Consider the following 282,738-nt stretch of genomic DNA (forward strand, 5'->3'; position numbering starts at 1 on the left):
AGAAGTAAATTAGTGATGATGTATTCTGATCATTTATACATCCCTACTTAATTTTACCACGATCCCTCTGCCCCTCAAAGCCTAAAAGATTTACTTGCCGGACTTGTCCAGAAAGGTTAACCTGAAGATGACCTAGAAGGGTCGAAACGTTGTTCTCTGCTTATCAATAAAAGTGTTAACACCCATACCAGCCGTTCTGTGATACATTAAGATTGTTGTGTATTTTCTCTACATCGCTCTTATACTAACTTTAATTGTCAACAGTTACTTTCTGTAATATAAGCTATTGATTCCTATATTTGGATATTTCAATGCACATGAGTCGTTTCAAGGATCTAAATATATTGATACCAATAATAAATAAATCGAATATTTTATTAATCTTCATCATATGATTCTTCTTAATTGTGGTTTTCTTACTAAACTAGATTCTATACGAGGGCTGTTCAAAAAATACGCGGACTGACGTCATAAAACAAAAATGTACTTTATTTAGAAGTTACAGGTCTGGGACTCCTTCAAAGTACTCTCCTCCCCAACGCACACACTTATCCCAACAGTGTTTCCACTTGTTGAAACAGTCCTGTACGCTTCTTTTGTAATGTCCTCCAGCTCCTTCGTCACATTTGCCTTAATCTCGGGAATCGTCTCAAATCTTCTTCCTTTCAAGGATCTTTTGAGTTTGGGAAACAAGGAAAAATCGTAAGGAGCAAGGCCAGGTGAGTAGGGGGGTGGGGTGGGGAACAACAGTGATCGAGTGTTTGGCCAAAAACTCACGAGTTCTGAGGGCTGAATTTCGCAGCAACGCGGTGCATCTTCAATTTTTCGGTCAAAATCTCGTAACAAGATCCAACTGATATCCCACACTCTTCAGCAAGCTTCCTGACAGTCAGACGTCGATTTGTCCGCACCAGGGTGTTGATTTTGTCGACGTGTGGGTCGTCAGTTGACGTGGAAGGACGTCCAGAACGCTCATCATCTTCAATGGACTGTCGACCATCCTTAAAACGTTCATGCCACTTGAAACATGCCGTACGCTTCATAGCAACATCACCGTAAGCCGTGTTAAGTATAGCAAAAGTTTCAGTCGCAGATTTTCCAAGTTTAACACAAAATTTCACAGCAAGTCGTTGCTCCTTCAGGTCATTCATTCTGAAATCCGCCAAACGGAAAAATCGCACTTCACTTAAAACCGCGTAGCTAATACACAAATGAAGATATCTGCAATCGGGAAATGGCGTCGTAATCAGCTGATCTGTGCGAACCTAGCGACACCAAGCGGATTCCCCTTGAACCAACTAGAGCCGCGCAATTCAAACAGTCCGCGTATTTTTTGAACAGCCCTCGTATCTAGAAAAGTTTGCCATTTCGATTCGTCTTTTACTTTATCAGGATTAAGTATTAAGTATTGCTGGTTTGTTCTTTCTGAACTTTTCAGAAGTAGTAATTTTCCATGTAAAATAATTTCATCTTTATTTATTAATCCTACTTCATATCTTTCTCCCAAAGACCTTTGTCTATTTATTAGGAAGACACATCTTCAACGGCCCGGCATGGCTAGGTGGGTTAAGGCGTGCGACTCGTAATCTGAGGGTCGCGGGTTCTCATCCCCGTCGAACCAAACATGCTCGCTTTTTCAGTCGTGGGGCGTCATAATGTGACGGTCAATCCCACTATTCGTTGGTAAAAAAGTAGCCCACGAGTTGGCGGTGGGTAGTTCCTTATCAGTAAAATTGTTAATACCCATACCAACCGTTCTGAGATATATTTTTATTTCAAGTGGTTTTCTCGTCATCAAGAAATACGAAGGCCTAATTCTACTACTACCACGAAATGCGTTTATGCAATAGTCAGTTTGTTTAACGTATCCTTGGAAATGTTAATTCTCATGTGGATATGCGATTCTTCCTCTTAGTTCTATAGAGCTTTCGGAAAACGGACATGAGAAGTTAACCAATTTTTCTCTGAATTAGAATTACGTTATGCACTTTCGCAGTATATTTCATCTCCTGGTCTGGATGGTGACGCTTACTTTGTGTTGCTTCAACTAGATGCTCATACTAAACGATTTTCTAAACATTTATTTATGTATTAGCAGTTTCTTAGTATTTTCACAAATTATAAGGAAGATATGGACATAAAACTAGTTCTTAGGCCTGAAAATCCAAATTCGATTTTTACATCCCATAGTCCAATTGCATTAACTTCGTGTATTGCTAAAATCATGGAGCATGAGTTAGTGTTGGCCCAGCATGACCAGGTGGTTAAGGCACTCAACTCGTAACCCAAGGGTCACAGGTTCGATTCTCCATCACACCAAACATGCTCATTCTTTCAGTCGTGGGAGTGTTATAATAGGACGGTCAATCCCACTATTCGTTGGTAAAAGAGTAGCCCAAGAGTTGGCGATGGGTGGTGATTACTAACTGCCTTCCCTCTAGTCTTACACTGCTAAATTACGGATGGCTAGCGCAGATAGTCCTCGAGTAGCTTTGCGCGAAATTCAAAACAAACCAAACCAAACGGTTAATGTTCAATTTACTTGGTATTTTCCATACCATATAATAAATTATTTTCAAGTCAGGTAGGATTTGGAAATTAACTTTTAATACAGCTTGTAACTATTGGTCCCTAAATTAAGTTTTAATACAGCTTGTGACTATTGGTCTCTAAATTAACTTTTTATACAGCTTGTCACTATTGGTCTCTAAATTAACTTTTTATACAGCTTGTCACTATTGGTCTCTAAATTAACTTTTAATACAGCTTGTGACTATTGGTCTCTAAATGATTCTTTAATATATCTTGTGACTATTGAACTACAAATGAACATTTAATATACCTTGTGACTATTGGTCCTTAAATGAACATTTTTTGTGATAGTCACGAATCTTATGTGTTTAATACAAGGTATTGGAGACAGTGAAAATAAACTCCTTTGTTTTCTCCCAGCTTTCGGAAGAATTAATCTAAGTGTTGGACATAATGAAAATTCCTGTCTGCTCTCGGGTTACAAATAGCGACCACCAAACTGAAGTCATCGATTTTTTCCGACATTGAAGATTCCATGTATCTCTAAAATAATCCGTTTATTGTTGTTGTTGTTTTAATTACAAATCTACACAATGGGTTATCTGTACTCTGCTCACCACGGGTATATCTTCTTCCTACAATGCCTGATGGAAACCCACACCAAAACAAAATAAAACAAATCTAGCAAACAGACACTCGTGTAGTTTTTACTGAACTAGTAAGTTTCTTCTTAGTGTAATCCATTCTACTCTCTACAACGTTTTTCTTCATAATATTTCTTCGTTTGTTGTTAAGCAAAAGCATCACAACAGGATATCTGTGTTGTGTCAATCACAAGTATCGAAACCAGGTTTTCAGACTTACCAGTGAGACGTTGTGAGGGGAGTATTTTTTCGATTATAAGTTTCTTTCAAAGCTTGCCTCTCAGTCTTGAGTCTACAGGCTTACGATGCTGTTTTTATTTTTTGGAATTTTGCCAAAGCTAGCCGTCCATAATTTAGCAGTGTAAGACTAGAGGGAACGTAGCTAGTTATCATCACCCACCGCCACCTTTTGGGCCACTCTTTTATCAACGAATAATGTGATTGACCGTCACATCATAACACACCCAAGGTTAATGAACAAACATGTTTGGTGTGGTTGGGATTCGAACCTGCAACCCTTAGATTTCGAGTTGGGCCCCTTACAACGCTAAAATCCACGTTTTGATAACGCAATGGGCAGAGCACACATAGGCCCGCACGTGGCTATGTGCTTACTAATAACCAAACCACACTGCTACAAGTATTTTCCGTCATTACATCTTTGTTCGTTTGTTTATAATTTACGCACAAAGCCACATATTGAGTTATCTGCACATTGCCATCCCGTATTTTGAACTGTTGACTATCGTTTTTTTCTCAAGCTATGCAATGGGTGCTTGCGTTTTGTCAAGCGCGGGAGTCAAACCCCAGATTTTAGCACTGTAAGGCAAAAAACAACTGATCCAGTGAGTGTACAACTGTGAACTGATAAAGACAGTGATTGGTTAACCCTTTGATCAAATATTTGATTTGACCATCATCATTTTTAGCATATCAATGGCCCAAAGGGACTGACACGTTTCTTTTTATTTCTGGTATAACGGGTCACGAACCATGAGCCCTCAGATTCTCAATTAGTTTGAGAACGGTAACCAATAGGCCCCGCCCAGCCCTCACTACAATTTTATATAATTAAATCTATTAGCTTTGAGTCCCGGATGTAGCTCTGTGGGTGTGAAACAGGTGCACGGAATATTTAAATGTAAATTTTCTGTATATATCTGGTGGAAACGAAGGATAAAAAAAATATTCTTGTTAAATATGTTTCTTTAAAAAAAAGCGTTGAACTTACTTGATAGGCCCGGCATGGCTAAACGTGTTAAAGCGTGCGACTCGTAATCTGAGGGTCGCGGGTTCGAATCCCAGTTGCACCAAACTTGCTCGCCCTTTCAGCCGGGGCGTTATAATGTTACGATCAATCCCACTATTCTTTGGTAAAAGAGTAGCCCAAGAGTTGGCGGTGGGTGGTGATGACTAGCTGCTTTCCCTCTAATTTTGCACTGCTAAATTAGGGACGCCAGCGCAGATGGCCCTCGAGTAGCTTTGTGCGAAATTCAAAAACAAAGAAACAAACTTACTTGTTTGAATTTTTTAATTCATACCTTCATTCGCTGGAAGAGAACTGTCTCTAAATACTCTACATGTTTTTGAAAACAAGAATGTGTTAAAAACATGTTTACTATGGTGATAAAAAGTTCCATCGTTTTAAAAGGTGTTATTACTGAATCCTTATGACTACGTGAAATATACCTCTACAAATCAAGTTAGTAGCACTGATAAAGTAACATGGAAGGGTAGTGAAAAAATGTTTTATATTATTTTATGTCCTTTAATATAAAAAGAAAAGAAAACATTTTCATAGTTCAAAATAAGTATTATGTATAATATATACATATATAAATAAACTTGAATTATCTTATTTTATTATCCAAAAAAGTCACCAACAAACAGCTTTTCAACCTTACTTATCTATATTTTTATATATATATGTTTATTCTTAATTTATAGTGAATGCGTTCAGTTTATGGTGTGTGTTTTTATATTGTTTCTTATATTACATACGAAACAGACCACCCATTTTATGTGTAAAGATCTATTTGTATGTCATTCTTCGTTTGTATTTCGTGAAAACTAATTTGATAAAGGTTATGTGTTGGTTCTATATTCAGGCGGGAAATTACAATATTGACGCCCAGACATCAATTGAAGTGTTCACTCAGTCAGTGGGTGCAGGAGTCCTGCCGTTTCGGTTCAACACTAGTGAAATAAAACATATCAACATTTTATACATGTACATTTATCTGTTTTATTGGTTTAAGCAAACAAAATGGTAATAACAATGGCGGACTCCTTCTACGTGTCCAAATGTCGTTTTCTTTCTTCTCGATGTTTAATTAATTTATCACGTATTAAGGTTTATAAGTGTTTGTTGTGTGAAAAGTCTTAGATATACACCAAAAGGTTTTATCGCTGTCGCATAATTAGCATTTTACAAAAACATTGATTAGTTTTCATTGATTTAAAACTCAGATACGAAGATTCCATTTAATTGAATAGTTTTCCTTCTTTCGCTTCTCATCGAGTAACTTGACATTATTGTTTCTTGAACAAGAAGTGTTTAAAAGCGTTCAAAATATTATTATTATTATTATTATATTTTTATTTTACTGCAAAACATTCGTCAAGCCTTTTTTTTAATCCTTAAAAGTTCGACTGTTTGTTTCTTGTGAAAAACTAGGACCAACTGAGTACTGCCATCCTCAATTATGAACTTATGGAGAGGTCTTTTGTATACAGGACCCGCGTTTCAACTACTCTCACGTGATCAAACAGTGGGATTTGACCGTCACTCTTACTGCGAATTCATATCATGAAAGTATGGGGTACGTTTTTGTGGCAATGGGACAAAATTTTAACCAAGATATGGTAAGGTTAAATTGAAATAAACTTGTGAATGGCCGGGCGTGACCTATTAGTAATCGTCCTCACACTGTAATTTTCTTACGTTCTTATAATTTCCATTTTTTTTTATTTCCAAATACAAAGATATTTATATAACATGGTTTATTATTTAATATTTGCGTCAACTCCAACTGGTTAAACTACATCAGGTTTTACTAGGTAATCTGTAGAGTTACTTAAATAATGCGATAAAGTTCAGTTACTTTTATCAGAGTTAAATGTTTCAGTCCACCAGAGTATCGCTAGTGCTTGAAGTAAGATTGAAAATTTAATGCAAATAATGAAATAACAAAGAAAAGAACAACAATATTTTTTTCTTTATTTAAGAAGAAAGTTTATGTTTGATTTTATAATAAAGGTACTAAGGGATTTTCTCTCACTCTTATAGCTTATGCTACTAGGAATATTTTGTGGTACTGCTAGTATTCGATTCAAATTTGCCTGCTTCGAAAACAAAAGTTCTACCAAAGGGCCAATCACTGCCTTGAATGTTTTTTGTTTGTTTTTGAATTTCGCGCAAAGCTACTCGAGGGCTATTTGCGCTAGCCTTCCTTAATTTAGCAGTGTAAGACTAGAGGGAAGACAGGTAGTCATCACCAACCACTTCCAATTCTTGGGCTACTTTTTTACCAACGAATAGTGGGATTGACAGTCACATTATGACGCCCCACGACTGAAAAAGCGAACATGTTTGGTACGACAGGGATTTGAACCCGCGACCCTCAGATTATCAGTGTGCCTTAACCACCTGGCCATGCCGGGCCCCACTGCTTTGAAGAAAGTTGTTGTTGTTTAGAATTAAGCACAAAGCTACACAATAGGCTATTTCTGCTCTGCCCACCACGGGTATCGAAACCCGGTTTTTAGCGCTATAAGTCCGCAGACATACCGCTGAGCCACTGGGGGACACCTTGAAGAAAGCTACAGAAAAGTAGAAAAAAGAGACAGCATAAATAAAACATTAAAGATGGCCGTCAAGAAAGGACAGGAATTAAGAATTGAAATTAAACGAATTAAACAGGAGATTAGCAAAGGACTTATGAACAAAACTAAATCTGATGGATGACAGATAAAAGAAACCATAAAACTAGACACGAGGATTGTAATGACAAAACCGAAGAAGCCCTAGAAAATGAACAAAACGACATTGACGAAATACCAAAGTACATTTAAACCCAGGTAAAAAATAAAAAAAAGTCTATGAAATGAATTAGAAAGCACAGGGATCGAACTAGCCACAGCTCTGACCACAAAATACCAACCTCAAACATAATTATTTGTACATTATAGAACTGGAAGAGTAATTTTTTACTACTACTACGCCACCTGTGACTACAGAATATTTCTAGCCGCACCAATACTTCATCACGTTAAGGTTCAACAACAATGTTCAGACACAGTTTGAAATCATCTTCAAACTGAACTGTTTAGCAACAAAATCTTCATTTGCTGTACATTTAAAAAGACCAACTTTCACCTAAAGAAATCTTTGACCACAAAGCTGTTACAACTTCCAAGCATATGTGACCATCTTACCAAATGTATTTGATCAGAAGGAAGATTCTAAAGTAGAGTTTATAAACAGAGTAAGAACGAAAGACAAGGACCTAACAGAACTTAATGAAGATGTGGAGAAACATATCCAGATGTCCCATGTAATATGATGAATTTGTTGGTTAAATGACTATCTTCAAAGAAAGTCGTCTATTTAGCGATGACACTTGAATTATTTGACGTTACAGATAAACAACTAGAGACACCATCCAAGAATTATGGGATCACCAGATCAAATAGCAAAGAATCATCAACTCCCTCTAATAGAAGTCTAAAGAAAAAAACTTAAAGAATTACTTGGAGAAACAATTACAAGTTGAAAAATATACTGATAAGAATTGCACATAAAAAGTGAGAGTACTGAAAACTACTCCAGGAAATGATAGAAAAAGAGAACTGCTATAAATGCGACTGTAATGGATAAAAAAAAAACCAAAATAGATTAAAACAACAACAGAGAACCAAACATACATTAGAAAACAAGAATTAGCCCTGACTTGAGGGCCAACGCTCAGCTGAGAATACTTCATTTCAAATAAGGAGTGAATCATTTAAACAAATCAGTCCACGGTCTGATGAATTCATTAATGAGAAGCCTTATAAAATGTTCGTCAGTATTGATCGAGTAACTTCAACTAGTAGTGGAAGTTAAGAAATTGTCTCCAGAGATGGCGCGGAAAGTTATTTCCAGAGGTGATGCAAGAGTATGAGTTGATGCCAACCACAAGTGTTCATAAAGTTTCAGCAAGAATTGGATGTCACCCTCACCGAAGGAATTGTATCTTTACAAAACATTCCCAAATCTATATCATAAAACAAAGTGCTTCATCGTTTAGTGACAACAAGGTCAGTTACAGCTCTGTGTGTGTGTGTGCGCGCGCGCGTAGTCTTAGAGCAAAACGACATCGAACTATCTGCGGAGTCTACCAGGGGAATCGAACCGCTGATTTTAGCGTTGTAAATCCGTAAACTTACCGCTGTACCAGTGGGTCACTGTGGTGGATGTATTTTCTATATTTTATTAATAAATAATATACAAAAAACAAAGATAGAAAGTACAATAATATATAATTCACGTGGATGTTTCACAGACGTCAACCACAATTATCAGAACAATCTTGATTTTAAACGGTAGAAATGTTGACAATATAAGTTTATTGTTTTATTATAAATTGGAACTTTTCTTTGAAATATTTCAAAACACAATGTTGTACTCCTAAGAAACAAAAAATCAACTGCGAAAAATACTTACTGAACAACGTATGTATTAATTTACATGTCTTATGTAAGTAAAGCATGGTTTACTTTTGTAGTGATTTTCTATAGTCTCAAGTGTTAAACAAATAGAATTATCAGCTACACTGCAGGCAACATAGACCCAGATCAAACGAGATGTTACGGAAGTGATCACTAGGTGTCACTGATGTGCGAAAGCCTTTGTGCTTGGTGACGAAGTCGTCTGTTAAGTGGAATTGAGAGTTAACTAAGTAATGTGTGCAAAGGCGAAAAATATACACAATTGAGATAAGCTTTATTCTTATATGGCCTTGAAAAAATGGCGGTATTATTGCTAGAAAAAGAAAATACTAAAACATAATATATTATAGGGTTAGCAAGGGCACGCTTTCTAATGTCATGTTCCTAAAATAGTTTGTTTGTTTTTTGTTTAGAATTAAGCACAAAGCTACACAATGGGCTATCTGTGCTCTGCCCACCACGGGTATCGAAACCCGGGTTTTAGTATGTAAGTCCGCAGACATACCACTGTGCCACTGGGGGGCTCCTAAAATAGAGTACTTGAAAGTTAGGGCCTTTTTGTAATTTCTAGGGCATGTTCTTTTAACAGTAAGTTACTGAAAGAGTTTAGTTAACATTTACAACACTTATATATTTATTATAATATACTTTGTTTTTATTTACCGATGTTTCCAGATTCAGCAAATTCTTCAGTCGGTTTATATATATATGTATGCATATACACATAGGATAATACTCAAGCCCAGTTATTAAACATACAGCAAGTGTTAAATATTTCAATAAAGAGCGGGAGATTAGATTTTCTGAACGAAGGTAAGTGTTTACAACTGTCTTTGTTTCTTCAACAAAAATAGAACAACATTCAAGAAAAATAAACAGCACTTATTTCTCACGGGAATAGTTTTAAAAAAAATTAAACACTAGCTAGTGTTTAAAGTAGTAGTGCTAACAGAGAAAATCATGGTTCTGAATATACTTCGCTGTTTATATATACATACATTAACACAGAGCTATTTTCTTTAGATAAACATGATACTCTTAGATAAATTCCTCCTGGTGCAACTGTAGCTGTTTATTATCCGACCTTGTTAAGGAAAAACAAAAACACTCTCCATTAAATGAGCAGAAAACAGATTCCATCAAAAGAGCCATAAACACAGACTTTATTTTGATGAGAAATAAACTAAGAGAAATAACAGTGCGCTTGGTTGACTGGTTTAGTGGGAATATTGGATCTCCAGCGAGTTGAAACGAATGGCTAGCTTAACTGGACACTTCCGCCCATTCTAATAAACGGATGTATATGCTCATGTCATTCTTTTCCTCGCTAGATATCTAATCCATAAGGAGATAGGCAGGAAAGCAAACTCTGTAATAAACTGCAAGCTAGCAAGAAGCAGTTTAAACTAGTGTATCCTTTCTTATTCTACACGAACAGAAGAAAAATATAATATTTAAAGTTGGGATTAAACATGGAAAGTATGTATACATTATCTATCATAATAATAAAAATATTAGTACGATAACAGAATAACATATAATACTACAAAAAACTACCCAGAACATTTAAAAGAGATCACTGAGATAACACACCAACATATCGTATCTTCCAGTAGTCTCGTCAGTTTTACTGCTCCAATTATGAAAAATAATAAAATTATCCTTCAAAAACTTTACGTATAAAGAAACCAATAAAAATGACTTGTTCTATTATTTTAGCAAAAAAAGTTCATTAAATACACCACACACACATATATATAAGATACCAATTGTAACTGATTAACTGAAAACTTATACATGTTTAAATGTACACTAAGATTCACCCACTATATATGACACACTGACACATTTATCCACATTGGTAGACTTCACGACAAACAAAATAACTGTATCACACTCTCTTCAGTGTGTTAACAAAACAATATCTGACACTAATACATTTCTGGTCCTGTATTCTATCCAACAAGCTATCTGGCACTGATACACTTCTCAAGTCCTATATTATATCCAACCAGCTATCTCACACTGATACATTTCTCTAGTTCTGTATTCTATCCAACAAGCTACCTGACGCTGGTACACTTGTTTAGTCCTGTATTTTATCCAACAAACTAGGTGTATTACCATGTTGTATGTGATAAGCGGACATGTTTTTTTCAGTTTGTCAGCTACCTTGTTTAACTCTTCTTCTACATGGACGTAATTACACTTACTTCCAGGTGATTGTATTTACATGCTGATACCATATTAACACACATTACTGTCTATTGTGACACCTTTTAGGCATTCCTCAATTATTTGGTATCTGTAAGTTCGTTTTGGAGTTGGAATGGTAATTACATCGTAAGTTGCTAGTGAAGACTTTTGTAAGTAAGCACTTTTGGTGACATTTAACTTTTAAGGTGTAAAATGGCTGCATTTGTTTGACTTAAGTACATATTGTCACCATTCTTAAACAGGTATTTGTAATCTCTTCAGTTTTATTTAGCTGTGTAGCACTCACACTGATCATAGCCCACTTTGTGTGAATAAAACTTGGGTAGAAAATAAGCAGGTAACATTTTCAACTTTATATCTTGTTGCAGCTTGTAGTTGATTCACACCTTCAGTAGATCTGGTTATTATAATGTTAATATAACTGACGAAGTTAAATTGTCTGTCAAAGATTACCCACAAGCACTTCAACGTTTCTTCAACAGGATAGAATAGTATTATATGTCCTCATTAGTATATGTGTTGTTGAGTATGAAAAGCAATGGTTGTGATTTGATAGCATTTACGACTATTCCCGTGCCATTGTTCACACTGCTAATAGATCATTACACATTGCTTTTGATTTCAGCTTTGCCGGAGCCTCTATTATACCCTATAAATGTCGTCATCAAAGATCTTTATACGCCAACTGATTGAAACTTTAAAACAAGCTACATCTATGGTATAAGTATTGACCAGTCTGCTGAAAGTGGCGATCTTTCAGGCAGACCAGCTTTGAAAGTGATTTGATCTAATGGTCAGTTTCCATGATTCCTGATGCATTTGCTGATAGTTAGTGTGGATACGATAAGTGAAATCTTACACATGTTACATTGATACCTATTGTGTTCATTTTTTGAATAAGATTCCTATTGTAGGCATCTTACAGATCTGAAGGTACTTTCAGTATGGTCTAACCAGCTTCAAAGCTCCCCCATGTATTAGTTTAATATTCAGAGCAGTACTATTTCATCTTTCTCTTCCACTGTGTGAAGCATTGAATGATGAAGATAGCAGTGATTAAGTTTCATATAAAAGACTTGTAACCACAGCTTCCTTTAAAATATCGCCAATGATGGACGATAAGTTGATATATTTTTGGACAGTTGCGATACTTTGTTGGTTTGGTTAAGAACTTCATGAAGACATCATTTGGCATTTAAGTAATGTCTCCCGTTGGATACCTCTGTTGATATTATGACACTAATTTCAACAGGCTGACTTCTTTAAGCTACCTGCTGATGTATATTTTTGTACTAAAAAGATCTGAGTCCCATCTCTAAATGTAACTATTGCTATGTGCATCTACTCCAATTTAAAAATGGCTTTCACGTCCGAGTATAGATTTACCTGATCTAGAAAATGCTATAACGTATGCCTTTATTTCATGCCACAACGATCAAATGGTTAAAGTATATGTTAATGAAGACCTTTCTTTGGTCCACGTGTGTATACAGTAAGGTGCCATGTTTTATTCCTGTGCTGGCCACAAGTTAATTGAAGCACCAGAATGAAGTGCTTGCGAGATCGTCTTTACAACGTAATTTATTCCATTTAATATCACATACATTGATAACTTATCATTTATAGAGAACTCAAGCTCTATTCCATGCATTCTTTGTCTCTTCTGTCAAGACTAGGGCATGTCTTCTCGCTTTAGCTCATTCTGGGATTTACCCTGTTCTTTCCAGGCATTATTAATTTCAGTATTCCACTAGCATGAAGTGTTTTTTTAACAGAAGTTACTAAATTGACTTTTTCCAGTGGCGAAGAGATGGAAATATTGGGTTCTAGACTGTTTTCGACCACTTTGTACTTCACTCTTCACGTGTATTTCACATATAAATTGATCACTACAAGTTTTATATTCCATATGAAATGACACCAAAGGAGTGGTTAACAAAATTAATGTCTATACAAGAGTTTCTGTCCCTTACCACTCAGAGACTCGGCCGACTTTAACAACATAAAACTTTTGGCTTTGTTTGGAGAGCAGAACGTAAACCGTTGCAATTAATGTTTTCATCTGCATCTGAAATAGGACGTCTGGTATTGAATCCTTCGACTGTTACATATATAGAGTTGTTTGGTCAGGTCACAGAGGAACCTTTAATTTCAACATTATGTGCTGTGTTATCTTTCACTTATATTTGGGTTTATATGAGTATCTTCCAGTGAGCGAGGTCGATAGTTCATAACTTTCAATGGCCATTTTTTACACTGACGGCTACCATAATTTTCATACCAGATACTGCTCTCTTATCAAACTACAGTGGTCATCACGACAGATGGGCTAGCAAATGATTTGCCGATAAACCCGGTTCAGGTTTCATCGTCTGAGAGTACCGTGTCTTGAATTCAAAGATCTGTGAAAACAGTATTAGTTATTTCTTATCTTCTAGTAACTTATCACAGTATAAAAGGAGCAGAATCTGGTGTGCGCTTACAACTCGATGTTTAAGATTCGGTTCCTTGTTCTGTTGGACACTTGTGGTCCAATACTAAGTGCAATATCCATTTTACTACCACGGACGTCCGTTTGAACACTGATTTTTTAATGTATTATTGTATGTGGACACAAAATTAGCTATTCATTGTTAACAGGCCTAGGAACAGGACATATCACTAGTCTATCAGGATGATACTGCTATCATTGAACTATGCACACACTGACCCATATAGTATATCCTTTTACAATCTGTCACAGGACCTTGTTCCTAGCTCATAAGTAGTAGCTAGGTATCTCGAGTTGTTTCTATCTCAGGGCAGAACAGTATGCCCCATATACTTGATAATCTGTCATTATAACTAGTATGTGTGGACCTACGTTGTTTCCCATTGACCTCATATCCAGAACTTCATATTTCCTAATGATGCCCACCACTATGCATCAGGTAGTTCCACATTAGGATTGGACACTAATCTCTGTCTCAGACTTGACATCTTCTCCGAACACCAAACCAAGTTCAAGCTAATTCTAACAAAAGATCTACAATTAACCAAGTTGTAATTCTATACTTGTTTACACAGAGTAGCCCTAGTTGTGATTAAAATTAAACTACATTGGTAGCGAACACATAATAAATATGTGTGTTTTCTTATCGTAAAATCTCGTCGGGCCATCTGCTGTGTCCAACTTGGGAATCACACCCTTAATTTTAGCTTTGTAAATCTGTAGATTTGCCGCTGTCTCGGCGGGAGACCACATAATAAATAACACAGTGCTTATCCCTATAGCTGAACACATAACATTATAAACAAAACTAATTCCGTTTTCCTCTCTATATTAGTGTAACATATTCACGGCCTTCACGACAGTGGTACTATTTTTTTAGTTCTCGTCCTCCCGTTGTTCTTATGTCAGAAAGGAAGTTTATGTTTTATCTCATTCTCTCTTATTAAATAAAATTGCTACAGTTCAGTATTCATGATTTCTAATAGAAACTCTGTATAAAGTGAATATTAGAATCTTCATATAATTTAACAATATTGAAAATGAATCGATTTATATTATATTGGTTTGGTTTGGTTTGAATTTCTCGCAAAGCTATTCGAGAATTATATGCGCTAGCCATCCGTAATTTAGTAGTAAAAGACTAGAAGGAAGGCAGCTAGTCATCATCACCCACCGGCAACTGTTGGGCTACTCTTTTACCAACGAATAGTGGGATTGACCGTCTTATTATAACGCCCCCAAAACTGAAAGGGCGAGCATGTTTGATGTGACGAGGATTCGAACCCGCGAACCTCAGATTACGAGTCGAGTGCCTTAAGCACCTAGCCATGCCGGGCCTTATATTATATATACTTGCAAAATAAATCAATTGTTTTTCACTGCAGTTACTCACCCCTGGATCTCGTGCATATCTCGTGAGCCGTTTTCACCCTAGTCATAATCAAATTATGCTGGTTCAGAGACAGGGGTGATGCTGTTGATATTGACATCCCAGGGACGATTAACGAAATAACGCCTGAATAGGGCTCTCTGTTCTTGCTTCCTGGAGCGAATCAAACGACACAAGAAGTGTTATAAGCTTAGTTATCAATCTAGCCTTTTTTATCCCCCAAAACGCATTGCTCAATCATGTGGTTAAAAGGCGTTTTGTCTTCTTACGACACATGTGATGCTTTTCTTGTCTTTGTTTTTCTTTTGTTATTAAGAATAATCTCAGTAACAAACATTTTACTGAACACTTCCCAGACAGAAGTCGAAAGAGGCAAACAAAAATTAGAAGTATATTAATATTTAAAAAGTCCATCTCCAAATGATTGATGATGAGACAACCGCGAGAGACTGATGAATAAAAGATAGGACAGGTTAAGATAAACACCAAAAACATCAAAGAAGAAACGATACGGAAGAAACGGCATATTAAGATGTGTGAATACAGTTCATAATCAAATGCATTAAAAGTTGGAAGTTAAACAGAAAAAAAATATGAACATGTTGAAAGATCATTGTATCTCTACTAAATAAATTTAAGAGAGAAAGAAGATAAAGATAGATCGCTTTACTTCTCTTAGTTATTTAAAAAATAATACACTGAAGAGAGACTTTCACAACTAATGAATTTATTAAGGACATGAAACAGAACACGAACATTAAATATACTATACTTTCCTCACCAACAATCTGAGAACATAAACCATTTCACAAGTATAAATACAGTATGCGACTCACCCCCCAGTGGATTTACAACGCGAAACACCGGGTTTCGATACCCGTGATGAGCAGAGCACAGATAGCTTATTGTGTAGCTTTGTGCTGAATTCAAAACAACAACAACAAGTATGCGATTCTGATCAATAAATTTATAACACGAACCGGTCCATTATAATTTACATATCAATGAATTTAAGGATACGAATCAGTCCATTGTACTTTACAGATCAATAGATTTAAGAACACGAACCAGTCCACTGTACTCTACAGATCAATGAATTTAAGAACAGGAACCAGTCCACTATATTTTTCAGATCAATGAATCTAAGAAGACGAACTGGTTCACTATACTTCAATGAATTTAAAAACACGAACAGTTTCACAAAAAAGTAAAAATGTTATTGAGGGCGTTTTCTCGTTGTTCTTATTTTCAATACAAAAGTATATTTTCTAGATGTCACTTATTCTTAGTTTAAAGGAGAACTGTCTTCTATATATCGGTTTAGTTCACAGTATGATCTGATGAAAGTTAAGGATATGTTAAAAAGTCCGAGCAGAAAGCTTGTTTCTTCCTTCACCCATTTCTCACAGCTTGCCCGCAGATATGAAAGGGTTTATTGTGTACTTCTATACTGTAAAGCTATTGTGTTCTAGAACCCAGCCTGCTATCACGTGATGACGTCTCGTGTTAAAGAACGTATATTTTGAACTGAACTGGTTTTTCACTTCCTTCAGAGAGACTTAGAAAAACTGAATTGTCTCTTAAGTTCTATGTGTTTTGAGCGTCAGTTTTTATCTTCATTGTAGAATTTAGAAAAAGCCGATCTCGCAAGATTTTCGATAGAGAAGATAGAATATAAACATACATCTTTCTCACAATACTTTCTATGTAGAAGATAAAATGTAAGCATACAACTCTCTCGCACGACCTTCTATACAATAGACAGAATGTAAGTATATATATTTCTCGCAAGACTTTCTCTACAGAAGGTAGAATGTGAGCATACATATTTCTCGCAAGACTTTTTCTACAGAAGATAAAATGTAAGGATACATCTTTCTCATAAGACTTTTTATACAGACGATAGAGTTTAAGCATACGTATTTTTCTCAAGACCTTTTCTACAGAAGATAGAATGTAAGCATACCTTGAAGTGAAACAACTTATTAAACCATTAATTACGTATCTAAAAATCAAACAATTAAGGTGTATATCAACAGATATGTTTGTCGTGTTTGTTCGTGGATATTGAAGATGGTGTGAGATTAATTCTGAGACTTCCTTCAACATTAATTTTCTGAAGAGCTTGCTTGTATCAATTTGACATAATTTTTTTTAGTGACAGACATCAAACTTTTTATGAAACAAATTACGGAATAATTTTATAAACAATTGGATTGGTTATTCTTAAACAGCCCTCAGTGGCACAGCAGTACGTCTGCTAGCTTATAACGTTAAAAACCGGGTTTCGGTGCCTGTGGAGGGCAGAGTACATATAGCCTATAGCGTAGCTTTGTGATTAATTCCAAACAAACAGCCAAAGCTGTAAACATGAAACACAAAGCCATACAGTGGGCTATCTATGCTCTGCCCGCTACAAGTATTGAAATACGACTTTTAGCGCCGTAAGTCTGCATTGCAAATATAAATAGTTTTCATAAAAATCGTAGAATTTACCTTTCTGATATCGCTTCTCTTATTTGACAGCTGAAACATTGTTACGTTTTTTCAGCATCTCCGTCGCGCCAAACATGCTCGCCCTTTCAGCTGTGGGGGCGTTATAATGTGACGGTCAATCCCACTTTTCGTTGGTAAAAGAGTTGCCCAAGAGTTGGCGGTGGATGGTGATGACTAGCTGCCTTCCCTCTAGTCTTACACTGCTAAATTAGGGACGGCTAGCACAGATAGCCCTCGAGTAGCTTTGTGCGAAATTCATAAAACAAACAAACGAACGTTTTTTCAATGGAATTTACTGTTAAAACTAATATAGTTAATAGCACTTTTAACTATAAAACCAATATAAGTTAAATTAGTTAAATTTTCCCATCATTCGCAGGAAAATACGACATTTCTCTGCCACGCAAGCCCAACATGGCTAATTTGGACACCAGAAACATTACAAACTGTCAATCACTGCTTAGAACCTACAGGAAGGTATCTTTGTAAAAATCTCGTGTGCGTTGGTTGACGCACACGTGAGTAGCTCATATCGTGCTTTCTTTACTGAAAAACTGAGCGAAGGACAAAAGTCTGTATATCTGTGTTTGAGATCTACAAATAATATATTTTTATCAAATTCCGTAGAAATTGATCGAAACGAGGCGAAGTAATTCTCAAAAAAACCTAAAATTATGCTTTTAGGGAGATCTTTACTCCATATAATTACTAAAAATTAGCAGATTCACCATTTTTGTTTGTCAGTATCTCAAATCTGTAGAAACATACTTTTGTAAAAAATTACACGTAAAATGGTCACAATGCGGCCGAGTAATTGACTAAAAACCCCAAATTAGGTTTTTGTGAACTCTGACTGTCTAAAAAGACAGATTAAATATATTTGTATACAAAAGTCTTGGATGCTTCAAAATGTATATTTGTGCCAATTTTTTTTCTTCATTTCTGTAAATATGAAAACACAAGAGACCAATATATACATTTTTCAGTTGCTGAACAATTCATCCCATAAACTCCATAAATAGAAAAGGGAAAATATTTTCGGCGAATTGGTCTTATTATATCTGTTACAATAATATACCTAATAACTTTGTTAACTAGAAAAATAAATTATACAACCACGTTATCATGTCTAAATTATAATAACTTTACTAACACTGTCCTGTCTATATTTATAAATTAAACTGTACTTACTAACGCTATCCTGACTAAATTTCACCATACTTACTATCAGTATAAAACCCAACGAAGCCAGGTGATTAGGGCACTCGACTCGTAATCTGAGGGTCGTGGGTTCGAATCCCCGTCCCACCAAACATGCTCGCCCTTTCAGCCGTGGGGGCGTTATAATGTGATAGTCAATCCCATTATTTGTTGGTAAAAGAACAGCCCAAGAGTTGGCGGTGGGTGGTGATGACTAGCTGCCTTCTCGCTCATCTTACACTGCTAAATTAGGGACTGTTAGCGTAGATAGCCCTCGAGTAGCTTTGCGCGAAATTCAAAACAAACAATACTAACACTATCATGTCTAAGTTACACCATACTTAGTAACACTATCCTGTCTAAACTACAACATACTTAGTAACACTATCCTGTCTAAACTACAACATACTTACTAACACTATCCTGTCTAAATTACGGTCTGCACTACCTTACCCAATTTACAAGTCGTACTAACTCAGTTCTATCTACCTTACAGGTTATTCTTCTGTTGTAACCTTATCTTCAAACCATTTTCTCTGTATTACCTTCTTGTAACAATATGTCATATATAAAACGTGGTACAAGTATCGTGCTCTAATTACGACTTTCCACAGAAATTACTTCATACACTTTTTAAATCATAATTTTCTTATTAGGATGACGTATACTCTTTTTAACAATAAATAACATTTCACACTGGTTGTTTATAATCTCCTGAAATTACAGTTTCGAATTATGATACAATATAACTTAACTATGACACTTTTTCTAAAAGTAAAGACTCTACAGTTTGTTTCATATTATTAATTATCCACCGTTTTATTTCAACGTTTGTCACAGAATGAATGAAATCGTTTTATGTAAATTCGCACACGGAAACCATAGGCAAGTCGAACAGTGTATTAACTGCAGTTTTTACACTGTGAAGGTGATTGTTTCGGGAACGTCTAAAATAATGCTAAAATAACAAATGCCATTGGTTTATTGAATTTGTTGGCAGTTGGCCTCGAGCTCACACTGCACGTGGTTACGATCGTACGCGTGGCTAAAAATGTGCAGAGACTGTGACGTCACAAAAATTAGGCCGTTTTCACTTCGAACGAAAGAGTCATACAGCATACGACCGTAGAAGCGTGAAGCTGGCGGTAAGAGGAACAGCATAGAAGCAGATGGTAGAACCATTTTAGTGGTATATAGTTTGTGAGCAGGTCGTGTAGCACTGATCATGACAGAGAGCGAAGAAGTTGGAAAGTTGATAGATGGGGCTTATAAGGTAAGTAACGTGGGTTTCTAAGTTGTCTCAAGAAGTGTAGAATAATTAGGGGTAATAAAATAGCCCAATCTACTACAATGTCGTTTGTTATCGAAAAACTAAACTAGTGTTTTGAGTTACAAAATAAAAAACCTATGAAAAACTACAGAACTGTGTTTCGTTGTTACAAAAATAAAAATCAACGATTTTAAACTATCACAGGAACAGAACAGAAATACCTTGAGTTTATAGAAAATAATAGAGACATTATTTTGGTTACAAAAAAAGAAACTTCTTCAGTTATTCAACTTGGAAGAAAAACAAATAAAGAAATCTGTTCAGTTATTTAAAAACAAGATGGCAGAATGGCTTCATTAAAAATGAAATAGAGAGAAATGTTGAATTATAGAATAGAAGAATGGTTTTTATTAAAAATTAAAATAGAAAAATATCTCGAATTATTTAAATACAAGATGGCCTAATGGCTTATGGAAAACAAGTTTAAAAACCTTTTGAGTTATTAAAAATAAAATAATGGAATGACTTGTTAAAAATAAAATAATGGAATGACTTGTTAAAAATAAAATAATGGAATGACTTGTTAAAAAATAAAATAATGGAATGACTTGTTAAAAATAAAATAATGGAATGACTTGTTAAAAAATAAAATAATGGAATGACTTGTTAAAAAATAAAATAATGGAATGACTTGTTAAAAATAAAATAATGGAATGACTTGTTAAAAATAAAATAATGGAATGACTTGTTAAAAATAAAATGGAGAAATATTGAGTTACTGAAATGTGGAATTTCTAAAATATAATTATGAAAGTATTAGAATTAAAATAAGGATAGTATAGAATGTAAAAAATGGAAAACGCATGTTTCGGATATTCGTACAAAACGACATGAAGGTTATTTGTGTTACACGCCGCTAATCGTCCTTAACTTTAAATTGATGGGCTATAGAAGAGGCAGCTAACCAGCAGCACTCGCCGCTAAATCTTGGATTTCTGTAATGAAATACTGGTATTTGACCGCCAACCTTATAAAACACTACTGCCCTAATTTAGGGAGTGAAAGTTTGAGGCAAAGGTGCGCGAACCATGAAAGTTGGGATTCATAGTCAGATAAACCACTGTTAAGCTTGCACGAAAATTCCGAAACAAAAAACAAAATGAGAAATTAATAAAACTAGCTGTATAAGAAAAAATACTAGAAATGTCGTGCTTTCATACTCTGGAAAATGAACACTAATAACGATGACGGTGTACTAATTACTAGTTACGACCTACTCTGTTGATATTTTCGGCCATAACCCAATAATATTTTTCAAGTTTCAGTTAGCTTGAAAAATTTAGATGAACCCTAAATCCATATATTTCCTTTATAATGCAAATAGTCTTAAGTGTAAAACATAATAATAGAAAATAATCGTTTAAACATTAAGCAGTAATATCAGACAAATATTTGCAAGAAAATACAAAACCTACACAAAAACTACTTTGCTCTTGCTTTATCATGACGTAGTTATAATAGCATAAATGAAATCATGCTACTGTTTGATACACTGATAGACTAGTGAAATTTGACCGTCATTCTTATAACGCAACTATAGCCTCAAAATGCATACAAAGCACAGTCTTAGGAAGCATGAATCTTCTAGTTAGCAGTCCATCACGCTAGTCATTAGGCTACGCAAAGAAAGTATACAAATACTTTGAAAAATCATAAAATAAGAGGGGAATCCTAAATAGCCGCGGGTTTTAGGCAGATTTTAACTAAGTTAAACTATGATACTTTGAGCTGGTTAAATACATCAGTCGAAAGGGTTTAATCTTCTGAGTCCAAACCTGTAATTAGATTTCAAATCGATCAAGAGATGACAGAACTGTGAATTAAAAGTTTGTACTTGAAATACTCGAAGCCATTATATGAGCCAATATGCCGCGGCTGAAAAGAAAGTTAAGTTAACCCAAGAAAAATGTACTTAGTTACTTAAGAATTTTTTCCACTTTCCTTGAAACTCAACGTGTTTTGATGACGAGAAACCCACTTGAAATAAAAATGTATGTCGGAACGGCTGGTATGGATATTAACACTTTTATTGAGAAGCAGAGAACAACGTTTCAACCTTCCTAGGTCATCTTCAGGTTAACAAAGAATGTGTGCGAATGTGCGAAACGTTTCTGTTCCTTCTTTGTAATAAGTTAATTATGCTGTATGCTTCCTGTAATTGCTAGCGACATTTCAGTGTCATCTTTTAAATAACCACGTTTTCATATTTCTTTATAATTAGTAGCGGTTCCTGTATATTTTGAAATGTATTCAAAACTAACAGCAGATTATTACTTTATTTTTTCTTACAATTGATCAAATATTTTTAACGAGCCGAGCGTGGCCCAATAGTGGCCAACCGTCGGTCTGCGGATCCAATTGCTGTCATCCAGCTGAAGCAAATCTACTTTGGACACAGGGATACATTTGAGAGTGACGGTCAAATCTTATTTGGTCAGACAATATTACAAGAATTGGTGGAAAGTACTTTGGTGAAGCTGCTTTTTCCTCAATTTTTCTCAGTTCAAAATTAGGGTCGGCTATAGACAGATAGTGCTTGGATAGCTTAATACGAATATCAAACAACAAGGAAACAAAATAAACATTTTACAGATGACTAAGTGTTATCCCACTATATTGAATTGCACGCTGTACAAGTAAATGTCGTAACTTCTAGCGAGCACTATGTTCGTACGATCAGAGCCACATAATTCGCAGTGACGCTTAAAATGAAGGCCTACAGAACACTAAGCTCGGTGGCCACGTGAATGTAAAAAATTTTTCCGTATTTATTTATATTCTAATGTTTGGTTAATTTACGAACTGTAAGGAAATGATGAAACCAATTTTACGATTAACCCAAACTTCATAACGGTGCTAGTGTTGCTAAACTTGTTGCTATATTTCAAACTATGGGTGTCTTTTTTTTTTTTTTTTTCTTGGGGGGGGGGAGATCGCCTTTTCTACACCAAGCTCGGAAGGAACCTAAATTTTTATAGTTTGTGTGAGGCTTAGAAAAACGACCTTTATATTCCATATATATATATATACATACATACATATAATTCATTGTTATTGTTTTAACCAACGTTTCGCCTTCCGGCTTCATCATTGTTAATGTCAGGTCGTTCTTCCTAAACTTTTTATCAAAATTTATCCCCTCTCCCAGTATGCACTATAAATTTTAAAAAACAAAATGTGTCTATGAAACATTTCTAGGACCAACCAGCTGAATGGTGGTGATAGGTAAGCCGCCTTCTACTCCCAATACTCTGTGAAATGAGTAATCGGCCTGTATGACAACCTTGTAAACTTTAGAGACGTAAAATGTCTAACTATAGTAAACAGAACGTTCAAGAACGCATTAAAAATAAATCGGTAGGTGTGACAACAACAAAGTGTTACGATAATCGATATAAATACATTATATTAGATTTAACTGTTTCATTAAGCGAATGTACTTTTTGTTAGTATTATTGATAGTAACGCATACAAAACCATTCGAAAAAGTACGTTTATTCACTCAATCCTATCTACCATTTGTTCTTATGGGATACAGGTGCCTACTTTTAGCCCTAGCTACCATAGATTCTTACGTTATGTTAGTGACTCCTATTGATCATAGCCGCTGTTTATCCTCGCGTTTCGTCTGTCTGTTTTATTTATTTAACACACTGTCTGTAAGCCTTGTACTTTCATTGAATGAGTTTTTGTGCCACTTTAAACACAAAGTAATGCGTCGTAAGATGTTATGCGCGCGCACACACGCACACACACGTAAATGTATTATTAGAAGGCTCTCTTTGAAAATTATGCATTTTTTGGTATAAGTTAGCGGTTTAAAAAAAAAAAGTAAGTGGTAAAAAGCTTGAAAAACAGGAAATCCCGTCGTCATCCGTTTGAGATGTGAAACATTCTTGTGAAGTTTAATATGGTATGCATGTAGCAGTCAAAAAGTAATGTGTAATTCTTTAACGATATTGTTAGCTGAACCCCCCTACTCCGAGTGTGAGACACGTGACAAGATTCTTAGAGTGAAAACTCAAACAGCAGTTTGTTGTAATACATCAACTACGGAGATAATGTAAGGCAATAAAAATCTAAATAATCATTAGAAGCGTTGTTCTAACGAGATTTCTTTGTCACGGAAGAGTTAAGGGAATAAATGAACATGTTTCCTTCTTACAAAAGAATTTCTGCTACAAAGGTTTAGGCTTACTAACAATTAAATTTCGGTGCTTTCAGACAAATATAACTTGTATCTAAAGAATTATCTACACGTCGTTATCCGGGTGGCAGTTAGGTCCGGTTGTAGCCAAATAAAAATCTTGAATGATTATCAGGTAAAGTATACTATATCCAAATGAGAATTATCTGAAGGTTATTTAAATAATTTTTTTCATAAATACCACTTTCCCTGAATTTGTGAAAAATAAATTGTAAATAAACAAGATTTTAAGGAAAATGCGATAGAAATTATTTATAAAATAACCTACAAAAACATAAATGCTCAACATAAACTATATAGAAGTTAATGAATCTTATTAACATCATTGTAGAATAGTAAGTTAACTCTTGAAGACTTGCAAGAAGAATAATTTTCAATAAGATATAATTATTTTGGGGTTACTCAGTAGCGCGTCTCTGGCACACACTTGATCATGTTTGGTTCTCAAAAACAGGAAAATGTGACCGTCGTTATCAACAGACAGACATTTTAAGCAGGACAATGATGAATAATCTTGGAATGTCCAAGTTTCATCCAAATTCGATCATTTTTGGCTGGATTAAAAAAAGATGTGAAAACTCTATCCCCCTTTTAACAGAACAATCTTTGGATTTTAATTACCTTGATGTAATCTTTTCCCCCAAAAAAACTAATTTAAGTTTGTTCATAGTCCAGATGTATACCAGCTTTCGTCCAAATCCATTGAGAAGGTAATAATAACCTGCCATCACAGTAAGCTAGGTATTTGGTGGAAGTAAACCTGCTATCTTCTTGTTATCTTGTCCAATTTGAACAAGGGTTAGAAGTCTAAAATACGTTAAACATGTTCATCCTCGTTATAACACAAATATTTGGATGGCAGGTATACTAAACGTACTTAAACCTATTTCATAAGTAAGTCATATAATTCAATAATATTTAAGAACCATATTTCCAACAATACATAAACACAAGCGATAGGTAGATAATATATGAAATAACAATAAGGTAATGACAACGAAATTGTACCTTGTTAAATTGTACCTTGTTAAATGGCCGAATGAGCATTTATGAAAGCAAGCCGTAAAAACATGTCGATAAAAAGTTGAGTTTAAATGAAACGATTAAAATCACTGTTATAACAGCGACAGAGATAACGTTATCCAATGATGCATCTAATTTTTGGTTTTCTTTTTCTATTGGACAAGGGGATCCTTGAATATTGTGATGAGGTGACTGCGGTAATTGTGTTCAATTTCTGTTTCCTTAATATGGCCTTATGTTACTCTATACTTAGATTTTTTTATCCTCGTAATAACCATTAAAATTGTTATTATCGTTTAACAAAAAATATAAACCACAGCATGTTAAGCTGATATTAAATGTAAGGAGAAAGAAAATAGGGAGTTTTGTGGTGAGACAATTTTCTCTGGGGATTTTTACGTGTGATGTCTTGAAGACTTGGGTATCTCTTCTTTTGTTATAAATAATACGATAAGAAACCCGTACTACTAACTTTGGACTGGATGAAAAAGAACATTAATTTATACGCCTTGAAAGAAATAATTATGTTCAGAGGAAAATAGTATCTTATGTTGTCTTAAATACTTTATGTAGCGTTCATCAGTGTAAGTAACCGTTTTAATACGACACTCAGCGGAGAATTGAGAAACATTAATTTATAAATATTGTTTTAGTACATAGCTGTGTTTTCTGTTGTGTTCTTACCCCCCGATGGGATACAGTCAGCTCTTCGGATTTGCAATGCCGAAATCAAGGGTTCGATTCCCATCGGTGGACACAGCAGATAGTCCACTGTAAGAAAATAAACACAATTCTTTGATATTACGAAAAGATTTACGATGACGTTGTGAAACGGTTTCATGTTTTTAGTTTTGTCTTTTTAAATAACTAATCGTGTGAAACATGGATCTTGTACGTAGTGTTATTTTTCATGTAACACTTTTCTAAGTACTTTTAGGCTTTGAAAGTAACTATTTACCAGTAATTCTGTAAAGTGTTTAATTTTGCCACTTTGTTTCCTTTGAAATAGCGGTTAACAATGTGGTTTCTAAGTTAAACTGATTTTTTCACGTAAATATCTGGTAAGTTTGTTTAATAACGGGAGGACTGAGGAGGAAATTTGTAAACTAATGGAGTTTTAAGCGCCATGAAATATAAGACGATACGCGTAAAGTGAAACAATCTTTATTGATACGTAGAACATAAACTGTTTGCATGCTTGTATAGAAAAAGGAATGATCGTCTCTACTAGCTCAGTGAATGGTTTGGCAACTTTATCTCGGGACAGATATTTATCAGACTAAATACTTTGACAACCAGGTTGAACTCTGTGGGTGCCAAGGCTACTTATTCATAAAAGAAACATTGTAGCCTCACTTTGTAATGGTGTCACTACATGACTGATCATTCATTGGCTGGAATATAGACAGTCTAATCAGCCAGTGAAGGACATTACAGTCGTTTGCCATATCCTAAAATAATTTGTAAAGCTGCTACAATACCCTGTAGCCAGAATAATGTCTGTTATTCTTCATAAAAAAAGTAACTAAACAAATTTCAAGGGTTTTTGAACAATATACTTGAACCAAAACTACACAAACAGGCTAAACGAAATAATTTTATTTTCCCATATTAATGTAGGTAATGAAAAACGTGCAATACACCCAAATATCTAATTTGTCTGCTTATCAGTGATTCAAACTTGACCTCGATCCGACCCTTAAAATCAAACTTTCAACATAATAAAGAAGCATGTTAACGTTATTTCTATAAACAGTTAAATGCCACATAGACGACATAAACATTTAATAAAAACTACAGTTAACTATAATACAAAATAAAAATAGGTTAACTGCGTGTTTATGAAATCCGTTACAAGTGCAACATTATAAAAGAAACACCTTTTAATTTTAGGTTTTTAGAAAAAATCAGTGTCAAATATTAAATACATCCAACACCTAAGATGAAGTAATTACAAAAAAACACACACACTAAATTTCGATGTGTATTCAACATAACGCACAAAAATAAGCCATTTAACAAATAAATACCATTTAATAGACATGCAAGATTCAAATACAAAATGATTAACCATAAGAACTAAGATGTTGCATATTCTATTTAGAAGGGTTAGTCTAACAGACTACACAAATAGGGGGAAGGACGACACAAAATGACATTATACACAAGCAACATGCTACTTTCAGAGAAAATCTGTTTAACATAGAAAGATAATAAAAGCTCTAACTGTAACAATTATTTCTCAGTAAAATAGAAAAAAAGTGAATTCTATAACAAAATACTTTTGTCGTGGACTGAAAAATAGCCCCAAAACAACTGATCTTTATCCACTCTCGTGTGTGAGAAATAAAAGGCATGTTGCAAATATAACGCGCACAATCACGTGCATACCACAAAATGAATAACTTAAATTATAAGAAATTATCTACATAAACGTGCACTTGCATATATGCAGTTGAATGTTTTCTCTTGGTCATTATAACCCTGCTAGCAAATCTTTCATAACTGCAGTTCATCACGAATCTCTTCAGATCATTTTGAACTTTTGTGAGGCTTTCTTAAAGTGCCTCTCAAAATAGACACCTGTAGGTGGTGAGGGGACATCCCTGGGACGTTTCTCTATCTTCAGTTTACCTCCTTTGGGAACCGAACATCCACCCACATGATCACTATGAAGGGGAGGGTCCTGGTGGTTGAGGAGTCCAACCCTAACACACCATTTTGGCCTTGAATTCCTGTAGAAGGGCGGCCTTGGGATGGCCCCCTAGGGTCAATCGGCTGGTCCACTTAGGCTATAGTCAACCAAGTACCAGTATTGGATGTTCTCAACAAGTGTTGTGGACATTGTATCTGATGCTGGTGTTTGGGTGTAGTGCTCACGAAACCCTGGCGTTGCCGCAGTATCCTTGTTTGGCAATGTAGTGCGTCCTCTCGTAGGGCTGCATGGTGGGTGCCGAAACATTATTGTTATTATGGATCTCCCAAATAAAAACTTAAATACTAGAAAGGCAATCCATAGGTAAACGACCACGTCTTGATTTTGAGCAGCAACCTTCAACATCTGTAACACCTGTACCTGATTTTCTTATATTACATTCTCTTTCAGACAAACATTTAGGGCAAATGCCTCCCATTTTTATTCAAAAGGGATTAGAGTACTGGCTAGCTCTCCAGTCATGCTCTGGTAACATATTGGTTGAAACATCCACATCCCAACACAGTGAACTCCTCTTGCATTCAAAAGCGATTGGGGATATACCCATTGAGGTTACACCCCATGCTACTTTGAATTCGTCACGAGGAATTATTGTTGAGAGGGATTTGAAGAACATCCCCGAGTCAGAGATTCTTACTGGTTTCTCCACCTGAGGAGTTTCTGCAGTGAGGTGTATCTCCACTCACAAAGATGGAAATATGATGCCGACCAATATCTTCATTTTAATATTTACATCACCACGTCCACCTGCCACCTCAAGGCAGGTTATCTTGATTGAAAGGTACGGCCATACATTCCAAATCCTCTCAGATGTTTCCAGTGTCAGCAGTTCAGTCACTCGAAGACATCATGTTGTGGTTCCTTGGCGTGTGTTTGTTGCAGTAGCAAGGATCACGATGCCTGTGAGTGTGAAACAGACCCGCATTGCGTTAATTTCAATGGCCTTCACCCGTCCTACTTTCGTCCTTGCCCTAAATGGTTGGAGAAAAAAGAGGTGCAGCATTTGAAAACGATTCATAACATTACTTATCCTGAGGCTCGAAAGCTGCTGTCCACCACTTCATCTCGGTTTGTTTTTTTTTAATTTCGCACAAAGCTATTCGAGGGCTATCTGTGCTAGCCGTCCCTAATTTAGAAATGTAAGACTAGAGGGAAGGCAGCTAGTCATCACCACCCACCGCCAACTCTTGGGCTACTCTTTTACCAACGAATAGTGTGATTGACCGTAACATTACAACGCCCCCATGGCTGAAAGGGCGAGCATGTTTGGTGCGAAGGGAATGCGAACCCGCGACCCTCAGATTACGAGTCGCACGCCTCAACACACTTGGCCATGCCTGGCCACACTTCATTCCACTACTACAGTAGGAGTGCAGACGGATCTCTCTGCCTCCAAAAAAATCGTTTTCAAACTAAATGAAAGGTCTTTTGACCTCCATGGTTAAAAAAGTTGATGAATCCACTTAAACACACATCTGACCCGAACATAAATTCCAGCAAATCTCAAGATCCACTTCCTTTGGTTCCAGGTACAGGCATTTCCTCGGATACATCTTCTCCCACCCAAAGATGCAAAACGATCATTCGTTCACGTCTTCAGTCGCTGGAATCCTTTTCCAATAGCAAAGACCTGCCCAATCGACCCAAGGCAGGATCCATGGAGGTCGACAAAACTTCTTTGAATAAAGACAGTACAGAAAAAAGACGTGGTCGTAAACAGAAGGGTTTTCCAATCAGTTCGCCTACAAATTAATAAAAATGGCCACCTTGATACAATGGAACTGTTGAGGTTTACGTTCTACTCTGGATGACATCAAAACACTAATTGCTTCATACCATCCTGTATGTCTTTCCTTACAGAAAACATTTCTGAAACCTGCCGATACAGTCACCTTTAGGCGGTTTTCTTTGTACAGAAATGACAGACTGTGTGATGGACGAATGCATGAAGGGATGACACTTTTGGTTGATCAGCATGTGCCCACCCTGTCTTTGTCACTCGACACACCCTTAGAGGCCGTAGTCATCCGTGTTTTCTTGGGTCATACCATTACTGTTTGTTCTCTCTACCTGGCCCCTGGAGAGACATATGATCAATCAGACCTTGAAGCTCTCGTTGAACAGTTGCCGTCTCCCTTTCTAATCCTGGGGGACTTTAATGGACATCATCCTCTCTGAAGAAGTGCTGATATTGATAGGGAGGGGTCGCTTCATAGAGTGTATGCTCTCTGATCACAACCTTTCTCTTTTCAGTACTGGTTCTTCTACTTATTTTCATGTACCTAGTCAGTCTTTTACTGCTATTGATCTCTCAATTTGCTCCCTTTCAATATTTTCCCATTTTGCTTGGAGGGTTGACGTGGTAATCCACAAAGCAGTGATCATTTTCCTATAATTTTGAGAGAGACTAACTGTGGTGGATACCACCCAACCCGCGTGCCCTGGTGGAAGCTGGATCAAGTAAAATGGCCTTATTTCACTGCTCTCACAGAATTTGATCCTGCCATTGTCTGTAAGCTATCAATAGACGACTGTGTGGCAGCAGTAACTGACTGTATTATACAAGCAGCTGCTCAATGTATTCTTAAAACCTCGACAAGTTTCCATAATATCTTTGTCCTTGGTGGAATTCTGCCTGCCATATGGCATGGAAGGCTCAAAATCGGGCCTGGGATACTTTTTGTAGGTATTCCACACTCTCGCACCACATCGCTTTCCAGCAGGCCCGTGCACACGCTCAATGGGTAAGATGTGAAAGCCAGAAGGAAACTTGGATTAAGTTCACATCCAGTATATCTTCTACCACCAGTTCAAAGTCGTTTGGAACAAGATTCGGAAGGTTATTTAGCAATATAACGCTGTCCTCCTCTCGATCTTGCTCTCTGATGGCCAGGAAGTAGCTGTTACCCAGAGCATCGCCAATACACTAGGTGAAAGCTTTTGCTCAGTAACTAACACTTCTGCTTCTTCCTCCACCTTTTTGGCCATCAAGACTCGAATAGAGCAATCGTTTCTTTCCTTTCAAGCTGATTGTCTCTGACTGTAATCGTCCCTTTACACTAATGGAACTCAAACTGGCCCTTCATTGGTCTGGCAGTACTTTGGTTGGACCTGATGTACATCATGAAATGCTGCGCCATCTATCTTCTGCTTCTCTTGCTATTATTCTGATTGTTTTTAACCAGATCTGTCAGGAGAATGTTTTCCTGATGCCTGGAAGCAGGCTATTGTCCTACCTTTCTCTAAGCCTAGGAAGGATCTCAAGATTCTTTCAAAATACCGTCCAATTGCTTTGAGTTGTCTCTGTAAGACCTTAGAAGATGGTTAATGCTCGTCTTGTTTTGTTCCTCGAATCAAACAACCTCCTCTTGCCCACCTAGTGCGAGTTCCGACGACAGCGCTCTACCGTGGACACCCTGATTCAACTTAATGTCAGAGAAACCTTTCTCAAACATCTTGTATCAATATTCATTGACTTTCAGAAGGCTTACGATACAACATGGAGGTATGGCATTTTGCGAGACCTCCTTATACACTGCTGGCCAAAATCTTAAGGCCAATGAACGTAAATGAAAAATATGTATTTTGCATTGTTAGACTCAACCACTTCGAATCTGCACTGGCACTTTCCACACTTCCTCAATCCAGAGCTTATACATAGTCTCATAAACCTTCTCTACATCTCTGCTATTTGCAACTGTCTTCACTGTGTGCTTCAAAACTTCGATCCTTACCACAGCATCCCACTGGGGTTGTTTTCCTTTCTCAGTGAGCCATGCATTTTCAGAAAAGACGATATGCCATTGTTCCTTTTGGCCTTCGTATCCAGGTGCAGTTGGATGAATTGGATCTGGCCTTGGATAATATTGCTGTATCCACCGGTCAGCCCATCCCGCCATGGTTTATTACAATCTCCAAATGTGATCTTACTTTGAGTCATCTGAGAAAAGCAAATACTCTTAGAAGTACCGTCTTCTATTTGCTGAACATCTTTTGAAACATCCTTCCCTTTCTATTTATATGGATTGTTCAAAATCACCTGTCTCTGTGGGCTCTGCAATAGTGTGTTGTGGTTTGGTGGTTGTGCACAGAATCCCCTCCACAGTTTGTGTTCACTGCTAAACTTTAAGCCATTTCTCCTGCTCTGAATCACATAGAGGCTAAGCAGTACTCGGATTGCACTATTTATACCGACTCACTCAGTTCTCTACTGGCCCTGGAATCGTTTCACGGTAGTTCTCATCCTGTTCTCGCCGATACTTAAAACCGACTTGCCCCTTTTCTCTTTTAACATCTACTTTATCCAATTCTTCTGGATACCAGGCCACGTTGGTAATCGCGGGAACGGGCTCGCTGACACCGCAATTAAATGTCTGCTCTGGCACGATTACTGCTGTGCCTATTCCATACACGAACTATGGTCCTATATTCAAGGCTCGACTCCATGCTAGTTTTCCGTCGACTTGGATTGAGGAACGTGAAAACGAGCTTTCCCAAATAAAACCCTCTATTGGACTTTGGCTATCTTGTTTCAATAATAATTGGAAAGAGGAAGTTGTACTAACTAGACTATGCATTGGTCACAGTTTTTAGCTCATCGTCCTCTTTTATCTGGAAGTGACGCACCAATGTGTTGTCTGTGTGACACTCAGGTCACAATAAGCCAGATTTTACTATCTTGCTGTCATTAGGACTCTCAACGAAGGCACCATTTTAAACATGTTCTGTCCCAAAGTTTATCCGTAATGTTAGACTGTGTCATTGGTGATGGTGACGCTTGTCCACCTTACAAATGTTCTTTAGCATTAAAAAGATTAATGGCCTTTAAAAAAATTTAGGTTTTTAGTTTATAAAGGCCTCCCAGTGGCTCAGAGGTATATCTGTGGACTTACAATGCTAAAATCGGGGTTTCGATACCCGTGGTGGGCAGAGCGCAGATAGCCCATTCTGTAGCTTGGTGCTCAATTCAAAACAACATAGTTTATAAATTAGACCTTTTTTAATGTGATTCATTTTTAAAAATTAAGGTACAGCGAGTTAGATATGAAATTAGAAAATGGCCGTAACGTCAAATAACTCGAAACCAGGACTGGAGAGGCCAACTTCAGGTGACTAACGCTGATGTTAGTCATCCTGGCGAGTTATAATTAAAATTATGCTACAGAAAGCCCTTTGCAACTTGTATTACTGTAGTTTTTCTCTTACTGTTGTAAAATAGGTATAAAAATTTAATTTAATTTTATTTAATCCTAAAATTAAACTGTTTCGTTTTAACTTGATTCCTTTTTACGAATTTTAATAATTTTACTTTAATTTTAACTTTTTATCGGATGTTTGGCGCAGATATCCCAGTTGCTTTGCGCCATAAAACGCCAACACAACCAACCAATATAACTTTGGCCTTGAATTCCCGTATAAAAAAACTCCTTCTGAGGTCAAACACCATTAGGGATATACCCATTGAGATTGCTTCCCATGCTACTTAGAATTCCTCCAGAGGAGTTATAGCTGAGAGGGATTTGAAAAACCTCCAATAGTCGGAGATCCTTTCTGGTTTCTTCAGCTAAGGCATTACTGCTGTGCACCGTATCTCCATTAACAGGGACAGTATTATGATACTGACAAATGTGTTGAGTTTAACATTTATATCGCCTTGACAGAAGAATGTAGATTATCTGTACTGTAAGGTGTGGCCATTCTTATCTAACTCTCAAATGTTTCCAGTGTGAGTGGTTCAGACATTCGAAGGCATCGTGCCATGGTTCTTCAATGGATGTCCATTGTGGTGACAAAGACCATGACGCATACGAGTGTCATGGACTTTCACTGCATCAACTGTGATGATTACCACCACCACTCTTACTACCGATCTTGCCATAAGTGGGTGGAGAAGAAATATGTACAATGTTTAAGCACTGTCCATAACATTTCTTACCACAAGACCCAAGGTTATTGTTCCCCACTCCATTTCATAGTGCAGACATTTTTTCCACGCCTTCAACAGTGATTGTGAAACTATATAAAGTATTTTGCCCTCTATGGATAAACGACCTGAAAAGTCCACTTCTGTCTCTCTTCCTCCCCATTCCTTCCAATGACTGTCTGAGCCTATTTCTTTCAGTCCACCCTCGGTGAGGATTCCTGTTCATGGTGAGGGGACCTCCCAGGGAAGGTTCTGTTTCAGTTTACCTCTTCTGGGATCTAAACATCCACCCACGTGTTTGCCGTGCGTGGCGACCCGTGAAGGGGAGGAGAGGATCCTGGTGGTTGAGGGGTCCAACCCTAACACACCACTTTGGCCTTGAATTCCTGTAGACGGGCGGCCTTTGGGTGGCCCCCTTGGGTCAATCGGCTGGCCCACTTGAGCTAGGGTCAACCAAGTACTAGTGTTCGATCTTCTCAGCAAGTGTTGTGGACATTGTGTCTGACGCTGGTGTTTGGGTATAGTGCTCACGAAACCCTGGCGTTGCTACAATGTCCTTGCATGACATTGTAGTGCATCTCCTCGAAGGGCTCCATGGTGGGTGGGGTCAGTGGGTACCGAAATTTTCCTTTTTTCCTATGGATCCTCCAATAAAAAAATTAAAATAGTGAAAAAACAGTCAATACGTAAACGACCACGTCTTGAAGACTCTGAGCAGCAATCTTCAACATCTGTAGCACCTGTACCCCATTTTCTTATATTACATTCTCTTTCAGAAAAACCTTTAGGGCAAATGCCCCCTTTTTTATTCAGAAGGAACTAGAGGGACTTGCTGCTTGCTGGCTCTCCAAAGTCAGTAAAGAAGCTTCGATCTGGAGACATATTGGTTGAAACATTCTAATCCCAACACAATGAGCTTCTCTTGAATTCAAAGGTAATTGGGGATGTACCTATTGAGGTTATCCCTCATGCTATCTTGAATTCATCACAAGGAGTTATTGTTGAGAGGGGCTTGAAGAACGTCCCCGAGTCAAAGATTCTCGCTGGTCTCTCCACTCAAGAAGTTTCTGCAGTGAGGCACATCTCCACTCACAAAGATGGAATTACACTGCCAACAAATATCCTCGTTTTGAAATTTACATCACCACGTGCACCTGCCGCCATTAAGGTAGGTTATCTAATTTGCAGGGTACGGCCGTACATTCCAAACCCTCTTCAATGTTTCCAATGTCAGAGGTTCGGCCACTCAAAGACGTCCTGTCGTGGTTCCCTGACATGTGCTCGTTGTGGTGGCAAGGACCACGATGCCTATGAGGGTCACACGGACCCACATTGTGTCAACTGCAATGGTTCCCACCCTTCCTACTTTCGTTCTTGCCCAAAATGGTTGGAGGAAAAAGAGATGCAGCGTTTGAAAATGACCCATAAGATTAGTTATTGTGAGGCTCGGAAATTGCTGTCCGCCACTCCATCTCGGACATATGCTGCTGCACTTCGTTCCACAACTACAGTGGGAGTGCAGACAGATCTCTCTGTACCTCCGAGAGAATCGTTCTCAAAACAAATGAAAAGCCTTTTGACCTCCATGGTTAAAAAGGTTGATGAATCGACTTATACACCCATCTATGTTCCTCCCATACAGTCCAACAAATCTCAAGATCCACATCCTTTGGTTTCAAATGCAGACATTACTTCTGATACATCTTTTTCTCCAACCCCATGATGCAAAACAATCATTCGTTCGCGTCCTCAGTCACTGGAATCCCCTTCCAACAACAAAGACCTGCTCAATCGACCCAGAGCAGAATCCATGGAGGTCAATAGACCTTCTCCGAATAAGGACAGTAAGGAAAAAAGACGTTGTCCTAAACAGAAGGGTTCTCCAGCCACTTCACCTACCCATCATTAAAAATGGCCACCTTGATACAATAAAACTGTCGAGGTTTACATTCTAATCTGGATGATATCAAAACACTGATTGCTTCCCACCATCCTGTATGTTTTTCCTTACAAGAAACATTTCTAAAACCTGCTGATACAGTCACCATTTGGGAGTATTCTCTATACAGAAATGACAAGCTGCGTGATGGACGAGTACATGGATGGGTAGCACCATTGGTTGATCAACATGTCCCCACCCTGTCTTTGTCACTCAACACACCCTTGGAGGCCGTAGCCATCCGTGTTACCTTGGGTCATACCATCACTGTTTGTTTTCTCTACCTGGCCCCTGGAGAGACATGATCAATCATACCTTGATGCTCTCGTTGAACAGTTGCCGTCTCCATTTCTAATCCTGGGGGACTTTAATGGACATCATCCCCTCTGGGGAAGTGCTGTTATTAATAGAGAGGTCGCTCTGTAGAGTGTATGCTCTTTGATCACAATTTTTTTTCTTTTCAGTACTAGTTCTTCCACTTATTTTCACGCACCTAGTCAGTTCTTTACCGCTATTGATCTCTCGGTTTGCTTCCTTTTATTATTTTCCCATTTTTCATGGAGGGTTGACAATAATCCATTAGGCAGTGATCATTTTCCTATACTTTTGAGAGAGACTGGTCGTGGTCGATGCCACCCTACCCGCGTGCCCCGGTGGAAGCTGGATCAGGCAGACTGGTCCAGTTTCACTGCTCTCACAGAACTTGCTCTTGCCATCGTGAAACAGCCATCAATAGACGACTGTGTGGCAGCGGTAACTGGCTGTATTATACAAACAGTTGCTCAGTGTATTCCTAAAACCTCGACACAATTTCCACGATATCCTCGTCCGTGGTGGAATCCTGCTTGCCACTTGGCACGGAAGGCTCAAAAACGGGCCTGGGATACTTTCTGTAGATATCCAACACTTTCGAACCGCATCACTTTCCAATGGGCCTGTGCACATGCTAGGTGGGTAAGACGTCAAAGCCAGAAGGAATCTTGGATTAAATTCACAACTAGCATATCTTCTACCACCAGTTCCAAGGTCGTATGGGACAGGATTCGAAAGGTCAGTGGGTACTACAATTCTGTCCCCTCTCCATCTTGCCCTCTGATGGCAAAGAGGTAGCTGATGTCCAGAGCATCGCCGATACTCTAGGTGAAAGCTTTTGCCGGATATCTAGCACTTCTGCTTGTTCCTCCACCTTCTTGGCCATCAATACCCGGGCAGAGCGTTCACCTCTTTTCTTTCGAACTGACTGTCTTTTTTTACTATAATTGTCCCTTTACATGGGTGGAACTGAAAATGGCCCTTCATCGGTCTGGCAGTACATCTGTTGGACCTGATGATGTACACTATGACATGCTGTGCTATCTCTCTCCTGCTTCTCTTGATATTCTTCTACTTGCTTTTAACCAGATCTGGCAGGAGAATGTTTTTACTGATGCCTGGCGCCAGGCTATTATTTTACCCTTCTCTAAACCTGGGAAAGATTCCTTCACACTACCGTCCAATTGCTTTGACGAGCTGTCTCTGTAAGACCTTAGAAAGGATGGTTAATGCTCATCTTGTTTAGTTCCTCGAATCAAACAACCTCCTCTCGCCCACCCAATGTGGTTTTCGACGACAGCATTCCACCACGAACCACCTAATTCGACTTGAAACATCAATCAGAGAAGCCTTTCTCAAACGCCAACATCTTGTTTCAATATTCTTTGACATTGAGAAGGCTTATGACACAACATGGAGGTATGACATTTGCGAGACCTCCATATATATGGGTTACGTGGCCATTTACCTATTTTTATTAAAAAATTTTTAATGGACAGGAGATTCCAAGTTCGTGTGGGTTCGACACTTTCCCGTTCTATTGTACAAGAACTTGGAGTCCCTCAGGGCTGTTTTGAGTGTCACACTTTTCAGTATAAAGATAAATGCCATCACTGAACAACTCCCTCTCACTGTTGCAAACGGGCTCCGTGTTGACGACTTTCACATCTCGTCTCAGTCGTCGAACATGAGATATATTGAGCGGCAACTACAAACTGCCCTCAATCGTGTACTGAATTGGACTATGGCGAACGGCTTTAATTTTTCTCTCTAAAACCGTTTGCATGCACTTTAGCCGCCAACGGGGTATCCATCCTGATCCTGAACTCCGTATCGGTGAAGTTTCGCTGCCAGTGGTCCCTGAAACCAAGTTTTTGGGGCTTATCTTTGACCGTAAGCTGACCTTTATACCACACTTAAAGCAGCTACGGGTCAAATGCACAAGAGCGCTGAACATCTTCCATGTCCTCTCTATTGCCAGTTGGGGAGCGGATTGATGTTCTGTGTTAAAGATATATCGTGCTCTTATTCGTTCGAAACTCGACTATGGATCAATGGTCTATGGCTCTGCCAGACCCTTGGCCTTAAAGATGCTGGACCCCATTCATCATCAAGGACTTCGACTCTGCACTGGGGCTTTCTGCACCTCCCCAGTTCAGAGCTTATATGTGGAATCTCAAAACTTCGCTCCTTACCAAAGCATCCCACCTGGGGATGTGTATTCCTTCCTCAGTGGGCCTTACCTTTTCAAAACAGACGATCTGCTATTGCTCCTTTTGGCCTTTTAATCAAGGCACAATTGGATGAATTGGGTCTGTCCTTGGGAAACATTGCAGAATCCACTGGTCAGCCCATCTCCCCCATGGCTTATTACACCCCCCAGATGTAACCTTTCTTTAAGTCATCTGAAAAAGGCAGATACTCTCGATTGGAAGTACCGTCTTTTATTTACTGAACATCTTTCGAACGCCCTTTCTATTCCAATTTATACGGATGGTTCAAAATCAGGTGACTCTGTGGGCTCTGCCATGGTTTGCGGTTCGGTGGTTGCACGCAGAATCCTCTTTACAACTTCTGTGTTCACTGCTGAACTGTACGCCATATCTCTTGCCCTGGATCATATTGAAGCTGAGCAGTACTCTGACTGCACTATTTATACCGACTCCCTTAGTTCTCTGCTGGCCTTGGAATCACTTCACGTTGGTTCACACTCTGTTCTCACTGATATTCAGAACCAACTGGCTCATTTCTCATTAACATCTACTTCTATCCAGTTTTTCTGGATACCAGGCCACGTTGGTATTCGCGGGAATGTGCTTGCAGACATTGCAGCTAAATCTATCTGCTCTGGCACTATCACCACTGTGCCTATTCCATACATGGACTATGGTCCTGTACTCAAGGCTCGGCTCGTGCCAGCTGGCAGTCCACTTGGAGTGAGCAACGTGACAACAAGCTTTTTCAAATAAAATCCTATATTGGGCTTTGGCCGTCTAGCTTCCGTAAGGTTCGGAAGAAGGAAGTTGTTCTAACTAGACTACGCATTGGTCACAGTTTTTAACTCATCGTTTTCTTTTATCTGGGACTGATGCACCGATGTGTTGTCTGTGTAACACTCATGTCACAATAAGCCACATTTTACTTTCCTGCCATCGTTACGACTCTCAACGACGGCACTATTTTAAACATGTTCTGTCCCAGGGTTTGTCTGTGACATTGGACAGTGTTTTAGTTTTTTAATGGCCATTAATCTTTTTAACCTCATTTAAATGTTTATTTATTCATTACACCTTTTTAATTGTGGTTCCCTTTTCAGTCTCAATCTCTGTAGTTCAATTTGACATTGTAAAATGGCCAGAACATTAAATAACTCGACACCAGGAATGGAAAGGCCAACTTCAGGTGACTAACGCTGCTGTTTGAACTATCCGTTTGAACTACCCGTTAGTTGCCCTAGCGAGTTGTTATTACACTTTTGCTGCATGTCATTTAACACTTTTATTACTTTACCTTTTAGTAATGGCCATAATGACACATAACCAGGAATCAGGACTGGAAATATCAACTTCAGATGACTGACGGTGGTTCTTGTACTTACCTGTTAGTCTTCCTGGCGTGTTATAATCATTACCATTTTGCTACAGGAAGTCCTTTACAACTTCTCTTACTCTGCTTTCTCTTTTAACATTGTAGACTAGGTTTCAACATTGGTTTTGTACTTTTTCTGTTTTTCAATGATGTTTTGTTTTACCTTCATTCCCTTTTATGTATTTTACTACATTTAATTTATTTTTGCCTTTTTACTGGACGTTTGGCGCAGATAGCCTAGCTACTTTGTGCCATAAAACACTAAATGAATGAATCAACCTTCAGTCCTGCCTTCTGATGTCTGTTCGGGTCCACCTTCTGTGGTCCAGAGATGCAGAATGTTTGTTCATGCCCTTCGTGGTTGAAATCTACGTCTTCTGACAACGATCTGCCCACTCGACCCAGTGCAGGTTCCATGGAGGTCGATCGACAAACCTCCTCCTAATAAAGGCGTGGTTGTAAATAGTAGGGATCTCCATCTAAGTAAAGGCCCAGTATGGCCAGGCGGTCAAGGCGTTTGACTCGTAATCTGAGAGTCACGGGTTCGAGTTCCCGTCACACCAAACATGCTCGACCTTTTAGCCGTGAGGGCGTTATAATGTGATGGTCAATCCCATTATTCATTAGTGAAAGAGTAGTTCAATAGTTGGCGGTGAGAGGTGATGACTAGCCGCCTTCCTTCTAGTCTTACAATGCTAAATTAGAAACGGCTAGTGCAGATAGTCCTCGAGTAGCTTTGCACGAAATGCAAAATATAAACAAAACAAACAACCTAAGTAAAAATGGCCTCTTTAAAGTCTATTGTAATCTGAATAACTTTAAGGCCTTGATTCATTCCTATCATCTTGTGTGTCTTTTGATTCATTCCTATCATCTTGTGTGTCTTTCCTTATAGGAATAATTCCTGAAACCTGTCGACACAGTTACCTTCCACCCGTTTTCTTTATGCCAGATAACAGTTTGTGTGATAGACGAGTGCACGGAAGGATGGTACTGTTGGTCAACCAGCACGTGTCCACCTACCTTGTCTGTACCACTCGATACACGGATAGTTACTGCCTCATGGGTGTTTTCTTGGGTTGTACTATCACTGTTTGTTCTTTTTACTTTTTTTTATGGGGAGACTTGTGATCATTAAGACTTGGATGCATTCTTAGAACAGTTGCCTTCTCACCTTTTTCATCTTGGGAGACTAATGTGCACAATCCCCTCTAGGATGGTCCTGATATTGATTATAGAGGGGTCATTCTGGATTGTATGCTCTCAGATTACAATCTGTCTTTAGTACTGGTTCTCTTACATACTTTCATATGTCTAGTCAATCTTTTACTGCTATTGATTTATACATGTTCCCCTTCGTTTTTCTTGGAGGGATAACCGTAAACTAAAAGGCAGTGATCATTTTCCTATATTTTTGAGATATACTGGCCGTGGTCGATGTCACCTCCACGAGGGGAGTTGAACCAGGCTGACTTGCGCTCTTTCACCTCTCTTTCTCTCTCTCTCTCTCTCTCTCTCTCTCTCTCTCTCAAAATCGACCCTGATGTCTTTGGTTTACAATGTATTAGCGGCTACGTGGATGCAGTAACTGGTCACATTATTCAAATAGTTGTTCATTCTATACATACAACATCGACACTTTTTCCACACTATTCTTGTCTATGATTGTTTCCAGCCTGCAAGGAGGTGGTAGGGAAGGCTCAGAAACAGGCCTGGGATAACTTGTAGATACCCCACTCCTTTTTATAACATTGCTTTCCAGCAGGCCCATGCCCATGCTACACAGTTGAAAGGAATATTGGATTAAGTCTACAATTAACAACTCTTCTATCACCAATTACGAAGTTATATGGGACAAGATTTGAAAAGTCAATTAGCAGCATGCTTCTCATCCCATCTTCATCTTGTTCTCTAATGATCAGGAAGTTTCTGATGCAGAGCATCGCCGATACTGTTGACGAGAACTTTGCTTATTTTTTAAATATTTCTCTCTTCCCCTGCTTTCTTGACCGCCATGTGTCGGACGGAACAATAGCTTTTCTTTCATGTTGCTTGTCTGCACAACTAAAATTGTTCCTTGATCTTTATTGGTCTGGCAACAAATCGGCCGGATCTGATGATGTTCACTATGAGATATTGTACTATCTCTCTCTCTCTCTCCTGCTTTTCTTGCTCTTCTTCAGGTTGTTTTTGATCTACTCTAGAAGGAGAATGTTTTTCATGATGCTTGATGCAAGGCTATTGTCCTACATTTCTCTAAGTATGAGAAGGATTCCAAAATTCCATCTAATTATCGTCCGATTCCTTTGACAACTTGTCTTTTTGATGTCTTAAAAAGGATGGTTAATGTTCTTCTTGTCCGGTTCCTTGAATCAACCAACCTCCTTTCGCCCACAAAGTGTGATTTCCGTCCATAGTGCTCCACCATATACTCCTGTCTTGAAGATATTGGCCCCATTCACCCATGGTATTCTGGCTCTGAACTTCTCCAGTTCATAGCTTGTATATTGAGTCCCACGAATCTCCGTTTTACCTCTGCGATTTGCAACTTTCACTGCACTATGCTACTAAACATCGATCTTTTTTACCACAGCATCCCACCTGGGGCTATCTTCATTAGTTGGCTTTGCAGCTCGAGTCTATCCTCAAAACATTGGCTTCGAGTTGAAAGAAACAACTGAGAGTCTGAGCATAGATAAAGTTTAAACAGTAAAATTAAATATTGATTTTGGGTATTATTTACAAAGGTTTTACCTAAATAATGTGAATTTCCGCCTCTCCTTGTTCTCTATATCACTCGATAGTTTGTCAACTATCACACCATACTATAAAACGGAGTTAACATTGATCAGAACATTATCTACATTTTACTATACAACTAAACTAGCCTTCATAACATCATTACTCAATATTTTGCCAGCTTTCACACCATACTAACACAACTAAATTAGCCTTCATGACATCATTATCCAATAGTTTTCTAGCTTTCACACTGTACTAACATACAATTAAGTTACCATTCATGACATCATTGCTTGATATTTCACCAGTTTTCACACCGTACTAACAGACGACTAAATTACTCTTCATGACATCATTACTACCTTTTACACGATATTACTACGCAACTACCACTAAGCTCTAAAGTGACCGTTTTTAAATGCCTCCGAGTACTTCCGAATGAGTCTGTAATGTTGTGTATAGGTGTGTATATCGACATAGAAAAATATTCACAAGGTATATAACTTCATCGAATAGAATTGGAGTTTAATAGAAGAAAGGAAAAGATTAGAATTTTATCAGAGTAACATTTTATGATAAATCACTATTTGTATTGTTTTAGAAGAACGATATTAATATAAGTTTAGGATAAAACCACGAAATTAAAACTACTGGATCTAAATCACATCGCTAGGGGGCGATATATTTCACAACGATAACTTTGTTACAAATTGATAATATTCTACTGTGTTAATTTAATTCTCGTGAACGTTGAGAGAGAAATCATTACTTTTCGTGGTACTTAGTATATGTGGAACACTGGATCAGTAAATGATAAAAGATCCACTATCTCAAATATGTAAACTATCTTGCTTAATTTACTTAAATCATTTTATACTACAGATATGATTGTTCTTTTAAGATTCAGAAATGGAAATTTTGTAAAACATTTTGTACAATTTAAGACTTGTTAAATTAACCAGTTTCGTTGTTGGTATAAAAACTTGCTAACAGTGCCACCTGGCCGGGTATGGTAAGGAGATTGAGTGTCGTGGGTTCAAATCTCTCAGTCGTGGGTGTGTTATGTGACGGTTAATCCCACTATTCGTTGGTAAGAGTACCCCAAGAGTTGGCGGTGGGTGGTGATGACTAGCTGCCTTCCCTTTAGTCTTACACTGCTAAATTAGGGACATCTAGCGCAGATAGCTCTCGTGTAGCTTTGGGCGAAATTCAAAACAAACCAAATAGCGCCACCAAGTAAAAGCTAAAAAATAATGTAAGATGTACTGAATAAATATATACTTATCTCTAATATTACTTAACAGCCCCTCATTTTATGAGGGAAGTCTTGGAATTTGGTATTGATAAGAACTCGTTAAATAAGCTGTTAAGAATATACGCTGCAGTACAAATAGTAAAGTACCATTCTGTCTAAATTGTAAAACATTGATTTATTAGCTGATAAACATCAGTTAGGAAGTCGATTTCCTGACGTCAGTAGGTTGTTTTTTTAATCGCTTTGTGTGTCACAGCGGGAACACAGTTTGTACATCCAGAAACACAGAACATTGGTACCTTAATTGTTGCAAGGCCTTACTGAAAGGATACATGTTATATAATATGTATGCGGAAAACAAAAGATAAATAGTTGACAGCCTTTAAAAAATTATATTTATCTTGTATTCCTCTTCCTGTATATTTAAGACCATCTAGTAGCTCCAAGCAAGTTTGGAAGTAGTGAATTACCGTGGTCTTCTTCCCAGAAGAGTAATTCCTGTACGTTACTTGTCTGTTATATTTAGAAGCAGAACTCTATTTCTTGGATTAAGGTATTAAAACCATATCTTAATCATTACTTAGTTTCAAGCACAACGTACCCACGACCTCATCACCTTAGAGGCCATCAATAAAACTAAGTTATAGATATATCTAAAGTATTAGCTCCACCAGTATCCAATCAATAATACTTTATAAGATAATCCGACATCGTTTTACGTTGTAAGCTGGTTCTTCGTTGTTATAAGACTTTAAACGATTATAGTGTGTTAATAGAACTTTTAAAATGGCTTGACATACATTTATCTTGCTCATTGTCTTCAAGTATTCTGACCTGGATATCCATTCTTTCATTTGTCATTTTCATATATACTCGATTTATAGTAATGTTTCTACTGTACATAGGAATCATCTGCCCTTCAGTAGTCATGTTAGATATGTCATAGTTAATGATCTGTCTTTTCATGATAACAAAAGATCCATAATCTCAAATATATAAACTATATTGTTTAATTTACTTATGACATCATTGTTTTCTATAAATATAATGTGTTTAATTTTGAAAATGGAACTGTTATAAAAAAAATTATCAATTTATTGTGTAGTTAGTTTGGGGTCGCTCTATCGTACTCATCTTGGTTATCTACTTAGTTGGGGGTCGCTCTATCGTCCTCATCTTGGTTATCTACTTAGTTGGGGGGTCGCTCTATCGTCCTCATCTTGGTTATCTACTTAGTTGGGGGGTCGCTCTATCGTCCTCATCTTGGTTATCTACTTAGTTGGGGGGTCGCTCTATCGTCCTCATCTTGGTTATCTACTTAGTTGGGGGGTCGCTCTATCGTCCTCATCTTGGTTATCTACTTAGTTGGGGGGTCGCTCTATCGTCCTCATCTTGGTTATCTACTTAGTTGGGGGTCGCTCTGTAGTCAACGCAACGTGGTTCTAGCTACCGTAGCTGTGTTAAAACAATTCTACTACACCAGTAAAGCTACACAGTTCTTCTATTCTACAGTAATTTGGAACGTGATCCCATGTTTAGGTAAACATACGTTCGGCCACGGGAATGGTCATCAGTTTTACGGTGCTTGCTTTCACGAACCTACTCGTGTTTCGAATACTCACTTCTTGGGTTTAATTATTTTTCATAATTCAGCAGTTCGTGCTCAACGCGTGTGTTCTCACAGAAACTAATTTCTCTATTTGAACGTGCCAGTAGAACCCCTAAGAATAACTGACTATGGACATTCGATCATGAGCAGTGATAACGTACAAATTTCTGACATTCAACTCTGATATATAGTATGTGACATTGACTACTTTAGGTGACTTTTCCACTTAAAAACAGTCGATACCTAGATTGAAGCTGACGTCAGACAACGGAAACTATTTAATATTTCTTCCTCATTAACAGAGAAGGTTAAACTCCCTACTGAACAACTCGCAACTGTCTGGGGAAACATATTTGTTAAACGTCTCCTAGAAAAGTACAGGCAAACCTACAGGGAAAATAGATGAATAGAGAAAAGACAGTACTGTTAGAAGTAAACCTAAGACAATCTGTTTCCGTACCTTGAGGACAAGCGTTTGATAAACACGCACATCTCATGGTATATTGTTATGAAAGCATGAAACTAACCACCACAAGTTTAATTCTATACTTGTTCAGAAACCTTAGACGTAACTGTCACGCAAATTTTCTTGTTAAAAGTTAGACGTAAAAATGTATTATCGAAACGATTGGTATGGGTATTAGCACTTTAAAGTAAAATACAGAACAACGTTTCAACCTTCTTCGGTCATCTTGGGTTAAACTGGTCGAAACGTTGTTCTGTATTTTATTTTAAGTAAAGTACTAATACCCGTACCAGCCGTCTTGAGAGAACATTTTTACTTCAAGTATGTCATCATAACGTAACTGTTAATAAGGCCATATTTTATAAATATTTATAAATCTATCATAATAACTAAGTGTAGATTCGTTCAGTAATTGTTTTTTTATTTATTGGTAAACGTCACAAAAACCGAAGTATTCTGTAAATTATGATCAAAATTATAAAATTAATCAAGTTTGTAGCTCGCATAGAAAAGTAAAAAAATCGTTGTAATGACATGTATGAAAATATAAATAATTCGAACCTGGTATTTAATACTGAGAAACTAATTAATTAGTGTGCAATAAGTGTCAAATCTAAAATGAATAACATCGAAAAGATTCAGTAAAGAAACTGTTTCAACTTCTGAAGTTCAACACTTACACCAAGAGAAACTGGCAATGTGCCAAAATGTAGTCAGTTTAAAACACAAGCATGCATTTGATATATAGCTTTGAAAATAATCTAAATTTAGCAGCTTGTATCACTGTTCCACGTAGGCCTAACAAATTTACCTGTTTAACGGCTATTAACCACAGAAAAGTACGAGGATCTGAGAACAAGAATAGGCTGTCTTCTGTTGATCGATATAAAAATCTAATAATAATGCAGCTGGTAGTAAAATGTGTCGTGGCCCGGCATGGCCTAGCGCGTAAGGCGTGCGACTCGTAATCCGAGGGTCGCGGGTTCGCGCCCGCGTCGCGCTAAACATGCTCGCCCCTCCCAGCCGTGGGGGTGTATAATGTTACGGTCAATCCCACTAATCGTTGGTAAAGAGTAGCCCAAGAGTTGGCGGTGGGTGGTGATGACTAGCTGCCTTCCCTCTAGTCTTACACTGCTAAATTAGGGACGGCTAGCACAGATAGCTCTCGAGTAGCTTTGTGCGAAATTCCCAAACAAACAAACAAACAAAAAGTGTCGCAAAAATTTTTTTACCAAAGTATGATGTAATATATCTAGCTAAGCGTGTTGTTAAACCTCTAACTAAATGTGCTTTTGTACTGTGACTTATTTCTAACTCCTTAGGTAAACGAGCATGTGTATTGTGGCTTGTTCTTAAATCCCCAGCTACAGATTTCTCTACTGTGACTTGTTTAAGAACGCCATATTGTAGAACTATCCTATTTGTAAGTGTCATAAACCGGTTAGTTCACTTTCGCTTGTGTAAGCGTGTTTTTAATGTTTAGGACATGACTAAAGTATAAGCTTTGACCTTCACTTGACTCTTGACATGTGTAACTAATCGTCGTGACTGAGTTTTTCCGTTTTATGATTTTTGTATATTTGACTGAGAATTTAAAAACTTCGAAAAAGAATAAAGTTCACGATAATTAAGAGCTGGTTTGTATATCTACATAAATATCTAACATATTCAGACAGCCTTTAAAAAGTTAACTTCATTACTATTAAGAAAAAAACAAAAAACCCTCAAATATTACGACTAAATTCTTACCTTTTAAGGTAATCAAGTTTAAAAAGTTTTGTTGTATAAATGAAAATGTTTACGACGACCGTTGCTCTTACAAGCCAAGAAGCATTAAGATATTGGAGTGCACTTTACTTTGTTTCTTTAAAATTTAAACCATAATCAAAGAGAGAACTATTTCTCATTGATTTCTTTTGTAATTTTATTATTAGCCTAATTCTTTTTTATCCACGTATATACTATTATATTACGGCTTTAAAGAGAGCGTTTTTGTATTTTCGAGTTAAAACCCTGACTTATTAAAATAACTCTTGAATAATAAAAAAAAAAACTACACGGAACTAAAGAAAGTAATTGAATAGTCTTAATTAGAAGGCTCCTATAACCACGTGGAACAAATTTTCTAGAACATTTTTAGTATAATATGGAGATTAGCTCGAAGATTTGTTTTAATTCCCTTGATACTAGACCACTACAGATTTATATATGTAATAAATGGCTAATTCTATTAGCTGATTGAAGACGAGTCTGTTTTCACTCAATCTAAGTTGAGTTTTAGTCATTTATGCTAGTATAAACATATTCTTATGCTGGATAAATTTTTCATTTGATTTTCTTTTCAATTCGACCTTTAAAATAATAGTTTTATTAAGTAAAAATTTAATGTTAGTGTCGTAATGTCTACTGTATCTAAATTTAAAATATTGTTGTAACGTCTTTCTTTTATTGGTGTGTTCTTTAAAATATCTGAATGTAATTCAACATCCAGTCCACTTGATATACTCAAATTACTTTCTTTAAGTTACTTTTGTACAAGTTTTCAAACTTGTACACTGCCGTAAGTTGTTATAGGCCTACGTTACAATGGCGCTAATCGACGTAAAATAATCAGCCTGTACAAGTGCGTTAACAAACACATCCAAATGCTTCACGATAACACATTGATTGACTCAACTCTATCTTGAAAAATTATTCACTCTATTTTCTTAACTGTCTTTAAATTCATTCCTTAAGTAGCCGCTCGATACTTTACGGAACATCGTATTCATAATCTCCACTTATTCTAGATACTTCTCGAACTGACTTGATCTTAATGTCACATGCCTTCTAGCTAACATCTGAATTAAACCAATATACAACATTATAGATATAGCTGATAACAAGATAAGATTCTACTGGTAGCTAAAAACGTGAACTAACATGACCATCTGTTTTCTTCTTACAAATTTCGTGTTCTTGTTCAAGAATTGACCTAAAAATTGCAAACTTTTTGCATAAAATATTTTTTAAGAATTTTGTTTTTTCTCATCGATAGTTTTGATTCTGTCGGAGTAGACTTGTTTAGATAATTTTTAAAATATGTACATCCTGTCTCAATTATATAAAAGCTCCTAGTTACAGGAAGGATCAACTGCTGGATCACATGATAAACTTTCAACCGGGGAAAGTGTACGTGTGTAACGGCTTACGAAATCTGTATTGATCCCGTATGCACAGAAATCCTAGATAACCCGCTAGTTTCTAGTAGATGGTGAAAAGCCTTCTTTAGTGTCTCTTATTGGCGTGTTTTATGATGACCTTTATGAGGTGATATAAAGCCTCATTCATCAATATTCTAGATAAGTGGTGAGTTTGTTTTGATGGGAAGGGTGTGGGCTTCCACTGGGTTGGTGGAAGATGACAATCAACTTCAATAGCCTTTTTGCTTGTCTTTTATTATTCGAGTAGGAAACTTGGTAGAAAATACAACATAGGTTTATATATGACCAGCAATTACCTGCTAGTATAATTCTATGATTATTCGAAAAGACGGTTAGAGGAGCTATCCTTTCGATATCTTTACTGGACCAGAAATGTACTGATAAAGTACAGTTTGGACTAATATAATGTTTCTCTAGATATTATATGAGTGTTCTTCATTACTCGAGTTTATTTAATTGAATTAAATTGTTTAATGTCATTATTAATCTTATGTTCATTATTACGAAGATCTTGTATTGTTAATTAATCCTAAAGCAGTTTTAAGCTAAAATGTAATCTGGCTGAACTTCGTCAGATGTTATCGGGGTTACGACCAAGATATTACTAACAACGAGGGTTGCCAAATGGTGAACTAACGCATTCTAATCGTGTTACATTAGATGTAATTATTACTGGATAAATGTTTAATTTGTTTTATGTAGGTATCTAGCTTTACTCCAACTAATGTGTCGTGATGCTGTAAGAAAAACTACTACTGCCATATAAGTACGTGATTTACACATCTAACAAGTTTCAGCTAGTGGACGAAACACTTTTAGCCAAATAAATCGCAAAATCTGATTTTCAAATCATAGAAGATCCATTAGTATTCTAAGTAATCACAAATGTTATTTGAATTAATATCAAACATATCAGTTAATTAAGTTAACCATTAAAAATATATCTGATCTTTACAAAATCAATCGGAAAAATAGGTGATCACTTTGTCAAATGAAAGTTTAATCCTAATAAAACGTATCCAAAATTAATTTTAAAAAAACACCGATAAAACTTCAGACGTTCGTGTTTATAAAAATATTGATATTGTACCAACATGTGACGAAAATGTTTTCACTATTCTAGAAATGTTATTTAAAGTACATTAAACGTTTGAAATTTTCTAATAACTGTCTTTCTTATTTCAGAACATTTTGGAAAAGTTTAATCCATGTGCTCGACAGTTGATTTCAACAGGAAAGTCCTACTTGAAGGCTTTACACGGTACGTTTATATCCACTTAAACTGAATTAACCTAATTGTTCCTGGTCTTTTCATGTTACAACTGTTATTTTAGCACTAATACATTTACTGATTTTATTTTACTGTGTTTATCCACTACGATATTTACTGCTTTTCTTCTCTATTTAAGATTTAACATCATTTTAAAGCTAACCACTGTTTCTTAGTCGATGCTTTTATGAATCGAATAATCTTTTAACGTAATGTATGGTAATCAATTAATAAGGTATAGACTGCGTGAAGATGTTATTTTTACCGTTTTTGTTGACTATCAGTTGTCCTTGGCCATATTAACCTGTTGGTATTGATGTCCAAAAATCCATAACGTCTACTAATAAGTTAGTCCATCCCGAGAAATATGAAAAAAAATCTTTCTTGTTAGGTGGTACCTATAATCTTGCGTTATATCATTATCATAGAATGATCCATTAACTCTTGTTCCCAAAGTATTATTTACAGGAGATCTGAAGAGAATTTTACTCCAACTTTGTGGCATCTAATTTATCCTACTATCATACGGTAACCCCCTCTAACCTTGGGGGTTTTGTCCCCCCAAATCCCTATTTCTGTAAGTATGAAGATAATTTTACACATTATGTTTTCACTTTTGTTTTGTTTGTTTTTGAATTTCACGTAAAGCTACAGGAGGGTTATCTGCTCTAGCCGTTCCTAATTTAGCAGTGTAAGACTAGCGAGAAGGCAGCTAGTCATCACCACCCACCGCCAACTCTTGGGCTACTCTTTTACCAACGAATAGTGGGATTGACTATAACATTATAACGCTCCCACGGCTGAAAGCATGTTTGGAGTGACGAGGATTCGAACCCGCGACCCTCGGATTACGAGTCGAGTGCCTTAACCATCTGTCCATGTCGGGTCTCTGTTCTTACTTACCTAGGCTTTTTCCCGAAAACAAAACACATCCAGTTTATTAAAAAAAGTGTAGACAAGTTTGTCAAATAAAAGTCATGGCAACAATTAGTGATACAGGGGTTCAGGTATTTTGCAGATGTACGAAGTTATTTACAAGAGCTGGTTAGTTGTAGATGGAACAGCTTTGTATAACAACCATCAATGTTATTGAAGTAGCCCGTACAATACAGAGGTAAGTCTCTTTTCATTACATCACTGGTGGATATCAAATTGTGTCACTTGTTCGTAACACCGATCAGCGCCTCCTTAAGTTTCAATAAAAATTAATTTTCGAATATCGAGAGTAGATTCATTATGATAGATTTGATAACAAAGTTACAGATGAATTGTCACACAAGACGATAGTGGTGTTGTCTCCATGTGACTACCTTAACCCGTGATTTTAGCCTTTTATCCCCAATATATCCTGTTAGTAGGATGAGAATCTTACAGATCAAGTGACGGCTTCAATGGCTAATGTAATTTTGATTATTTGTCGTATCCTGTTTCACAAATACCCTCGCACGGATGATTTGTCTGTCTCTATAATTCTTAAATTTGTTTTCAGACATTTTGCAAAACCTATAAAAAGATCTACCAGTGCGTGACCATCTCTATGCAATGTAATATAAGGAAGACTGCTAGCTTAAAGCACCCATTGCAAACTGTTGAGATTTTTCTTGTCTGGCCGAATAATAGCAATTTGACATTCACTCTTATACTGCACCCTTGTGTCTAAAGTGTGGCGTGTTTTGTTGTTTTTTGTTTGTAACAGAATTAAAATGGGTCCACATAACATGTTTATGAAGGTGAAAACATGGGTACCGCTTGCCTTAGGATTCAGACCTAGAGTACCATTTGTCTAAACACATGGTCCTAAAATAATCGTGGATACTATTTATCTCAGTATATAGGCGCAAACTAAATCATGGGTACTACTTGTCTAATAATTCAGGCCTAATCTACATTTCGGCATATTTCATGAAATATGACTAAAGTATAGTTGCTCGGTGTACCTTATGAAATATAGTCAAATAGTTCTTTACGTTTTACTAGGATAAGTATCCCTCCGCTGTGGGATTGAAATGTTCTCTCATCATTCACAAAGAACAGAAAATGTTTCTCTATAATTCTTTCAATAGTTATCCCAAAGGGTCGCTATGTTCAGATAAACTACATATATGTTTCATTCATGTTGAATTATTTTAGTGTAAACTTCCCAGAAACACTGACTTAAGTTATTCCTAAGTTAATATAAACTTTGATAAAATATTGGTTTATAGAGTTAGCCCTAAACTTGATATAAACTATGGGAAATGAGTTTAAGTAATAAATATCAACAGCTGGTAAAAACTATTAAACGTTTCACACCGTTGCATCTATCAATACAAGCTTTATCAGAAACTAGTTAGTTAAAAGGACAATCCTAATATTTAAAGGTTGAGTAGACTGCGATATAAAATCGTATTTCTAACTATTTTAAAATAACTAAACTTGAAAACAATCTTAACTGTTTAATGTATTGCTTTCTGAAGTTACAATGTTTCAAACGATTATACTTGACAATTCCTAAAGTGCCTGTTGATAATTTTCTAACAAACCACCAATATTTCAGTTGCAAAGAATTAATCATGAAGCATTGAAAGTGAAGTTTCCAGTAATTTAGAAAACGTTTCAAAAACCTTGTGTCTCGTGATGTTTACAGTAAAACGGAAGTTTTGCACGTGGTTAACAAAAAATCTCTTGTTAATGACAACGTTTTTCACATTTTACTTTGAACTTACGTCCTTCAGCCAGCTCGAAGTCCAGAATTATGAATACAATAACTTTAGACTTTACACCATAAAAAAAAAAAAAGGTCCTTGAATTACAAACTGATTTACACGCATTTTCCTGACTTGTTCCAGCAACGTCAAACGAAGCTATTTAGGTATTCATTGTAGGAAGTGATAATGGTAAAAACGTGCCTCATATTATTCATGTTTAGGAGATTCATGGAAGAATTTAATTTCAAAGTTTTATGCTAAAAAATGAATAAAACAAATACCTCACAGGAATATTTCGCGTGCATAAAAAAGCGGCGGAAAACAGTAACGGTAAGTTAATATTAAAATTAAAATTATTTTAGATTGCTGAGAAAGGAAATCAAATCAACACTGAGTGTATATCAAAACGTAATAGTAGTCTTAAATACAAATTATAATGTAGTTCAGCATCTGTTTCTAAATATAGTTTATATCGACAAGAATACATAAATACTTATATTTAACAAACTCGGCAACAGTCACAACTAACAAAACAAGCATTGTAAAGAAAACAACCTTCTGAAAAATAGATAACACAACTACAAGAATATCCTTAAACTATACAAACTAGGTTTATCGGATGAGACGACAACTACAAGAATATCCTTAAACTATACAAACTAGGTTTATCGGATGAGACAGTGAGTGGAAGAACCTTGCCCAGTTGTTTGATAAATGTTGTTTAAATAACTTAATGTTCGAGTAAACTAAGCAGTTATCTAACTTGTATTATTTAAAAATCAGCTATTTTCTTTAGAGTGCGAAATGATGTCTTTGCTTTATTGTAACAAATTATATAAAGTTTCCCAAAGTATTTTGTGTTTTAAAAACAATGATATACTCCAGGGGAAAGAAACAAAGAAATGATGTTAAGAGATATCGACAACTGCACTTTTATATACGTGACTCGTGCCAAGTACCTGACCAGGCTAATGATAAAACAAACAGCGAACGTTAATATGTTGGAATTATGACTTACAAGTAGGCACGATTATTTGTACATATAGATGTTGAAATGAACGAACAAGGTATCTTACTTAACTATCAAAAATATTTCGAAAGCTCTTTTTAATCTTAGCTTCAAAAGTAATGGTAATAGTGTATTTAATGTAATATTAATAGACTAACTGTTTGTAAGGTAGTGGTAAAAAATGTTTCTAACGTTATAATAATAAGATAATTGTTTCTAACGTAGTGGTGATAAATACTATTCATAACGTATTGTTAGTAGACTTTCTTTGAGTTAATAAAATAACTGATTTCAATATAGTATTATGACTCGACGTTTCTAACGTCGTAGTAATATTAGTACGACGACTAAGTGTTTCTAGCGTCGTCGGTTTAATATCATAAAATGTTTTTTTCAAACCATTAACGTGATTTCTGTTGAACATGTATATTTCCAATATTTCACATCGTTGCTGTTGAAAATCTCAAGTTTGGTCAGTGCTGATATCACTTGAGGCTATTGTACCTCAAAACACACATTTCTGGTACCCATAAAAATGTAAGTAAACATCTATATAAGAAATGATTACAATACCATTTAAAAGAACAATTCAGAAAAACCTTCAATTGTATACAGTGTGTTTTATAGTCGGAGTAGTGGCTCCGAATACAATACGTCTTAATAATATAGTCTTAACTAAACCTCCCACACATGCACGCGCACACAGCGTGCGCTCAACTTTTAATGTCGCATTACCCATGTTTTATCCATTGTTTTAGGATATTGGGCCGAGGTGTCTATCTATATTCACATTCGATAAACTGAGCTGACGTGTCCATAAAAAATCGATATCCTCATGCACTTAACAAGGAGGAAAACAAACCACAGAAAACGTTTAAATAATTTTATAAAGATGTACTGAAAAGCGAAGGATAGTACTAGGGTTATCCAATTTGAAAAAAAACATTTCATAGAACTGGTTGATACCCGTTTCAGTGAGGGTAAGTTAAAGCTATATAGCTCTCAGATGCGGTCACCTCTACCTTTAAACGTCTTAAAAGGCTTAGGACTTCGACTGTATATATAATATCCGCTACAGGAGTGAACTTATCAAACTAAGACTAGTAGAAATAGGTGACACTGACAAACTCAGCTGCACATTGTCAATTTTCTACAGTGTGAACAGTAAGCGGTCCGTGAAATGACTCCATACTTTAAAGTCTACAAACTGGCGTATAACGGTTGTAAAACAAGCTACATATCCAAGACCTCCACAAAGCGGAATTTGCTTAAAACTAAGTAAAAATGATCTACACACTTGTTTTGATATTACGAACACTCCGTGAAATCTTATCAATTGTTTCATTCAATATTTTATAGAAATTTCTAAACCTAACATAAGAAATAGCTTAAAGTATATCTACAACCAGCAATGTTAACCTGAGAAGCTAAATAAAATACCCTCCACAACCAGGAATGTTAACCCGAGAAACTAGATAAAACGCCCTCCACAACCAACTAGTTAATCTGACCAATTAGTTACAACAGCTACACAACCAACGATATTAACTTGAGCAATAAGATAAAACCTCTTCGACTAGGAAACTTAATCTGACCAAATAGTTTTAAAAAACCCTCCATAACAAAGTTAACCTGAGCAATTAGTTTTAAACACTTCTAAATGACTAATAGATGTTGCTTGAGTAAAAGATTTAGTTGGTTTCACACTTCCAACAGCACTCGTCTGACAAAAGCAATTTAAAATTACCCAACGTCTGAGAAATAATCTAAAACGTTCCATTATTCCACGAAAAACAGAAGTCCTTAGGGAAATGTTTATCGTTTCATATTTGAACACCAACAAACATAGTTAAACAAATTTTATAATATTAACGTATCGTGGTTAAGGCATAACTGTATCTAGTCGACATCAAGTGGCTAATTTCATTATTAAAGATAAAACTTTGTTCACAAGAGTTAAACGTTTTAGCTGAACAAGAACTAAAGAACTAATACGAAGCGTTGAAACATGTTTATTGCTGTAATTGGAATAACTTAAACAGCTTCGTTTCAAGTGAATCTAATAGTTTTGTATTGGGGTCTGAAGGTATTTAATTGTACGTCTCGCTGGGTTAATGACTTTCTAATTGTTTCATATTACAAATTATCCAAGAGATTGATTTAATTTTCCTTCTGTTATGAAGAGCTTAACGGGCTACTTACTTTCTTCGTAACACCATAAACAAGACCCTTTAGTTATACTACAAAAGCGAAACTTATTTTTTTTCAGATGAAGCAGCCATATTAGTGAGCAATGTTTCGTTGAATCGCTCATGTGAGTCCGTGTATCTAAAGTTGGGTTTCTACACGTGCATCAGGCTGTCACGTATTTTCCCAGCTGTATAAACGGCTTGGACATCTGCTAAGGAAGGGGCTTACAAGAAATGACAGGTGAACGCGTGTCACATGCCTCGCGTCACGTGACATCGACGTTACTTTGTTCTATTCAGGTGTACGGTTCTCTAGAATATTAGGAACTGTACATTCTGAAAGTTGTGGGTCGACTCGTTTTCTCTTGTTTATCTCTATCTAGATTAACTCTTGGACTACCTTCCATTTAGATCGTGTAAACAACAAACGTGCACATTCTAGATATCTAAAAGGTCAAGTATAACGCGCGTACATTTTTAAACAAAGAATAACCTACGTTCTAAAAATAAACAAAAGACTACGAGTGAAGAAACTGATATTCTAAAGTTTATTATAATAAACATATAAATAAAAATGTCATTTGTGCATATTTAACCATAAAAAACCGAATCCATAAACTTAAAATGTAATGTCGCTATACCCCCCCACACACACACACACTGTAGTCACGCAACAGTGAAAAAACTTTACGTGCCTGAGACAAAACAAAACAAAACGCGGACCTTGTGGGGCCATAACTCGTGACAAATGTTAGAATAAAAATTTATTAATATTAATACTTCCTACAAATACGATAGTTGTCTCAGTATTAGAATTTTGACATGAACAATATCATTTTCTTTCACTAAATTTTCAACCAGAAGTCTAAATTTATTCCAACCACAACTATGGGCGGAGGGGTGCTGTCCACCAGAAGTCGATATCACCATATGATAACTCCTATTAGAGTTCACATACACTTATTGTAATCCTTACGAAATAATCAGTGATCAGTAGTGAGTAGGCTTAACACCCCAATACCAGTAATGGGCTGGTGCTGATATAGTGCTTTGTAAGGCTTCTCACTTTAGCCAGCATTGAATAGGATTAGCATGGCGTCATGTTAATCGTCTATCCGGAAGTTACCGGGACTTTGTATGACAGTTTGCTGTTTACACTACTGAGGTTTCTGTTTCCAGATCAGTCTAAGTTAAGCAGGTAATTTTGAAAAACCTTGTTCAGAAGATCTCGCGCTTTATGTATGTTAATATATTACCTTCATTTTGCCCTAAACCTACAATATCCGTTTCAACCTTTTTTCTTTTCCTTAAAACTGCGATACGTCATTTTCAATGTTTTTTATAATTTTTGAACGGTGAAGAAATGCATATTTCTGTTATGTTTGACTAATAAAAAGCTTTCATCTTTGATAGTTTAAGTATTATCTCCATAAGTTTTTTTTAATTCCACCCTATCTTTATTACGAAGCTTAAGAAACGTAAAAAATATTTTGTTTTGAATGGGAAATTAAGACAATCATTATATATCGTGGAGCTATATACATTAGATATGGTTAATGTTTTCGCTTTAGAATGTCATTAGTGTGGAAATATTTCTAAGAAACGTCCATTTTATAAATTACTATGCTCTACAAAAGTTAAATTGTAGCATTTTTAACAATAAGTCGTGGCACCGTAAAATAAAAAATATTGATTATTTTCAAATCGCATACCTTTACTAGCTTCTATTACTCAAAGCGAACACATTAAATATTATAGAAACTTCTTTATCAAAAATCAAAAATATCTGTTCTCTTCGTTATGAGTACACAATTTTCTTATATTTAATGTTGGGGTTGGCATGGCCATATGGCTAGGGTGCTCGATCCGTAATCTGAGGGTCGCGGATTCGAATCCTCGTCATACCAAACATGCTCGCCCTTTCAGCTGTTGGTGCGTTATAATGGGACAGTCAATCCCACTATTCGTTGGTTAAAAAGTAACCCAAGAGTTGGCGGTGAGTGGTGATGACTAGCTGCCTTCCCTTTAGTCTTACACTGCTAAATTAGGGACGGCTAGCGCAGATAGTCCTTGTGTATCTTTGCGCGAAATTCAAAACAAACAAAATATTAAAGTTGTAGACAATCTGTAATTTGGCAACAAATTTCATACTTTATTCTAAAGTGAGCTATATCAAGGTAATTTTGTAAAGTCCCGCCAATAGCGAAGAAACGACTTTTTTGTAATGCTGGTAATCACCACCAGAGTGCTGGTATTTAGAATATGAGCTTAAATTAAATATCAATACTTAATAATCGGAACTCCTCTCACCATTACTACAGAAACTTTCACTTAGTGTGCTGTTCATTTCATTATAAGACAATTCGTACTTTATCTCATTCAGTATAGGTTTTCTTGTAAATCATACAAAAGGTTTGTACTTGTGAACAATAATTTATCTTTTCTTTCAAAATCAAAACGTAGCAATAGAGGGAATGTATCAAATCGTGAATAGTATGCTAAATTTCGCTTATTTTAAACATTAAAAACAAATCTACTTGAAGGTTAGATATGGTGGGTATCCCTAATTCTGAAACTGCAAAGTGATGAGGAAGGCAGCTAGTAAACAGTGCCCACCGCCAACTCTTGAGATACTATTTTATTCCAAACAGATTTTTGATCGTCACCCTTATAATGCACCCACGTCCCCAAAGTTGAGAGCGAATATTTTACGCGGAGCACAAAGGTCAGACCCACATAACTCACAATTTTCTTATCACTTTTAAACTACAGGTATTACTGGTATCTTCCCTAGTAACTACACCTAGTAACAGAGCTCAAATCGTAGCACTTTCTGTGGTACTCTCTCTGCACTGCATCCAACAGTGGTGTCTAAAGCTACTCTCCCTGTGGTACTTTACCTTGTATATACATCTACAACTGGCGTTTATATAAAATTAATTAAACCCATCATATGAAGATAAAATGTCGAATGATTTTTATTTTCGAAATTATATCTGTTTCATGAGCATGTTCGGTAATACATATTACAGTAACAACGTATATAAATGTTTTTTGGTCATCTCCTGTAAGTGGTTCTTAATTAGAACATTGACTTCTGTATATTTGTATGGTTATGTTCAAATCTTCTTGGTAAAACCTTAGATTAAACCATCCAAAGAAAAAGGTTCTCGAAAAATATTCCTACATGGTCAAATGTCTTAAACCGTTGAGTAATTGTGATGGCAAAGACAATAAATTTTATATTAAAAAGGCAAATGAAAAAGTACGTTTTAGTTTAAATTGCTTAAGTTTTTGACTAAATTGAAAATCTAAACCATCAACTTGTTGTTTTTCCTAATATTGTAATCATGTTCTTAATATGGTGAATTTATAATTAAAAACTCGTGAAAAAAACACTTGGCTGCATCAGAACTCGGGACAAACAACTGAACCAGTTAGTGAGGGTTACGAACAGAGAATGGATTTTATCGTATACATTATTTTAAATTACGAAGTACATGGACTTGCTATAATTGGTTCTGAAAGTGAAGGATCTCTAGAGATTAATTCCGTAATAAACATGTTAGTTCGAGGCTGTTCTGAGGTATAAATGTATTTCATTGTTGTTGTATTCTTTTTACTAGGAAAGTATAAATGTCTTTGAAAGAACCAATGTTAATCTTTTGAAGCAGAGACTGATTGGCTACGATCATTTTCGGAGTTTTGTTTCTTGGCAGTTATTTGGTTGAAGATGTGAAATACCACAGTCTGTATGAAGTGTTCATAAAGTCGATGTTAAATTTCTGGCGGGGGGAAAAAACTTTAGTTTAATGCATATGACTCAACCTTAGTTATACCTATAATGAACTACTTTTGGAAGATAGAATTGTGTACATTTTCTTTGGATGCTATAATTTATTTTTTAGAGGTTTATTTCGGAACTTTATCCTGAAAAGGACTTTTAAGTTTATTGGTTAGACAGAATTTTTGTAAGTTACAACTATTTCACCCTGTAAAGTTCTTTTAATGTAAAGGTAAAGGAGATGCTTAAATTTCAAAACAATAAACTGGTTTTAAAAATGTGATAAAGAAACAGTGTTAACTTTATCACACAACTAGTGTTCAGTGTTGCACGCTGACTAAACATGTGACACTGAACACTGCTGCTCTTTGAAGTATATATAAAGTAACACTCAACACTACATTCAAATTAAACTTTCTTTTTGACATTACCCATGACAGAACTAAAACTGGTTTCAGCTGGTATTCATGAAGTGATATCAAATGTAATACATTCTATCTCGCGTTAATGTAATTGAAATGTCACACTTTTACCAAAATAACTTGTAAATTGTTAAACAAAGGCAGAAAATCCTTAAGTAAAAACATTTTTAAGATAGCAGGGATGAAGAGGCACTTATTACAAAAAAAAAATCCTTTATTGAATCTGTTTTGTTGTTAATAATGATATGGTTTCAATATTTTGTCTTTAAAATGTATTATGTAGAATTTAGGCCAGACGTAGTCGTAACTTGTCAAAAACTGGCTCGACCTTGTTTACTTTTGTTAATATTCATGCACGGCCATTGGGCCAGTAAGTAGTACTTTATAACATCGTAAATTGTTTGTTAAAGTGATTCCTGAGTTCCAACAACTTTAAAGCTGAGTTTCGGGTTTAACAACTCGTATGTTGTTCGGTAAACACACTGCACAACGAGAATCGAGTTTTCCAGATTTCACTGAAAACTGCTAATACCCTCAAATTCATACGTGGCGAAACTGTTGTATTGGCGTGTGTAAAGTGACGTTATCTGTCTTAATTAAGGATCTTAAAGCTCGAGGACAGTTCTTGTGGGTCACAAGAGGTCAGAAGGAAGACGAAAGAACAAGATAGTGTTAAACATGCTTTAATCTTATGATTATTTATAAAATTGTGAACCTAAAATATTTTGAATAAACAAAAACTAGAGCAATACTGGCGCTTACTAAAACGTTATAACAAAAACGTGTCCAGGAAACTGTCTGGCTTCTCGGGTGGAAGAGTTTGGTATCATCTCAACTATAATGTCATGGGCCAGAGCGAGTTCAAGCCTGAAATGTTAACAGCAAGAAACCTCAATACATATTTTGCAGCTTACGATAATTTTACAAAATCTTCGAGATTTCAAATTAATTTATCCACAAATCCATTTCAACGTACAAAATTGCTATCGAGATATTCTATAATTCTGTTAAGTCAGGGTACACCCACAGTATAATAATAATACAGATACTAATGCTATCATGAGTTAGAGCATCAAGTATGTCATTGTTAGGCCAATCAAACGTAACGGTGTTGAAATTATAACTGGAATTAGAGTCGCATTATCAAACGTAACGGTGTTGACGTTATAACACTGGAATTACTGTGGTACGTCATCAAACTAATATCTTTCGAATTATAGGACTTGTGTTATTGTGTTGTATCACGATAGGAAACAGTCTTTAGGCTGTAACATAATACCAATGATGTTATGTTACGTCTTTAATTCTAAACTCTGGTGGTGCTGAGTTACACTATTAACTACAGTGCTGGTGGTGTTACGTTACTAGATGCAAGTTTAAGCGAAATTGTAACAAACTTTCTTTTCTTCAGATTGTGAGAAAATTTTCTTCAACGTGAACCCAGACATCACTTGGTTTTCACTGGTGCTCACTCAATCGAACTGGCGATATTTTTAGTGCCAGTTCCAAATTTCTTCCGAATGTGCATCCTCTAAGTCTGACTTGTTGATAGATTTTTTTTTTCTGTGAAGAAAATTTATGGCGCAATGAAATAACCGTCCCTAAGTTCGAAGTATCGCACTGTGCTCGTGAGTGATAGAGCTCTCCTGCTAGAAGCGTCAGCTCGGTTATTTACGTTCGACTGGTGAACGTTATGTCTAGTTGTCACATGATAGCCTCTCATCTGGAACTGATACGTAATCTGAGTGTTTAATCCAAGAGAAAGAACGTGCAGACCAAATTCGTCAGTGTTAAATCAAGCGAAAATAATTAATTTCAATTTTAGAGAAATACGCGATTTTTAATAGCTGTATCTTGTAAAAAAACTGATAGCCAAACGTGAGTAGTTACGTACGAGTGACTGAAAATTATGAAAGACTATCTCCAGTAAGCAAAAGATATGCATGAATACTCTGAGAAGAAAGGTTTGTTCTGCATTTTAACTGACTTAGAAAGCCTGTCCTGTAGTTTCGTTTTGAAGGGATGCGTGTTATCTATACACTTTGAGAATGAAGTCCTATTCATTCTTTTCTGTGGGAAGAGAAGCCTGTTAAGAAAAGATGTTATCTTATCTTTAGTGTAACTTTGTTTCTTATTCTCTCAGGTAAGGACCTCGGAGTGGATAGGTACAATGCATTCTTATGTGTTTTTGGTTCTCTATCACTAATTAAATACTTTGTCAGATTTTCCTTAACTTCTACACCAAAAGACACCAATATTACACTCCACTGACCCTATTTACTCTTCAGCAACTTATTATTTTTTAAAAGTTTTATTAAGTATAGGGTTTTAAATATGCCAGATCAGGAGTTGAAGGATTTAGAACAATACTTTACCTTGGACTGAATTTTATTTTTGTGCATCGATTACTACTGAATATTTTAGTGAAATAAACTAGATCAAGTTCGTTCCTATTAACCTACTTCATAACAAGAATCTAAAGGGTGAAGATATACTAGTTTTCATGTTACACGAACTAAGCTTTATCTTGATGTAAACGTGTTGATATTTTTATGCTACACGAACTAAGCCTTATCTTGATGTAAGCGTGTATTGATATTTTTATGCTACACGAATTAAGCCTTATCTTGATGTAAGCGTGTGTTGATGTTTTCATGCTACACAAACTAGGCCTTATCTTGATGTAAGCGTGTGTTGATGTTTTCATGCTACACAAACTAGGCCTTATCTTGATGTAAGCGTGTGTTGATGTTTTCATGCTACACAAAATATGCCTTTTCTTGATGTAAACGTGTGTTGATGTTTTCGCAACTATAAACTTGTATAAAACCAGTGAGACTTCACATGAAACTAGTTTCACGCTAGTTTGTACTGTACATTTTAATATAAGTCTGGTACGATACCAGTCTGTACGGTATCTTGCTACTTTTTAAGTAATTTACAGGGCGTGGCCCACAAAACGTTTTATTTCACACTTCTATGCTAACAATAATTGCTACCGAGTTAACAAATCAAAACCAAAGTAATAAATTTCCGGAAAGTTTGTAAGGTTTCAGTGATATTTATTATGTAACGGAATAAATAAATAAATACACAAATCATGTGTAGAAACAGAAGAGCCTGAGAGACGTCCTTATAAAATTAATAATAGTCGCATCTATTATCTCAGCATTAGAAATGCAATAAAAAAAGGACAAAACAAGGTGCTAACAAAATGTAGTCATCAACGAACTGACATTTTTAATACAATGGTGGTTATTTGAGTATAGCCCAAAAGTTGGCGATGGATGCTTCTCAATATGTCTTCTAGTCTGTCGCTTCAAAATTAGGGACAAATGGCACAAACAACACTTGATAGGTTTGCCCGACCACTGAAATAAAACAAATTAACTAATACCAAGCATCGAAAGTCCTTAAGTTCTGTAACATAAAATGCAATGAACCAGTTGGTTTTAGAAAATGGACTATATGGACGTTTAAAGTTTATTAGAGCAGGAATTAGCAAAGTGAGTTTAGGTACATGCACTTCCTTTATTATTATTACTACTAGCTGATACCAGTTAACCATTAAGATATACAAATGATAATTGGATAACCTTCTTTACAGGAGGTAATTCATTCATTTAAAGGATTAAGTTAGTGTCTTTAAATCCAAAGTCAAAAGTCTTTTAAAAAAATGTGCCATGCTATTTCCATGGGTCTTCTTATTCTTTTTCTCAGGCTAAAATCCTAAAAAATAAAATAGCTTGCTTACACTATTGGACAGTGTCCAGCTATCATATAAAAAACTATGGTAATTTAGCCAGTCATCTGTGGGTACGAAACCTGAAGTGTATAAAACAAAGGGACATGGTTCCTATTTCAGGAACGTTTTTTTATTCCTCCTCTCAGGCAAAAATCATAAATAAAAATAGTTATCTATATTGTCGAGCAGTTTGTAGCTACCATACAAATAATTACAATAATGAAGGCAGCTAAGTGTGGATGATAGGTGTTAACACACACACACACACACACACACACACACACAATGGATCATCTTTACAGTAAGATTATCTGTGTACATGATCCACCTTAATTTGAAGTTGCTTTGTTTCGACCTTTATTTATCAGACGAGGTCTAACGGGAACAGACAATGTTGATGCACTCAAGTAGATCGAGTCACAGAACTGTTCGTCTCTTCACATAACATCGGCCTTCTCGTCTTCTGACTTCTTCGCCGCATACCACAAATCCAATTACTAGGGTCCCTCGGGCCACATACTGACGTCATCACGTGACGGGCACGACTTTAATTAAATGACATGGTGAGGGTTTTCTTCCCACGTCGTGCCCTGCCAGATAGAAACGTTCGTCATTATTTCATGCAACAAACTACGTACGTTTGTTTGTTCTCTTGGAGCAGAAATTGGAAAACAAATTCGTTTCACTTAATTACATAAGTACAAAATCACTTGCATTGTCATTAGCTAATTTTAAATGAGAACACAATAATACTAGCAAGAAATGGTGTGATCACAAGTATTGGATCCTCTTAGGTAAGAAATGGTGTGACTTCTAAGTACTGAACTCTTAATTGTAAGAAATGGTGCTTTCATATGCTACAAACTTTCACAATCCGTTTTTTACACACACATACACGGAAAAATGATCCTTGTTTCTTGTGTTAGCATTACAGGATATTTTCACTTGCTACTCGCCGGATAATTTCACTCGCATAAAGACGGCCTCCTGGTGAGAAGAGCTCCAGGCTTGTTTCACAAGTGATGAATCATAACCACCAAAAACAAAACGTACATAACCAGTAAGTCTAATGAAGAAACGACTGAACTGATTAAAGAGAAAAACCACACTTAACAGACAGTTTTAGATGGAAAAAATTGTTCGCCATCTTCACCAATGGTCAGACAGATGGAAAAATCGTTGGCCATCTTCACCAGCGGTCAGACGGTTCTAGATGGATCTTGATCATAGTATTAAAGGGCTGTAATGATGTTTTTTTTAATGTCTGTAAACCAGAGAGGGATACGAATCAAGGTATCATTAAAAACCAACTGTATCGACCACGAATGTCGTGATTATTGCTTGAAGTGCTATTACCAAGCCTTATCTTCCTTCCTTCTTGAAATTGTGCGAAAATGCTAATAAAACAACTTCTATACGAAGAGAGAAATAGTTAAACCATCAGGTTAGTCATTATCTGTGAAAGTCAGTACCCAGGAAAGGTCGCTCGTTTTTCTATAACTTTATAGTAATTCACTTTTATCCCCTACAGCCTATTTTTTTAAAGTAGCGTTGCTTATTTGCCGAGAAGACATTTTCAAAGGCGCAGAGGGTGATAAATTATAATTAATATTTTTGTTTAAAAATGTAGCATATGTTTTAATGATATCGGTAAAGTCGACAACTGTTTTACCTATTTATTTACAATGTTGCAGGTTTCTTAAACTAAAAAGTAGTCAGATTAGATTGTTTTGTTTTTTAATTAAGGTAAAACATTACAGTAATGTAATTTTACTGTTTATATATATAAACAAGGGGAATAAGATAAATAAGAAAGTCAAAAGTTGCATAAAGGATAGAAATCAGACAACGGATTTTAGGGTTTTAAGTCCCTAAACTTATAGGGGCTCACTTGGAGAGAAAACCGTTTTCGTTGGACTGGCCATACATGTGGCAGTTACCGTTTTAATGACTTCATTACTGATTGAAACCTGTTTTTTCAATGAAACATCAATAATTAAAAGTAAAATTAGAACACACATACCTGTTCTTAACTGACGTGTGTAGAATAACGACGTAGATCAAAACTCAGTTGCAAATTATAAATTAATGAAGCTTTAAGCTGTGTGGCGACTATAGATCAGAACTTACAAATTAATGAAGCTTTAAGCTGTGTGGTGACTATAGATCAGAACTTACAAATTAATGAAGCTTTAAGCTGTGTGGTGACTATAGATCAGAACTTACAAATTAATGAAGCTTTAAGCTGTGTGGTGACTATAGATCAGAACTTACAAATTAATGAAGCTTTAAGCTGTGTGGCGACTGTAGATCAGAACTTACAAATTAATGAAGCTTTAAGCTGTGTGGTGACTATAGATCAGAACTTACAAATTAATGAAGCTTTAAGCTGTGTGGTGACTATATAGATCAGAACTTACAAATTAATGAAGCTTTAAGCTGTGTGGTGACTATAGATCAGAACTTACAAATTAATGAAGCTTTAAGCTGTGTGGCGACTATAGATCAGAACTTACAAATTAATGAAGCTTTAAGCTGTGTGGTGACTATAGATCAGAACTTACAAATTAATGAAGCTTTAAGCTGTGTGGTGACTATAGATCAGAACTTACAAATTAATGAAGCTTTAAGCTGTGTGGTGACTATATAGATCAGAACTTACAAATTAATGAAGCTTTAAGCTGTGTGGTGACTATAGATCAGAACTTACAAATTAATGAAGCTTTAAGCTGTGTGGCGACTATAGATCAGAACTTACAAATTAATGAAGCTTTAAGCTGTGTGGTGACTATAGATCAGAACTTACAAATTAATGAAGCTTTAAGCTGTGTGGTGACTATAGATCAGAACTTACAAATTAATGAAGCTTTAAGCTGTGTGGTGACTATAGATCAGAACTTACAAATTAATGAAGCTTTAAGCTGTGTGGTGACTATAGATCAGAACTTACAAATTAATGAAGCTTTAAGCTGTGTGGCGACTATAGATCAGAACTTACAAATTAATGAAGCTTTAAGCTGTGTGGTGACTATAGATCAGAACTTACAAATTAATGAAGCTTTAAGCTGTGTGGTGACTATAGATCAGAACTTACAAATTAATGAAGCTTTAAGCTGTGTGGTGACTATAGATCAGAACTTACAAATTAATGAAGCTTTAAGCTGTGTGGCGACTATAGATCAGAACTTACAAATTAATGAAGCTTTAAGCTGTGTGGTGACTATAGATCAGAACTTACAAATTAATGAAGCTTTAAGCTGTGTGGTGACTATATAGATCAGAACTTACAAATTAATGAAGCTTTAAGCTGTGTGGCGACTATAGATCAGAACTTACAAATTAATGAAGCTTTAAGCTGTGTGGCGACTATAGATCAGAACTTACAAATTAATGAAGCTTTAAGCTGTGTGGTGACTATAGATCAGAACTTACAAATTAATGAAGCTTTAAGCTGTGTGGTGACTATAGATCAGAACTTACAAATTAATGAAGCTTTAAGCTGTGTGGTGACTATAGATCAGAACTTACAAATTAATGAAGCTTTAAGCTGTGTGGTGACTATAGATCAGAACTTACAAATTAATGAAGCTTTAAGCTGTGTGGTGACTATAGATCAGAACTTACAAATTAATGAAGCTTTAAGCTGTGTGGTGACTATAGATCAGAACTTACAAATTAATGAAGCTTTAAGCTGTGTGGTGACTATAGATCAGAACTTACAAATTAATGAAGCTTTAAGCTGTGTGGTGACTATAGATCAGAACTTACAAATTAATGAAGCTTTAAGCTGTGTGGTGACTATAGATCAGAACTTACAAATTAATGAAGCTTTAAGCTGTGTGGTGACTATAGATCAGAACTTACAAATTAATGAAGCTTTAAGCTGTGTGGTGACTATAGATCAGAACTTACAAATTAATGAAGCTTTAAGCTGTGTGGTGACTATAGATCAGAACTTACAAATTAATGAAGCTTTAAGCTGTGTGGTGACTATAGATCAGAACTTACAAATTAATGAAGCTTTAAGCTGTGTGGTGACTATAGATCAGAACTTACAAATTAATGAAGCTTTAAGCTGTGTGGTGACTATAGATCAGAACTTACAAATTAATGAAGCTTTAAGCTGTGTGGTGACTATAGATCAGAACTTACAAATTAATGAAGCTTTAAGCTGTGTGGTGACTATAGATCAGAACTTACAAATTAATGAAGCTTTAAGCTGTGTGGTGACTATAGATCAGAACTTACAAATTAATGAAGCTTTAAGCTGTGTGGTGACTATAGATCAGAACTTACAAATTAATGAAGCTTTAAGCTGTGTGGTGACTATAGATCAGAACTTACAAATTAATGAAGCTTTAAGCTGTGTGGTGACTATAGATCAGAACTTACAAATTAATGAAGCTTTAAGCTGTGTGGTGACTATAGATCAGAACTTACAAATTAATGAAGCTTTAAGCTGTGTGGTGACTATAGATCAGAACTTACAAATTAATGAAGCTTTAAGCTGTGTGGTGACTATAGATCAGAACTTACAAATTAATGAAGCTTTAAGCTGTGTGGTGACTATAGATCAGAACTTACAAATTAATGAAGCTTTAAGCTGTGTGGTGACTATAGATCAGAACTTACAAATTAATGAAGCTTTAAGCTGTGTGGTGACTATAGATCAGAACTTACAAATTAATGAAGCTTTAAGCTGTGTGGTGACTATAGATCAGAACTTACAAATTAATGAAGCTTTAAGCTGTGTGGTGACTATAGATCAGAACTTACAAATTAATGAAGCTTTAAGCTGTGTGGTGACTATAGATCAGAACTTACAAATTAATGAAGCTTTAAGCTGTGTGGTGACTATAGATCAGAACTTACAAATTAATGAAGCTTTAAGCTGTGTGGTGACTATAGATCAGAACTTACAAATTAATGAAGCTTTAAGCTGTGTGGTGACTATAGATCAGAACTTACAAATTAATGAAGCTTTAAGCTGTGTGGTGACTATAGATCAGAACTTACAAATTAATGAAGCTTTAAGCTGTGTGGTGACTAGATCAGAATACAAATTAATGAAGCTTTAAGCTGTGTGGTGACTATAGATCAGAACTTACAAATTAATGAAGCTTTAAGCTGTGTGGTGACTATAGATCAGAACTTACAAATTAATGAAGCTTTAAGCTGTGTGGTGACTATAGATCAGAACTTACAAATTAATGAAGCTTTAAGCTGTGTGGTGACTACTATAGATCAGAACTTACAAATTAATGAAGCTTTAAGCTGTGTGGTGACTATATAGATCAGAACTTACAAATTAATGAAGCTTTAAGCTGTGTGGTGACTATATAGATCAGAACTTACAAATTAATGAAGCTTTAAGCTGTGTGGTGACTATATAGATCAGAACTTACAAATTAATGAAGCTTTAAGCTGTGTGGTGACTATATAGATCAGAACTTACAAATTAATGAAGCTTTAAGCTGTGTGGTGACTATAGATCAGAACTTACAAATTAATGAAGCTTTAAGCTGTGTGGTGACTATAGATCAGAACTTACAAATTAATGAAGCTTTAAGCTGTGTGGTGACTATAGATCAGAACTTACAAATTAATGAAGCTTTAAGCTGTGTGTGGTGACTATAGATCAGAACTTACAAATTAATGAAGCTTTAAGCTGTGTGGTGACTATAGATCAGAACTTACAAATTAATGAAGCTTTAAGCTGTGTGGTGACTATAGATCAGAACTTACAAATTAATGAAGCTTTAAGCTGTGTGGTGACTATAGATCAGAACTTACAAATTAATGAAGCTTTAAGCTGTGTGGTGACTATAGATCATAACTTACAAATTAATGAAGCTTTAAGCTGTGTGGTGACTATAGATCATAACTTACAAATTAATGAAGCTTTAAGCTGTGTGGTGACTATATAGATCAGAACTTACAAATTAATGAAGCTTTAAGCTGTGTGGTGACTATAGATCAGAACTTACAAATTAATGAAGATTTAAGCTGTGTGGCGACTATATAGATCAGAACTTACAAATTAATGAAGCTTTAAGCTGTGTGGTGACTATAGATCAGAACTTACAAATTAAGGACTGTGTAGTAACTACGTATACCAGAAAAAAACTTCCAAAGCAATAAAGCTATTCGTTGTATCATTACGTAGATTATAACATAGTTATAAACTATAAATTAATAATTTGAATTGTGTGCAATTAGTAAACCAATATACAGGAAAAGTAAAAACTATCTATGTAATAATTCTCAGTTGTACCATGAGAGTCTATTTACTTGTATTCGTTTAATTTATTTGTGAACTTTTAGCACAATTTCTGATAAAATGACTCTTTTGTAGGTATATAAAAAAGGAAAAATTCTAAAAATGTGTTACGTTGAGTGGGGGACAGTGGGACATGAGGATTTATTTTCCTGAGTATATCATCTAACTGACGTGACACTTGATTCATGTAAAATAATAACATGAAATATACTCTTGAGTACAATCACCTCACTTTGGATCATTTATTGGGGAGACTGTTAAATCTTAATATACTTCCATATGAGTGCCCCAAGATGTGGCGGTCAGCGCTGTTGACTGGCTGCCTTTCCTCGAGTCTTTAGCTAGTTGGTTAGGGCGCTCGACTCGTAATCTCAGGGTCCATGGCGGGTGGGGTCATTGAGCACTGAAATGTAGCTTGTTTATTATGGATACCTCTCTTTCTGACAAAATAAATAAAACTGAAAAAAATTGAAAAACGACCACGCATGGACGACTCTTGTACAGTCAATATCGCAGAAGATTCTATACCTCGATTTTCCAAGTTCCCATTCCTTATCTGAGGAATCCTTGGTATAGATGTCTCTATTTTTTTTTATTATTTGAAAGGGATTAAAGGGACTTTCTGGCTTCCCAAAGTGGGATTAGAGGAACTTTCTGGCTTCCCAAAGTCAGTAAAGAAATTCTGCTCTAGAGCATTTTGGTGGAAACATCTTCACCACAACAAACCAAATCAAAGGTCATTGGGGATGTATCCATTGAGGTTACTCCCCATACAACTTTGAATTTTTCCAGAGGAGTTATAGTTGAGAGGGATTTAAAGAACATTCCTGGGTCGGAAGTCCTCGCTGGTTTCTGCAACCAAGGCGTTGCTGCGCTGTGCTTAATCTTCACTCGTAAAGATAATTATGGACTCTTCCAATGTTTTGATATTAACATTTACATCACCACGTCCTCCTGCCACAGTCAAAGCAGGTTATCTGAAATGCAAGGTACGGCCTTACATTCTTAATCCTCTCGGATGTTTCTAGTATTAGCAGTTTGGTCACTCATAAGCATCATGTTGTGGTTCTTTATGTGCTCGTTGTAGCAGTAAAACCTACGACACTCACGAGTGCAACCTGGAACCACACTGTGTTAACTGTAGTGGCCTACACCCGTCTTACTCTATTTCTTGCCCTAAATGGGTACAATAGAAAGAGGTGCAACACTTGAAGACTGTTAATAAATATCACTTACCCAGAGGCTCAGAAATTATTGTCCCCAACTCCATCTTAAACATATGCTGCTGCACTTTATTCCATTACCACAGTGCGAGTCAAGACAGATCTTTCCATACCTCCAACAGAGTCGTTTGCAGAATATCTTAAGAATATTGTGCTCTCCATAATTGAAAAAGTTGATGTACTTCTATCTCTGTCCCTACCTCTCTTTCCAGTGACTGCTCAATTCCACTTTCTTTAGGTTCAATTGTTTCCTCGAGCCCATTCTCTTCTGCAGTCCCGAGAAGTAAATCGACCATTCGTTCACGTCCTCGATCATTGGAATCTTTGCCCACATACAGAGGCCTGCCTACTCAACCCAGGGCAGGATCCATGGAGGTTGATAGATCTTCGTCCAATAAAGAAAAAACGTGGTCGCAAACAGAAGGTCTCCCCGCCACATTCTCCTTCACATAAATAAAAATGGCCACTCTGATCTAGTGGCACTGTCGAAGTTTTCGATCAAATATAGTTGACATTAAGGATTTGATTGATTCCTACCATCTTGTGCGTGTGTCCTTACAGGAAACGTTTCTGAAACCTGCTGATACAGTCACCCTTCCTGCAATTTTCCTTGTAGAGAAACGACAGGTCGCGTGATGGGCGAGTGCATGGTGGGGTGGCATTGCTTGTTGATCAGCATGTACCCACCCTGTCTTTGTCACTTGGTTCACCATTGAGGTTTCCTTGGGTTGTACCATCACTATTTGTTCTCTCTACCTGACTCTTGAAGAGATCTGTAATCATTCAGACCTTGATGCCCTCATTGAGCAATTAACATCCCTCTTTTTACTATTGGGGGATTTTAATGGTCATAATCCCCTCTGGGATGGTGCTAGTATTGATGGGGAGGGATCGTGCTACAGAGCATGTGCTCTTGGACCACAACCCTTCTAATTTCAAACTGGTTATTATACTTATTTTCATGCACCTAGTCAGTCTTTTATTGCTATATTTCTATCTGCTCCCCTTCACTTTTCTTGGAGGGTCGACAGTAATCCACGGGACAATGATCATTTTTATATCATTTTGAGAGAGACTGGCCGTGGTTAATGCCATCCGACCCGCTTGCCTCAATGGAAGTTGGACCAGGCTAACTGGTCTATCGAAATTTGATCCTGCCACCGAGTAGCAGTAGCTGACTGTATTGTCTAGGTGTATTCTTGAAACCTCAACATGTTTCCCACACTATCCTCGTCCTTCGTGAAATTCTGCCTGCCACATGACAATAAAAGCTTAAAAAAGGACTTAGAATATACCTTTCGTAGGTATCCCACATTTTTAAACTGTATTGCATTTCAGCAGGTCAGACACCAAAGCCAGAAGGAGTCTTGGATTAAATACACCTCTAGTATGTCTTCTATCACTAATTCTAAAGTCATATAGGACAAAATTCGAAAGGTTAGTAGCCAGTATACTTCTGTCTCCCTTTTGATCTTGTTTTCTGATGATTAGGAAGTTGCTAATGCAGAGCATCGCCAATACTCTAGGCGAAAGCTATTCTCGTATATCTAGCTAGCACTTCTACTTCATCCCCCATCTTCTTAGCCATTAAAACACAGGAAGAACGATCGCCTCTTTCCTGTTGGATTAATCGTCTCTGTGACTATAATACGCCCCCTCACACTGGTGGAACTTAAACGTGTTCTTTATTGGTTTAAAAGTACATCAGTCGGACCTGATGATATTCACTACGAGATGGTGTGCCATCTCTCTCCTGCCTTCTGGTTGTTTCTAACCGGACCTGGCAGGAGAATGTTTTCCTGATGCATGGTGCCATGATATTGTCCTACTTTTCTTTAAGCCTAAGAAGGATCTCAAGATTCCTTCAAACTAGGATGGTTAATGTTCGTCTTGTTTTGTTCCTTGAATCAACCTCCTCTCACCCACTCAATGCGAGTTCCGAAGACGGTGCTCCACTATGGACCAACTGATCCAGCCTGGAACCTCAATCAGGAAAGACTTTTTCATGCGACAACATATTGTTTCTGTATTTTTTACTTTGAGAAAGCTTATAATACAATGTGGAGGTATGGCATCTTGCAAGACCTCCACTTATGTGGGTTGCGTGACAATCTACCGATATTTATTAAACATTTGTTAATTCCAGGTCTATGTGGGTTCGATACTTTCACATTCTTTACAACATGAACTTGGAGCCCCTCAGGGCTGTGACTTGAATGTCAAACTTTTCATTATAAAGATTAATGCCATCAGTGGACAACTACCCCATACATTTGTAAACGGTCTCTTTTTCGACGACTTCCACATTTCGTGTCAATCGTCAAACATGAGATATATTGAGTGGCAGCTATAGACTTCCCTCGAACATTTACCGAATTGGACCACAACAAACTGTTTGCACGCACTTTTGCCGTTAATGGGGTATCCACCCCATTATCATGAACTTTGCATTGGTGAAGTTGTGGTTCCCGAGGCACAGTTCTTGAGGCTTATCTTTGATCGTAAGCTGACATTTATTTCACATATGAAGCAGCTACATGTCAAGTGTACAAGGGCACTCAACATCCTCCGTGTCCTTCCTTCCACCTCTGTTCCATGCTAAAAATTCATCGTGTCCTTTTTCGATCAAAACTTAACTATGGGGCTCTGATCTATGGCTCTGCCAGAACCTCGGCCTTAAAAATGTTGGACACTGTTCACCATCAGGGGCTTCGGCTCTGCACAGGGACCTTCTGCACTTCTCCAGTCCAGAGTTTGTACACGGAGTCTAATGAACCCCCTTTATACCTTAATCGTTTGCAACTGTCTTTAATGTATGTTTCAAAACTTCGATCTTTACCACAACATCCCATATGTTGTTTTCCTTCCTCAGTGGGCCACACGTTTTCATAATACATAGTCTGTCATTGTTCCTTTTGAGCCTTCGAATCCAGGTGCAGTTGGATGAAATGGGTCTACCTTTGGATGACAAAGCAGTATCTACAGATCAGCCCATCCCACCATGGCTAATTACTATCCCCAGATGTGACCTTTAAGTCATCTGAAGAAGGAAGGTACCATCCTTCCATTCCAATTTATACAGATCATTCGAAATCAGGTGACTCTATGGGCTCTGCCATGGTTTGTCGTGATTCGGTTGTTGCACAAAGAATCCCTTCTACATTTTCTGTGTTCACTGCCAAATTGTACGCCATTTCACTTTCACTGGATCGCATAGAAGTTATGCAGTACACAAACTGTACCATTTACACCGATTTACTTCACGTCAGTTCTCATCCTATTCTCGCCAATATTCAAAACCGACTGGCCCATTTCTCTTTAACATCTACTTCTATCCAGTTTTTCTGGATACCAGGCCACGTTGATATTTGTGGGAATGAGCTCGCCGACACCACAGCTAAGCCTGTCTGCTCTGGCGCTACCACTGCTGTGCCTGTTCCATACATGGATTACGGTCCTGTATTCAAGGCTCGACTCTGTACCAGTTGGCAATCGACTTGGAGTAAACAACGTGAAAACAAGCTTTTCCAAATGAACCCCCTCTATTGGACTTTGGTCACCTTGTTACGATAAGGATCGGAAAGAGGAAGTTGTCCTAACTAGACTACGCATAGGTCACGGTTTTTTTCACTAATTGTTTTCTTTTATCTGGGACTGACGCATCAATGTATTGTCGGTGTGACACTTGGGTCACATTGAGCCACATTTTGCTGTCTTTCCATCGTTATGACTCTCAATGACGGCACCATTTTAAATGTTTTGTCCCAAGGTTTATCCATAACGTTACAGTGTCATTGGTGATACTGTCCACCTTACAAATGTTTGTAGATTTCTTAAAGGCCATTGACCTTTTTAACGCTAAGTTTTTAACTAATAAATTAAACCTTTTTTTAATACGATTCCTTTTTACGAATTAAAGTACAACTAGTTCGATGTGAAATTAGAAAACGGCCGTAACGGCAAATAACTCGAATCCAGAACTGGAAAAGCCAACTTCAGGTGAGTAATGCTGATGTTTGAATTTATCCATTAGTCACCTTGGCGAATTATAATAATTACAATTATACTACAAAAAGTCTTTTAAAACTTGTATTACTTTTCTCTTACTGCTGTAGACTATATATAAATTTGGATTTAATGCTATTTTTGTTTTTAATTCAAAAATTAAACGTTGTTTTGTTTTGGTTCTTTTTTCCCAAATTTTAATAATTTTACTTTTTACCGGCTGTTTGGCGCAGATAGTCCAGTTACTTTGTGCCTATAAAAACTAAACAACCAACCAAACAATTCAAACCTTGAGTCTGTCTGTTCAAAATTAAGAATATTTATACACGCAGCCCTTTAGTAGCTATGCGTTAAAATTCAAAATACGATATGCAAACTTTATTTTACGTAGTTGTTGGTTAACATACATTTTCACTCTAAGAATACCAGTAGTAATTAGTACGCATTGAATCATCAACTGAGAGCCTCAACACTTGACGACATTTTTAGGTATAATTCCAATAATGCCTCCATGCTAGCACTAATCTCCTATGGTAAACCAATTCAGATAAGTATAAGAATAAATTTAAAATATTGTAACATGTGGTATTAAAGAAATTTTCAAGCAAGTGTTCTATGTAAGCACTTTAACTCTTTAAAAGTACCTTTTTAGAATAATACTTTTACCTAGATCAGCAAGACCTTGGACACTTCAATATCCTTACAGGAAAAACAATTTTAAATAATTTCACACGCTGTTACATAATCATTCTTCCTGCCATACACACACTTCCTTACTGGCGTATTTGTGAATAGCTTTTGATCAAAACAAGCTAAGCTAGTTACGTAGATGAGGATTAGTAATTAAACCAATAGATAACGTGTCGGTCTGTCTTAGAGTACGCAATGTTATGTAACAGAGTAATCAAGTCTCATCACGTGTTTTTAGAGCTTGTAACTTCATCCGTTATGCATCTTTACCACAGCACCTTCATAGTAGATTCTACTGCAAAATGCTCTGTTATAAAGCTGTAACCTCGAATCTACACCACTTCTCCCTGCAGGCTTTCCATAAGCCATCTATTGTGAAGAAGAACCCATTTGAACAATCCAGTCACACACAAATCTATAGGCATGTTTTGCTAGTATGTCTTCATATGAATACTCGTTTCACTCTGCAGCTGGATGAGATGTGTGGCAAATGAAAAGATATTTTGTGAAAACAACACGTGTCTTGTGCACCTTAATTATGTTGAACAGTTGCCTGGGAAACTTGAATGTCTTTTGCCATTCACCTTTATGTTCATGGATTCTCACCTGTTACAATATGCCACTTTTTACCCAACAAAAAATGATATACGATGTTTTGCGTGTTAGTTTCCTAAGTTGATCCATATTCCTTTGTTTCCAGTGTCATTAAATATAAGGGATAGCTTCGTCCCTGAACTGAAGACATCTTTGATTTGAGTGTATGAATATTTTGGATCGGAAAGGGCTCTTACATACCCTCCCCAAAACCGATTACTATTCAATGACGTATAATACTATCAACAAACGCCAAAATAATTTCAAAATGTAGTTTTGATAAGTGCCGTTTTACCATGAAATTACATCGAATGTGGTTGTCATGTGAACTGCTGACTTCTATATTAAAAATCATTATATATTAAACCTTTTACTCATTTAACTAATGTGGTCAATTAAAAACTGGCCGTGACCCAGTGGTTACCTAACTGGACTATGACTCTAATGGCCTGTGGTTCGCATCTCGACTCCGCAAAGTTATGCTATGTAGTATTTATGAGTATGTTGTAGTAACTTGTGACAAACTGGTAATGAAACAAAACGAAAAGAAATAATATATACCTAACTTGCTGTTTATTACCCAGACCGTCAAATAGCCCTATTCAAGAACCTAGCATGACTGTTCTTTGTTTTTTTAATTCACTTCTCTTCCAAAACATAATGACAATCATAACTAACTTTGTTCTGGTTTCAGGGGCAGTAACTGCCTCCAAATCTTACCTGGAATCTATCACGAAGTTAGCACGTTGCGCCCACCAGGGCACCTGGGGAGGATGTACTGACATAGGTAAGATTAAGCCCTTTTAGTAAGTTACTTCGTAAAGTTTTAGATTTCTCTAAACTTAAGTTAATTATTAATATGTGTGACTTCACATTTTCAAAAAAAAAAACTTCAGTAAAAAGGAAAGTTTAGTGAATACCACACTGAGATTGGAAACAGACTAAACTAGGTCACAGTACACAACGAAACTGATGCTAAGTGTAAATAACCATAAAACGTGTGATGTTTGAGAATCATCATTTGTTAATAGTAAAGAATGTAATGAAGTGAATGTAATATGAACACGCTGATCATCCCCACCAACTCTACCAGATAACCTTCGGTCCATCATAACATTCATTTAATCACTGGAATCTTGCAGGCTGGTAATATTCAGAGATCATATTGTCTGCTGTTACGTAAGCATTCACGGGAAGTTTAAAAGGAATTGCCTTAACTGTACATACATTTCCATTGCATTACTTCCCGATTTAAGTGTTAACTATGAAAAACCCTGTCGGCTTCCTACATTTTAGCAACTAGTACTACTATTGTCGATTTCGATCAGATTAATATTCTTGTCTAAACGCTATCGTAATAGAAATAATAACGGATTTAGAACAAATACAATAACTTAATGTCCAGAAGACAAGATTATTAAATAATTCACATTACCTCTTACTTTACTTCTATAAACAACCAACTGGTCATTATTAGTTCAGTTACAAAACTTTATTACGTTGGAGGTTCAGTGTGGCCTAAAACTCAATTTTAGAGCTAATAGGAAACATTGTAATGTGTGAAACTTGTTTAATGTAAGGACAGTTAACAGTAACCATCTGTCAACAGCGTTACTTGTTTGATGCAAAGGACACTTTAAAGTAACTTTCTGTCAACAGCGGTACCAGCTTGAATCAAATATTGTAATATGTTGTGCAACTAAAACAACCTGCACGACAGCATTACTAAGAGGAGTGACAGATTACCGATTTCCCACCTTCTGTGAAACTGGGCCTGTGGTAACTTTCACACATTCCCTGTGGATGTTCCCTGCTTAACCCTAACTTGAGATATAACATCTTCCATTTGATTTTATTCCTATTTTTATGTTTCTTATTAGAACCAAGTGTTAAAAAACTTAGTGTAAATAGAAAACCATAGTTAAGTTTTGGATTTCTTTCACATTTTGTACACTGAGATATTTTCAACCTACAATTAGGAGTCTCCTTCGTTGTGTAAATAAAAGCCATATGTACAGTTAACTCACAAAAATCGCTAAAATAAGACAAATATTTGCATTCGCTTACGCAGAAAGTCGCGTGATTTATCGATTGTTCTAACATTTTTACTACAGTTTCACCTCAGAGTAAAATTGAATCGTTTTTAATTTTCTGTCATTTCCATTAAGTATGGCTGATTTAGAGTAAAAAACTATAGATTGAAAGGAAGTGCAGATACATAAATATTGGTTAGGCCAAGTAAACTAGATTACTAGTTTCCAACTCAAGTTTTCAAAAGAAATGTATGGGTGAACGGTTTACTATTCATTGCTAAATCTCAGCAAAAATTTCTTGTTTTTCTTAAATTTACCGAATTAAAGAGGGCTTAGCATCACATGGTATTAGCTCCAGAAATTAATGTAAATAATAATGCATGATACAGCTTTACCGATTGCGTGGGATGATGACAAGAAACTGTTAATTTACATTCCATGGTGTTACTATAAAGAAAGTTATTAACACTGTTTTAGAAAGAACTACCATCATTTATTTTAAAGAATCTGGTTGGTTCTGTGAAGTATAGGTTTGTTCCGAATAATAGGGTTGTGATTCTAAAAAATATCGAGTATGCGATTTAAATGTATGGAATCACAACTGGTGGCGAAACTTGAATACTTATGATAATCTTACACCAAGTATTCATTCATTAGTTAATTAGGCCTCGTATTTTGTTTTACCAACCATCATACGGTAAGTTGAACAACAACAAAAATGCGCATAATATATCGTAACCAAAGCTTTGAATGACCGTTTTTTCGCCTAGGAATTCAATACCGTAGTTTTTCGACACGTGAATCATCTGTAAACTGTCTTTCCTCACTATGAACTACTACCATAGGTTCTGTGATCACGTTGTATATTATTTCTTACTGTTCGAACTCGGATTACAATATTTTTTAGATCAGACTGAAGAATGGACGATGTGGAAGCAACACTTACTTCGTTTATTCTATTTAGTGTTGGGTGTGATTCAGTTTAGCGTCTCAGACTCTGAATGCAAGGATTTGTGGTTCTTTTCCCGTCTCCGCAGAAACACGCTCCTCACTTTGAGATCATTGGTGATCAGTGAAAAAGTAATAGTGAAACATCATTTCATTCAAACAATAGTATATCGGGTCCTGTTGTTTGTTTACCTTCTCTATCATCCCCTGCTGGTACAGCGGTAAGTCTACGGATTTACAACGCTAAAATCATGGTTTCGATTCCCCTCTGTGGACTCAGCAGGTAGCCCGATGTAGCTTTGTTACAAAAAAGCGCGCGCGCACGCACACACACACAGCTCTATCTGTCAATACAAATAATTTTGGGATGGCTCAACGCACAGGACCCTTTGTCTAGCTTTGTATAAATATTCTAAAAACAAACACTTTTGTGAATATAATAATTATTTAAGTTAAAAAATACTCTTTGTTGTTAAGAGCCAGCGAGTTTTTTTTTGTTCCTATGTGATATACAAAGAAACACTAAAATGCGTAGTTTTCTAAACATTTGTCTCAATAATCTATAAAACTCACTTATAAAAACGATTTAACGTTTCAGCCACGAGTTCATGTGATAATCCAACGAAGTTGAAAGTTATTTATCTGCTGATTCGTCTCTCCCCCAGACAACCCCCATAAATCACCGGAAGAATGAGTCTTCAGTATAAGGGTTTTGTGTATTGGCACTCGCCCGTAAAGTCCCAAACAGACAAACTGTCTCTTGTACCCCGGCTCGCCAAGCCATCTATTACCAGCAGGGTACTCCCCAAACGTGATCCAATCAGCAGTCGTCTCGTGCATGCTGTTACATCCTAACTCTAGTTTACTGTTGCAATTACCCTAAGATAGCAGCGTAACTATGACAACGAGAGTGACAGCAGTTGCACAGATAACATAAACCTAATCGTTACTTAGGCATCTCATACGACAACATTAGAAATAGGTTAATTTACACACTGTAACATTGTGTTCCATATCATTTACAGTTGCAAGTCATAAGAAATATGACAATGAAGCAGCCATGAATTCACAAACGTGCCACTATAGTATAACAGTAACGACAAACAACAGTATAGCTACCTTGCATAGCTTCTGTAGAAACACATCAGTGTAACACCTATAATTTTTCATGTAGAGTTTGTGCATGGACATAACAATGTATTATCTGAATTATTTATGTGTAATAATACGAAAGAAAGAAAGTGTTTTTTTTTTCAATCGTTCTTTCCATCTGGACACGAAGTGTTCACAGGATCGCTGTGCTTTACGACAGATTTATATAACTTGTGTGACATATACAGAAATTGCGGTGTTTCTTTGACCGACCTATGTTTAAAAACGAAAGCCAGATTCACTGACAGGTATGAGGGGTACAGTTTGTTTAATTCAGGAGCCAGTCACATCACTTGGCATCACTGTAGTCAATTTTCGTAAACAACCTCTGAGGTCAGAATACACGATGACCATTAAGTTCGTGCAGAATGACGTCATTTCAAGCTTAATCCCCACTCCCCGCCCTCATATTTACACATTTCTTGTTTTTGGCAGTAGAGGAAGAAGAAATGGAGCGGAAGCTCTGCTCACTAGAGTTCCGGAAATATCCTGAAGATGTAGTTAAAACTTAGCGTCATCACGACCAAATTATTCGCGCTGTAGTTTCCAGAAATAAAACATGGCTCGATGTAAAATGAACTACACAAGAACAATTGTAAATATAGTTAAACGGTATAATCAGCAGTTTGTAATAGCATGAATGTATCACACACAAAATAACAGTATGCATGTATCACGCATAGAGCGAAAGCATAACATTAAACTTTATTTATTGGCGTTTGTGTAATATTCCATGTCAATTATAAAAATGACTGTTCCCAGTACGTAACATTATACAATCTCCTTTATTTTATTAAAACCTGTAATTTCTATTCCCCTTATTTCACATTCTGTTATCCCTCGGATTTTTGTTAAAACCAACCACCCCTCATGTTTCACTTTATGTTCCCTCCTCTATAATACACATAAACAAGTCATGACTTTGTTGTTCTACGCTATAATAAATCGCGTCCATTTGTTCAAATTATTATTTAATATTGTTTCGCCAGCTGTGAGTATTGTCATAAAACTTGCGTAATATCAAACACGTCATTGCGCATTTTGGGGATAGTTTTTCAATTTGGCAACCTAAGATCTATCTCAAACTTTCTTCTGGTCTTCCAACCCATCTGTTGTTCTTTTTTCAACCCAGACTTTCCATGATAGGCACAAGAAGACTGGTCTATGTCCATAGTAACAATCTTCCTGCCCTTATGCCCTGAAAGTGCCCTTTTTTCTCTGTCATAAAAATTGTCAACTACAAAAATATACACCTGATTCTACACTTTTATTGCTGCGAGTTATTAAAAAATAAGAAAGGATTTAGCTTTAAAATGAACGGTACAGAGGATTTTGTACGACTTTACAGTAAAAACAAATTAACTAATATTAAGTAAAGAAAGTACAAAAATTCACTGTTAAGTTTTAAATCATAAGTTTTCATAAGAACTGAATACGTATATAGTCTACTCTTACACTCCCTTCCGAAAAAAAGTACAACCTTGTAATGCCTGTTTATTCTTCTCTTTAATTTGTCAATGAGCCCCTGCGCTTTTCACGCCCTCTGCCTGTTGCTTTTTCTCACATTATAACGCTAATCTTAATATTAATACTTCAAGGGAGACCTGTGTTGGTCTATATTTCTGCCCTATAATCTGAAACCATAATGTAATCCTAATTGGACCTGTATAGTTACATTTAATGTAATGGCGCGAAAACGACTGTTACTGATATAAATTTACCCTCCCAGCTTGGCCTTAATTACACTTCTATTTGACATTTCACTATGCACAGAATTTTTTTGTTGATTGCGGTACACTTTCAACATTATCTATTCGTTTCTTAGATAATCCCTGAAGGCGCGGACTAGGCTTAGTAAAAAGCAACACAGTTTTTCTTGATTTTCTATTGATTAATTTCAGTTCGGCCCGCAGTTCTACCCGTAATGTTTAAACATACAACAATTCAGTACCCAATCAGCCTTTCTCTCACCGCTAATGAACCTGTCAAGTACAGACTTGTCTAGAAGGTTCCCGCCTTCTTGGTGTAACCCATGAAACTGGATGTCGTCATTAAACTTCGTACAGTCGTGGAGTACAAGGAGGAAGGACTCGTTATTGTCCTGAAGCTGTGATACCTAGTTTCTCTTGTAATCATCCTTCTATAGACTTCATTTCTATTTATTTGTGACGTTATTTATGTTTCAGGACAGTGAAATGACTTTGGAGAAGACGTCAAGCAGTGCGCAGTTTTCCATTCATACGTCTTTCACTTAAAATTACACACATAATATCACTTTAACATGTTATGTAAAGCCAGTAAATTGTGCGTTTGTTATTAAGCGAAACACAGGTATCAAAACCTAGTCTTTAGTGCTATCAAACCACTGACTTGTCGCTGAACTACTGGGATTGTCAATGGTAAATATTCTTACAACATTAAAATACAGGTTCGAGTCCAGCGGACAGAGCACAGGCAACAGATAATCATATCATTCATTTCTTACATAAGTGAAATACATAATTATCTGTTGTAAATTTTGAATAAAATTATTCTCCGGTAACATAGGTATCAAGTGTGATTAGAAGTAACATCTGATGTGTTGATGAATAGGACGAACCACGTGAACTTGTTACTAGCTTTATTATGTTATGTTTTTCTTTCACGTTCTTATATTGTGAAATGAACAATGTAAATGTTGCCATTCATACCCAAAATTCCGGTTGAAAATACAAGTTCTCTGAACAAAAACGATAAATATGTGAATGAAAACGGCGGGTCGTTCACAGAGTGTCTTGAAAAACGTGCTTTTAAAAACATTAAATATAATTTTGTTTCCTGAAAGTTAAATCGATCCTTGAGCTGCTCTAATTAACACATCAAAATGTTTGGTCGGGACAAAAACACATGCACGTATATAATATGCAGTGTTTGATGCTTGCTTTTCGAGCTGAGTAGAGGACGATGAAAGTTAAATTAACCAAAAGTGCTTTAGTAGTTCTTCGAATGCCGTGAGTGGCGTTACTGTCGTTACCGTAATTACGTGCAGACAAACTTTCGTTTTCTGAACGTTTCTTCATTACGTTCTTCACAGTTGAGCAAAAACTTAAGGATAAGATAATAAGACTCGATAGAGCTCCTGAAATTAAATTCGTCTATATAACTATGAGTTTAATTAAAGAAGTAATTTTTAAACGGTGAATAAGAAATAATGAAATCTAAAATTAGAATGGTGTGACAAAGAAAAAATATTTTCAAAAGGTCTATCATTTTAATTATAAGATAGCAAGCTAATGTTTTACAAATGTTTATATAAATGCATGACATGATTAACGGATATTAATATAAGATCTAGTGAACCGCAGATATTAATGAAGAGAACACAGAATCGAAACGTTGTACGTATTTTTATTTAATAACAAATGGCTTTTCGAGTTAGCCCTCTTTGTTAGATCATAAAGCAGTGTCCTCAAACAGCTCTTCCGCCATCTGAAATATCAGGATCTAGACTTTTAAATTTTCAATTTTTTTCTACATTGTGGCCCCACTGATATGAAAGTGTTATCTCTTATGGAGAGGTTGCGGTAGTCATACTATGTAACTAGGACCGAAAAAATTATCTCCAATCAGATGAGATGTAAAAATTTGAAAAACATCAGGTCTCTGTGAAACTGTTAAAAAAAAAAAAAAAAAAACACCTCAGGTAACTTCGTTTTTATTGTTTTGTTAAATCTACCAGGAATAAATAAGCACTTCCAAGGTGCGATAAAACTTGTTTGTAATTAATAACAATTGAACTCCCATCTACTACTGAACTATTTGCTGCCTTCTCCACCATTAAATTTTTAAAAACATCCTGCAGATATTACTGAATGTGGTTGTCATATTATTTAAATAATTTTCTTTGCTTTCACTCGTAAGTTCTTGGAAATTATGGATATTACTACAAGTTGTTCAAGTTGACATTAGAAGTGGGGTGTAGAAAACTTAGTTTTAATACTTCAGATATGTATAAGCCCTTACGGATTTATATTTGTCGGTTGCTTTTATAACAATGTCGTTGGGCCCGGCATTGCCAGATGGGTTAAGGCATTCGACTCGTAATCTGAGGGTCGCGGGTTCGAATCCCAGTTGCACCAAACATGATCGTTCTTTTAGCTGTGGGGGCGTTATAATATTACGGTCAATCTCACTATTCGTTGGTAAAAGAGTAGCCCAAGAGTTGGCGGTGGGTGTTGATTAGTTGCTTTCCCTCTAGTCTTGCACTGCTAAATTAGGGACGGCTAGCGCAGATAGCCCTCGTGTAGCTTTGCGCGAAATTCAAAAAACAAAAACAAACAAAATAATGTCGTCTTTGCCGCAAACTATTTAAAGTTAATTGATCTTCGTGAGAGATTTTCTTCGACTCAACCTTCAGGTTTTAATTCAATTTACTGATTTCATCTCTGCACGTTTTGAATGAAGCAAATGAATGTGGAGAACTCGCTGCAGGGTGGCGTCCATGAGGAATGTTTTAATAAAATTTGGAGAAGAGATCACAGGGATAGGTAATTTTAGAAGGACGCTTCGGTGATTTTAAGATTTTATGTTTAATCAAAGGAAAATAAACGTATGATCTATTTCATTTTCAAAAGGGGTCGGCATTACTTAGGACAAACCTAAGTCCTGATGCTACTTTGGATAAGAAAAACAGATGTTCTAAAATTACTTTTGATATGGAAAAAATTAAATTTACTTGAAATGCTTAGTTCATTGGCCGCGAGTTCAAAGTCACTGGAGACTGGGAAGACGTGGATGGTTTTATAAAATGTGCAGGTTCTGGAAGCGGAAGTCGTGATTTTTAGTGTATTGTTTTCAAGAACAGGGAGATTTAATGTTGTATTTTATGTGGGTCTGAGATTAATCATTGAAATTGCCAGAAGGACAACTGAATTAGGGCACTATGATTTCATCAGTAAGATAAATTCAGTTAGATTTTAAACTGCCCTTCTATAACGCTAAATACTACCCCCATGTCACCTAGAAAGTGGGGGCTATGTCCTTCCCACGTGTTGAATGAATACGTCAGTTGGTATTACCTAAACTGTAGATCTTCTTGGGAAACAAGTTACAAACGAACAAAAAGCTTATTTTTACCTTATCCACGAGTTTGTTTGTTATCGCATACATAATAAACGCAATACTTTCAGTGATAACTACTACACCATTCAAGTAAAACGACTTCGTTAACTGCTTAACATAACTTGTTTAATAATGAGGGACTGTCTTTAGGGGTCTATTAATTACTTGTAGCTGATAGCTACGGTAACATGGAGTCGCTTATCGTGGAACGTTCAACTCCTGGAACACTCTCATAAACTACAGAAATATCATTGAGCTTTAAACCTTAACCTTGAATAATGTTAACTGCAACTTGGCTGCCTTTTCTTTCTTTTTTATTGTTTCAATTGAAATTAATAAAGCATTAATTTGAAACTCTAAGTAGTTTCTATGGAGCAATTTCGTTAATTGGTTATTTTATAAACCTGAAAAACTACATTTTTAACAGTGATCATGCCATAAAAACAAACTGTTATAATTAATAATGTGTGTTTAGATAATGTATTATTATCACTGCTAGCCCATTAACTTCACAAACCTTTGTTTATGACAGAGTATATCTTTTTCGTATTATATCACTACTTGCCTCTTCTAACGTGACGATGTGTTTATATGACAACCATGTTGCATCTTTCTCGTGTTATATCACTACTTGTCCATTCTACAAACACGAACCTTTGGCTATTTGACACCCAAAGCAATTTCCGAAGAAAGCCTGTTCATCACTCCAAAAGCTATCCTTCTGACACCTGACAAAGTACTGACTGTTACTCTAAAAGCTTGGCTCTGAATAAAGTTTCCTGAAACAATAGCCATTTTATATTAGTTTCAATAACAATGTGAGTGATTTAAATCATGGAAGTAGGATCCTAGTTCGAATCTGTGCAAGCCCACAAATATCACCCATACTTCAATCTGTGAGTGTACTATAAACGTCAAAGTGTGTATTGTTGGTAGTATGGTGCCACCGACTGGTCGTCTTCCTTCTGGCCAGTAGTTTAAAAGTAGGGAAGACTGTACATATCCTTAAAGTAATATAAATATACAAATTGACATAAATACAAGATACAAATGTTTCTATTACATGAGAAAACAATACTCTCAAGGACTGAAATATTTAGTGGTCAATTATTATTATTTTATAGTTATCGTAAAGAACTGTGAGTCCTAGGGATCAAAGATCAAATCCGTTTTTTAAAAGATAAATATATAAATTACTTTCCACTATTTGGGGATGTGCAATGCTATAAGAGTAAGTCAAATCCCAGTTTTGATTAGTGTAGTCAAAGAATTGGTGTTCGGTGCTGTTGACTAACCACCTTCCGTCTAGTCTACCAATTGAACAATTAAGAGCAGACTTACGTGAATATCTATCACAAATATTGTTTGTTTATACTTTCCATTTTGATTGTGTAACCGTCTTTTTCTGACGGGAGAAAATAAAGTGATAAATATACGTAAGGAAGACAGACACGGAATTCTAACTATTGACAATATATACACAAAAATCAATACCAGTCTGTGTGGGAAGAACGTTATTTGTAAACCTAGCTTCTAACATCCTATTTCCATTACAGGAGCTGACCTAACCACCCTTCTGACATCTCATATTCATGAAACCTTAGAGAACTGTCTGGGGAGTTAGTTGTTGTTTCACCCAGGATTTGTTTCTAACGCCCCTCTTAGTTGGGTTTTTCGTTTATTTCACAACAAAAAACCCGCTAGATCACTTTCTTTTAACTCATTTTTACCTTAGATTTTCTGATTTTCGTGTCATTTCAACTTTAACCTCTTTCAATGTTTCTCCTCGATTTTATTCCTGATGATTCACAGCACTTCATTCCTGCCCATCACTGTTTCTTCGTGTCTTTCCATTCTTTATAATTAGACTATTTTTATTTTATTTTCTGAACTCCTTGTTTTATTTTCCATCATCTCTCATGTCGACAGTTTGTTTCCAACAATATCTTATCCTTCTTGTTTTCTATTGGTTAGTTTATGGTGTTCATTTCACTGTTCGTCTTTTTTCTTCCTTGTTGCATATCTTTCTCCCATCTTGTTGATTGTTTTTTATTAATATTTTCGCCCCTTTTTTGCTTTCATTTCTCTAATTTCTATCCGTACTCTTTTTCTACTCGTTTCATAAAGAATTACGCTATAATTATATTCATCTCAAGTCTTTTCGTATGTTAATTTAAATTTATTTTTCCAAATTCTTCCTTTTTCACTTCCCATTGGTTACCCATTATTCCTTTAAGTAACACACTGCATCCCTTCCACATTTTACTTTTTCACTTTTAATATTGTTTCCTTAAACATTTTTTAAATGTTTTACTTTTGCCTTACTACCCAGTCTTTGGTCTTTCTTTGGTTTTTCGCTTTTTCCTGTCTTATTACGAACAAAATCAAAATTTGTTTCCTAACGGCAAAATGTGAGAGCTATATCTATGTTTTGATACCAAACGATTAAAGTTTGTTTCCACAGTTTAATAAGATCCTTCTGACTTGTTTTTGTTTTTTGTAATTCCTCGTAAATAAACACGGGGGAGACGGAAATTTCGTGCTGGTAAACACACTACATAAACACATTTAAACATTGGCCTTAAATTAAAGTGTTCTTTCCGTGGGTTAACTAACAATGATAAACTATGCTACAGTAAAGACGTAATAGAAGAAACCATCCATAAGTATGTTTCAGAGGAACTTTAGGCTGAGTACATGTAGTTGGTGAGAATGTAGGCATTGGAATGCAAGTAGCTTTCACTGTTCAGTAGATATGTATACACATTAACATTCCACTGAATTTCTCTGTAGGATAATGGTCACATTTTAAACCTTTAACATAGCGAACTTTTTATTAATATACTTGAAATAAGAGTATAGATGACTTCTCTGTACTGACGTGCTGATCAGATGAAGATTTTAAGGATATTACAGCCAGAATTTATTTGTTTTTATTTTCAGTTGTATTTGGTAGTTAGTATCAGTGTGTACATTTCTTGTACTTGAATCTTAATGGACTTCTCTATAATATATTCCAGTGACCTGCAATTATAACAAACAATAATCCAGTATACACTAAATCGTAATGGATATTTTGTTAGCGTCCTTGACACTGTGGCTAAGACCTTCAATATCCATAAATTTGAATCGAACATCTGTTGTCCATGACGTTGTAGTGGTCACCTTTTCTAGTGAACCCTGACGTGACAATGAACACTTCTGTGCCCTTGAAGTTACAATGAATACCTTCGCGTTGGATTTGATATTAACTATATTTTCCATACCAAAACTAACCTCTCCTCAGTAAATAGCTATTCGTGATTATTACTTCCCTTTATCGATACAAATTATCAATGATCGCCACTAGACTCTCGCTATGATCATGCAGCTACTATCCACTAATAGGAGCACACAGCCCCTATCGTAACCATCCCCCTTTCCATATTTGCGCTCATTAGCCACTTCACGGTTAACATAGTACTGTACGGAATTGCTTATTTTTGCTCGCAGATTCGTCGAAGTTTTCATTTATATTGCAGGGTTAGTTTTCTTTACTATGTCTTTGTTATTTCTTTTTTTACACAAGTCTTTTTGTTAGTATATTGTAGATCACACTCTGTGGCGAGTGGTGCATATAACCAGGTATATAGTTTTTATAATCCGCAATGTATTATGCCATATTAATATATTTCATATTGTTTTTCCCATCATAATATTCCTTCTTTCTACTATCCACTAGATGCACATTCCTAGTGGCTTGGCGTTGGTTGGAAATGACTTGGTCGTGATTAGAATCACGTACAGTTCCTTTGACCATGCTCGATGTCAGTTATGTTGTAGCTCTTCCTGCCGCGAACCTAATGTACAATTTCAGACATCACCATGTGGTGTTTTTTTTTTTTTTTAGATTCGTGCAAAGGTACACGAAAGCTATCTGCGCTAGCCATTCATAATTTAGCAGTGAAAGACTAGAGGGAAGGCAGCTAGCCATCACCAACGAATAGTGGGATTGACTGTAACATCATAACGGCCTTACAGCTGTAAGGCGATCATGTTTGGTGAAGCATGGATTGGATCTGGCGAACCTAAATGCTCGGCCATGCTGGCCTTGTTCGTTTTGTGTATCCATTCTATTGTTATTTCCCCCCGCTAGTACAGCGGTATGTCTCCGGATTTACAACGCTAAAATCAGGGGTTCGATTCCCCTCGGTGGGCTCAGCAGATAGCCCGATGTGGCTTTGCTATAAGAAAAACACTCTATTGCTATTTATGCTGAAACAGTTACGTCTGAATATTGGATTAAAACACCATAGACATACGGTGTTCCAAAGAGCCATTAGTAGTTCACTTTTACTTCATGAATATTTTCATCCCAAACTGTACACTTTATGGCACTGAGATTTCCTACCATATATCTGATGTACAATTCCAATGATACTAGATATTTGCTGATTGACTCTGTCGACGTGGTAGCTCTGATTTTTTAAAATAGGTTATCACAGTCACCCGTTGCTTTTTCTTCGGTGCTGTTGCTCTTTGGACACTCCAACTCATTTTTCTCGTTATTTCGTCAATTGGAGTATGGGAATCCTTGTCACTTGCCAGCTTGTCCTCCTGAGTATTGGATCATACCACTCATTTGAGAGCAGGGTGGTGGCATTCAGCGAATGTTAATGGTGTATTATACTTTCTACCGTAAACCTGATGTACAATTCCAGATGCCACCAGGTTTTGGTTATAGCATTGTCATATTCACATATTTAAAATTACTCTTCCTACCACAGCATTGCTTCTTTCTACCATCCTCTGAATGTACATTCCTGGTGGGAGATAACTTGGTCATGATTAGAATCGTGTGTCGATGGCACAATGCCATCCTGCATCAGATTTCATGTACAATTCTAGATATTATTGCCAGGTTATGGTTCATGTCCTCAAGAGTTTGTTCCTCAAAGTTAAATTGTTCCTCCTACCTACCATCTACCAAATGAAGTTCTTGGTTGGATATAGTCCAGCTATGGAAGTCCTAACATGTGTTCTAGCCACTATCTCTCCTCCTACCATGGACTGGATGAAAATGTCCAATAATATCATGTTCTGGACTGAAAATGCACCCCAGGTTTGCAGTCCCTCTTCCTAATATCTGCTGGATGTCGGTTCCTGGCAGGACTGGTGTTGGCTGTAGCTGAACAAAAGACATTTATTCTCACTTGTGTAAGGCTGGGTATCCTCTTCCTACCATGGGCTGGAAGAACCATACCAAATGACAACATGTTTTAGACCAGAGTTGCTATCCAACTGGAGCTTTTCTCCTTTCTACCATTTGTTGGATGTCAATTAATGGTGGATACTGTGTTGGTTGGGTTGGACATTCATGCAGCTATAGAAAAGTTTTGGTATAGAAACTAGTCTTCCCTACGAATTCTAATCTCAATATGATGAGGTTGGTTATCCTGTACCTACTGAAGAACTATTGTGCCGTTTCAGATACCGCCTGGTGTTGGATGAGGTCAAACTACCACTACAGTCTGTCACGACCTAGCCACTCGACACCCTGAGGTTCCATTAATTGGTAATACGGATTATGGGATTCCTTCAGGTTTTTCGACTTTTCTGTCATAAAATAATAAAATATGCCTGGATCAGATGTGGTGGGGGCTCTCACTGAGGTGATTTTCTTTTTTGGTTCAATACGTCTTGGGATTCTTGCTTTTATGATAGGAGTTAATATATTGTATGGGAAGTTAGCATTTTCCTAAAGTGTAAATGTGTTTTACGATAGATATTTCCTCCAATATTTCCCAACCATACTCCCCACTTCTGGTGATGTGTGGTGCATGTCTCCTTATCAGTATCGAAATGGTTACAATGGAATTGTATCACGATCCTATTGGTGGAGAGATGCTTCATAACAATTCTCACGCAGAAGGGTAGGTTGAAGGTTATTGGCGAGTGTTGAAAATTTGCGCCAATAGAGGACAGTATTAATCGCGAAAAGCTATTTTGTGTGAGGAAGTAAGTATCTATACGAAATATATTTTCAGTTCAGGAAAATCTTAACTTCTACCTTTTAGTACTTGCAAGTTCCTAGTGCCCTAAAAAAGTGTTGAATTTTTATCCAAATGTTGTTAACTCAGTGATTAACAGATGACATTTAGTTCTACGGTGACTAAAGATTAGTCCTGTGTAACGAGTTTCTGATGTAATTAGTAGAAATAACATTCAAACAGGGAACTGATTATAAACGAGTGAACTGTTTCTAAACCACTTAAATTTCTTGATTATACCAGTAAATCTGAGCAGCTATAACTATTCCGTCAAGCGCTGGAAGGTTTAAACTATGTACTTTCAACACCACCTGTTGGCCACTTGTCGCTAGCAGAAAGAAGCTGACATTCAAGTACCTGCTCGTGCAACATGGAACTTTTGAATATTATTTAACTTTAGAAATCAAACAGTGCATTCTAAGAGTAAAATACCACAGTTATTTTAATTACGTTTTAATGTGTGGAATGTGACGATATTTATTAAGTTTAGTTACAAAAATATTTTAACTCTCGATAAAGAAACCTATGAATTTGTTTTTGGGTTTACAAAGTGGTTTCAGTATATGATCGTTTCCAAGGCAACGCGACAATTGTAAGTAGTCTTAAAGTCGTTATCAGAAACTTGGCTTAGCACTTACGAGTACAAGAGTTCTTCTGTTTACCAACTTGATACACGCGCTCTGAGTGGTTTCATACCTCGCCATCTGTAGAAAAAAACTACTATATTTTTAACAGTGACGGTTCTAACATTCTATTGGCTGCTTTATAATATTTTGACGCAATTTTCTTCGGTTTCATTTTTTTTATACAAATTATGTAACTACTTTAGTTACAGTTATTCTCAGACTTTAGCAATCTAAGGAGCACTTAACTTTTTTTTTCGTGCACTCCAAACCCATCAATCTTGTTTTTTTTAAAATAGAAGATTTACGTACACATGAAACACTGTATCCCACTATTAGATACTTTAATTCGTACTGCCCTAATGTTACATAACTATTTTATTCTATTAATCTGTTTTTAAATATATTTTTCGTGTAAATTCGGATACGCGGATTCCAGTTTCAAAAATGCCCCTATAGTATTTTCAAGAGATTTGTAGGTTGTGAACAATTGCAGGTTTACAACAATATTAGAACTATATAATAAAAATACATCAACACTTTTCGTAGTACCCGTGTTGTTAACAATAGCTTCGTGAAACTGTTCTCACTCAAGCTCGAAAAGATCTGATACGCTGAAACGTAAAATAAATATGGTGCTATTAAATCATGTGATTAACTCTGTATGTGCTGTTTACAATGAAAAAAGAACTTCTAAATTACGTACATTTTTTTTTATATTGACAGTGGAATGAGACGTTGAATTCTCTATTTACAGTGAAGTTTTCCAACCTTCATCGCATATAATTACCAGTTCATGAGGAATACCAAGAGGTTATACAGTTAAATTAATTATGTATTTGGTTTTAAGTTATTTCTTTTAGTTTTCCTAAAGTGTAAAGTTACAAAAGTTTGAACAAGAACTGTTTGAGAAGTGTGAATTTTAATCGTGTGGAAAGTGAAAATAGTTTCAATAGTGAATAATGGAGAGAATATTGTAACAATACCAGATAATTAGTTTAATAATAATATAAATAAATGAATAGTTATAATAACAGATCTACTGAGAGAGGTTCTGTTTAATTTTAACACGTACGATGATATTACAAGTAACACATGCCCCCCAGTGGCTCAGCGGTATGTCTGCAGACTTACAACGCTAAAATCCGGGTGTCGATACCCGTGGTGGGCAGAGCACAGATAGCCCATTGTGTAGCTTTGTGCTTAATTCAAAACAACAACAACAAGTAACACTTGATTTTACATCATAGAGAAACATGGCTATTTGACAAGCAAAATCGGAAAATGTACGAGCACTACAAAGGAATAACACGGACGCCCGTATTAAAGTAATACAAAATTCATCAAGATTTTTTTCTCTACAAGTCATCAGTAGCTGGGTATGAAGAGCTACCTAACACATGACCAAATGTTACACACTGTCTCCGGTGTATATATGTCGCTTTTCAGCTATCCAGAGCGTCACAAACCGAAAAGTGGCAAATAGCTAAAACCGATATTTCTTGTATTTGTTCATGATCATCGTTCAACAGGCCTAGCGCATACCCAATTTTAACAGTAACTATAATTTTATCATCTAGTAAAGTAACACTCTTTATAACCTTTGACTATCAATTTTATTATTATATGTAAAACTTATAAAGCTTTAGAATACACTATAACCTAGTAACCATTTATATCATATTATTAGGTTGAGGAATAATTCGTGAGCGTTTTTAAATAATTTCATTCAAGCATTACATGCAAGACTATACAATACTTCAATGCATGAACACATTACACCCAAAACATTTATTATGATACTTTATTTCATGTAATACCTAGGTATATAGTATGCATTGTTTTAAATGAAATTGCAAGAAATTAAATGCGAAAAGCAGATGGTGTCGAAAATGCTCGATTTTGTCCACTTGACATTCCATTTAATGAGCTAAAAATGAAAGCAAAAATTAAAGACATATGAAAATCAAACACACCATCTATTAGAGCAAAAAATTATCTACCAAATGACATGAAATATTTTGCGAAAGCGTTTCATTTATGAATATATTTTTTTAACTTGAAAAAACGCTCACGAATTATTCCTCAACCCAATATATAAAAAGAGTAAATAAACAATTATTAGGAAACAAATTTCTCTAAATAAAGAAAACTATGTAGGGCTGGCAACTAAACTTACAAAAAAAGGAACCAAATAAGATAGGGCTGGAAGTGGACATATCATTTGACCTGTTAATTATGACATAACAGACTAGGTTGTCTCGACTCTACAAGGAAAATAAAATCTTTGCATTACTGGCTTCTTCACTGACTAAAGAACACTGTACTATAATTTTCAATAGTAAAATGCCACTTCAATGCTAAATAGTCAAAGTAATATTCTAAAGTTAACTAAGATATAATGATGGAAGCCGAAATTTTATTCAAAGTTTTCTATAGACAAATTTAAGAAGTCAATAATAGTGTGATTTTATTCTCCGTGTAAAGTAAAAATAGCTTATTCTGCTTTGTGATCATTAGCTGATCAAGTGATATGTCCACTTTCGTTCCTATCTTGTTTGGTTCCTTTTATCAAATTAAGTAGCCAGCCCTAAATAGTATTTTTATTTATCGATAAGTTGTTTCTCATAAGACTTGTTGCAATCATTTCTGTCCTTTTTCTCGTAGAATGAATTTTGTAAAACTCGGTCTAACATTTTTCAGGGACAGCATTGATGCAGTTAGTGGATGTTCAAAAGGAAGTGCAAGCTCAACAGATCAACATTGTAAGTGAAGGGGGAACGTTGTATGTCTGTCGTGGTGACTTAATTGTAAGTGAAGGGGGAAACGTTGTCTGTCTGTCGTGGTGACTTAATTGTAAGTGAAGGGGGAAACGTTGTTTGTCGTGGTGACTTAATTGTAAGTGAAGGGGGAAATGTTGTCTGTCTGTCTGTCGTGGTGACTTAATTGTAAGTGAAGGGGGAACGTTGTCTGTCTGTCTGTGTCGTGGTGACTTAATTGTAAGTGAAGGGGGAACGTTGTCTGTCTGTCTGTGTCGTGGTGACTTAATTGTAAGTGAAGGGGAACGTTGTTTGTCTGTCTGTCTGTGTCGTGGTGACTTAATTGTAAGTGAAGGGGGAACGTTGTTTGTCTGTCTGTCTGTGTCGTGGTGACTTAATTGTAAGTGAAGAGGGAAACGTTGTCTGTCTGTCTGTCGTGGTGATTTAATTGTAAGTGAAGGGGGAAAGTTGTCTGTCTGTCTGTCGTGGTGATTTAATTGTAAGTGAAGGGGGAACGTTGCCTGTCTGTCGTGATGAGTTAATTGTAAGTAAAGGGGGAACGTTGTCTGTCTGTCCTAGTAGTTTAAAGAAAAATCAAGAGTTTGAGTAATTTCCAAATGTATTATAACTTAAAATTACAATCTACTGTTGTAACGTAAGTGTTCAAGTAATCTGTTAATATGTTATTGAAATACATTAATTGTTTTTGTTAAAACGATAGAAATAATATTGAACTATTGTATTAGTGTGTAATGAAAATGATGTATATGTTAAATGTTGTGTTTTAGTTGAAGGCTTTCTACGTGGATCTACTAGTTCCTCTTGAAACAAACCTTGAGAAGGATTGTAAAGTTGTAGCAGTAAGTGCCTAACTTAACCTGTTGATTACAAACTGTCACTATATAATTTAATGAAAGGTTAAGCTGTGACACTGAGTATCATACATAACTATTTCATGTATATAGAATATTTATACTATTAAAGTTCTAATTTGTCACAGTACCAGTTATCACACAGTAACAGTATTAAGTATCTTGTTATCTTGTCACGCATGCTTATAAATATTTACAGATTTAAGGAATCTTCTGTTAATCACTTTAAAATCCATTGACTTGATTAGAATAATTAACTGGTTAATCTTCAAGTACTTAAAAAACAAAGAAGTTTGTTAAAAATAGTTGCCCTGACACAAAACTATCGCCTGGCTGAATAAAACTTTATCAGAAATTCGTAACAGTTGGAAAACATATTTCAGAACGAGCACAAACAGTTCCAACATCTATATAAAAGCCATCAGGAGGCGTACCAGAAAGCAGCGGCCTCTGTTAAAAAGCAAAAGAAGAAGAAACGTAACAGCAAAACAGCTAATGTTGATAAGGAAATTAAGGTTGGTAGTTCTGTTTCCAGATGTCGCTTGTGTCCTTTATACGAAGAAAATTATCGTCCAACAACAGAAAAAAAATAATAAATGTTTATAAAAATTAACAGTTGCATTTCAAATAATCTTTACAGGTTATCACATTTTCTAAAGCCTGTTAAATTGTATATTTTATCAAATCTCTATTAAACCTGAATTTTTCAAAAATGCAAGAGTAATGGTTAAAAGGTGAACATCAGAGAAATTCAACTTCGTGATAATTTCTATAATTCTTCACGATGCAGATTCTTTTCACATCAATTTCAATAATTTCTTCAACAGCATTTATGTAAGATAGACTTTATATCATAAAAATATGGTATAAAATTTGAAATCGTTCTAACGTTAAATATGAATAACATAATCTGCTTTCCAGCACATGCAGATTATGGACGAAGAAAAGTCAAAGTTGGACGGTTTTTGTGAGCACAGACTTAAACAGGTAAGACAGGAGTTTGATCAAGGCCACAAACAGGTGAGAAAAAGAATGCGATAAGGGATTTAAACAAGTGAGATACAAATAAAAGTTAAGTGAAGGTTGTTTAATGTTTGTCTCATAATGTACATAGAAATATGTATTAACAGGTATTACAGACATGAGACAATTTGTGTTTAAAGGTAATTTATAAAAGGATGTACTTTCATGTGCTGAATTTAGGAAATTTTTTATGATAAATATTTTTAAAATTAAGCTAGTTTTATGAGCTATCGATCAAACAAACAAAAAATACATTGTATATAAAAAAATGTGGAAAGAACATTATCGTATCATAAGTTGTATTTTTAAGATTTGGTTTTCAGAGTGGAATGTAAAATAAACTGTAAAAAAAACAAGGTATAACTCTTAGTAATGTATAATATCATAGGTTCTTCAAGTGCATTAAAACTATTTTTATTCAGGTGATAACCCAGGAAAGAAGGAGATATGGTTTTGTTCTAGAACGTCAGTGTTCACTAATTAAACACTACCTGGCCTACTACACCAAGGTACTGATTTCGAAAACAGTATTATTTCTCACAGAATATAATTAACGAACAAAACTGTACACCTATGTTAACCTTCAGAAGTGAAAGAATGTAAGTGTGATAAGGTTGACCAAAGTTAATTTATTAAACTACACAAACGTTTTATATATGTGAATCTGAAGAATTTGTTTGTTATTTAATGATTTTACCATTTTTAAAGAAATCCTTTGATAATTGCTAAAAAATACTGAATTATTTTCAATATAAAATCTAAACAACCAAATGTAACTGGCTAAATTACATGTCATTTATAAGCTTTGGAGCTGTGACCTACTACTGTGAGAAGCTTTAACATTGTATCGCAGTGCTATGATTTGATGATAGCTGTACTTTAGAAGGTTTAACACGGAATTATTTGGTATTATGTTGTTATTGTAATTGTATCTTGAACATTCAGTGAGGAATGTCTGTCTGTAAATGTAACTATTATTATCTGTTATGTTATAAAAGTTACTGAACTTTTCTCGTACAACTAAGTTATCATTTTTAAATATAAAATATTTTCACTGTTTCATATGTTCAGGGTCAGTCTCTACTTAATCACCACCTGGCAGAATGGGAGGATGTCGTTCGAAGTAGAGAATCTCTTCCCAGAACTATAGAAAACATGTTTGTTTCTTCTGTTGGCTACCTGGTAAAACACCTTATTTGTTTCTTCTGTTGACTTACTTCGTAAAACAGCTTTTTTCGTTTTCTTTGCCTGATTTATTATTAGCTTGTGTAGTTCCAGAAGAACGTTTAATGTATCAATCAATAAAATAGAAAGACAATGTAAATACTGAAATGTTAATTTAATATCAGGCTAAAGTATGGTTAGACACGTTTACATTTACGGTAAGGTAAGATTAGGCTCAATGTTATGTCATACTCCACTGAAGTGTTTTTTGTTTCAGTTTATGGCTAGATACGATTTAGACTTAATGATATGTTACACTTTATTGAAGTACTCTTTTAGTGTTACGTACGATTAGGCCTATTGTTATGTTACATCTCTGTACTGAAGCACCATCTTGTTTCAGTTTAGGGTTAGCTAAGATTAGACCCATTACTGTTGTGCACTATATTTTGAAATGTTATGCTTTTTTTAATCCAGGGTAATGGGGGATTTAGATTTTCCTTGGTTCAGAAAGATCCGGATATCGACGACCGTATGAGTGTAGTATCTAGGATCAGGAAAACCCGCAGCATCGACGCCAGTTGTTTAGATATCAGGGAACTGGATGAAGATCTTTACCCGCAACCATTATTTCGCGCCAAATCAGACTTTAATTTGACGTCCTCAAGCGCCAGCCTTTCAGCGAATGAATACGGTGAGTACCAAATCTTGTTATTGCTCGATTCACACATAATGAAAGCAAAACGCAAACAGAAAGTTAACCAACTTCAACCAATTTTCTGTAATAGCAAAATCCAATAACGTTACGCAGTGTTTAAAGAACTTGATTAATAAAGTAGAAATATGAAAGTAACTATAACTCCTTTTAGAACACATTTATAGACGTTTAATTATTGACACAAAACTACATTAATATCTTCTTGATTTCTTAAAATTGATGGATGTACTTATGTTACTGAGTAGTTGAAGTGACGATTCTTTATCAAACACTATTATGTATATGTTTGCTTACATTACAATATTGTTTAAGTGGTTACTTCTATATCAGAAGTTATAATGTTCATTGTTCAGTAGTACCTGACAGACACAGGAGCATGCTTGACCCAGGAGGTTTGAAAGGTGACCGTCCACAAGTCAGGGCACTATATTCCTATCTGTCCAGTGGAGATCATCAGCTTAGCTTTCATGAAGGTGACGTGATAACTTTGATTGGAGAACGAAACAAGGGCTGGCAATATGGAGAAAACACGAGAAATCATAGGTTTGTAGTTCTAAATGGAGCAGCGTTTTGTTTAGCTGTAACCCTCCATACAAAAAGTATGCAGAAAACGCGAGAAATCATAGCTATAGTTTTTACCTTTAATAACGTGTTTCCTGTTCATCATTGAATTTGTAATTTTCTCTGCTGCTAACGCAAATGTTGTATTTCTTTTCAGATGTGGTTGGTTCCCAATCGCTTACACAACTTCTGTTGTGAGAAGAAGTGACAGTGATGAAGCCTCCAGGCTAGTAAAGTTCTATCATTTTCTGCCCATTTTCAAAACAGTTCTTTCCATGTTAGAACAGAACGAATAATTAAAAATAATCAGTTTTTTGAAAAGAAAAAACGTAACTGACCTAATTTTATTAGCCTTTTTCGTATTTGCTAAAACGTGATTATTTTGTTTCTACGTTTAATCTTCAACTTGAACAACTCTGAATAAATCTAGTTCTATGGTATGTGCCATCTATGTATTTAACCATAAATCACAATTTGAACTGGTTAACGTAGTCAAAAACAACTTTATTTTGAGTAATATATCAATCGTCTGAAAATACTTCGACAATTAACGTAATCTATATTTTTCACTAGGACTGTTTCCAGGCAATACAGTCAGTTTGTTTAGCATCATACTCAGCCACAGTTGCTTCTTTTATGAAGAAATTAGCATATTTTAGAAATACTCTCTCGCCAACATCAATATTAATTCGAAGATAATGTTAATGTGAAAACTATGAAGGTAGCAGTTAGTTCTTGCTGTTGTTATTATTAAGAAAGAGCTTAGAATATTGCCTTAACTTTAACCTTCTGTTGCTAAAAGCAGAAATGTTAAACTTACCCTCACCCGCTGTTATTAACATCCTAATCTGTCACTAAGTACTAGAACGTTACCATTAGTTTATAAAACAGCTGTGATTAGTGGAAGAGTCTTAGAATCATTAGTTGTTCAAACAACGAAAAGCTTTGTTTTTGTTTCCTTCATAGGTTGAATGAAACGTTATTTATCCGTTTTGTTTTGTGTAAAATTCCTTAAGGCTTTGCTTGTTTTTAATGGCTAGAACATAGATTTTTCTAGGATTAAAGCAGAATTACGTTAGTGTTTATTTCATCAGTTCTTCTGAACGTAGACGCTTAAGCTCCGACATCTCTACACCACTACCATCTAGTGATGAGTCTTCAGGAAACAAAACGATTCCTAGCCGTCACCAGGTAGCGTCTGATAAAACTAGTGACAGGCGCAGTCCTATGAGACGTCCGCTTAGCAGTTCATGTGCTTCTCCTGTACCTGATCCCGAAGCTATTCCCACCATGTTACCGCGCCCTCTATCGACTTTTGTTGACGGCCTTTATGCTAGAGTAACAGATATTTCGAAGGTAACCACAAAAACTGATATTTGCACTTGTAGTGCAATTACAGCACATTAAATCCTATAGTTTATTTAAGAATATTTCTGAATACTTAAATAATAAGTAAGTTAAGATTTAACATTGTTATTACACTTTTGATCAAGAATATTAAATATTTACATTATAACAGCTCTTAACAAACATAACACACCCAAATAATACAGCATTAGCTTCTGTACACATTCATTAGTGGTAACGCCCACTTAATACAGTTTCAGCTTCTACACATGCTCTACAACTAGAAACACATAATTAAAGCATTATCCTCACGACTGTTTTACCTACAGAAACGTGTTATTACAGTTACTTCCAAAAGTATTCATCTCCCTCTACAATTTTCACATTCTACTTTCGTATGAGTTCACAGTCAAGAAACTCCAAATGGGACTTTATATTTAGAATATACACAATCTACTCTAAACTAAGAAAAGTAAAAAAAAAATGCTTGTATTAACTAAGATGTTAGATTTTCAAAAAAATTAGAATATTGTAAATCGCATAAACCTTTAATCCCTTTGCTATGGCAATTCTAAACCAGCTCAGGTGCAAAAGACTAGCTTGAAAGGTCTCTGTCTGTGTATATTTAAAATGGTTTAAATTTGACTTCAGAGTAAATTCTGGGCCTTACCTCACAGTGATACAACAAACTAACATGAATACCACAGATCTTTCCAAAGAAGTCAGGGATAAAGTGATAGAGAAGAACAGAGAAGGAGGTTAAAAGAAAATGTCAGTCACTGATTACACAGACCTGTAATTACTTTATTGTCGTGAAATGTCTTCATGTTCTACAATATAATTCGTGTATGATGAATCTGAAAATATCACTTTTTCTCCATCACGTACAGATTCTTCAAAAAATGTCATGAATGATTTTCATTGACAACCACTTGCTGTAGATTTCTCTAGACCAATTGCAACATAAGAGTCTTATCGGTCGTTCTAAAAGCTATACATAATGTTTGTGGTAAAGAAATAATAATTTAATCTAAGTCTGAATATTTTTATTCTTGATTTATGAAAATTCCTTACATAATATATTAAAAAACAAAAATCGAAATATGCGTAGCTGAATTATGGAAAAATCTGTTACTAAAACCAAAACAACTTGTATGAAGTATAAATTTACAGCACTGTATTATCTCATTCAGTATGGTGAAGTGTATCATTAGTAAGTTGAATGTATTTCATACCACACAGTCACTACTCAGGTCAGGCCATACTTCCGAAGTAAGCAGATGAGCAAGCAGGAAACTAGTTAGGAATGCAACTGTAAAGCCAACAGTGACTTTGAGATATTTGTAAGTTCCCATGGCTGAGGTGGGAGTCAAATGTTCATACATCAACAATGTTTCTGTCCCTACACGAAACTGGGCTAGTGGCAAGAAAGAATCATTTTAAATTTTGTATGGAGTTTATGACAAAGTACATAATTAATACTGCAGCCATGTGTCATGAGGTTTTGTATTCAGACAAGACAAAAATTGAGGTTTTTGGTCCAAATTCAAAGCACTGTATCTAGCACAATTTCAACACAGCACATCACCCAGTCAATACCATCCCACTGTCAAGCACAGTGATAGCAGCACCATGTTGTGGTGATGCTTCTTATCAGCAGGAGCTTGGAAGCCTGTCAGAATTAAGAGGAAAATAGATGGTACAAAATACAGATGATTCTAAGATAGATGAATACCTACTTCAGTTAGACAATAATCTAAAACTGTATCGAAAATTCACATTTAATCGGGACAATGACCCAAAGCACAACGCCAAAATCTCGCTGGATGGATTTTTAAAGAAGAAAGTGAATTTCCTGGAGTGGCCAAGTCAAAGTTTTAACTTCAATTCAGTGGAAAATTTATGGCGAGACCCGAGTATTAGTCTCAACAATCTTCAATGAACTTGTCAGAAAGGATGAGCAAGAATTTCATCATCTCATTGTGCAAAGCTGGTAGAAACCTATACAAAAATACTCACATCGGTAATTGCTGCCAAAGATGATTCCACAAAGTACTGACTTATGGGGATGAATATCTATGCTACTAGTATACTTCAATTTATATATTTTCTTTGTAGGTTTTGTTTCACATATAAGTTAAATTTGATCATTAGAGTTTTTAATAAAAATCAGTAACAAAACAGTGTACAGTATTTGTATGTCATCAAACTGTGGCACTGTTACGAGACAAAGCATTCTCACGTTTGTCCTACGTGTAGAAACGTGTTATTACAGTAATCCTCACAACGGTTGTACGTGTAAAAGTGTTGTTACAATATTACTCTCACGACGGATCTACGTATAGAAACGTGTTGTTACAGTATTATCCCTAGCTTGTTACACTAGTATACCGAAAATACTCTAAATACAACTTGTATAGTCAGTTATTTAGGAAATCCTGTGATACAAGGCTTTTCTTTGTTACTTCAATATCATATGATTTTCTACTCAAGCTGAATTCATTTCTATATTGATAAAAATCGTCAATATAATTCAGGTGTAATAACTTAAATTATTGAAATTTACACTTCACTAATTTAACTAGTTCACCCCACATTTAATTAAATTCTTCTGTGTTCACACAAGTTTTTACAACAGTAAACATTACACACACACACACACACACACACACACACACACACACACACACACACACTGTTTAACACTGTACTACCTTGGACTGATATAAAATTAACATGTCTGGTTACAGGTCACCCCACCATTTCTGAATTAGATGACAGCATAGACATTGTCGCTTTTATTAACAAGTTATTCCACAGTATATTCGGTCATTATACTTCATGCGACTCGCCTGTATCGTGAACATAAACCTCCTCTAGCGGCTTAGCAGTAAATCTGAAGGCTTATAAAGCCATAAATTGAGTTTCTATGCCAGTGATAGGAACTTCATAGGTAGCCCTGAGTGAAGCTTTGCGCTTAACAACAACAAAAAAAGATGACACCTGTTTCATGTTCCAGTGTACAAAGGTTGTTACAGAATGTTATTACATGTGTCTTGCAAAATTATATATTGTATTTCCTATAATCTATGTAATATAGTTTAATTATATCACGACCACACTTAAGACTCTAATACTTTGTTATAAAGAAAATCTGATAACGAGTTTGTTTCCTTTTTTAAAACTTGGAGGTTTTTCTTATTCAACATTAAGCTACTCTTCTAGCTTGCTAACAAATCCAGAAAACATTGGAAAATTTTGATGATTGTTGGTGTATATTTAGCTTCGTCAGGGACCACCGCCAGCCGCCTCTACCTCCCTGGGAGAACCCTCCGCCACCAGCGTCACCGTCCCAATTACCATAGAAACTGCAAAAGAAAACTTCATCCTTCGACCTCCCCAGCGATCTCTCACCTCTCCCCTTCCGTTACCTCAACCAGTCCCTCCACCCCCCCGTATCCCACCTTCCACGAGTCTCTATAGCAGCCACGACAGTGGATTCAGCAATGATATAGTTTATGGTGGCAAAGTTCCGGAAGTTAGCCTTTCAAGTCCAAGGTGAGGCCTGTTGTCTTCATAAATAAACTCAATATAAATAGTAAATAAATATCCTTTATTCCACTATTTCATCTGAAATAGCAGTATATATTTCGTTCAACCTCAATTTAATTTTGTAGTAAACAGTATTTTCACATCAAATAAAAACTTACTCAATCCTTATAAAATACCTTTTTCACGTACTCTTTTTGTGCATCTTTTCATAAAAGTACTTAACGAAGTTTGTTTTGTTTGTTTGTTTTTGGAATTTCGCACAAAGCTACTCGAGGGCTATCTGTGCTAGCCGTCCCTAATTTAGCAGTGTAAGACTAGAGGGAAGGCAGCTAGTCATCACCACCCACCGCCAACTGTTGGGCTACTCTTTTACCAACGAATAGTGGGATTGACCGTCACATTATAACGCCCCCACGGCTGGGAGGGCGAGCATGACTTAACGAAGATTTACTCAGTTTTTCAAATTTGTTTTAGTTCACTTCTTTTATTTAGTGTTAATTACTTTTTATGAGCCAGTCAGTACTACCCTAAAGTGATCCAACCTGTTTGCCAGCGCCCTCTGCCACTAAATGACTAACAGTTTATACTTGTATTTCTTACAGGAACAAATTGTTTTACCATTGTACGCTACCTCAACACGATTAACATTGTACCTTCCATTTCTTGCAGGGACAACGTGTTTGCCAGCGTGAAGCTACGTAAGGTAACAACCAATGATCGGTCGGCCCCAAGAATAACATAGCGTTAATATTTCTGTTAAAAAAGGTACTTATTTAAATATTTGGTCACATAGTATTTCCTAACTGTTGTTGAATCAACCGTCAGTTCAGAGTTGTAAAGTTTTAATATTAATAAATGTTTTCCTTAGAAAAAAAAATTCGGACTTTATTTTTTATGTAAATCTCAGAATGCACACTAACAGAGAAAATCCTTATAAAATATTTTAATACGAAATTATCACCAATTAAACGAGAATTCAAGTAAGCTAGACATAGAACTAAACCTTACCAATTGTTTTTTACAAGCTTTGACGATACCACCATAGTTTCCTGAAGTATTGTTTAATTGTCAAACCGATTATATGCTAAGTTCTGTTTTATCCTATTCGATAAAAGTGTTTTTTAAACAACTTGGTAGATTAATATGCCTTCATGAAAACAGGCAGATATGTCTAGCACTTGTTTCTTGGGAGTTATACTGTAGCTGCTTACGGAGTAAGAAAAACACACCCCTTTAGCCATAAGGAATTAACCTTTTAATTCTTAACACTAGTATCAGAAGTAGGTCTAACTTCACAACGTTTCAACATAAATTCTGAAACTAATGTACGAAAGCCTAACTTGCTTGTTCACTAATGTATCCATAACAAACAGGCCGTTTGACTCGTTGACTACCTGAACCACACCCTAACTTAATCTCGCTTTCTAATGCACTCAATTCTTTAAACCTTACATTCGATATTATAATTTCCTTTACCGTGTATTAGAGAAAACTGGTAGATGTTGTGTTATGACGAGCTCCCTCTGACAAACATCTAAATTAAAATACTAAAAGTATGGCTTAAACAGTATGAACAATTATCGATACTTTTTATAACATAATACAGTCTGTAAAATATGAAGTCATTTCTCATACTTGTCACAATACAACCTAAATTTTTCACTCATTTTCAATATTTGTAACAAATCAAAAAGACTAAGTTTAACTTAAGCTATTTTTCTGGGATAACTGGTAGTGAAATACAAAACAACTGTGCGTACATCACTGAACCAATAAACGATTATCAAAACTAACGCAAACTGCTCTATTCTTCACTTCACGTGACTATAGAGAAACATTTTGTGCCAAAAAGCACGAACCCTAAAATGTTTGAAAATTGTCAATTTTTTACGATTCAGTTTGTATCTAAACGCGGGAGAGAACATGAACCAGGGAAATAAATCATTGTTTAAAAAATTATGAAATAAGAAAGCATTATCAAGAAAAAGAACCGAATTTCTGAAAGTATGCCACATTATATTTAAAAATAACTGAATTGAACGAATTTAGCTAAAAATAGGAGTAATCTAATAGTTACGTTAAAAAAAAAAAAACAGTAACAAAATCATTAATTGGATGCTTGAATAGATTTTAGTATCTAAAATAATGAACTGCTTGAACGTCCATTGTTATAAAACTAACAGTAGAAGAGATGTGTTGTTGTCATGGTTACAATGATGCTGAATGACGAAATTGTCGAGTTAGTGTATTTTCGAAAACTAGCTCAATTTACCGTTTCCAGATGTTACTGGAATTGAAGTGTATTATGAAAATTCTGTCTGATTACGAATGGGTTTCTTTTTATGTAATAAAACTTGGATATTTTAAAGTTGTTTTTGTTTCTTTCCTTAATTTCGTATAAAACAAAGTTTGAACTTTGTTCCCCTATGAGGGAAGTAGTTTAATTATATTACTGGTAAGATCGGTAGCCATAGTAACGCTCGATAACACTACTATAGGGTTTAGAAAGAGCTCTTCTAAAAACAAAATAAGACAAAGACCTTCTATTTACTAACGCAAAGGTCAATTTTCTCGTAATGCACTGGTCATCATGTCACTTTGTATTGCTAAAACACTACAGAGTTGATCTCACTATGGAGCATGCATAGTATTATACGACACCTTTCCTGGAATAATTGAGCAATACTAAAGACAGAACCCTCTACGATATTAAGTTAGCCATATTCCATAACTACGTTATTGTACAGATTCGTTTTGAGTTTATTGATTCATAAAATATATTTTATTACAATTTACAACTTTTACAGTAAGGCTACTGTTTAAGCGTCATACCTGTTCTAAAAACTAAACTTACTTACTGTAAATTGTAATGAAATATGTTTCTGTATGTTACATTCTACTCGCCTAGCGGTAAGTCTGCAGGTTTATATCGCTAGAAACAGGCTTTCGATACCCGTGGTGGGCGCGGAATATACAGGGTGGCTCGTAAGTCCCTATCCATCCATATATCTTATGGATCCAGTGTATCTGTGTGCTGTCACCAATATTCTTGCGCTCATGTATCCACGTACTTGTTACAACACGCTCTTCAAGTGTAAATGGGCCTACATCGGCCACATTTCTCTGAAAAAAAAACAACACATATTTATAATACATGCGTAATTGAATATGACATAACATATGGATGGGTAGGGACTTACGGGCCACCCTGTAGAGTTCACTGTGTAACTTTATGCTGAACTACAAACAAACTGCTCGCGAGGCCAACTGCGCGTGTGGAACTTTTTGGTGAACACGAAAAGTTCACCTGTATGAACTAAAGGGAAAAGAAACACCTTTTAAGGAACAGACTGGATTTCTCATAATATAAGAAAATCTCTAGCACTGAACTACTCGTATATAATATGGGCTTTGCTTGATAAATGTAGAGAATCTGTTACTATTAAAGTAACATAAAATTTGGACTAGACACAGAAGCAATTGGCATTGTGCCAAAATAAATGTAGGCTTAGTTTAAGAAATATTCATTACTGAAATAAGGTAAATATGGGCTTAGTTAGAAAACCTTAAACCACTGAACTGATTAAGTGTGGGTTGAACTTGAACAACGTACACTACTAGCTCAAGGTAAATGTGGTTCTGGGGGGAGTGAATAATAAACTGTGTCAAAGAAAAAAACACGAAAGATCGTTAGTGAGGAAAACAAAATTGAGGTATTTTATTCAAGATATCAGTAAAGGATTGAAAGATATGTTCATGTTTGACTTAAATGTTACTGCCAATAGTTGCAAGTAATAACATAGGTGAAGGCCAGAACAAGAAACTATTAATGGCGTATCATACTGCTGATTGAACACTTCAGCCAATCACTGTTTTGGGGTAAAGGAATATGTGATAAATAATACTAGTACCTTAAAACACCGGAATATCTGACAAATAACATTGCCATACGTTCCAATGTTTTAATATAACAATCAGATTTAATTAGATTAATGATATTACGAAGTACAGAATTATTTCCACCAAAGACACTAATGTTTCATTTTATAAATAACACTGATTTTTTTGACAAAACTAAAGTAGTACCTAACTAGTACTCCTATAATGCGTGTAGTTGATGTATTTAAGGTTGTCAACAAATAATATGAAAGTTTCTAACCAACACTAAGATAATAACTAATATCTCTACAGAACGTATAATAATACCTGAAAATTATTTAACACATAACACGAAAGCTAATGACTAATATCTCTACGTAATATTAATGCTTGAAATGTACTACTTAATGTAAGTACTAGTGCTATTGAAACGTGTTTTTTTTTATTATTTAACAGTGCTATCAAACTATCACCACCATCATTCCTTAAAATAAAAGAAATGTAAACGGGATTAACAATTCATCTAGATTTTAGTACTTTACTAAAGTTTCAGTTTGGAAATAATTATAAATTTTCCATATGAATTTACAACTAATACAGTTATGGATAAGTATCATATTCATATTAAGTACTAATTCGAGTTTTAATGAAATAGTTTCTTCAAATTTAAGATACAATATCTTCCTTTTCCCTTCAAGATATTTGGCTCGTCTTCATCTCGAAGCTCATTTAATTCAAGTTGACTAAGATAGGGCTCAGAACAAACCGTTTGTCTCCATAGCTAGAAACATCGTTTAGGTAGGTTTGGGTACTTAGTTCCTTTTCAATATTTGTAAGACAATAATTACGGAAGGCAGCTTCTGAAATTGTCGTAACTTTTTTCACACTGCTGCCCCTCGTTGGACAGCGGTAAGTTTACGGACTTACACTGCTTAAATCTGGGATTCGATTTCCCGCAGTAGATAAAGCGCAGAAGGATGCGTATGTGGCTTTGTGATAAAAATGCAATAACACTTGTCAGAACAGGTGTGGCCAAGTGGTTATCGTCCTGTATTATAAACCCAACAGTCCAAAATTAATGTTCCTAATGCCTCAAAATCGTGATTCCCACTGTAGAGTTGTAAACATGTGGTAGTAAATATAATACCTTTACGGGAAAAAAAAAACGTTGCCATGTTTATCCACATGACAATATTTTGATAAACTACTTTAAATTTTATCGATATCTGTGATAAAATCCATAAGATGTTTGTGTTTTTGAATTTCGTACAAAGCTACTCGAGGGCTATCTGTGCTAGCCGTCCCTAATTTAGCAGTGTAAGATTAGAGGGAAGGCAGCTAGTCATCACCACCTACCGCCAACTCTTGGGCTACTCTTTTACCAACGAATAGTGGGATTGACCGTCACATAATAACGCCCCCACGGCTGAAAGGACGAGCATGTTTGGCTCTACGGGGATGCAAACCCGCGACCCTCAGAATACGAGTCGCACGCCTTAACAATAATTTTGGACAGGCTTATTATAGCGCTTAACTCCAAACCTGCGGGTGGTGGGTTTCGAATTCCATCATTGAACATGCTCACTCTTTTAGCCGATATAATGTGACTGTGTGTGTTTTCTGATAGCAAAGCCACATCAGACTATCTGCTCAGCCCACCGCAGGGAATCGAACCCTTGATTTTAGCGTTGCAAATCCGAAAACTTACCGCTGTACTAGTGACAGTCAATTCACCTATTCGAGTAAAAACTCAAAAGCTGTCGGAATCGATCAGCTGCCTTACCTCTAAACTATCACTGATAAATGATTGACAGCTAACGCAGATAGCTCTCGAGTAGCTTTGCAAGCAATTTAACAAACAAACAAACAGCGTCGAATATAATCAGCTGTGGAGGTAACGAGAACTGCTTTGGTTTAACCTTCTTCGAAATGTGCTTTAGCCTCACCTGTTGTCAACGAATAATGTGCAATAATTTACTGTAAAAACTGATGCACTCCAAACAAAACGCACAGTACAGACTTTCTGAATTTTTCTAAAATTAAATAAATTGATATATGGTTTTAAAATATTATTGCACACTAAAAATACAATTTGTGTTAAATGTATCTTCGGTAATAAGAGTTACTCTAACTAGTCTAGTAACGCTTTCGTAGAGACCACATTTTAAAAGCCCGAGAACCTCTAAGGCTAGAAACCGGGTATCGATTCTCTTGGTGGCCAGAGCACAATTAGCCCATGGTGTAGCTTTGTGCTTAACTTCAAACGAGCCAGGCTTTAAAAGATACAATACTTTTATAGAGAACAAGTGTTAAAATATTTGATGATTTCATATAGAGTAGGTTTTAATTAATTTAATGCTTTCTTAGGAAGTAAGTTCTAAAGGATTTTATGATTACTTAGACGATAGGTTTTAATTAATCTGAGGCCTTCTTATAGGACAGGTTGTAAGTGATCCGATGCTTTCTCAAAGGACGGGTTTTAAAAGATCTGTTGCTTTCTTAGAGAACAGGTTTCATTGTCTTTGATATTTTCTGTCAAATGTTAAAGTTATTACGTTAGCCAATTATCAATTAAAGGCTTTTATTTATTTTTCTTAATAGTATAAATATATATTGTGTTGTTGAGCTTAGGGTTCTTCTACAGTAGGTGTTTGTGACTTGTTGGCGATAAATGCAACGATAAATAAACAGCACAGACTCCACTTGTTTTCAAAATAATAATAATATATATATATATATTCAAACTAAACAAACGTACGTATAACGAATTCTTTATACTTTAAAGATAATACGGATTGCACTATATGGTTCTTTTATTCTTCTTAAAACACCACTTAAGCTTATTCAATTAGTTTAGAATTTCAATTAACAAACTAAATTGCTTTACCCTATTTCTATCGTACTAGTAACCCATGTATAATTCACATACAAATTGGGCCCCCCGCTAGTACAGCGGTATGTCTCCGGATTTACAACGCTAAAATCAGGGGTTCGATTCCCCTCGGTGGGCTGAGTTGATAGCCCTATGTGGCTTTGCTATAAGAAAAACACACAAATTGGCGCGAGTTACCGCAGCCGTATGCTGCTCTTCTAGTAACTGTTTGGTATTCTTTCTTCAAATATCTTGTTTCTTTTGCCAAAGTTCACTAAGGCTGATTCAGTTACCTTAGAACCGCATTTTGACAGAAAAAAAAATATTCATATCTCCTCTTCTGCTATTAGTTTTACTCTCATATACTAAACATTAGGCCTATCACTTTTTACCGAAGTTTACTTCACGTCAAACGTTTCCTCGGCCGTGTGTTTAACTCTCTTCTCCAATCGTCTTTAGGGCCTGGCATGGCCTAGCGCGTTAAGGCGTGCGCTTCGTAATCTGAGGGTCGCGGGTTCGCACCATAAATGCTCGCCCTCCCAGCCGTGGGGGCGTTATAATGTGACGATCAATCGCACTATTCGTTGGTAAAAGAGTAGCCCAAGAGTTGGCGGTGGGTGGTGATGACTAGCTGCCTTCCCTCTAGTCTTACACTGCTAAATTAGGGACGGCTAGCACAGATAGCCCTCGAGTAGCTTTGTGCGAAATTCCAAAAACAAACAAAAAACCAATCGTCTTTAAAATCTCTCTGTAGTTTTTTTTTCATCTCATATTATTTTTATGTTTATTACTAAATCGTCTGCTCGTAATATTCTCTACATCAATGATTTACGAACACAATTTGCAATAACCGTTTGCGTTTAACTCTCTTATAATATTAAAATTACAAAATAAGCAATCATAAAATATTCATTCACAAAATAAACTAACTAACAATATCTACACTAAACAATATTTTATATTATGAACCTTTCTCAGAGATTAGTTTAAATTTATTTGATGATTTCATAAAGGACAAGTTTTAAGGGATTTGATTCTTTCTTAACAGACAGATTAAAAAAATTGATTCATTCCTCGGGGACAATTTTTAAAAGATGTGATGATTTCTTGTGAAACATTTTGTTTTATGGATCTGATGCTTTATTAGAGGACAGGTATCAATTATTCCAACAAACTCGATGTATTTTTCTTCAGATCTCGTTCGACCTTCTTTTTGAATTTTATTGTTTACTGACACGCATAAAACTCAGTCCCATATGTTTTAGATAGAGATTTGGACTCATCACTTGGTATCCAAAATATCATATTTAATATTTTCTTGTTTGTACTTACTTAAACATAAATATATGTAATTAGCTATTGTACTGTACCCACCACTGTCATCGAAACGACATAGTCGAATGGCTTGTTAAGGAACTGAAAAAAATTGTTAGAAAATTGTTTTTCAGTCTCAGTAAGGTGGAGACTTTGCACCACTTTTACCAGCAAGTTTAATAATTATATCTTGTTGTTTAGAAAGTGTTAGTAAGGTTTTGTGTTCGTCACAGTAACTGTGATTAGGTTTACTCAGACAAACAAATTTGTCCATATCATTAGGACATTTTTGTATAAAATTTTCTAAACTACTTTCTAAGCCAGGTGGTTAAAGCACTCGACTTGCAACCTGAGGGTTGTAGGTTTGAATCCCTATAATTCCAAACCTGTTCGCCTTCAGCCGTGGGAGCGTTATAATGTGACGAACAATCCCCCTATTCGTTGGGAAAAGAGTAGCCCAAGAGTTGGCGATGATGACTAGCTACCTTCCCTCTAGTCTTACACTGCAAAATTAGATACGACTAGTGCACATAGCCCTCGTGTAGCCTTTGCATAAAATTCAAAGCAAATTAGTTCCAATGGGCAGTGTCTGTCCACTTTAGAGTTATTGTATTTTATAAAACCACAATAGGAATTTTGATCAGTTGGTACTGATATTTAGTGATCATTATGTTAGAAATGAAGTTATCACCAATACCAGCAAACATAGTTAATTTGTGTAGGTGGGGTTGCTGATCTACAATTGCAGATTTTCTTTTTTTGCGGATGTATAGGCCAGATTCTTCACATAAAAGATTTAAGGACAAAATGATGTATTTATAGAAAAAGTTGATTTTAAAAAATAAGCCTGGGTTTACTGCTCAATATTTAATACGTTAAATCTTGTGTTTGTTGGTACAAATCCCGAGTTCATTAAATCTTGTTTTTTACTTTGTATTTAATACAATAAATCGCTTTTTGACAAAAGTCTGTTTATCGCTGGTATTTATTACATTACTTTTTTATATATACAAAACTTGTATTCATTACTCAACATCTAATACATTAAATGTCGTTTTTTCTTTGTTCCAAAACCCTGGTTTATTGCTCAGTACTTAAAACATTAAACCTTGTTTTTTATATACAGGGTCTGGGTTTATTAGTTTGTATTCAATTCGCTGAAACTTATCTTTTTGACACAAGATCTGGGATTAAAGGCGAGTAATTAATGCATTAAATCTTATAGTTGTTTTTCACACAAGGTTTTGGTTCATTGGTTAGTATTTAATATTAAAATTTTTTGGCATAGGATCTCAACTCAGTACATAGCATGTAAAACAATAAATGTATCTCAGAACAGCTGGTATGGGTATTATCTCTTTCATTGCGAAAAACAATAAATGTAAAGTCTTCTACTAAAATACATGCTTTTACAGCTTAGCATAAATATAAAATATTAGAAATATACGAAACTATGCAAACTTGCAGGGTTTGATCTAAAAAGAGGGCAAACAAAGGGCATTATTTAGAAAAAAAAAAAAAACCCTTCTGTTAACAGAAGTTATTGTAATGACCATTTGATTTTGCTCAGTTACGTTTTGATATGGCAACTACTATTTTTATTCTCACAGACATAGTGAGAGGGTGCTGGCAAAATTATCAGTATATATTTGGAAATTGTGTTCTTATTGTCAACACTTCCATAAAACAAACTTATGTAAGACTGGATAAGTATTAGTGCAATCTTATATTTTTACTGTAGGTAATATGGAGAAGCTAAAGGTATTGCAAAGATTCTCTTTCAAGTTGGCACGCATCTTACCCTAAGTCTCTTCATTAGTGTAAAGAAACGAGACTAGTGTTCACCTGATATAATTTCTGTTCATGTATGATAACTTCCACCTCCTACTACAATACTGTTTTAACATGTGCCTGTCAAATCCAACACGTTTCATTTTATGTATGAAATAGTTTCAGATATAACAAGTCTGTTATTTGTAATGGTTTCAGCTCTGACACCTTCGTGTTGGATTTCCTATTTGCACGTCCTTGTAGTTCACTGCTTAAGAGCTAGTTCTCTCTTTTTTTTTTTTGTAACTGATAAGATATTGCTTTAGAAACTTTTCTTTTATATTCGCTTCGTGAGTCCATCAAGTAGAGGCAAAAAAAATGACTATCACTTTGGCAAAATTGTGAGGCCTTTCGTAGGTGATGACTAATGGGCAAAGCATATTTTGGTTGAACTAATATGACATCTTCTCCAACAATTTCACCAGTAGCTCTAATCTGTCCTTTTCTGGGAGTAATGTCAGTACATATTTCTTTCTTGCATACTTTTTTTTTTTTCGTTCATGATGTGCTACATTGCTAGCACTACATTTATGTTCAAAGAACGGACCACAATTCATGTTCCAGTTCATCTTACTATATCTCCTTTATTTTCTCAGGCATCGTTTTTGAACAAATTATGTATTTTGTAGGCATGGTATTCGCATTATATTCCATATACATCTTGGTCAGCTCTCAGTGCATTACCTACTACGTGGAGGTTGTAGAGCCTGAAAATATCTTTAAGGTCATCACTGATTTCATTTCAAATGGTTTTCTTGACATCTGAAACATCATTTGATATATTAACAAAAAGCCTTGGAAAGATTGTTATTTCTGTCTTTAAGAAATTCATGATTTTTTTCCTTACATTTTTTTTCTTTAACATTATGAAAAGTGAAAAATACTTTCTTTATAAACTGGTTTTAAATTTCTAACCACAAAATAATCACAAGAGTTTCTTCACATTTTAACCTTTGGTGGTTTCTTTATATAATATGATGTATCCTAAATTACTTTTCTTTAGGTCATCCACCAGTCTCTAAGTGGTCAGGTCAAAGACCACCTCACATTACATGACACCATTGTTGACCTCTGCCTAACTGAACATGGTTGAGAATAAACGACCAGCTTCACCATAAGATCAAAGTGCTTCCAACATTCATTACCCAGCGTTTCTGCTTCTGCTAGTAAATTTACTTGGAAATAAATAACTTGGCTGGAGTCGCAGCTCTCACACTTAACGTCCAGTTAGGCACGCTCTGACGGCAGCATTTCTCTTTGTTATTCTTTACAATGCTGTCCACAGTTGGTTAAGACTTCTCTACATGTGTGGACTTCAACCATCCTATATTAACAAGGACAGCCTCCCATTTTCAATTTGAAAATTTCTGAATTAAAATATACAAATAGCCTTTATGTTGTTCAGTTTTAAACATCACAAATGAATTTGTTCGTTACTGTCCAATAAAGTAGTCAAGTGTACAGTTTGGGTGGTTCATCATGTTTACATGGAACACATGCTTATGTATTAAACTTACAACGATACTACCAGAAAAAACTAACAGTCTAAGAAAAGCTGACTAGCTCAATATCCTATAAATGTTAAAAAAAAATAGCCTATTAACATACAGAAGGTAGTAATGAAAGATAGTGTTGCAAGTATAGAAGTTAAAAACAAATATGGTGTTCTAGACCACTTGGGACTCATCATATGACATCAGACAATCTACTGTATTCACCAAGTGGAATCAATACCCTGATTTTAGAATCGTAAGTCTGAAGACTTACCTCTGTCCATCAAGGGACATCTGAAATAGCAAAATTAACAACAAAACTGCCACTAACTTTTACGGTTAAGTGTTTAGAGTATAAATAAATGGTACATGAGTATATCCACTGCTGTTTATGCCATAAAACCAGGGTTCTACCAGTTTGTGATTGTGCACACTCACTTTTATGTACTCTGAAGTTTGTTCAAATACCTGTAGTTTCAAAAATCATTTCAGACTTAAAACTGAGTTGCTTGTACCAAACTCATTTCAAATTGAAACCACAAATTTAAACAATTTCATAAATCAAATGGAATTGCGACTTGAAAAATATCTACATGTTTGGACTTCACTAGGCTAATAGGGATTTAGACATTCATTTTATATTTGCCATCATAGTTTGTTTTAGTTTTCATATGTACACAAATTGAAGTATTATCTTATGACAAGTCAATATACACTTCATGTTCTTCTAGCACCTTCTGACATAATATCTGTTGCTCTGGAAGACAAGCTTAAAACCACTTAATATTCTAACAAAAATACCAAGCTTTGAAAAAATACTATACATTGTTTATGAAAATAAAATATACAGATATGTGTACAGGGATATTAAAATAAATACAGAGCTGAGAGAGGGCTGTATTTAAATATACTAATCTTGATGTTTTGTCATAAAAAAACTTAGTTTTGTTGCTTTGTATTTAAAACATTAAATCTGATGTTTTGTGATTAAAAAGGTTAGTTTTGTTGTTCTGCATTCAATACATTAAATCTGATCTATTCTGGTAAGACTTAAATTTCATCACTTAGTACTTAATATAATAAAGCTGATTTATTGATTCATTAAATTTGAATGATTTCTGGGAGAAGTCAGAGTTTCATTATGTTGTGAGCAATAAATTAAGTCTCATGTTTTCTGCTGGTTTATGTTAAATTTATTAAAAGAGATAATTCTGCAAACTATCTACATCAAATACAAACATTCTTTCTTCAACAGTAAAATAAGAATTCTGAAATTAGGTTCATCTTTTCATAGAAACATTCAAGAATTTTATACCACGGATCATGTTGGAGTCTTCTTGAATTGTCAACTCACTTCTTACCCAGGTTATCGGAAATAATGAAAGATGAGCTAAATAGTATGATTTGGGGCACATCATGTTTGGGGCACATCACTATTGTATGAACTATTCCTTACAGTTTAGAAAACATAAGGTAGCTTTTATCACCAAGTAACTCAAACAAAACATTTTTAGTACAGCCTGTTTTGTAAAGTAGATAGAGTTTGGACAAAATTTGATCAATGATGTTTACTTCTGGCTAGATATGGGTATCCCTAGAGTATAGTATTTTAACAATTGCACCTGTTTGAGCTGTTGGAGAATAGTATACTGTCCAGAACACTGTGTTGTAAGTCACATTTGTCTGAACTGTTAAACAATTGTGTAATGTCCAGAACACTGTGTTGTAACAGTCATACTTATCTGAAAGGCTCAATAAATAGTGTACTGTCCACATCACAGTGTTATAAGCCACACTTGTCTGAACTGTTAAACAATAGTGTACTGTCCACAATACAGTGTTGTAACAGTCACATGTGCCTAATCTGTTGAATGATAGCATACTCTTCACATCAGTGTTGCGAGTTACACCTGTCTGAACTGTTGGATTATGTACTGTCAAAAATAGTTATAACAGTCACATGTGCCTAATCAGCTGAACAATAGCATACTGTCCACAATACAGTGTTGTAACAGTCACATGTGCCTAATCTGTTGAATGATAGCATACTCTTCACATCAGTGTTGCGAGTTACACCTGTCTGAACTGTTGGATTATGTACTGTCAAAAATAGTTATAACAGTCACATGTGCCTAATCAGCTGAACAATAGCATACTGTCCAGAATACAGTTGAGACAGTCACACATGCCTAATCAGTTGAACAACAGCATAGTGTCCAGAATACAGTATTGCAACAATCACAAGTGCCTAACTTGTTGAACAATAGCATATTTCCCAGAATAAAGTGTTGCAACAATCACAAGTGCCTAGTCTGTTGCATGATAGCATACTGTCCAGTAGACAATGTTTTATCAGTCAAACCTGCCTAGTCTTTTGAACAATAGTATACTGAGTTGAAGTGCTGTAACAGTCACACGTGCCTAAACTATTGAATGATAGTGTACTGTCCAGTATAGTATTGTAATAGTCACATGTTCCTGATCTGTTGAATGATGGTGTACTGTCCAGTAATAGTGTTGTAATAGCCACACGTTCCTGATTTGAACAATGGTGTACTGTCTAGTATAGTGTTGTAATAGCCACATGTTCCTGATCTGTTGAACAATGATGTACTGTCCAGTATAGTGTTGTAATAGTCACATGTTCCTGATCTGTTGAATGATAGTGTACTGTCCAGTGCAGTGTTTTAAGTTGTATTTATCTGATCTATTAACTAATAACTTACAAAGGCACATCTGTAACATTATAATTCTTATGCTAGCCTGATCTGTTGAATAATGTGACCCCCAAGAGGTCCAGTTCAGAAATAATGCTGGATAAAACAGATTTCTTATTACTTGTGTCAAGATTCATTTCATAAACATTATATAATTACAAGAAACCAGTAAAGTAGAATAAAGACTTTAACCTTTCGGGGATTTTTTAAAATATAAATAATGCAACTGTTTGCACCTGGACTTGCAATTTCAAAAGTAAAAAAATAAATTATCCTAACTGTGGGACAATACCATCACAGAATTTTGTCGATTTCAAAAGTTATTTCTATTTACCTCTCTTTGGTAGCTAAATGTTAATATTTCCACCATTAGTTTGTAATATGAAAGTATAGCTACCAATTATAGTTGATTAAACAGTTAACTTAATAAAAAGAAAAATAACTGAAGAGGTGTATAACTTTATCTCCGTACAACAGGCAAGTCTGACATTGTGATAAAAAGAGCAAAATTAAAGAGTGAAAATTTTTTTAAAATTCACACAGACTTTTTATCAGCATACAACTACACAGTTATCAGCACAAGTAACAGGTGATATAAATTACTTTTACTTGCATTTTCTAAAGCACCACATCAACAGTATTCAAAACTAATTAACAGATACATGAAAATTGCGAGATTACGATACTAACGAAAATAATGACAATTTACAGGATTAATTTTTATTTTCAAAAATTTCATACAATAGTCACTATAATATTAAAATGACTTAACACTTAGTGCTGAGTAATTCCACTGTACAAACTCGGTCTCACGACTTCAGTGTTCACTATCACCTACAGTACTGCAGTACTCAATATCCTTTAACATTTAGAGGGAACCTGATGGGAAATAACAGCTTGGAAACAAAATATAATTGAACGGGTTGGCCTGGAATCAAGCTATGTAGGTCTGAACCTTGATTAGTAGGGTACTTCTAGCAGCCAAGGATTCAAGTAAAAAACTAGACATATAATTTCACTCTCCCCACACTGTACACACAAAACCAGGCCTGAGTGCTGGCTGAGACAGGGACCTCTCGGATCAAGAGCAAATCTGCTGATTGTGGGAGATCTAGAAGCTGGACATCTGTAACAAAGAACTTGATTTTTCTATTTATCAATGTTATTCGATCAATCTCTTGCTCTAGAAATTCCTTTTTCTCCAACTTAACTCCAGTTACATTTTGTTTACACAAAACTCGTTTAATTCTACATCATAAAAAAAGATAAGAAACTGGACAAAAACAGGAAATACAAAAACGCATACACCCATTGTAGTTCAGTTATAAATACTAGTTGGTCTCAAACAGATAGTTGCTATATCTTTTATCCTATAACATACAGCTAAGTATTTCCATTTTGTCAATATGAACACTTTTTGATGAAACTAAAGAATACAACTACCATTAGAGTAGCAGATAGATGGGCTATCTATACCGTGCCCACAACAAGTATCAAAATCTAGTTTTTAGCATCACAAAGCTTTAGACTTATTGCCAAGCCACTGGGGATGATAGACACAATGACTAAATCACACATCTAACTTTAACATATTTTGTATTAGTAATGCTAACTTATTTTATTATTTTAACTGTGTGGGATACAGTAGCTATAGGTTACTGTAGATAACATCATTTTTATACAGATACTCACATCAAGAGGTCACTGCATCTCACTCAGTTATGAATCTTGATAGCTTTTTCTGAGTAATTACATCGAGATCTCTTAGGAGCCTTATTTATATGTTCCAATCCTAGCCAGGGTTTTGGTGGCAGGGAACTTCCTGAAAGCAAACACTCTATATAAATGTCACCTTTTTAAAAAGTACTAACATTAAATTATTTGTGGCAGAACATTTCTGACATGTGCTCTATGTGTAAAACAATATTACAGGTGACAGCATCCTCCAAATCATGCTCTAAGTTCTCACACTCAACAAGATATTAACTTATTGAACAATGACAAACTGATTCTTGCTATTTAAGAAGTATGTACCAACTTTTCATCTGATCCATGATATCCTACATAAAATTTTTACTTATTGAGAGTCAATTTGTCTGCTGATAAGTAACCTAAGCATTCTTTAGTTTAGGCTGTAACACTGTGTACTATTAAATGGTGTATGTAATCAACCTACAGACTGGTTCCATTAGAAAGCACAATACAACGACAGCTATCCCATAATTAAACGTTGGTAAATTTGTGCATATATTCATGACTCAAAACCCAGGCTAAATATCTTCTGACTTTACACACAAATTTAGTCATCAAACAATTATTACAACAAACATTTAATGTGTTAGATGATCATAGGTTGTAGTTTCATATGTACTTAAAAATGAATAGTTGGTAGTTCTGACAGGCAGGTTGAAACCAATTCCCTTGTCACTGTGGCAAGAGATTACATTAAAACTATATTATAATCTAATAGAGGGGGTGGTAATGCTATAAATCAAATACATCTCACGTCACTAATACTTCATTTAATTTTTATTGACTAAAACTTTCACAGTTGCTGAGGCCATAAACAGAATTTTGTGTAGCATAAGCATAATAAACAACTAAATATTGTGAGAAAATTACCACAAAGTAAATCCTAAATTGTGCTTGAATTGGCAAGACAGTACAAAGTTAAAAAAAATTAAAATACATACATTGGCAAATCATCTGGTTACAAAAAGTCTCACATAATGATTAATGTTTTCTGAAAAACATCAAATGTAGGATCATCAACCATGACATAATGATTAATGTTCTTCTAAAAGACATCAACTGTAGGATCATCAACCATGACACAATGATTAATGTTCTTTTAAAAAACATCAACCATGACACAATGATTAATGTTCTTCTGAAAGACATCAACTGTGGGATCATCAACCATGACATAATGATCAATGTTCTTTTAAAAGACACCAGTTGTAGGATCATTAACCATGACACAATGATTAATGTTCTGTTAACAGACATCAACTGTAGGATCATGACACATGACACAATGGTTAATGTTCTGTTAACAGACATCAATCCTAGGATCATGAACCATGTCACAATAACTAAAGTTCTTCTAATACACATGAACTTTAGGGTTATCTTTACAGGAAGATGACTATACCTAAATGCACAAGACAAAGTAATTGAAAAACAACTGTTAAATACTTGTTGAATTTAAAAAATATATACAACTTCATTTCTATTAATATACTAAGTTTTGATGTCTCAAAGGATGCAGATTTTGGTCTTGCCTTTTAGCTTGAGACTATACTGATATTCACACCACTTTACTTAAACTTACCTTGAGGTGGGTGTGGCAGGAAATCTTGAATATTAACAAAGTACTCAGTGTCTTCACTGATGTACTGCGGCTGTCCCATCACCACAATTGCAAATTTATACTGAAACAAGAAAGAAAGAGGACCTAATTCACTACCTCTACACAACTGACTCACATTCGTAATACAAGTACACAGAGCACAAAAATAAGTACTTAACAGCATTGCTGATAGATTTGGTTAAGTTTATTTAATGGAAAACAGAATATACAACACTTTGTCATATAATTTATATGTGAATCTTTAAGTTACTAAGTTATCATCTTGTTGTTACCTTTTCAAAATCCTTATCTGGTATTTCCAATTTCTTCTGAATCCTTTCTCTGACCTTAGAAAATGGTTCTTTCTATAAAAACCAAAGTTCAAGACCATTTATATACACAAAAACCTCTATACTGTGCACGGTATAGTACCAAAACCAACTTTACAATAAATGTGTGAATGATTTACATTGAAATGTATATTATGTATTTTCCACCCTAATCAAGTAAATTAACATAACTTCATCATTAATTTCCTCTTCTGTTCTTGGTGGCTTTACAATGTTTTGATCTAAACCAGCATTTCTAGACAATCTTTCATACTAAGGACCAGATTGTTGCTCTCTGTCCTAAGCTATTAATCAATAAAAGCAAGTACAATGAAAATTCATTATGAATTACAAAGAATATTCTATCACTTGTTTTTATTTTCCATAAAATCTTATGGATCAGTGGTTAAGAAACACTGATCAAAACTATATGTTGAATGTAGATTTCACGAATAAAACAGGTTATTCTGTTTGTTACACAGTGATAATCAAGTCAGTAATTTTTTTTCTTTTATTATTTACAATTTACAAGAATTCTAATGTTAAAAAAAAAAGTTGCTCCTATATCATAATATCTTTCTTGCTTGATAATTCTAGGAATGAATGTTTACAGGTAGACAGACTCTTGTAATGGTTAACCCTAACTTAAATATGTTAATTTTACTCTATCGTATGCATAAACTGCTTGACCAAGAAAGGTGGAAAAAATTAAAAAGATAAAACTAAGCTACTTAAAGCTAACTCTAGGATCATCCACCCTGACATAATGGTCATAATAAACTGTACTTACTTTTAAGAAGCACTCCTACATAATAAACTGTACTTACTTTTAAGAAGCACTCCCACATAATAAACTGTACTTACTTTTAAGAAGCACTCCTACATAATAAACTGTACTTACTTTTAAGAAGCACTCCCACATAATAAACTGTACTTACTTTTAAGAAGCACTCCTACATAATAAACTGTACTTACTTTTAAGAAGCACTCCTACATAATAAACTGTACTTATTTTTAAGAAGCATTCCTACATAATAAACTGTACTTATTTTTAAGAAGCATTCCTACATAATAAACTGTACTTATTTTTAAGAAGCATTCCTACATAATAAACTGTACTTATTTTTAAGAAGCACTCCTACATAATAAACTGTACTTATTTTTAAGAAGCACTCCTACATAATAAACTGTACTTATTTTAAAGAGCGTTCTCACATAATAAACTGTACTTATTTTTAAAGAGCGTTTCACATAATAAACTGTACTTACTTTTAAGAAGCATTCCTACATAATAAACTGTACTTATTTTTAAGAAGCACTCCTACATAATAAACTGTACTTATTTTTAAGAAGCACTCCTACATAATAAACTGTACTTATTTTTAAAGAGCGTTCTCACATAATAAACTGTACTTATTTTTAAAGAGCATTCCTACATAATAAACTGTACTTATTTTTAAGAAGCACTCCTACATAATAAACTGTACTTATTTTTAAAGAGCATTCTCACATAATAAACTGTACTTATTTTTAAGAAGCACTCCTACATAATAAACTGTACTTATTTTTAAAGAGCATTCTCACATAATAAACTGTTCTTATTTTTAAAGAGCGTTCTCACATAATAAACTGTACTTATTTTTAAAAAGCTCTCCTACATACTAACCTCTACTTATTTTTAAGGAGTGTTCCAACATAATCAATTGTACTTACATGTTTAATTTTTAAAAGAAATGGAACTCCAAATGTTGAAAAGACTTCCTGCCAACAGAGAAAGAGAGAGAAAAAAAACAACAACTAAACATGTGACAAAAAGACAAACCAAAATTCACAAATATATCTGAGTAGCATTGGAAATATTCACTAAATAAATCTATGTAATATGAAACTAAAGTCAGGCAAGTAGTGGAAATTTAATAATTAATTAATTGTTATTAATTAATTAATTTTTTCTTACATGAATTTTTAACAAGTAGAATATATAACAATAATGGTATATGGAAACACAACTTTACATTATTTCGTTACTGAAATATTAACTAACTTATATAGCTTGAATAATCAAAGACAGTAATCATAAACACTTATATCATTTTGATGTTTAATTAATCATAATTCTGATTAAATGATTATTTTGTGATGCTATAAATCATACTGATTAATCTCCCAGTTTGTTTACTAATCATTACATAAACATACCCCGAAATACTTTTCCTAATATTTACCCAATACATATATATACATGCAAGTAAGTGCACACACACTCAAAACAATGTCACGTGATTAATTTTCCCAAATGTTTTCAATAAAACACACAAGTCTTCAAGCATTGGATCTGTTCACAGTTTTTGCCACAAGGACTCATAAAAGAAGTCATCATGTTCAAACTACACAGTTTAAGAGACATCCATTGCTAAAATAGAACATATAATAGTTTTATACAAAACCCACACAGGGATGGGAACACTTTACTACAGGTAAAAAAAGTAAATCAATGTTAAATGACCTTCCCCTTTCACTGACTCTTTTCACATTTAGGCTACTCACAAATCAAAATGAGTAGCTCATACTCAATTACATACTATCAAGTAAACATAAAAACAACAACATCTGCTAAAATTCATATACTTTTCAAAATTTACTAAATACATAAAAGTCTTTTTCTGCAACCACATTGGTGGTTTTAACAATAATCCTCAACTGAGTAAAACTACCTTTGGTAATACAACTGTTGGTTTGTTTGTTTTTAAATTTCGTACAAAGCTACACAAGGGCTATCTGTGCTAGCTGTTCCTAACTTAGCAGTGTAGGACTAGAGAGAAAGCAGCTAGTCAACACCCCCACCTGCAAACTCTTGGGCTACTGTTTTACTAACAAATAGTACTGACCATTGCATTATAATGCCCCCCATAGCTGAAAAGGCAAGCATGTTTGGTGTGACAGGTATTCGAACCATCGACCCTCAGATTACAAGTCGAGCTCCTTAACCACCTGGCCATGCTGGGCCTAATACAACTGACTATGAAATTAGCAGATAGTGCTTATTATAGAAACACTTACAGAAAACATATTTGTTGACACACTATCTACTTGTGCAGTTGATGTCTGTCAAAAAGTATATTTTCTACAAGGGTTTCTGAAATAAGCAGTAACCACCTACTTCACAGTCAATTTAGCATGGATATTCTGCCTGTTCTACCCATCAAGGTAAATTATCAGACTTGTAACTAAACACAGTTTCCTTGTTAGAAACAGGTAACATACATTATTTTAATAAAGCCCTTCAAATAAGATTGCAGACAAACTAAATCTCAATTACACGGTTACATACTTTATGGAAGTGAGCACAAGGTACTAAAAGCTCATCATCAGCCAGATGAAGTTCTTCTTTCCGAATCTCTTCTATCCTGTACGTTTTGGTACCAGCAGGATTAAGACATTCTAACTGGACGTCCTCACGTTGGATCAGGAAAATCTTATAACTTATAACTTCTAGTAACCTTGAGAGTAAGAAGTGTTTGATTGGAATTAAGAAGTTGTACTTTAAAGTTCCACAAGTTTAGTAATAATTACTCAGTTTATGACATCTGTGATATCAAAAAGAATTTCTACACTACTCATATTATAGCATCTACGTGTATGTCTGTCATGTTGCATTTGTTCTTATTATAAATCAAACTAATATCTCCTTCTGTGTATATTTTACACAATAACAATAGAGAAGCTGCTCACCTAAGTTTACCAGATCCTTCATCAGACATGTCTACAACTTTTTTACCTTCTTCTAGAAGTTCTGCAACACTACCGTTTTTACTGGGGTACAGCACCAACTCTGTCTGCAACAACAGAAGTAAATGAAATCTACAGAAGTTTAGAACATAGTAGAAAACCAAGTATTTAACACAGCTTCTTGGAATTATAAAATAATCAGTTATTTTTTTAGAATATTACTTGCATATGAAAACAATGAAAAATATTTGCTTTAAACTTCAACTTTCAATAAATCCTGAGACAGAACATGTCTAGAAAATCAGCTCTAAAACTTAATACAACTTTCACAGTTTAACAATACAAAAGAATATTTTAAAACTTAACAAAAGATATTATTAAACACAAAATGTTTAAAAATAACTTAAAACCTAAAATGATTCATTCGTCATTTTTATTGTTTGGAAACTCAAAACATATTTATCCACAGCTTCAGAAGAAAATTAAAATCTACAGCAAATATTAATTGTTGATTGTAGTTGATTTACCCATCAGGAAGTAGGGCACAGAGTCTCCAGACGAAGTGATACAATATGGGGTTCTTACTTCTTCACACACATTTGGGACTTATAAACCTAGAGAGGTTATATAACCTTTATCTTGCTTTAAAATGGGATAAAAAAGTTGCAATCAACCAGTTTTTCTAAGCGTTCATAATTGAAGAGCTTAAACAACACATGGCATGGAGAAAAATCAACTTCTAGCTTTGTATAAAATGTGTTCAAGAGCGTTAAAGATGAACTAAAACAACATTAAGGTGCAGAAAGTGTTAAATCCTCTTCAACTGTGTGAATAAATCATTAAAACATCAGCAAAATGTATGTCCACTATGTTCAGAATATGAATACACATGTTATAAACAACTCAATGTAAATCTCCAGACTGATCCAAACAATCACCAACTATATGGTGACTTTACAAGTCATCTCTGAACAGAGGGCTAATGCCAAGATTAAATGTGGTTGACCTGAAGCATCATGGGAAGTAATTCATGATGACAGGAAACCCACTTGAAGTAAAAATGTATCTCAGGATAGTTAGTATGGGTATTAAACCTTTTACTAGAATAAAGCAGAGAACAATGTTTCGACCTTCTTAGGTCTTTGTTAACCTTAAAATGATCTACAAAGATCAAAATGTCATTTTCTGCTTTATTTTGGTAGGAGTGTTAACACCCATACCAGCTGTTCTGAGATACATCATGAGAAGTTTTGAGATAATTATTTGTGGTTTCATGCATTCTTTTGGGTTCACTGTAACCATTAGGCAGATGACAAAATTCTCTTAATTATTTAACCCTTTAGAATGCTTCCACCAGTGTTTTACAACAGCCATAAACAAAATAATAAAATAAAATTAAATGTCATTTGAATCATAGTTGTGATATAAAATATGTAACTTACCTCTTCCTTTAACTTGCTGTTAACCCACACACACTTAAACTGTTTCTTATTTTCTAACTCGTTGATTTTGATACTGAGCTGTCACATAAAAATAAAATAATTGTATGTCATCGTTTATAACAGAAATGTTCACTTGTTAAACGTGTCTCACAATCAATATATCCTATGTTGAATCTCCTGAATATTACTATAGTACTATTCCTTTACAAATCACTACTATACATGTATTTAGTTCTTCAAGTTAATAAAACATGAAATTTTACTCTTACAAGTAAATTTTCACCTTTTAGGCACCAAAAAAACAAGGATTTTAAACCTAGCAAAATCATGTATGAGAAAAGGTTATTTCACTATTAACTGTCTTACTACAGACTTAGTGCATTACACCAACTAACTGGATCAAAAGTAACTTCAAGTTTCCATACTGTAACTTTTAACAGGTTTTTATGTGTACCTTCATGAAATATGATAAACTTTCAGTAAATGTTACACGTTTTTTGTACATAAAAAGTCAGATCATTCTAATTAATTGCTTTTACTTGAACTCTTTTCATTAATATGGGGAGTCAGAATTGTACTTGCTTCAAGTACAAGGTGATTTTCATGTCAACATTAAAAACCTAAAAACTGTCAAATTTACAGTTATATAATCTCCTAAATAAATACTAAAAGCTTAATATTCTACCATTTTCTTTACACCAACTCTCATATGTATTCGGTCCATTTGACCTGATATCCACCACAAAAAATATTAAATATAAGCCTGCATTAACAATTTTCTTTCTAGAATGACAAAAAACTGTAACATGAAACAACTGTTTATCCTAAGCAGTTTAAAGCTTGTTACAGTATATATCTATTTATACTTAAATTTCATTGTTTTAGAGCCCTTTAAAGTGTATAATAAGTAATACTGCACAAAGGTTGTAAATCACTTGGAATACAAACTGCTCTATACTAAATTACTCATCATCACACTCAACAGATGTCACTGTTTACTTGCATATGGTTGAAACCAGTTGCACATAAGTTATCATTAGACAAAAGTCTGTGTGTATGTGCCCACTTTTAACTTCTGAAATGCAGTTTATTGACTTGTACCATAATAACAATGGGGTCAACATTCAGATCTGATCCATTACGTCACTTCCTAAGGCCTCCTATTCCTCTTATTACATTCAATTGGTAAGTGATGTAGATAAACATAAATTTATAATTGTGGAAAAATTTCCTAGTGCTATCTAGAAGTCAAAAATGGATTTAATGTGATTTAATTTGTACAGAGACCTAACAATTTTTAACCTAATAATTTCAATATCCACTGTAAACAAATTTTCCATCACATTATCTGTATTAAAAGTAATAGAGTGTTTGAAATACTTCCACTTCTCAGATAACTTATGTATGTCTGAATATAAGCTTTAGTGTCATATTTTAATACACTTTCTACTTTGCACGGAATTATTCCTTTTCCAGCATGTTCCACAACCTTCCAACAACTGGTTGGTTAACTAAAATTTACATTCAAGTCAGTCTTCAATGCTTACCTCCATTAGAAAGTAGCTTCCTTCTAAAAGTTCTCATTAAGTAAAGTACACAGATGGCTTGATTGGTAATAATAAAGGAAATCTGCAAACTTTATTGTCTCAAAATGGATTCCTCATCGTTAAAGTTGCTCATAAAGTAAGTTACATTAGTTGGCTTAGATACTTGTTAACATTAGAGTGTGACAGCCAAATATAGGATCTAATATCATCTTACCTGTTGATAGTAAATCTTCTTTGGCTGCCGGGGTTTAAAGGTAACCAAAAGATCCTTTAGAGTTCCTTCATATGTACAACGAAGAGCATTCCCAGGGCCATCTCTATAGCTAAAGAAAGTTCATGACAACATTCTTTCACGAAGAAAATTTAATAGCACACTCATATAGAAATTAAAATTATTTATATTTAGTATAAACATATAGGATGTACCACACAAGAAGGCCAAACCACAATAAGATAAAACCATCATTAAAGAACCTGGACTATCCTTACATATATACTGTTAATTTGGTTGGAAACTAAAGACAAATTTGGAATTATCTAAAACAAGAAAGTTAGTACAAACTGACATACAACCTTGTGAACTACCATATTTGGTCTAGTTTTAGTACTGTACTTACATTATGAAGATTACATGATCTATTTTCCTAAAATCATAGTTTTATGTAATAAATTTATTAATCAGATGATCAACCACACATTACAATAATAAATACATCTAACCACACATACTACAATAGCAAATACATCCAGTAATGCATATCACAATAGCAAATATGTCCCACCACACATATTACTATAGCAAACACATCCCACCATACACACACACACAACAGTAAATGCATTCAACTATAACAGCAAATACATTTAGCCATATATATCAAAATAATAAATACATCCAACCAACCACACACACTACAATAGAAAATATGTTCAGCCAAATATAATACAACAGTAAATATGTCCAATTACACATATTATAACACTAAGCATGTCCAACCACACCTATTACATCCAACATGTACAAATGTGTGTACAAACTCAGTATTTTATACTGGCCTGTTGCAATAGGGTTAAAAGGTTTTAATGCACTATTTGTTTGTTGGTAATTAAGCACAAAGCTACATATTGGACTACCTGTACTTTGCACACCACAGGTTACCAAAACCTGGTTTCTAGCACTGTGAGTACAGACATACATATGTGTCACTGGGAATCTAGGTCTTAATGCAAATGAAATATGAAAACCACAACATGAAGCATTTTTATTCTTAGCATAAAAATCACTTTTTAACTCAGGCTGATAGTAAAGAGTTTAATAAATTCACAGACAAACACACAGTTGAAATATTTCAGTTTTAGAAGCAAAAATGTGTTTTTTGTACACAGCATACTTTTGTATAATGTTTAAACTAAGCTTGCCAAAGTTTTTGAAGATACACTTAGAGTTACACAATGTATTGTTTTACATTTCTAAGATTAAGCAAGTTGATACGGAAAGATAGTTCCAATCACACACACTACAGTAGTAAATAATTCTGATCACCCAATACTACCATATTAAGTATTTATAATCAAACACTGACAAACGTACTGCACCAGAAAGTACAATACATACAATCATAAAATCATAGTAGCTAATAATACAAATACTTCAATAGTAAATATCAGCTTACCTCTGAGCCTTGAAGAACTGCAATAAATATGGATCTGTATCTAATATCTGTGCAACAGCATTAGCCATCTACAATATAAAGTGAAAGGTTAGGATTTCATAAAGAAACTTAATAAACGTAAGGACAAAGCATTATCTATATCAGTATTTCTCACCATTCTGAATACCACAGAGCAACTCGCTATCTCCCTATACTGTCATAGGCCATTAAAATCCATTACAATATACATATGAATATTCTGTCAGCTTCTGTTTGTGAAATTTCACAAACCAGCAAGTTGACTGTCAAAAACTGATGGTTCAGAAACACTGATCAATAAGGTTTTAAAATCACAATAAAATTATGGCACAGTACACAGTTTTTAACATTTCTAGTTCAAACATACATTGAGTCACAGACAAACTAGTAGAGTAGATCATATCCTTTTTAAAACATGATGAGTTGAAAACTTGAAAAACTAAATCAAGTGTGAAACAGTTACTTCCTTTTATAATGACATTAGAGCTTCTAAATAAAAATAAGCTGAGAAATAAAGTGTCTTAAAGTGTAAAACACCTCATGACACTTTCATGTCATCCACATTGTGCTACTAATATGTATGTTGTGTATCCAAGCTTAAAATATCACCTAAAGTAAAATTAACAATATCAACATCTATAACAGGTTACAAAAACACATTGTTAATTAACTGATACTTCTAACTGCACGAAACCTAAAATCATACATAAATCACCAGTGTCCAACAGTTTTTTCATAATCGACAAAGCTGTGTAGAATGTGTTAACAATTTTGCCACATGACAAACAAAAACAGTTTTTACACGCATCGTGGGGTAGAAAAATACACAGTAATGTTTTCAGTTATTTATTAATAAATTAATTATACAAAAAAAATAGATGGTAGAAGTAAAGCACTAATGCAACAAAGGTCAATAGCCATTTTGTCACATATGGAAAGTAGCAACCATGTTGGACACTTTGGCATACGTAACACATACATCAGTGCAAGATATTAAATTACTACTGCATCTTATCTGATGCTCTACAACCTGGCAGCTTCAACACACACCAATTGTAAAAATGTATTTTAGGGTAAACAAATGTGAAATTAGAGACTGCAGTTGCATTTTTTTATGCAATAAAATCCATAATCAGTAATGATAAAACATTTATTCAAATACACCAAGTTTTTGTAAGAAAGCTATATCAATGTTTCAAACACCCATGTTGCAAAACTGTACAATGTATAATTCAATAATGTTCTTGACCATTTATTTCCAGTACATGAAGCACTAAAACATGTTGTTACTTTACTTGGTCATAGTTCATCTTGAGAGAAAGTTCCATCACAAAACCTGGATCACTGGGGATGGTTTTATCACAGAAAGTCACTTCCACCCTGTAGAACAAATCCCTAGAAAGTAAAGACAATCCTGTGTTGAATATATCCCATGAAACTAAAGACAATTTTCTACTGAACAGATCTTTGGACAATAAAGACAAGATGGTGTTGAACAAAATTTTTAGAATATAAAAACTTTTTTTGCACCAGCAGCACAAAGAAACTTTTGTGGTAACATTCAAATACAATAATCTCTGTACATTCTTAATTAAGTTTCATTTCGTGTTAAGTGCTAAAATGGGAAACTTTTCACCTAAAGTAGTCCTTGACTGTTGGGAGTTCAAATTCATCAGGGTTTATGTCTGCTTGTTGGAACACAATTATGTCTCCATCCATCAACTCTTCTAAAACATTCTCCAAGGGAAGATCAAGGTCCTCAATCTTCTCCACGATGTTAGGCTTAACTTCCTACACAGTTTTAAAGCTATTTATTCTCCAACAGCCCATAAAGCATACATAACATAGGTAACATTATGAACTGAAAGATACACACCATGTTTGAATCAATCGGTGAAATGACACAGTATAATAAATAATAGCTTTTAATAACTCAAGAAATAAAAACAAACCTTTCTTTCTATACTTTTGGAAGAAATAAGGAATAGGACAAAAATTTATCACAAATATAAGATTCACATATTGTCTAAATTTATTCGATTCTGCTGTAATTAAATACACCCACAACTAGCTAATTTAATGTTAAGAAAATTTACAGATCAGAGGAACTGATTAGATTCATTATACTACACGGAATAAAGGGAATCCACTTTATGCTGGTGAGCAAACTTTCAATACTGGCAGGTTTAATGTCATAAACTCTAGTGGTCTACAACTGAAAGGGAACCTACTTCATTCTAGTAGGTACACTTTCAACACTGATGGCTTTTATGTTAGAAAATTAGGTGCTCTACAGATAAAGGGAAATCTATTTTATTCTAGTGAATATATTACACTTTCAACAGTAACTTTAGCAAGTAGTTGTCTAATATATATTTTGCTTTATGTACCTTGCTCTATGATATGTGACACTTGAAAATATTTAGAGGCTCATTCCTTATTTTCCTCACAAAGAAGTTCAATATCCTACTAAATGCTTTAAAAGATTTAATATTGGAATTACAACTTTTGGAATGGCAGTGATTCCACTGTACCACGAATCTGTAAATTAAGTAATAATGTATATATAGTTAGGAACCTTCCTAACAAATACAAATAAAACAAATTACAAACACGTTTTACTGGAACAGTTGAATATTTGGTAATTCTGTTTTATGTACTGAGTGAAAGAAGGAAAATATTATTAAATACTGAAAAATATCAATAGTCGTGGTACTTTAGTGAGGAACAAGGTCATTCAGTAAGAGAATAATAAATATGTTCTTTTACTAGTTTCAGCTTTGAAATAAAGTTTTTCAATAACATTAGTGAAGGATTTTACTTTTACTGTTGTTGTTTTTGGTTGATCCAAGTTTAAAAAAATCTATATTCCAGCACCGTACCTCATATAACATGAGACTGGTATCCATTGGAAAACCTGCCCTGTGATTTAGCTCTGGAACAAGTTCCCCTAGATTATACAAAGAAATAAAAATTATGTGCCATGAACTTTACACTTCTTGTCTCAAAAACTCTTCAGATTTATGAAACTCTTAATTTACATAAAATAATTTGCATGAGTACAAAGACTCTCCACTTAAAACAGGGTGCTGTATGAAATAAACATTCTGTAAGTTTACTAAATTCTAAGCACGCAACTCAAAACATAAGACTTGAACACTTCACAGAAAAACTATACAAGGAATGTGAAAACAGTAAAGATTTAAAAGTAATGGTTAATGGTATTTTACTATAATTAAGTAAAAAATCTCCCTACCCAACAGTTAATCTATTTAATTGACACATTTTACTGTACAATTCTGTTATATTATTTATTATTAATTGAAGGTCTTACTTTCTAAAAAGAAAGATATACATTTATTTTTCTATATATCCACTAACAATAAAACTAAAATGACAGCTAATAATCATATATATAAGAAATGTATGGAAATATGTACTTACAAACAACAACTGGAAAACATAATATGTAAGAAACCTACATAATAAGGTACTCATAAACAACAACAAAGCACAAAAACTAAAAAATGAATGGAATCAGGAACTTACAAGCAACAACTAGAAATCATAGTAAGAAAGAATTGGTTTGGTTTGTTTTTAATTTCACCCAAAGCTACTCGAGGGCTATCTATGTTAGCCTTCCCTAATTCAGTAGTGTAAGACTAGAGGGAAAGCAGCTCTTGCGCTACTCTTTTACCAATGAATAGTGGGGTTGACCTTCACATTATAACACCCCCATGGCTTAAAGGGCAAGCATGTTTGATGCGACAAGGATTTGAACCCATGACCCTCAGATTACAAGTTGTGTGCCTAAACCTCCTGGCCATGCCAGGCCCATAAGAAAGAAATGTATCAGGTACTTACAAGCAATAACTAGAAAACATAAGGAAGAAACGTAAAAAATCAAGGAATAATAAAAGAAACTATAAGTGTTGATAATGAGTTACTTGGAATTGATAAGAAACATCTAAAATGTGAATTTTTGTTCAAATAAAATTATTACAAAATATTGTCAATAACCATTTATATGGATAACTGATTTCATAAAAAACCTGTTACTATTTATAAAGAAATAAAAACGTAACTTAAGGCAGAAAAAACTAATACTTTTGTTTTTTAATAATTTTCCTAAAATATAGTGGAAACTAAAAATTAGTTTGTATATAAAATTAATTAAATTCTAGGAGACAGTACAACATCAATGTTCTCATGGGAGGCAGTACAGCATCAACATTATTATGGGAGGCAGTATAGCATCAACACTGTTATGGGTGACAGTGTTGTTATAGGACATAGTTTAACACTACTGTTGCAACAAGAGATAGTTTAACACTACTGTTGCTATGGATGACAGTTTAACATCACAGTTGCTATGGGTGACAGTTTAACATCACAGTTGCTATGGGTGACAGTTTAACATCACAGTTGCTATGGGTGACAGTTTAACACCACAGTTGCTATGGGTGACAGTTTAACACCACAGTTGCTATGGGTGACAGTTTAACACCACAGTTGCTATGGGTGACAGTATATCAACATTGTTGCTGTAGGAGATTCTTTAACACAATGGTTGCTTTATGAGACATATTTTAACATTTCTGCTAATGTTTTTAAATATTATCTTTGTCACAATTGTATCACATTTTAAAGAAAATTTGGTAATCCTAACCTTAGTACTGAAGAAATTATTAAGCCCATAGAAATAAGAATTCTACTCAGAAATTATTTTAAACATTTTACCTATTTGTGAAAATGGTAATTACATCTATTTTTATTTTTACTAAGATACATAATACAATGTAAAAAGAAATACATCTGCTGTATTCTTCTTTACTAATATTCCACAAATTATTAGTAATAAATAAAACAAGAAATGTTTAACTGATTACAAAAACTGTCCAACTCTTCCAGGTAAAGATAACTGAAATGTGTTTCAAACTTAAGATTTTTCATGTTACTCAACAAAGGTATCTTACAAACAGTATAACATTTGAACTTCCTCACCACAATAATAGATCTACATGACAGAAAACAGTTTTCTATAATTTTCTTATACAATACAATGCTCTCTTTATAAAATTGAGAAATAACTATTTTTCCCAAATACTTACAGTTTTGTTACCGGAGTTATCTTAACAAGGAACTCAAATTTGCCAATAAAAGTATTCACAATGCCTCACATAAATCAGCACATCATTTTAAAGCACTAATTACATGTTAATATACAATACTGTCCTCTTCAATCAAATGTTGATGAAATCAGTGTCTGACAAGAGTGATTAAACCACCATGAACAACAAAATCCCAAAAATATTCCTGACGTTTTTATCAACCACCACCAAACAATTTATACAAACTCAATTAAATCTCATTAGTGAATTACACTAAGAACAAAACCATCAAAGATACGATAGAATGACTGATCATAAAAGGCCAGCTCATTTGATGATGACAGGAGAAAAAAAAACGTGAAGATAAGCCAATACAGTAAAGTAGAAGGTAATGAAGTAGAAACCAGATCTTAATAGGTTGAAACCATCTTAAACACTGGTTATTTTCCAGATATACACTGAATCTATCTCACCACCACTTACTATACATATTATGGTGCTGCTTTAAGCCATTATTGTATAAACTTATGTTGAAGTATTAGACATGGCATGCAACTTGGAATACAGTAACACTTACTTGCTTTTGCAGTGATCGGCATATATAGATGTCCACAGTAAGAAATTCTTTTGTGTCTAGGATCATAAAGCTTCAAAAATAATAAAACATCACCTGCAAGAGAAGAAACAAGTATGATATTTTTAGTCAGTGATTTAGACTGCACTGGTTGATAAAAAATAATACAAATGGTTGAGATAAAAGTTCTTTTAAACAAACTATCTACCCTGCACGTTTAAATGTACATTCAAGCACTGGATATTTTAATATTTTATATTAACCCTATATGCACAGCTCTGTAACCACAATGAAACCATGAAGATATACAGGTTATAACTCTTAAAGTACTTAATGTATCTTTATGAAAATTTGAAAGACCTTGGTAAACATTTGGAGTCCTTTTGTACACAAAAAGTCTGATTTTTTAATTAGATAATTTCTATTAAAGACTTGCCCACAAATATGTACTCTTAGCGTAAGGTGATTTTCATGTCAAAATTAAACATACCTCCATTCATCTAACACTTTTAAATCTTATTCACAAAACTTCTAAAACCTCCTAAATAAACAAACTTTGTTTTCTGTAAAACATTATACTTTGTCTAATATTTTTACTACCATAACTCTACATGGACTCTGTAAATTTTATGGACTTTCTAACAATCCAAAAAAAAAAATCTAAATTAACATTATATTTTACTTTCTAGAATGATTGTAGACCATAACAGAAAACTACAACTGTTTATATTAATATTATTATTTTATTGTCCTGTGAACCATGTACAACTAATAATCCCATTATAAACTATATATCATTTGGCTATCTGCACTAGCCATCTCTAATTTAGCAGGGTAAGACCAGAGGTCAGGCAGCTAGTCATCACCATCCATTACCAACTCTTGGGCTACTCTTTTTACCAATGAATAGTGGGATGAACTGTTACATTATAATGATCCCCACAACTAAAAAGGTGAGCATGTTTGGTGTGACAGGGATTAAAACCTGTAACCCTCAGATTATGAGTCAAGTACCTTAACCACCTGGCCAATTAAATACTAAAACTTGCATAACATTAAAACTTGATTTATTAACAACATTGTGATAGAGTGATTCATATACATTGACAATGAAGTCGGTTAAACATTGAATATAACTCTGTAAAAGACATGGCATGTAACAAGAGGTTTAAAATATTTATTCTGTTAGATAATTAAATATTTTACATCAATAAAGAATAAAACCTCGTATCTGATACTGTAACACTACACCATTACAAAATAAACCCCTGTATCTGATACTGTAACACTATACCAATACAAAGTAAACCCCTGCATCTGATAGTGTAACACTATACCAATACAAAGTAAACCCCTGCATCTGATAGTGTAACACGACACCAATACAGAATAAACCCCTGTATCTGATACTGTAATATTATATCAATACAGAATGAATGCCTGTATCTGATACTAACACTATATGAATACAGAATAAACTCTCTGTATGTGATACTGTAATATTATATCAATACAGAATAAATGCTCTGTATTTGATATTTTATATCAGTGAAGAATAAACTCTCTGCACTGGATATCAAACTGCCATAAAAAGTCAGTGTCAAAAGACAGCTAAATGTGGATAAACTGTAACAAAGGATGCCCAACATGTTCCAGTACACAAAACAACCGAAACCCCTTGGAAATGCTGTAGCAATATGCAAAAAAAATAATCTTCGTTCACTTGGGAATTTTCATAAAAATATGAAACATGAACTTGAAATATTTCATTTTAGATATCTTCTGTAGCAGTACATATGCATTCTATTTAATCACTGAGCAATAAATTTCTGTACTTTATGGTAAAATGTTAGTAGCAGATAAAGATCATGTCGGCCAACACACACCTACATGGTCAAACTGGACCAAGTATAAATAAAAGAAACCTAGCAATGAAAATTTGTTTATTTCTTTTTGTGGCAAAATTAACCTCTTAAAGCAATCAAAATAAATTTAACAGTTTGATAGACTTGCCTTAAATTTAAAATCTTCATAGTTTCAAAGTTTTTAATGGTATAGTGTTTGGAGCAGAAATACTTTTCGCACAAAGCCAATAAAAAACTATTTTTTTGAAATGTAAAAACCTGATATATTAAACAAACAAGTATTTCCACCCTTTAATACTAACATTCACTTAGTCTCTGAAGTTCCCAGATACAAAACCTTCACTAATACACATTATACAACTTTTTTTTTCAAACCTCTAAATTAGTCAATTGTTACAGACTGACTTTTTTTTTTTCACATGTATAACACAAAAACTGTTTTACAAGCACATCCTCTGTATCTCAGAGCATACTGTGAGATTTTTTAATTGCTTTAAAAGCATAACACAAATTTAGTCAATATGTATCTATATAGCAAGCTTATTAGTATTAACATCTAGTTTAACACAAGAACCTACGCTGTTTTAGTTATGGTGGTTATTTTAATGCAATGTTATTTTAGACTCTTATTTTATTTATATCTTTTCTTTAATTTTATTCCAAAAATCCATCATACAATTAAGTCACTAGAGTTACCAACAACACAGTGAACAATTAGTTTACACATTTTCTTTACAAATATCTTTAAAAAATCTATTTTTTAACAAGGTAACAACATATACTACATATAACATATAATACAGGACTAAATGTTGAGCAAGAAAGTGTATTATTTATCACACAAACACAAAACAGGCTGACCCACAACTTCATGTTTTATCACTGCTGTAATTAATATTTGTGTAACATTTTGGACACTACACACAGATAATCAGTAAAATATGGTCAAGCTAGCAAAATAACTTAGCATGCAACATTTTTACAAATAATAAACAGCAATGATAAACATTAAATATTATATACACACTTTCACTCAAGAAGCTACAAAACAAGTTCCTACCCTTAAAATAAAACAATATGCAATAAGCTAACATTTCAATCTACCTTATACTTACTATCTTTATCAAATTCTGGAAGACAACCGGCTCCCGAATCTGGTTCAACAGTTTCCAAAAATATTGTCCATGGATTTGCATTGTCTGCTAAGTCAATAATCTTAAAAAGAAATAACAAACACTTTTCATTTAGATTTCTACAAGAATATTACCATGTAATTCAACAAGTACATAAAATGTTTCTAACTGAAACTTGCTTTTTTTATTTGTTTGTTTGTTTTAACTTTGTGCAAAGCTACTCGAGAGCTGTTTCTGTTAGTCACCCTTAATTTAGCAGTATAAAACTGTAGGATTGGCAGCCACTCATCACCACCCACCACCAACTCTTAGGCTGCTCTTTTACCAATGAATAATGGGATTGACCAGAACTTTATAATGCCTTCACAGCTAAAAGGATGAGCATGTTTGGTATAAGTATTTGAACCCACAACCCTCAAATTTTGAGTTGAGCACTCTAACCAGCTGGCCATACTGGGCTGTTTTTTCATTTGAATAGCAACTTTTCATTATTTAATGAAGTGTGATGATGCATTTCTTCAAGGAAACAAAATAAAATTTTAAAGTTTTCAAAAATAGCTATGTTACCAATTATTACTAATTCTGAGCAAAACATGTAATATCTACTTTAAAAAATAAGCTCTCCCTTTTCCTCAATAAAAAACAAATTTTAAACACTTTTAATCTTCAGTGAGTACTTTTTCTTCCACATGATCAAATGGTAAAAATCACAAGAGCTGACACGTTCTTGTAAAAAAAAAATCTTTTATATGATGATGAGAAAACCCACTTGTAGAGTAAAATATATATGTAAAAACAGCTGGTATGGGTTGAGAAAATTTTTTTATGTAGAGGAGTGAACAACATTTCGACCTTCTTCGGCCATCGTCAGGTTCATAAAGAAAGAAGTAACTGACCGACAGCTGACCACATGCTTGAAGGTGGTTGTGTAATTGAGTGTACAAATGTAGAGGGCGGGGTTAGATGATTGATTATATTTATTCATACAGGAATAATTGTGTTCCTTTGTATTCATTTATTTTGGGCTTGAGATGTTGTATAAGTAAGGCTTCTTTAATTTTGCATTTGTTTATGTTTGCTTCTTTATTTAGTATTTGAGTATTTACTATGGTTATGTTGTGTTTATTTGATTTGCAGTGTTCTATATTGGAGAAGCAAGTAGAAAAATGAAAACCAGATTCAAAGAACACAAAAAGAAGTCATAGCAGTTATCACATTGTATTTTATAAATAATGTTGGTGTGATGTTTGTCAGTGTAGTTTTTACATAGTATAGACCTTAGTTTTGTGCCTGGTTTTTGAATAAATTTGGTATTAACTGGAATGTCATATTTTGTTACTAGTTTTTGCTAAATGTTGGTTATTTTTCTGCTGATGTCAGGAATATACGGTATGCAGCAGTATATGGTTGGGTGATTTTTTAAAATCGTGGGGTATATTTACTTTTGTTAGTTGATTTTGCTTTTTGTCTAGGTGTGTGCGTGTGATGTTTTCTACGGTTTGTGGAGAAAACTTATTGATGTTGATGAAGTATTGTTTTACTTTGTCTAATTCATCATTAATTTTATCTGGTGAGGATAGTTTTATGGCTGTGTTTATTTGGTTTCTTAGTATGTTGAGTTTTTGTTTTGTTTCACGTGCTGAGTCCCAAGGAATGTATAGTCTAGTATGAGTGATTTTTCAGTGGATTTTTGTTTTAAATTGTGTATTGGTTTTAATGTAAAGGATGATTTTAGAATCATAAGTTTGACCTGTGAGTAGAACTTTATAATCAAACGTTTTTAATGAGAAAATATGACAATTTTTTGGACAAAGTAATGGACAGTTAACTAAACTCAGCATTTATAAATTGTATAAACAAGTATTTGGAAAAAAGTTCATTGCTAAACAAAAAAACTGTGTAGTGATGAATGCTGTAGTTATACTCCTGAAAAATACAGTGACTATTTCAAGTTGCTCTTCATATCTAGCTACTGATAGGCTGTAGAGAAGAAAATCCAGAAGACTTTTATACAACTTAAATACAGGAGTCTGTGCCATCCTTACATATAGAGTTCTAGCACATTTCATTGTCTAATATGTGTGTGTAACTTTTATTTTTTTAGAAATACCCTGGTAAATATTTTTACAATTTTCTTTATAGGATATTATATGGAGAAAAAACATAGCTCTAAAAGTAAACTGAATAAATACACGTCTATGCTGATATTATACCCTGTAATAATAGAACTAGAAAACTGAACTGAAAGTGTTTGTTAGGGTTGGATCCGATAGGGATCACATAATTCCTCCATCAATTTGATCAAATAGTTTGTTGTTTTGTTTTTTTCATTTAATACAATTATCATTTACACGATCAATAGTTTCTTTATTTGTTGAGTTCTTGTAATCCCCAATTTTGAAGTGATAGACTATATAGAAGGCAGCACCACCTATGACCAACAGCTGGGCTACTCTCTAACCACTGGATAGTTGGATTACTAATCCTTATTACAATGGCTGAAAGGGCAAGCACATATCACAATACTTTTATTTGTGGCTTAACTAACAAACCACTTAGACACTTTATTCTCCACTCTTTAGAAACAACCATTATATACATTCAGTAAAGAACAACATCCCAATCAAACAAACTGAGGTACTAGCTACAGGTCCCCACTCGGATCAACCCTAACTTGTTACATTCTTCAGACACCATGAACACTTGACAGTAAACCTAAAAACAATATTCTATATTGATGATGCTTTCATTTTTATTTTTTTTTGTCAAAAGATGGAGTCCAACCTTTCCTTGAAAACTTGAACTTGCAGCATTCACCTATAAAGCTTACCTGTGAAACTGAGGAACAGAATACTGTATCTGTTACAGATATCCCAATTACTCGAGGTTTCTAAAGATCAATTAATCAAAGAAGAACAAAAAACATTTACAACAACTCACCCAGTTTGATACTTTTATACCTGTTGGACAAGAAGTAATGTCTACTGGCTGAAGCCTTTAAGACTTCTACAATTTAACGTTTTCTAACATTTTCATATTGTGTTTCTACATGATATACCACTCTTTGGAAACCCTAAGAAAATGACTGAAAACTTAAGCAGGAGTTTTTGATCAAAATATTTCATGTTCTCCTACACATTTTCACAACCAATAACTGCCCAGTTTCACTGATTATGTCCTACCTAAGATGACAAAGTACTCCTCCTTCTAAGGAAGACATTTTCGTTAAAGAAGTTCTGCCCACAGGTCAAATTTAATTACGTTTCAAACTTTCCTTTACATTAAAACTTTTTTCAAAACAAAGAATCATTGATAAATGCACGAGATAACTGCAACATCACCTATGTCACAAAAACTAAGATTTTTCTGTATGCATCCATGTGTATATTGGAGCATCGCTTAGGTTATGTATCATCCATCTAATTTACACTTAAAATATCCTACGTATACGAAACTGAACATCCAATAACTCCCTAGTATTCACCATTGTTTGTATTAGTAATTTTGACCTTAAATAGCTAATAGCAGGGAGTCCATATATACAATAAACTCCCCTGTTTTAATAAAAGTTTAACTTGTTTTAAAGCAATGTTTCAATAAAGTGATTCTTTAAACAGCATTATATTTATTTTAAAAAATAATGTGTTTATTTTTATTTCATCTCCTGCACTCATAATGTTGTAGGTAGTCAATAATATTGTTGGTTAATGTTTTTTCTATTTCAATGATCAGAACATACTTTTGATCTTGTATTCATTGGTGAGTCTTACCTCCTTATGCCTTATGAAAATTTGTCAAAATGTTGCATTAACACGTTTATATGTGTATGTATTTATGTGTAATAAAAAACTTAAGTTGTGAACAAGTTATGATGTTTTTCATAATCACCACATTCATAATTACCACAATTCTCAAAAAACTCAGTTTTCCTAATGGGAAATCTGTAGCCCACACAGACATTCAAAGATAAGGTCAAAATATATTACTATTCTTCCACATCTAAAAAAAAATGACTAACTTTATTATTTAGGAATCTTTTCTACAAAGTAATAAACTTGTCACGTAAATATTCAGTCCATCTAATGGCTCTCCTTCATGCAAATATGTTAAAATATACTTGAAGCATGGAAGCTTTGATTACATTATAATTATTCTTTCTGCACTCTACTTCATCCAACCATTTACCACAAGAACACACTCAATCCTTTACCAAAGACTTCCCTAATGTCTTGTACACAAAACTTCAGTATCACTACACTTCCTAAAGACATACAAGATAATTTAAATGTTAACAGATTCTAATAGATGCAACTATCAATGTTCTATTGATATTTAAAGACCAAGAGATGTTTGCAAGATTTGTACAAATACTTTTCTTCACTCTTCTACTTGGCAGAATAACAACTGTGTATCATCTTATCTACTTTCTTATTTTAATACTGAACCACATCAGTCAAAACTGAACACTTTGCTTTTCTCCAATGAGCTAGTCAAATCTTACACTGTAAGCTTTAAAATATCTTGTAATCCTCCTTTATTCTATGTCCATTCAGATGATGTGTGTTAAGCCTTCTTTATTTGTCTTTGTTCTTCTATGATCTTACACATCATGTGTTTCAAGCCCTCTTTATTTGTCTTTGTTCTTCTATGATCTTACACATCATGTGTTTCAAGCCTTCTTTACCTTCTTTGTTCTTCTGTGATCATACAGATCACGTGTTTCAAACCTTTTTATCTTCTTTGTTCTTCTGTGATCATACAGATCATGTGTTTCAAACCTTCTTTATCTTCTTTGTTCTTCTGTGATCATACAGATCATGTGTTTCAAGCCTTCTTTATCTGTCTTTGTTCCTCTATGATCATACGCATCATGGTTCAAGCCCTCTTTATCCGTCTTTGTTCCTCTATGATCATACACATCATGTGTTTCAAGCCCTCTTCATCTGTCTTTGTTCCTCTGTGATCATATACATCATGTGTTTCAAGCCTTCTTTATCTGTCTTTGTTCTTCTATGATCATACACATCATGTGTTTCAAGCCTTCTTTACCTTCTTTGTTCTTCTGTGATCATACAGATCATGTGTTTCAAGCCTTCTTTATCTGTCTTTGTTCTTCTATGATCATACACATCATGTGTTTCAAGCCTTCTTTACCTTCTTTGTTCTTCTGTGATCATACACATCGTGTGTTTCAATCCCTCTTTATCTGTCTTTGTTCTTCTATGATCATACACATCACGTTTCAAGCCTTCTTTATCTGTCTTTGTTCCTCTATGATCATACGCATCATGGTTCAAGCCCTCTTTATCCGTCTTTGTTCCTCTATGATCATACACATCATGTGTTTCAAGCCCTCTTCATCTGTCTTTGTTCCTCTGTGATCATATACATCATGTGTTTCAAGCCTTCTTTATCTGTCTTTGTTCTTCTATGATCATACACATCATGTGTTTCAAGCCTTCTTTACCTTCTTTGTTCTTCTGTGATCATACAGATCATGTGTTTCAAGCCTTCTTTACCTTCTTTGTTCTTCTGTGATCATACAGATCATGTGTTTCAAGCCTTCTTTATCTGTCTTTGTTCTTCTATGATCATACACATCATGTGTTTCAAGCCTTCTTTACCTTCTTTGTTCTTCTGTGATCATACACATCATGTGTTTCAATCCCTCTTTATCTGTCTTTGTTCTTCTATGATCATACACATCACGTTTCAAGCCTTCTTTATTTGTCTTTGTTCCTCTATGATCATACACATCATGTGTTTCAAGTCTTCTTTATCTTCGTTCTTCTATAATCATGCACATCATGTGTTTCAAGCCCTCCTTATCTGTCTTTGTTCTTTTCTGTTCATTCATTCTTCAACCTTATTTATTCATCTTTGCTCTTTTTTAACTACAAAAGGAGTGCATGAAATCCTATCTTTTTTGTATCAGATCTTATAGATACAAACACTTTGAATATTTTTGCCTTTTTCTCCTCTCATTAGCATATTTTAACATCTCTTCAGAAACTATACAAGTTCAGCAAAAAGTGCCTATTTTGGAATCAGTTTCAAAGTTTAAAATTTTACTGAAGATACCAAAATAAACTGAGGTATGATACAGAGATTACATCATCTTTAAGTACATGAAACTTCAGAGATTTCAGATGTTAGCTGCAGTTACAAATAAGTCAAATGTAGATTATTAAACCACCCAAAACTATTTATACCACAATTTTTTTATCATATTTTCATTTCTCAGTCTGGATATTTACCCACAGTAAATCCTAGATTCTATCAGAGCTGGTGAAATATTATTTCTAGGGAAGGTATAAATGAAACATTATTTCTAGGGAAGGCATAAATAAAACATTATTTCTAGGGAAGGCATAAATAAAACCTTTTGATTAAAATATAATAGTAATAATATAATAGTTTCTTAACAACATAAGTAGCATACAAGTTAGTTAATTCAGAATCAACCTGTAAATTAAACTGTACTACCACACCAATCATGAGGTTGGCTCTACCTAAGGATATACAATATGTGTGGGGAGGGGGGTATTGCAATTAATACTGCCTAAAACACTTCACCACACAAATGTCAAACTTAAATCATTTGAAACATGTCTTATGGTAAGTCTAAAATTAAAGAACTTCTAATTCTAACAGCATCAAGTTCCTTCCATTTTAAATCAGAACTGTTAAACTAATTATCTGACATGTTTCCTCTGTCATCAACTGCTATTACATTATTTCACTTGTTGATAAATCACAAAGAAAGTCTGACCCAAAAAACAAGTCTTCTATGTACTCTTACTCAGAAAATTTAAATTCAAAAAAGTTAGTCTGGCGTCTTCAAACTGACTTGTATTGTAAAATCTTGGAAACCTGAACAAGTCTACGCTTACATTACTATTGTAATATAACAGACATACCAGAATAATGGTAGTTTTATTAACTACATATTATAAAATATAACTAGTATGGGAAAAATAATAGTGAAGTAATCGCACACTGTAATAAAACGTTTTTTTACACATACAGGTTTATTGCTGTCAGTCTCCAAGTCAACAGCTGAAGGTCGATAGGTCTGGTTTGTCCGAAGTGTCATTGGCCAGGGTCTAATCATGTTGATGGGATAATTCTGACAAAGAAACAGTTTTAGTAATGCATCATTGATAAAGAGATAAATTTTAGTTAAAAAATGAACCAAGTTATAAATTTTGTCATGATTTTTTCTAACACAGGACAAAAATCTCAGTAACTTAATTGTTTGTAAATCTAAACTGACCATTTGTTCAGAAAGTGTCTCCATCAAACTTCTTAATGTTGCTACCTTCTTGACTTTGAAACTCCTAAAAAAAGAAACCCACATTACTCCATCTATCCACATACCCTAGCATGATGACAGCAGACTAATTAAAACCTAAATCACAACTAATAATGACTTTCTTTGCTAGCCCTAAACAGGTTTTCACTAAGAATATAAAAACATCTCAACTGAGACTTTCTCATACCTACCCCATCCAATCGAACATGTAAATAACAAAGCAGAACTAGACAACTATGTTGATCAAATTACAGAAGCCATAAAGAAAGCCATAAAAACACAATTCCTAAATCAAAAAGAAAACAATCACTTATTCAATGGACTCTAACACCAGAAATTCACGCACTAATAATCAAACGCAGACAATTAAGACGAACACACTATATCACACGCGATCCACACATTAAAACAAAATCAATAAAACAAATACAAAAATTAAACAAGAAATTAAAAAAGTCAGAGAAAACAATTGGCATAACTTCTGCAAAAACTTAGAAAAAACCAAGAACAATCCAAAAGAATTCTGGAAAAAATTCAAGAGTATTGCTTCAGACAAAAACACAAATCACATGCTACAATACATCACACACAACAATAAAATCGCAAGGACGGACGAAGAGAAAGCTGACTTATTAGCTGACTATTACAAATCTGCTTTTAGCAATTTAAACTCAGTAGATTTCGACACACAACACCAACACCATATCAACAACTACATAAATACAAACCAAGCTTCATTCTCACCAGGATTTCCCGGAGAGACACTAGAAGCATACTCAAATTCAATCAATAGAAAAATAACCATATCCGAACTAAAGATTAATATCAAAACTTGAAGAACACTTCCCCGGACATGACCAAATACCAAATATTATTCTCAAAAAAGTTCCACTCTCCTACTACAACACCTCACAAACATCATGAACATTTCACTAGCGACCGGTATTACCCTGACACTTGGAAAAAAGCCATCATAACAACGATCCCCAAGAAACAAACTAACAGAACAAATCCAGATAATTTCTGCCCCATCAGTCTGTTAAGCTGCCTTGGCAAACTGATGGAGAAAATTATCTCCAACCGTCTCCTCCATTTTTGCGAATCAAACAACATCCTTCCAGAATCTCAAAATGCCTCCAGAAAAAATAGACAAACAACAGATCACCTCACACGACTCACCGAATCAATCTACAAAGCTTACAACAACAAAGTAACCATCGGGGTATTCCTAGATGTCAAAAAAGCATTCGACAGCATTTGGCACAACGCCATCAGATACAAACTAAATCACCTACAAATAAATCCTACAATAGTCAAATGGATTTCAAATTTTTTAACCAATAGAACAGCACAAGTAAAAGTCAATAAAACCATATCCAAATTATTTAATATAACGGCAGGAGTGCCCCAAGGATCAGTCCTCTCTCCACTTCTATACATAATTTTCGTCAGTGACATACCTTTTCCAAATCTAACATACACACACAATTCACAATACGCAGACGACATCGCAATCTGGAGCACCTCCAGAAACCCAGCAATGGCCATGTCTCGCGTACAAGAATCACTAAACAACGTCTCAACATGGAGCAACAAGTGGAGGGTCGTGTTAAATCCGACAAAAACACAAGCAATCACCTTCTATAGAAAACTAAAGAAGCAAAGAAAAAATCTAGAAAAAATAAAACTATCACTTGGAAACACAACCATTAACATGAGCAAAAACATCACATTCCTTGGCGTCACTTTCGACACAAAACTAACATGGAAAAACACATAAACAATATACACTCATCAATCAGAAAAGAATTTCATATCTAAAGACTATAACTGGTAAACAATCGAAATGTGCACTGAACACCATTATACAAATATACAAGGCTTACATCCGTCCACTAATAGAGTACGGATGTCAAGTAACATACAATATGTCAAACAACACACACCAAAAAATCCAAGTGCAACAAAACAAAATATTAAAATCCGCATTCAGTTTACCATCTTTTACGCCAACAAATTATCTACACCAAATTAGTAGTTTACCAACTATAAGAGACAGAATAACAGAACTTTCTCTCAAATATTATCTAAAAGCAGAAAATAGAAACAAACTAACGGCATCACTACACAAATTATCAAGTGCACCAACGAAATACATATCACCTTACAACATATTTCAAGAATCACAATCCACTCAACAAAGAATCTAAATAAATAAAATCTATGTTATTAACATGAATTCCTTTTTTTCAGGTACAGGGCACACGACAGGCAAAACTTTCGCCTGTCGGTGTGAAAGTGGGTTTTCTCGGGCACTCCCGTTTCCCCACATCAAATTCTTCAGGCATTGGATTTCTAGATCCCAGCCTAGGCAACCTTTTTGCCAGACCCAGAATCGGGCTGTTTGGTTTGATCTGAATTTGAATGAATTACATTCATGTTCACATCTCCCCAACTTTTTCATTTCGGGACAGGTCCCGGCCTTTCTTTCCACTGCTGCCTTTGCCTCCACCCAAAAGAACATTTAGTGAGACATTCTCCACCCAAAAAGTCAAGAATAATAACGATAATTAATTTATTAAAATAATAATAAAAAAAAAACCACCACTTAATCTTAATAACAATCCACGAAAGGGGACGAAGAGGAACTACAAAGTTCCTGAACACCCCAGTTGGAGAGAGAACTCTTCTGATTTCTCTCTCTCTAAACTGAACCCCTGCCACGTTAGTTTAGTTTAGTTAGTTTAGCTTTCTGAATTGCATGCCCAGCTGACCCAAGGAACAAAATGCCTTGTTGGTGTCATAGCAGTATTTGGTCAAGATGCTATCATTCCATTCTTTACTGATTCCACTAATAAGCATATGTCTAAAATTATTACCAACAACATGATGTCAGGCAAGTTGCAATTATATACATGCACATAAATCATGCATTATAAGTGCAAGGCATAATGTTCAAAACAAAAATTGAGTTTTTATTTATGTATTATCAATAAAGAGAGTTATTATAGCTCTACCATGTTTAATAAGTAACTCACTTTCATTACAATCTATTATAACAGTACTCAGCTTTAGTTTGTCCTGAACAGGTGCACACCTCAACAGACGTAAACATACTTCAGCAGATATTTTATACAACATATTAAAAGCTTATTAAGGTCATATTAAGTACAGTAAATGTTTAGCTCTAACTATATTAAAGCAAAAAATGTACACAGATCAGTTTTATCTCTTTATTGAATATAGGCCATACTTAATAAAAGTTTACTTAATACCAACTCGACTCCAAATATTTAGTGGGTCTTTGCTAATATATAATATCTGGCTCATTAATTTTAAAAGGGTCTTGCAGACTTTGAGGGCCAAAAACACAGATTTATTTAGGTTGCCCACCACCAACATAAACAGAAGTATCATTTGAACGTAAAACAAAATATATTATGTTTAAAAAATCCAATATTTTTGTAGTTAATCTATTAAATTAAAAAGATTTGATAGCGTTACCTGTAATTAGCTCTTTCTGGATCAAACAAGTCATTTCCTTGATGACCATTAAAATTATCTTCTGTGAGTACCTGAACATTCATGTAGAGGTGAGCCTCATTCCTTTCTTTCCTTCTTAAAGCTTCCTGTCGTCTGTGGATCAACAACATACAATATTTTAGTACATTTTCTACACTGTAACATCTCATTAGATGGAAAAGTAAAAACTGTGGCTCTTTGAAAAAATCATGATGTGATAATCAAGCCATATAATAACAAAGTTAAGCCTAACTTAACTACAGTAAACTGTAGTTGTTTAGATATTCTTCTATTGTCAAAACATCATAAACTCTAGAAGTACAAGGAACTTGTTTCTTTTCTGTTATGTGAAACCAAACTTAGAACTGTATCAAGTTTGAAAACAGGTTTTCTTTCATATAATTTTATTTTTACATTATTGTTGACTAAAAAGTTCCATTATATATACATCATATCATCTTCAACTGGACTGATATCTATTAACGTTTCCTTTGACACTTTTACTTACTGTAATAGTCATTACATTAGGTAATAAATTTTCAAAAACATGTAATAATTTGTAAATTCACTGGTGATCTACAACCTGACCTTTAACAGTGACATCAACATTATCTCATTAATACTTTTGTTACCAATATTCTTAGTCAAGATCAAATTCTATTTCATAAATATATAGATTTTCAATACACATATATATGTATTTAATAATATTAAATAAGAATTTTAGTAATTTGAACATTTTTCTACCACCCACCATACTCACTAAATGTACCGGGTGTCTTATGATGGAAAAACATTTCCATTGCTTTAAAACAGACATAATTTGATGTAAAAGCATTCCTAGAACTGTGGTTTGTTTGCACTGTTTATCCATCTAGTCACTTTACAATGTCACCATCTATACCTACTCTAAACTGATGTAAATACTTCATAATTTTCTCTATAAAGACTTCAATAAAACCTCAAACAGGGAAATCACACATCTTTCATAACATATGTATAATTATACTGATGTTCTTTGATGGGTAGAAAAATAAACAAGATGAAATCCTCAATAGCTACAGCAACTGAAATTATCTTATGCAAGATTAGTGTTAATTCATCTATGAAACACCCCCCCCCTATTTCAGTTAGCTATATTTTTGTGTCAGGATTAGAGCAAATTTGGGAATGGCCAAATATATTAATCAAAAGGGTTTGATTACCAGAGTCCTAAACCATAATTAGATCTCAAATCAGTTATGAGATGGAGCTGTGAGCTAAAAGTGTGTAATTGTAAAACAAACAAAGCTCAGATCCATTCTATGAGCTGCCATGGCACAGCTACAAAAAGGAATGAATAAGTTCATTGTAAGGTAAAACTTCTCTATGTTAGGCAGAAGTTAAACCGAATATTTTTTTCATTTTTCTTTGTTAGTTACACTAAGTATTAAATACAAACTTAAAATCATTTTGAAACATAATTAAAGTTATTATTTTTATTAACTTCTTACACTTGATATGCAGGAATACACTTCCCTAAATGGTGCTAGCATGTTTTGATAGTGTCAACTCATCTTGTTTATGTTCAATTGTTGTAATAAGAATGACCAATAAGGTTTTTTCACATGACAATGTGCAATCAATGAAGGTTTCAACATGCAGAAAATTTTGTACTTTGTTGCATATACTAAACACAATCACCCTTCTTCATTTCTTCATCCAATAAAATACACACCTCAGGATTAAGAAGTATTTTTGAGTTTATTTGCATTGTCTGATGTCATATTTGATGTAACAAGTTTTATGTATGTAATATATAAAAAAACGTGTTTGATAAAAATTAACCCAATATTATTATTAATCAAAAAACATCACATGTCAGGGACAGGTTATGTATTTAAATGCTCTTCTCACTTGGATATAGAAATATTAGATCCAATGCATAACTAATTTTTTTAGTACTTAAACTGACCACTTCAGTAAAACATTCAGCAACTCACTTTTCTTCCTGAAGCCTTTCGATCAACTGTTCAGGAATATTATTTTCTGCAACTGGTTGCAGCACCTCAGCTGTTAAATAAACACTCACAAATGAATAAGAAATATTCTACCTTTCTTATAATGTAAAACAATATTATTAACTAGTGCGTTAAAAGATCAAATTCTTACCATGTATGTAAGTCATGAATACGTTAGTCATTTAGTAACCAATCTACTGATGTATACTGTTTAATACATGTACATGATTTAATACATACAATGAATACTAACTAAAGAGTTTAATTATCTAGTTTCTTTCTACACATAATAAACTTAAGTTTCTTTTCCAGAAAAAACAAAATGTGCAGTGTAGTCTTATCATAAGAATTTTACCATAAGAACAGATTAGAACCAGTTCAGTTCCACCTACTGTAGTAACTATCACAGATGAGAAACATGCATATTCATACATAAACTAGTAAATAAAAGTTGCTGTCACAGATCTTTTATGTAAAGAAAGCTTGTGTTAAAAAAACCTAAACATTAACTTCCACAATTTCAACTAATAGTTCTCTTAGCCTTGACAAATATACTAACTAGCTTGTCACTTTTTCTGAATTACTTTTTAACAGTCAATTCAGAACAATATTACTTTAAAATTAAGTTTATTTTGTCTTAACTCTTCCAGAATTGTTTTCTGTTTTAATACAACAAATATTTAAAGATTTGTGAACTACACCACAACTTAAAAACCACAGTCTCTTATATAAACCAACACATTGTAACTGTCACATATTAGGTTGTCCTACATATGGTTATTTTGTAAAATATTAAGTATTCCACTGTCTTTATTTTTTATAAATGGCATGCACAGGTCATTCATATATCTTACTTTCAAGCACAGCTACTCTATGGATTCTTGAAGGGTACACAGTTGAGCAGCTAATGGATAGCATGTCTGTTTCATGAAAGAGTTTGAAAATGGCAGATAATTTTATCATGTTATTGTAGTTGTATTAATCAAATCTGATGAAAACATTGACACTTCTATGCTACATAATTTTTATCCTAACATTTTACATGAAAATGACATCTCTGAAATGTTAGCAGACCAAGTTTTGAAACAAGTCGAGTTATGGTTCAGTACTTATGTATTTATTGGTTATAAATACTTATGAGTTATTGTAATATTGGTAATATATTCTTGTTAAAATAAAATGGACTGTTCTCATGTTTACTGAGAAATTTATTGAAACATAAATGTCACCAAAAATTGCATTTTCCAGTGAGTTTGTTCAGTATGTGTGGGCACTTATTTGAACATCAAATAACCAATAGTGATATCAGGTATTTAATAATATACAGTAATATTTGAAAAGGAAAATGTGAAATAGAATATAGAAATGACCTGTCAGAAGTAATGAATATCATATCATAGACACGTTTACAAATACCGTATTTCCCGACATCAAAGACACTATTTTTTTACCCCAAAATAAGTATAAACAATTTACCCTGCATCTTCCAGGCCAAAGGTTACATTGCTCATAGACCTAAACCTAAGCCTAAAGGAAGCATTTCAATACTAAACAGTAATCCAAGCCCCTCTATATGACCCAGAATGAAATGTATAAGTTATTTAGTATTAAATAAAAAATAAATAAACAAGATAATCATAAATGATCACAAAATGCATTGGCTCTTCCGCAGTAGGCTATGTTAAACCAGTCGATGATCTAGTTTGTCTGTTTTCCATCAAATAATGACAATTTTACTCACCTCAAACAATATTAAGGCAACATTGCAAAAACACATGAAAAGTAAAATTGCAGAAACACTACCTGGTAATGGCAGCCATTTGCAAAATATTATAAGTTTGTTTTGGTTCTATTCAAACTATTGTATTCAGTTGTTGTGTAATGATTTCAAACACAGACCTGTTATAGGCAGTTCTCAGTGACAGTTCAGCTGAATCAAATTTTTTAATACAGCCCATATTATGGTTTCTACAAAAAAAAGGCACTCCTGGAATAGGCTTAGAATAACATTATTACTGGTAATAATACAGATATTCCAATGGTAATATAAGGAATACACTTTTAAAAGTACATATGATAAGCATATAGCTGACAAAAAAAGAAAAAGAAAAAAAGAGAAGTGGGAAGAGGATTTACATACCGTAAGTCACTAAACAATCCATGAAACATCTTGATAAGATTGGTGGAAGTGCTGGGACATTATTCTTATGTTTATCTTTTTCTTCAAAATTTGGCTAATCAAAATGGGAATGTATTTTTGATGCTGGGAAATACAGTATGTATATAATTGCTGAACTAACCAGTTAGTTACCCAATTTTTACCAAATGATTAGCCAACTCATTTAACTAGGTCACAACACATTCCCAAACCAATTAGTAAACTTATTATCTTACCAGTTATTTCAGAACTTGACTAACAAATGTAACATATTGTACCTGCAAACTGATGTGTGTTTACTGTTCCAATAACACAAATTTTCCAGTAAGATGGGACATATGCTGTACATGTTCAGAGAAGTTTACAGAATACTTTGATGGTACAACATGCTCTAAGTATGGCTTTCAAATACAGCATAAATAATTACATGTGCAAACTATAATTGTATTCAGTGAATATTGGTATTACAATCAAATGAGGTAAATATATGTTACACAACTACATTCATCATCACACTATGTGGAATCAGTGGTGACTTCATCAACATCTGACAACCAGAGTATTACTGATACTGTTTTAAATGTTCTAATTTTAAATTGTATATTTTTGTGTCTTATGGATTACTTCATGAAATTTAGATTTATAAGTTTCATTGTTAATTGTATTAAGTATTAAAATAGAACTCTTGTGATTCTTCTGCAGTGGAATAACAGTTATTTGTCACAGTTGTTTCCCCTCATCATTCTGTGTCACATATATACAGTGACACAACTCTTAAAATACGTCATTAATAATTACTAAAACAATAAAACAAGCTCTACAACACACATTGATAGCTAATAACCTTTCACAATGTGTCAGTTCAAAACCCATGATTTTATTAAACTACTACTTTATGAAGTTATGTCATTATGTTTGATATCAAATTGTAAATTATAATTCAAACTTTAATATTATATACGAGTTAATTTTTTAATTTAATAGTAAATATTAAAATAACATGCTTAAACATAGATTTTAGTGAGTCATGTAGTATGTTGAATGCAGCACTGTTTAAAATTAGATGTTTTAATGTCAAAATACAAAGTCTATAATTTCCTTCAAATTAGTAACTCAAATTACCAATATTAACAAGCTGTAATATAAAATACCAAAGTCATATCTTTTCACTTTGCTGAGATGTGACTTGTGTACTGAATCAAACACAATGGCCCCATTCAACTCTATCCCTTTTTAGAAACAGTCCCTTATACGCTCTTACTACAATATATGATGTGAATAACCAATCAACAGCTCAGAACATCATCCTAGTGCTTTTTTTCAGCCATTTTAATCTGTAAAAAGGCTATCAGATCCTTTCGATCCAAAATTTTAAGGAGGTAATTTGTGTCTTTAGGTTTCATACTTTTTTTAGACTTAAATACATCTTAGTTACTAACCATAATAAATTATAGTAAAATTCTATAATATTAGTAAAGTTATTTATGATTTTTTTTTGGTTATTCAACTGTATATATATATATAAAACCTAAAAATAATTTTGTTTGATATCTTCCATGTGTGAAATCTTAAAAGGTTTAGCAACCTATGTCCAGCAGGAACCAAGTTCAAATGTTGTAGCTAGAAGAAATAACTGTTTGCTTTACTTCTATACTTATTGTTCTTTAAGTAATACAAGTTTCATAACTTATTTCTAAATAGTAGTAATCCATATATATATATATATGTATAATAAATTAAATGTTAGTATATAATATAAAATACTAGCCAACTAAAACACTGCCAAGACTAAAGGTTAGTTTTATATTATTGGATACAGTAACCTGAGTGCACATACACCGCATCAATGTAATGTTAGCTAGGCACAACTCGAAGGTCAATATAACAATAAATATATAACATTATGAGACTTAAGGTATTCAGACTATATATTTCTATCTTGATGTTATAATATGTAGTCAATCTAGCATAAAAAACAATTCTTATTATAGTTGTGAAGTCATTTAGTTGACAGACCCCACATAGGATATAGAAAATTAAATATAGTCAGACTGAACACAAAAATTTGAAATGTATTTATGAGGTTTTAGATATTACACAAATAATTAAGACTTCTGTTACAGAGAATAGTTTTTAATCATAACATGAAATCACTTCACTCTCAAACTAGTAACCAAACAGACTCGATATATTCACAAACAAATCTTTAGAAAAAAGATTTCATTAAAATATCAAATTTTTTTATGCAAAGAACTTGTAATCTTAACTAGAAGTCTCTCATGTTTTGTGAAGGTGCACATGCTACATCAAAAATAATAAATATTTAATGTGTACAAATGTGTATAAGAACTCATGTCTATTATACAAAGTAGTATAAAATACCATATAGTACATATGTGATGACATGACCTTTGACCTGTGATTCATTGCAAAAGGGTTAAATAAGGACAATACAAACTGTTAAAGCTATACAATGGATTCTACAACATATAGCAATAGCTAATTTTATACCTATTAACTTTATTAACACAGACTTGGTCAATCTAACTGACCAAGCAGCTTCTTTGTACTCACTTAACCTATCATCTGTTGAAAAAGAATAAAATTAAATATAAATTACTCATTATAAAACCAGACAAACCATATTTTTATAGTCTTCAATTTTGTTACAGAACTATTGAACAGAAAATCAGAACCTTCCTGCCATATCTTCTCCTTCTTAGTTTGTTAATACTTCTCTCTTATGCTTAATTACATATTACCTATAACAAACATAAAGTCAAGATTTTCATCCATCAAGTGACATTATATAATGTTATGTTCTGAATGGTTAAATGTCATTTTCACTTACAGTATCAATATTGTTCCCATAAGAAAGTTAATAACTAGCTTGGATAAATTTGTTATGACTCTTGTTATATGGTAATAAATCTAAAAATACTTTATATAAGTACAAAAATGTCACATCATCGATCATATTGACCAAGCCTGTATTGAGTGTATTCAAGACTTTATATATTTAATTCTTCTAACTTTCAATATGGTGAGTGTATCTTTACAAAATATGGCAGTCTTTCAGTTAACATTACAAACCTTTCACATACAAAAAGTATTTTAAAAACTAAAATAAAGATTTGTCTATTAATATATTGAATGTTTGTTGCAAGGTAATTTTCACGTTAAAATTGAAAATACTTTTCCTCACCTCAAAAATACCAAATTTCCTTTGTGTAATAATCCCTAAAACCTCCAAAATGCATTTTAAATGTATTTCATAAGAATATTATCTCATACTAATTTTTATTAGCAAAAGTGTTAATACCCATACCAGCTGTTCTGAGATACATTTTTATTTCAAGTGGGTTTCTCGTAATCAAGGAATACATTTCAAATGTTGTTTTCTTTCAGTATAATTATATTTTATCTGTTATTTTCTCCACTCTATATGAGTTAGTCAATTTGACCACCTCATAACCACCAAGAAATCTAAATTATCCTTTTTTCTTTTAGAATGACTTAAAATCATAACATGAAACTACATTCACGTATCCCACATAGCTTTAAGCTTATAACAGAATCTATTTATAATTACATTTTATTGTTTCATTACCCTTCAAACTGTGTCTAACTACTTTCTATGTCATTATAAGTTTTAAATCATTCAGGGAACATATAGGTCTGTTATGTCATCAAATTATATTACCCACAAACTACTCCCAGCCACCCATGTGCATACCTCATGAAATATTGTTATTATTACTTATTGTACTTTATCTTTAGTTACTTTTATAATAATAAAGAATAAACATGGAAAACAAGAAATAAAATATTCAACAAATCGTTTTTTTTTCTTGCTGTCAACTGTCCAGGACACTAAAGCCTACTTTTTATAATAATCAATAGTGATGTACTAAATAATTTTATCTAAGTACATAATACACCAAAGAACATACCGATAATATGCAAATAGTAGACAATTAACCCTAACTCTCAAACATTTTCTTTCCAACTATGAGACAAAAGCCATCACAAATTCATCCAAGCTAATTGTTAACTTTCTCACAAGAACACGCTTGTACTCTGAGTGAAATTGACTATTATATGTTCAGAACACAACATTATATGTCATTTTGTAAATTAATCCCTTGAATTTCTATTAATTATAAGTAAAAAAAATTGTAATCCTGAAAAAGAGGATATGACAGATGTTGTGGCAGGAGGATTGAGATTTTCTGTTCAATAGCTCTGCATCCAAACATAATTTAAGGCTATAAAAATTATGGTTTCTCTGAGCAATGGCCATTTTATAGTGGGTAATTTATGTATAAGTTCATACTTTTACAAGAGGTGGTGGATGAAATGAAAAAGAAGATGCCGAGAGAAAATGTGTCAAATGTGCCATACAAGGCACAGTTCAGGATTTTTAAACTTTTGTCTTTTAGAATTAAGAAATTAAAACTGGTATACTATTAACATATTGTTTACCAGCTTTCATGCTATACTGACTGATATAACACAACCAAAATTAGTTTAATAAAATTCTGAATGGAAAACACCAAAGCTTTGTGTCACCTACAGTAAAGGATACCCATGGTGAGTGGGTTAATACAACTAATGAATCATGCTGTCTCCTATATAAAATAACATGTACACAGTGACATAACACTTAAATAAAGTCAATACTAACTATTAAAGCCATACAAGGGTTTCTACAACATATATTTATAGCTAATTGGGTAGCTAATTATACAACTTACGAATCATGCTGTCTCTTATATAAACCAACATGTATGCGTTGGTACAATGCTTGACTGTAATATCATCTTCATTGCCACCAAAATTGTGGTCAATTGCCTCCTGTTTAGTGCACCGTGAAACAACGTCATCATCAAACTTGCACCACTAAAAATGGAACACATTTCAGTATGTAATACACGGTCTTCAAAGTCCTACAAGTGATATTCATTACTGGAGACACATCTACAAAAACAAAAACAATATACACAGAATTCCATCCAGGTTAACACGCTAACCCAGTTTTGGACTTTAACAATAACTTGGTCAACTATAAGCAGAAGTAAACATTATTTAATAGTCTGAAAAACATCATGAAAAAAGCTTTAATTTTCTTTTTTAAATAGTAAAAGTCCTAGGGTACATGCTTTTAAGAAGTCACTTTATGTTTTACTAGAAAGATTATTTTTTGGTTTTTTTATCCAAGATCATATGTTAATATTTCATTTTCTTTCACTATGTACAGGACATTATGGAGCAAATTAAGTAAAAATGAATGAATCTTGAATAGTTTTTAATTTCAGAGTCCTCGTTTTGGCATCTTTTTACCCTAAATCCCAAGCCTTATTTACAAGCTCAAGCTCTGAGAGTCCAGAAAGTAATCTTCAGTGTAAACTGCAGAAGGTTAATTAGATTTTGGAAGTTAGGTATGTAATAACAATCAAACATACCATCATTAACCCCACAAGTACAAACCAGATCACTTAATAATATCTTATTTAATGCAGGATACTTCAGTGACCTACCTTTCCATCACCTTTTGGGTTGATGAAAACAACGTAGTGCCCACCATGGTTGTCTCCACTGTGTACTAAAACAGCATGAAGAGTATAACTAGCTGGAGTTGTTTCAGGTTTTTGTAAAAACTCATCCAAACTGAGTTTTTCTGGAAATTCAAACCTGAAATAACAGTTTTTTTTAAGTAAAAATAAAGCACATCAACCAAGATCAATTAACAAAACTGTGATCAACTGAAAATCATTCAAGTTGTCGACAGGAGTAGGTTATTAATTACACTACTGCTTCATTTACTCATCATACATTCTGTACCTATTTGTTAATAACACTGTCCATAACAGCAACTATTCGACTTCTATTTACCTGTCGTTGATCTTTATATTAGTATCAGTTAAGGGGTCATACTGAAATCTCAAAAGATGAAGGTGAAGAACAGGAGGAAAAGAAGCAAAAATGATTCCCTTTTCTGCTTCCTGCAAGCCATAATGTCCAGCATCATACTTGTTTTCTCCATCTAGTGTTTCAACTGCCACATAGTCTTTAAAGGACTTGTATACTGAAATTGTAAAGTAACAGAAAATCTGAGCAACAAACATTTTGCACAAAAATTCCTTAATCTGGACAACAAATGCTTATAAATTAAAAATGAAGTATTTTAAGAAAAAATGTGTTAAATTCTTCCTCACATTTCAGTTAAAAGATATGATTTTAAAATGTTACATCAGATTAAAATACTCTCACACGATATATTAACTTCTGTAATTATTTCCACAAGAGCACAATACACTAATTTAACCTAGAAGCTATGAAATAAAAGAGAAAACAACAACTTTTTATTAGTACTTTTGTCTTGAAACTTCTCTTTGTTTAGATGTTCACATACATAGCTTTACTCCAAAACTAATGCTGGTCTTTACCATTTGCAAAAACATATTGAGACAATTTTTAAAATAATTACCTCATTTTAATACATATTTGGAAATTAATTTTTTTTTTGTATAAACATTAATTTGACCACCTGTTTTCTAACTTGATAGAATAAAGTGCAATGCAAAAATCAATTCAAACTATTTTTCTTATTTACCCTTTTTTAAACACTAACACTTGAGATACTTGATTATTTTGAAACTATATGAAACATAGATGTTTCAGAAATTTAACTTTTCTTCTTTGTTACCATGTTGGATTACAAACAACAGTTCAAAAATTTGATTGAACTGTTACCATATAAAACATGGATATTTCAGAAATGTAAATGTTTTAACAAAGAAAGAATAGATATTTCAGAAATGTTTTTTTTTCTTTCTTTGTTACCCACTTTGAACAAAAACAACATTTCAAAAAGTTGCTTTTTCCAGCTTTATTTTTTACCATTCATTTAAAGTTTGCAAAATATCTTTATTTTTTAAACTTAAGAAAAGTACATTCTATATTTGAGAAACTTACTCGTTTTCTTGCCTTTAACATTCATCTGTATATCGTAGAATGGCTCCTCTCTGCTTGATGTGTAGTCTACATGCTTGCACCTAATAAAGGACTTGAAAACAAATACATTGGAAATCTTTCAACAGTGGTAAATCACGTCCAACTGATAATTCTTACCCAAATAACTCCATATCTAACCTTTACATTAGCCTCAAGGTTCAAAAGTGCAGAGCACTGTACACAAGCTGTTAGTAATAATTACATTAAAATTCTAATTTAAAAACTTAATTAATAAATCTAATTAAAATATTTTAGCATTAAACATTTTTAAATATGAATTTAACAAGACATTTTGTAAATTAGGCATATCGAAATATTAAAATATTTTCATACTTGTTTTTAAGTACTTTTTAAGTTTGGAAACAGCTATTTGTGGTATAACAGTTCTATTTCTGTACGTTTCATTTCTAGCACTAAGACATACCACATATGTGTTAAGCATACAATTATCTTAAATGTTGTACATGATTGTGTGTTCACGTTAGAGATGAAAAAGTTTCATGCAAATAAATCTATTATCCCACAGACAGACATCTCAAAACTTCATAATTTTATAATTAGTTTTAAGTATCTCAAACTTCAAATTGTGCTTATTTTTTTAATATTTTAATTTCCATAAAACTATAAATATCTGAATTTCACTCTGACTATGGATTTTGTAACACTTGAATGATGTTTTATTTTCCAAAATCCAACAAACTACTTATCTCACATTGGGAAAGACATTGTATCTTTTAACTTGGATCACATACAATCACACACAGCAATAGAGATATTTTTTACAAGGAAAATATATGCATAAAACATGTCTCCTTATTTGTGACTGTTGAAGTTACATTCAAGTTACTTTAATATCTTGAAAATGTTCCACTCACTGTCCGAGTCAGATTAAAAATAACTCTTGTTGTCTAGGAATATTTCAGTAATTTTGTTAAAGTAAATTCCAATTTATATGGATTTACTTACACACACAGAATTAAAATGAATTACAGATAAGGACACAGAGCAATCAGAGATGAGAATGGTATTATTCTTATACCATTCTTGTTCTTATTCAGTCAATGCAGAGAAGTACAGTCCTGGTTTTATTCACATTAACAACAAAATAAAAATAGAAAACTAACAACTTTCAAACTACAGTGACAGTGAAATGATAGTTTTCAGTTTAATTATGGATGGTAAAAATCAGTTTAAGTAAGAAAGTAGGCCAAAAACTACAAAACAACAGTATGTCATATGTAAAAAATGTGGCATTGGTCTATTAGTACTAAAGTGACTCAGGAAATCAGTTTTTATTCTGTAACATAATGTTATAGCCTGAAGGACTAAAATTACTTGTTACTATAAGTTTGTATTATACACATTTAGGTGTGCAATAAATGGATTTGTAACCATTACTCTTTCTAATAACTTAAAAATTCTGCAGAAGTTTTTGATGCTGGTGTTGGTAAATACACCATTTTATTTATTTTGTATACTGACTCAAGCATTTCATTTGTTGATGTCTGGATATAAGCAATCAGTACATAAATGTCATTATGACATAACTAATATAAATCAAACAGAGTTCTGTAGGACTTCAGAAGAAATTAAAATCCATTAAGATGTGCTATAGTAAGTTAACTAAAAATTACAGGTCCATTAGGATATTCTGTAGGATATTTAGTAAAATGTGGTCCATCAATGTGTTCTGTAAGAAAGTTAACTAGAAGTAACAAGTCCACCAGTGTGTACTGTAGGATGCAAGTATAAATTATATGTTCATCAGGGTGTGGCAACTATTATCACAGAAATAAATATAATCACAATGACCTACAATCATTTTTCCTTCAAACAGTCGAGGAATGGTTCCTTCCACGCAAGTCCCATTCATCTTGCTTTCCATGTTATCCAGCAGCTAAAGACACAGAAAGAAATATATTTGACTTATTAACTTGCTGTCTTCCAATAAATAAGCACATCATGCCCTAACATAAGCTACTTATTCAGAGAATTTAACAAGTATGTGCTCAATGTTAGTGTTTTTTCTACATCTAGGCTCACCTTGGAAATACAAGTAAAACCAAGAACTAGGCCTATCTTAAAAAAAAAAAACTCTGTTTTATTTTGATAATTTTTAACATGAAAACAACAGTGACTAGGTTAAATAGATTCCCACTTTTATGTCAGGTTTTCCACCAACCTGACTAGTGAATAAATCATAAGCATGTCACTTCAGCAATGTTTTTCATCCTGCAATACGTAAATCTACATCAATATGTCATACTCACTACATAAAGCTACACTGCTCTGATGTATTTAAGTGCTCTGTTCATATCCTGAAGGGATCGTAACAGGCAACAAATGTAATATTTGTTAAATCCTTATTTTCAACCATTTCAATAACAGGTTACTTTATGTTTGCATGAATATAAAAAAACAGCTTTCATAATTTTATATTATTTCACATTAATATCTTTCTGCCAACTCACAAACACAAAAATTATCCTAAAATATGAGTATTTCTGCTAGTTTTTTTTATGAACCTAAGCCAGGAATGTAAACCTTAAAAAAACTATTATTAACCAAACATGTTTATATCTAATGGTTACGAGGACTACATTTTTTCAACCTTTCTTCATAAGGTCAACCACTGATAGAAAGTAAACAATTTCACATGATTATTGTCTAGTCTATCACAGAACTGTATGACAATTTCAACAAGTAAATTATAAAAATGTTTCCATGGTAAATGAATAAACATATATATATAGTTAACTCTTAGTTACAGTATATTTAAGTTGATTTCAAAAGACCTAGAAGCTTCTGAACTTTTAAATAGTTGACCATTTCCAAACAATCTTGATTTTGAGTCTTTTTAAAATTAAGTTGAATTTTTAAGTGATCCTTTGTGCTGAGCCTTTACTTGTGGCCAACTGCATACATGAAAGATTTAGTAGCTTTTCCAACAAGTTTGTACCAAGTCTCCCAATTCATTTTATAAATTCAACTTGGAAGGAAAACTTTACTATAACTGAAAATATAGATAACATTAATATTGTAAAATGTTACATGGGGCATGTAAAGATTCAAACACTATACCAACACAGAGAAACTGACATTCACATGATTCATAATACACTTTATTTATGGCAGCTGGACTGTATTACTACAACATGGCTAGATTTGTTAATTTGTTTTGCTATTCTTAATTACAAAGCTACACAATAGGCTATCTGTACTGTACATGCCATGGGTACTGAAACCCAGTTTTTAGTGTTTGTTATAAGCCTTCAGACTTGTACATAAGAGACACAGGAGATGCTAGATACTGGACAAAGATAGAACTGTGCACTTGTTAGAGCTTCTCTTTATATCATATATCACAAAAAAAACTTTTTAAATTAAAAATATGGTGATAATTCTGGGCAGTAACTTAATCAGGAACATAAACACACAAGCAACATTGAAGTACTCAGTCTGATTCTTGTATAAGCCAATTTGCAGCTGAAATACTCTAATTCAGATCTTAATTCAGGTTCTGTAGGAACTAAAGCCACACAGGTAAAAACTTCATTTTCCTGTACTTCATATAAACTTACCACTCGACACAGCTCCTGGACATCATGTTGCATGAAGGAGTCCAACGTTTCCCACCTGCAATTATAAACAATCCACTTTTTTTTTAACACTGATGGAGAAACAAAAATATAGACTTAGCGTAAAAATAACTGATAAATATTTACAACATTAAATTTAACAATAATTTTAAATCACTTTCAACTTCTCTTGTGAATCATAAAAGTGAAAATACTGAAAGTTTAAAAAGTAAATAATGATAAAGACTTCCTCTTTAAACATTAATCTTGTCTCTTCCTACCCAAATGACTTGGTGAGTTTTTTTGTCCCTACAGGTTTGTCTGAAAACTGAAGTTCATAGAACACTCTCTGCAGTGCTAGTGCAACACTTTTTGATGAGTCATCACTCTCAGTCGGCATCTGGTAAACTGCCTGTTAAGAAGGTCGAAGGAAAAATATAAGCACAATATTCCATCTAGATCTCATAATGATTTGTATTTTTATGTTGACTACATGATAAAACTTGAAGCTAGCAAAAAAAAATAAAAAATAAGAATGTCACACACCCTTTGTTTAAGATAATTTGATCATTAAAAACGTGTTTGACATCTCTCAGCTTAACCTTATCACTAGTCACATCATCACGTTTACTGACTTGAGTTAAAACCTTTATTGAACTACTATTTTATAAATTTATGACAAGTTTCAACTATAATTCAAATGTTAATATTACACATCATTAAATTTCTTAATTTAAAACTAACTATTAAAGAAACACTTCAACATTAATTGTTGCAAGTCACATGGCATGTTGAACTCAACACTGGTTCATATTGGATGTTTGTGTTGTCAAAATGCAGACTGTAATTTTGTACACATCAGGAACTCATATAACTAATATTAACAAGCTGGAATATGAAATAAGAACCTTCTATCTTTTCTATTTGTTAAGATATCGCTCATGTAGTGAATCAAAAACAGTGGTTCCACTCGCCTCTTTCAATATTTTGGAAATGGTCTCTTATATACACTTACTTGTGTATATGACATATGAATAATAAATCAAAAGCTCAGAATGTCCCCCTTGTGACTTTCTAGCCATTTTCATGTATTAGGACACCATCTTGTTCTTTTGAAACAAGATTTCTAGGAGGTAGGTTGTGTCTTTAGTCTGCTTGAAATTTCATATTTTTTAAACCAAAATACAGCTTAGTTACTAAACTTGATAAATCATAATGGAATTCTGTGGTATCTATATAATAATTAATGATTTTTGATTATTCAAATGTACATATAAAACCTAAAAAAAATTTTGTTTCACATCCTCCATATGCAAAATTTCTTAATGCTCATAAAGCTACCAGAAGCAGCAGCCCAACCTAAAGGTCATAAAAAGGAGAGAATTCTCTACTTTACTTCTTCAGTTACTGGTTTATGTTTTAAGAAAAATAAGTTTATGAACTTGTTTATAAATAATAATAATCTATAGATATATATAATGTATAACAATAGAAATGTGACTATTTTACAAAATACAGGTCCACTAAAACACTGCCAAGACAGGTTACTTTGTAAAGACTAATGGCCACTGTGGCTTCTGTATTATTAGCCAGGTATAACTGTAAGATCAAATACAATAAAAATAATTAATATATATAATTGTATATTGTTAGGAAATTTAAGCTATTTCACTAAACGTGTTTTTGTGTTATAATCTGTTGTCATTCAAGAACAAAAAAAGTTTAATTTATATTTATTTCCTAATTTTTATGGTGGTTACAAGGTAGGTCAAACTGACAAACCACTTACAGTTAAGATGTAAAAATAACAAAAAAAATTTAAAATTTGCCTAAAAACGAACATACGAAATGTATTTAGAGGTTGTGGAGATTACACAAATCACATTCGAGATTTTTGACACAAAGAATAGTTTCAATCATAACATGAGTTAAAGTAGTAGAGAAGCACAGATTAGGATGTTGCAAGAAAATTTTAAAGTTGTTGATTATCCCTTTGAAAAAAGTGAAAACCATCATTAAGAAGCGGAATATGGCACATACTACCAAGTCACTACCCATATCACGCCATCCTTCCACAGTAAACAGCCAGGTAAGCAGGAAAATGGTTAGAGATGTCACTGTGAAGCCAACAGACACTTTGAAAGATTTGCAAACTTCCCTGTCTATATATCCTGGTTCCTACACAATGCTGGCCAGTATTGGCGAGTGGGAAGAAAGAAGCCATTCCTGACAAAAAAGGTAATTTTAAATCCAGTATGGAGTTCACAGAAAAGTATGTAAATGTGATCAGAGAAGACACAAGCCCAATACAGCACATCACTTAGTCAACATCATCCTGACTGTCAAGAATGGTGGTGGCAGCATCATGTTGTGGGGATGCTTCTCATTAGCAGGGCCTGAGAAGTGCATTAGGATTGAGTGGAAGATGGATGGTGCAAAGTACAAGCAAATTTTATTGCAAAACATACTTGAGTTGACCAAGAATCTAAACAAGGTAAAAGCTGCACTGGAGTGGTTTCAAAAAAAGAATCTTCTGGTGTGACCAAGTTAAAACCTTGAATTGAATCCAATAGAAAATTTATGGTGAGTGTCAGGGGTTTTATGTATATGTGGGCTAAGAATTCTTCTGCAGTAGGTGTCTTGCCAATAAGTTTGACAATAAGCATACAATATATTCTAAACACTAATTAATTCTCTTTGCTTGTCAAAAGTCCACTGAGGTTGATTCAATTACTTTAGAATCCAACTGACAAGCCAAACTAGTTTTATCTAGTGAATAATCCACTTGCACTACCTCATGAATTAACACAGTTAAATTTCAGACTTTAATCTTTTCTTTGTCTCAAATGTACACTTAGGCTGATTCAATTACTGATCCAACTGACAAACTATTTTTTCTCTGCTCTTATCACAATAGTATCAATGAACAATTCATTTATGCTACCCAGTAGGTTTCCATGGTCGTATCCTGAACTTCAAATAATCATCTTTTTATCACAGTAAACACAAATGTGTTTAATTACTTTAGAACAACCTTGGACAAGACAAATTCTTCTTATTATCCCTATCAAACTGTTAAACTCACTTTAAAATATTGCTTGTTAAGACTAATCACTTACATGCCAACTAACTTCACATTTTCTGACTGAACTTTATTTCTTAACTTACACTCATGCCACCTATATAAATACTTTACTCACCGAGGTCTCAAAAAATAATAAATGTTTAAGTAATGTGACTCCATCAGTATTAGGTAATACTCAATAACAATGAATTGCAAACATAACGTATGCCTCTTACTTAGTTACACATCCAATCTTATCATAAGTATGGCCTTTGAATTATTAAGGTTTAATAATAATTATAAAAACTAAACAAGCTTTAAATTTTAAATTTTCCAATTTTAATTTACTTTATTAAATAATATAAAACACCAACTAAAAATATACATAAACAAGTACTAATATATATTAATGTTGAAGCATATTTCACCAACTTCTAAGAGCATACTTGCTTGGAACTGAATTTTCACATTATGTTGCTTTATCACAAAATCATTAACATTCATTTCAAATAAGAATTTTAGTAGAGAAAAAAAAATGTATCAGGCTAAAAACAGAAGTTATAAATAAGTTAAAAAAAATCCATGAGCTGACATGAAGACAATTTGTAAGACAATGAAACCAAATTTAAATAAATATCTACTTATAGGTATAAAAATGAAACAATATTATAAAGAATATTGTAAAGAAAAGGCTGACTTTTCTACTGGTTACAAATAATCTAACATCAATGTCAGGGAAAATTACACATTATTTTGAAAGAAAATGACATGGGAAGAGCATATCATGTGGAATTGACACTTTTTTTATATCCAATAAAGCAAGAAGGTTTTAATTTGACTTTTCAATATTTATACCACATGTTATTTAATAGTTAAGCATTCAAAAAATTGTATAAATGCAAAATAAAAATCTAAAATGATCAACTTGGAGAACACACAACATGAACTGGAGAAGCTAGATTTCTTTTTTCATATTTCCTTTTGGTATTAAGATATTACAATGTCAATTATAAAGCAAGTTTAGATACCAAGTTTATTCACAAACACTGTTAATAAAGTCAGGCAATTAAACTTTCAATGAAATTCTACAAACATTCAGTTCCATGAGTACTTTAACCACATATTGCACATAACATTAATACATAAACAAAATTAATTTGACTGAGTATAAGTATAAATCAAACCAACTCGCTATCACCAACATACTTATAACCAAGTTTCCTCAATGTTCTACGTCTAGATTTATATGGATAATTAAAAGTCTCCTATATCTTCAGAATCTCAGGTTGATATTCATACTCCAAGTTTCAAGTATCAGTATATTTTACAAGTAAATTTTTTCTGTAAAACATAACTGTTGATAATGGGCCACACAAACTTTATTCATGCTAATTCTAACCTTTCGTAGCTGGTTAGTGAAAAACAGAGTCTGCAAGAGAGAGTTCATATAACAAGTTGCTCCTTGGTTCTTCAGGCCTACAAAACCCGTGTGTTTCTTGGAGTCCCAGCTGTAACAATAATACAATATTATATTTATCTATAGTTTCATAATCTTCTAATGTTACAAGTAAAATGTAAACCATCTACTATAGATAATGTTAAACATAAACAATTTATTTTATGTAAAATCAGAAAATTTTTTTAATAATACCAGTTTTTCATTTCACTTGTAACACTTCTTTTATACCATTTTTAATAATAACAACAACAAATAAAAATAACTAAGTTTGTTGAAAGGTTATAAGCTTAAAAAACCATAAACCAATTGAACTGTTTGTAAAACAAAAAAAATCACTAAGTCAGAAATTAATTCTAAGCATCCACCACACTAATAGTGCTCATCCAACATCTTCTAACAATTCTTCATTCTGTTAGATAAAGAATTCATTATTTCTTTATAAAACTAAAAGTGCACTCATAGCCTTGGGCAAATTATTAATAACTATAATTTTACAACAAACCTCCATAAGATATTTATGTTAAGAGGATATCACCAGTAAAATGTTAACAGGTTTTCGTGAAAATGGCTCTCTAGTTCCCCAGTCTAAATCCAAATCATACATTATTCACATTTCCTAATGACAAATGATAGGTAGTTGTTACACTAGAAGTGTTAATAAAATTCCTATAACTCATTTTAACAGATTACTCAAGGTAAATTTCCAACCTTGGATACAATGATTGTAACACCTCTCATGTTAAAATAAGGTTCCTCACACGACTCTTACTTTTCTTTCTTTTCCAACTTATAGCCATGGTGATAAAAAAATGCATCAGGTTTCAACCACTAGTTACATTATGTTTAATTTAACAATTTCCTAAAAACATCTACCAATACATAAAATTATTTTTCTATTTTCTTTAACTTGTAATTTTTTTCTTTTCAATTAAACATGACTAAAAATGTGCCTGGATAACCTTCTTCTGTAATCAACTGTAGATGTTAAACTTTGTGTTTAATAGATTTGGCCATCACAGTTCAACTTTTGTAGATATTTAACTTTGTGTTTAGTAGATTTGACCATCAAGTGTTCAGCGGGTCTGTTTCTTATCATACCATGCCTCAGTGCTTAACTGAACTTTTAAGTTTATCCAACACTATGCAGCACATACCCAGACTTTAAAACCTGCCTGATGCAATGTGGCACACCAAAGTTTACCTGGACTCTATACCTACCTTACATCAGCACGTACCTGGACTTTACACCTACCTAACACCATGTGGAGCATCAGCACATACCCAGACTTCAAATATGACAGTGTCATCTTTAATAAATCCTCGCTCTGGTTCAAGTACATCCTATTGAATAAAACAAAAGAACATTCTTATCAGACTAACGGAACTTGCTAAAATATCTTGTCTATTGAGTTTATTTTCACCTGACATTAAACAAACTACGATATTCCATTCAATTTTCAAATAATAATAAAATCTAGCAGAGCATACTAAAACTTTTTGAAAAAGCCAATTTCATAAAGTGAAGAAAATAATAATGTTCTGCCTATTATCAACTATTCATAAGGAAACAGTTTATCATCAAATTCATCATGTGCTTCTATAGTTCCTTGAATTCTCATTACAAAAATATTTTAAACTTTTAAAAGTATTTAATGAAAGCTGTAAATGAAATTTTCGTACTTGTAAAAAATACCTAACATACCAAACTGCGTAGTTTTCAACTTTTATTACCTACATCTACAAAACTATTATTTTTTACAAGTTCTAGAAAAACTTTCTTCATATTAACCCCCTCTGCACAGCATCTTTTACTGTGCATGTCATGAGAATTCTGTGACTTACGTTCAAAATGTAATTAAACTACTTTTAATTTTGTACCAATCAGTGAAGCAAAAAAGTATAATTAATAATATACAAGTTTTAAGTTCTTAATTCTAGACAACAATAATTAAAAAAGTCCTGAATTTCCCCTAGTTTGAGAAAAGTTACATTCTTCACTAGGCATCCCCTCTCCTGTAATTTATTCACTACCCTTCAAATAATTATGAAAGTTAAAGAAAATTACTCACTATAAAATCATCATTGCTCAGACACATCATAATTTTTATAGCCTTCAATCCTGTTTGGTTACATAACCATCAAATAGAAAATCAGAACCTTCTTGCCACACCCTCCTGTCCCATTCTTTCTTTCAGGATTTGTTAATAAATGTCTTATTTTAATATTATATTACTTATAACCAATAGAAAGCCAACAGATAGTTAAATGTCATGGTATATAATGTTGTTTTCTGAACAGAGAATTGTCAATTTCTCTTTTAAGTACAAGCTTCATTTCCACAGGAAATATATGTACTAGCTTATATTAATTTCAAACAGCTCTTGTTGCATGTTCAGAAAGCCAGAAATATTTTAAATTAGTCAAAATTTTCTACTTTTTATATGTTATTATTTTATGTTCTTTGGTGCATTATTTGATTCAATAAATACTATTTAGCACATTACTCCCATTAGTACAAAAAAGTAAGGTTAAGTGTCATCAACAGCTGACAACAACAAAAAAGAATACCTGGGTAAGTAACTTTATTTCTTGCTTTTGATGTTTATTCTTTACTTTTGTACAAATAGAAATCACTTTAGATTAGTTAAAATTAGATGAAGTAAAATAAATAATATAATAAAAATATTTCACAAGGCTTGCACCTGAGCAGTTGGGGTAGTTTGCAGGTAATGTAATTAAAAGCAATAAAATGAGCATGATGTTCCACAAGTGATTTACAGCTTATAATGATAAGAATAGTATTTAAACATGGTTAAAACAACAATAAAACAATAAAAGTAAAGTATAATTAAATGTATACTACAATGAGATTGAAGCTACTTAGGATACATTAATGTAGTATCATGTTGCAATTTGAAGTAATTCTAGAAATGAAAAAAAGTGTAATTTAGTTTTATTTCATGATTTTTTTTGGTGGTTACAAGGTTGGTCAATTTGAACAACCTTGTTTAGAGTTAGAGAAAATAATAGATAAACTACAGAATTTTTGGGATGTTTTAGGATTTATCCCAATGACATTTGAGATTTTTAATACCCAGAAAAATATTTTTAATCTTAACAAGAAAATCTCCTTGCACTTGGACTAGTCAATAAAAACTCAATATATTCATAGACAAATCTTTTTCAGTGTCTAAACAACACTTCAAATAAAAAATGTGAAAGACTTGTGATGTTTTATGAAAACCTGCAAAATTTTTTGAAGATATACCTACTATATTAAAATTAGTATTATCAAAATTATAATGACTTTAAACAAGTACAAAGTAGTTATGTGGTTAGTCAAGTTGACTAAGCCCATGTAGACAGACTTATCAGATATTTTCAAATTAACAAGGAAATTCAAACACTTGGTGAATAGCATAAAATAAAAAAAGTCAAAATGAGTTTGAGCTTACTATGAGCTTGGTCTCAGGGACCAATCTTAAAACCATTTGCACTTGTTATAATTTTTAAACTATAACTGTAATACAGGAAGCGTATCTTCACAAAATATTACAAATTATCAGTAAATATAACTGTAATATACAAAATGTCAGAATTTTAAAAATTAAGATTTGAGTTAAATGATTTGCTCATGTTTTTTCCTTTTGAATGTTGACTATCCTACATGAAAATAATTTTGATTTAAAGTTTAAAATATTTTATGTATCAGAAAAATTATAAAATTTCACATCCAAAACCTTGATAACATCCTTTTGACCTCCAGTTAACCCTTTCATGACAGCTCATGGGTGAAAGGTCATGTCATAAAGTTTATTGACTTGCATTCAAAATTTTACTGAAATACTATTTTATGAACTTCTGTCTAAGTTTGGAATAAAATTGTAGATTATAATTCAAACATTAACACCACATACAAGTTAATTTCTTACTTTAAAAGTAAATATTAAAAGAACATATCTAAATTGTTGTTTTGGAATTTTGCACAAAGCTACTCGAGGGCTATCTGTGCTAGCCCTCCCTAATTTAGGAGTGTAAGACTAGAGGGAAGGCAGCTAGTCATCACCACCCACCGCCAACTCTTGGGCTACTCTTTTACCAACGAAAAGTGGGATTGACCGTCACATTATAACGCCCCCACAGCTGGGAGGGCGAGCATGTTTTGCGACTCGGGCGAGAACCCGCGACCCTCAGATTACGAAGCACACGCCTTAACGCGCTAGGCCATGCCAGGCCCTCATATCTAAATATAGATTTTAGTGAGTCACATGGTATGTTGAATGCAGCACAGTTTAAAATTAGATGTTTGTGATGTCAAAATACTAAGTCTATAATTTCGTAAAAATTAGGAACTCAAATTACCATTATCAAACTAGAATATAAAATAAGAACCTCATAACTTTTACTGTGCCGAGATATGGCTTATGTACCGACTCATAGACAGCGACCCCTTCACCTCTAAGTTTTTGGGAATGGTCCCTTATACACACTTACTTCAAAATATGACATGTGAATATCCAATCAACAGCTCACAATGTCCCTATAGTGGTTTTCTCAGCTGTGAAAAGGCTACAATGTTCTTTCAATGAAAGACTTCAAAGACGTGGGTTGTGTCTTTAGTCTGCTCAAAGTTTCATATTTTTAAAAATCTTAATGCATCTTAGTTACTGAGCTTAAGAAATTATAGTGGAATTTTATGGTATCAGTATAGTTATTTACGACTTTTTGATTATTCATATGTATATATAAAAAAACCTAAAAATTTGTTTCATATCCTCCACATACCATATCCTAAAAAGCTTAGCAACCTATGTCCAGTAGCAACTGAGTTCAAAGGTTGTTGCAAGTACAGATAATTGTTTGCTTGATTTATTGTTCTATAATTTAGGAAAAATTAGTTTAATCATTTATTTCTATATAGTAAACTATATACAAGTATACAATGCATAATAATGTGACTGTATATTACAAAATACTAATCCACTAAAACACAGCCAAGACAGGACAACTAAAGGTCAGTTTTATATTGCTGGATAAGTAACGAGTGCACATACCCTGTGCCAGTGTGAGTTTTTTAATGTTAATGTGGCAGGACTAGAAGTTCAATATTTTAAAAACTAATAAATATATATGTTCATATATAGCCTTATGAGACCTAAGCTACTTACGCTAATCATTTATATTTTTGTGTATGCAAGCAAGAATTTCCAAATTTGGAAAAAGATAAGCAGGACCACTGTGTTGGATTAACTGAATGTAATGATTCAGCAAATAGCAAACATAAGAGCTCCTTATTTCTTTGACAGATTGTTTAGGCAGAGTATTCATGATGAAACTTTGTAGAATGGACAGCAACTGCGTGTTGTGGGGGCACAAGTGTAGAGGACGACGTTTCAAAAGCCTTCCACCTGAAGGCTTTCAGGTCCTTATTTTATATTCCATCTAGTCATGATCCATAACTTGAGTTTCTAATTCATATAAAACTATGTATTTGGTCATCATAAACACCTAACTATCACTAAACTATGTTCAACATACCATGTGATACACACAAAAAAAATATTTACAAATTCTGTTTTTAACATTTACTTTCAAGGTAAGAAATTAGCTAATGATTTGAATTAGTCTACAATTTGATACCAAACTTACTGATAAACATTCATAAAATAGTAGTCCAATAAAATTTTGAATGCCATTCTACAAACATGATGACATACCATTTGTTTCCTGACTACAGGAAGACCTGAAGCAAAAAGGTTAATAAATTTGATGTATATGTGTGAATGAGAGAAGAATACAGCTAAAGCCATTATCTCCACTTCACAAACACACTGTTTATCTCTTAACACTTACATTCCAACCATCAAATGACTAAAACCATTATTTCCACTACACAAACACATTATTAAATCTATTAACACTTACATTCCAGGCCATGAAATGACTAAAACCCCAATCATTTTCCTTGCTGTAAAATAAATGCTGAATCCCTGTAAGAAAAATTTGAATTTACTCAAAACTATTAATGAAGATAATTATTTTAATCTAGTGATCAAATCAAAAGTTAATAACTTCTTGATGTTACACAGTAAAATGTAACAGAGAACTTTTCTTCAAATTAAGCAGACTGATATATATTTTACATGAAAAAACTAATTAAATCAACAAACTAGCTGGAATGTATCTTTAAGACATTACATTTTGTAAAATGGTATCTACTTTTAAATAAGATCTCTCAGTAGATAATGCCATATGTTTAATGATACAAATTAGGTAGGAATAACTGACTTGCATAAATAAATCAACCAACTTTGAAACTAAACTTCTATCTCTCCCTGGATAGTTCCCCAAACATACACATTGTTTGATAGTTTCTAGAGTTCCCACAGACATACGGCTATCTTTCTGGTTTCTTGGTTTTTATTAGATGAACAACACTAGTCAGAGACCAAGGCTTATTTAAATTACTGAACTTAAGCTATCAGAAATTTCATTGTTTGAGTTCAGACAAATGTCTACTCTGATGATAGAGATAATGAATACAATATTCTACACAGATGAAGCTATTTTATTCACTTTCACATTACAATCAAACAGTGACATGACGAATCATAGAATAAACACTGCACATATCCTACTTTATCATCAATGTCAATTAAAACAGATGACATGTTCTGTTTGTGACATTATTTAATAATGTTTACTGAAAACCAAAAAAGCATGATAACTCACTTCTGGTGAAATTCTCAATTCCATCCTTTTGACTGATAAGCCTCAGCTCAGCTGATGCATTACATGACCAGGTTCTAAAGCAAAAGCAAAAAAACTTATTACACCTTATCACTAAACCCATGAACTATGAATTGCTGTTCTGCTGTTTACTACACTGTGTTAAAAGATTTCACATTCAAGTTTATTTATTCAACCCAATTCCAACTTTATTTTGTATGTTAAACATTCTTCTAAGACAGGTTTTTGAAAATTTAAAGAACAGCTTCAACAGGAATATGCTAAATATATACATCAGTAAATGTAGTTCTTCATTTTCATAACATTCTTCTCAAAGATAGATAGATATAAAACTAACTAAGGAAAATAAATGTATAGGATGCCAAAAAGACAACACTACAAGATAATTTTACAAGATTCCAATACTGAAACTACAGAATAATAAAATATTTATTATAAAATTAAGTTTTTAAAATCAGATATGTAAAAGTCAAATTACAAATGTGGAAGAACAATGTTCACGTGACCAAACAAAACAAGGAAATGTTCCCCTATTAATGCTGTGATCTGGTGTTTTGCCTCAAGACCCTAGTAGCTATTGGTCTGTTTTGTTTTGAATTTTGTGCAAAGCTACACAAGGGCTATATGCACTAGCCGTCCCTAAATTAGCAGTGTAAGGCTAGAGGGAAGGCAGCTACTCATCACCACCCACAACCAACTCTTGGGCTACACTGTTACCAATGAATAGTGGGATTGACCATCACATTATAATGCCCTCATTGCTGAAGGGGCGAGCATGTTCGATGTGATGGGGATTCAACCCCTGCGACTCTCAGATTATGAGTTGAGTGCCTTAACCACCTGACCATGCTGGGCCAAACCAGCTGAACCAAAAAATGGGTTCTAGATTAAATTTTATGCATTCTCCTGCCTTTCCTCAGAGCACAATTCCTGCTTTTGATGCATTTTGGGTCAGACAGATTGAAAAGTAGATATACTAAAATATATATATATATATATACTGGGAAAAAATACTTTACCTACCAAATAAAGCTAGGTGGATAACTACTGTATCACATGTCCTAAGACAAATGAAATTAAAGGCTTAGTCCAAAATTAACTATGATGTACAATGACAAAAGATCCAATACAATAACATTACTATGTAAAATAACACACTGAATCAGAAACAGCATGTAAACAGTTAGCCACTAATGAACACTTAATACATTTAATGCCTAAAGTAACATCCCCCTATAAGTTTAAGGTGACTTTCATGACTTACGAGGATTCTGATTCACCATTACACTGAAGAAAGAAACCCACACTCTTTGTTGGTTGTCTATCTTGACCTTGATTTGTACGAGGCATTACCATGATCTTCCTGAAAAAAAAAAAATTAGAATTTTTTTAATCTCTTCTACAAACAAACACTTAATTCTAATCTCATCAACCACATAAATATAGATAATTATACTGGGCAGACAGATGGGGTAGTTAAATATACAGACAGACATAGGTTACGTCTGAAAGTCTAAAGGAAGGAGGTTAATAAACTGAGATAGACATAAAACTTACAAATTGCTTTAATATCTACATCAAATAAGATTCAAACATAGTGATTCCTAAAAAAGGGAAATTTGAAGATTAGAAAAGGAATAACTAGAAGTCTTACAAAAGGTAGTCAGTCAACCACTAATTTTACTTAGTGTAAAATTCTTACAAATGTGAGGTACTCTGATAATATTGCATCAAGTTTAAAAAAAAAAACTTGAAAAATAAATATAACCTACAACCACCTAGTAATGAGGACAGTTTTAAGGTTTCTAATGTGCCACTGCCAAACTTGATAAAATACACGAATGGTCAAACAGCATTAGAAATCCTAACAATAATCACATCTCATTGATCAAGATTATTACAACAGACAATCAAGATGAACCAGAGGTACCTGAGAAGCACCAGAAAACAAAGAAACAGAAAAACATTATGTCCAACTTGTAGTCATTCGTCCACGATAATAAACTTGTAGTCATTGGTCCACGATAACAAACTTGTAATAATTCATCCACGATAATAAACTTGCAGTCATTTATCCATGATAATAAATTTGTAGTCATTTATCCATGATAATAAATTTGTAGTCATTTATCCATGATAATAAACATGTAAAATATATTTTTCTTCTCTTTAAAACTGGATAAAGCTAACATGGCCAACAGTTCAACAGAGCCTAGCAGAGCTCAGACAAAGATACAAAAGCTAAGGATTGTAATACAATGTTAGCATAAAAAATGTTTGTCAAAAGTTGACCACAATTAAACTCCTGATTTCTTAAACCCTGCTTTATCATTTCATACAATATTTGAAACCTGATGTTGCATTATAATAGCAAACGTTTTTCATGAAACAAAATAAGGTAGGTTGAGTTAATCATTAAGCATTAACCCTATGAAGTTTTTTTTGCTAATAAAAGTGTGTTGACATTAGGCCTTTTGACACAAATGCTTAAATAAAAATATTACAAATGAAAATAAATTAAAAGTGTACATGCAAATGACTGTAAAAATTAGTTTAAATCTTGATACATGTTAAACAAAACTTTCTGATTAACAATAAAAAATGTTATATTTATAACACACAAATGATCATAAACACAGTAAAATTAAACAATTAGAGAAAACAATGAATTTAATATTTTTTCCGAATACAATAAAGTTAAAACCTACATGTCATCTGAAAAGTTCCATTTGTTTAATTTTACAGATAAATAGCTTCAGTGATATTAACTGATATTTCTTAAACTTTTAACAGAACCCAATACATAAATATTATTTCTGCATGTAACAGTTTTCACTTTAACTTGCTTTACATGACTGAAATTACCATGGTAAATTTCTCACAAATGTGGGTGGGCTTAAAAGTTGCTCTCGTAGTCTGCTGAAACTGGGAACAACAAATCTAAATGTTGCTTCAGATCTCACCTCATCTGAAATCAAAATATTACACAAGTTAATGAAACAGTTCAAATTTGATATATACATGTATCAAAGGCAAAATATTACAAAAAGTCTTACTAACAGTTTTAACCTTTCTGATCCAAGTCACCCTGAGTGACAATTACATTACCACTTCCAGTTAAACAATTTTTAATTTACAAATACTGTAAATATTTTAACACACTTCTTAACTAGTTTATTTCACAACACAATTTTGTTTTTAAAATGTCAGGCTGACATTTTTACTTTTTTTTTTCCCCTGGATCCTAATATTTATTTTTCCCAATCAAATTTCAACACTTTTGGTTGACTTGATGCTAATTGTTCTCCACATTCTCCTTCTTTACTGGCCAAACTTGTGTTTACAGCACTACACTGATAGGTTTAAATTTTGCAAAGGGAAACAACCTACAGCTAACAATAGCCAGAAAAGGAGTTTCTAAGCTTCATTTCTCAATAATCAAGAATAAGTCAGCCCTGTGTGAAAATTAAACTACTAAATATTTTTAACAACATAAAAATCAACTTCACTATAAATGTTCAAATATTTTAAGATATTCAAAGGTCAGAAATTATTTTTATAGTTTCTGGTGATGTTCTTTTCATTCCTAATAAAGTTGTGTGACATCCATTTGATAGTTATAGAACTATTCTTATATACAACACATCAGATGACGATACTGAGAGTTAACAAGTACACTGAAGCTACCATCCATCACAAATATTCTTACATATAAGACACTAGATGTAGTATTGACATTTAACAAGTACACTGAAACTACCATCTATTAGGAATATTCTTACAAGACACCGGATGATGGTACTGACATTTAACAAGTACACTGAAGCTATCATTCATCAGGAATGTTCTTATATATAAGACATCAGATGATGATACTGACAGTTAACAAGTGTACTGAAGCTACCATCAATCAGGAATATTCTTACACATAAGACACCAAATGATGGAACTGACATTTGACAAGTACACCGAAGCTATCATTCATCAGGAATGTTCTCGTATATAAGACACCAGATGATGATACTGACAGTTAACAAGTACACTGAAGCTACCATCCATCATTCTTTGAGACCAGACATCAGATGAGAACACTAAAGCCACCACTCATGACAGGGGACTAATGTAATATTTTTTCTTTTTAAATTCAAACAATTTGCTTTATTATGTATTAATTGAGATCAGCCAAACATTTTGGAAATGTGTCAGTCTTACTGTATCTATATTTTTTGAGGTGGAAGAAAACCACTTTAAAGCAGCAAAAATGTCACAAAAATATATTTAATGAACATAACACTAATTAAAATAATTTAATATACAAAACTGTACATCAATAATAATAAAAATACATAATTATTATGGCTAGAAGCCTATATAATCTTCATGTCTAATTGTCAATTATCTTTATTTTTTAATAATAGCTACCATTTTAAGGGAAGTATTAAGAAAGACTGTGGTGTTAGTGGCCAGAATTAAAATTTGGTCTTCTTGACAGAGATACTGGTATGTTATTTACTTGTCTGGGTTCTCCCCAATAAATATTTTAATAAACTTCCTGTATGAATATTTAAAAAAAAAATTATTCAGGCTTTTCCAACTTCTTTGCTAGGTTTACTAGAAGTGTATTGTTGACTAGGTGAATATAAATGGTTATTTTGTGTATGTGTTTGTATGTTCTTCATAATGAATATGAATGAATGAATATTTTAGTATCATTTCAATTTATAGTTTAGTTCTATGTCACAATGGGTTATTGCAGGTAGACTGGTATTACAGGTTCTCATGCAGCTATTATACCCCTGAATTCTAACTTTTAATGGCTTTTTATCACAACCCAAATTCACAAGGAATGTTGTAAGTAGCATCTGGGTGTTTAGGCGTGGCCATATTCTTTGCAACTCCTGAATGCTGTTATGGCTATGTTGTTTACATATCTGTATATTATCAGAAAACCTTTGAAATAAAATGTCTTTTTATCTATAAATTTCTTCACCTTCTTCATTAAGTGTTCTTGAGTATCCATTGTTCATGACAGATACTGTGAAGTGTTTTCTTTTTTTCATTCTTTCTATTTCCAGTATTAGAAAATCTAGACTGTTCATGACACCCTTCTTTACAGTGTTTGGATAGTTTGATTTATACCGAAAGTATTTAGTTGTACCTGTGTGTTTCAGTGCACAAATTATCTGTTTAGATTAACGTATTATATCTAGAAATGGAAAATGTTTCTTCATATATTTCTGCTGTGAATGATATTGCTGGATGTTGTATATTTGGATGGCTCAGAGATTTAGAGTATCTAAATCTTGGGACTTTTATCAGCTGTTTTCTAGGAATTATCTTTGAAATATTCTATGTAGAGGTTACTGAGTGGTGCAGAGAGGGGTGTGAGCCAATAGTCGGACCTGTTGTTTATATCATTTATCTTCATGTCACAAGTATATAGAGTTGATAAAAATGCTGAGTTATAATGCCATGGAGATTCTTAGTTGGGTGCATTTATGAAGTGTAGTTGTGGGATTCGGGGTGACATGGTACAGTGCACACAACTCAATTTTTGGGATCAAGGCATCCTAAACACTCGTAAACTGAGATTCATTAAATACAATTGAGATTCCTGATCATTTCCTATAATACAATGTTCATGGAATGAATACAAATAATCCTGCTATTTGTACTAAAAATAATTAACTTTCACTATAACATCATTCACTAGAGAATACTAAATATTACTGTATTAAGTTTAGTCACTATTAAAATAATGTCTGTGATTAAAGTTTATATTTTTACCTATTACACCCTAATACAACACTATAGATTAATCACAGTTACAAAGAATTAAAGAAGTTTTCATTTATTTTCATTTTTCATCTAAACACTAAAGAAAAGAACTTTAAATTTCTTCCATTATTAACCTCAACCTGTTATAAATCAAACATTTCAAATCAGGGGCATAGATTCTTTACACCCAATGAAGGGGGGGGGGGGTATGATTTTTGCAACCACTTATGTGGACTGTTCAATTTGCAAATTGGTAATCTCTGATTACGTGAACCTGAGAGCTGTAAACATGCAGTCACAGAGTAATCTTGTTGCCACGATACTTCAAGGTTTCCATGCAGGATTGTATAAGTGAGGTGTTGTGAACAGTTTTCAAAATGTTAATAGAATAAAGACAAATGTGTCACAAATTAACTGCTACATGAATTTATTCCTGCACAATGCACAGTATAAAAGATGGCCATTATACTTAACAAGGTTACTAATAACTTTCATTGCATGAATTACGTTTTCAAATATTAATAAAATTAGTAATTACCCTTGATAAGTTTATATTCAGTGAGAAACTGTTCATGTTGTTTGATAAAAATAATTAAAATGTCTTTGCAAACTCTTGAAAATTACACATCAATACAATGTAGCACATAATTATTCATACTTTTCATTGAAGTAAGATTCATTTTGTCCTCTAGACTACATGTTCCCAAACGTAGACCTCCTTTGTGATGACCTGTTTACAAATTCTTTCATAAGCTCTTCTATATTTATCTTGTCGACCTCATCTTTGTGAGTGTGACAAACTGCCACATGGTTGAGGCAGCACTGAGACATAGTTGACCTTAACCACGTCTTCAACCGTCTTAATGCAGAAAAGCTGCGTTCACATTCGCAGCTAGATACTGGACATACAAGCAAAATTTTCATGAGAAGAAACACTTCACTAAATATCTGCTGGCTTGTTTCATGCATTTCACAGTAAGCATCCTTTGCACCTTTCAGAGATACTGCTTTTGTTGTTCCTTTGAACATGGACAACTGAAACTCGAGCAATTGTGCAGAGATTTCTGGATAGAAGTTTATAACCGAGTTGTCAATCTTGCAAGATGTGTTCAAAAGTGCCAGATATTGCCTTAAGTCATTGTTGTCTGCATTGAATCTAGTGGTCAGATGTTCTATGACTATGTCCACAAATTCAAAATATTGGCTTCTGTAATAATCTCTAGCTGTTGCAGAATGGTGTGCTGAGCAATCACCTGTGATCCTTCTGGGGGGTCTGCAAATGTGTGGTAGTGTAGTTCAATAGGCACCAAATCTAGGGAAGTTACCTTTTTCTCAGCTTCATGAAATATCTTGTTGTAATTTTCCTCTGTTTGCAATACCCGCAATTGCTCAACTGTCATTGCAGATGCTTCAATCATGCCAGATACTATCGCTGATTTTGCTTGGAATGCACGGTTTAGTTCCTCTAATGCAGCTAATGGATGCTGAGCCATCAACAATCCTAAAACTGTCTTTCCTTTGTCAAATCTGTCCAGCAGACCTCGTGCTTTCACTGCTACATCTGATTTTTCATTTGCTAATTCAGACAAAGAATCAACAATGTCACTGTAGTGATCATTAGCACATGTAATTGCAGATAGGCAACACAACCAGTGTGTTGGACACAGTGGGCTGATGTATTTAACTGGACCATTGTGGCTGTCTAATAATACAATATTTTCAAAGATTGTCTTGTATTTGCCTGACCTCTGAAGCAAGTTCATGTACCCACTGGATAGAATCTCGAACACATTCACAAGCTTCAACTGCATTATTAAATTAGCCTTGTGTGCTCTACAGTAAAAAAACAAAGCTGATGGTTGTTTCTCTTTTATTTTTGCCTGGCATCCACTGTACCTACCACTCATGTCAGCAACTCCATCATAAGTTTGTGCTCTTAATCCTGACAGTGGTAAATTGAGTCGAGTCAGTACATCAAGTATAGTCGAGAATATTGTTTCACCAGTTGTATTGGAAACACTGTACAAACCAACAAATGTTTCATGGACGTCAAGGTTCTCATCTACGTATCGTACACATATTGCTTCCTGTTCGGCACCTGTAACATCTTGAGTGCCATCAACCATTAATGCAAAGATTTTACTTTGCTGCACTCGTGTGCTAGGTTCCTCAGTATTTGATGGCTGAACATCTCCATTATTTAATTCTCAGCCTGGGGTGATGTGAATGTAGTTTTCTTTGACAAGTAGGCTGTCAACTCAGGAGCTTCCTCTTCCAGGAGCTTCATTAACTGCAGGAAGTTCCCCTCCATATCAGTATGTCCATGTAATGCTAAACCTTGACACTTTAAGAAACATAAACTTCTGAATATTTTGGCTAGACTTCTTTTGCATTCCTTCTGTTGCTTCTTTTTCCATCATGTAGCTGGACAGTCACTGGATTTACATCAAGTGAACCTTCTGGAGATATAGTGAATCTGTGCTGAGAGGAGGATTGGTGTTCTTTGAATTTCTGTTTTGCCTTTTTCTAGTTGCAAAAACCGGTGGATATGAAGGTATACTCCACTAGCCTCTCCAATTTCCCTGTAAAAAGGCAACTATTTTCTGCCTTGGCACAATGAAAGCATACGACTTTTTGAGTCTGATTGCTGAAGTGCAGCCATGGGAAGTCATCAAACAACTTGCCCTGGAAGTTCATATTTTGAGATTTTGCTTTCTGTCGTGGTATTAGTTGTGCATCTGGATGATATGGCTTTCCACACTGTATCTATAGAGTGTCAAATTTTTCATTACTGCACAAACTTGTTTCACAATAATCTGGTGGTTCATGATGTGCAATAGTTGCACAAGCATTTTCAGACTCATCCTCTGATGAACATGGTATTTCCTTTGTATGGCAAGTTTCTATTCCTTTGCTTGAAGATGTCGGATTATCTGCATCTGCATTGTCACTTATAGACTAGTAAGTGGCTTGAAGAACTGTCTAATATTGGAAAGTTTCAGACACTTGCTTGTCATAATTGGAATCTGTTTCCCAGATGAATCAACAGGCTAAAACAGTCTTTATTGAAAAACTCTAACATACAACAAACAAATATATAAAAAAGAATGGAAGTAGGAGTGAACTGTACAATGTATTTAAGTCGAACGCGCAAACCTCACAGTGACTACAGAGCCAAATGACCGCCTGGGCATCACTGGGACAACGTGTGCTAGTTACAACAAAAGTAATGGCAAGTTTCTCAAAAAATACTTAATCACAAATATATTATATTCCTGTTAAAGCTCATCAAAAGGCAAACACGTTGTGATATAATGTCTATAACTATAAGCATGTCTATTAAATAAAAACACCTAAACAAAAACTAGCAATACAATTCGAGTAGAGGTTTCAGGTCATTGAAATCGCTCCTTTTGTGTTCTAATTATACAAGAAAATACAATATTTTTACTATCTATGATAAGAGAATATATTGTTCTTTTACCATAAAACACCAGCACTTTTTTAGAGGGCAGTGATAATCTGAAATTTCATGGATTAATGAGGGGCACAAACACAGATCTAAGGAGCCCTGTTGTAAAATAAAGGCTCAGACTAAGGCCACAAACACAGGTCTAATGAGCCCTGTTGTAAAATCGAGTCTCAGACTAAAAGAAACGGAAGGGGGCAATGTAGGGCGCATCTGGATCCTAGCAGCCCAAACCTGTCATTAACTGTGCACTAAACGTACATTATGGTCAGCGGCTTCAGCAGATAAGGAGAGTAAGGCGTTTGACAATAAATCTGGCTTGACATGCATAAGAACAAATGGCGTAGGAAAACCGCACAATATACACATAAGATTACTGCAGCTACAAGCTACAAATGGCCTGCCACATCTAGATCACAGGAGTTTATGCTTTGGAGTAATATTTTCTAATTTCATGCTCTGTTCAATTTGTTGTGATGAAAATTTTACTTAATCTTACACTACGAACAAGACGTAGGTAGATTCTGTGATAGTGCTTGCAAACCTGGCATGTATACTTGGGCCTACTGACTGATACTTATGAACTATCGCTTAGATCGTAAAGCTTAGAAGCACGCCTATATTAAAGATGTACATTTCGGCTACTGAAAAAGCCTACATCTAGGCCTAATTATGTAATTCGATTGATAAGAACATGAGAATCACAAAACAAACACACAATTTGTAGGCCTGTGATGCAGTAAAACAATTCAACAGACCAAACTATAAGGGGGATGATTGTATGCACCAAATCCCCCACCTAAAATGAAAGGTGGATGTATACCCCCCATCCCCCCAGGATCTACGCCACTGTTTCAAAGACTCAAAATGGTGACGCTTATTTTTGGCAGATATCATAAAATAATTTGGCATCAGCATTTTTGTTGAGATCAGGTTATAATAAAAAGTTATAAATTGTTTTTATAAATAATTAAAACATTGTGTACAACAATCTTAACACTAAACTCTTGTACCAATAGATTCTATCACCTGCCAGCCCTACAGGCTAGATCAGAAAATTTGATTTCAAACCGAAAATAATAACAAAAAAAAAAAGACCTAACCCAAAAAATGTCCCTTTATCATAATGTTTCCTTTCTTCACTCTTAATCGATGCTCTACTTACTTCTTTTCTCTTATACAGTTTCACAAACAACTTGTTGAAAACTTTCTTATAAACAAAATGAAGCGGAATTTTAAAAATTAAAACCACACCATCTTTCCATCAGCATGAATTTCACCACTGTCAAAAGATCAAAATAAAAGAAACAAGTCAAAAGTCCTACTAACTCTTTATTTAACTTCTTCAAAGTTTCAGAGGAAAATAAAACAAGATTCAATTAACATATTGTGTCTAGTTAGCTGTGTTAAAATCATGCCTGAAGTTTTTGATAGTTAGATACATCATGACCAAAAACTTTTGCCATTCCAATACTACATTTATATTTTGGCCTGCCTTACAAATTTCAACACAAAATTGTAGAAGAAGAAGAAACTAGTAGTGTGAGAATAATTCACAGTATGATATATCAAAAAGAAATAATTTATGTTACAGATCTTGTTTTACCCTCTTCTTCCATGGTTTCCTCCTGCGTAGAAGGTGTTCCATCTCGAACATCTCCATTATAAATATTTGTCTCAGTCTTGTCAGTTGGATACTGGACATTTTCATCTAAGTACAAACATATATAGTATTATAGAGCACTTAAAAAAAATGAATTAAGAAAACTATATTTACATCTTACATTTCTTCAATATGTCAAGGCATGACAACTACAATAGCAGAGATGCCAACTATTTCAAATGACTGAGCATAATGATTGTAGACAGAGCCCGTACAGATATCGTACAACCACTGGATACAGTTTTGACTCATCCATGTCTGTGGATCCATCTGTGGCTAAACTGTAAACACTGTTAGTAAGTATGCTTAAATTATTTTGTCATCTTCACAACCCAACATTTGTACAATGGCTGTAGTTTTGGTTCTAGCACAGCCATATTTTTTTGCTATATCAGAGTCTGGGAACATTTTTCGCAATAGATGTCCTGCATGATCAGCTACAGCTAGAAGTAAATTATGAGCAATGACGAATTACATGAACATCACTTCTGCATTTATGGTTTCATATTCTGAATTCTTACTCATAAATATTGTTATCTGCATCATTTTTGTCTTTGCCTCAGCTTTTTGTTAAAGAGATGTCAATTTTGTATGTCTGGAACAATCATTTATCCTGCCATGCACCACAGAAAAATCGATGTGACAAACTGTACAAAATGCATGACTGTCACTGACTTTTGATGCAATTACCAAATATTTTGCACTATACTCTTTTCTAAATTTTTGATTCACAGTTTTAGTCCTTTTATATTCACCAGAAACAAGACAATCTGGTGAACAAGGCCTCTTTTTTTTCCATCTTGTGAGTGATTGCATTGGTGTTTCTATGCCACTTAGAAAACGAGAAATACCCATCTATGTGAGCGCTGATTGGCTGTCAAGCACTGATGACGTAACTATGGATTCCCCCACGTACCCAGTATGGAGAAGCACCGCACTCTAACTATTGGTAAACATCGGAGATACAAATTTTTTATTATTTCAAGCACAAACATGACTATCGCAAGTACCCATTTAGACTATCTCTTTTTATTTATTATCAACATTTATTTGTATCTCACTAGAAATTTTCTTTTCACCCCCTTCAAGCACTGGGGGAACAATTTATCACTCTACTGTATAGGCCTATATAATATATAATAATTTGGGAGTTGCAACAAGTCGTAATATTTGTCTGTATAAGCACGTAGTCATAATGTATACACCAAAATCATAATGATTACGCTCAAATCGTAATGGTTGGCATCTCTGCAATAATTCCTTATCTGTCACATCATAAAGCTACACTATGAGATGCTTTAACACTAGCATCACCTTCAAACTTGACTGATCAACAACCATGAGCAATATTTTTAAAATATTAAAACTAAAACATTACAAGTTTAGTATAATATACCAGAATTAAGAGGATTTTGGTTTTTCAAGATTGCTTTCTACATACCCAGCTACAGGTAGGCCCTGAGAAAAAGTCTGAATTTAAACATACCCCTTACTTTACAGGAAATCTTTCCTCCTAAGTTTTGTATGATACCAGCCTGCATTACAATGGATAACAATTCAGTTCATAAGCTAATACCCATGTTAGAAAAATAAAATTACTTTCTAAATCTTTAACTTCTGCACTTCCTTCTTCTTGTCTACCAAACAGGTAAAAAAAAAAAAAGAACAAAAAACAGGCCTTTATCCTAGTGATTCCAGTAAATAATCTCTTATCCTCCCTTTATGATGAGAAAATAAGAGATCTTAACACCACAATGACCCTTTCAACCCCAAAGTCATAAGAAAAGCCCATCTCTGAACCCTTTCAGGTAAGGAAACCAAAACTGTTCAGTTTTCCATGTGTGGCCTAGCTACTGATTTGTATAGTGAAATAATGATTTTTCATCAAAATGCATATGTACATCCAAAATTTGTATTAGCTTTAGCATTAGCAATAAATCATGAGTGGATTATCTACCACTATGTGAAGACACTTTTCCTGAGGCATGTTTCTGAGTGGGTCCCAATCTACGGTGATCCAAAATGCATTACTTCACACTTACTACAATTAAAGACAATTTACCATCTATTTGTCCAACTTACCAGATGATTCAATATAGCTAGAACTACCCAATAATTTATTATCTATAAACTAATTTTCTAATTATGCCTCTATCAATGATTCACTTAAATAATTGATATTAACAGTTATTGAAAGCAAACTACTTATTTAGAGCAAAACTTCAAATAAAAATTGGAATTGAGAATAACTATCAAAAATCAAAAGCCCCAAGAATTTACTTCCAAGCAGAAGGTCCAGTATAACTTGACTCCATTAACAATAGCCTATGTTTTCTTCCATTCAACTGCACTGGTCTCTTCCTAACCTCTAATATAATTTTCTTAAGATATTTTTTTTAGTGTAGAATCTTAATAAAAGCTTCATAAAAAAAATGATGCAGGTAACAAGTTATTGCCTTTCTTACCTTTTGACATTCTTTGAAGAGATTACTGCTTATGAAGATGAAGGTACAGGTGTATGGTGTACCTGCATTTTCAGAAATTATTTGACAAAGTGCTACACAAAAAACTTGTTAAAAAGTGGTTTCTGTAAGTTTGGGGCAGAAGTCAGCAACCCTTCAAAAAGAAGTGTAATTTCTTTGTTTTTGTGCAAGACCAAAAAATTTTAAGAGCCACAACATACTCTAACAGTATAACCTATAAAATAAATCCTATGGTAGGACAGCAGTAACTCTTCAGATTTGCAATGTTAAAATCAGGGGTTTGATTTGCCTGGTGGACATAGCACATAGTCTTAGAGATGCACAAATTTCCTTATGGAACCACATGCTGATGTGATGGATAGGTTAATTAATATAATAGAAAACTGTGTAAATAGAAGAAATTAGATGGTTGTTGCAAGTCAAATAGGATTAATGTCATGAGTGGGGTACCTCAGAGTTCAGTGCTGGGATCTTTTTTTCTTTTGGATTTATATGAATGATATAGATGTAGGAATGGTCAATAAATTATTTAAATTTGTGTTTCTGGCTATAAGGAAAATGATTATGCTTTACAAAAGGAGTTGAATTACTTCATGAGTTTACTGAATAAATGACAGATGACTTCCTTATAATGAATGTACTGCACTGTATGTAAATTATCACAATTTGAGTTATGACTACAATTCTCCTAAGAACAGCCTCAACATTATTATGGACAAAAATGAAATAAGTGTCTTGTAAACTATCTAAGCAATATCTTGTTAATAGCTATCAGCAGGGAAAACCAGATTTTAGTTTAGATTTGCAGCATTATAATCTAAAGAGGTTACAATTTCATTGTACAGATCAATGGTGTGACCATGTTTGGAATCCTGTATTCAGTTTCAGGTTCCTTACCTCAAAAGGAACACTGAACTGTTGGAAAGGTTCAGTTTGTTTCTGAATTTCGTGCAAAGCTACACAAGGGCTATCTGCACTAGCCATCCCTAATTTAGCAATGTAAGACTAAAGGGAAGGCAGCTAGTCATCACCACTCACTGCCAACTCTCAGGCTACTCTTTTATCAATGAATAGTGGATGGAAAGGTTCAGAGGAGGGTTTGTAGGGTCATATACACCCTTGTGCAAATTAATTGCAACAAGACAGAAACTTACGATTTATTCAATTTTTTGCGTTTTATTTCTGAGAATCCAAAAATTACTCACAAATTAATATATGATATGGCCGCCTTTATTTTTCAGATCATTACTCTGCTTTGGCATCGAGTCCACGAGTTGACTGCAATCTTTACTAATTTTTGGATCGTGGTACCACACCTTAATTATGGCCTCAATTAGCTTATCTTTCATAGTACAGGCTTTTCCTCAAAGTCTTTCTTTACAAATTGCCCAAAGATTTTCAATAGGATTTAAGCCTGGAGAGTTTCCAGGCCAGTCCAGCACCTTTATTTGTGTTGTAGTCAAAAATTCTTCACAAGTTTCAATGTGTGGCATGGAGCCAGATCTTGTTGAAAAATCCCAGATCCATCTGGAAATCTTTTTCAATTCTGGAACAATTCTTCTCTGCAAAACTTTGATGTACTGTGGTCCTCGCATCATACCTTCTACGATAAGTAAGCCTCTGACACCATAGTAACTGATAAAGCCCCAAAACATCTTCTTTAAGGGATGTTTTACAAACTAATGGATGTGAGATTCTCGAAGTTTCTCACCTGGAGATCTATCAATGTGCAGACTTTTTTTACCCTGTACAAAGAAATGAGTCTCGCCACTGAATAACAACTTCCTCCATTGTTCTTGCATCCAGTTCTTGTATTTCAGACACCACTGATACCGTTTTTTCTTCATTGAGTTGGTAAGAAGTTGTTTTTTGACTGGTCTCCTTACCTTTCGACTGACATCAAGAAGCCTATGACGAATCATTGAAGAACTGACTTTTAGTCCTTTGACCTCCAAGTCTCTTTTTATGGCATCTCTTGTCTTGCATGGATCTTTCACACTCTCCCTCACCACTTACATCATCTCTTGGTGTTGTTTTCCTTTTTCGGCCACATCTTCCTTTACGTTTCGGACTGATAAATCAAGTACTCACCTTGGCCTTGATCACACAGCTGACAGTCAATAGGCTAACACCAACAACATCCGCGATTTCCCTGCAAGTAATGCCGGTGTGCTCATGCAGTGTCACAATCTTTGTACGCTTTCTAGGAGTTATGTCCATTGTGTATGACGGCTGAAAGATGACTGATTAGCAGTAAAACAAATAGCCTCATTTTTGAGAAAAGTCTAATGCAATTTCAAATGGCGTAATATTCCTCAAAATTTTGTCATATATCCCAAAAATAGATCAACCGTACTGCAAAACACAGCTAATGATGCTGTCTGTGTGAAAAAATGACTATTAAAGGAAATCAGCGGGTCCAGTGAGCCTACACCGGCTGCCATGCTAAAAAAATTGTAAAATGGCCATTTGTTTCAATTAATTTGCACAAGGGTGTATAAGAATCAAAAGATTGTCATATGAGCATAAATCATGATTTCTGAAAGTGATTTCTCTTGAAAAAAAAAAAGTTAAAATAGATATAACTGAGGTGTTTAAGTTTGTTAAGGGAATTGACAGTTTTGATGCATCATTTTTTTTGTACTTACTGGTAAGAATGGTAGTATTGAGGAAGTCAAATATGAATTCAGCTACATTTCAGACAGTTTTACTTTTCTAATACAACAATTGGCCTTTTGAATGAGCACCTTAAAACGTGGTAAAAACATTAACTTAACCATACAGACAAAAGCTTATGTATTTAACACAACCTTGTAACCATGAGGGTATGTATACTATAACACTGAAAATACTTGGTTTCTTCACAAAATTTGGCAGTCTTTTAGAAAATATAATTTTGTACACACACACACAAAGTCAGATTTTGGAACTAAGTATTTTTCCCAAAGAAAATTCATTTGTAAATATATGGAGTTGGAATGTTTACTACTCCATGTGCAATGGGATTTTCATACTAAGGTTTAAAAATATCTTCCTTGATCTGAAAATTTTCAAATTCCATTGTGTAACCTTTAAAATATTTTTCAGTAAAAATTATATTTTGTGTTTCTTTATCAGCCAAGCCAAATAATGCATTTATATCAAACACCAAAAGAGATCAGGATATAAAAATTAGACTTTGCCCTACAAATAGCTGTCATAATGAGCAATTTACATTAAATTTCATACTTCAGAGAGGGGTGTTAAATAAATTAGAGAGAGTAGACCTATAGAACAAATGTCATAATTCTTATAACATATAAAATTTAAGATATTTTAAACATATTTCCTAATAAGATTAAGAGCTTTAAATTTATATATTACAATCCTTGCTTTTAAGTTTTAATATTATCTACCAGATGTTTATCTTAAACCCATTCATAAATCCTAGTTTTTGTTTTTACCTAATTTTTAGTTTTTATAGCTCTTTCAAATATTCTAGCTATTATTTTAAACTCCTCACATACTTATCTGATTTTCTCCTTTGTTTTTTTACTTGGTAGTTAGTAACCCTAGTTAGATTTCATTAACCCTATTATTTCCCTCTTTTTTTAAAAAATAGATTATCTTGAATTAAAACAATTTTTTTAATTACCCAAGCTTATACCACACCACATTTTAACTCATAATTCCAATTCATTAATGATTAATCTAGTGATGACAAGAAACCCTCTTGAAATAAAAATGCATCTCAACAAAGGTTAACCTGAAGATGACCTAAGAAGGTCAAAACATTGTTCTCTACTTTATTTTAATAAAAGTTTTATTACCCATACCAGCTGTCTTGGGATACATTAATGATTAATCTTGTCTTATGCCCTCAAAATTAGCTTTTTGAAAATTTGGAACTAAAATATTATAACATGTAATAAGACTTAAAATCTAACTTTTCTTTTCTTACCTACTGTTCCCCAATCAACTCTAGCAATCACAACCCTATTATTGGTTAATGACAAATCTAATATGGCATCTCCAGCATGTATACAAATTCATTACAAGCCACCTCAAGAAATCTCTCTTCCTCAAATTATTTGACTCCATACAATCCCAATTAGTGAATCTACCATTGAAATGCCCAATTATATTACCATATTTATTTGTAAACTATGACAACTTTACACAGTTTCTCATTGATTACCATTTTTGTCTTCAACTCCACAAATTTGCAACTCACCCTTTATAAAAAGTCATGACATCTCTCTTTAATAAAATATCACTATTAATATTAAATAGCTATTTTAAAATAAATCCTATTAGTATTAGTAATGTTCTTAAAATCTAAACAAATTTGAAGTTTATTAATTCCCAATGTGATATGAAAGTCTTCCATTTCACAAATTAAAATTCCTTTTTAAGTTATATGTTGTAAAACTAGTAGGAGTGGTAAAAAAGGTAACTATTATAATTTCAAATAATAGGACTAAGTATTGGGTTGAGGAATAATTCGTGAGCGTTTTTTCAAGTTAAAAAAATCTATTCATAAATGAAACGCTTTCGCAAAATATTTCATGTCATTTGGTAGATAATTTTTTGCTCTAATAGATGGTGTGTTTGATTTTCATATGTCTTTAATTGTTGCTTTCATTTTCAGCTCATTAAATGGAATGTCAAGTGGACAAAATCGAGCATTTTCGACACCATCTGCTTTTCGCATTTAATTTCTTGCAATTTCGTTTAAAACAATGCATACTATATACCTAGGTATTACATGAAATAAAGTATCATAATAAATGTTTTGGGTGTAATGTGTTCATGCATTGAAGTATTGTATAGTCTTGCATGTAATGCTTGAATGAAATTATTTAAAAACGCTCACGAATTATTCCTCAACCTAATACTAAGACTAATAGTATGCTGTCGCTAGGTGCCATTAGGCCTAAAATGCTAAATCTAACGTCAAATTCTAACATGAAGTAGATCTGAGGAAGAAAACTTTCCGACTACGACGTAAGAAGAGTCACTTAAGTTTTGTCCGTTTCTTACTTAACTAAAAGTACTTAACAGTAATTCTGCACAATTAATAGCCCCAGCCCAAGATTTGAGGTTAATTAATGCAGTATAGCTACAAATTAATGTACTTTCAGTTTGAAATTCCGTTGAATATTAGAATTTAATAAACACTAACCTAAGTTCAACACTGAATAAGACAATTTATAGTTCCATAACAATACACATCCAAATTAACATTTAATCAACTTACTTACCTTCTCTTGTATCCATTTCTTCCGTTTCAGAATGTTGGTTCTCTTTATCTATAGCTGAAATGTGATTCATTTCAAGATTAATAAAAGTTTGCTTCCCTTTCTTAACTTTTGATTGAGTGACCACTTTCTCCTTCCCTTCACCCGCAGAGTTCTTTCCTGGCACGGCCACTTTCACGTGTTTCCTCACTATTCCCCCAATGTCTGCGGATGTAAACTCCCCAAAAAAGGGGAAACCATCCAAACTGGAACGAATCGTAACGTTACAATTTTTAATTCCAAAATGGCAACCAAGCCAATTATTTCCAAATATGTTTCTTTCACTCTCTAACACGACTGGCTGTTCTAAAGTACGAAAATAAAGAAGATGGCGAAGCCGCTAAAATGATGCATTATGGGCAAAATGTTTTAAATAACATAAAACTTCAACAACAGATTTTTCAAGTATAAGATATCCGTAGAACTGAAGTAAATACATATATGTGTACATGCTAACATTCTTGCATAAATACATTTACCTTGTATACTTAAACTATATTTCAATCGATGACTACCGTTTGTAATTTTTTATTTCCCATAATGCATGTTCGACAGCTAGTGATTATCAGTAGATGTTGAGGTTGAGAATAAGTAGTCGTCACGGAGAGGAAGGACTGGTTGGAGTAAACAATTGTAAGTTGCGTAGTTGATGTGGCGTATAACTTTTTACATATATATATATGTAAATATAATTATTTTTACATGTGTATTCTTATGAATTTTAAAATTATTTGAGTCAAAATTCCTAATAATTATTACTATTAGTCATATATCTTGTTTGTAATATATATGGAATTCTGAAAGTTTTTACATTCAGAAATGAGGCTTAGCTTAGACACTCTGCCGAGGATTTCTCCACATGTGTAGTTCTAGTTGTGGTAGATCTACACTGAAAAACCATTTTTCCGACACTGCGATCCTGGTGGCCACTTAGGACAAAGTGAAGTACAGATGTTTGTTTTTACTCGAAACGAGTTAAGAACGACTGATTGGATTGTTATTAATAATATCCTGAGAAGGTAGAGCTGTTCTATGCCATTGTCCTATAAGTTTTTAAAGGAAGCATACAAAAAAGTTTGTGGCATAACTTCGTTCCAAATGTGGAATTTGGGAGTTTTGAGTTTATATACTATATTCGATATATCAAGTTATATTAGGTACTAAGTAATAACTTGATCAGGTGGACAAATATTCATTATTTAATTTCTGCATATTGAAGTATTAAAGACATTTTAACACTAGTAATAAATGACTATCATCACCAAATTTGTTATTTTTCTTTAATTGGATGCTCAACATTTCACTTGGATGTATTCTTCAGGAGAGTTGTAAAACAGTAATGATCTTATTGAAATTGTATAAGAGTATATAGTGGATTAATGTATTATGGTCTCTGATTCCTTTCTTTTATATTATGAAAATAATAAAAGAGAACACAGCTTTATGATTTAGAAAAGATAGGCTAGGCTTCAGTTAGGACTATGTTATTTTTCTAGCAAGGCTGTTGACTTGTGTAATAAGTAGCTGTTGACAGCTGTATACTGTGTACCAGTGTGTTACAGTAGCTTAAAGGAGAAATATATGATTTGCTAACAAATAAAGGTTGGTTTTATAGTTTGTTGCCATTAAGTTAATGTATGCTATTTTAATTTATTCAAAGAACAGTCTTTCTGACACAGTGACAGTGTGCTAAACTTGTTTAGTCATATTCTCTCTTACTGACCTTGGAGGAACTAATAACTTTTTAAAATGATCCAAATTAATTATGCTGCTATGAGTTGTAGAAACTATATCAAATAACTTCTTGATAGAGTACTTTTTTAAAACAAATCTGGACATAAAACAAGTTAAAATGCCAGTTTTTCAAATCAGTAAGTTTTCATAACAAACTGGAACATGATTATAGGTTTATAAAAGTTTGTGAAACTGTAATAGCATTGGTTTGTTAGTACATGACCCAAGTTATAAAAGTTTCACTAAGCCTAAGTTTGCATTTTTTAAATATTATTTTTTCATATGAAGAGTGGTTACAAAGTATTAATTGGTATGTAATTGCTGAACAGAACAAAACTTACCACATTATATTTGTAAAGCAAAGTCCAAGAAATATATAGTAAACTGAAATAGCAACTAGGGTTATTACAAAGATGTTAAGAATTGGGTGTTATTGTATTAATGATAATATAGCTAATACCATGAGCATGAGACATTCATGTGTTAAGACTAATAATAATAATAATCCTATTATGTACAAAGTAAAATTAATTTTCTAGCAATAAAAGAAATATATAAAATTGCTTTAAATTTTTAAGTTATATTCTGTAATAAAAAGTATTTTTAATAAAGACAAAAAATGCTTGAAGTAGTAGTCAGGAAAGGATAATTGAATTATTCATAAAATTTACTTTTTTTTATCACTAAATGATTTAGTGGTAAAAATGTCCCCATGATTGTAGTTAGTCTTCTGTTAGTTCAGCAGGATTAAAATGTTTCTCATCATCTTGTGCTCACATGCACACACACACACATCTCATTTCAGATTTGCTGCACTTGCTGTTACACTTACACCAGATGAACACAAAAGTCTGGTATGGGCAGAAGGTTTGGCCATACAATCTAAATCTCTCTCTCAAACCTTTTGTTTTGGATGGTAAGATCAATAGGGTATTTTGTTCCAGCCAGACCTGTCTTGTGGTTGTAACAGACAAGATTAACCTCAATACCTCTTTTGTTGTTCATCATTTTTGCAACTCTCTGCCCTTTTTCAAATGGATCATGCTTTGCTCTGTCAACACATTCAAGAGTGTCCAGAGTACCATATATCCTGTTCAATGAGGTCTTCTCATCTAGTTCTGTGAAAGAAGATCTAGATATCTTCTAAATAATCTTAACTGTTCAGAAATTATTAATAATAAGGCTTTGTCACATTCAATAAATATGTGAAATCCAAGTATATTGTTCTTGACTTGTAATGCTATTAGGGGGATAAAATAACATTTCCTCTGTTTAGCTACTCCACTTAGCATTCATACTTCAATTTCATTATCTTTCTCCCATGACAGTGAATTAACAGCAAAGGATATCTATGTGTCTGCATGACACTAGTACTTTGTGGTAGTCTCTGTTACTGCTGGATATCTGTGTGTCTGTATGACACTAGTACTGTGCAGTAGTTTCTGTTAACTGCTGGATTATCTGCATGACACTGGTACTCTTTTGTAGTCTCGGTTAACTGCTGGATATCTGAGAGATATCCTGAGGGAGCCTAGTCATTAGTTTTTACAAATGGGACTCGGGCCAAAAGATGATGCACCACTTCACCAAACAACAAACTGTTGTGTAAGTACAAGGAACATGTTAACATGTACCAAAGTTATAATAACTTTAGGCCTATGTGCTTTATATGTACATTTCATTCATTACTTCGATTACTTGTGAAAAACATACCCCAAACTGACACAGTGTAACCTCTCTTATGCACCATTAAAACGTTTAAGCACATTTGCTCTGGTTAGATGGGTGGCTATGTTTTGTTAAAATTATTAGAATCAGTAACATAGTTTTCATTTCTAAGGACTGTGGTTGTTTGGAGTGCTCTTGTTTGTTAGTTTCTCTGAATAATAGTAAACTAAAGTAGAAATATTAAAAAATAATTGGTGTTAAAAATAAATCATGTAAAATTACTTAAATAAAATTTACAATAATTACAGTTCATTTACTTGGTCTAGTTCACATCATAACAGCTGTTCATGTAATTCTTGATATAAATAGTATCTAGACCACAACTGTATCTGTCGCATTCCATCTGACCTGGTGAGACTTTGTTTTGGAAAGTTGTTTGACAATGGAAAAGGATATATAACTGATGTGATGTGTTTGACATATTCTTATAAGTTTTTCTTTGCTTTCATTCATTAATAGTTTTATAATTTCCAAAAGAAATGAATAGTTTGAATAAATGCACACAAAGCACAGTTATTAAGCTATATAGGTACAGATTGTCTCTATGGCCTGTTTTGATGATAATTGCTATGACCAATAGCATGAAATTTAGAATTTTTTTCCAAATCTTTAAAAAAATGTCCCCTCATTTTTGAGATAAGCTGTACCTGTGATTAAAGGTAAATTTGAAAAAAGACCATGTCACTATGATTTAGTTATTGTTTGTATTATTGAGACAATAGTTAACATGGTGTAGATATAAATACACCCTTTTGCAAATTAATTGAAACAATTGGTCATTTTACAATATTTTCAGAATGGTGGCCGGTGTAGGCTCGCTGGACCTGCTGATTTCCTTTAATAGTCATTTTTTCACACAGATGGCATCATTAGCTCTGTTTTGCAGTATGGTCGATCTATTTTTGGGATATATGACAAAATTTTGAGGAATATTATGTCATTTGAAATTTTGTTAGAAGGGTAAGGAAACCAGTCAAAAAACAACTTCTTTCCAACTCAATGAAGAAAAAACGGTATCAGTGGGGTCTGAAATACAAGAACTGGATGCAAGAACAATGGAGGAAGGTGTTATTCAATGACAAAACTCGTTTCTTCATACAGGGTCAAAGAAGTCTGCACATTCACAGATCTCCAGGTGAGAAACTTCAAGAATCTCACATCAATCAGTTCATAAAACATCCCTTGAAGAAGATGTTTTGGGGCTTTTTCAGCTACTATGGCGTCGGAGGCTTACATATCACAGAAGGTATGATGTGAGGACCACAGTACATTGAAGTTTTGCAGAGAAGAGTCGTTTCAGAATTGAAAAAGAGACTTCCAGATGGATCTAGCATTTTTCAGCAAGATCTGGCTCCGTGCCACACATTGAAACTTGTGAAGAATTTTATGACTACAACACAAATAAATGTGCTGGACTGGCCTGGAAACTCTCCGGACTTAAATCCTATTGAAAATCTTTGAGTGATTTTAAAGAAAGACTTCGGGGAAAAGACCGTACTACGAAAGATAAGCTAATTGAGGCCATAATTGAGGTGTGGTACCTCGATCCCAAAAATTAGTAAAGATTGCAGTCAACTCATGGATTCAATGCCAAAGTGGATTAATGATCTTCTAAAAATTAAAGGCAGTCATATCATGTATTAATTTGTGAGTAATTTTTGGATTCTCGGAAGTAAAACGCAAAAAAATGAAAAAAATCATAATTTTCCATCTTGTTTCAATTAATTTGCACAAGGGTATATGAGATTATGTAAACATTAAGGTTGCCTCTTGTGTTTTGTATGTTAAGAACTACCTTACATGTGATCTGCAATGCTAAATTTTTACATAGCTCTAGCATTTAAAAAAAGCTATATATATATATATATATATATATATATATATTCCTCTTTGGTTTTGTTTTTCTGTACTGTAATAAAGCTTGAAATTAGTACATTGTATTTGTCACAAGAGATGGGAATGTTCTTATTTAAATTTAATTTTATGGAAAAACTGTTAGAGCCCAACAGATTGACAGTGTACACATTGTTCAAAATAACATTTCAGTAGTCTCGTGAAAAAAAATTGCAATAATATTTTCATTATTCTACACTCTTTAAAAAAAAATTAGGACTTTTTATAACTAAACAGTTGGTTTCTATTTTTTTTTAAACATATAACTAAGTTATAACCAAAGTGCATTAATTACAATGTTAATCAATTAAATCCTTTTTAGACCTTTCAATAACACTTTCAGGTACTTTAAAACATTAAAAACCTAACATATGGCTAATGAAGAATATGTAACATATATATATGTGTGTGTGTGTGTGTGTATGTATATATATATATATATATTTTTTTTTTTAAAGAAATCATCTATTTCGCTCAAATTCTTGTAAGAAACTGACTTCTATGACAAATGTTGATAGCAACTAATTTCACAAGCTAATTGCCCTATTGATAAAAATAACCATATTCAATAAAGCCTAATTCTAAATCTTAAATCTGTTTGCTTCAGAATGTAATAAAGATACACTTGTCAGTATTAGATGCTTTAGCATTTTTGTGAAATTGTAGGACATAAGAAAGTGTTAAACTCAATAACATTAGTAATAAACAAAGACCTGTAAATAAGATACGGACAATGTCTCACCCAAATATTTATTATATAGTCTACCTTTTTATGTATTTTGTTACTTTTTTGTAGACATATTGAAAGTTCGTTTCAAAGTGAGAAATTAATTTAATCAGGAAAATTACCTCAAAAGTTTGTTTCCAAGTGAGAATCTAGTTAGGTAGGTAAGTTGGTAGTTATAACTTATATTTTTCAAGATGAGAAATTACACATTGTTGCAAAAAATATGGCCTTTTATTGCATAAAATGTACACCTAATTAGAAAGAAATGGTTCTATTTAAAAAAAATTGTCAAATACATTTTGCAGTCAAATACAAGTGACTAAAAATTTTCAAAAATTGATTGTATAATACAAAAGACATAGTTATAAAAAACAGTTTTATCTGAACACAAAACAGAAAATATGATGATTCAGTTCATCTAAAGAAAAATTTAGAGCAATTTCCCACAATTGAAACATTGTTAAAAAATAAAACTACCTGAATATTTATAAAAATTAGAGAAATGTCATTGGGCAGCTTCATTTGATTACCACATTCAAGTCTTATAATATTTCCCAAAGTATTCCACTTATGCTTTATCAAAGTAATGCCAAATGTTTGTAAAACTCTGTATATATGAATAGGTATGCAACATCAAAAGTTAGTTTGCTTTAAAGTGAAAGTCATTGATCATGGAGGTGAGACATTGCCCTTGATCCCCTAACTCATCTTAACAGACTCATCTTTTGAAGAAGTTTGTTATCCATTTTTTCCATAACAATGTAACTTAAGGATTATGTATTCCTTTCTAAATCATACTCATTATTGCTTTCTGCATATAATTTATCTAAGTGTTCTCTGACAATGTGTTTCAATATCTTCTTAACTTCATGTCTATTCTATATCTGGTCCAAATTAACCCCAAGTGACAATTTGCTATTATAGGAATTATCTCAGATGTCCAATAATTTGTGAAAGACAGATGTCATAACATCACCATTTTTTTATCAACAATTTTTAGAAGAGTAAGTCTCATTATAGTCACTCTCAAGATACCTTTTTCAACAGAAATGTAATTTATGGTAATTTCCCTACAATGTTTGAGGAAATTAATTAGACCAGCAATGTCTTTTAAGTTCATAAGTATAAAAAACACTGATGACGAAGCAGTTGTGCATTTTAATTGTGTTCTTTTCATTAAAATTTGAGCATTCTATGGAAACTGTATTATTGGTGATTCTGTTTTTACATGTTCATAAAATTTGTTCTTGTCTGATTTGATACTGTAAGTTGAGAGTCGAGACTTGTATATTCTCGTAGGCTTAACACCAAATTTAAAGACTTCATTTCCATGGATGTACCTTAGTATTTTAATTTTCTTCTAAGGTTTTTATATAAATAATATAATTCTTCTTTTTATTTAATAATAGGATTTTGTTTTGAACATAAAAATTTTCACAATAATGCATTCTTTTTTAGCTGGCTCCCAATGGTTCAGCAGTTAGTCTTAGGGCTAATGATGGTAAAAACATTAGGTTTCAATACTTGTGGTTGGCACAGCCTAAGACATTCCATTGTGTAATTGCACTTAAAAATAAACAGATGCTAGCTAATCACATTAAAACCATCACACCAGTACCATTAACATTAGCTTTATCCATTCTGTTGTACATTCTCTTGTAGTTTCTGGAAGTTGGCTTTCAAAGAATAGAACTGTTCTAGGTGAATAAGTGTGCCAGATGCATGCCATTTCTATGGAGTTTTAACATGAAGTAATTGTTGAACATTGAAACAAAGTGCATCAGGATTTACTTAAATTGTTATTATTGATACAACTAACATGCAATGTTTATTATTGTGACAAAGTAATTTTGTAGTTAATTATAAAATAACATTTCATTCGTGTATTATTTATATGATGTGACATTACATTGTTTACATATTTCAAGGGGTGATAATTTAAAAGTATTACTTCTAGAATCTTTTACAAATTAGTGTGTAAGCTTACAATTTAAAAACCAACACAGTGAATGGTAGTAGGAATGATTTATTGTCTAGATATTCTGAAAGTGAAATTCCTCATTTTGCTGCTGTTTTCTATATATGGTAGTTTATTTCATACCTTTAATTATTAGTAGGTGGAGTATGGTCTGAAACTTTAGAAGATTAATATACAAAATAGCAGTTTGAAGATACAAAACCATGCATAGAAATGGGATTGAATAGTTGACTAAATAGGGAGAAAGAGGTTTCAAAATATTAGGTATTAATAGGCTACAAATGAATGCTAATTCCTTAAATAAAATAATGGACATGTTTATAAACAAAGTTTTACTTTCCAGTTTCAAGTATCTTACCTTATGCAGTGAACTATAGCTTTGTTGTAAGTTGAATATCAGAAAAATATGGCTTCTTCATTGTGGAATACAAAATTAACCTGCCACATGTCATATAATCATTTGTCTTATCTTGAATTGGAAGTAAGTTACTGGTTTTTTTCACTGTTACTATGAATTGGATGAAAGATTAACTCTGTTTCCACCTAAACAGTTGGTTATGGGTTAGGTAAGCTGCCACTGTTACATAATTTGCATTAGTCATCTGTTGGGTGAATTTCTAGTTAGTATACTCATTAGCCCAACTTTCACAAATCAAAAGGTGAGTACATAAATATCCAATTTTAAAATATTTATTAACAAAACATATCATTCAGATACACTTTTCAATACAGTTTATAATAACATATTTATAAACATTTTCTCTCTTTTTTTGGACTTTAGTAAGACAGTGTGATGCATAGAGATGACTGGATTTTTCACTTTCAGAATAATGTATGCATTTTTTTACTGCTTCAGCAAGAATCAAACTTTTCTTCTTTCACAAATGCTTGGATTCAAGGCAACTTTGTTTATGATATGGAGATTGAGTCTGTCTTCCTCGAAGGTTACTTGATAACTGATATTCTACATAATTTGTAATATTTCATTATTGTTTTAAATTAGTTGCAGTAGTTTCCCAATATATCTATAAGGTCTGGAAACATAGCTTTTCCAAGGTGTATGCTCGTATTTTTAATCTGATGATATTTATGCTGCAGTCATCATACATTGTGAATTTTAATTTTTTATTCAAAATTTAATCTTATGTTTTCATATAATTTTATTTTAAAAACTGGTTTAACTTTTTTTATTGGTAAGGAAGGTGTTTGTCCTGTAATTCAGAAAAACTAACATGTTGAAATCAAGAATGACAAAAATGCTTAAAAGGTCTGTACTGACAAATCAGAATAGTGATAATACATTGGTTTGTAGTTCACACTATGGTTCTATCTAATTTTTGTCAGAAGATACTGAAGATTGGAGAGGTCCAAATGGCAGGAGAATGCAGGGCTTTCTTAGGCCTCCTTGTGGGTCTAAGACAGTGTCTTGGTAAGAAATAAGAGGGCAAAAAACCCTCACCCAAAAATTACAGGAGGATGAAGGGCTTGCTTAGGCCTCCTGGTGGGTATAGGTGGGAAATAAGAGGGCAAAAAACTCTCACCCAAAAATGATTTTTAGCTATTTTGAGGGTTAAGAAAACCTCTTTCGCCTTTTATTCTATTTCAAAATACTTGGTTTAAAAATAAAAGATGATGAATGTGATTGTAATCAAGTTTAAACTTTTATCAAAATGAAGTGATCTTGTTAAAATCTGTGAGTAATTGATATTTGTTAGAATTGATCAAAAATCTGTACCAGGTCTAGTCATAAAAATTGCTAAAAATAATTACAGTTCTGCACTGACACACTGAAAAATTACAAATTGTCTCCCTGAAAAATTTTTTCAAACAGTAATTCTTCACTGCCAAAAATTCTCAACATTTATCTACTTCAATTTCAAAGTCACAATCTTAAAACTAGTAAATAGTATGAAATAAACAACAGTAGGTCAAAAACATGTTCAAATAACAAGCCTGTTATCTCTTATATCATTTGTAGTCTTTGCAACCTTTTATATAGTGGTGAAATGCTACAAAGTTAGATTTTGTGAACTTGGAAGGTATAATATTTATGGTATATTGTTGAGTCAGTCTTCTAAAACTTTATGATGACAAATGATCTTTTGGATTTCAAACCAGTTGTCATAAAGCCTACTCCAGTTAAATGTTTCTCACATGAACTTGAGAAACAGTGCTTCATTTACATTGAAGCATCCCCTTGTCATCAGGATTAAACAAAGTTAATGGTTGGCCATTTTAAATGTGAAATTCTGTTCCTACTTAATGGAACTTTGTACAATTTAGTTTTTGAATTCCTTTTATATATAAATCTGTACTGAATTTGGGTTTCTTGGTAGCTTAATTTGAAGTATACACTAAGAGGTATGTTATCTTAGAAAAAATAAATACTCTGACAATGTGTTAATTATTTTAATAAAGAATATGTAACTTCTGAAGAGTTACAGATGGATAGTTGTGCAACATCCCTTCTTGCTAAATAAGTGAGTAATAAACCAAACTATAAACAGTGGTCCAAGGTTCAAGTTTTGTTAACTTCTGTTTATGTAGATTGGTAAACTTAATTTGAGAACAGTTTAGAGAAGTAAGAACTTAATTTCATACATAGAATAACCAGACAAAAGTACAAGTAACTTGATAGAAAATATGTAATTACTTTTAACAGATCTACATTTTCAATATGCAAAAGAGTTCATGACCAAAACCAGTGAAGAAAAATAGAACCAGTGTATTAAACTGAATTTCTTGAGAAGTTGCATAATATTATTAAGGTTTTATTACAAAAACTTTAACCACAGCACCATGAATGAAGTTCATGAACGAGATGAAGCAGTTGAGCCATGGTTCGCACTATCCAATTGGGAGCAGCAGTGTGTTGAAGAATTAGAAAATTCACCTGATCTGGAAACCCAAATAGACAGTGAACGAAATGCTACAACCCAGAAGTTGTGGTTTCAGTTTCAAAATGCTGCTACTTGTGTTGCCCAGCTATATAAAGGTATGGAAAAGTTGCTAATGGTCATGTTCTAACAAGTTTCTTAGCTTTAGGGCTATGATTGTGATGCTACAGCAGTCTGACTTGATTTAAGAATTGGCAACTAGTCAGTTAGAATTTTAAAGCTAGCTTTAAAGTTTTTAAGTAATGTTGTTCATTTTGTTAACTGTGTATTTAAAAAGGCCTTATTTTTATAATTAACTCTGTCTTCTCTCTGTGAACTTAAAAACAATTTTACTTTCATGAACAAGATTGTTGGCAAAAAACAAATCAATAAATGTCAGAACTATCCCTAAATTTTGGACTGCTAACAATTCTTCTGGCTTTTCAAACATTTAACACCTTCATATCTTGTTAACAGAACTCAGTAGTTGTTTTTATGGTCATCAGACAATGACCCAAAAATTATGCTCATCTGGATAAATGTTTTTAACTGCAAAGTAGTTTTTCCAATCATTTAAGGGGCTTGTTTCTCAGAACTGAAGTCAGTCTCAGGTTGACTAGTTTGTTTAGCTGCCATTGTCTTTATTAACTTGTTTTATATTGACATACAAGGAGTTACAGAGCAAGCTATACTAATGCCAAAAACAAGTGTATTAAGTATAACTGTGCTCTTAATTTTTTCAGTCCATGGGCAGAAGGAATTTTTCATTTGCAACAGCATCAAGGTAATGTGTACGGCCAGATTTTGTAGTTTGTTTGTTGTTGTTGTTTTTTTTTTGGGGGGGTTTTTACACCATCAACCCTGTTGGATCATTAGGCCACTTTGCAGTGGTACAAAGTTGTTATTTGAGGTGTAAGGGTATTAATTAACAAGGTCATTAAGTCTGTCAACATGATGAGACTCTCCACTGTTACCAAGGGTGTGCACGAGTGAAGTAATGAGGTGTACTGCACATGATTGATTGTTATGCAGCCACTTGAAGGGTCACTATTGAGCACCTAGTAATTTTATGAATCCATGTGACTATACTCAGGATTTTGTTATCTCAAGGTAAAATACCACTCAAACAAATCAACAAAACAATCCATCTTCAAATGTAAGTATATATACTTAGTGAGCTATTGTTGCATCAGTATACTTGAAACACAGTTTATTATTGGTTTTCACTAATAAATGTTGAAATAAAATAAAATTATTTATTGTTTTTCAAACCCTAAATAAGCAATTTAATGAGGTTAATAGTGATGTTAAATGTGAAGTCTTGAATATCTGGAAACCTTTTACAGAGATGCCAACCATTATGATTTGAGCTTGATCATTACAATTTTGGTGTATAGATTACGACTATACGCTCACACAGACAAATATTACGACTTGTTACAACTCCCAAATTATTATATAGGCCTAAACAATAAAGTGATAAATTGTTCCCCCAGGGCTTGAAAAGGGTGAAAAGACAATTTCTAGTGAGATACAAATAAATTTTGATAATAAATAAAAAACATAGTCCAAATGGCTACTTTCAATAATCATGTTTGTGCTTGAAATAATAAAAAATATTTGTATCTCCAACGTCTACCAATAGTTTGATGCGGTGCTTCTCCATACTGGGTACGTGGGGGAATCCATAGTTACGTCATCAGTGCTTTTCAGTAAATCAGCGCTCGCATAGATGGCTATTTCTCGTTTTCTAAGCAGCATAGAAACACCAATGCAATCACTCACAAGATGGAAAAAAAGAGGCCTTGTTCACCAGATTGTCTTGTTTCTGGCCAATCTAAAAGGACTAAAACTGTGAATCAAAAATTTAGGAAAGAGTATAGTCCAAAGTATCAGGTCATTGCATCAAAAGTCAGTGACAGTCATGCATTTGTACAGTTTATCACATCGATTTTTCTGTGGCTCATGGCAGGATAAACGATTATTCCAAACATACAAAATCGGCATCTCATCAGCTGAGGCAAAGACAAATTACGATGCAGATAATGACATTTATGAATAAGAATTCAGAATATGAAACCATAAATGCAGAAGTGATGTTCACGCAATTCGTCATTGTTCATAATTTATGTTCTAGTAATCTAAAATTTGAGCACCTTATTTAAAGAATTTAAATGTAGTTAAGCCTTGTGTCCAGGGTTAATGCATTCTTTCATTTTTTTATCATATGAAAATAACTTGTAAATTTGTTCTCTAATTGCTGATAAACAAGGCAGAATTATAAGTGCATTATTACTTATAGGTTCAGTGTAAGTAAGAGAGAATAAAATGTATTTATTCATCAGCTCAAAAAAAACTATACTGTTAGAATTTATTTTAGGAAAGAAAACAATTTTGTCAAATTACATGTTCTGAGGGCTGAAAATATTTAAGTCATTTGTGAAAATATTTGTACTCTGCTACTACAGCTGTAAGTCTACAGATTTACAATGCTAAAATCAGGGGTTTGATTCCCCTCAGTGGACTCAGCAGAAAGCACAATGTGGCTTTGCTGTAAGGAAAACTCACACACACATTGTGAAAATATTTAACAAAAAATATTAATTTACACATGTCTAGATAGATGACAAATTGCCTCACATCACTAGTCCAGAGAAATATATCTTTTACACATAGTAATGATAGCCATATCTAACTGCTTTATAGACAAATTTGATATCACTGCACTTTTAATATTTATTTTTAATCATGAAACTCTTGACAATTGCTTTTCACTTTTTTTGGGCCTGGATATCAAATTTCATTATATTATCATATGCTTCTTTTCCTTGCCTATATTGTTTAAAAGAAGCATATTAATGCATAAGAAGTGAACCATTATTTTTTGATATGTTACAAATATGAAACAAAATAGTTAGGAACATTATAAAACAGTAAAATTACAAAACTGAATAGATGATTAAAAATTGATCAGTGCCTTATTAATTTATATGATTAAGTCCAAGCTGTTATAGAGATCATTAAATAAGCTTCATAAAAATACTGTATATTTCATAATAATTCTGTGTTCACTTACACTTATTTTAAAGACTGGGTAAGTTCAAAGTATCAGAGAAACAATTTATCATTGAGAATGTGTTTTTATTTATCTCAAGTTATGTTTTGATATAATGTGAAGTTGCAGTTTTTGGAGTGAGTGAGTCTGTATAATATATACTAATCAACTTTTTGGTGCTATTGTGAAGGTCCTATGTATGCATTCATGGATTTTTAGGTTTCATAGAAACTAAAATTTGCAACTGAAATTTCATATGATACTATTTTATTGTAGGTGACAGTTTTTCAGTTATTTTTAAAACATTCTGAACTTTATACTAAGTAGAGGGTAAAAAATCACTGTCCTCTGCATATTAATTTTCCTTGATCATTCAACCTTTTGTGTGTCACATTCTGATAGTTGTTTACCCTTTTCCTCATATTTATGAAATGAACCTTGTAATTACTGCATGAATGTCTTGAGAGATTTTAGCAGATGAGAAACTATTGACGTCTGTTTGGGAGTTTTGTAATCAATTATTTGTTTTGTGAAACCTCCCCATGATAGTGCCCTATGATTCCTTTATTATACCTGCTTATAATATTCCAATTGTAGTGTAAGACTTATTGTCCATAAGTATATTTGAAGCATTTCAGAGTCATCATTATAAGGAAGCATGGACTTGTGTTATTATTTTATACCCCATTTGTAAGGTTTGCATTGAATCTGAAAGAGTGATCTCTCTTGCACTTGAAAGCCTCTGTATTGTTGGGAACCCTAATTTTACGAGCACATTGTGTAGATGCTTACACATGGTATGTTAAAGCTAAGAAACACACATAAAGCTTCTGAAAAAAGGCAAAGAATAAACAGGCATCATTGTGGCAGTCCACATTCTGTTGTCTAATCAAATATAATGAATGTGTACAGCAGGGAACGTAGCTTGCTAGGGGTTTCTGTTTCATCAAGGCTTGTAAAACAACATATTTGCCCCTTATGTTGAATCCACTGTCATAAGACTGTCCATGGTAATCTTGAATTCCTATATTATTCTCATTAAGGAAGTTGATAACTTAGCAAGTTCTGCTCCTATGTGATTCATTATTGGTAAGGATGTCGTAAACCTCTACAGGTCCATTATCTAGAATATATTTAAGGATTGTTAGTTAAACCATGTGGGATACGTCTGGAATCAAATAAACAGAAACTGAGCAGTACTTGGGAGGTTTTGTTTTCCTGGGTAATAGTGGTGAGAACCCCTTTGTGTAGGATTTCTTTGAATTCATCACACACAGGTAGGGATAAGTATGAAACATGCATTTTTGAATCTGCTAAACAAGAGATTTATACTCAGCCTATAGCTCCAGTATTGCTTAGTAATTGCCATTATACACTGAACCAAGTACTTCATTACTTTCTTTGAATGAGAGAAACTTTATGACTGACAGAATGTGCACTAGAATTTTATGCCACTATTTTTTTTTCTGATTCCATCTGCTCTGTTGAAGTATTGTCAATTTGTCAGGTTTTGGTTTTAATAATATCAAATGTAGTGACACAACTCTGATGCAGTAAGCCTGTTTCTTGCTGACTGAAGTTCCTTGCATTATGTTTCCAGTCAGAGTAACTAGTTGTTGCTAGTTAAAAAGCTTCTATTGCTGTTATAAACAATTTGCAGACAATGCAGAAGACATTCCCCTTCAACAATGAATATCAAGACCAGTTTCTTCTAACCCTTTCTGAATTCAATTGCTTGTGATAAAGCCTTTGAACATTGATGTTTATACTTGATATGCAGAATTGATTTTGTCAGTGCACTGAAACCTGCATTCATGTACTTAAAAGAGGTAATCTCCAAAACACAGAGAGAAAAAAAATTTGTATTTATGTAACAATCTTGAATGTAAAAAAATGTATTGACATTGAAAGTGTAACAATTGATTTCTTTGTGTTCGTAGAGAGATTCACTCAAACTGGTGATACTGACAGTCATCACCATCGAGGGTTGTTGTGTCTACATAAATGTTTTCATGATATTGTTTGGTGGTTATGTTTTCAGCACTTTCTAATAAAAGACATCAGCAATAGAGATTTATTCTCTACATTGTTATTTCCACTTTCTTGGCTGGCAAGGGTTTCTGTCCCAGAAGATGAAGTCCACAAACATGTTGGTTTACTAGTTTAAGCTACTAATTTTCTTCTTTCTTTAACTTTTTTTCCCAACCATTCTCGTGCATGCACATCTATATAGAAAAATAAAATGGACACTTAATCAGTAGTAAGTACACTGTTATGTATTGTAATTTAGGCTTGGATATTAAATAAATCTCTATGTAACCAATTTATGATGCTTCTCAACAAGATTGATACACAATTTTTTTTAATAAAAATATATTTTAATATACAATAAAAATATAATTTACAACAACAGTTATCACAAATGATGATCTTTAAAGAGAGGTTTTACAAATTTACAAATAATATTGAGGCCTCTGTTTGATGAGAAAATTAATTTTGAGTTGAAGCAAATACAATAAACTTAACTGGAAGCTAGCTAGCTCTGTATTATTCTGTCCTTGCCAATCATACACCAAATTTTTCAACCAATAAACTTTGAACAATGAACAATACAGATTTAACAGTATAAGTTATGTGCATTTGTAAATGTAAATTGGACTTAAACATCAATATTAAAATGGATATATAATAGTAAAATCCATCACAGGATGTATAAGCATACTTGTGTGTGTGATAAGAAGAGAAATGTCAGAATGAGCTTACCTAATAGTTATAACAAATTGTCACGTATCATTAGTGATTATTTTTATGAATACAATCTAAAAAAGGAAGAATCAAAAGATAGATATTGTCAATCTAACCTAGTGGCTTAGACCTGGTCATGTTCTATACCTAATGTTTCATCATACAATAAGAAAAGGAGTGTCAGGTGCAAGCTACAGGAGAGAAGCCTGGTTGGCAGTACCATGAATATGTAGAGTGAAGAGACTTTGATTGGCCAAGGCTTATTATTTAATTAGCATGACTAGGTCTATCCTCACTTAGGCTTAGCACATTTGCATTGCACTTTGTATGCAAATATGCAAGCTCAGAGTGGTGCTACACTTAGTCACACTATTCAGAGGCAAGCCAATCATATCTCTGCAACCTACGTCACATGATAGGCCTACTGACATCACATACATTCTTCTCTTTCATTTTCTCTCTAACACATGTCTTTTTATAATGGACATTTTATGAGCCCTGGACCAGGGCTGCAGCCCCAGTAGGCATGCTACAATGTAGGTATTGGTTGACTGTTAAGTGAGATGAAGGGTTTACCCAAAGATAATGTATTTCGTAAGGTAGGTCGTAATTTACACGTGTAGGGCCAGCTCTTCGAGGAGGTGCAAGGTGCTTCAGTCCCCAGTTGAAGGAGTTCCAAATTCCAATCAAATGGGATCCTGTTCAGTTTATCTTACTTGTCACTATCTGTCTTATTCATGAGCTCAGACAAGTTAACTGATCATGTGAGCTCTTTGCACTTATTTAAAGTATTGATAGTTTTCATACTTTTATTGTAACTTTCTGAAATTTTGCAAACTTCCAGTGAACATTATAAATCTTTCACTAAAAACAAATATGTCTTTAAATATATAGAGTTTTTTTTCATGTTACCTTTCCCATTAATTCTTTGTTCAGAAAACAACATAATACTTAATTTCATAGATAAAAACATTGCATTTCTGTTAGTATTAAACGTAAGACAGAAATATTAACAAATTCTCAAAAAGAGAATGTGATAGATGTTTAATTTTCTATTTGATTGCTTAGTAATGCAACAAGATTGAAGGTTATAAAAATTATGGTTTGTCTGAGCAATTAAAATTTCATAGTGGGTAATTATGTTAAATTTCATACTTATTGGAAGAGCAGTGAGTAAAATAGAGAAAGAGGAGTACTTGGAGAAAATAATACACACTTCTCACACTAAGAGAAATACAGGAATCAAGTCACATCATGGTCAGGTTTATGATAATGCCATCAATTTGAAGGGCAGGTTTGCAAAGTTGGGAAGCAACTTTGGAGTCTGCAAAAGCTTTGATAAATGTTGTTAGAAAAATTGAGATAAATCACATTCAACTCTACACTACATGAAGCAAAAAAAAGGTGTTGAGAAAGTTGGTGACAACCCTAATTTTTTTATCTAAAAGACAGTATTATGAAATTCCTTGTATCCCAAATTATTCTGAAAGAAAATAACTATACTGGAATGCAAACCATAAAGTTATTAAGGTTCTTGGTTAATTGCAGATATGATACAGGTTTTCCAAATGTTGTAGCTCTCCAAGCTTCCCTAACTATGCTAGTCACAGCAGTTGGTACTGAACATATTTTCAGTAAACTGGAATTAATAAAATCATATTTGTGATCAACAATGAGTCCAGTTCGTCTCAGTTCCTTGGCTGTCTAGCCAACTGGGAGAGAGGAAGCAAGATATTGTAGAAGAGTGGACTGGTGATAGTGCAAGATGATTTACATTCACTTGAACTATAGTTTTCTGAGTATGTGCATTTTCATTGTTATTATTGCACCTGCTTCCATTTCTTTGTGTTGGAGAACTGGGTAGATAGTTACTAAAACTGAGTTTCAGATGCATCATGCATGATTATATTGTTTTGTCTCTAATCTGCCTCTCTGTTTTGTGTATTGTATGTGCATGTCTATGCTACAGTGTACATGAAATTGATATATACAATAAAATATATATATAAATGTGTGTACATTATAGCATTGGACTCACTATTAATTCTTGCACCTGGGCCTTCTGTATTCTAGGGTTGGCTCTGTCCACATGGTAACTGCAAGGACTGGTTAACTGTTGTGATGTGGCATAGGTTGCATACAGAAACTATTTTTCATTTTGGTGAATTGGCTCCAACAGGAATGAAAATAATACTCATAGTAGATATGATTGTTGGTGCTTCAAGTGTTTATCGGTTAGGCATATAACTTATTCAGTATGGCTAATACTTGTTGACGTGTGTTTCAATTGTAAACTCTTAAGGCTTTCATAATCTGGTTTACTCAAGGGTCACATATTCAGTGGCTTTACTGAATAATTTTTTGTAAACATTACACCAGTTTGAACATTATAAATTATGCAATAATAAGTAATGTGGCAAATGTTGTTGGTTCCATAAGAATAGAACCATTTTAGTATATAGTGTAATTTCTAATTTGTTACCTTTAAAGTGTCTCTAGTGATGAAATTATAGCTTCATTAGCTGAGATGTAGGACGTACATAAGAGAGTTATTTTTGGATTATGTGGTATTATTAAGTTTAATGCAATGAAGATACAGTGGTTAGTCTGATTATTTGTGATATTATGTTTTTTTATGCTTTTTTTCGTTTTTTTTTCTTTGTTATTTGTATTGTATTTACCACAGTATTGTATCTCAAGATTTTTGTTACCTTCTAACAGTGAGATGGTAACTTCTAAGTGTCAATTTACATGTAATGCAGCATTGCATTATAGGTTTTGTGCATGTGAAATAAGTTTCATTAACTGGATGGTTCGTTAATCATGTTATAGCTTCTTCATCTAATCAACTGAGACTGTCCTGAAGGAATAAAAACAACCCTTAAGTTATAAAACTTTGATTTTATTTGTTATAGACATGTTTTGTGTATAAATTTAAACTGGAAGAATAACAAGTTGATCTAATGTTTTTCAGATCGTCAACATGGTGTAACTTTGTGGGTGCCTTTTCAGAATGCTGCTGGTAGTGTAACAAATTTATATAAAGGTATGTTGGGTTTCTATGGAAAAAGTATTGTAAACCAACTGGTTAAGTAAGCTAAATGTAATAAATATGTTATTTCAGTCAGTATTGTAGGTAACTTTCACAATGAAACTTTTTTATCTCTTTTTCCAGATCACCTCAAATATGAATTATGGTTCTTATTGCTGTACTGTAGATAACCTCCAACATAAATTATGGTTAGTTGTTGCTGTACTGTAGATAACCTCCAACACAAATTATGGTTAGTTGTTGCTCTAATGTAGATAACCTCCAACACAAATTATGGTTCTTTATTCCTGTACTGAAGATAACCTTTAATACAAATTATGGTTCTTTATTCCTGTACTGAAGATAACCTTTAATACAAATTATGGTTCTTTATTCCTGTACTGAAGATAACCTTTAATACAAATTATGGTTCTTTATTCCTGTACTGAAGATAACCTTTAATACAAATTATGGTTCATTATTGCTGTACTGTAGATAGCCTCCAAAACAAATTATGGTTCATTATTTCTGTACTATAGATAACCTCTAATACAGATTATGGTTAGTTATTGCTGTACTGTAGATAACCTCCAACACAAATTATGGTTAGTTATTGCTGTACTGCAGATAACCTCTAATACATATTATGTTTCTTTATTTCTGTGTTGAAGATAACCTCCAACACAAATTATGGTTCATTATTGCTATACTGAAGAGAACCTCCAACAAAAATTGTGGTTCGTTACTGCTGTACTATAGATAACATTCAACATAAATTATGGTGGTTATTGCTGTACTGTAGATAACCTCCAAAACAAATTATGGTTCATTATTTCTGTACTTTAGATAACCTCAAATAAGAATTATAGTTCTTATTGCTGTACTGTAGATAACCTCCAAAACACATGGTTCATTATTTCTGTACTATAGATAACCTTCAATACAGATTATGGTTAGTTATTGCTGTACTGTAGATAACCTCTAATACATATTATGGTTCTTTCTGTGCTGAAGATAACCTCCAATGCAAAATATGGTTCATTATTGCTATACTGAAGAGAACCTCCAACAAAAATTGTGGTTCGTTACTGCTGTACTGTAGATAACCTCCAAAACAAATTATTGTTCATTATTTCTGTACTTTAGATAACCTCAAATATGAATTATGGTTCTTATTGCTGTACTGTAGATAACCTCAAATAGGAATCATGGTTCTTTATTGCTGTACTGTAGATAACCTCAAATAGGAATCATGGTTCTTTATTGCTTTACTATAGATAACCTCAAATACGAATCATGGTTCTTTATTGCTTTACTGTAGATAATTTCAAATACGAATCATGGTTCTTTATTGCTTTACTGTAGATAACCTCAAATACAAATCATGGTTCTTTATTGCTTTACTGTAGATAACTTCAAATACAAATCATGGTTTTTTATTGCTGTACTGTAGATAACCTCCAAAACAAATTATGGTTCATTATTGCTATACTGAAGAGAACCTCCAACAAAAATTGTGGTTCGTTACTGCTGTACTATAGATAACATTCAACATAAATTATGGTGGTTATTGCTGTACTGTAGATAACCTCCAAAACAAATTATGGTTCATTATTTCTGTACTTTAGATAACCTCAAATAAGAATTATAGTTCTTATTGCTGTACTGTAGATAACCTCCAAAACACATGGTTCATTATTTCTGTACTATAGATAACCTCCAAAACAAATTATCGTTAAATATTTCTGTACTATAGATAACCTCCAATACAGATTATGGTTAGTTATTGCTGTACTGTAGATAACCTCTAATACATATTATGGTTCTTTCTGTGCTGAAGATAACCTCCAATGTAATATATGGTTCATTATTGCTATACTGAAGAGAACCTCCAACAAAAATTGTGGTTTGTTACTGCTGTACTATAGATAACATTTAACATAAATTATGATGGTTATTGCTGTACTGTAGGTAACCTCAAATACGAATCATGGTTCTTATTGCTGTACTGTAGATAATCTCAAATATGAATTATGGTTCTTATTGCTGTACTGTAGATAACCTCAAATATGAATTATGGTGGTTATTGCTGTACTGTAGATAACCTCCAAAACAAATTATGGTTCATTATTTATGTACTATAGATAAATAACCTCCAATACAAATTATGGTTCATTATATTTCTGTACTATAGATAAATAACCTCCAATACAAATTATGGTTCATTATTTCTGTACTATAGATAAATAACCTCCAATACAAATTATGGTTCATTATTTCTGTACTATAGATAAATAACCTCCAATACAAATTATGGTTCATTATATTTCTGTACTATAGATAAATAACCTCCAATACAAATTATGGTTCATTATTTCTGTACTACAGATAACCTCCAATACAAATCATGGTTCTTTATTGCTGTACTGTAGATAACCTCAAATACGAATCATGTTTCTTTATTGCTGTACTGTAGATAACCTCAAATATGAATCATGGTTCTTTATTGCTTTACTGTAGATAACCTCAAATACGAATCATGGTTCTTTATTGCTTTACTGTAGATAACCTCAAATACGAATCATGGTTCTTTATTGCTTTACTGTAGATAACTTCAAATACGAATCATGGTTCTTTATTGCTTTACTGTAGATAACTTCAAATACAAATCATGGTTCTTTATTGCTTTACTCTAGATAACCTCAAATACGAATCATGGTTCTTTATTGCTTTACTGTAGATAACCTCAAATACGAATCATGGTTCTTTATTGCTTTACTGTAGATAACCTCAAATACGAATCATGGTTCTTTATTGCTTTACTGTAGATAACTTCAAATACGAATCATGGTTCTTTATTGCTTTACTGTAGATAACTTCCAAAACAAATTATGGTTCATTATTTCTGTACTTTAGATAACCTCAAATATCAATTATGGTTCTTATTGCTGTACTGTAGATAACCTCCAATGCAAATTATGGTTCATTATTGCTATACTGAAGAGACCCTCCAAGAAAAATTGTAGTTTGTTACTGCTGTACTATAGATAACATTCAACATAAATTATGGTGGTTATTGCTGTACTGTAAATAACCTCCAAAACCAATTGTGGTTCATTATTTCTGTACTTTAGATAACCTCAAATAAGAATTATAGTTCTTATTGCTGTACTGTAAATAACCTCCAAAACAAATTGTGATTCATTATTTCTGTGCTTTAGATAACCTCAAATAAGAATTATAGTTCTTATTGCTGTACTGTAGATAACCTCCAATACAAATTATGGTTCATTATCTCTGTACTGTAGATAACCTCCAATACAAATTATGGTTCATTATTACTGTACTATAGATAACCTCCAATACAAATTATGGTTCATTATTGCTGTATTGCTGGTAATTTTCAAATAAGAATTATAGTTCTTATTGCTGTACTGTAGATAACCTCCAATACAAATTATGGTTCATTATCTCTGTACTGTAGATAACCTCCAATACAAATTATGGTTCATTATCTCTGTACTGTAGATAACCTCCAATACAAATTATGGTTCATTATTACTGTACTATAGATAACCTCCAATACAAATTATGGTTTATTATTGCTGTATTGCTGGTAATTTTCAAATAACCTCCAATTATAGTTCTTATTGCTGTACTGTAGATAACCTCCAATACAAATTATGGTTCATTATCTCTGTACTGTAGATAACCTCCAATACAAATTATGGTTCATTATCTCTGTACTGTAGATAACCTCCAATACAAATTATGGTTCATTATTACTGTACTATAGATAACCTCCAATACAAATTATGGTTCATTATTGCTGTATTGCTGGTAATTTTCAATCTTTTCAATGCTAAGGACCAACTCACCTTCTCCCTAACCTGTAACAAACCAGTAAAATACAACAAAAAAACCATTAGGATTCCCAGTAAATATCCTTTTAGTGTTTGTGAAATTTTAAGGTCATGCAATATGATTCCAATAAAATGGTGCCTGAGAAACTGCTACAGGTACATTTTATCACTTGTTATGGTTCTTCTTGTTGGCATGCCCTGCTAGTGCAGCAGTAAGTCTACGGATTTGCAACCCTAAAATCAGCTGATAACCCGATGTGGCTTTGCTATAAGAAAACACACTCTTCTTGTTGGAGTCTAAGTAACCTGCAATAGAAACAGTGGTTCAGTTTGCTATGTTTCATAACATCTGTTACAAAGTCTGTTTCTTTTATGCTTTATTAAAATAAGATGTCAAACGTATCATCATTTGAAATTTAGACATGATATTTCTGATATAATATCTATCCTCCACTTCAGAAGGTTTTCTTGACTTATACTGCCTTCTGTAGGTGCAAATTTGTACTTGCCATTAACTTCCACTTATTTGTGCTTACTAACATGCAAATTATGCATCAACCCTCCACCAATAAAGTGTGACACAACCCCTATTCTAACATTTAGGAGGTTTGTGAGTTATAGTATCTTTTTAGTCTTCTCAATCTTAGAACTTTTTGCTGTTCATTGGGCTATCCTTCATTTTCTGCAGGCACCTAGGGGTCAGATTTGGATGGTTCAGTGGGCAAGTGGCACTCACTTGACAGACCTCTGTTTTCTCCCTTTGGATCTTCTGTGTTGAGCCCAATACCATTCCATCACTTTGTTGACATGTCATAATCTGGGTACCCTGAATCTGGTTTTAGGTTAGTTATCCCATACAAATAATATTTTCCCTGTGGGGTGTCCTAGATGCCCTGGATTAGGATTAGTTGAGTTGGTGCCTATAAGCATATCTTTCAATTCATTTTGTCCTGCATGTCCTTGCCATACTTCAGACCACTCCGTGTAGTATTCTGCTGCTGATTATGTATTGATCGACTCGCACAATTTCCACTGCTGTACCAGTTTTTGGTGTCACCTCCCTTTATATTTGATGCTTCTCTGTCAACCACACTCAGGCATACTTCATCAATCTGTACCTGCACTTCATATTTGCATGTAGCTTTCTTCAGTCTCTCACCTGAAGTTACAGATTTTATTGCTTACTTTTCTTCATATTGGTTAACCTACTTACATGGTACCTATACTGAGTTTTGACTGTTATAAGGAGCTGTAGTCCTTCCCACTCTGTGGTTCCTTGCATACTGCTCTTTTGTGAGCTCTAGGGTGATGTTATCTGCCACTTTTCAGTTTCCTGACTTTGCTTTTGCTTTCTGGTTGTAAGTTTTATATTTTATTGTTCCTTCCCTTCTACCCATCCTCTTTACCCTACTTTCTTTTCTGATTACCATCTCTTTGTGGTCTTCCATGTTTTTTCCTGTCCTCCATTAGACCTTTTGTATGTGTGTTCTTTAAATTGCCTTTCCTTGAAATCCCTGTTCCTGATCATACTGTATGCTCAAGGTTTCAGCTGCTTGTGAGGGTGCTTCTCTTTTTTGCACCTTTATGTTCCAGTCCTGCTTTCCTGCTGTACCCAGTCAGGGCTCTTCAATGGTATATGACCCATACTACTTCCTTTCATAGTTCCTTTGTCCATTTGTTCTTCTGTGAAATCCTCATTTCCTGTGCAACATTTTTTACACTACCCTTCCAGTTTGAATTTGTCAGTTAATTTACCTATCAGTTTTCTTCCCTTTCTCTTGATTATTGTCTCCTTCATGTTTTTTTTTACCCATCACTTCCATCATCTTATCATGTTCCTGGCTGCAAATTTCCATTTTACTATGGAGAACATCACCAGTAATGCAACTGTTTATCTGTTGGTGGTAGGTACTCCATTTTATTTTTCTTTGCAGGGGCTTTTATCACATATTTAGATCCCTCTTTGTGGCAAGTGTTATCTGACTAGGTATACTTAGTCTTAAATCTGCACTGTATGACCTGTGATCACATAAAATGCTAGAAGACCTGATATACAATTCCAGATGACTACTTGTGTTTGTTGATTGACTGTCATTGTGTCCTCTGTGCATTGAAGTACAATATCATACCATGTTGCAATGTCATCTCGCAGAATACCATTGAAATGGGGTGTTCTGCAGGACTGCATATAGTATCCCTCATAATTTGTAAACTCATGAACTAACATAAGTAAAGAAGACAAAGATTACTGTACATCTTTGATATGTATGTAGCATGGAGCCTCTTCCTTCCAAAGACCCATTGTACACTTTCAGATGTTGCCAGGTGTTAATTGGTTAATTCTTTCAACATGATCATTCTGCTTTTCAAAATAGGGTATTGAGGTTGCTCTTTGCACTGTCTTCAGTGCTGTGGTCCTCTGAACTCTCAAGTACATTTTTTTCCCTTCACTTAATGAAGTATTGGAGTCCTTGCCACTTACCAACTCTTAGCCTCTAGGGTGGTGGACCATGGAGGGCTTTACTTCTAAGTGTGTACAATGCCACTCTGTTTAACAGTAGAATGGTGGTATTCTGCTGGTGTAGATGGTGTCACAGTCTTCTTACCATGGACTTGAAGTATAATTCCATATGCCACAAGGTGTTCTATGTAGCACCCTATCATATATTGCAGTTTGCCTTTCTGGCTGACATACCATCCTTCTTACCATCTGCTAGTTGTGGTTTCTGGGAATTGGGTGTTAGTTGGAGCTGGATCAACTGCATAAGTCCTCACATGTTTGGATGTTACCCTCCTCTTACTGTGGACTGACCACCAAGTTTTGGACTGAAGGTGCAACCCCAAATAGCAGTCTGTCTTCCTATTATCCATAGGATGTCAGTTTCAGGTGGATCTGGTGTTTTGTAGCTGGACAAAAGACATGGATTCTTGCACATGTAAGGCTGAGTACTCTTTTCAGACTGAATGAAAACTTACCAATGCTGCCAGGTTTTGGACCAGAGAAAACCACACATGTGGGATCTGGTATTGGTTGTATTGGAGATATGTGCATGTGGAGACAGCTCCTTGTCCCTACTGGTATTTGTTTTTGAAATGAAAGGTAGAGGATACTTTTCCTATAAAGGACCTTATGTGCAATTTCAAATGCTGTCTGGTGTTGTTTGAGGTTGAACTCCCATTTATGGTTTGTTGCTTCCTCAACACTCTACACCAGGGAATCTTATTTCTGTAATTTGTTCTTGGGGTTCATACATGTGTCCATTCTCTTTGGTTACACATTGCAAAAGGGCAAAAATTATACCTGCCTCAGAAATGGTGTAGTCTCCTCCATGAGTGTCTTATTTCTAATTTCTTCTATCACCCCACAGTTTTTCTCAGAGTACTTCCTTAAAAGATATCATCATCTTACTGGCTCTCCACCAATTCAATGTGGTATTCTAGTTTTTTGTTAAAAAGGAGGTGAGATATATTAGAATTTAACATTTTCCTGAACTGAAAATGTATTTTCTATAGATATTTACCTCTGCTAACTTTTCTTACCCATTTTCTCCACTTCCAGTGTGGTTTTGTATGATCTGACCAATCACAAAGTGATTTACAGCTGCAAGAATAGAGAGCACCAGTTACGATAGGAATAGGATCGCACTGCTATTGGTGGAAGATTGCAGCATAATCATTTGCATGTCAGATGAAGAAATAAGTGTGACTATCGAGGCTAGCAGCAAGTGAAATTTGTGCCAATACCAGGCAATATAAGTCAAAGTTTTTTGTGAGTAGTGGTATCTATATATCTGAAATACATTTTTATTTGAGGAAAATGTTAACTTCATTTACTCAGTTTTGTGAAACTTAAATTATGAAGAAGAATGGTTAATTCAACTGTTAAGTATTGAATGCCAGATCATTTAAGTGTTTGTTTGAGGTGAAATCTATAAAGTAGTTTAATAATGAATTTTTAAACTATTAGTTGATTAACATGAATGTAATGAACTAACTTGGCATCTTAGACTAATATTAGATTCATTAAATTCATGGTGAAAAAATTAAATGTCTGTAATTTTAAAGTTATTACTTCTGAGTTTTATATTTATTAAAATAAAGCAGAATCTGGTTAAAATAGTTAAAAGTTGTAATGATTTTATCACTTATAAAATAAAATAACTCTGCTATAACTTCTTGAAATTAAGTAGTAATTTTGCATTATTTTAGTAAAGTATATTCTTAGCAAACAAGTATTCATGAATCAGTGTTTAAAACCTCACTCTCTGCTCCCCAAATCTCTTAAACTATAAGGAAGTTTCATAGTTTAAAAAGTATTTCATACCTTGTATCTTATGATCTATACCAATATGGGTTTTTGGTTTTTATCTGAATCACTATTGGTATTGGAACAAAATATTCTTCTGTTTGGATGGCTGATAATCTTATATCTTAATACAGGTGTTTAATTGTTTACTTTATCCACATGTTAAAAGTATGAATGTATTTCAGATGTTATGACTGCTTTAGTTAGTTTTATGGCATCATACTGAATGTCTTGAAATATTATGGTTTGATAATAAGTGAAATTCCCACTTTCTTAATAGCTGTTGAAATGAGTACACCACTGGTGTTTTTACAGTGCAATATTTGATCTTTGGTTACCACGCTGAATGTAAGTAACTTTAGAACTAAATCTTGTACCATAATCTGTAATGCAGCTTCATGCTTTTACCTGTACATCATTACAAGTTAGAGTTCACTTCATCACAAGGACAACTACGAAAAGTGATTTGAAAGCTGAAAAACCTTTCTAAAGGTTTGGTACACAGGAAACCCACCTTCATGGTGGATTGTGTTGGCAGCTTATGTGTTAATTACCTCCTTACTTTGTACATACAAAGTTTTCAACTATGAAGGAAGCTAATGACCATTTGAATACTAGTAATAAAATGAGCTGTGATGTCTGTATTGAGAACAGTCATATTCTTTGGTTTAAAAACCTTCATATAATTGGTTTTTAATATGAAATAATAAAAACTAAATATTTTATTCCATTTAAATCTCTCTTAGTACACCTATCATCACTTGTTAAATTAACATCAATGTCTCTGCATGAGAGTTCAGTACTTTTGTTTAGAAAGTTCCAGTATTTTATTTACAGCTCTTATCTATGACCATATTTAATCTGGGTTAGGTTTGAGGCAGACAAAAGATGGGCTAAGAATTATTTTGGTGAGATCAAAGACTAGTGTTAAATTGTAGTTTTAATCTTTTCTATTTGTTCCTTGTATAGAATGTCTAGAATCTCAGAAACGTTTTGGTGATCTTGGATACCAGTGTGGTTATCAAAGAAGAAACAGAGACTTGTTGGCTTGGGCTAAAAAAAGAAAACGACATATTAGACGAGAAGATTTAATTGCCTTCTTGACGGGAAAAACGCCTCCTTCCCAACGGTCATGGGTATCTCCAAGACAAAGGCTGTCGATAGAAGGCTTGAGGTCTCCTTCTCACCACTCCCGTTTTTCTATATCTAACCCTGTTGAACCAGAAATATCAACAATAGCATCTGCAGAACCAGACTTGGAAACATTTCGGGAAGCTTTAGCATTTTCTAGTAAGTTTTCATTTACTGATTAAAGTAAGCAGTTTAGTGTGAAGAAAAGTATTGTTTCTCTTCACTAGTAATTTTTTGGCTGTTTTGTTTGAAAATTCTGATCCTTTTTAGTTATTAGAGAAATAAAATATCTAGAACTGAACATGAACATTAATAACAATTTATAAGATTCAAATTGCTCTCTGGGAAAGTCTGTTTTTTGATATCGGCTAAGTAATACGTTCTGATTGCTCTCTGTAGTGATATTCTGTCACTAACTTGATGTTGACTGACTAGATGTGCAAGATAATTAACTCGTGGAAGTAAAAGCTAACAGTAATGACACCATAAAGCTAGCTTTCTTCATCACCTGTTCTCATCATTGTTTTCCTGATTTTTATAAGTACAGTAATTTAATTATTGTACAAGAAATGAAAGGGAGTTATTGTTGCCTGCTTGTTGCTGGGAAAAAAAATGTTTCAGAATTGCAAAACAAATTCCTTTTCATATTTTAAAAAAATATCTTGTAGGCTGTTATGCTCTTTTTTAATCTAACTGCATCACAAATGTGATGTTTTGTCATTTCCAGATACACAGTTTGTTTTTAACCATAGAATGCTATTGTGGGGTTACTATGGGTTATACAAGTTAAATTTCTATACTAAACTAACCATGCTGACATTTTAGAATTAGAAATAAACTACCTAAGGCTATGTGCAACTGAAATCAATACTAAATTAAAGCATTTTGCAGGTTTGTTTTGTTTTCCAAGCAATACTAGATCATTTCTAGTGAAGAAAAATCCACATCTTGTAGCCTACATATTGTTGCATACTGTTGTAGTGTAAGAAAAGCTTGCATCTTGCAGACTGCATACTGTTGTAATGTAAGAAAAATCCACATCTAGCAACCTGCATATTATTGTAATGTAAGAAAAGCTTGCATTTGATATATTGGAGGAATTGAAACAGATCAAGGTCTTAAATAGAATCAAGAAGGCAGTTGAACATATCCCCAGTTGGCTCTTTTGGGTTTTTGGTTGGTTTTTTTAAGTTATTTAGTAAAATACAGAAGTAGACACAAATGAAATAAAGCAGGAAGCATATGTTGACATTGATTGCTGTAGACATGTTATTAACATGGACATTAGGGTTTTCTATAGTTACCTAAATCTGTTGCAAGTGGTAGGCTTTTCGTAGTCACAAATATAAAGCATTAAGTACAGTAAAACAAGAAGAATTGAATTGTTTCACACTGGACCATACAGCTAAACGTGTCCTCGTGAATTACCTTGTGTATGTATAGGAACTGGAGAGTTGTAAGTGCATGGATTGAGATAAATCTGTCATGTACAACTTAGCACACTAGCGGAAATGAAGCCAGAAAAAAGATGTAGTAGTGGTAATAGTTCATGTGAGTTTACAGTCAGTTAGTGATGATGACAAAAGAAGGTTGGGATTTGTAGTGGTTAAAAATAATGTTTGTTTTTTTTAAGTTGTTCAAAAATATTAAAATGTTTGATAAAAAAAAAAAAAAGAGAGAACTCGAGAAAAAAAAATTAGTTATATGTTGCAATATATGTATATAAAGTTCCTTAACAAAAAAGAAACCAGTACTGAATGTGTCTGATAATGACAGTATATGTTACTAACGTTATTTTTTTAATCCTAACTAATGAAATATTCAACTTAAAAAACAAATTTAAGTCTTTGAGTATTCATTAATTAATTTTAACTAATGAAAATGAAAGACTTCCTGAACTTGTAGTATTTTGTTCAAGATGATGAATGATATTTGATATACCCTGTACCTAACGTTCATTTTTAAGTACTCCTATAAAGAAAATCTTAGTGTACAAATTTTCCACGTAACTTGCTTCAGTTTAGTTTTATTTTTTTTTATGATATTTTGACCTTAACACTTTTTCTCCATGTGTGTTTCAAAATTCATGTGATTTTTTTTATATACATATTTTTCTTAAACACTTTCCCCTTTATTGTTTTTGCTTACATACGATAGAAATGGTTCAGTTTGGAGAATTATGGGCGATATAGTGTTCCTTTCTTACAGAAAAATTAATGGTTGTGTACATAAGCTTAATTGTAGTAGTTATGTACAAGAGGAAAACTCCACTAACAAACATTTTAGATATCCTGCAGTGTTAGTTGTTTGTATGATAGACAAATAAAATTAATACTTATTTATCAGAGAATCAAAAATAATTTACTAGGTTTTTTTAAATTGCTTGTTCTTGCACCACTCACTAGTGGTGGATTCATATGTTGAATAATTTATTAGTTTTGTTTGTTACACTACCTTGTGTAAAGAACTAAATAAAAAATTGATTTCTGCATTTCTCTATAAACCACATAGGAAAACCCAAGATTAATTAGTTGGATTAAATGCAATACATATTGTGTTTTTCTGTGTGTTGTTGGAGAACTTATAAACAATAGTCTCAGACCCATGAGCAGTCTAGTTTAGAAAACTGCCTTTAAAAGATTACTGGATTAATACATTTGATAAAACATTGTTTTGGTTTTATATTCAAAGTTGTAGAAATAACTTTTGCTTTGCCCTTTAAATTTTGTTTTTCACCATAGGCATAAGTGGTGCTGTAGGTAATAGTAATTTTGGCATCAGGCAACATTCACCAGGATCTTCTCCCAGTGGTCAGTCCAGGGGTCATAGAAGTCGCATCTCTAGCCAAAACAACTTGACAGAACTTAACGCTTTCATCTCAGAGGAGTTTATTAGACATTCAGACTCCCGGAAGAGAGCTCCATCTACCGATGTGGTCATGGACTCTCCAACACACAAACGTAGTCGCCTGGCTCCCTGAATTGGTGACATCTTTCTAAATAAGTAACATTCGTCACATCTGGTGTAAAATCCTGACAACTCTTTCTTGGAACTTTCAAATCAAGCAATTTAGACTGCAGATAATCAGTAGAATAAAAATTCTCAGTAATATGATATTGTGTGTATCTATTATATATATTATGTTTTTTGAGGTTTCTCAGAGTTTCTCCGATCGTTGTTTCTTGTGTTCACTATTGTGTGAATAACCACACTAAAGGTGTACTTGTTGCTGATAAAAATTTATGAGGAAATATATTTATCTATGTATAGAAATTATTACAAATACCGTGGGTAATAAATTTTCTGATTTGATTTATTGTGCTTTGATTCAACTTTATATATGTATAAATAATAGTAAGTTATTTTTGTCTTATAGTTAGGTTTTCAACAGTACAGTCAATTGGACTGTTATTTGATATATTGGTTTCTTTTTCAAATCATCAGTTTGTGTGAATACTTGAAGTCAGCTCTATCGTGTATTTAACAGAAAAGAATTTGCAAGATGTGTTACCAGGTCAGTTACAAAATAAAAGGTGTAATACTTTAACCAGTAACAATTTCTAAGGATCCAGAAGTTAATGTTGTTTTTAGGATCTTTCTTTTCTTTGTGCATGATATTTTAAACTAGAGTTTATCATTTTTATCAGAAACATTATTTCTTCCACTCTCACACACAAAAAATTGAACTCACGATAACCTTTGACATGCACACAGTTTTGACTTTGTAGGAAAAAAACCTATTATTATTATAATTTTTTTTTTATTTGAATGATAAATTGTACAATTTTATAGAAACTGTCAAGGTTTTCATTATAAGTTGTTCATGTTGTCTTTTGAAATATGTTTTGTGAGTTAATAAAAAAAATCTGTTGACAAACACCCCTGATGCATTGTAAATGCCCATCTCTTCCAAATAAACATAGTATTGCAACTTCCAGTATAGAATAACTCCTTTAGCTGTATATCCTGTTGGTAAATGTTATTGGTGTTACTGCATGTGCATTGCTATGGTGTTGGAAGCTTGGGCAATAATCCAGGAACACTAAATAATGACCTATTTACAGTAAAGAGTCATTTTTGAGGTAGAACTCCTTTCTGTTTAATGCTAGAACTATAAACCTTTCACAGTAACATTTTACAATGTTGGGGGAGAGCTGAGAAGTGTGTGAACCATGTGCTTTACTGTATGGCTCCACCTTTGTGAGCATTTGTTGAGCTATTATGGGACACCCTGGAAGCTTTTACCAAACTTGGTTACCTGTTCATAAAAATATATTTCATTTGAAATATATCAGCAGCAAATATGTAAAGAATTCTTGAATATATTTCCTACAAATTCTTGTATGCAGGTAAAGCTATAAACTAGTGGGTGATTTGTCCATAAAAACATAATAAAGCTACCTGGAATATTCATGTTAAACACTTTTTTTTTAAAGAGTTAATATATGATAGTAAAACTTATTAAAATATAAAAAGTCTAGCAACTTAGAAATCTTTTTTTCTTTTTCTTTATTTCAAATTGTAATGTACTGCAGTCCTGACAATTAGTTTAAATGTTTTATAATTGTTTGCGTTATAAATTAATCATGATTGATTTTATGAAAATATGTTTGTTACAGTGGTATTTATGAGCAGTTAGCAACAACTACATTAAAGGAATCAATTTAACAAATGTTTGTTACAACCGAATTGGTAGAACAGTTTTGACAGATGTTGTTTGTAACAGCTAGGGTGAAAAACAACAACCAGTTTTAGAGACTGTTTGTTACAGTCATATTAATGGAATAATTTTAGAAATGTTGTTTGTTATATAACCAGATTAAAATAGCAGGATTAGAGGACATTGTTTGTTACAACAGTTTTAGCAAACAGTCTGCAGTAGATGTGTTACTTGGTAGTGATACATTTTGTTGAAACCAACTATCAAAACAAATTTCCTTTGTGTATTACATTTAAGCCTTATGTTAAGGTGAAAAAAAGAAATGATTTTTGCAGCCTATTCAATTAAAAATGGTACTCTTTCCCAAAGTACTTTTGTTTTTCAAGTTTCTTGTGTATGATACTACCTCTATAAGTTTTTTTTTACCAAACATTGTAAAAAAATTCAAAGAAGTAAAAACAGTACTTTCAGTTTTTGTGTCACTTCCTTTACTCATTAGCAAATTATAAAGTTGACAAAAACCAGTTGAGTACAATATTTAAGCTGTAGAAGTTACTTAAAAATAAAGTTAGGCAATGTTGTAGAGATGTATTAAAAAGTTTGGTGGGACAAATGTCTGTCAGATGCTCAGTGACTTCCTACTGTATTAAGCAGGTGCTTAAGATAGCAACACCAAGTTCTGTTTGAAGTATATTTTGCAGTCTGTGGTACAGAATAGCATTAAACCATAACTGTTACTTTACTGTGATTACGTAGTTCTTGGGATGATAGCCTGGTCTGTTTTAAGTACTGAACTAATTTAGTTTTTTAATCTACATGTAAAGCAGTACAAGAATTAATAGAATTTTCTGCAAAGCTAAACAATCGCTGTCTTTCCATAGCTTCTTCCACTTTAAGTGGTATATTAGAAGGAGATGAAGGTTCATCAGTATCACCTGTAGCCAATTCTTGGGTTATTCTTGTTTTAACCAGTAATGGACTTTGATCAGTGTTTTATTAGAGCATCCAGGGTTCATGAAGTGTGAAGTTCGTAATGACGAGAAAACCACTTGAAGTAAAAAAGTTAACTTGAAGATGACCTAAGAAGGTCAAAGCATTGTTTTGTACTTTATTTTAATTAAAGTGCTAATACTGATACCACAGCTGTTTTGAGAAATGTGAACTTGTTGTTATATTGGAATATCGATTGTGAACTTCTGGTTTTTGTTGTTGTATAGGAATATGGACTGTGAACTTTTGACTTGCGGTAATCTCATATTAGCCACACCTATTCCAACTTGTTTTGACCACTAATCTCATATTAGCCACACCTGTCCCACTTGTTTTGACCACTAATCTCATGTTAGCCACACCTCTTCCAACTTGTTTTGATCAGTAGTTTCATATTAATTACACCTGTTCCAACTTGTTTTCACCAGTAATCTCATATTAGCCACACCTGTTTCCAACTTGTTTTGATCAGCAGTCTCATATTAGCTGCACCCCTTCCAACTTGTTTTGACCAGTAAGCTCACATTAGCCACACCTGTTCCAACTTGTTTTGACCACTAATCTCATATTAGCCACACCTGTCCCACTTGTTTTGACCACTAATCTCATGTTAGCCACACCTGTTCCAACTTGTTTTGATCAGTAGTTTCATATTAATTACACCTGTTCCAACTTGTTTTCACCAGTAATCTCATATTAGCCACACCTGTTTCCAACTTGTTTTGATCAGTAGTCTCATATTAGCTGCACCCCTTCCAACTTGTTTTGTCCAGTAAGCTCACATTAGCCACACCTGTTCCAACTTGTTTTGACCACTAATCTCATATTAGCCACACCTGTTCCAACTTGTTTTGACCACTAATCTCATGTTAGCCACACCTGTTCCAACTTGTTTTGATCAGTAGTTTCATATTAATTACACCTGCTCCAACTTCTTTTGACCAGTAATCTTATATCAGCCACACCTGTTCCAACTTGTTTTCACCAGTAATCTTATATCAGCCACACCTGTTCCAACTTGTTTTCACCAGTAATCTCATATTAGCCACACCTGTTCCAACTTGTTTTGATCAGTAGTCTCATATTAGCTGCACCCCTTCCAACTTGTTTTGACTAGTAAGCTCACATTAGCCACACCTGTTTGAAAGTGTTTTGTTCATTAGTCAAATTGCTTTATATAAAATCCATTCAAATGTACAGATAATGCTAACGTGCTGTTTCAACATGGTTTTGGTTACCAAGTTTATTGTGACAAACCTCAAAGAAAATACGTTATAATATGCTTGGGATATTAAGTAACGAAAACCATATCACTGACTGGGAGTAGCTTGCTAAAGTTAGTATGTCAAACAGAGGATCTAACAGTCCAAGATGTGACACTAAATCCATCCTGGTACATGAACAGCCCTTGTGGTGTGGGATACTGCTAGGCTAATTGGCTTTACGAGTTCACAATAAGAAATGTCCTTACAAATAGACTGGAATCTTCTGGACGAACCCTTTACTGTAATATTTACGTGAATGTTATTTCATTCATGTATTTCTGTTTATTTTAATTTTGATAACAATAACCTTAAGTATTATGTTTCAAAAATATTTAAACCCCATTCTGGTAGTAAACCCTGTGAATTGATCAATGGCTGTGACAATAAGGTTCTCCGTCTGATTTATATTGTAACTCGTATGTAATCTGAAGGTTAATATCAATGTTTATTTAACATGCGTAACACCCTCAAGTGCGTTTTTGTACTATCAAACTTGTAATCTTTACTGCTGGTGTGGTAAGAAGTAACAGTACATTGAACATAAATGTGCATAAGTTATATTTTATACATTATGAAACACGAAGTGTTTAATTTGTTATATTAAAACTACTTCAGAGTCTCGCTTCGTTATCAAGATTTTATGTCATTGCGTGCTTTGTGATTACTATGTATGTTGAGGAGGCTTAATAGGTAGAGAGCTGCTATGAGATGGAAACCTCTCACTGAACATGATCGTTTATTTAATTTTGGGGACAATATAAATATATGGTTAATCCCATTGTTCAATGGTAATGAGTTGAATAGCTATCCTCGTTTTAGTTTATCACTTCAGAATTACTAATGGATAGCTAGATAGTCCCTGGGTAGCTTTGTATAAAACCCAGTAAACAAAGGTAGCACAAAATGGCCCTGCATGTTTTTACCTGCATCCAGCAACTTTACACGTATGTTTGTTCCATTCCCCAGTTGCTTGAAGTGTGTATTGTTTGAGTTGGAGGTATCATTGAATGCCGAGTTTCAAACACATGTTAGCCTTTATTAGTGAACAGTCTTCACTAATATATATTTAAATATACGTTTCAGTAGAGTTTGACTTGTTTTCAAATACTAATGTAAGTTATTAAGATGTAAGAGCCTTAAAATGCAACATCAAAGATAAATCGAATACAGTTTTAGTTTAAACAAGATACGACTATGTTCTGTGTAGTATTTGATCTATTGTTAGAATACGAACTTCAGTAGAGTCGAGTATATTAGAGAACCAGGGGATAATTTTAACATTTCATAATGTATGTGATACAAGAGATGTATTAAACTTGTTGTAGTCCCGAAGAACGTAATAATAAACTATTTTTAGTAAATACCAAACATTTAGGTTATTGTCATTATTAAAAAAAAAAAAAACTACTGTTTAATTAATTGAGTAATAATTGGACCTTTTAAAATATGTTTTAAATATTAATGGTATCATATTACGTGTTACAGCTTTTACAGTAGGTAAGACGTTTCGACCTCTGATGCGATCATTACCAAATATACAGGTGTGATTTTACCTGTGAATGAAACGTCATATCTGTTCTGAATATTAATTTTACTGTAAAAGCTGTGACTTGTGATATAAGTCACTAAGTAAAGTCGAAACGAAACTGTAAATTTTAATAGAATTGCTTCGAATTAAAGTTCAATATATTTAATGTTTTGTGCTTTTCGTTAGGGTTTTGGCATGACGTAGTAATAATGTGTTGTCTTAAATTTTCCTAAGTATTCAGACATAGCGTAACATTTTCATTTTCGAAAGACGTTGATTTAGAGGGGGTAATAATATAAACCAGAGAGTTATTGAATGGAGTCAGTTTTACGCTTGTGACGACGATACGTAACAAAATTTAACAAAGAAGTAACAGTTTAGTTATTCAGATCTATTGCTCTGTGAATAACTTGGGAAAGAAAAACGCTTTCCCTTTCGTTAAAGTCCGGCATTACTAGGTAGTTAAAGCACTCGACTCGTAACCTGAGGGTCGCAGGTTCGAATCCATGTCATACCACACATGTCCTTTCAGTCGTGGGGGAGCTATAAAGTGAAAGTCAGTCCCACTTTTCGTTGGTAAAAGAGTTTGTGATGACTAGCTGCCTTCACTCTAGTCTTACGCTGCTAAATTAGGGACGGCTAGCGCAGATAGTCCTCGTGTAGCTTTGTGCGAAAAACAACCCATTCAATGATCACATCATTAAAATGCCAAAGACACTCGGTGATTTAATCATTTATACTCACTGATATGTAGTGAACACAAGTCCAAAATAATTATTTATATGCTGAGTTAGAAGTTATTGTATCTTAGCTGCTTACGTTGGTCTGTAGAATGTATGTGACCCGTGGATTACATAACTTCTCAACTATATTGTTTTAACAAAAGTAAACATTCAGTTAAGTGGTGACTATGTTGCTTTGTTTCTACATTGCAAGCACTCCTCACAAATATCCTTACAATCCATGTAAAAGTAGTACTTCGTGCACTCTTGAAAAGTTTCAGTTAAAAGATAAACTGTCGTACTTTAGATAACAACACAGCAGCAACAACAAAAAAAAGAACTCAAGCAACTAAACATGAATCATGATACATTGGGTGTTACTAAAAGTATTTGTTAGCAACCAAGGAAACTTCTGATAAATGTTTAATATTGATGTACGTGGGCTGTAGTGAACGTTACTGGGTAAATAAATCGTTATCGTTTCATGTACTGGGTATACGTTTTTATCAAACAATCTAAGTAAAGTTGCCGGACGATATAATACGTTGAAGTATTACTTTTACTGATATTTCGCTTTAAATACGATATTACTAAAATAAATCAAAGAATTCCATTAAAATAACGAAGATTACAGGGATCCTGTAGTTATGGTTGATAAAGAGTTACACGGTATCATGTTCCTGAAGTATCATACCCCGGTGGCTTAGCGGCAAGTCTGCAAGCTAACAACTCTAAAAATCATGTTTCGATACCCGTGGTTGGCAGAGTATAGATAATCAATTCTGTAGATTTGAGCTTAGCAACAACCAACCATATTTAAATACTATTGTTTATTCAGGTAACTGTGTTGTACTTGGACAAAATTTGAAAAACGTTAAAGATAGTTTGTGTACACCGAAATTGTTAACAGATATATTAAAATTAGGTTTTAATTCACAAATAATTAATACTTCTTTTATTTTTCTTCTATTAAAGTATTTCAATTGTATAATATAAAAAGTTATTAATGTTTATGGGGTGTTAATTTGTTGTGCTGTGTTCAATAATGTATAACGGGGGAATGTCATGTTATTTAAGTGTTATCGTGTAAGTAAACATAGGTGCAACAAATAACCTTTTTTCTATACGAAATGTTGCATTCCTACATCATGTCTATACTTATAAAGTTCATCTAAACTATGCAAGAAAAATACAGATTGAATTTTCATGACTTTTTTTTTTTTTTCTGGTACTTTTCTAACACCAACGATCCCATCCTTGCATCCTGTCTGTCTCTATTCGTAATATAGATGGCGCTAATTTACTGGTGTTATATATTTTTGTAAAAAGTAGTTAACATTGATTCATGAAATAATATGTTTATTAAAAGCTACTTCAGAGTACCTCTGCTAGCCCTCTAATTTAGAAGTGACGCACTAGAGAAAAATCAACATCAACCTCCGCCAACTGATTAGCTACTCGCCATTGGGACATGGGGCTGTCGATAACATTATAACTTTCCCACGAATGATAGGGCGAGCATGTCCAGTGACGATTTTCGATCCCGCAGACCGCTAGTCGAGCGCCCTAACAACTGAGTTACACCATGCCCGCTTATACTCCAGTTCGATAGTTCAATATGACTGATGTAATCGCTGTCGTGTGGTGGATTTATAAAGAAATTTGTTTTACTTCATTATTTTTTTTTTTTACTTTTCTATTTATTACATTAATCTACAAAATTCAAAGTTGGATGAGCTAAAGAGATTATTTACGGAATTTTTTCTCTTTTTTTTTTTTATGATGAAAATCTTTATCGGATAGTCTGATATCACACTTACCAAATTCATCTGGTGTTTGATAATGGTTTTATTACAAATAATATTTCAAATTTATAATCACGTTTAATTCCTTTGATTTGCAAATTTTGTGACATTTCAGATACGTATTTCTATGAAAGCAGGGTAATTCTAAAAGCAAAATAATTATTCTACTTTTTAAAGTAATTCAATTTTTGTTGCTGTCGTTTTTAAAATATATATTTTATAAATTACAATATGGAAGTTCTTCATCACGCCATTAAGTCAAGCAGCTAGTGTATTAAAGTTCGATACCAGGTTTTAGGGGGCCTGGCATGGCCTAGCGCGTTAAGGCGTGCGCTTCGTAATCTGAGGGTCGCAAGTTTGCGCCCGAGTCGCGCCAAACATGCTCGCCCTCCCAGCCGTGGGGGCGTTATAATGTGACGGTCAATCCCACTTTTCGTTGGTAAAAGAGTAGCCCAAGAGTTGGCGGTGGGTGGTGATGACTAGCTGCCTTCCCTCTAGTCTTACACTGCTGAATTAGGGACGGCTAGCACAGATAGCCCTCGAGTAGCTTTGTGCGAAATTCCAAAACAAACAAACCAGGTTTTAAATCGTTGAGGGACAGGTATATTTTATATGTTTTCAACCTCTTTTCTCCAGACCGCTTGTGTATTACCGGAACATATTTATATATTTTCTGTATTGTGTGTTTTTTTTATAGCAAAGCCATATCTGGCTATCTGCTGTGTCCACCAAGGGAAATCGAACCCCTGATTTTAGCGTTGTAAATCCGCAGACTTACTGCTGTCCCAGTGGAGGACATTTTGTGAATTACCAGAACATGTTTATACATTTTGTGTATTGTTTGTTTGCTTCTGAAATTCGCGCAAAGCTACACGAGGGCTCTCTGCGCTAGCCGTCCCTAATTTAACAGTGTAAGACTAGAGGGAAGACAGCTAGTCATCACCACCCACCGCCAACTCTTTTATCAACGAATAGTGGAATTGACCGTCATATTATAATGCCCCCACAGCTGAAAGGACGAGCAGGTTTGGTGTGACGGGGACTTGAACCCGTGACCCTCAAATTACAAGTTGATTGCCTTTACCACCGGGCCATTTTGTGTATCACCAGAACATATTTATATATTTTGAATACTCAGAATGGATAGCGCCACATAAAAATTTGAGTAATTCTCTTTGGTATTATTATTATGATTTCAGATAATATATTGATGTTAGAATTTTGTTTTTTTACAAAATGTAACTCTAATAGAAGTTCAAAAACTACAAATATCAGAGTAAATCCATATATTATTAGTTTGTTTATTGTCAAGCAACCAGCTACACAATGCGGTATTTGTGTTGTTTCTACTATGGGTATTGAAATTCCTGAAATGGACTCTTAGCTTCATAAATCCAGAGACGTATTACTAAACCACTAGGAGTAATATTAATAGGAATAAAATATTTAAACCTTCCTTTATTCTTGCAGAACACAAGATACTCCCACCTTTGTTACAGAAGTATCAAATGTATTTTAACCCAACGCCTTCCTGTTTTTTTCTTATAGTTTTGACACATTTATATTATTTTATACGAATATTGAACAACTCATAATGAATTATTTTATATATGACTATAAGTTTGCGAACTTAAACAACGGTTCATACATACCATTGGTGTGCAGTCAAGGTACTCAGGTCATGCACTGAACGATAAGCCGTGAGCCACGAACTTCTAATAAGTCTAGAAATTCACCTCCGCCTGACATTTTGGGGAACCAAACAGAAATAATGATTTTGTGATGATTTGAGGTTGCTGATTTTTAAAAAAATTACTGTTCTAAATTCTAAAGTTGCACATTAATGCCCCAAGAATTTGATATTAACCTTTCGTTTGACATTGATTAGAGATTTCTCTTACTGTAAACTGACACTAGAAACAGGATTATAATTGCAATTTCAGGATGTTGACACACAAATGGACCATTCTAGAGTATTCTGAATAGGATTTAATAATTGTACCAACGTTTTTTTATTAACTCTTTCTGTAACAAACAATGTAATAGTACATGTAATGCAAAATAAGTGATATTAGTAATTTATTGTTCTAGTTCTTTTATTCAATGTCATGTTGCATCCATCTTTTAAATATCTAATTTTTGCTCAAACATGTTTGACATTTAAAGGATATTTGTGGCAATTAATATACTAATAAATCATGTTGACCCCCCCTTTCAAATCAGTGACTCTATCCATCTTTCTATTGATACTACTGAACACCTCTCAATATAAAAGACAGGCACTCACTTAATTGTATTTGGTTGACTTTGATGCTCTAGCTTCCAGTCTTTTAAGGCACTTAATAAAAATCAGTAAAATAATCCAAATTTTTAATATTATATGTGAAAACATTATTTTACGATACATGGTGCCATTTGTTATAGACAGTTACTTAATACCAGGTGATACAGCAACCATATAAGCATTAGAGAATAAGTGTTGTGTCAATATACATGTAACTCCTATCAGGTTAACCCTCCAACTCAGTTTTGTCATTAGAGTATGAAATAATGTCATAATTCTCAACTTCATTAGTTGGTCCAGATTGATTTCCACTATCCAAGTTATTGCAGAGTTCTGAGCAGTTGAGTCCATTCTCTTTACATGAACATTTTTCTTGGGTTCACCCTTTTTCTTTGCATGATCACGAAACGTGTTTCATCAAAGAGTCTGAAACAAATGGAATGCTATTCTATAGCAAAGACATTACTCTATTTTCAATGTGCCATGCGAAACGTTCTGGACTTGAGGTAGCTATTGCCTGCTGCAGGCATTGATGATGTATTGCAACTTGGTAGTTAGCCCTATGAACATGATCAATGAAACATCCCTGTTTGAACGTAGTATGTCATCAATCTTGTAGCAATATTTGAATATTTGATACCTCACAATATTCACAGTACGTATCACTCACGATACAACTCACATACAAACATCTCCAATGTTTACCAGTTGCCTGAAATACATTTTGATAGTCAGTTTTCAATCATAATATTGAATGCCTTGACTTTTCTCTGCCTTTAAAAATTATCGCAACCTGTGAAACAGTGTAAGCCTACCAGCGCATCATAAACAGATTGTCCAATCTATCTTGATATGGTGTTCATATGAACAGTTCTAAAGTCTGACCCATATGCATGCACAGATTTCTGTTGATCGTCTTACTGAAGAAGGACATCTATATCGTAACTTCGAATGATGATGTTGGCATATTCTTCCCAGTGTGATTGAGATGCAAAACCGCACATGTAGCTACTTTCCCATGATCGGAATAAGGCTCTTCCACTGCCTTGAATTTCAACTTTTTATCACTGACTTCAGGTAGATGACACTGTTGTCCATGAACTATGACTACTTGTTGGCCTTAGTTATGTGTTCCTTTGAATCACTTCATAGTAGATGACACTGAGGTCCATGAACAATAAACACTTGTTGGCCCTTAGATATGTGTTCCTTTGAATCACTTCATAGTATATAATAGTGATATCCATGAACTATTAGCACTTGTTGGCCCTTAGATATGTGTTCGTTTCAATCACTTCATAGTAGATGACACTGAGGTCCATGAACTATGAGCACTTGTTGGCATTTAGGTATGTGTTCCTTTGATCAGATGTCCATGAACTATGACCACCTGTTGGCCCTTAGATATGTGTTCCTTTGAATTACTTCATGATGCCAAGTAGATGATTTCCTGAGCTACTGAAAGTTTTCACGTAAACATTAGCAAAGCTATTCACATATTCATCAAAATCACATCACCTGTTTCCCCATACAGTAACCAAGAAAATTGAAAAGGTTACACGAAACAAATGTTTGAAGAGCATCATCATCAAATACATTTGCAATTTTAGGACACAGGCCAGTGTCGTTGGAGAGTTGTCCAAACGTTTTTCAAAACTAACACAGTTTTACACAAATTTATTTTATCGTTGTGGCTAAGGATCTTGAAGTTTTCAGACAATATTTCCTCCAAATCATCATGATCATTAACTGTATGTTCCTCCTGACTTATTGATTCATGATATAAAATACTATTTAACGTATATAGTGCTAGTTCATATAATGAGTTAATATTTTGTGGTTGCTTAGTTTTATTTTTATAATAAGAGAGTTAAAAGAAAACGATTATTGGAAGCTATGTTTAAAATTCATCGATGTTGAGACTATCAAATGCCGCGTGCAATACACTGACGTAAAGAATATAGAGCTTCCCAGAAGTCAGGCAGACGATTAAGTAATAAACATATAAATATTGTGAAACTAGTGGTAACAGCCGATAGATAAAGACAAAGCAGACGAGAAGGAGTTCGGCCCAAGAAAGGTTAAATGCAAAATTAATATTTGTAGGAATGGAAACCTAACGGTTGATATATAATAGAATGATACTAAAGATGTTGAAAGTGATAGGAAGAATAGTCTAGAGTTCTCAAGTAATTAAACATGTCTGTGTAGACGATTATTTGGAAGTGGGCCTATTTACGAAAAGCAGGCGTTTGTTGGAAGTAAGTCTATATACGAAAAAGGATCAGACGAGTTTAGAAGTATGGGATACAACCGTAGTAATTCGACGAAACGTAAGTGAACTATGGTCGGATAGTTTGACGATAGTAATCGAGAAAAACAGTTCGGTCAACTGAAATTCTAAAGCAACTGAATAGGTCTAAGTGGACTTTTACAACAAGAAGAAAACTATATAGTGTTTGTAGTATGCCTATGATATTTATAGTGTTAATAAGTTGTTTAACTAGCTCTGAATATATATATTATTTTAAAAACAAGTGAAGTGAGTCTATTCTTTGATTTTTGAATTTATCGCCAGCGAGTTACAGACACCTACTATATAAGAATCTTAAACCCAACAACAATAACACAGTATACATTTATACCGTTAAGAAGTATAAGTAAAATACTTTAATTAACAAATGGCAAATATAACATTTGATACATTGATGAAATTATTTCAAAACCAGTGCACATGAATTACGATTTGTTGATTTAATAAAGCTCATCTATGGACCTTTAAACTGTAAACGTCTCTTCAATTGACAATTTTGATATTCTACATCATTTTCACAGATGTTCCTGACAACCTCTTGAAAAAGCTTGTTGTCAAAGTACTTACTTACATATCTCTCCTGCCCTAATAATGTTTTCTACAACTATTGTTTCGTATAAATGAATGAATTACGCCTCATGACACTTGTATACCTCAACAGGTGGCTTAGAAGACGATGCCAAGTAACTAATATATGTCTTACAACATGACTGATGGCACTGAACTTCTATAGCTACTAGATCAGTATATCTAAATTTCAAAAGTACTGTTTGTTTGTTTGGAATAAAGCACAAAGCTACGTAAAGGGCTATCTGTGTTCTGTCCACTACGGCTATCGGAACCCAGTTTTTAGCAGTGACTCCACAGACATTCTGATGTACCACTGGGGAACTTTTTAAAAAGTATCTCCTTACACTGCTTAACACCTGCAGCTCTCTTCAGGACATGTTCGTATTTGACACGTAATGTAAAATCCTCTGCTTTTACTTTCCAAATATACCATTTTGTTACAAACACTCCGGATTTGATTGCATGCTTGTGCCTGTAGTAGCAGCACCTGGTTTAGCATCAGGACTAATTCCCCTAGGAGACAGATTGGCTGTCCGTTTTAATCCTAGTGCTAACTATAACAAAAGTTTAGGGCTGGGCTGCTACAGCTTTGAAGTAACAGAGCCATCAATTATCTTAGAAAGACTGACTACATTCTTAATTTTTTCTGACACTTGCTATTCTTTTTACATCTGTGAATTTAGTTTAGCAGCCTAATATTTGAAGACTATCCAAATAAGTAACACAGGATGAATTATCAGTCATTGGAACACGTAATCAGGGCACTGTCCTATTTTTCTGTTCCTCCTATCTAGGGTACATTGTTTAACACATTTACAAAGTTTCTTGAAATTGTAAAGTTACTTTCATTTTCCACAAAAAGGCCTGGCATGGCCAGATGGTTAAGGCGCTCGATCCGTAATCTGAGGGCGGCGGGTTTGAATCCCCGTCACACCAGACATGCTCTCCCTTTAGCCGTGGGAGCGTTACAATGTGACAACCAACCCCACTATTCGTTGGTAAAAGAGTAGCCCAAGAGTTGGCGGTAGGTGGTGATGACTAGCTGCACACTGCTAAATTAGGGACGACTAGCGCAGATAATCCTCGTGTATCTTTGCGTGAAATGCCAAAAAACAAACAATCTTCCACAATAACATGAAAACAGTAGCTCATGGAGACTGCCATGTTGAAACAATGAAGTGTGAGTGGTTAATTAGTGATTCAAAGCCACCTGTGAGTCATATGTGTAACTATGATTAATTACAAAATGTTTTAAATACATATAATAATAATAATTCAAATGCCTATTACTACTTAATGTGTATATAGTTTTCAAAACCATTACATTATTGTATTTTTTCAACATCTGGCAACTACTCTATTTACTGTAACCTAAAGACATTGGTCCTTTCAAGTTGTGTGTGTGTGTGTGTGTGTTTTATCATAGCAAAGCCACGTCGGGCTACCTGCTGACCCTTAAGTTGTCCAACACAGCCTAAAATATTTTCTTCCAATGGCTCACGTAGTACGAACAATCACAAAAATAAAAATGTGTTGATAGTGTTATACAACAAAATAAGTCTGTTACATTTATCACTAGTATAAAAGCCTGTCAAATAATGGCGGGAACCATTGTAGAATGATTAATGAAAATTATAGAATTTAACTAAAACGCATTTTCTGTACCTCCAAAATGCACTTATTTTATCAGTATTTCAAAACTATGCACTTACTTTCGTTTTCTACAAAGGGCAGTTGCCGCCAACTCCTTGTACCACTTGTCAAGGTTTATTGTACTGTGTCTATTATATACATATTATTTTTTGTCTCGAAATTTAGATAAGAAAAATCGACCTTAGTAAGTTTTATTCTGATGTTTGAAATTCCATTTTAAAAATCCAACTTTGTATTGTACTCGCACAATATTATAAACGTTTCACAAAGTTGCTAGTAGTAACCGTCAAACACACAAGGTATATATATATCTTCAGATGACAATTAACAGTAGAATTACAGATGGTGTCTGACTTTGTCGATTTTTTTAACGCATTCTTCAAAACTAATTACGAACTAAATTCCTTGTGGGTAATGAATTTTTGGTTACAGACCTAATAACAAGTGATTATGCAAAAAACAAAACAACAAACTATGTAGTAATTAATTACAGTTAGGATTTCCTGTGAAATTTGTAAAAAAAAAAAAGGATACACAAAATACACAGAAGACCTGAAATTAATTTACAAATCATGAATAAGATGGATACATAGTTTCTGAACCAACTCTCTAAACGTTTATTTTCAATAATGATTCCGTTACGAAATAAGAATCAACATTACCTTTTGAACAAGTAAAATCAGTGACTCCCAATTACATTTGTCTCAAAAATATCCGGATAGATTTAACGAGGTCATTGTTTTGAATTTATTAAATATTTGCTAATCCATATTATTATGGATAAAGACAATTTCATTTTTTGTGATTAGTGCAAAATATTAAAGTACATTTCTGTACAGATATTTGTACAAATTATTTAAGAATTTCATCAAAACAAGCCATCTGTACAAGCACGGAACTTCAGCCGATTAGATTTCCTACCTAAGCTACCATGCATAACTGACCAGTACATGAGATACACCAGCTATACTGACCAGCAAAGGTTAAAAAAAATGCAACAAAGATTCCTCTACCTCTCTCACAATTTTGAATCGGCGACTTCTCCAGGGTCCTTAAGCGCTGATTTTCTCTGTTCAATGGCGTTAGCTAACTTTCGTCTAGGCCCAAGAGGAAGACCTAGGTTCTTCAGGTCTTCGTCTGTAAGGAGCATTAAGGACTCCAGGTCGATTTTCTCCTTAGAGAACAGAGGGATGTAGTTGTTTAGCCCACTAGCTGCCAGGAATAAAATGATTGGTGCGGTATCTGTTTCATCATCATCAAGGTTCAGTTCATCTTCATCCCAGGGAGTCTTCTGGTTTCTGTGCGCCAAACTTCCCGCACTCCCGATGCTGTCACTTCCGCTACCCCGGCGTGTGTGGGAGCCATTGTCACTGTCATACTCTTCCCCTTCACCAACCCCATTCTGGTATTTAGGAAGTGTCAGCAACGCTCCCGAAATGGAATTTCTAAAAGCAACGCTTCCAAATCCCGGTCTTTCGAAAATACTCGGGGGTTCGGCCAATGCCACCTCTTCGTCTATTCCAGAATCCCCCGTGTAGAGCAGGTCAGGTTCACTGGCAGCACGTGACAAGTGATCGCCAGTTTTATTGAACACATCTTTCATATGTTTCCTTTGACTACCAGACGACATACTTTGGGAATCGTATTTTGGAACATACATCACTTCGGAATCCCTTCTAAGTCCAGACAGGGATCGCACTGACTGCTTGCCATCAGTTTCCAGTTCTCTGACCTTGAAGTCGCCACCTGCCACCTGTTTCTTCTGCTGAACTTTTCTAGACACCGCACCCAGACCTTTCTTCAGACTTATACTAGAGTTGTTCTGGTTGCTGTTCACGATGTCCGAATATTTGGGAGAACTGATATACAAGAGTCTGGAGTCTTTTCGGAGAGACTGACCAATTCCAGCAACGGAAGAACGGGGTCCAGTGCTATGCACCTGAATCTCGACCCCAGACATTCTCTGTCTCTGCCTTTCCAACTGCTTTTCAGACTTCTCTGCTTGTTTGGTCGCCTTCTTCTGGATTTTCTGGAAGTGCTTTACCCGTTTCTCGGTATCTCGTACTGCCTTTTCCTTCATTTTCTGGGTTGTTTTAGGATTTTCCATGCTCTGCCGACTAAGCACTTGATCCAGGAACTTAAGAATTTCATTTCTTTGATTAATAGCCGCTATGTCCTTTGCTGTGTGGAAGTCATTGTCCATTGCCCACAGGTTGACCCCAAAGTTTACAAGAAAGGACACACAATTCATGTGCCCGTTAGCAGTAGCGCAGTGGAGAGCAGTATTGCCAAAATAATCACACTTGTCGGGATCACCCCTGAAAAAGAACGATCGAAATCAATAAAAGAGTAAACATGGTTCTAAGCCTATTCTAAATAAAACACAACTCATAAATTGGACAGCAATATGCATGAATATGTAAACATGTAAAGTAATATCAAATGCTACTAAACAGTGTGTAAACAGATTATGGGAAAATGTGGAACTGAGAAATCAAAACAAAAAAATTAATAAAATTCCATTTAATGACGCTAACGTATTTACGAAGTTTAAATATAAAAGACGAGCGCATAACTCAGAAGATAAAATGTAATTAAAAGGTTTGATACTGAATAAATTTGTGCGTCAAACAATGTACAAAAGGAAACTGTTGATGAGTCTTTTAAGGTTTTCGATTAAGAAGAATATATATTGATATTTAAACCACACTATGTCCACTGCAGAGGATCATTACTCCAAAGGTCATTACATCAGTTGTAATACTGTTATTTTTTAATTAAGCACAAAGCTGCACCATGGGCTATCTGTGCTCTGCCCACCACGGGAATCTAAACTCAGTTTCCACAGACATACTGCTGTACCACTTAGGGACCCAATTATAATACAATATACATAAATATCTATGGTCGGAACGCTATTCATATAATTTCAATTATTAATATTTTAGAAAATCTAATAACCTAAAATTAGTATAATTATTTAATTTTCTGGCAGTGTGACAAGTATAATATTACAAATAATTAATCTATGGTAAAAAAGAAATGCCAAAGAAATTCTTAATTTATCATGTAAACAAAGCATGAAAACTATGCATTGAACATGAATTGCCTTGTTATTAAGGTAACTTAGAACAAAATGTGGATTTTAGAATATATTTACTGTATATTTCAAAAGTAACTACACTGTGTTGATAGATTTAGTACGTTATATTAAAACTATTTTGAAGTTTCCAAATAATTTGTAATCTAGTAACAGTAAGTTCATTTTAAAGTAGTTTGGCAAATCATGAGTTTAGATCACATAAGAATCACGTATCAAAAAAGCGACACTTAATGGCCACAGCCTGCAATCATTGTCGATACATCAACAATCAACATATCTATACGACAGTCTAACACAATATATTTTAATATCGTAAAAAGAAATAATTTATACAATGCTTTTTATACACTCCACCAAAATTACACATAAAAGAAAACTGTCAAAGTTCACATCGATACAAAACAGGTCCCATGGTTCTTTCAGATGTTCGATTACCAAAAAACACTTATTTGTTTAAAGGTAATTTGAATACAATAATGTTTCACCATTTTAAACATCTCCAACGGTCTAAACGGGTTTAAATACCCTATTACTTCGTCTTCCGCTGGTACGGATTTCCAACGCTATAATCAAGTGTTCATTTCCACTCGGTGGACTCAGCAGAAGGCCCGAAGCGGCTTTACTTACTATAAGGAAACACACGCATTTAATATTACTTCCAATTTAAGACGCACCCCATTCTTCAAAAATAGATTTTTTTAAAAAAAGAAAGGATGATAATTACAAAGGAGTAAATATGTTTCAAACTAGTTTATTAACGAATTGAAAATGATAATAATCTATTTAAAATAAAATATATAGAAAATCTAACATTTTCATTACAATAACGTTTCTTTTGACTTACTTCATTGTTATATTCTAAGCTGAAACATCTTCATCGCTTGAATCACTATTGTCCCAAAGAATGTCGTTTTACGTTCCATCTTCAAAATCTGACGGCAATTTTTGACTAATTGTTGCCCTTCATCGTAATGATAAACCTTTTCTTTTCATAAATTTCTCACAAGACCCACGACTTCAGTTCAGAAAAAATGGTGCGTCTTAAAAATTTTAAGTATTAAGACATTTGTACTTACACGTTCAACGTTTTAAATGGCTTTCGAACGCTTCTTGTGTGTCAACTTTTTATTTCAGCCGATTTTTATTTAGCTTAATGTTTACATATGTTTTGCAAAAATGTTTCACCAAAACAATGTCAACAATCGATTTGAATCGTACAGTAAGAGGGTGGGAAAGGGTAATCACAGAAGGGTAATGACTACAGAAGCACAATCGATCTAAACAAACTTCTCTCCTGGTTGTTCACAGATAGCACTTCCTGGAGAAAGTGGTTGACAATAGGTGGTGTATGTGGATCGTAGATCCGGGAAATTATTCAAACCAAAATAATAGTAAAAAATTATGGCATCCGCTTCCAGCACTATTTTCATGGAAGATGTAAGAAAAACAACAAGTTGAATATATATATAATATTAAAGTTTAAATCAGGCTAAACATAACACCACCATTGATAACAATGTAGAAATTAGTACGGACTGGAATTTTTTTTTAATTATTATCGAATCTCTAACAGTAAATATTAATTGCACATGACCTCGAGCCAGTACTTTGGTTACAAAACAGTCTTGTTTGCATGAGATAGAGTAAGGTATCGTAGTCATAGAAACATAGTTTAGTCAGCTTTAGTTTATTAATTTAATCCATTTATCTAAGTACTCACTTATCACAAGTTTTAAGTGTTATCAAATTATGAAATGAACAAAGTCACAAAATTACATGTACGACCCTATCTGACGGTTGTATGCCTTTCCCTCGAGGCCCGGCATGGCTCTACTAGTAATCTGAGGGTCGTGGATTCGAATCCACGTCCCACCAAACATATTCACCCTTTCAGCCGTGGGTACGTTATAATATCACAACCAATTCCACTATTCGTTGGTAAAAGAGTAACCCAAGAAGTGGCAGTGGGTGAAGATGAATAGCTGTCTTTTTACACAGCTAAATTATGGATGGCTAGCGCAGATAGCCCTCGTCTATCTCTACATGAAATTCAAAACAAGCAAAAACATTTCCCTCTACACGTTAAAGTAAATGACGAAAAATTGTGGTTTCACTTGTAATTAAAAAAAATAAATCATATTTACCCTAAAACTGGTGGTCCAAGTCTCTACCACCACAAGTTGAATGTAATAAGTTACTGACACACCCTTACCTCTACACCTACTCTGAATTGTGACTCGAAGATAAGCTTCAGGGTTTATAACACTAAAACTTTGGGTTTTATTTTAAATGCTGGACCATTATCTAGCTTTGTGTTTAATAATAAACAAATTCAACCGTTACGTGGAAAATTAGGAACGCAACTTTTAAAATCATTGTTATCAAACGTGGTTGTTTTTAAATACAAAACTATACAACGAAATATCTTTGCTCTTTCCTCTAAATATATAGAAACGCAAGTTTTACTGCTGACTTAGCGCTGAGTCATTGTGGATATCACCACATGGGCAAATGGTGATAAAATAAATCTGAAATATAAGTATGACCATTATGTAGAAAACTGTAACGTAATTATTTGTAATATAATGAAAAGATGACAATTATTGTGTGAAGCAACATTACTATCGTGGATAATTGATGGCAGTTATTTCAAAATCGATACGATAATCATCTTTTAAATCATTAAAACAGTCATTTGAAAATCCAATATTGAAAATATGACAATATCACAGCCTTTAAGTAGGTTATAAGGCCCGGCATGGTCAGATGGATGAATATGTTCGACGTGTAATCTGAGGATCGCAGGTTCGAGTACCCGTCGCACCAAACATGCTCGTTCTTTCAGCCGTGGAGGCGTTATAATGTGACGGTCAATCAAACTATTCGTTGGTAAAAGAGTGGCCCAAGAGTTGGCGGTGAGTGGTGATGACTAGCTGTCTTCTCTCTAGTCTTACACTGCTAAATTAGGGACGGCTAGTGCACATAGCCCTTGTGTAGTTTTGCGCAAAATTAAAAAACAAACAAAGTGTAGGTTATTTCTCAATGTTTTGTTTAATTGTAGGACAGTTAGATCGTAATCTATATTAAGCTTTGGGTAAAACAGAATGTGATTTACTTGTATTTTAAATACGTATCTATAAATAAAGTTTCTAATCATGCATAAGGTCAGTGTTACACAGCTAGATGTTTGTTATAGTAATTATTTTTTCATTAATGCCTATTTTATTGTTAATTCTAATGACGTTTTCGAATGATAAATCGCAGTTGTTTTTACGAGGTCTGTTCAAAAAATACGTGGACTGTTTGAATTGCGCGGCTCCAGTTGGTTCCAGGGGAATCCGCTTGGTGTCGCTAGGTTCGCACAGATTAGCTGATTACGACGCCATTTCCCAATTGCAGATATCTTCATTTGTGTATTAGCTACGCGGTTTTAAGTGAAGTGCGATTTTTTCGTTTGGCGGATTTCAGAATGAATGACCTGAAGGAGCAACGACTTGCTGTGAACTTTTGTGTTAAACTTGGAAAATCTTCGACTGAAACTTTTGCTGTGCTTAACATGGCTTACGGTGATGTTGCTATGAAGCGTACGGCATGTTTCAAGTGGCATGAACGATCACTGTTCTTCCCCACCCACCCACCCTACTCACCTGACCTTGCTGCTTGCGATTTTTTCTTGTTTCTCAAACTCAAAAGACCCTTGAAAGGAAGAAGATTTAAGACGATTCCCGAGATTAAGGCAAATGCGACGAAGGAGCTGGAGGACATTACAAAAGAAGTGTACCAGGACTGTTTCAACAAGTGGAAACACCGTTGAGATAAATGTGTGCGTTGGGGAGGAGAGTACTTTGAAGGGGTCCCAGACCTGTAACTTCTAAATAAAGTACATTTTGTTTTATGACGTCAGTCCGCGTATTTTTTGAACAGCCCTCGTATTCATGTATTTATGCTCTTGAGTTTTTGGTTTTATTTTATCCGTATGGCTAACGTGCGTAACTTAATTAAATCTAACGAACCTATAAGCAAGAAACACAAATGTGTTCTTCTATCTATTTTTAATTGTCACTTCCTCGGATTATTTTCAGCCTAATCACCAAACTCCTGATACACAAACACGGAATAATAAAAATAAATAGAACACTGAATTTGCACGTGATTCAAAATTATATTTTGTTTGTTTTTGAAATTCGCATAAAACTACTCGAGGGCCATCTGTGCTAGCCGTCCCTAATTTAGCAGTGTAAGACAAGAGGGAAGGCAGCTAGTCATCACCACCCACCGCCAACTCTTGGGCTACTCTTTTACCAACGAATAGTGGGACTGACTGTCACATTATAACGCACCAAGGGCGAGCATGTTTGGCGCGACGGGGATGCGAACCGCGACCCTCAGATTACAAGTCGCACGCCCCTAATACGCTTGGCCATGACGGGCCACAAAATCATATAAAGCAATTTAATGTTTGTTGGCAGACCATTAATTAGAAGTATACCGGCCCCCTTGACGGAAGTTATGTAAATTAGTGATTAATGAAAGATTATCTTAAGATAAGTTTTTCAAATTAGTTTTAATACAATAACAAAGATAACTCAAATTCCCGCGACAACATGAGAAAAGACTGAAAGACAAAATTATTACCCTGAAACAAAACATTCTGTTTAATTTAAAAAATAGACATGATTGTGTTACATGGCAAACACTGAGCACCTTAGCGTTCGTATATTTCCCAACCAAATCAGTGATTTCAAACGTTGTTACAACGATGCTAATACGAACTCTAAAATGAATAGGCCTAACTAAACGTCAGATCTAACGATTTATAATGCTTCGCCGGTTTTAAGCCTTTAACCCATAACAACTAAAATGAGTTCACGGAAAATCACATCAAACTTAACTACTGACCATGTCTTCTTAAACTAACCCATAGCAGATTATTTGAAGGTGGGAGATACAAAAAACGTCCTTCCGCTTTGGTCTTTCCGAGACGTGACTTCCCTAAACATACAGTTGTATGGTGAATACCCTAACTTAGAGTCATCGTCATACCAAAGTTCCGTGACTTATATGCACGCGATGTATTATTATCCTGAAAAGGCTGAGAAGTTGTATACCCGAGTGTTAACGACGGTTTCTTACGCTAGAAAAAAAGTCCCGTTATGAAAGGGATATGTTTCGGAATGTAAAATTATCATCAGAACAGGTTGTATATATATGTATATATTCTCAATATTGTTCTGTCCAAGTGAAGTTAAGTTCTTGGGTTGGGAAATGGATCATCATCGTTCAACAACTATAATAAACGAAGTTTCTACAGGGAAAATTGGAAGTTATATTGTTTGAACTATATCAATCCAACTCAAATCCTGTGAAACAATAGTAATCGTTCTCTTTTTAGATTTCTTTATAATGCAAGTTCGGCATACGGTGTCCAGGAATATAATCTGAAATGTAAATTATTGGTCATTGAGTCTAAGCTCGTAAATAAACATTTGGTGTAGCTGGGTTGAAGTTCATGACATTTCACGTGGAGATGTTCACCGCGATCAACACAAAATCATAGTTGATAAAAGAGACATATTTAGTGACTCGTGTATCTGGATGAGATGCATCTACATCTTTAGTGATTCATGTATCTGATGAGATGCGTCTACATATTTAGTGACTGAAGTATCTCGATGAGATGCGTCAATCAAGAATATTTCATACATGTTTGATGTGACTCAAGGACATTAGCGTACAGTCAACTTCGGCTGTAAGAAAATACAGTTCCACGTTGTGAAGTTTGCTTGATTAATAGGGCAACGAACAATCAACTGAGTCTCGAAATAGGTACCCTTCAACCGAAACACGACAAAATCACCATACAACAGCGTTTTTAAAGATGGTCTGTCTCACGGTTTGGAAGCTAATGATATTTGTAGCTAGAACACGCTGTGGTTCTAATTCACCTAATAGCTCTTCACATTTATGTTATTTAAACTCTGGTCATGGTTCATGAACAAAATGGAACAGTTTAAACTGTGTTTCACATCCACGTGACAAATGGCACAATATTGCAACTATAAACAGTAAAATATTTCCTTACAAAATATAACTCTTATATCTAATATTGATAGTATTACTACTGATATATTTTACTACAGTTATAACTGTTTTATAGAGGCGCATGCGCAACACAGAGTGCAACTTTGGGATCTATGTGAATAACGAAATAATCTTCATATATATGTAAAAATGGCTGGTTTGGGTTGAGGAAATTTTTTATGCAGAGGAGCGAACAACGTTTCGATCTTCTTCGGTCATCGTCAGGTACACAAAGAAAGAAAGAAGTAACTGACCGATAGCTGACCACATGTTTGAAGGGAGTTGTGTAATTGAGAGTAGGAATGTAGAGGGCGTGCTTAAATGTTTTATTATATTTATTAATATAAAATTAACGACGAATTAGACAAAATAAAACAATACTACATCAACATCAATAAGTTTCCTCCACAAACCGTAGAAAACATCACACGCACACATCTAGACAAAAAGCAAAATCAACTAACAAAAGTAAATATACCCCACGATTTAAAAAAATCACGAAACCATATACTGCAGCATACCATATATTCCTGACATCAGCAGAAAAATAACCAACATTTGGCAAAAACTAGTAACAAAATATGACGTTCCAGTTAATACCAAATTTATTCAAAAACCAGGCACAAAACTAAGATCTATACTATGTAAAAACTACACTGACAAACACCACACCAACATTATTTATAAAATACAATGTGATAACTGCCACGACTTCTATATTGGAGAAACAAGTAGAAAAATGGAAACCAGATTCAAAGAACACAAGTCACCTTCACACGTTTTCGAACACTGCAAATCAAATAAACACAACATAACCATAAAAAAACACCCTAATACTAAATAAAGAAACAAACATAAACAAACGCAAAATTAAAGAAGCCTTACTTATACAACAACTCAAGCTCAAAATAAACCAATAAAAAGGAACAACTTTATACCTATGTTAATAAATATAATCAAACATCTGAGCACGGCCTCTACATTCCTACACTATCGGTCAGTTACTTCTTTCTTTCTTTGTGAACCTGACGATGACCGAAGAAGGTCGAAACGTTGTTCGCTCCTCTGCATAAAAAAAAAAAAAAATCACAACCCAAACCAGCCATTTTTACATATATATTTTTCTCTGCAAGTGGATTTTCTCGTCGTCACTGAAATAATCTTCAGCTGAAAGGCTGGCACCATGTTAGAATATTTAGTAAGTAGTAAAGACAGGAGTTTTTAATTTTTACAGCCATAGGTTATTGTGTTTGCGAGTTAAAATATTACACATTTTTCTGTCTTGAGTAAAGTGTAAGATTAAAAACATGCGCAAAACGCTGACAAACGTTCTACTTCACCAGTCACTCACATATTTTAAAGGACAAAACTGGTTATTGTTAATTATAATGTGGCGAATAACAGAAGAAAACGGTTAGATATCACAACGTAGTGTTAACGGTGTTTATTATGCATGACCAGTATATCAACTATTTTTACAGTAAATAGATAGAAATAAAAATATTTTGATACTCATACACTCGTCACTCGCTGGTACAGTGGTAAGTCTACGGATTTACAACGCTAAAATTATGGGTTCGATTCCCCTCGGTGGACTCAGCAGATAGTCTGCTGTGGCTTTGCTAAAAGAAAATACACATTCCCTCCTTCTTGAAAAGGATCATATACTTTCTGTGGAGGTGATTTTTAGCTACTAGCACACAATATCTGTAGTGTTGTGGTCATGTTGTTTGCAATATATTACATGTTCATCTTGGAATACCTCCCAAAATGTTCTGTAGTACCGGTACGTATACAGGGGTACTGTTTTGTCTTTGTGTTAGTGTTTCCATGTACATTACATGTTAATTTACACTGGCTGAAAAGTGAGTTGCCAGTTCTTTAGAGTGCTCATATAATGGAAAACTAATTAATTCAATTTTATACCAAATAATTGACAACACAGACATGGAAATTTAAACTTCATAAAAATTATTTTGGTTGTAATAACAGATTTTGCATAATTGAACTACGTAATTTCGACTTTTTTCTATCACGTAAGGATTTCTTACAAATCGGGAAGTAAGAACTTACATAGATCAAATTATTATTCCGTTTATCACAGTGAATTTTTTTATCATTACGTTTGGGTTCTAGAACGATTGGTAAGACTCTAACGTCGCGATTGGTCAAAAGAAATCTATAGCCAAAGGTTATCAACATTTTAAGTCACCTGTTTTATATACCAATGAACTAAGCAGAATAATTAGCATAACATTCGATAAAAGGGTGTTAATACTTATTTTATAATTTTTTTTTTTTTTTTTTACAGTTACATATTATACATTTCGAATCCTTTCACGCGTACATTTGGACTTTTGTTTTGAATTTTGCGTAAAGCCACTCTAGAATTACCTGGACTACTCATCCCTAAATCCTTAATCTGAGCTTTTGTGCTAACTATGAAATGTATTTATTCAACGTAAATAATCCGTGATGACGAGAAACCCACTTGTAGAGAAAAATGTATATGTAAAAGCGGTTGGAACGGATAGAGAAAATTCTACGTAGAGGAGCGAACAACGTTTCGACCTTCTTCGGCCATCGTCAGGTTCACAAAGAAAGAAAGAAGTAACTGACCGATAGCTGACTACATGTTTGAAGGCAGTTGTGTAATTGAGAGTATGAATGTAGAGGGCGTGCTTAAATGTTTTATTATATTCATAAACATAAAATTAACGAGGAATTAGACAAAATAAAACAATATTTCATCAACATCAATAAGTTTCCTCCACAAACCGTAGAAAACATCACACGCACACATCTAGACAAAAAGCAAAATCAACTAACAAATTAAATATACCCCACGATTTACAAAAATCACGAAACTATATACTCCTGCATACCATATATTCCCGACATCAACAGAAACATAATCAACATTTGGCAAAAACTAGTAACAAAATATGACGTTCCAGTTAATACCAAATTTATTCAAAACCAGGCACAAAACTAAGGTCTATACTATGTAAAAACTACACTGACAAACACCACACAAACAATATTTATAAAATACAATGTGATAACTGCCACGACTTCTATATTGGAGAAACAAGTAGAAAAAGGAAAACCAGATTCAAAGTACACAAAATTAAAGAAGCCTTACTTGTACAACAACTCAAGCTCAAAATAAAACAATACAAAGGAACACCTTTATACCTATATTAATAAATATAATCAAAAATCTAAGCACCTCTACATTCCTACACTCAATTGCACAGCCGCCTTCAAACATGTGGTCAGCTATCGGTCAGTTACCTCTTTCTTTCTTTGTGAACCTGACGATTACCAAAGAAGGACGAAACGTTGTTCGCTCCTCTACATAGAGTTTTCTCTGTCCATACCAGCCGTTTTCACATATATATTCAACGTGAGCTTAATTACGTGCTCTCCGTCAGGTGCGAGGCAATTTGAATATAGCGTTACGTTCAACAGTGTCACGTAGGATATTATATAACGTGCAGTTTATTAACCATTAACAACAGCTACAGTAGTCCTTTCCTCCGTGTTCGGCACCGAGATTTTAGGTTGGTTGTTTAAGTACTGAATATAATGCTAGTAGCATTCAACGTTATTTTAAATTCTTCGATTTATTTGGTTACAAACACTCACAACTAGTTCGTACCGTAGTATTTTTCTTCATTTATTTGAGTAAGATCTGACTGATTTACTTTTATATATTTGTTTTAATATCGACGTTTGTCTACGTTAAATTTGTATTTAGAAATGTGAATAACTTATACTATTAAATCTATATTGCGAAATTACTGCTTATTCACTACAGTTGTAAAAGATTCTTGAGTGTATCAACAATGTATTATCATTAGTATTGTTGTGCAAGCTGAAATTTCTAGAAACTCACCTCACGTTTATAAAATTAACTAACGCGACGGGCCAAGAGACAATATTCGTTTGCCACAGTTTGTGTACTATAAACCTCGGAAGCTGTAACTGTGATTAACGCTTGTTAATCAAAGACTTCAGAAATTACTGGTCTAATATGCTGTTTATAAATTTTTCCGTTGATGCTTCTATGTCTATTACTGGTCCAATATATTGTTTATAAATGTTAATAATGTTTTCTGTTGATGTTTCTGTGTCTATTACTGGTCTAATATATTGTTTATAAATTTTAATAATGTTTTCTGTTGATGTTTCTGTGTCTACTATTAGTTTAATATATTGTTTATAAACGTTAATAATGTTTTCTGTGAATGTACCCGTGTTTTAATCTGTTAGCCTTTTGAAATAGTTTACTCGTTGTCACACTTTTCTCATAATTTCAGATATATGTTTTCTACAAGTTACTTTTGAATCACATGTTAGGCCTAAACTTTTTGCTGACGAACTGATATTTAGAGGAGTTTCTTTCAGGTGTAATTTAGGAGGGTTTCTACGTAAATTAAGTGATTTTGCGAATAATATCATTTTTTTCGGTATATTTATTTTGATTCTATATTTCTGACAGTACTCAACTATTTGACTTAAAACTGGTTTTAAGTTATTTGATTCTATTGAGGGTGTGTTTGAGCTCTTCTAGATGGTCATATCATCAGTAAACTGTGAAATTGAGCTACAATTAATATCGTTTAATGGCGTGTCGCTTACATGCATGATGTACAGGATAGAGTTAACTCGGCTGTGGAGTAAAGTGCTCCGAGTAGATGACCTCAACATTTACTCTACATTTTCGGTCGTTAAGAAAGTTGGATAATCAGCGAATAACTTGTGTTGGTAATTCCATTTCTTTTAAGTTGAAACTTAAACTATTATGCCAAACAGTGTAAAATGTTTTCTCGATATCGAAAAAGCAAGCGACATTGCATTTCTTTTGGTTAAAGCTAACTAAATGTTAAATTGTCAAAATTTTCTGAAACCATTTTTAACTTCAAGTAATTTTAATGTGATCCATAGAAAATTTGAGATCTTATTTCTAATTATTCTCTCTAAAATTTTGCCTTGACAACGAGTTAAACTGATTGATTTCTAATTTTCTGGCTATTTGGTTGGTTTTTCTTCCTTAAAGAACATAATTTGCTTGCTTCCAAGAGGCAGGGATGTATCCCGAATTTAGGGATAGCTTAAATAAAGCTATTAAGAGACCAAACAGTCTCTGAGTACCTTTCTTTAATAGTACTGTTTGTATTTCATATTCTTATGGTGCTTTGTTTTGTGCTTGTTTTACATATAGTATAACCTTGGATTTAGCTGTGTTTATGATATTCTGTGCTGGACCACGATTATTAATTTGGTAGATTTCTGTAGTGGTCGGACATGTTCGTGTATATAAGTTTTGATTTCTGAGTATAAATTGATTTTCTTTATTGTAGAAACAGTTATTAATGTCTGGTTCTTGATGTGATCTTTAGAAGCTCCTACTTTCTGTTTATTTGTGTTAACTATTTTGTTATAAAGTAAGATATTTGTGTCTTTTGACATTTTGTGAATCTTGTGTGTCCAAAACCTCTTAGAGTCAGTATATTAATTTAGTCGTTTTCTTAAAACTTGTTAATTTACAGTTAAAGTTCCTCCCCTTTTTAACTGTTCATTATAATAGTACGAATTTTTAATTAACAATTCACGATTTCCTACCAATTGCTTTCGTGATAATTATTCATGTTCATTTACATACATACACACACATATATAACTCAACGCACTCTGCTGTACGTCTTTTTGTTTAGTATTGGAACGGGTTATATGTTATTTAATGTTCTACGTTTTGGTGTTTAGTGTACGGTTTCCATTGTCTCTCACTTGAAATTTGGATTTTTTTTTATTTCGCACAAAGCTGCTCGAGGGTTACCTGTGGTAACCGTCCCTAATTTAGAAGTGATAGGCTAAAAGGTAAACAGATAGTCAACACCATCCACCACAAACTCTTAGGTTACTCTTTTCACCAACGAATAATGGGATTGACAGTCAAATTATAATTCCTTCATAGCTGATAGGAAGAGCATGTTAGCAACAGGGATTGGAACCCATGCCATATGCCACGTTAGGCCATCACGTGAGGAAGAGCTTGTGATTAATATACACTTTTGGAGTTAGCAAATATTTTATTAAGTTTTTTTGGTTTTTCACCAAAGTTAGCAAAAAATACAAAACTTAGTCGTTTGTCTTAAACAATGTTGATGACGTTTACAGGAATTATATATTTTACTGACACAAATATTAGGAAATAATTATGTAGGACCGGCTACCGAACTTAGAAAAAAGGAACCAAACAAGATATTGATGAAAGTGGACATGTCACTTGATCAGGTAATGATCACACAGCAGAGTAACCAAACAACATATGGATGGAAGTGGACGTGTCATATGATCAGCTAATGATTACACAGCAGAGTAACCAAACAACATATGGATGGAAGTGGACGTGTCATATGATCAGCTAATGATTACACAGCAGAGTAACCAAACAACATATGGATGGAAGTGGACGTGTCATATGATCAGCTAATGATTACACAGCAGAGTAACCAAACAACATATGGATGGAAGTGGACGTGTCATATGATCAGCTAATGATTACACAGCAGAGTAACCAAACAACATATGGATGGAAGTGGACGTGTCATATGATCAGCTAATGATTACACAGCAGAGTAACCAAACAACATATGGATGGAAGTGGACGTGTCATATGATCAGCTAATGAATACACAGCAGAGTAACCAAGCAACATATGGATGGAAGTGGACGTGTCATATGATCAGCTAATGATTACACAGCAGAGTAACCAAACAACATATGGATGGAAGTGGACGTGTCATATGATCAGCTAATGATTACACAGCAGAGTAACCAAACAACATATGGATGGAAGTGGACGTGTCATATGATCAGCTAACGATTACACAGCAGAGTAACCAAACAACATATGGATGGAAGTGGACGTGTCATATGATCAGCTAATGATTACACAGCAGAGTAATCAAACAACATATGGATGGAAGTGGACGTGTCATATGATCAGCTAATGATTACACAGCAGAGTAACCAAACAACATATGGATGGAAGTGGACGTGTCACACGATCACCTAATGATCACACAGCAGAGTAAGCGTTTAAATTCTGGTTTCTCTACTTGTCCATCAAAAACTTGGTGTTTGAACAGAATTCCTGTTTTTGTCGTGATGCTTTTTTTTGTTACATTTAGAATATTACTTTTTTGACTATCTAACATTAGAGTAACATATTGCAACTGGAAGTTACAATTCAATTTGTTTAGCCGGTAAAGAAGCCAATGATGTAAAGATTTTATTCTCCATGTAAAGTCGAGACAGCTTCGTCTGCTATGTCGTCATAAGCCAATCAAGTGCTATGTTCATTTATATCCCTGTCTTGTTTGGTTCCTTTTCTCAAGTTCAGTAGCCAGCCCTACATTGTTTGCTTGTTTTATTTAAAGATAAATATTTTTCGCTATACTTGTTTCTTTATTTCTTTTTATATGAAATATGAGCATTACTATGTTATAGGTTGTATTCTAAAGCTTCATAAATTTTGCTACCAATAATAATAAAATTGATAGTCAAAGGTTGTAAAGACTGTTTTATTTTACCCTATGATGATAAAATTATAGTTACTACTAAAACTAGGTAGGCGCTAGGCCTTTTGAACAATGATGATCATGAACAAATATAAGAAATATCGGGTTTTAGCTATTCGTCACTTTTCGATTTGTGACGCTCTGGATAGCTGAAAAGCGGCATATACACCGGAGACAGTGTGACAATGTAGGGTAGCTCTTCATACCTAGCTACTGATGACTTGTAGAGAAACAAATCTAGATGAATTTTGTATTACTTTAATTCGGGCCTTTGTGCCATCCCTACATAGAGTATGCTAGAACACTCTGCGATAAGAAAGAACAGCAAAATGTTTTATGAAGTATATATTTGTTGAAATTTATACTTCAAATAAAAAGTACTTTCAATTACGAAGTATCATTTTATTTATTTATATTTATGAAAGTGGCACAAAATAATAATGAAAACATATTCAGTTTTACAGGTGTCTTTAAAACAATAAATTTGATTACATATGCACTGGCCACTCTTTCTAGGTGTTGTTTGGTTACGTGAGGGAAAACCTAGTTACATAAGAACGAAACAAAATAATATCTTAATGTCTTCACGATATTCCCACGAGCTACACCAGCTTTCACGCGCAACTATAAATAGAGCAAGCACGCACACATAATTATGTTTAGTTTTTAGGTTGCCCTTGATTTGCTAACACTGTAACTATTGAAAAATGTAATATATGTAAAAATAGGCCATTGATATTTCATAACGAAGTTACACAAATTTCGCATAACTGAGTAGCACGACAGGATGAACTTATCGTCACACCAATTACATTTAAGTTAAATTCTTAACACTGACTTTGGGTCAGTGATGCATGACGCGCCTTTATCATGCCCAAAGGTCGGTCAAGTTCCCATGCCGTGTCTTCACCAATTACTGTAAGCTAAGAGCTCGTAATCTCGTCCCCAGATCACTAGCTGTAAGAATTTTAAAGTTTGTTTTAGTGACAAAGATAAATGTTAAACTGTAGGTTTAAATCAGTGATGATGAGAAAACCCACTTGTAGAGAAAAATATCTAAGTAAAAACGGCTGGTTTGGGTTGAGAACATTTTTTATGTAGAGTAGCGAACAACCTTTCGACCTTCTTCGGTCATCGTCATGTTCACAAAGAAAGAAAGAGGTAACTGACCGATAGCTGACCACATGTTTGAAGGGGGCTGTGTAACTGAGTGAAGGAATAAACAAACGCAAAATTAAACAAGCCTTACTTATACAACAACTCAAGCCCAAAATAAATCTATACAAAGGAACACCTTTATACCTATATTAATAAATATATTCAAACATCTAAGCACGCCCTCTACATTCCTACACTCAGTTACACAACCCCCTTCAAACATGTGATCAGCTATCGGTCATTTACCTCTTTCTTTCTTTGTGAATCTGACGATGACCGAAGAAGGTCGAAACGTTGTTCGCTCCTCTACATAAAAAAATAAAATCTCAACCCAAACCAACCGTTTTTACATATATATGTAGGTTTAAATGTACACGTGTTAGAAGCATGGATTTATTAAGGTTTTAATACTGTAGAGATTTCATGTAGAAACTCATAATATATATATATATATTTAAGGGAGTTTCCTGAATTAAATTGTACTGTTTTTTCGGTCTTAAGAAACGTGTAAAAATATAAGTAAGATTTTGTCAAATATTATATTTTAAATTTAGAGTGATAACCTATGACTCGTGCAATTGACGAATAATATCCATATCTGTTGATAAGTACACAACATATATAAACATATTATATTACATTATAAAGTCAGAAGGAAAAAAAATTGTTACTGTTATATTTCTGTTAGGGTTTCACTCAAACTTTTAGCGTTTATACCACTAGGCTTATGAAAATGTGTAATGAAATATATAAAACAACAGACAATGAAGAAAAGGGTAAATTGAAGTGAAACATAAGTTCTGAGTTTAGCTCATAAGGTTAAACCTAAAAAACTTCTGATGAAAGCTAGTTGGTGTTATGTTTTCGTTTCAATCTGCCGATCTTTACTAAGTTTGCTGATGGACGGTATACAAATATGTCATCATTTCGTTGCGTGCTATTCGCAACTTCTGTCAAATAATACACAATAATGATAGGCAAAAAAACACACACAAAAACAGTAATGAAATAGTATGAAAAAACTACTAAATCATTAACGACAGAAAGAACAACTGAACCCGGATATTCTTGTTTGTTTGTTTTTGCATGAAAATCGCAGATAGCCCTCCCTAATTTAGCAGTGTAAGACTAAAGGGAAGGCTGCTAGTCATCACCGCCCCTCCGCCAACTGTTGGGCTACTCTTTTACGAACGAATAGTGGGATTGACCATCACATTATAACGCCCCCACAGCTGGAAGGGTGAGCATATTTGTTGCAACGGGGATACGAACCCACGACCCTCAGATTACAAGTCGAGTGATTTAACTATCTGGTCGTGGCGGGCCGGAATATTCTTGAAAAGAGCTGCATTGAACAAATCATGTAGAAAACACGTCGGAAATGAAAATTAGATGTTGTTTTTACTTACACATAGTTTTGGTATTTTGGTAACTTGAAGCACTAAATAAGATTGATCATACTCATTATAAAATGGTTGTTTAAAGGCCCAGTCAAGAAACCTTGAGTAGTTTTTAGTAACGAGTCACTTCTAGACGAGTTTTACTGAAAACGTGTATTTGTAATAATGACAAAAAACAAACACTTTAAGTGAACTGACTGCACAATTTAAAAACTGGTACCGTGTTTCTCCGATAATAAGACCTACCCATAAACTAAGACCTAGTGTGATTTTTGGGGATAGTTTTAATATAAGCCCTACCCTTAAAATAAGCCCTAGTTAAGAGTGGCAGGAAGAGGAAAGAAACAAAAAAAAATAATTTATTAATTAGTTTAATAGTTAGTTAATTAGTTTGTTTAAGTATTAATCAGTTAGTTTAATAGTTTAATAATAGTTTATTTTAAATGGTTAGTTTAATAGTTTTACTTTGTAACTTCATTTTTTTAATATATCAAAATAAGACATCCCCCGAAAATAAGCCCTGGTGTCATATTTTGGAGTGAAAATTAATATAAGCCCTGTCTTATTTTCGGAGAAACACGGTAAATCGTACAAATGATATATTTTCATTTCGATTTTATGCACGACGCAACGTCTTAGAAGTTAAATCTGTATTTTATCTATGTGATAATTAATATATTCGAGGAACTGGTCATAATGATTTTGTGAACGATTACAGAAGTATAATGAAGTTATAAACAACATTTTATGAGGAAATTATGATAAATAACAGTTGGACGAGTGTGTGTTTTCTTATAGCGAAGCCTCATCGGGCTATCTGCTGAGCCCACCGAGAGGAAACGAACGCCTGATTTTAGCGTTGTAAATCCGTAGACTTACCGCTGTACCAGCGGGTGACACAGTTCGACGAATGAGTTAAAACCGACTTTAACTTCTCTAGTACTCAATTAAAGCCAAACTCGGATGATTTAGAAACTGTCATACCTGGAAATCTGTAACACAAAAACAGGAAATCCTCATAAAATGTAGTTATTATTCTTATTTCACTATCTATTTGGCCTGACGTGGCCAGGTGGTTAAGGCACTCTACTCATAATCTCAGGGTCGCGGGTTCGAATCTCCGTCACACCAAACATGCTCGCCCTTTCAGCCGTGGGGGCGTTATAATGTGACGATCAATCACACTATTCGTTGGTAAAAGAGTAGCTCAAGAGTTGGCGATGGGTGGTGATGAGTAGCTGCCTTCCCTCTAATTTTACACTGCAAAATTAGGGACGGCTAGCGCAGATAGCCCTCGTGTACCTTTGCGCGAAATTTAAAACAAAACAAACCAATATCTATTTAACAACAGATCTACAAACGGACGAATATTTGTCATCAATAAATCCAAACACACACAGTGTAGGAAAGGTTTTTGTTAGGAACCCCTTCTTAACAACAGAATTGTGTGGCTGAAATCTGCAGAAGTTTTGAAGTTAGATGCTTGGACAGCATTAATGGTGAAAGTTTTGTAAACTGTAACCCAGCTATGATGTAAAATATGCATTCGGTTGTTAAAACTAACTAATAAAACCAAGCCAGCACTCTTTGAGTAAACGCATTATTTAACCAGTCCTCTCTGGCAAAGCCTACAATTGGCTTAAAACATTGAAAATAAACAGCCTGAAACTTAAACCAGTCTACCTGACGCGACACAGACGTTTTTCATTTCAGTATTGGAATAAAGTTTTCCTGAAGTGGTTGACGTCATAATTCCTCACAGTAAAATGCAAATAAGTATTATAAAAGACAAGCAAAAATTACATATATCTAAAAATCAATTCGCATTCACATAGCCCTGTATGAACTATTGACAAATACGAAATGTAAAACATAAATAGTGCAAATCGAAACTTGTTCTAACCACTTCAAGACAGGAGGTTCCGCACCCCTAGTTCACACGCCCTTGGCCAACTGTTTGACATGCTATGATTATGTCGGTTTAATGTTTGCAGAACTTTTCCGTTCCTTACGTTGTTAGGGGCATTTTGTAACCCCTAAACATGATTTTGATTTTCGCAAACCAAAAAAGCACAACATTACAACGGTTCAGCATTAATCATTCCACAGTGTAATTACCTTTCGTTTCAGATGTTAAAAACTACATACGAACAGTACGTCCATGTTAGGCTACAATAAACCAGTCAAATAAGCCAGCTGTCAACAGCAAGAACTCTAGTATGTGTTAGTTTGATAAATAACCTGCTATTCCTTACCAACCGATACGCTTGTTACTCAAAAATTATATAAAAAAGCCACACAAAGAAAACCAAATTATGCTGTTACACTTCTGTAATTATAAACTATGGATCTGAACGAAATTTCACAGAAAAGAAAATATCGACTGGGGCAACTAGTTAAAAAACCTGATTTCCCAAACTCTGTTAGGCCTTGTTCACAACATCACAACCTATTCTTAAACAACTAATCCGTGTTCATCGAAGCGTGTACCACTCAAAATATGAGTGGTCGGTCATTCTACCTTTATGCACTTCGTTCTGTGAACATTGCTGTTGTATTGTCACAATGTAAACCATGATTAATTTTCTCACTTTGTTCATACTCAAGGTAAAATATATAACTTAAAATCGAAACATAACCGTCATTTAATCGATTTCCCACAATAAACTTATGGATAAGATGTTCTGATTTGTGTAAGACATCAACAGGTGATATAATATGTTCACTTTTATAAGACACCAATAGCTGATAATTGACTTATAGCAGAAATCAACAGCTAGATATCATTGTGATTTCTACAAGAAACAAACATGAAATATTGTGATGTTCTACAAGATATCAACAGATATTATTGTGATGTTCTATAAGGTATTAATGATTACTCTTGTTATGTTCTATAAGATATCAACAGATACTGTTATGTTCTGTAAGATATTAACAGATACTGTTGTTATGTTATATAAAATATTAACGGATACTGTTGTTATGTTCTATAAGATATTAACGAACGCTGTTGTGATACGGTTTTTCTTTCAAAGAGAAGGAGACAGTTTTAAATCAATTGTGATATTTATGAATATATTACAAAAAAGGGTTAGATTTGTAAGTTGTAAAATAAAACTTTTCAAGAAACTTCTTTACAGTTTATCTTTTATTGTTTTAGAGTAATTATAAAATATTTTAGACCTGAAAACTGTTACATCTTCTAAATAGATTTTAAAATTTCAATTACAATACTCAAGTATCCCTAGGTAAATACAACACGCAGCAAGTCTGGATTGTTCTTCAAATATTTTTATAGGAAAACCCAAGGTCTGAACCACGATATATCACTAACCATACTTTCAGTTCTAGGTGTGTTAAAAGAATGACAGTTAATCCCGTTATTCAGTTTAAAGTCAGTTGGGTGCTCCTTACTGGCTGCCTTTCTTCTGGTCAGTATTTCAAAATTAGGAACAGCTACATATGAGCCTCAGACGCCTCTGTCGTGATCATTTATCCGACCACGTGCTCATAAGATAATGTTCTGATTGTACATATCAATACTAAATCACTATATATACCCATATGCCCTTCCCCACCTCTGTTCAGTGGCTCTGGGGCTCGCAGGTAAAAACCGGGTTTTGACACTCATGATGTGTACAGCACACATAATTGATTGTGTGATTTTGCGCTTGAGAAACAAACAAAAATCACCATAATCATTTCTGAAGTGTTAAAAAACCTTAACGTTTGAAAGCTACCTGAGAAGCTTGTGTCACTAGGTTTAAAGGTTGACATTGAGAGGTCAGATTTAATGGTTCTTTTACAAGAAAAATACGACCAGTCAATCAGCTTTCTTGGAATTTCTTGAATAACCAACTTGTTTTTTAAAAATAATTTTGTGGAGCACAGCGTAAATAATTTACCACAAAGGAAATTTACTTAGCATCGTCTTTCAGTAGTTTAAAAGGTGAACAGAGGATGTATTCTTGGGTACAATTAAATGGTCAAGTGAGGCGAAAAAGAACAAAACACGCTAAGATGTTTTAATTTGGTGCGTGTTTTTAGCAGTATGAAATTCATACTTTCTATTATATGAGGGTTCAACGTTCCACGATGATGTCCTGGTATTACAAACACAAAAATACGTGTATTACCACTACACGTATTCACCAATGAGACGTATAATATTCAGGTGCCACTAACAGAGGGCATTCCCTACAGAAATACGGCTCTTTACATCCCAGAATTTTAATTTTGTAAAAAGATAAACCTTTAAATTTCTAACCCCTTTCCAGTGGCCGAGTTGTATATTTACGGAATTACAACGCTAAAATCCAGGTTTCGATTTTCCGTGGTGGACAAAGTGCAGATAGTTTATTGTGTAGCTCTGCGATAAAACGAACCATCTTTATCAAAATTTAGTTTTATCTTAAATTTTAGGTGCAGCGAGATTTTTTTCCCAACAAGACTTCTTCCATGGCTGCTACTGGAGTAATAAAATTATAAAGTTACATTGTGGCTAGCTGGGTACAGTTGTTTTTAATACAGGCCAGAAGAGGGATGGTAGCTAGTCGATAGCACCAACTGCTAACAATTGGGCTACTCTAATCGAAAAATTGGATTTGATTGTCACTCTTGTAACGTATCCACAGGTCAGACATGGCAACTGGTAACAGTTAAGCCACTGTACATTGATGCAAAACATATAGTCTAACAAACCTTAAAAATACAACTTGTGAAATCCTCAAAGGACACAACACGTTGTTCTGACACAAGTTGAGTATATCCTTTCATTTCTGATCTGTTTCAATACTTATTTCATCTTCTTAAAACTGTAATTTTTCACGTCATGAGAATAAAGAAAATAAAACCGAAAACTGATTACACATTTATAGAAGTTCCACTAATTTGTAGCTAATAAAAAAGAAAGAAAAATACGAAGACAGGAAGGTTCTTACCTTCTTACTATTAGAGAAGTGGAAAGATAGAGATTATTGCGGTAAAATGGATCACGTATAATATTATTTAGTTCATAAAAGCACGAAAATTTTGATTTGATATACAAAAAAAAAGACATAGAAAAGGTCCCAGTGAACAAGGATAAGTTCTCGAGGAAGGTAAATGAGACTAGATCTAGGGACAATGACTGTCTAAAGACAGTGACATCTGGAAGAACAATCTGGAACCGACACTTAAGCTTTAAATATAACTGAGAAACGCTAACAAAAAGTTGCTATAATAAATTAGTTTTTTTTTCCAACCGTCGCTAAAGAATGCTGCTAGATGTCGCTCCACAATTTACTCGTCATTGAAAGCTGTTTTCTCCTCATCGAGGAAGAGGAAATAAAGTGCAGTATAACACAGTCCAAAAGAAAGAGTAGAAAGGGGCATGTGTCCTCGGTGGTGGAGTGGGACAGCAGACCCCCAATGGAACGCCCTGCTCCTCAGTAACCCTACACTTAAGATATCACGATTTGTTGATTTAAAACATTAAAATCTACACTATAATATAATTTCCACTGCTTCTTTCCCAAGACAAAAACAGCAACTCTAGAAACGACTTTGGCGTTAGGTCTCTAGGTTTGGTCGTTTGTTATAGAATATTGGTCAAAGTAGCTTTCGAGGGTTTTCTGCATATATCTGTCTCTACCTGTGGGATGACACAAGGGAAGAGGAAGCTAGACACCAGGAGTCATTGTAAACTCTTCAGTTACTCATATCTGAAAAAATAGTGGTATTTGACTGCCACTCTTATAGCGCGTTCACGACCTCAAAATGTGGTACACGTTTCTGTAGTAACGGGTCCCAAACTCTGAACCATTCACATTCTGGGAACACTAAACATTAAATCAAACCTGACTGACGTAAGTAGCATGAAACAGTTAAACTTCAGAAGATATGTTAGCCTTACGCTCTGTTTTATAAACAAGCATATAGTCAGAAAAAAAAACACTGATTTGTATCACAATAAATAAATCATACAAGATGTTCTAAATGATGCTACATAGAAATAAGTTTCTACATGATCTGACACTACGTTGTTGCAGAAGTTTTAATTCTCTATGTGGCTAGGCTTTACGAACATCCTCTGTAAGACCTGAATAAAACAATGTCTATATATATTATCAGATCTTACCGAGACTTATTCTATCACTTTTATTTCACCTTGCAAGCAAATCCAACCTGACTTCACATTTATCGTATTATGTTTTATTTTAAGTAGGATAATCAATGTGACTTCCACAAACATTTAATATAATTTTTCTTTCCGTCAGATCAGTTCGTCGACATTTTAACAAGCGATTATTTTTCTAATCAAATTGTCACAAAATTCATAGTTTGATATCTTGTAAGTTAAAAAACAAAACTAAAATCTATATTGTGCAGAAAGAGCTTAATTAATACCTTGAAACCTGACTCGTAAAATTAACCATTAAGTTATCAGCTTTCTTGATAAAAACGAATTTAGTTTTCACTCTTTCTCACGCAACAAGTTACGTCCCTATTTGGTTATCGTTTTGGTAACACGTACACATTAACTTCCGCTGCGACTAGTGTCTAGTAATTGTTCCATCCTCGATCTCAATAAAGCGGAAACCTGCACCTGGCGTTCAACAATGGAATCTAAAATGGCGCGAAGAGCGTTGCTCAAACCTTTTAAAGAAAAGCAGATATTTCTAGTTTTCTCATGATATCTTCCAATTCTATCATTGGTTTGTAAACTTATAAAATAAAACGATTAATGTTATACCTTACATTAAATAACTGTTTTTAATGTTGACTTGCCATGTTACCCGCTGTTGCCCAAGTTTTCGAGAAAAAACCCTTACTCTCTCAGTCTTCCCGTTCCGTATTTCGACAGGCAAAAAATATTTTATGAATTTATGAAAAAAAAAAAGAAAGGAAAACACCCTTAGGTTTGATTTTTGAAAATAAAATAGTATCTGTTTTAAATTGGGGTTTCCTTATGACTGTTTTTGTTTTTTCTTCACTGACAAGTATAAATAGCTCTTTATGGAGAATGTTTAGGATATTTTATACAAGTATCGGTACTAGTTCTGGATAGACCTAGCTCTATTCTCCCCATTTCTCCTCAAATATGAACATTTCAAACGTAAATATGTGTATGTAATATTATGTTCAATTTTTGTTAACGTAAATGTAATATAATTTTTTTATGAATGTGATACCGTATTCACGTTTATGTATGAAATATACTACAAACAAATGCAATATTGTATTTTATTCTATTTTTTCACCGGGTAGTTCGATACCCGAAAGTGGATTTTTTCTTGCTTTTGAAACATTATCTGAGCTAGCCGTCCCTAATTTAACAGTATTAGACTAGACGGAAGGCAGTTAGCCAACACCACCCACCGCCAACTCTTGGGCTACTCTTTTACCAACGATTAGTGGAATTGACTGTCACATCATAACACCCCCCACGGCTGTGACGGTGATTTGAACCCGCGATCCTCAGATTATGGGTCGAACGCCTTAACCATCTGGCCATAGCAGACCGACGTAGTCTCGACTTTAACCTTATTTTGCACAATGAGTATTATAATGTAAGCTTTACTCTTTTCACACAGTATATTTTATGGTAGATAACATAATTTTATTTTATAGACTCGGCCTACAGTTTGCTTTTTCACACACAATATTCTAATTCTGCATACATTTCTTTTGTGTATAAGGTTAAATAGTAGATGTATTATCAGATGTATAATTAATAACATAGAACTAAATAGGCCTGCTTATTCTAATGCTAACATAACAAAAACAATTCCTAGATTCAACCCATCTTCCGCCTCACGCAAGAGCTCTACCAATTACGATGATTTCACTTTAATCTTATTGTACACGATAATTATCATAACTTAAGCCTTACTCTTTTACGTAGTTTATTTTATGACAGTCGGCATAGTTTTCTTTTATAGGCTGAGCCTACTGTTTGTTTTTCACACAAGTCTTTCTAATTCTTCACAGATTTCTTTTTGTGTGAAATTAAACATATATTAGTAGATGTATGGCTAATTATCCATAACTGAACAGACTTATAATGCTGTATTTTAAATTAAATATTAATTCAAACGTACAAAAAATATCAAGTATGCATAAAATTTATACGTCTAATATATACAAGTTAACGATAAAATTATCGGCCCTACTAGCAGACGATAAATACATGTATCAACGAAAACTGTCATTTTGCGCACCTTCACGAGAGAGAAGCGAGACCTGCGCAATGAAAGCGGCGGACAAACAAGTAAGCAAACAAAGATTTTAACTTTCATATATACATTAAAAATCCTCATTTGACTATTACTAGTCGATTACTTGTGGCGCCAATGTATTAGATCTGCGTATTTGCAAACAAATAACACCGCTTCGAGAACATTTTCCTAAGTTTTTCTCAATTTCTAGCTACAAATGACAGTCTTCCGAGTCAGAAACAGTATTCATCACTTTATATCTCAGTAAACGTCAAATTTGTGTGTGACCTCTTCACCTTCGTTTTGCTTCACTACGCGCAGCAAATTCAGCTGCCAAATTTTTTTCTGTATGTTCAAATAGAGAAAAATAAAATTTTCCGTGCTGAGAAATGGAAAAATGGTGACCCCTATTGCAAATCTACATGCACACACGATAAAAATTTCACGAAATTGGGGGTTGCAAGTAGCGTAATAAAAAGATTTTTTTCAATATCATATAAGCAAGAGTTCCATTATAGTATGATGATGATTATATCAAACATATTGTTGGAAACTGTAACTTTATCTTCAAGTAAAGTTTCAAATTTAATATACACTTTTCATCTTACCCAACACTGAACGTTTTCTCTGAGATCAAGTACAGGTTGGTTGGTTGGTTTAGCGTTTTATGGCGCAAAGCAACTAGGTTATCTGCGCCGAGCAGGTACAGATCATAACGAAGTCAAACACATAAACTCTGTACCCGCAATCTTTTTTATCGCTTCTGGAAAAGACATTTTAGATTATTTAATGTTTCATACTTCCTTCTTTTCCCTGGTAGTTCATAGCTAAGCTTGATGGTTTACAAAGTTCAAATGAAAAAAAAATATATAAAAGATTAAAGTAATGCTTTATTTGATACTTTCATTAACTTTTATTTATTTCAGTGCCGCTTCCACAGACTGTAGGATCACCTTCTGCAGATAAGACCTGTTTCAGTATGAGTCTTATACTTCAAATACATGAAACAGTTTTTGGTTGTTTAAAGGATCTATGAAGGTAAAAGGTTGAGAACCACTGTACAGGAGACGTTTCTTTTCGTCTTTTTAACTGTTTGTTACAGCTCGATGTTCCGAAAACGCAACGTAAAAGCAATGGCACAGGTAGGCCTAATACTCATTCAAGATGTCTTATATAAACACTAGGATGTGTATAATGTGGTAATAGCACAACTAGACACCACAAAAAAAAAAAAAAAAAAAAAAGGAAAGAGGACATTTAGACGCATGATAATTATCTAGTTGTCCCGTTACGATGCAGGTCCATACGGAAAAACATCACTGTAATGATTACTTTGTAATAAACAAGTGATGTCTAAATGTCCTACTTTATCATGTTTGTAGATGTGTAATTGTCCTGGCTTCTGTCATGTTATATTAGAGACATATGCCGATAACATTTTGAGGTATATTTGTAATAATTCCAGACAACTATATTATTGTTAAAACTTAATAACAACTTTGTAATTTTTTTGAAAAACTATGTCAAAATTATCGTAGTAATAATAATATTGAAGTTAAATATTAATAATTAGAATAAACCAAACCCTAGTAATAGTGGCGGAAATTTGCTGGAATAGTAGTCTGTTTCAGAGTGCAAGACATCGCTTTGGGAAGAGGAAAGAATTCATAAGAGAAAAGGTTGAGAACCACCGAACAAGGAACATTTCATCATTTTAACTGCTATATATTTACAGCAACCGTTTACCTCCAAAACGTAAGTACTTACCAATAAGTTCTGTTAGAAACAAGTTAATTACAAAAATAATAATAATAATTTAAAACGATCCCTATAAATAATTTAGTTAATTTAATATGCCGGTATAACTTGGAATGTACAATATCATAAAGTTAAAAGTTGCATATGTATAAAGTTTTTAATATAAAATGTTTCCGTATCACACCAAGAGAACAGTATGCTTCAAGAATGGAACCTTCCAATCCACAACAGACTTTATGAAACATTATCTAATGGGTTAGTAGATTAGGCGGAGTGGTCCAATCAGCTGGTCCCCGTATTCTTCGAAAATTACATCTATGGGTTTTTTTTTTTTTATGGGGCTTTCTATAGACTATGGTCTACGCTAGTAAAGATTGCGAGTGAGGATGAAAATGTGTTAAAATATCCAAGAAACCTTCACAAAGGTTACTTCTGCAATACTACAAAACACGTGGCAAGAAATCAGGTACAGACTGGCCACTTTGCGTGTAACTCCTAGTGTATTATGTTGAATTATGGTGACTGTATACTGCAATAAAAAAACAATAACAAAAGCAAACATAGAAACCTTTTGTCTTTATGTTAAACGGTTTTCCCAGTTGGATTTTTCAAATTATTTCCAAACTCTTGGACACCGTATTGTTTTATAATCGTACGCATTGTACGTGCGATTCTGTCCAGACAAAGAATGCTGTGTTTTGTGTTGTTCCGTTAAAATAAACAGAGAACACATAGAACATGAGTATCTTGACGGGGAAGGAAGCGTGAAACTGTCAATGATGAGCTGTCAGTGTTGAACATCAACCCTAACACTTATGCATATTATCTTCAGCAGACAGTTTCAAGGTTCGAGAAGCACGAAGGGCATGACATACAGATCAAACGGAACAGCCACACTTCCGTTGTCAGAGACCACCTAACGGAAGCACTTCAATATGAGGAGAGGAATCACAATGGTTGAAATATATGATGACAAGAAACCCACTTAAAGTAAAAATATATCTTAAGACGGCTGGCGTGGGTATTAAACCCTTAATTAAAATAGAGAACGTTGTTTAGACCTTCTTGTTCTCTACTTTATTTTACTCAAAGATTTAACACCTACGCCAGCCTTCTTAATGATACATTTTTAAGGGTTAATATATTTTAATGAGGAAACGCAAATAGCGTAATGATTGAGGGCTTATGCAATAGACGTTATAAGACTACAGAAAATTCAAAAACTAACATAGGAAAAATAATTCCTTTAGAAATTCATAACTTACTGAAATTTTAGCCACAGAGAGGAGTAATCGTCAAACAAGGTTTTAATGAAAACACTTGTAAGGTAGTTACATACACCAATCTGTACGAACATGATTAGTTTTTTATTAAGGTCTATACAATTCAGTAAAGTGCTCCTAGTAAAAAATGGACGAATTTCATGTTGAAAAGCAACAAGGTTTTCCTTTAAAAATGGTCTGTTGAATTGAAACTACTGAAATATCTGAAAACAGTACATTTTAACAGAAGTATAGGATACTAGGATAAGACGATAGTATGCTTTTAAATTCAAAACAATCATATTAATAATACATATCACAGAAATCTACATGAGCAACTTAGGGATAGTAAAAAACTGTTTAGTCACGTGAATTTACGTTTAGTCTTCTTAATTCACATTCGTCGGTTTTCTGGAGATGAGAAGCGTTTGCTTCTTTCGCTGTTGGGCTATTCCTAAAACCGTATACAGATACGTTACCATTGTTCTTAAACTTATGGTTTATGAAACTGTTTAGGGACAAGTAGCTTCACCTGTCACGTTCGACCTACAGGTTCTGAAAGATTAACATTGTAACGGTTTCTATTATTGACAGAGGTGTCGTTAGGTGCTTAAAAACTTCGGACCTTAGGCCCATATCACTACAATATTAATCATGATTTTGATTTTGGTTTTTCAAGACACGAACTAGAGATTCGAGACACTGACAAACAGAATCAGAACATAAGCCCTGGGTGCCAATGACTGTCGATGTTTCTGTTTAATAATAACAATAGCGTTTTCTACAGAATTCTTTTACTATAAATTCAGCGGTTAGAGTAACACATGTTTATTCATAAGCCTAACTTCACAGCAAACGTTAACACAACAGTTTCACTTACCTGCTAGTTAGATGCCTCTTGTGCTTTGTCACAGATAAAAACTCTTCAAACTTGATAATTATAACACTGAACTTCTTGGCATTAACAAAAAACACTGATTAATTAACTAACTCGATAATTCTGATAGTCCTACGGTGGTTCAGCGGTAATTTATGGATTTACAATGACAAAATCCGAGGATTCAATCTTGACGGTCGACTGAGAATAGACAACCTAAAGTGTAGATTTACGCTAAAAATAAAGTAGCAAAACACACTTTACACCTGGCTCAAACTTTTATAAAACGTGTGAAGAAAATTCCAGACCTTACTCCACTCGTTCATCACTCCCTGGCCAACTAACAACAGACCCGTCTAAATATAAAACAAACAAACAACAACAAAAATATATATATACAATCATATAACTGTAAGCATCGTTGTTCGACTTATGGCATCAAAAATATAATCGTTTTTCAAGGCTTCCAACAAAATATTATCAATAATTTAGCTGCACGTTACAATATTCCTCATCTTTGGTCCAGTTTTTTTTCTAAAGTTTTTTAGTATTAGCTTTCGATTATCACCAGAAGTTCTCATGAGGCTTAATGAACAGTTAAAGACATAAAACACTTAATAAAGCCTACTAGTCTCTACTGTTGGTTATAATTATACATGAAGGTAATATATTTATTCACGTTGACTAAGTTTGTTTGTTCGAAAATTCCTCCCACAGTTTTGGCGTCGGATTTTGTGATCCTGGGATCCTAGTGTAAGTTTAGGTGTGACAAACGACTGTAGGACAGTCATCCAAAACTGTACGAAATCAAACTTTATTTATGTGTGGAAAAAGAGATCACAGAAAACAACTAGTTTAATATGATATTCACAAACAACTTTGAAAGAGGTTGTTTGCTTAAGCGCAAAACTACACAACAGGCTATATCTATCACGAGGATTCGAGTCCCGGATTTTACCATTGTAAGCCCGTAAGCTTGCCGCTGACACATCTGAGGACCTATGAAAGGGATATTAAACATCTGTTTACTGTACTACATTATAATGTGCTTCAAGAACGTAATAAAATGAATAATTTATTTAATTTATAAGATATAATAAACTGACAACATAATTACTGCGAGACCGACATGTTATGTTCTACAAAAGTGAGCAGCGAGAAGTGTTAGCCACCGCCAACTGTTTAGTTAACCTTGACGGTATTAAAGGTGAATGATCGTAGAGACTTATAACCGTTGCTACGGTAATGAGATGAGACTGTAGATAACCAAGTCTAGGTAGGGGTTAGTAAACGTATTGCTTTTATTTAAGGGTAATCAATTAATATTTTACGTTAGTGGTAAGTTTTGTCTGTCACTGATAAATGTAAAAACAAACAAAGGAACGTAACTTATATTCATTTTAGTTGATCACTCTTTCACGTGACATCTAACCTTTTGTAAATAGCACGCTAAACGTAAAGTACGAATATTGTCTCATTTTTACTAAACTATCTTACTGCATGGCTGGGTATTATAATAAATACGTGAGTAATAACTGACTAAACAAAGAATGTAGATGCTTGAAAAACTATGTATGTTAACAATGTAATTAACACCGAAAACTGTCACAAAATATGGTATAAACACAACTAACTCTAACACTTGTGTATATCGGTCTGAAAACTAGTCGACACTGTCAGGAAAACTGGCATTGTAAACACGACACTAACTCCTAAAGGTTGTGTACTATTGTCTGAACACTAGTTAGTATTGTCAGATGAACAGGCGATATAAACATGACACATAAATCCTAAAGATGGTGTACTATTGTCTGAACACTAGTTAGTAGTGTCAGATGAATAGGCGATATAAACACGACACATAAATCCTAAAGATGGTGTACTATTGTCTGAACACTAGTTAGTAGTGTCAAAAGAACAGGCGTTATAAACACGACACATAACTCCTGAAGGTGGTGTACTATTGTCTGAACACTAGTTAGTAGTGTCAGATGAACAGGCGATATAAACACGACACATAAATCCTAAAGATGGTGTACTATTGTCTGAACACTAGTTAGTAGTGTCAAAAGAACAGGCGTTATAAACACGACACATAACTCCTGAAGGTGGTGTACTATTGTCTGAACACTAGTTAGTAGTGTCAAAAGAACAGGCGTTGTAAACACGACACATAACTCCTAGAAGTGGTGTACTATTGACCGAACACTAGAGTTAGTAGTGTCAAAAGAACAGGCGTTGTAAACACGACATATAACTCCTAGAGGTGGTGTACACTGATATCAAAACCAGTAAAAATTGTTAGCAGTCACTATTTCTCAGAAACCCTATATTCCGATTCTCCCATGGTACTTCACAACCGATTGCCAAAACTAGACCGTAAATCGTAATGTTTAATAAAAGGTTGTTCATATTCCAAATGCATGTCACATACATAAGAAGCGGTAAAATGTTACATCATTTTTTTTACGTTTTTGAAAGTAATTCTTTTTTTTTCACACGGGCATGAGCAGAACCTGGCCCTTTAGTGTCCAAAAATTCTTTAGCGCGCCTCGAGTTGAAAAGTGCTGCCCATATATCTCAACACATTAATAACTTGTTATTGTATGTTCGGAATTTCATGAATATATCTTAGCACAGTAAACTTTAAATCTAGCCTCGTGCACCCCAAGCCATCAAACACACACATTTTAACACCTTATCCTTCACAAGATACTAAAGAACGAAATGTCTGACGGTCATTAAGGTTTATAATAATAAATTAAAAGCTGTGAGCACGTGATTAACTTAGAAATAACAGCATATAAACATATAATACTATCTGCTGCTTATGGCCTATTTGTTTGTATCTGTATTCAATTAACGTTCATATACTATGTCCATTTCTTATTTAGGAACAAATATAACACGTTTTTATAGATCTGACCAGCAATTAGTGTACCTACAGATGTGATTACCATTGATAAAAACCATTGATCAAGACAAGATAACTGGACAAGGTAATGCAAATCCTTGTATTGTACCTACCCTCGCCCCACCAACAAACGTAACGCCTCTAGCTGCCCGTAGTAAGCAGCCCACAGTGTCGGCGTCATGCCATCTTCGTCCTGAGAATTGCAATCTTTGCGTGTAGCCTCACGGAGAAGATCCAGGTACCCATCCCGGGCAGCTCTGTGGAATTTATCTTTGTCTAGAATGGACATCGTAGCTTGAATAAAGCACCCCACACATTACACACCGTACAAGCTCGGTTCTAAAGTGTTCGATATTGCTGCGACAGACAACTCCTTCCTTCTATTCAGCAAGGAAACAACAACTACAACTACAACAGAGTATAATACGCTCTCGTTAAGGTTCGCGGTCGTGACGTCATCACAGGTGTGCGTGGGATAGAATTCTCGCATGAGCTCGCTCGTTCAAGAGTGCAAAATCAATATCGTGACGATAACGTTTGAAAGCAGCTGGGACCATAATTAGAATTTCTGAGTAAGTGTACAATATCAGTAATTTATTGGAGTATTCCAATGATATAGAATTGGATTTCATATATATATATCCATATCAAAATATGATTGCTTAATTGTTGTATTAATTTTAACAATAGTTGAACGTAAAAATATAACCTAGTGATAACCTAGTGGTTAGGGTGCTCGATTCGCAATCTGTCACAGAATACGCTAATCCTTTCAGCCGTATGTGAGTTATAATGCCACGATCGATCCCACATTTTTTTGGAAAAAAGTAGCTCAATAGTTCGTGGTGTTGACTAGTTTCCTGTAAGTTATCACGCTTAAATATACGGACGGCTAACCGCAGACAGCCCTCGTGTAGTTTTGCGCGAAATTTAACAGAACAAATCTTCCCTGATATTTCATAAGTTGTATTATTATTATTTACAATGAAAGTAAGCCCTGATACAAAATAATTTTTAATATCTTATCTGTTGGAGCTACCCCGTAAATCAGTGATGTCGAGAAAACCCACTTGTAGAGAAAAATATATATGTAAATATATATATATAAAATTATATATTCAAACATCTCAGCACGCCCTCTACATTCCGACACTCAGTTACACAACCCCTTTCAAACATGTCGTCAACTTCCGGTCAGTTACCTCTTTCTTTCTTTGTGAACCTGACGATGACCGCTCCTCTACGTAAAATATTTTCTCAACCCAAACGAGCCGTTTTTACATATATATTTTTTTCTACCACGTAAAATAAATTGATCTAAAAATTTATTTTCTTGCAGACAGACATTGCAAGGGTCGCCCGCCCCCCAGTGGCTCAGCGGTATGTCTGCGTACTTACAACGCTAAAAACCGGGTTTCGAAACCCGTGGTGGGCAGAGCATAGATAGCCCATTGTGTAGCTTTGTGCTTAATTCAAAACAACAACAATCCAAGTGTTACTGAAAGACCGCTATATACACCTTCATGAATGTATGCACAGCTTAATTCACACACAGAGAAAAAGAAAACATAAACGGCCTTCTGTTATAATGCACTAATGCACAGCCCTCTGGTGACGAGTCTGTCGGAAAAAGAATTTCATTTTTTGAAAATAACAATTGAAAGATTAAAAATATTTCTGTCAGAAAGAGGATGCAAGAGAATTAAGTCGTTTAGTACATCAGTTTAATATTAATTCCCAATGTAAGAGAAAAATACTTAAATTTGATTATAAAGTTTCTGGAATTAAACGAACAAAATAAATCAAGAACAATTTCCGGATTTTAGTAGAAATTAAACACTTGAGATAGCCCTTTACTCTTTTTTCACTGACTTTCTTATAGACGACAAATATGTTTAATTATGAAGAGACATCTTTACCAACTTCACTTGCAGTGGCGGATTTAAGGTTGCGTGGGCCCAAGGGCTAATCATTTTTGTGGGCCTTACAACCCATGTAATTTTACATATAATAAAATTATCAATAGGCCCCCATTAAGACCATGGATCCTGGGGCTGAGCCCCCTGTGGCTCCTACCTAAATACGCCACTGATTATTTGGAAGAAACTATATTTCATAATACTTGGCTCATAATTAATGTCGTTCTACGGATCGAATGGTTCAGGGTTTGATAAGTCTTTCCGTTGAACACACTGTACTTTTAGCTTAGGTGTGCTATTAAAATGATAACTATCTCGTTTTTCAATTCCTGCTTGCTTCATGTCTGGTCAGTAGTCTTAGGTTACGGAGAGCTACACCTAACTTTGTAAATTTCTTAACAAGTCGTTTAGCTCACGTGCGCATGACGTGCTGTTTGGTTGAAATTTTAAATTGCAGTTTGGAAGGAACGAAAAGTTTCAACTGCTAACAAGAAATTGTCAATATTATTATTCGGTTCCTAAAAAAGTGCGTTTATTTCGTGACCGTGGTTGAAAAATTAAAGATTGTAGAATAAGAAGTGATGTTCTGGTGTATAGTTTAATGTTTTCTTCAAGTGATAGGTGAATAGAAAAGTTCGTGTGAAAGTTAGATATCTCTCATTCAATTACATAAGTTATTATATTGACTTTGGTACAAATATCAGGTCACCCCTTAAGTAATGTCCGATTTTAGGTTCAGAAAAAAATAAATGATTTCAAACGCTTTTAATGTTATTTAATAAATAATGTATGTTCTATTATTATTAATTACTTCTCGCCAACGATTCACAAGCTTCTGAATGCCACTTCTATAAAATAGTTGAGGTTTGGAAGAAAAGAATGTGGAGACGGTAATTTTGACGTCTTCATGTGTTTCAGTCTCTTTTCCATCAAAATAGTTCTGCAAACTTAGCAATATATGATAATCAGACGGGGAAGGTCTGGAGAATAAGAAGGATGTGGAAGTTTTTCCCAGTTTAGCTCTTCAATCTTTGCAGATGTGATCCTTGCTGTATGGAGCTGTGCATTATTATGGTGTAACACAATACCTTTACGATTGATCAAAGTAGGCCTCTTTTCTTTCGGTACAACATTCAAACGCTCTAACTGTTGAGAATAGAAGTCTGATGTAATCGTTACACTGAGAGGCAGCAACTCAAAGTGGATCACACCAACAATATCTCACCAAACGGTTAACAAAACTTTCATATGGTGGAGGTCTGTTTTGGGTTGGGCTCTAGCCAGAGTACCTGCACTGAGCCATGGTCTTCGGCGCTTAACATTTTTATAAAATATCCATTTTTCATCTTCAGTCACTAACTTATGCAAAAACGGTGAGTTACGTTCACGAGAGTGCAGAGAAGTGCAAATGTCCACTCTTGTTCTAAGGTTGGCTTTTGTCAAATCATGGAGGACCCATTTCCCAAGTTTTGACACCTTTACAACCTGTTGCAGATGACGGCGAACTGTTGAATGGGTTGAATTAAGCTTCTGTGTTAGTTCTCCACCTGTCACAGCACAATCTTCATCAAGTGCGTCCAGCAAGTCATCATTAAACTCAACAGGACAACCTGAATGTAGCGCATCACTTAAGCTCTAGTCACCTGATCTGAACTTCTGAAACCACCTTCGACATTTTCTTTCATTGAGAGACTCCTCACCATAAACACCTTGAATGTTTCGTGTAGTTTGCCTTTTTTAAACTCATAAAGCATTATACACACCTAATGTGCTCCTCAGAAACATCCATCTTCATAAGGGTAATTTTGATTAATAATCTGCAAAAGTAGAGTTGGATTACTTTATTTTAGTTATCTAAACATTTTTATACGTGTCCTCCTACATATTTTAGTCATTAAAGCCTTCTACAAAGACAGAAATGATGGTCCACTTTCCGTATTAAATCTTTGGACATTACTTATGGAGTGGCCTGATACTTATACCCTATGTTTGTATTGGTGATGTGTCCTTCATACCTATTGGAAACAGAACAAGATTTGGTTAAATATTTTAAAATTATTGAGTTGGACTGGCAAATCCGGAATGTTTGAAGGAACTGATAAAATCCAACTAATTTTTAAAAAGCTATAAAGAGTGGACTATGTACAGAATATGAAAAGTGACCCTTTTTTCATCAGATTAAAAACTTATAAGGAGTGGACTATATAAGGAATATGAAAGTGGTCCTTTCTTCATCGGAATATGAAAATGTAAAGAGAGGACTTTGTAACAAATATGAAAAGTGGTCCTTTCATCATAGGAATAGAAAATGTAAAGAGAGGACTTTATAACGGATGTGAAAAGTGGTCCTTTCTTCATCAGAGGTTCCCCGCTGGCACATCGGTAAGTATATAGATTTACAACGCTAAAATCAGGTGTTCGTATCCTCTCGGTGGACTCAGAAGATAGCCCGATGTGGCTTTGCTCTAAGAAACACACAAACACTCTTCATCGGAATAAAAAAAAAGTAAAAACTGGACTGTATAGTGAACTAGAATGCTTCATCAGGATAAAAAAAAAAAAAGATTAAAAGTCTGTGTTGCTTTTTCACATATTATATTAATCACATGATTTACACCAATTCTCTTCTACCTGGCACCCAATCCAATAGAAGTGTTTTCTTATTTTCTTCGTAGCACCTAAATGTTCAACTGTTGGATGGTTGTGTGTATGATGAAGTGCTACAGAATGTAAGTATTGTGCAAGTACCAATGTTAGTAATTGGTTCTGTCTTTTGGTCATTTTCAATATAACAAGTTCTTTTTAATAATGAATTCCATTGTGCCAAGTTATATCGTCTTTGGGCTATAAAGAGCGACGGATTGCCACTTTTTTTGTGCCTGAGTTTATATCATTTGAGTGTTGGGCCACATTAGCTTTTCATGACCACTTCTGAATGTCACATCTTAGGGCCCGGCATGGCCAGGTGGTTAAGACACTCGACTCGTAATCTGAGGGCTGCGGGTTCGAATCCCCGTCACACCAAATATGCTCGTCTTTTCAGCCGTGTGGGCGTTGTTATGTGACAGTCAATCCCATTATTCGTTGGTAAGAGTAGCCCAAAGTTGGCGGTGGATGGTGATGACTAGCTGCTTTCCCTCTAGTCTTACACTGCAAAATTAAGGACGGCTAGCGCAGATAACCCTCGTCTTGCTTTGCGCGAAATTCAAAAACAGAGATTTTCAGTGAACTGGTAACAAAACTACGCTAGCGACGCTTGATTGTTTCTTTCAAAATATGTACTGAATTATTGACAAACTGGTAGATAATAACAGGAACTTATATTACACTGTAAATGTTTTAGGGAAGAGAGTCGTCTTCAGGTACAATGCTCACTTAGGGGAAAATATAAGAATTTTCATGTTTTTTAATATTCAAAATTATTGTCTGCTTTCTCCGTAAAACACGTTTCTTTCTCCATATCATAAACAAGTACAGTCACAGTAGTTAATGTGTTCCACGGATATCTTATTAAATATTTTATTCGAAGATGAAATTAAAATTTGGGTTTGCGACACCTAACATAAGGAGATAAGATAATAGAAGAGATGCGTGCATTCCAACGCCCAGTTTCTCCCATTAGTGGTATGTCAGTTCACAGTCCTCGAGTTTATATTATCTCCTATCTACGTTTGATTTACATGAAGTGTGTTGGTGTTGTTAAGCGACTGACTTCTGTTGCTATAAGTTCGGTTAAGTCAACAGTTCGTGGTTATCAAAAACATTTTTGTTATCAGCGATATATCATTCCAGAGGAAAAGAGAGAGAACGTAGACAAACCTCTGCATTATCTTAAATGTTAAAGTGGAAAGACTCGTATTTGGTCATAAATCTCATGTGAAGACCGTCAATAAAAACTAATTTATATTACAATAAAACCATGTTTGTAACTGATGGTCTACAAAGTAGTAGTAAATAAAAATGATACATGACCACTGATGTAGAAAAGCCCACATTTAACCTATGGATGTTATATAAAAATATAAATATAGCACAATATTAATACACTGTATTTTGTGGACAGATTTCAAGTTTTACATCTAAGTTAACTTCATTGTGTGATGTCAGGTCAAGTTTTAACATCTACGTTGATTTCATTGTGTGACGTTAGGTCAAGTTTAACATATAGGTTCACTTCATTGTGAAATTCTAGGTCATGTTTTAACATCTAACTTAACTTCATTGAGTAATGTTAGGTCATGTTTTAACATCTAAGTTAACCTCATTGTGTAATGTTAGGTCAAGTTTTAACGTCACAACTTCATTGTGTGATGTTAAATGAAGTTTAACATACACTGTCTCACGATGGGGTGTTACGTGAATCTGGTTGTTCATGTTAACTTGATTTTCTTAAAATTGTGAAGTGCACAGTTTGATAGAAAGATGCAA

At 34.0% G+C, this 282,738-nt stretch overlaps 4 protein-coding genes and 1 long non-coding RNA gene across 16 annotated transcripts; 3 read left to right on the top strand and 2 right to left on the bottom strand.

The window, feature by feature from the left end:
* The first annotated feature begins 19,778 nt into the window (after positions 1 to 19,778).
* On the top strand, positions 19,779 to 105,651 carry IRSp53 (Insulin receptor substrate 53 kDa). 4 transcript variants are annotated; one of them, XM_076476139.1, is made up of 15 exons: positions 19,779 to 19,955; positions 50,181 to 50,256; positions 77,588 to 77,680; positions 95,482 to 95,543; positions 96,326 to 96,397; positions 96,793 to 96,924; positions 97,331 to 97,396; positions 97,855 to 97,941; positions 98,504 to 98,614; positions 99,074 to 99,290; positions 99,668 to 99,857; positions 100,033 to 100,101; positions 100,970 to 101,231; positions 104,506 to 104,780; positions 105,444 to 105,651. In XM_076476139.1, exons 1-15 carry the CDS (start codon positions 19,908 to 19,910, stop codon positions 105,514 to 105,516), a joined length of 1,833 nt encoding a protein of 610 aa, XP_076332254.1. In that variant the 5' UTR covers positions 19,779 to 19,907; the 3' UTR covers positions 105,517 to 105,651. The 4 variants fall into 4 exon arrangements, with proteins under 4 accessions (XP_076332254.1, XP_076332256.1, XP_076332255.1 ...); XM_076476141.1 differs by having other exon boundaries at positions 100,985 to 101,231; XM_076476140.1 differs by having other exon boundaries at positions 99,671 to 99,857.
* Positions 105,652 to 109,348: 3,697 nt separating this feature from the next.
* LOC143237174 (uncharacterized) lies at positions 109,349 to 116,128 on the top strand. Its single transcript, XR_013019905.1, has 2 exons — positions 109,349 to 109,451; positions 115,673 to 116,128. It is a non-coding gene; the product is annotated as an uncharacterized LOC143237174 (long non-coding RNA).
* A 3,455-nt stretch (positions 116,129 to 119,583) lies between these two features.
* LOC143237985 (ubiquitin carboxyl-terminal hydrolase 7-like) lies at positions 119,584 to 195,812 on the bottom strand. Of its 2 annotated transcripts, XM_076477820.1 has the most exons (34): positions 195,152 to 195,812; positions 187,369 to 187,473; positions 179,381 to 179,483; positions 177,780 to 177,878; positions 176,498 to 176,571; positions 175,691 to 175,755; positions 171,018 to 171,106; positions 169,706 to 169,814; positions 165,524 to 165,654; positions 165,246 to 165,300; positions 163,481 to 163,561; positions 161,626 to 161,716; positions 160,543 to 160,735; positions 160,188 to 160,341; positions 159,405 to 159,549; positions 152,472 to 152,541; positions 150,472 to 150,603; positions 146,929 to 146,992; positions 146,680 to 146,781; positions 139,635 to 139,734; positions 136,658 to 136,750; positions 133,852 to 133,919; positions 132,606 to 132,760; positions 132,265 to 132,364; positions 130,952 to 131,019; positions 129,493 to 129,601; positions 127,732 to 127,809; positions 126,293 to 126,396; positions 125,892 to 126,060; positions 124,274 to 124,321; positions 122,525 to 122,596; positions 122,214 to 122,313; positions 120,572 to 120,701; positions 119,584 to 120,005 (listed from the first exon to the last, which is right to left on the bottom strand). In XM_076477820.1, the coding sequence occupies exons 1-33, from the start codon at positions 195,219 to 195,221 to the stop codon at positions 120,595 to 120,597; spliced, it is 3,303 nt and encodes a 1,100-aa protein (XP_076333935.1). In that variant the 5' UTR covers positions 195,222 to 195,812; the 3' UTR covers positions 119,584 to 120,005; positions 120,572 to 120,594. The 2 variants fall into 2 exon arrangements, with proteins under 2 accessions (XP_076333935.1, XP_076333936.1); XM_076477821.1 differs by lacking the exon at positions 187,369 to 187,473 and having other exon boundaries at positions 195,152 to 195,372.
* On the top strand, positions 195,685 to 229,384 carry LOC143237986 (HUWE1-associated protein modifying stress responses). 4 transcript variants are annotated; one of them, XM_076477825.1, is made up of 5 exons: positions 195,685 to 195,820; positions 206,043 to 206,242; positions 214,898 to 214,969; positions 224,093 to 224,413; positions 226,996 to 229,384. In XM_076477825.1, exons 2-5 carry the CDS (start codon positions 206,047 to 206,049, stop codon positions 227,232 to 227,234), a joined length of 828 nt encoding a protein of 275 aa, XP_076333940.1. In that variant the 5' UTR covers positions 195,685 to 195,820; positions 206,043 to 206,046; the 3' UTR covers positions 227,235 to 229,384. The 4 variants fall into 4 exon arrangements, with proteins under 4 accessions (XP_076333940.1, XP_076333937.1, XP_076333941.1 ...); XM_076477822.1 differs by having other exon boundaries at positions 195,813 to 196,206; XM_076477826.1 differs by lacking the exon at positions 195,685 to 195,820 and adding an exon at positions 200,278 to 200,296.
* Positions 229,385 to 240,146: 10,762 nt separating this feature from the next.
* Positions 240,147 to 276,823, bottom strand: Sans (SAM_USH1G_HARP domain-containing protein Sans). 5 transcript variants are annotated; one of them, XM_076477829.1, is made up of 3 exons: positions 245,993 to 246,218; positions 245,634 to 245,774; positions 240,147 to 244,363 (listed from the first exon to the last, which is right to left on the bottom strand). In XM_076477829.1, the coding sequence occupies exon 3, from the start codon at positions 244,294 to 244,296 to the stop codon at positions 243,064 to 243,066; it is 1,233 nt and encodes a 410-aa protein (XP_076333944.1). In that variant the 5' UTR covers positions 244,297 to 244,363; positions 245,634 to 245,774; positions 245,993 to 246,218; the 3' UTR covers positions 240,147 to 243,063. The 5 variants fall into 5 exon arrangements, with proteins under 5 accessions (XP_076333944.1, XP_076333942.1, XP_076333946.1 ...); XM_076477827.1 differs by lacking the exons at positions 245,634 to 245,774; positions 245,993 to 246,218 and adding an exon at positions 276,505 to 276,823; XM_076477831.1 differs by lacking the exons at positions 245,634 to 245,774; positions 245,993 to 246,218 and adding an exon at positions 250,048 to 250,067.
* Between the last annotated feature and the right edge of the window lie 5,915 nt (positions 276,824 to 282,738).

This window comes from Tachypleus tridentatus, chromosome 13 (genome assembly GCF_004210375.1).
Source record: "Tachypleus tridentatus isolate NWPU-2018 chromosome 13, ASM421037v1, whole genome shotgun sequence".
NCBI lineage: Eukaryota > Metazoa > Arthropoda > Merostomata > Xiphosura > Limulidae > Tachypleus > Tachypleus tridentatus.

Bases quoted from the DNA above. Each gene is read 5' to 3' on its own strand.
- IRSp53 (XM_076476139.1), top strand. From the start codon at position 19,908: ATGACAGAGAGCGAAGAAGTTGGAAAGTTGATAGATGGGGCTTATAAG. The intron at 19,956-50,180 runs GTAAGTAACGTG...TTCTTATTTCAG, and splicing joins TGATAGATGGGGCTTATAAG to AACATTTTGGAAAAGTTTAA. The intron at 97,942-98,503 runs GTACTGATTTCG...TCATATGTTCAG, and splicing joins ACCTGGCCTACTACACCAAG to GGTCAGTCTCTACTTAATCA.
- LOC143237985 (XM_076477820.1), bottom strand. From the start codon at position 195,221: ATGAATCACATTTCAGCTATAGATAAAGAGAACCAACATTCTGAAACG. The intron at 176,572-177,779 runs GTAAGTCATGAA...CTTTTGCTTTAG, and splicing joins AATGGTGAATCAGAATCCTC to AACCTGGTCATGTAATGCAT. The intron at 160,342-160,542 runs GTAAATAGAAGT...CTGTTATTTCAG, and splicing joins AATATAAAGATCAACGACAG to GTTTGAATTTCCAGAAAAAC.
- LOC143237986 (XM_076477822.1), top strand. From the start codon at position 196,139: ATGTTTGTTTTTACTCGAAACGAGTTAAGAACGACTGATTGGATTGTT. The intron at 196,207-206,042 runs GTAGAGCTGTTC...CTTTAACCACAG, and splicing joins ATTAATAATATCCTGAGAAG to CACCATGAATGAAGTTCATG. The intron at 214,970-224,092 runs GTATGTTGGGTT...TTCCTTGTATAG, and splicing joins TGTAACAAATTTATATAAAG to AATGTCTAGAATCTCAGAAA.
- Sans (XM_076477827.1), bottom strand. From the start codon at position 276,680: ATGTCCATTCTAGACAAAGATAAATTCCACAGAGCTGCCCGGGATGGG. The intron at 244,364-276,504 runs GTAGGTACAATA...GTTCTTTTTCAG, and splicing joins CGTTTGTTGGTGGGGCGAGG to GGGTGATCCCGACAAGTGTG.